The 288,358-nt window shown below is 36.9% G+C and overlaps 1 long non-coding RNA gene and 1 other non-coding gene across 3 annotated transcripts; both read left to right on the plus strand.

Moving 5' to 3' along the window:
* Positions 1-22,249: 22,249 nt before the first annotated feature.
* LOC147380189 (uncharacterized) lies at positions 22,250-166,679 on the plus strand. 2 transcript variants are annotated; one of them, XR_015134932.1, is made up of 3 exons: positions 22,250-22,666; positions 68,215-68,314; positions 166,189-166,679. It is a non-coding gene; the product is annotated as an uncharacterized LOC147380189 (long non-coding RNA). The 2 variants fall into 2 exon arrangements; XR_015134931.1 differs by lacking the exon at positions 166,189-166,679 and adding an exon at positions 153,600-154,766 and having other exon boundaries at positions 22,251-22,666.
* Positions 166,680-258,793: 92,114 nt separating this feature from the next.
* Positions 258,794-258,866, plus strand: TRNAS-GGA (transfer RNA serine (anticodon GGA)). The gene has a single exon. It is a non-coding gene; the product is annotated as a tRNA-Ser (tRNA).
* Positions 258,867-288,358: the final 29,492 nt, after the last annotated feature.

Below are 288,358 nucleotides of genomic sequence, written 5' to 3' on the forward strand. Positions count from 1 at the left end.
GCTTGGGGCTGGTGCACTGGGATGGCCCAGAGTGATGGTATGGGGAGGGAGGAGGGAGGAGGGTTCAGGATGGGGAACACATGTATACCTGTGGCAGACTCATTTTGATATATGGCAAAACCAATACAATATTGTAAAGTTAAATAAAATTAAATTAAAAAATAAAATAAAATGAAATTGGTAAGTACTCTAATTTATGTGGGTTGTGGCTCAAGGCATATTGATTCATATGGTTTAAATGATTGTCCTTAAAACTGTAAAAAAAATTGTAAGACATCTCAACATATGTACATAATATAAATTTGTGTTCAATATGTACAAATTGGGTTTCCTTGGTGGCTTAGCTGATAAAGAATCCACTTGCAAAGCCAGATACCTGGGTTTGATCCCTGGATTGAGAAGATCCCCTGGAGAAGGGAACTACTACCCACTTCAGTATTCTGGCCTGGAGAATTCCATGGACTTTATTTCATGGGATCGCCAAGAGTCAGACGTGACTGAGCCACCTTCACTCACTTCACTCGCGTGTAGAAATTAAAAAAAAAAACACAATGTATTTTTGACTCAAAATTCAAACTTCTAAAAGAAATAAGTTGTTACTTCTGTATGTCCTTCATAAATCTGAAAATTTTACCAAATCACGTAGATAGTGAACCAGATGCTAAGCAAAAATAATATAGCTATAACTTAAAAGAAGAGAGTGAGGAATGTACCCCTTGCTCTTATTAGAAGGCATATGTACTCAAAGGCAGGAAAATTATGAACAGCTGTTAGCCACCATGCCTAAATTGGTTGGGAATATCTGAAATAGTTGTCCATAGTAAAAGGAAATTCATGGTTATTTTACACCTTTAGAAAGCTTTAGTTCCAGCCTATCAAAGCTCATTCTTTCCTGGAGGAAGCTCAGAATTACACAGTTTCCACATCTGTGGAGCATGTTGTTGCTTTTCAATCATCTAACTGCCCTAAGACTGGCACAATAAGATCACTGTGTCTGGGCATTTTCTCAAGGCATGTTTGTTTTCAGCAGGACAGGAGCAAGGAGGCTAGGAGAAACAAAAGCAGATGCCCATTCACAGGGTAAGAGTCACTTTCTAGCCTACCTAAGACTGTTAGTGGAAACATGAACAAGAAACTCTTTTTGTTTTCACTTTTTTAACTGGCTTGACTGATTGGAAAAGAAAGTTCTCTGCACTTACCCTATCATAAGGAACTGAGTATTTTTTTTTTTTTTTATAGATGTAGTTTCTTAGATCTTTATTAGAGGGGAATACTATTCAGTGAGTAGCATGAAACACTGTTTTTATTATAAAATACCAACATCAGTCAAGCTTTACCAAAAAGAACCTGGTTTAGGTAACATTTTTACAAACCTATTTATCTTTTCCTCTTCTTAATGTTTTTGATCTCAAAATGTTAGGCAATAATAAATGATACTTAAATTTTACAATATTCCTGAGAATATCTGTCCATGTATAAAATGTGAAAGCTATTATATAAGAAAAATGATTACAAGGCTCTTTATTTCATTTTTTTAATTGAAGCATTAGCAAAGTATTTGTACAGCAATGTAATTCAGTTATACATATATATACATCATTTTTCACATTATTTTCCATTACAGTATATCATGGAATATTGAATATAGTTCCCTGTGCTATACAGTAGGACCTTATTTATCCATTCTAGAAATAATAGTTTGTATCTGCTAATCCCCAAATGCAAATCCATACCCTACCCTTTGGCAGCCACAGTCTGTTTAAAAGGCATTTTTAAATTAACTAAAAAATTGTCATATATTCTAAGTTTGGTGTGTGTGCCTGCTAAGTCGCTTCAGTCATGTCTGACTCTGTGCAACCCTATGGACTGTAACCCACCAGGCTCCTCTGTCCATGGGATTCTCCAGGCAAGAATACTGAAGTGGATTGCTATGCCCACCTCCAGGGGCATCTTCCTGACCCAGGGGGTTGAACCTGTGTCTCTTAAGTCTCCTGCACTGGCAGGCAGGTTCTTTACCACCTGGGAAGGCCTCTAAGCTTGGGGATTAAAAAAAATACAATAAATTTTCATCCACTTATGACCAAAAATAAAATCTAGTGAAATGGACAGTTGCAAAATCTATCTTAATGTACAGACAGACATCAACTATTATCCAAAGCAAACTTTTCAGAAGCAATCATCTTTTACTTCAGTAGTCACTGAAACTTTCTCTAGAAGACCAAATTCGTCCTTGATTAATTGGATTTCATGAAGTGGAATGAGCAGGAAGAAAGTAATGGTATATTTGCTATTTTTGACATAACTATCACCACTTCCACACATTACTGGGTCAGGATATGTTGCCATTTGGATGGACATGACTAACTCACACTTTATAAGACTAATTGAATTTTGGTGGAAGAAAATGATCTTTGAAAACTGACCACGCAGTTGACCAAAAAGGTTTCCTAGCTATCAAAAATTATTCTCCAAATATGTTTTATGAGATATGCCCAGCATCAACTCATTTGTCTTTCATGAGTTTTTGAGGGTATTGGATAAATCAAATTTAGGAATATTACAGAGAGGAAAATATAAAGAAATTTACAACAAAGCAAAAAGATAACAATGACCTAGATTTATGGTTTAAGGCAAGAGATCACAATTCTTATTTAATAAATCACTGGCAAATTGCCATTTATCTAGTAGGAGGAATTCATCTTTTTTTAGGATCCTGTCTACAGGATAGTCCCACAAACAGAGGGGCAGGAATACCTTTTGATCATGATTTGATGACATTAAAAAACCTAAAAACAGTTTTATAAAAATTAGAATCTGCCCATGTTGAGATCACTAGTTCCACTGTTATTATTTCTCTGAGAACTCTGGGGCAAAAAGCTGATGGTAGTAAAAAGATTAACTTCGAAACAGGATATAAAGGGCAGGGTTTTTTTGTTTTGTTTGTTTGTTTTTTTTTTGCTTTGGTGGGCTTCCTTCAGTGCTAATTCAGTGAAGTTATACTTAGGAGTCTATACCCTCTTGACTTCAGACATTGATCTCCAATCTATACACAATTTTATCCCTTCTCTGAGCTCATCATATCATTGCTTCTGTTATTTAACTGATTAGTCATTGTTTAGGGCTGACCCTTAACATTTTTATATGGCCCAATTTTGATCACTTAGTCTGTAGGCCAAACTAGAAAATATGTTTTCTGAAGGTAGGAATGATAGGTTTTTTCTCTAAAATTTATCATTTTAAATTAGCTCAGGATTGAAAATAAAAGTGTGTGTGGCTCATTATTCTTATCTGATTGAGTTTTGACTGTAGTTTGGCCAATAGGCTCTAACTTTTGTGTTTCTCACAATTTCTTCCCTGCCACCCTGCCCCCTGCCAGTATACACTCTGTTTTTTCCTCTCAGATTTGAATCTTCATGTTTTCAGCATTAGATTTATCAACTCAGGTCTTCTGAGTATTCTGTTGATTGGCTTTGTGGAGTGGATCCCTCAGTTCTTGATGTCTGTGCCTGCCTTTCTTTCTTAGCCTTCTGCCCAATTTCCTGTCTTACAGATGCTTTTCCATTTACTTCCAGCTTATTAACAACATATTTGTTAAGATAATCATGGGGTCCACTCGCCGCCGGCTTGCGAACTCCTGCCCCTCACGGGGGCCGGGCCGCGGGGCCGGGGCAAAAAAAAAAAAAGATAATCATGGGAATAAGCATTATGAGAAATTAAATAGCCTGTAAATTAAAAAACAAACAAACATGCAAACAAACAGAATTTGCTCTCCACAGCCTTCTTATAATCTGGGGATGGAAGAACAGAAAGCTGTTTTGATTTGGAAGCAGATCTTGTCCTGAAAACACTTCTGCTGCTGTAATAAAGGTGAAAAAATCACTGAAATTTTGGAGAAAATGTTTAGTGTTTGCAGCTTAAGTTATCAAAATCATTTATAGGTCAATCATCCTGCTTTAGACATATATTACTTACACACAGTTTAAACAATATCTGTATTTGTATTAAACCTGTCATTTGACTAAAATGAAAAGTTTTAAGACATTCACTGAGAGAACCAGGGATATGTTCCATGGTGCCCACTTGTACCATGCATTTATAGGGGTAAGACGTCAAGCTATTTGACCTCCGGTCACAAATCTAAATCCCCATCCCACATAGGACTGATGAAATGACCTGCTACATAGACCTGCAATATGGTTCTAAGTTGTGCATGTCATCCTCCCAAGAAGCAAGCGTCTTCTAATTTCATGGCTGCAGTCACCATCCTCAGTGATTTTGGAGCCCAAGAAAATAAAATCTGTCACTGCTTCCACTTTTTCCTCTTCTATTTGCCAGGAAGTGATAGAGCTGGATGCCATGATCTTGGTTTTTTAATGCTGAGTTTTAAACCAACTTTTTCATTCTCCACTTTCACCCTCATCAAGAGGCCCTGTAGTTCCTTTTCACTTTTTGTCATTAGAGAGGCATCATCTGCATAGCTGAGGTTGTTTATATTTCTTCCAGCAATCTTGACTTGAGGTTGTGATTCATTCAGCTCAGCATTTCACATTATGTATTATACATAGACATTCATATTCATTTTCCAAGAATATTTTCTTCAAGCCATCTGTGTTAAAAGCCAAATCATTAGGATATTGCTTTGTGAACTGAGTGTCAGGGCAAGGGACTACTGCTGTTTGACCCTCACTTGTGTGTTTATAGTTTCTTTCCACAAAGCATGGTGGACAAGATGCTGCTGTAGTTCTAGAAGGAGGTCTTGCATAGGATCTCTATTGCTTGGCAAACACCATCCCAAGTAGGATGTTAATTGGCTAAATATTCAATCATGTCCAAGTAACCATTAGGAATACATTTAACCAAGTCACAAATTAAATGCCACCTACATTATTTTTAGCTGAAGCATAACTCTTCCTTGAAGATACCTCTGTCTGCATCTTTCAGTTTTGAAATCGCTTTCTTGCTGTAGGAAGTAGGATTGTGTTTTGTGGCTGTACCGCCTGGCTTGTGGGATCATAGTTCCCCAAGTTTCCCAATCAGGGATTGAACCCAGGTTCTTAGCAGTGAGAAAATGGAGCTCTAATCACTGGATTACTAGGAAATTTCCACCAGGAAAAGTATTTTCTAAAGTAAAATATTTTCTTCTGCTAATATTCTCAGCATTATGGTCAGTTATCTTTTGCCTTTTCATTGTCTGCTCTCTTCCTGATTTCTAGGTCAAGCCTACTCACTCACTGAAAAATTTGGCAGGGATTGAATCACATTCCTTTTCACTCAAATTCCTCACTATTCTGAACTAATATCAATAGTTCTATTAAAGTGGAATTTCCATAGCCCAGAGGCTATTCTGACTCCTTATTGTGACTGTATATATTTCTGTAGCAATTCATTACAATTTAATGGTGAAGTTTAAATCTTTTAGGGAAATCTTATTTTCATGATCTTCAGGATCTTAAAGTCATTCCTCAGTCTCCTCTATGCCCTGACTGTAGATAACAGCTACAGTGGTGGCAGAAAGTAAGTACTGGGTTTTTGTGGGGAGAGACATGGTAGAAGGGTTAGTGAAGGCTTAATCAGAGCTCAGTTTCAAAAGATCAGTAGTTCACCATGCTGGCCAGATACCCATATAGGGGGAGCTTCATCAATAAAGACATAAAGTATTAAATAGAGTGGTGAAGTATGTATGAAGGAACAATTAGAAATAGGATCAGGCATCAGTTCAGTTCAGTTCTGTTCAGTCACTCAGCCATGTCTGAGTCTTTTCAACCTCATGGACTGCAGCACACCAGGTTTCCCTGTCCATCACCAACTCCTGGAGCTTGCTTAAACTCATGTCCATCGAGTCAGTGATGCCATCCAACCATCTAGCATCATCTTTTAGGACTTGAAATAGCTGAGCTGGAATTCCATCACCTCCACTAGCTTTGTTTGTACTGATGCTTCCTAAGGCCCACTTGACTTTGGACTCCAGGATGTCTGGCTCTAGGTGAGTGACCACACCATCATGGTTATCTGGGTCATTAAGATCTTTTTTGTATGGTTCTTCTGTGTATTCTTGCCACCTCTTCTTAATATCTCCTGCTTCTGTTAGGTCCATATCATTCCTGTCCTTTATTGTGCTCATCTTTGCATGAAATGTTCCCTTGGTATTTCTAATTTTCTTGAAGAGATCTCTAGTCTTTCCCATTCTCTTGTTTTCCTCTCTTTCTTCGCATTGATCATGTAGGAAGGCTTTCTTATCTCTCCTTGCTATTTTTTGAAACTGCATTCAGATGGGTATATCTTTTCTTTTCTCCTTTGCCTTTAGCTTCTCTTCTTTTCTCAGCTATTTGTAAGGCCTCCTCAGACAACCATTTTGCCTTTTTCATTTCTTTTTCTTGGGGATGGTTTTGATTACCGCCTCCTGTACAATGTCACGAATCTCCATCCATTGTTTTTCAGGCACTCTATCAGATCTAATCCCTTGAATCTGTTTGTCACTTCCACTGTATAATTGTAAGGGATTCGATTTAGGTCAAACCTAAATGGTCTATTGGTTTTCCCTACTTTTTCAATAAGACTGAAGTTTACAATAAGGAGGGTATTTTTTTTCCCTGAACCCAGTAGGATATACTGGTCTTCTATACCAAATAATACATGCGTGCATCTTCCCTTCCCTGGCAGCAGTGCAGGGTGAAAGAGTGGTGGGGCCTCAGTCAGGGCTCTGCTGTCCCTGTCGCTGCCACCACTATGGTGGCTGCTGTAGCTGCTCCCGCCAGGACTGCACATAGAGAAAAAGATACTTAATCACCGTCTTCATAGTTGGTTTCTTCCACTCACCTGCATATGTAAAATAAGCCTCAGATATTACATTTATAAGGAATTAATTTGTAACCTCTTTATACTTCTTCTGAGTCCCCAAACTTAATTTCATCCTGTCCCTTAAAATATCCATGTTTTTTTGCTGCCACTCAGTTAACACAACTGCCATGCCTCAGGCAGCTGTTGGGCAAGAATGAGGTTGTTGCCTGATAATGGAGAACCTACTACATGCAGAATTTTGCTTTATCTTTTAGCCATCAGGAAATCATTGAAGTGATTAGAAATCCATTTTTTTAAGGGGAACTGGGAGCTTGAGTGACTGGGTAGATGGTGTTAACAATAGCTTCAGCATACTTCATTAACAACATTAAGAACGCAGTTAACTTTAACCCCTAGTGATGTTTATGGTACATTAAACAATTTCTAAGATAAAGCTATTCTGAAACAATAAACAATAATAAGGTTAAGGGAAAACTGCCTTAGTAAAATTTTACCATTCAAATAGCTGACAAGATAAAACTTTTTTCAGTTGAAAAGATCTTCTGCAAGAAAATTTAGACTTCTTCAGCTGATGTTATAACATATATACCTATTTTTTAATGTACTTGAATAATTCCTATTAAGGAATCTGTACCCCCAAAATGAAACTTTCTCCCTAATTCTTGATCAATTGCTGGAGGATTAGATCTCATCTTTAATATCTGACCTGTTTAACTATGAACCAGTAGGGGCTGACTCGTTCATGGTTTCACAGATGTAAAAATAATGATCCCTATGTTACTTTTGCCTGGAAAATCCCATGGGCGGAGGAGCCTGGTAGGCTGCAGTCCATGGGGTTGCAAAGAGTGGGACACGACTGAGCGACTTCATTTTCACTTTTCACTTTCACGCATTGGAGAAGGAAATGGCAACCCACTCCAGTGTTCTTGCCTGGAGAATCCCAGGGAGGCTGCCATCTATGGGGTCGCACAGAGTCAGACACGACTGAAACGACTTAGCAGCATGTTACCTATACAAGAAGGATTTATAGTTTTTGCTACTAAGTTTGGTGGAGGATGTTTGCTGGATCATGGATAGTCAGTCTATTATCCAGGCCTCTCCAAGTAATCTTTGCTTTGACATATATAAACAGTTCCCCTGGATTCTGTTCAACCTTAAAGGAGCTAGAGACTTTGATTTACTGTTGAAGACATCAGTTGCCTTGTGGGCACCAACAGTTTCATTTTGGTTTTTTCTGGTATCAGTTTTATAGTTTCTATAAAATAGGGGCTACCACTGTAATCGGTCTTTGGCTATCTGCTCACATGCACTGAGCATGTTTTAACACTATCAACTGAAGTCCAGTAATTGGAACAATGAAATAGTAATGATTATATTTCATTAAAGAAAAATTTAGAGAAAAGATTTGAATATGTTTCAAGCCTTCAATATATTTGATGTATGGAAACTTTTAATGGCTTGGACTTCATAATGTCTGTAACTAACTTTCAAATACCATGACATGAATTGTGCTTTAACAATCTTTATAAAAAAGACTCATGTCAGTGAGACAGACTCATGTAAGAAGAAAGAATTTAAATTGTCATATGATCCAGTTGTGCAGAAACCTGTATACCCCTAAGTCCTGGGAGAATTTGGAAATATTGCAGAGAGTCTGAGAACCCTTTTTGCACATGCTCCTCAGGCATTATTCACAAAGGAAATAAAATATCTCTAGTAGTTAGGTTTTTTTTTTTTTTTCTTTACAAATCTATGAAGATACTTTCCTCCTATAAACACAATCAGAATTTTATGAAAAAGTTAAAGGGAAACCTAAGAATGTGTGTACATATTTCAACATAAAGCATGATAGAATAATATTAAAATATACAGTTAAAATTCTGAAATCTACTGCAGAACAGAAGATTACTAGTGATAAAATATATATTAGGTTTTTGAATAGGAAAATACTAAAATGGGTCAATTCTCCCTAAATTAATCTATTAGTGCTGTGCAATTAATCCTGGTCAAATTCTTATTTTTTTTCTTAATGAAAAAATGACTCTAAAGAACATCTGTAGAAATAAACCTAAGGAAACAGGAAAATAATAGAAAAAATAAAAGCATATTTTAATAATAGTAATTGTGCTATAAAGTTTCATAAATTAAAATTTAATATGGACATAGATCAATAGTCCACTAACCTAAATGGACTAGATTACACTCAAGTATAATGGCAATTTAGTATCTTATAAATCTCATTTAAAATTAGTGAAGATAATTGGATCATTATATAAATGGTAATAAAAATAAATATGGATATTTCTTCACTATTTACACAAAATAAGTAATAGATTTAAAGGCATAGTCTGAAATCATGTAAGTATCTACAAAATCCTGGGTATATAATCTATAATCTTGGTGTGGAGAAGGCCTCTTAACCACAAATTAAACATGAAATAAGAATATATTTAACATCTACATGTCCCCAACACAAGGTAGAAAGTCTGTAAGCCTATATTTATAACACATAGTAAAGAAAAATATCAAATATATGTTCAGTTCAGTTCAGATCAGTTGCTCAGTCATGTCCGACTCTGCGATCTCATGAATTGCAGCACGCCAGTCCTTCCTGTCCATCACCAACTCCCGCAGTTCACTCAAACTCACGTCCATCGAGTAGGTGATGCCATCCAGCCATCTCATCCTCTGTCGTCCCCTTTTCCTCCTGCCCTAATCCCTCCCAGCCGCAGTCTTTTCCAATGAGTCAACTCTTCGCATGAGGTGGCCAAAGTACTGGAGTTTCAGCTTTAGCATCAGTCCTTCCAATGAACACCTAGGACTGATCTCCTTTAGGATGGACTCGTTGGATCTCCTTGCAGTCCAAGGGACTCTCAAGAGTCTTCTCCAACATCACAGTTCAAAAGCATCAATTCTTCGGCACTCAGCTTTCTTCACAGTCCAACTCTCGCATCCATACATGACCACTGGAAAAACCATAGCCTTGACTAGATGGACCTTTGTTGGCAAAGTAATGTCTCTGTTTTTGAATATGCTATCTAGGTTGGTCATAACTTTCCTTCCAAGGAGTAAGCATCTTTTAATTTCATGGCTGCAGTCACCATTTGCAGTGATTTTGGAGCCCCCCAAAATAAAGTCTGACACTGTTTCCACTGTTTCCCCATCTATTTCCCATAACTATTATAAATCAATTTGAAAAATGTGTTGAAAATTCTCTCAATAGTAAGGAAAGAGTAGGATCATTTCCATTCTCTGTTTCTTGAACTATCCTGACATTCCCATGGACATGTGATTATGGCTAGGAGAGTGTTGGGGTTAGAGCATCTTCTTATATTAGACTCAAGTGGGCATGGAAGCTTAGCTTCTTTACATATTTTCCCCACTACAGTTAAGAAATAATGAAGTCCTTCAAGTTTAATGCCATATTCTTATAATTTTTTTTTCCTATTTCTGTGTGTTGAGACACCCTTAAAAGCTCTACTTGCTATGGACTCAAACCCATGTCTACCACAAACATGAGAGAATATATTTGTGTGGAAATGCTGAACTACCTCACTGTCAGGTTTTTGCTCTTCTGGGTCATTGTGACCCCGTCTTTTATAGTACAAGAGCTGGAGAGCCACTCAGCAATTAGAAACTGACATCAACATCTATTGCTGATCAAGCAGAGGTTGAATGCAACTGCATTATGGAAGCCGCATAAATCTCCTGTTAGTCAACTTGTGCTTGCCCACCTAAGTCTGAGGAGGTTGATATGTGCTCTCTGGTTTTTTGACCCAGCACAATAGACATGATTTTTCTGTAGGAGCTTCTTTACAGAGTACATTTGGCATGAGAAATCTAGAAAAAAAAATAATTTTTGAAACCTCTCAGAATCTTGAGGGCAGCCTGATATAATTATCAGTATTAATATTTGGCCATGGCCCGATTTATTATCTACCCTAGATCATAAAAATGGCATGTATGATCTTTAATAGAGATTGGATATTATAATTCAATACTATATCAAAAACAACAAAAGAAAACATTACCAAACTCTTCTGCCACATCTCTCTCAGGGATATTTTCCATGCAGATGGGTTTATGTATCAGGAGGTGCAGTGGGTGAAAACGGAAACAGGAAAACTGGTTAATAAGTTGTTTTGTCTCTATAATGCCAAGTATCTCACCAGCCTACTTCACCAAACTTGCTGAGTCTTTCCTTACCAGAGAGATTAAACTGTCTGCTCATCTGCTTGTGATTAGAGTGTCTTAAAGACACCGACAGCTTACTTCTCCACTAGAGTGAGCTGGCATTAGCCTGCTCAAACAAACAAATCCAACCACCTAGAAAATGTCTCCTGCCAACACTTTGAAGCTCCTTGTTTTGACTTCCATAAGTATTTAAGTGAATGTGAAGAATTTAATTGGCTAAAATGGTCATGCTAATTTTGTTCTTCTCCAAAGACAGTTCACAGCAGGGGGAAAGACCTCTGCTTAATGCTGTACAATTTTCTTTCTTTTTTTTAAAAAAATTATTTAATAAATATGTGTAACAGACTACTATCTTTATAAGGGGTTTACATTTAATTTTTTTAGTAAGCAGTCTTAGTTAGTTTGTGCTGTTATAATAATAATATACCCTGGGTAGCTTACATAACAAACATGCATTCCTTATAGTTCTGGGGGCCAGGAGTCCAAGGCCAGGGTGTCAGCATGATCAGGTTTTGGTGACAATCTTCTTCCTGGTTTCCTAAAGAAACCCAACATAATACACCAAAGAGAAATATACAAATAAATGTAACATTGGTCTGTGTATGGATTTCACACTTGAGCGAAAGATTTGAGTTATAGGTTGTGAAGATCAACAGAAGAATAGTGTTAAAGGTTCTAAATGGGAAGGAAGAACACATGAAAACAACTTAAAATGACTCCAATGACTTGGAGCTAAATCTGTATTATTAGGGGAAAAAAATTTTTTTTCAAATTAAAAAAATTTGAAGCCAGCTGTATATGAAGAGAGATTCTTGATCAAGTGGAGAACTGTGATTGTGAGATAATATAAACTGGTATTACAACTTGGGACAGGAGATGCAGTTCACAGAGTAACTTAGGAAAATGCTCCTCCCTAAAGCTGTGGGAGGCAGTAAAGCATCTACAGAGTCCAGGCCATACTGGTTGAATCACAACCTGAAAATAGAGTGTGACCAAGCTCTGAGAGTGGAAAAGAAAGGTTAAAGCTGAGAAGATGCTGTAAAAGACGAATTGGTAAAATCTGATGACTTGCATGTGGGACATACAGGATTAGGGATCAAAAAAAAATATTTAGTTTATGGGCCTGAAGAACGCAGAGTTTGGGTTTGAACTCCCCCAAAACTCAGCTGGATTTTGAAAGTCTTCCAGTTCTCTGGAAGAACTATAATTGATATTTTGGAATGAATGGAATGGTTTGCATGTACTTGAGGCAAACCATAGTCCATTTTGCAATAATAAGTAGGCTGTCAGATTTATTATTGTATATAAGTGAAAAAATATTACTAGGAATAAATGTTTAGGTTTTCTGCTTTTTTTATGATGACATTTCAAGTTCTAAACCACAGTCAGCAAATATTACTTTTATATTTTCCCAGCCAGGTAACTAGTGCCCCTTTGTATAATTTTATTCCAACCGCTTTTTTAGGTTTGGCTGGTGGAAGTCTGCACTGCTACACTAATTTGAGGATTTATTAGGTTTGATTTCAAAAACAGAAGCATAACAAGATATACAGTTAAAAATTAATGGTGACAATTATCAATAAATGTATGTGTGCTTGCATGCTCAGTCGTGTCTGACTCTTTGTGACCCCAATGGACTGGCCTGCCAGGCTCCTCTGTCCATGGAATTTTCCAGACAAAAATACTGGAGTGGGTTTCCATTTCCTTCTCCAGAGGATCTTCCCAACCCGGTGATAGAACCTGGGTCTCATGCATTGGCAAGCAGATTCTTTACCACTGGTGCTACCTGGGAAACCATTAATAAATGCTTACTCCTAAACTATGGATAGATTCCTCAATTAAAATTAAATATAAGTATATTTTTTACAAGTTATTACGTGAGGAATATACTAAGGAAGAGATATATGTAGGATTTCTTCTAGAAGTTTATTCAAAACAGTACTATGGTAATACAGAGTATACTTATTTGTGTAGCTTTCTGGTAATTCTAGCATGTGCTGGGAACTGATAGTATTAAAAAGCCCTCTACCCTGGATTTTTAATATTAATCGAAGTAGTGAGCTGGTAGACATCCCTTGGCAATAATATTTGAATTATTAGATAGCAGGTTTAATTGACACTGGGATTGTCAATTCTCATGTCTTTTGTGGCATTTTCCAGGATCCAAGACAACTATCTCCAATGGGTTTCTTCTTTTAAAAAATAATTTTTTTCCTAATAATACAGATTTAGCTCCAAGCTGCCTTTTTGATCCAGACAGCATCAAACAGCAGTGATTTAAGAGCATACTCCGGACCCAAACTGCCTGTACAGTATTTATATCATGGCCTGCTCTTTGATGTATTAACTTGCATCAGTTACTCATAATCCTATTATACTTCCATTTTCTTAGTTGTGCAATAGGCAAAATCGTGGTAACTACCTCACAGGATTTAGAAAATAAATTAATATCTTAGTTTTGGCCTTGTAGCATGTGGAGCATGAGGGAAGGTTTAAGAGGCTATCCTTTTCTGTGTTTCCAGCCTAGGGTGATAAAAGTGAGAGAAAAAGGCAACAGTTGTTAACAAAGTAGGTAAAATAATGCTATATCATGTTTACCAATCTGGGTTCTACATCACAGCAAGGAACATGGAAATAAAGCAAGTCTCTTGAGAGGCATGTTTATTGGGAATTACCTGGAAGCGTTATAATAAGGAACAGCCACAGAAAAGAGAAAGAAGAGAGAAATCATATTCATGGATCCTCATCTGTAATCCCATCAGTCAAAGTTTGTCTTAGTGCAGAGCTGGTTCTCATGCAATGCAATTTGAGTTGTCATCCAGTCCTTGGTGTTTTCTCAAGGAATCCTGCAGCAAGGTTCATCTGAGTCTTACAGTGGAAGAGACTTGGCACAAGGAAGACTTGATGAGAGGGAGGCCATCAGAGAAATCTGAGATGTCCAGGGTGTCTGAAGGCAATGGCACCCCACTCCAGTACTCTTGCCTGGAAAATCCCATGGATGGAAGAGCCTGGTAGGCTACAGTCCATGGGGTCGCTAAGAGTCGGACACGACTGAGCGACTTCACTTTCACTTTTCACTTTCATGCATTGGAGAATGAAATGGCAACCCACTCCAGTGTTCTTGCCTGGAGAATCCCAGGGACGGGGGAGCCTGGTGGGCTGCCGTCTCTGGGGTCACACAGAGTCAGACACGACTGAAGCGACTTAGCAGTAGAAGAGTACCCAAGGATGGTAAATATGTGTTAACTATTACTACTCTGAGACCAGCTACAGAGAATGTAAAATAAGAATGAGGCTTGGAAATAAAAGGTTGTGCTTGATAGTGGTTTTAATGAGATTCTAATTGTCCCAAGTTTGTCTCTGATGTCTTTTATTTGGCTGCTCTCGGTCCTCATTGCTACACAGGCTTTTCTCTAGTTCCAGTGCATGGTCTTCAGTAGTTGCAGTGGGTGGGCTCAGTAGTTGTGGTTCCCCGGCTCTAGGGCACAGGCTCAATAGTTGTGGCTCATGGGCTTAGTTGCTCCACAGCATGTGGGATATTCCAGGACCAGGGATCAAACTTGTATCTCCTGCATTGGAAGGTGGATTCTTTACCACTGAGCCACCAGGGAAGTGCTGTCTCTGGTGTCTTGTGTTAAATTGAGACATAATTAAAACTCTCTTTAAAGATTAAAAATCCAGAGGGACCTAGAAATGGTCAATGTTTTCAACTTTCCCCCCCACCGCCCCCCGCAAGACATATATAGCAATTTCAGACCAGGCTCAGCTCTAATTTGGATGATGGTCAATGTACTCAGGGATGCTGACCACAGAGGGGAAGACACTTGTTCCTCCATGGTTTTGGAGTAGATGCTAGAAAAATAAATAGGGAATGGTATTTGACTTTCTCTCTGGAAGTCTCTGTTTAGTACTTTATCTTTGACTCCAGGGCTTCCCTGGTGGCTCAGACAATAAAGAATCTGCCTTCAATGTAGAAGACCCAGCTTTAATCCCTGAGTTTCAGGAAGATCCTCTGGAGAAGGGAGTGGTGACCCATTCTAGTGTTTTTGCCTGGAGAATTCCATGGACAGAGGAGCCTGGTGGGCTACAGTCCATGGGGTCCCAAAGAGTTGGATATGACTGAGTGACTTTCACTTCCATGTCACTTTGACTTCAAGGCTTGTGAGTTTGGAGGAGGAATTCTCTAAACAAAACTGGAGTCATGGAATGTGTCATGAAGGACAAACAGCTACAACTTTGGGGAGCAAAACTTAGAAGGTTTCTAGTAAATGTGGTTCTGCCCAGAATCTCACAGACGGACCAGACCAGTGCCCCAGTGTGAGGATTATCTGGTGAAAGCTATAACGTGCTTCAAGAAAAAAGTAAATAAAAGCACAAATATTAAAGCATAAAGATTATCTGTGTCCACCCAGTGGCACCTCTTATTTATTTTATCCCCATCCTCATTCAAGTCGTCAAAGGTTTTACCAAACTATTGCAGTATAATGTTTTCAAACTTCATGTGTCAGTGACATTCTGTAAATGTGCAATGCAATTTCAGACTTCCTGTGTAAATCTGAGTCATCTAGATGCTGACATAACAAAATTTCTTCTCTGGAATTTTAGCTGCTTTTCAAAAAAAAAGATTAACAAAGAAAATTGTTATGTTTCATTCTAGTTAATATCACTAAAATGGAAGAAACTCAGTGTATCAGGCTTGACTGTTTGCATGTTAAGTGGGATTCCCTCTTTAAAGAAATTTTTGCATCGTCAAGGGATTAAACTGGCAGCTCTCTGCTGTTCTCATACAGACCACAGAATTTGCCCCTCCTTCTTGGTGTCTGATGGAGATTTATGCCAGATGCTTAGAATAAAGGACAGGATTTCAAAATCTTACAGTCAGCATTAGGGGGAGAGTGGATTGCAGGAGAAAAAAATGGATTGTTTCAGTATTCTGAAATACTTGAAAGCTTGGGAATGTGTGGTGTTAACATATACATTATCTAACACACAAGACATAGATACCATCAAATAAAAATTCAGAAAACTTATTTGGTCAGGGTGGGTTTTCTCCTTGTCACATTGTTTTCTTGACTTCAGGAAAATGTGGGTGGATTTTGAGACGTTTGTCACAAAAACTCCAAATTTTGTTTTATGAGTGCTTCACTAAAATAAACATAGATGAGATTACCAAGAAACAATCACTACTCAAAGTTTAGGATCTGTATACTCCGAATGTATAATTCCTATTTTTTTTAACACATGGATAATGTAAAGGAAAATTGCTGTGACTTTTTTCTTTATGTTATGTCTTTCAAGATTTAAATATTGCTACACATAATATTTGCGTGTAGACATTTTACTGTATCATATCTATGATTTAGTTATTCATACCCAGGTTAATTAAAATAAATTTGACCCTAAAAATCTCATGATATTTTTACTTTATTCACATTCCTTGGAATATTTTATTAATTATACCCAGTCTACATCTATTTTTGCTAAAGTATAAAACTTTTTATCCACACTACCAGACCCTAGGGCTGAAGGGTAAACAAATTGATTTTTAAATTATGAAGTCTTATTCTTGAAATAATTACACCTGAGATTAGATTCCAGGAGTAAGGGTTTGGCATGCAGGACTATTTGAACCAGCCATTTGATTCTGTCAATTATCTAAAATTTTACATGATTCTCTGTTTCCCTGTTAAAGATTATATTTCTTCAAATATCACTTTATCCATTCTATTAATGTTGTAAGCTCTAACTAAACAATATATAGTAGAAGAACTTCATCACAGTTCAGTTCAGTTGCTCAGTCGGGTCCGAATCTTTGCGACCCCAGGAATTGTGGCACACTAGGCCTCCCTGACCATCACCAACGCCCGCAGTTCACTCAAACTCACATCCATCGAGTCGGTGATGCCATCCAGCCATCTCATCCTCTGTCGTCCCCTTTTCTTCCTGCCCCCAATCCCTCCCAGCAGCAGAGTCTTTTCCAATGAGTCAACTCTTCGCATAAGGTGGCCAAAGTACTGGAGTTTTAGCTTCAGCATCATTCCTTCCAAAGAACACCCAGGACTAATCTCCTTTAAAAGGTACTGGTTAGATCTCCTTGCAGTCCAAGGGACTCTCAAGAGCCTTCTCCAACACCACAGTCCAAAAGCATCAATTCTTCGGCGCTCAGCTTTCTTCACAGTCCCACTCTCACTGTGACCACTGGAAAAACCATAGCATTGACTAGACTGACCTTTGTTGGCAAAGTAATGTCTCTGCTTTTGAATATGCTATCTAGGTTGGGCATAAGTTTCCTTCCAAGGAGTAAGCGTCTTTTAATTTCATGGCTGCAGTCACCATCTGCAGTGATTTTGGAGCCCCCAAAATAAAGTCTGACACTGTTTCCACTGTTTCCCCATCTATTTCCCATGAAGTGATGGGACCAGATGCCATGATCTTTGTTTTCTGAGTGTTGAGCTTTAAGCCAACTTTTTCACTCTCCACTTTCACTTTCATCAAGAGGCTTTTTAGTTCCTCTTCACTTCACCGCCATAAAGGTGGTGTCATCTGCATATCTGAAGTGATTGATATTTCTCCCGGCAATCTTGATTCCAGCTTGTGTTTCTTCCAGCCCAGCGTTTCTCATAATGTACTCTGCATAGAAGTTAAATAAGCAGGGTGACAATATACAGCCTTGACATACTCCTTTTCTTATTTGGAACCAGTCTGTTGTTCCATGTCCAGTTCTAACTGTTGCTTCCTGACCTGCATATAGGTTTCTCAAGAGGCAGGTCAGGTGGTCTGGTATTCCCATCTCTTTCAGAATTTTCCACAGTTTATTGTGATCCACACAGTCAAAGGCTTTGGCATAGTCAATAAAGCAGAAATAGATGTTTTTGTGGAACTCTCTTGCTTTTTCGATAATCCAGCAGATGTTGGCAATTTGATCTCTGGTTCCTCTGCCTTTTCTAAAACCAGCTTGAACATCTGGAAGTTCATGGTTCACATATTGCTGAAGCCTGGCTTGGAGAATTTTGAGCATTACTTTACTAGCGTGTGAGATGAGTGCAATTGTGTGGTAGTTTGAGCATTCTTTGGCATTGCCTTTCTTTGGGGTTGGAATGAAAACTGACCTTTTCCAATCCAGTAAAAGTTTATATATGTATATATATATATATATATATATATATATATATATATATACACACACACATATACCTGCCTGAGTGCTCAGTTGCTCAGGTGTGTCCAGGTCTTTGCCACCCACGGACTGTAGCCTGCCAGGCTCCTCTGTCCATGGGATATCCCAGGCAAGAATACTGAAGTGGGTTGCCATTTCCTAGGGCAGAAGAGGATGAGATGGTTAGATGGCATGATTGACCCAATGGACATGAATCTGAGTAAGCTCCGGGAGATAGTGAAGGACAAGGGAGCCTGGTGTGCTGCAGTCCATGCAGCAGCAGAGTCAGACAGGATTAAGTGACTGAACAACAACAGCGACAACTCAAGGGCATCTTTCAGACCAGGAATCAAGCAGATGTGTCAGTTGAGTCTCCTGCATTGGCAAGCAGATTCTTTACCATTGCACCACCTTGGGAAGCCCAAACACACACACACACACACACACACACACACACATATGTCCAAATAGCAAATTTTTAAATTTTGCAGAAATTCATTACTAAATTTTTAGAGAATGTTGATAATATTTACACTGCTAGAGCTGTAAGTTGCTAATTATATGAAAGGAGAGAGTTGTAGGACTGCAACTTTTAGAGCGAATCTCTTCAAATATATATATTCACACTCACTCTTGATTTAAGGTGAAAAAATGGCTCCAAGGTTTTTTATAAATGTCACCATTGAAATATATTAGCATGATTAGCTCATGTCACTCCTCCGTCATTTCTTTCACAGTCATGTTTTATTTCTGGCTTTGTTTTTCATCTTCACAGAAAAATAAAACACATAATTTTAAAATTTCCTATTAGAAAATAATCCTAATGCAAGTGTGATTTCTGTATGCAGGACATTGGATTTAGCTCTTTAGACCATTTCTCACCGAAATCAATCTATTTACTTGTGTGTGTATGTGTGTGTACACACAAACAATATTTTCCTATTTGAAAATAGGAATGGGAATTCCTATTTGAAAACAAACTGCAGTGGAGATTAAGCTTTTAACTAAAGATCTTAGGTTCTTCTTCTGCACACATAGGAAGCTGGCCCCTTAAATTAAGCATGACTCCATGAATTGCTTCAGCCTTTGCAATATGAGCAGAAATATTTCAGAGCTGGGTGCAGTTTACCTTGTCTGTCTTCCACACTGTGCAAGCTGGATCTTTGAATGAAAATGATATGGAAAGAGTCCTTTCACAGTTTGTGACAGACATTTGATATTAAGCACACCCCACAAATAAAATAATAAACTTTTCTTGTTCAATCCACTAAGATTTGTAACCATATCAGTTACCAGATCAGTAACCATACTGTTACCGATTTCAGGTTTTCCTGATTCTCTCTCTATCTCTTCCTCATTTCTTCCTACTCAAATACTCATATGACATAAAGCATTATAGTCAATCTTCTTTTCTAAATTAATAGTGTAACATGGAGCAAAAAGACAATGGTTAATTGAAATCCAGTTAGAAAGACAACAGAGGACTTTTTTCTCTATATATTTATCTCTTATTCAAAAAAATTCAAATACTAACCCTTGTAATTCCATCCTCTCTCCAACACAATCGGTACTTCATAAGTACCCACTTCCCAATGTTTTTCACCTGATCTATTTACATAGCTGTTGTTTAGTCATGCCCAATTCTTTTGACACCCCCATGGACTGTAGACTGCAGATTCCTCTGTCCATGGGATTTCCAGGCAAGAATACCAAAATGGGCTGCCATTCCTTCTCCAGGGGATCTTCCCAACCCAGGGATCAAACCCTTATCTCCTGCATTGGTAGGTGGATTCTTTACCACTGAGCCACCAGGGAATGCATTTAAATAGATACTTAGTATAAAAAGCAGCCAAGGAGAGGCACAGAGAGAGTGAGTAACAGAGAAAACTTGCTATAGAAAAGAACTATGAAAATGACTTTAAATGGAGTGTAGTCTATAGTCAAGGATATGGTTTTCCCAGTGGTCATATATGGTTGTGAGAGCTGGAAAGTGAAGAATGCAGAAGGACAAAGAATTGATGCCTTCAAACTGAGGCACTGGAGAAGACTCCTGAAAGTCCCTTGGACAGCAGGGCAATCAAATCAGTCAGTCTTAAGGGAGATCAACCCTGAATATTCACTGCAAGGAGTGATGCTGAAGCTGAAGCTCCAGTATTTTGGTCATCTGATGCAAACAGCAGACTCATTGGAAAATTCCCTGGTGCTTGGAAAGATCAAGGGCAGAAGGAGTAGAGAGCATCACCAATGCAATGAACATGAACTTGGACAAACTCCAGGAGATGGTGAGGGACAAGGAGGCTTGGTGTGCCACAGTCCATGGGTCACAAACTGTTGGACATGACTGGGCGACTGAACAACAACAGCAACAATCTATAAAAACACTGAATCTATAAAAATACTGTTGTATAACTTAAAAAAATATAATATGATAAATCAGCCATACTTCAATAAAAAGGAAAAGAAATACGGGATAGTTATAGAAATAGTTCAAATGCTTATTGTTTTGACTCAACAATTTAAGAACTGAAATTCATAGATGTTAGGAATGTACAGGACACCTTAGATGATAGTCTTAAGGGCAGCTACTACTGATGTCCTTTGCTAAGAAAATTGGTTTGACTCACAAAAAGAAAAAAAAGCATAAATACTCTAAAATATGAAATAACATTAGTATTGTTAGTCTGATATCAGTTTTGTTACTAAATAATAAGATGAATCAATGAATAATTTCAAATTTGTCATCATCTGTCAAAATCCACGATCCAGTCTATATTTTCAGATTGGAGTTTCTAGATTTGCATTTCAAGTGTATAATTATTTCGGGCCACACCTAAAGTCATTTGAAACAGAATCCCTCAGAAGTAGTGAGACCAGTTTTGGGTAGGGTGCTTTTCAAATTGGTATCCCAGGTACTGAAAACACATTTTGATATGGCTCCCGTGATAGCATTAGAAATGAGCAGATTGGTGGCAAACATGGACTTCATTGCAAATGTTTCAAGGATTATATTATATCTTAATCCTTCCTTTAAGAGCTACTTTGCTTGTAGTTGTTATTTTTAACTCCAGGTGGCTCTAGAAACACCTACGTGCCCCAAATAAACTTAAGGGTCAAGATGGATGATACAACCAAATGGGTCAATGGATTTTACTAGATGAATATCTTTGTTAAGTCATATAATGGTAACTGGAAAGAACTTTAGAATGGAAGAGAAAAAAACTGTTTTAGTTTTTTCTTTTGAGGAGAGATCTTCTCTCCACCTTATCCCTACTCTTGTCTTGCTTTTCTTTTTTGTTTATTTGTCTTCATTTCTAAACACACCAACTGATATAAGCAATTTTAACTACTTGGTTCTGAAAAATGTCTTCTGAAGAGAACTTTGTATTATCTTCTGTGTTGTAGCAAATTGCAATTATTTAGGAACAGCTGCCGCCTGCTTCAGGCCTGCTGAGTGTCAAGGTATTCTACTCATTTGGATCTGAAGGTCACGAACTATAGGTCATTGAGTTCCTGCCATCAGGGATTCACTTGTTTTTCTTTTGTTCAGTTCACATTTTATTTTTGGTCCTTCTCTATTTTCCACTTTGATAGAGTGGAGATACCTTTTTATTATATAAAAAGATACCTTTTTAGATACCTTTTTTGATACCTAATTCCAATTTCCATTGGTGAAAAAGAGCCTTCATCTTGACTGCAACATTTAACTTTTACTTGCAGGCTTCCCTCCCCCATTTTATTTATTTCCAGAGTTTATTTTCATGGAATTATTACCCTCATAGGTAAAATTTACTTTTATGTGTGTATGCATTTAAGCATATTTGACACTTGATTTTTATAGGGTATCTTATGTATCTTCACTTTAATTAAACTTGGATGATATGAAGGCTGAAGAATTGTTTGTACCTAAGGGGGATTTAATTTCTAAAAGCATGTGTAACATTTAAATATAGTTTATTAACTTATTTTAAACATAAAAGCATAAAATTATTAGGAAATTGCTTATTGGTTCCCCAGAAGACAGACTCAGAGTGGGTGTGGAGTGTGCAGGTTATTTATGATGGAGCAACCCCAAATCAACACCTGTGGAAAGAAGGGGCTATAAGCAGAATTGGTAGAGGAGGAAGCCAAGCTGCAGGGCAGATCTACCATATCCACACCTGTGGAGAAAGGAAATGCCTTTTTCAGGATTGGACTGATGAGAAAGCCAAGCTGAGGTTCTTCTGACTTAACACATTTCAGCTGACCCTGCAGGTTAGTTTGAAACTTGAAGGCCTGTTAGAACTGCCCTGAGCTCTGTCAGGATGGCCAGAGCTTTATCCTCCTACATCCCCAGTCAGAGCATTCTGTGGGACACTCATGAGTAGGAACATGGCCTTAGGGGAAGATGACCTTGGGCAGCAGTACTGTGCATCTGAGGTGGTCCCTGAAGAATGTTGTGAAGACTATCTATTGACATAGCTCCAGTGGCCAGGATATCAAGCCCTACATTGAAGGACTATCTGGGTGCTATATCACTGGGTAAGTTTGTGTGTGTTTCATATACTATGAATACATAAATATATGTTTATTTTTATTGAATAGATGTGAATAAGAGTGTCCTAGTGCCATTAGGAAGGTTTCCCAAACTTATCTAAAATGTGATTATTCCTTTAATATCCTCTTAATATAACCTCTTTAATTTTCTAAATCAGTAGGTTACTCAATTTGCTATTTTGCCTTTCTGTACAGTTTCAAGTGTACCAACCATCATTTATGAATTGGAAAATATGAGAATGAAAAATAAAAGCCCTTAGAAAAATATTTTAAGTGAGAAAAGGAAATTAAACCCCAAGTAGAGTTATGTACAAATAACTTCACTGAACATGTATTTGATTGCATTAAAGATGACTTTCTCTATTAGTGGCTAGCCCCCACAAGGGGCTTCCCTTGTGGCTCAGCTGGTAAAGAATCTGCCTGCAATGTGAAAGACTTGGGTTCCACCCCTAGGTTGGGAAGATCCCCTGGAGAAGGGAAAGGCTGCCCATTCTAGTATTCTGGCCTGGAGAATTCCATGGACTGTATAGTCCATGGGGTTGCAAAGAGTTGGACGTCACTGAGCAACTTTCACTTAGCATCACTTAATGGCTAGCAGTCATTGACTATTAAAAAGAAACAGAGGTATATTAAAAACTGAGAAAATAATACAAACTCTGATCCAATGGCAAATATATTTGTTATGGCTATATATCTAATATTTTTGGTGGGAAAATGTAAAAGAACATGAGATGAGAAGAATCTAAAATTGAATTTTGTGCTTGGGCAAACAATGGCTCCTAAAGAGTATTTACAAGAAATAGGTTACACAGAAGAGTCAAATAATGGTAGGTGTAAAGAGGAACAGAACAGCAAGGTGTGTTTTAAAATGTTTCCATCTGATTCATCCTGCTCCAACTCTAAACTCTATGGGGCTTCTTCTCCCTCTAGGGGAGAGGAAGGGTCAACAGAACTAATAGCCTAGAGAAAGGTACTGGGAAAGAAAGGGCAAAAAGTAGATAAGGGAATAAGAGTATAGAAAAAAACAGAAATATGAAAAGAGACAAGAAAAGAGAATCATTCATCAACAAAATTTTCAAAAATGGAAAAGAGAAAATTGGAAAAAAGAATGAGCATGTAGCTTTTCAACACCTTCAAGGCAAGCCTATGCTGTGCTCAGTTGAGTTTGACTCTTTGTTACTTGTGTAGCCCACCAGGCTCCTCTGTTCAAAGGATTTTCCAGGCAAGAATATTGGAGTGTGTTGCCATGCCATCCTCCAGGGGGTCTTCCTGACCCAGGGATTGAACCTGCATCTCCTGCACTGGTTGGCAGACTGTTTGCTACTAAGCCACCACGGCAACCCTAAGCAGGTGCAAACCCTTCCACCAAAGAGCAGTTTGGCAAATCTCCCAACTCCTTTATTTGTCCTATGTGTTATTTTTATGGCTAGCTTTGCCATTGGGGAAAAAGTAAAATATCAAAGACTAGGGCGTGGTTAAAAAACTCAAAACAGGTGTCACTAGGTCTTTTAAAAAATATTTCTGTTTACTTATTTGGCTGCACTGTGTCTCAGTTGCAGTTTGCAGGACGTTTTTGTTTGTGGAATCTTTTTGGTTGCAACCTGCAAACTTAGTTGTGGGATGTGGGATCTAGTTCCCAAGACAAGCTTTGAACTCACGTCCCCTGCGTTGGGAGCACAGAGTCAGCCAGTGGACCAGCGGGGAAGTCCCTAGATCTTAATATTGTTTTTCTGATCTTTTAGCACAATAAATATCTCTGCCTCTAATTTTATCTCAGAAATAAGCTACAGGTGGAATAGTGAAAATGTCTATAGCATAAAAGCTCTCAAATAATAGCTAACTGTTAACTGTAAGCCTAAGTAAAAAAGAATCTGAGAAACTCATATGTCATGCTTAGCATCTTCCTTAAAAATAGGTAAGTTGTGCAGTTGCTGGAGATGATATTTGGGAGGGGTCCAGCTCCTTGACTTAACCGGTTGCATGAATCATGATCCAGATATTTAACTTAATTACTTAACCCTCAGTTTCTTCATCTTTTTAATTGGAATAGCAAACTTCATTCATACAGTGGTTTTCAGATTAAATCAGATAATGCTTTTAATGGATTTAGCATAATGCCTGACACATGATACTTTATCAAACCACTTTATCAGTTAAAACTAGTACATTAGAAATTTTTAAATAGATTTAAAAATCAAGCATGAAGCATTTGAGGAGCTGATGAATTCTAGCTACTGTCAATATAATTTATTCATTCTCAGTACTGATTAGTAAAATGCTGCCCTCAATATATAAGCCAAGGTGTAGTTATGCTAAGAATTCTGATGGTATTTTAAATATCTGACATTTGGAAATACTGTCTGTAAAAGTAGATTTTGCTACTTCACCAAAAAAAAAAAAAAAAAAAAAGAGAAAAAGCTATGGATAATTTTATCCTAGTGATTCTGGCTTTGTAAGGGAAGGCCCTCTGGAAAAATATGTAGAAAGCTCCATGTAGTGTTCATTGTAAATTTTAGTTAAGTGACAGCACAGATGTTCTCAGACAGTAAAGAATCTGCCCCTAACGCAGGAGCCCTGGGTTTAACCGATGAGTTGGGAAGATACCCTGGAGAAAGGCATGGTAACCCGCTCCAGTATTCTTGCCTGGAGAATCTAATGGACTAGGGAGCCTGGCAGGCTACAGCCCATAGGGTTGCAAAGATTTGGACATGACTGAAGTGACTTAGCACCCAGGCACGCACCTAAGCTGAGAGGCCAGATGTAGTTAAAAAAAAAAAAAAGTCCCTGGAATACGACTTGTTGAATTTTTAAAAAAAAATTATAGTTCATGTTTCTGCAGAAAACATTGTAACAAGAGAATGTAAGAATTTCAGATTTCTTTATCATGGTAAAAACCACTTACTTGAATTGTCATGGTTTAAGGTAACACTTAAGCTAAATATGTGTAAGTACATTTTATCATTTAAGAATTTTCAAGGTCAACTTTTAAAAGAACTCTTAATTTTTGCCAATTTAACTTTAAAAGGGAAATGCATACATCTATTAAAATTCTGCACTTCTCAAAGTGTGAATCCACCAATATCCATTACATTGATTAAAAGTTATGAAAACCAAATGAAATAGTTGTGATAGTAACATTAATTTCTGTTTCTTTATGAAATCACACCTTTTCTCTTTTGTTTAATTAAATCTATTATCACTTCCTGATATTTCCACCCTGAAATTCCTTATACATTTCAGATGCCATTGTGGGCACTAAGAGGTTAAATAACAAAATAAATTAAAAGGTATGATGCCTCTTTTCAAGGAACTTACAGTCCTACATATGCATGAACTTATTTAGACATTAGGCACCTGTTTTATTGTGGTAAAGTACACAGAACATAAAATTTAGTATTTTAACCATTTTTCAGTATTTGCTTCTGTGGCATTAATTATACTCATACTGTTGTGAGATATCCACCATTAACCATCTCCAGAAAATTTTCACCTTTCCAAACTCAAATGTAGTACCCCTTAAACACTAATTCATCATTGTCCCCTCCCCTCATTCTGGCAACCACGATTCCACTTGCTGTGTCTGTGAATTTGACTCTTGGAATATCCTTTTGTGACTGGCTTGTTTCACTTGGCATAATATCTATGTTACAACCTCTGTCAAAATCTCCTTCTGTTTTAAGACTAAATAACAATAATATTACACTGCACACATGATATTAGGTGACTTTTACACTGTCTTAATTGCCAGTGATTTCCTTTTAAAGAATTATATTTTAAGATCTTTGCTATAAGCCTTTTGTTTTAGAATAGTTTTAGATTTACAAAAACTTTTAGAGAGTATGGAGAGTTTCTGTATGCCTCACAATTTTTCCTATTGTTAAACAGTCCTGTTCAAATTCTCCAGGCCAGAATACTGGAGTGGTAGCCTTTCCTTTCTCCAGGGGGATCTTTCCAACCCAGGGATCAAACCCAGGTCTTCCCTATTCCAGGTGGATTCTTTACCAGCTGAGCCACAAGGGAAGTCCTAGCCTATCCCTTCTCTATCAGATCTTCCCAAAACAGGAATTGAACTGGGGTCTCCTGCATTGCAGGCAGATTCTTGACCAACTGAGCTATCAGGGAAGCCCTGCTGTTGCTAACACCTTATATTAATTAGTATGGTTTGTTTGTTACAACCAATGAACTGACATTAATATATTATTTTTGTCTAAGGTCTTTATTTAGATTCTTTTCATTCAGTTCAGTTGCGTTCATATCCAGTTCTTTGAAGCCCCATGGACTGCAGCATGCCAGGCTCATGTCCATCGAGTTGGTGATGCCATTCAACCATCTCGTCCTCTGTCATCCCCTTCTCCTTCCTTCAATCCTGCCCAGCATCAGGATCTTTTTCAGTGAGTCAGTTCTTTGCATCAGGTGGCCAAAGTGTTGGAATTTCAGTTTCAGCATCAGTCCTTCCAATGAACATTCAGGAATGATTTCCTTTAGGATGGACTGTTTGGATCTCCTTGCAGTCCAAGAGACTCTCAAGAGTCTTCTCCAACACCACAGTTCAAAAGCATTGATCCTTTGGCACTCAGCTTTCTTTATAGTCCAACTCTCACATCCATACATCACTACTGGAAAAACCATAGCTTTGACTAGATGGACCTTTGTTGGCAAAGTAATGTCTCTGCTTTTTAATATGCTGTTTAGTTTGGTCATAGCTTTTCTTCCAAGGAGCAAGCATCTTTTAATTTCATGGCTGCAGTCACCATCTGCAGTGATTTTTGGAGCCCAGAAAAATAAAGTCTCTCATTGTTTCTACTTAGAGTCTCTTAGTGTTTACTTTAAATTTTCTTATTCTGTTCAGGATGCTATCTAGGATATCACATTACCTTTAGTTGTGTTCCCATAGGCTCTTCTAGATTGTAACTTCTTCTCAGACTTTTCTTGTTTTTTTTTTTTAAAGACTTTGGCAGTTTTTAGGAGTTCAGGTATTTTGGATCCATCTTATGCTTCACTCATGATTAGACTGATGCTATGGATTTTAGGAGAAAAAAAGCACACAAGTGCTATTTTCATCACATAATATCAAGGGTACACACTATCAGCAAATATTATCATTAACGTTAATTCTAATCACCTGCTGGGAGGAGGTGGTTGCCAGTTTCTTCCACTGTAAAACCCCTTTCCCTCTCCTTTCATACTGTTGTCTTTGGAAGTAAGTCTTTATGCAGTACCAACATTTAGCAGGTAGAGAGTGATGCTCCCCTCCTTAAAGGAGAAATATCTATACCACTTAACTTGAATTTCTTCTATATAAGAGATTTATCTATTCTTCCCCTTTTATAAATTTTTGCCTTCATTTTTTATATCAATTTGGATGAAGCCATTTTTAGGAAAGGAAATAATGTCATTTAGTGTTTGCTGTTGGAGAAGGCAATGGCACCCCACTCCAGTACTCTTGCCTGGAAAATCCCATGGACAGAGGAGCCTGGTGGGCTGCAGTCCATGGGGTCGCTGAGTGTCAGACACGACTGAGTGACTTCACTTTCACTTTTCACTTTCATGCATTGGAGAAGGAAATGGCAACCCACTCCAGTGTTCTTGCCTGGAGAATCCCAGGGACGGGGGAGCCTGGTGGGCTGCCGTCTCTGGGGTCGCACAGAGTTGGATACGACTGAAGTGATTTAGCAGTAGCAGCAGTGTTTGCTGTGCCATAGGGATCTGTGTTAAGTGTGAAAGTGAAAGTGTTAGTTGCTCAGTCGTGTTTGACACTTTCCAATCCCATGGACTGTAGCCTGCCAGACTTCATGTAGTACCCATTAATTTTTTGTGTAATCCTAGCCATTAACAATTTGTGATAGATATATATTTTCACATTGTTGATCAATAAATGAAATCTCAGCCTTAGAAACTTCAGTTCTGTGAGAAATGTACATCTAACTATTTTGCTCATGTAACTGAGATTTGAAGTTACTCTGTGACTCCAAGAAATGGATTAGATTTTGAAATTAACTATTTTGTTTTCAGTAACTCCTTTGATAAGAGCTTTAGATATGAGCTTTGTGTAATCCTTAGAGTTATGGACCTAAGTAGCTTTGCTAATCTGTACAACAAATAAGTGTCTGTTCCATGGTAAGTGTGTAGGTCTATCAAATCCCAACCACTGCCTTTTATAGTTTCCATAGCTCTCTGTGCTGTATAGATCTATATCATTTAAAAACTGAATTTATGAAGGAGAGGTTAAAACTGTAGGCTTCTGTTCCTTGGCTAGCTGAGAGCCTTGGGAAAATTGCCTATCTCTTCAAAACTTCTGATTCTGTATATATAAATTGCAGAGAGGGAGCAGTGATGATGATAGTAATAGGTACTACAGGATTAAATACAGTGATTGATGATTAATTAGAGTTCTTTTGCATTGTGTCTGGTACAGAGTAGGTACTCACTTTGAGTTAGATGTCATTATCAATATTGTTCTTGTGTTTTTGTTCCATACTTCAGTATGTGAGATAGTCTTATATTTTAGGTTGCGTTTTGTGGAGGACAAGTTGGAGATAGTTCCATCTGCAAATGATTAAGGCTGGAGGTAGGCAAGGCAGGAAACAGAAGGTGAGCCAAGGTATGATCAGGTGAAGTCAAGTCTCAGCCTAGTCTGTTGCCATGGCAATGGTTTCACCTGGTTATAGAGCTGGCCTTTTGTATACTCTATCAGTCAGTCACTGGCTATGGGCTGTGGAGGAGGGGAATGGTGTCAAATTTTAGGCACAATCAGGAAGTTCATGGACCATCCTCAGAAAGAAGGTTCCCAAGTGCAGGGTATCCTCAGCTAAGTAGTGCAGAACCAATAAAAAGCACTGGAGGAGATCAGGCAGGGCACAAAAAGGGCCCATGGTTTTTCCTCCCCAACTACACAGGAAATTTCCTTAGACAAGACTTTTAGTAGAATTACAGGTATTTCTCAGACTCTGCAGATTAAGAGCAGTGAGTTTGCAGATGGAAAATTGGGCATTACATGCGTGCTTTGGAAGCTTTTAGCAAAATAACCTGGTTTGTTGTGGATTGTATTTTCCACAATTGTTTAGTTCGCATTGGCTGTGCTAGAGATGGCTTAGTTCTCTTCCTGGAAACTAAAATATTTATCAAGAACTATTCATAGAAACCTCCTGTGGCTAGAACTAGTACTTCCAATAAAATATCACTAAGGTTATATTGCTGTGGTTCTCTAGCTCATGGTGCATTAATCCTCACTCCCTCCTTTGTTTAGTACCTCTCCTTTGGCCCCACCCCCAGATACTCTGATTCATTTGGTATGGGGTGAGGCCTCGGTTTTAATTTGCTTTCAATGCTTTCCAGCCAAGATTGAGAATAACCAGATTGCAGTAAAAATTAGCCAGTTGGAAAGTTTTAAATTGTCTAACTGCTTCAAAATGCAAGCAAAGAGATCTGCCTCATCTTGAAATTATTGCATTTAAAAATACCGAAAAGGTATATAATAACATTTTAAATGACAATGTTGAGAAAAATACAGATTTCAGAGTGCAACAAAGTGTTCATTCAAGATGATCCTGAAAATGCAGAAATTCTATCACCTTTCCTATGCCCTCCAAAACAGGAGTCCTTGGTCTAAAAGAATATTAAACCATTTTGTTTTTTGTTGTTTTTTTTTAAACCATTTTGAGTGAACATTAACTTGCACATCAAGTAATGTAGATATTAGACCAGGTATCCATGCAAGCACAATCAAAGTGAAATTTTAGTATATATTCAAAAGTTAAGCACTCATAACTGGACACAAATGCCCAAGAGAAATTCAGGTTGGTATAATATAACTGATATAGTTAAACTAGCTCTAACATAATTCTAGTCAGAATATTTTAAAGGCAATAAAATGCATGTCACAATATTTTCCTTTCTCTGAAATTAGCATTAAGAGTTTCAATAATATATTTAAAATGAAAGCAAGTGAAAGAGTTTTAATTATTTTATTAACTATTAAAAGAATGACAATGTTTTAGTTCCTAAATAACCATAATTTTCCTCCCAAGTAGTCATCTGTCAACAATATTTCTTAAGCTATTTCTATACTTATAAGTAATATAATTTATAGAATTATCAAATAAAGATAAAAATATGTGTGTTACTTATCCTATTATTATTATTAAACATTGAGCTCTAGTTTTTCTTTCCTCAAAGAGGAGCATTGGTGATTGACAGTGCTAGAGAAGAAAAGAATGTTAGACTACAGAACTTTCCCTTCAGAAGAATTTATTGCCCTCCATTAAAAAAATTCTACTCAGATTTTCACTGTAATACTATGAAGATTACCTTTAGAAAACCCCAGTTTTGTTTTTCCTGGCCACAAAAAGTTAAAAAGTAAAAAAAGACTACCATTAAGTTTCTGCTAGTGTTGTTAAGTTTGCCAGATAAATGTCTCAATTGAAAACTGAAACTGTGATTTATTGGGCTTGAAATATGAGGCATATCTTTTATGTAGGAATTTTAAGTATCTTATTAAGCAATGGTAAAGTTGATTCAGTATTTAATCAAAACAAACCACAAAACAAGTATGTGGAGTACTTATCCCTCTCTCAGGAATCACCAGCTACTGGAGATGGAGGAAGAAAATATTCTTACATTCTCAAACTCTTATTTCACTTTCTAGCAGTATTTCAAAAACTACTGTCTCTCCAGATTTATAAGCCTAGGAAACATTTGAATGCAGATAAATATATATGTGTCTGACTCTTGTGACCCCATGGACTGTAGCCTGCCAGGTTCCTCTGTCCATGGAATTTTCCAAGCAAGAATACTGGAGTGGGTTACCATTTCCTTCTCCAGGGGATCTTCCTGACCCAGGGATCAAACCTAGGACTCCTGCAATGCAGGCAGATTCTTTACCAACTGAGCTACCAGGGGATTCCCAAATATATATATTTACAAGAGCAATTCTAGTGCACAGGACCTTTATCATAAAATATCAGACAAACTCACCTATTATTGTCCTCAGTAAAATGAAGAGAGTGAACCTGAATTATTTTGAAAAAATGCCAAGATGCATGTAGCATATGTTAACTCAGCTTTCACTCATGTTTGAGAATACACTTTTCAAATCTTGTAAAATAGCAAATGTTTCCATGCTTCTGCAAAAATGCCTCATAGATATTTTAGATGCTTGGAAAATATCACTTCTTATTTTTTTTAAATAAAATTTAGTCTGTGAAAAATATACATTTTACTTCTGATTTTTCCCTCTTCATTTTTTTCTCTGTGAGAACAATGGTGCTTAAGGGGTAGGGACAGTGCATTTTAAAATGATGATATTTGTGCTTATTAAATAAGACTAAATTTGTTGGAAGAAAATGGACAACGAAACACACATGCTAGAAATATCATTATAATATTAGCAGAAATAATAGATAAGAACTTTTTGCTCTGCAACATACTGGAAAATGAATAGAACTGAATAAAAGTGAACATTTTTTTCAAAAAAAGCCAAGAACAACTCTAGAATGGTAAGTACAGAATTACACTCACCTTTATGTGAATTAAAGAACTTAAATATAACTGGCTATTTAATTGGTCTGGTTGTAACACTGCTGTTACCTCCCTCAGGATGTGCAGAATTGGATAAATGGAAATACAGAGCTTTTATTAAATTTTAATTGTATTTTATTAAGGCACAGGAAAAAAGACATTTTTGTGGTTTTATTATTATCATGGTAATTTGCCAAGAGAAGGATTTTAATGGTTTAAATGCTAATTATTCAAAGATAGATTAAGCTTTACAAAAAGAAAAATGGTTTCTCAGAGATTTGGACATGCTGAGGAATAAAAGATAACATTTGATATAACAACCCATGCTGATCCTTTAAAAAAGAAAACAGTTGGATTAAGAAAAATCTGCATTTTGAAAAGCCAAATGAATACATAAAACCATAACAAAGACAAATAAATATTCATTCATTTATTCAGCAAATGTTTATTAATTGCCTCCTTTGTGTACCAGTAACTTTTAATCACTGGATATACAAAGTCAAATTCTACATGGTCCTGCCATTGCAGGTGTTCTGTGGGAGGAAGTGAGAGATGTGAATCAATAATAATGTAAGACAGGGCTGGGAAGGATTGAAGTTCTGTAGAATTGCAAACAGAGGCACCTGTGGGAGCAAAGGAAAGGAAGGGAAGTTTCTCCAGAAACTTATGAATTTTAAGGCGTTAGGAAATAGTTCAATACAAATAGGCAAAGCCAGTCCAGGTCCAATATGGCAAAGCAGAGAAATAGAAGGAACTGGGGAAGTAGACAAGAGCTAGATAGCAAAAGATCCTTCTTGCCAAGGTAAAGAGCTTGAAATTTATCTGAAAATTTAGGAAGGAGCTATTGGGAGATCCCCACCACCCTTAAATTGAGGTAAAATTTATGGATTGTGAAGTATACTTAGTGAAAGTTCCTTAGTAGGCCAAGGATATAGTGAGCTCTTCATTTTAAAAGTATGAACTTGGCAGAAGTATAGGCTCTCCAGATGGCATAGTGGTAAAGAACCCACCTACCAGTGCAGGGGACATAGAGACAATGGTTCAATCCATGGGTCAGGAAGATTCCTGGAGGAGAGCATGGCCACCCATTCCAGTATTCTTGCCTGGAGAATTCCATGGACAGAGGACCCTGGAGGGCTATAATTCATAGGGTAGCAAAGAGTTGGACATGGCTGAAGCTACTTAGCACACATGCATGCATGCACACGTGGGAAGTAAACCATCTACCATCTATCTTTATAGCAGTCATCTTGCTCACCAAATGTCTATGTACTCCCATACTTTTCCTACCTTCATTGAGTTAGGTAAGACCATATGATTAGTTCTGGCCAGGGAATTGTGTCAAAGGATACAGAGAGTTGGCAAGGGCTCCTCCACCTTACCTTCTTCCCTTTGATGCAGGCTTAGAACCTGTGCTCTGTGTGGTGCAGCCTCAACATTAAAAGACTCATGCTCCTTGGAAGAAAAGCTATAACAAACCTAGTCAGCATATTAAAAAGCAGGGACATCTCTTTGCCAACAAAGGTCCACATAGTCAAAGCTGTGGTTTTTTCAGTAGTCATTGGTAGATGTGAGAGTTGGACCATAAAGAAGGCTGAGTGCCAAAGAATTGATGCTTTTGAACTGTGGTGTTGGAGAAGCCTCTTGAAAAAATCTCTTGGACTGCAAGGAGATCAAACTAGTTAATCCTAAAGGAAATCAACCCTGAATATTCATTGGAAGGACTGATGCTAAAGCTGAAGCTCCAATACTCTATTTTTAGCCACCTCATGTGAAGAGCCAATTCATTGAAAAAGACCTTGATGCTGGGAAAGATTGAGGGCAGGAAGAGAAGGGGATAACAGAGGATGAAATGGTTGGATGGCATCATCGACTCAATGGACACTAGTTTGAGCAAATTCCATGAGATAGTGAAAAACAGGGAAGCCTGGTATGCTGCAATCCATGGAGCTGCAAACAGTCGGACTTGACTGAGCAAGTGAACAACAACATCTCTCCCTAATATAGTTCTTGGCCCACTTTGGCCCATTCTCAAAATAAAAGGTAGACTTTTTTTTTTTTGAAACACAAGTAAATCATGTCACTCTTCAAAATCCTCCAGTGGGTACCTTTCTCAGAGTAAAGTCCCTAAAATGATCTATAATGTTCTATATTTTCTGGTCCCTAATATTTCTCTGATTTCAGTCGTTTCTTCTGTTAGTCACTGCTCTAACAATGTTCATCTTCTTGCTGTCACTATAACATGCCAGGAAAGTGCCTTCTTCAGGTCTCTCAGACTCACTACTCACTGTATCTAGAGTATCATTCCCCCAGATCTCTGTAGGTCTGTCTCCTTCTCTGCCTTTGGATAGCTGCTCCAGTATCCTTCTAAGTTAGGTCATCCCAAACCACCCAAAATTAGCATTCTCATTCTCTCAGCGATCTTGTGAGTTAGATAGTTATTTTTACATTTAAGTTGAGGGAAAATGTTCACAAGATGTTATCCCCATTATAAAAAGAAGGAAACAGAAGCTCACAGAATCATGACTATGGTGTTAGTTTGTACGTTATTCTACATTCTTTATATCTATGAACCTATTTAATCATAATAAGAAATCTGTTATCCACAAAAATCACATAAAATATCTAGAATCACATAGTCATTAAGCTGCATAGATAAGCTGAGACAGCATCTTTGAATTAATAATCTTTTCTTTTACTCTATTGGCTTCTGACATTATAATTCAAATCATGCAGAACCATAGTATTAATTATAAATATGTGCTCAGGGATTGGTTACACATATTTTTCAGTTAAATATCTCCTTCTATAATTTATATTACCCTGACTATAATTTTCAAAGTTGTGAAATATTAAAAGCCAGAGTAATTGGAAATTTTGTGTTGTTGGCATCTCAATATGGGCTGTTCTGCAGTACTTTAGTCTATATTGTAAATTACTGTAAACTTTTATCACAATCCTATTCTCCCCAAGAGATAGTCTGTTTCTCTATAGCAATTAACTTAGAATTGCTTTAGAAATGTCAATATATAACTTCTAAAAAATGCTATTTCAGAATTTTGCATTCCTTTTCTTCTTTGGATGATTTTTTAAATATTATTTGTGCAACTAGTTCACTATTACAACATCAACGGTGCCTAACTAACAATAGCTGGCATTGCATAAAGCCATAAAATATTCAAAACTGAAGAAATACAAAGATGTTATTTAAAGCAGGGATTAGTGTATCTCTCTAATTCGATCATAGGAACAGTTATAAACGACATAAAGACAGGTAGATATTTAAAGTTTTTTTCCAAAGTTGAAATAATTTAAGATACCATTTGGCGGCTCAAATTGCATTTGTTTATAAATTATCTATTAAAATTTTCCCATGCTTCTGCCCATCACTTATAAAAGTATTTTATATTATACACAGAAAGTTGTATTAATGATATTGCTCAATAGTGTATGCAAACCTCATTTTTTTGTATTTCCCTTTACTTCTAATCTCTATTTTATTTCCTATCATACAATTGAAGCCCATTCTATTGTGTTTGATATGTTTTTAAACATTCATGTAATCATATAAAATATTTAGAAATATTTGTAATTGTGTGTTTTTAAATTTTAAATATGGTATTGGGCTATAAATCTTACTCTGCTCCTTATCTGTTTTTAAACTCAAGGCTGCTTTTAAGTGATATATAGTTTATTATCTTCATCTAGTTGTTTCTAATTGGTGAATAAAATTTCACAAGTGTGTGTCCACCTCATTTTTTTTCACCCACACTTCCAGTTACCTGTGCTTCCTGCCCTTACTGGTAAAACTGCAATTAATTGCTGTCATACAGGTTATGGGAGATTTTCTCTGAGATCCTTATTCAGAATTATGATCCCTGCCTCCAAGGGCCTTCCTCTACTTAATTGTACTAAGCACTGCCATTTACTTCCAGAATGCCTGTGCCAATGTAAACCCTCAACAGTAACTCATTTCACTCATATTTTTCAATCTGTTTTGCACTGGCAGTCACTCATTTTGTTTGGGTATCCCTACTTTTCCACATTTTTATTGCTAACCTCATGCATGTTCTTGTATTAGCACTTAACAACAGAATGATAGAGATTTGCTTTAGATCAAAATGTCTGTCTTCTAATGTTAGGCTGTGCTGCGCTAGGTCGTTTCAGTCGTGTCCAGCTCTTTGTGATCCCATGGACTGTAGCACTCCTGGCTTCTCTGTCTATGGGATTCTTCAGGTAAGAATACTGGAGTGGGTTGCTGTGCCCTAGAGAGTACAAGTAATTTGTGAGATAAATCTGGACTTTTACAATTAATTGTTTCTTTCTTTGCCTTATAGTTGTTTTGTTTGCCTTATTGGATCCTATATATAAGCCTCTAAAAGATAGGAGTTTTGCCTTAGATATTCTGATATTCATCCATTCATTTATTCATTAAAATATTTACTAAGCACTTCTCTCATTATAGTAGTTTTCTAGGTAGTGCTAATAGAGATGTTCAGTTCAGTTCAGTTCAGTCGCTCAGTCGTGTCTGACTCTTTGCGACCCCAATCGCAGCACGCCAGGCCTCCCTGTCCATCACCAAATCCCAGAATTCACCGAGACTCACACCCATTGAGTCAGTGATATCATCCAGCCATCTCATCCTCTGTCGTCCCCTTCTCCTCCTGCCCCCAATCCCTCCCAGCATCAGAGTCTTTTCCAATGAGTCAACTCTTCGTATGAGGTGGCCAAAGTACTGGAGTTTCAGCTTTAGCATCATTCCTTCCAAAGAAATCCCAGGGCTGATCTCCTTCAGAATGGATTGGTTGGATCTCCTTGCAGTCCAAGGGACTCTCAAGAGTCTTCTCCAACACCACAGTTCAAAAGCACCGTAAGACCCAGTTTCTATCTTAAGCACCTCAAATTAATAGTGGAGCAAAGCATGAAAATAAATGATCAAAATGCAAAATAACTGATGCTGTAGAAATGTATACACATATATGGATTATCTCTTTTGCATTTTGTTTATGCTTCTCTGGCCTTGAAACATGAAAAAGTACAGAAAGATAAAATTTTTAATTTTCCTTTTCTTCCTCTTTATCTACCTCATTCTTTGTTACTGCAGAGCAAGTACTATGATAACAAAATGACCTCTTATACTTAAGTAGGTCAGAAATGAACTGAAGACTGATTACTTCAAATGTGTACCAAAATATTGACTTTGGAACCAAGTTTTAAAAACTGAACAGATAATACCTAAATGCTTCTTATGAGAGATTGAGTGTTAACAAGACAATGGAAAGTAAAATCCCACTTTTGATATAAAAAATTTAGTGAAGATGCACTATGGTAACTAACTTCTTACTCCTGGTATAAGACTTGGTCAAGAAACAGAACCTCCATCAGATCAGATCAGATCAGATCAGTCGCTCAGTTGTGTCTGACTGTGACCCCATGAATTGCAGCACTCCAGGCCTCCCTGTCCCTCAGCAATTTGTAAAAGGGATGTCTTAATTCTTGGCTTCTTACTTATGAAATTTCCTGGAATTAGTTCTTTTGAAAGGCACCAAGTAGACTCAGTTTATAATTTTGTAAAATTTTGTAAATCTCTATGTTTTGGCCAGCCATATGCAATTCAAGGTGAAGAGTCCAGGAGATGGAAATAAAGAAGGTTAGTGGTATATACTGCTAATAACTTTGTCCAAATTTGAAAAAGAGGACTCTGTACCCTTTTTTACATGTTCTCAACTTGATTGGCACATGCATTTAGGATAAGATGATCAGAAATGAGTTTTAAATTCTGGAATGTTAAGAAACAATAGACTCAGAAGAAAGAGTAGGGGAAAAAAGCTTTATCAGAATTGTGTCCTATTACGTTTCTTAGAGGAAGAAATACTTGACTAGAATCCTCAAATGTGGCTCACCAGGGGACTTTGCCAGGTAAATGAGGGAGAAAGGGAAAGTTTTGGTAGACAAAATAATATCTGCAGAGGCACAGAGATATGCAACAGCATACTTTGTTCAGGAAGTTAAAAATAGCTCATTAATGCTGGAGCAGAGTCAGGGTTGGGTTAGAAGGCCAGGAAGGCCGAGCTGTGTGAAATAAGCCTGGAGAGGTAGGTCTCATGAGAAAAGAAATATAGGTTATTTTAGAGCAATGGGGGAGAAGGCGATGGCAACCTACTCCACTACTCTTGCCTGGAAAATCCCATGGGCGGAGGAGCCTGGTAGGCTGCGGTCCATGGGGTCATGAAGAGTCGGACATGACTGAAGGACTTCACTTTCACGTTTCACTTTCACGCATTGGAGAAGGAAATGGCAACCCACTCCAGTGTTCTTGCCTGGAGAATCCCAGGGATGGGGGAGCCTGGTGGGCTGCAGTCTATGGAATTTCACAGAGTCGGACACAACTGAAGCAACTTAGCAGCAGCAGCAGCAGCAGAGCAATGGGAATATACTGAAATCTTTTTCTCACTCTTTTTCCTTAATTAGAAAGCTATATTTATTACAGAAAAATTGAAAAATGTAGAAAAGTAAAAAGATTAAAATACATGTTTTCACCGTCCTATCCTCCTGAGATGACTATTATTAACATTCCTTTCTGTATCACCAGCCCCACCTGTCTATCCATCTATCTGTATTTTTAGTGGATTACTATTATTTTAGCTTAATATTTAGTTTACTATACATTTTAGTTTGTATATCTTTAGTTTACTGTATCTTTAAGGATTGCTATGCTTTGTAATAAGCATTTTTACTTAATATACTGTATTATTCAAACATTTATGATATTTCTATAGTACTTCATATTCAAAATAAACCCTATTTTATTTGAAAGTTAAATTTAAAACATGTCAAAATTCCTTGTTGATGAGTTTATTTTGAAAGGAGAGTCAAAATAAACATATTGTGCACTAGTTATTTCTGGCTTGTGATAATCTAGGTAACATTTTTATCTTATTTGATTTTCTTTCAAAGAATTTGCCACTAGATTTTAGTGTAAAATTGTCTGTGACTCTTTAGTCTTGCTGCCCTACTTTCTATGTTTAATGGAAATATCCCAAAGTATGCCAATGATATTTTCCCCATTGTCTTTTGAAAGCACTCCGATTATAACCCTCCCCTCAGAATTCATATGAAATTGCACTCTTGTCAAGATTTTTGATCATTTTCTTGTTGCTGAATGCAATTTAGTCATCTTCATCCTGGACCTATAAGAGTCATTTGACATTGCTAATTTTTTTCTACCTCACTGAAACACTGATTTTGACTTGGCTGCTGGGCACCTATTCTTACAATTTTCTTTTTACTTCGCTACTTATGTCTTTTGAACATTGTTTGCTGATTCCTCATTAGTTGGCTTCTAAACTTTGGAATACCGCAGGGCTTAGTATTTGGATTTCTCTTTTATATGCATGTGTATGGACAGGGAGGCCTGGCATGCTGCAGTCCATGAGGTCGCAAAGAGTCGGACACAACTAAGTGACTGAACTGAACATATATATATATAGTAATATATATAATATATTATATATATACAATATACTCACTTAAAATTTATATGTATGTGAAAGTCACTCGGTCATGTCTGACTCTTTGCACCCCAGTGGACTATACAGTACATGGAATTATACAGGACAGAATACTGGAGTGGGTAACCTTTCTCTTCTCCAGGGAATCTTCCCAACTGAGGAATCGAACCCAGGTCTCATGCATTGTAGGTGGATCTTTTCCCAGCTGAGCCACAAGGGAAGCCCAATTTATATGTATATATGTGCATAAATATAGATCAATTATATATTGATACATATATTTTTATTATATTTATACATAACATACAAATACACACTACACATATATTTATACATACCATATAAATACATTATACGTGTTCATTCTATGGATGATTTGACTTAGTTTCTGATATGTATTATGCAGCTTATATGATATACGTTGTTGTTTTTTTCAGTCGTGTCCAACTCTTTGCAACCCCCATGGACACACCAGGCTTGCCTGTCCTTCACCATCTTCAGGAGTTTGCTCAAATTCATGCCAGTATAACATATAGATATGATTCTTGGCTTTTTTGGATAAAAAGCATAAAATTCTTAATGATGATATTTCATAGTTTATTATACTTAGAAGAAACTCCACACTATTGAATTTCTTACTGTATTTCTTGATGTCAGTCATATTTTTTTTTATTTTATTTTGTATGCTTTTCTTTTTTATTAAACGATTAAACAATTTTGCTATGTGAAAGCATTCTGCCATGTTATCAATTCATCCAAAAAGCAATTTCTTCTGGCTACATAAAATGCCACATTTGGGCTGTCCCAGCTAAATTAACCTTTTCTTCTTTTTTGGACACTGAGTTGGTTTCTAGGGGTTTACCTTTATATATTTTTTTTTTTTTTGAGCAGCTAACTCTACTCAGCAAAGTTTCGTATCTCCTGGGAATGAGACCTGGGCCCAGCCTTGTCCCCAGACAGGATCCCCTGGACCTGAGAGCCCCCAGAGCCGAGGCACTGAGCTGACCCTGCATTTATTACTGCCAGTCCCCTCGGGTTCCGGCCCTGCAGCTGTGGGCCCTGGGAGGGTAGCAGACCTGGTGAATGGAGCCCAGGAAATGTATCAGGAGAAGTTGCTTCATTAAGGGATCCCCACAGTAAAAGGATGGTTGAATCGGGTGACTCCTAAGACCATTTCCAGTGTCCTAAGGAATTACAGGTTTGCAGAGTAGTTAAATTTCTAAAATATCGGAATACTACATAGCAAACAGCGTTAGTGTTTGTTTGTTTGTTTTAATTTTTCAGCACTTTATTTTATTTTTTTTTTATTTGATAAATTTAACGCCTTTTATTGCCATACCTCATTTTACTGTGCTTTGCTTTAGTGAGCTTTATAGATACGTTTTTTTTTTCCTTGTTAATTTTCTGTTTAGTTGATCTATCCATAAGTGTGAGTGGGGTATTAAAGTCTCCCACTATTATTGTGTTATTGTTAATTTCTCCTTTCATACTTGTTAGGATTTGTCTTACATACTGCGGTGCTCCCATGTTGGGTGGATATATATTTATAATTGTTATATCTCCTTCTTGGATTGATCCTTTGATCATTATGTAGTGACCTTCTTTGTCTCTTTTCACAGCCTTTGTTTTAAAGTCTAATTTATCTGATACGAGTATTGTGACTCCTGCTTTCTTTTGGTCCCAATTTGCATGGAGAATCTTTTTCCAGCCCTTCACTTTCAGTCTGTATGTGTCCCCTGTTTTGAGGTGGGTCTCCTGTAGACAACATATGTAGGGGTCTTGTTTTTGTATCCATTCAGCCAGTCTTTGTGTTTTGGTTGGGGCATTCAACCCATTTACGTTTAAGGTAATTACTGATAAGTATGATCCCGTTGCCATTTACTTTATTGTTTTGGGTTCGAGTTTATACACCATTTTTGTGTTTCCTGTCTAGAGAATATCCTTTAGTATTTGTTGGAGAGCTGGTTTGGTGGTGCAGAATTCTCTCAGCTTTTGCTTGTCTGAAAAGCTTTTGATTTCTCCTTCATACTTGAATAAGATCCTTGCTGGGTACAATAATCTGGGCTGTAGGTTATTTTCTTTCATCATTTTAAGTATGTCTTGCCATTCCCTCCTGGCTTGAAGAATTTCTATTGAAAGATCAGCTGTTATCCTTATGGGAATTCCCTTGTGTGTTATAATAAAAAAGAGTCAATATATAATGAATAATGCAATAAATGAAATTAAAAACACTCTGGAGCCAACAAATAGTAGAATAACAGAGGCAGAAGATAGGATTAGTGAATTAGAAGATAGAATGGTAGAAATAAATGAATCAGAGAGGATAAAAGAAAAACGAATTAAAAGAAATGAGGACAATCTCAGAGACCTCCAGGACAATATTAAACGCTACAACATTCGAATCATAGGGGTTCCAGAAGAAGAAGACAAAAAGAAAGACCATGAGAAAATACTTGAGGAGATAATAGTTGAAAACTTCCCTAAAATGGGGAAGGAAATAATCATCCAAGTCCAAGAAACCCAGAGAGTCCCAAACAGGATAAACCCAAGGAGAAACACCCCAAGACACATATTAATCAAATTAACAAAGATCAAACACAAAGAACAAATATTAAAAGCAGCAAGGGAAAAACAACAAATTACACACAAGGGATGTCAGTCATATTTTAAGTAGAATTAACAGATGCAAAGGAAGGGGAGGGAAAAATCAAAGTTATTTTAAAAATTCAAAATGGTTTGAACTATTATGTTGAAAATGAATACATGACCTCAGACACACTGCCTCAAAACATGGCCCCTTGGCCAGTTGTACTATTACTTTAAGATGAAGGAATTTGATAGTGACAGGTGCAGGAAGCACTTAGTGGCCTGGCTATTTTACCTGAAGCCATAACACCCTTATGTGGGAGATGCCCTACCTAAACCTGAAAGAAAGGAGTATCCTTATCTTCAAAGACAGTGGGGTGCCAAGAGGAATCTGAAAGAATGGTCATCACCGTTTCCCTGATTCACTACCCTTAGCTCATGCCCTTTTTGTCTTCTGCTGCTTTCCCTGACTTCACTCTTCACCAAACCTAATACAAAAATGTTCAGGCTTAACCTTTTCTTCAACTCTTTGTTTCTCCATGAAGGCTCCTATGTCTCATAAAACTTCTGTCGAATAAATGTGCTTGCTTTTCTTTTATTAATCTGTCTTTTGACAATCTACTTTATGGGACCCCGGCAGAAAACTTAGAAGGGCAGTAGGAAAAATAACTTTTTCCTCCTTTACAAAAGTATTCAAAGTTTTTCTTATCCTAAACAGAATAAGTTTCTCTATAAATTTATTGTAAAATAACATGAAATAAAATATTTTGTTTTATATGAATAATACATGTATATAAATATATGAATATATATTTAAATATATATAAAGTTAAGGAGAAAGAAAAATTTAGGTGGATGTATTCACTTTGAAACTCTTGATACTTTTTAGCTGACTTGCATATTTCAAGGCTTTATATTCATTTAGCACATATTTCTGCAACTGAAGGAACACTGATTTCTTTCCCCCTCAGGTTATACATAACTCAATCCTTTTCTTAAGTTGGGAAGTTTGGTTGTACTTTAGTCTTGGTATTTAGTCTTGACTGTGAAACACAGGCTCTGGATCAAAGGGCTTAAAATCTCATCATCCTAAAGCTAGTAAGTGACAGAAAAGCTTTTCAAAAGCTCTATGGAAACCACTTATGTTGAGTACATTATATGCCACAGTCAAACATTTTTCAGAAAGTTTTAGACAACATAATGGGCGTGGGAATTCCACCAGTTTGGTTTCTTCATTCAGGAAAGTTCTATAATATGATTTCTGTGCTAATGTTTTACATATGCCCCAGATTTTATTACTCTATCAGATTTGGAGTGTAGCATTGAAGATAATCAAGCAACAAATTATGGAATTCTGAGTCACAGCAGTTATGCAGCAAACAGGCAAATAAAGAAAAACAATAACTATTTGAAAATGTAAAACTAAAACTGAACCTTTCAGTTAACAGCTAGAGACATGTGAATTCCACAGTTTTTTAGCTATATTAAGAAATAAGAAATTTTAGCTGTAATAAAACAAAAAAAGCAAAGAAGTTGGAACCAATTAAAAAATGGGCCTTATTCTATTGATCAAATATTAAAAATATAGACTAAGCTTTCTACATCATACAAAAAATAACAAGATGAAATATTTTGTTAAGAATGTAAGAATGTTTATATTCTAATAGCCAGCCTATCATAGCATTCCACTCTGCAGTGACCCTGATCCACTTCTTACTTCTCATATAATAATCACTTCATTTTGCCCTACAACTTTGTGGCTCTGTGGCATCTGCATTGGAAGGGTAGAAATTCTAGCTCTTCTACGAAAGACAATAGTCAGTGTGGGATAGAATGGAGAAACTTCAAGGCAGTAAACAGATGTAAAAAATCTCCTTGTCCTGTTTCCCAACAGCTATCAATCACAGGATTTTCACAATAAGATACCCCTGAGAACAAAGTCAGCCATCTCTTGGTGCTTGTCATCTTCATAGAGGACTCACAGCAGGCAGGATAGCAAGATTGGCTACCTGGGAAATCCAGGCTTGGGGGATGTATAACAATGAGAATGACGTTAAACAAATGGACAAGGATGGTATGCACTCTCTTCATTGGTGCCTGTTTAGCTCACAGGACTCCAGTGGCTAGAACAATGCAGATCCCAAGAGAATTAACAACCAGCTTGTGTCAAACCCTCAGTTTGGGCTGTGTTCTTTGCTTTTCATTGTCAAAAACAGCTAAAAGCTGGATGTTGTGCTTCACAGATTAAGACAATGCCTGTTCTCCCCTTTCACAAATAGGATTACAGTACTATGTGCTTAAAACACATTTTTTTTGTCTGGTTCTTGTTTTTATACTCAAATGCTTGATTGACGGTACCCTGGGAGATGTCATTGTTTCTGTAGCAATCATTGTAGTATCCTTGAACACAGAGAGCCATGAAGACTCTTTTCCAGGTGTTTCATCAATGTACCAGAAGGATGGCCTCTTGGAGGGTTCACTTGTCCACTGCTTTAACATCAACTGATATCTATTAAGAGCATATAAGAAAGAAGACATTAAATGGTACAGGGCAGAAAGGAGGGAGACTAAGTTCATTAAGGGCCTCCATCTGAAAGCAGCATGTGTGGAATGTCAATTTAATAATAGAATTGACAGCTTTTCTCTGGTGTCACTCTGTAACAATGGCTCCTTTGACAATTTATAAAATGGACCCTTTGTAGATGTCAGTGAGTGGCACTGCATACATTTGCGAATGCCCTGCATAACTAACATTCTCCCTGATGCTGCACTTTCGGATCTGTCCCAAGGATCTTTTCAAACTGACCCAGGGAACGGGTATATGAAGATCCAATGAACCTATGCTGTGTATTTGATACAGTTTTTAATGTTGAAACCCCAACATCATCAGATCATAAATCAAACTGTTTAAGTTGTTTGGCAAATAGTCTTGGGCTAGAAAATACTTTTGGACTACATTACTCTAACACTAATACAAAATACATCTAATCACTTAATAATTTTGTGATGAGCTTACTATAAGGTGATTTCATTATTTCAGGCAAAATTTGGCCTTTCAGTGTAAACATAGATCATTCTCACGAATTGATTCAATCAATACTGTGTACACAGGTAAAGTTTTTTTTAAAAACCTTGACTGGCACTGACAGCAAAAAATGAACAATATAGAAACAACAAAAATTCCTCAACACTCAAACTGCAGATTGTATTACTTAGATTATTCTTAGTGCTTTAAACTTTTTTTTTTTTTTTTGCCTATTAGTATTGAATTAATCAGGAAAGTCTTTAAAAAATGCAAATGGATTTCTCAAGTATCCAAAATCAAATTTCTATTTAGACTTCAGTGATTCATGCTATCTATAGGGAAACTACTGTATTTTCTTATTTCAGCAGTTTCACAAATTGTTATTCCTAAATGAGCAAATACATACAAAGCATTTGAATCAAGATGGCAAATATATAGATTTTACTTTAGTCATCATGAAGAGTTGATTCGACCTGAGCAATGACAATTTCATTCACTGTGCTAAAACTACAATTACAAAATGTATCATGTCTTTACAAGAATACTGAGTAGTAGTTTTTAGTGATAGATGACAGAAACATATGCATATTAGTTTTAAAGGAATATTCATTGATTCATTAATCCTTTAACCATGTTTTATTTGCTTGAATAATTTTTACAGTATTCACATTAAAATAATAACATGGTTTAAGTTAGAAAATGTTGAACTTTCTTATTTGATAACTGTTATGCTAATTCTGCTAAGTATCTAATAATTTATAATATTCAGTATTCTACTCTGTATAGGATTAACTTAATTTGGAGTTGAAAGACGAGAATCATAAAGTAATTCTGTAGTTAATATATGAAGTTCTGGACCTGTAAAGAGGCTTAAAGATTCATATATCTAACTTCATCATTTTACCTATTAGGAAACTAAAGCCATAAAATTTACTGATTTTGTAAGTTTTAAGACAAATTTTCTGTTAGTAATCACAATATAGAACATATTAATCATAAATTGTCAAATAATTTAAAGAATTTTTAAAAATGAGAACATAGAAAGTCAGCTCAGATTCTTTGACTGTGAAAAACCTCCATCTACAGTGGTTATTTGCCCTGTATATGTGAACTACTGGGCAGGTTGTAACAAAATGGATATATATGTATATATGCATGTTTCATGGAAATATTAAATGTAAATTAAATGTGAAGTCAAAATTAATCATTATTTACTCTCAATCCTGATTTAACAGTTAACAAAATTGATCAAAACAAAGTATTACCTTAAGCATTTTTAGGGATAATTCCCTGGTGGCTCAGATGGTAAAGAGTCTGCCCGCAATGTAGAAGACCTGGGTTCGATCCCTGGGTCTGTAAGATCCCCTGGAGGAGGAAATGGTGACCTACTCCAATATTCTTGCCTGGAAAATCCCATGGACAGGGGAGCCTGGCAAGCTACAGGCCATGGGATTACAAAGAGTTGGACACAACTGAGAGACTAACACAAAAATTTTTAAAGAGTTAATTTTAATTTGATTTAATAAACTAATTTGATTTAATAAATAAGGTAGCCTATGAAATGGGAGAAAATATTTGTAAATCATATACCTGATAAGATGTTAATATCTAAAATATCTAAGAAACTCATATGACTCAAAAAAAAAAAAAAACCCTACTAAGCTACTTAAAATAATTGACAGAGGAACTAAACATTTTTCTAAAGAAGATATACAATTAGACAGTGGGTGCATGAAAAGATCGCTAGTCATCAGGGAAGCACAGTTCAGTTCAGTTCAGTCACTCAGTCGTGTCCAACTCTTTGCGACCCCATGAACTGCAACACGCCAGGCCTCCCTGTCCATCACCAACTCCCAGAGTCTACCCAAACCCATGTCCATTGAGTCGGTGATGCCATCTAGCCATCTCATCCTCTGTTGTTCCCTTCTCTTCCTGCCCTCAATCTTTCCCAGCATCAGGGTTTTTTCAAATGAGTCAGCTCTTCACATCAGGTGGCCAAAGTATTGGAGTTTCAGCTTCAACATCAGTCCTTCCAATGAACACCCGGGACTGATCTTTAGGATGGACTGGTTGGATCTCCCTGCAGCCCAAAGGACTCTCAAGAGTCTTCTCCAACACCACAGTTCAAAAGCATCAATTCTTCAGCACTCAGCTTTCTTTATAGTCCAACTCTCACATCCATACATGGCCACTGGAAAAACCATAGCCTTGACTAGACGGACCTTTGTTGGCAAACCAAATTGAAATAACACTTCAAATCTGTTAGAACAGATTATCACCAAAAAGATAAGAGATAAACAGTGTTGGCAAAGGTGTGAAGAAGAGTGAACCCTTGTGACTTTACTATGTGTTAGCGTAGGCACAATACTTAACATCTCTAAACCTTTTTGGTCCTCAGCTATAAAATAAACAAAAAAATTTGAAGTCCTTCCTACATTATATGATACATAGTAAGAGCAAGATAACGCTAGTTAGCTGTCACTGATAGTGGCACATGTGTTACTGGTAGAACTAAACCACTTTACAAATCTCATTGAGGGGTTACAGTGATGCCAGTGAGAGGAATGTTCAATGTGGGTGCAGGCAGATGACAGTATGTTGTGTGTGTGCGGTTTAATACTGCAATTTTATATTTTCAAAATATTTATTTTGGGAATTTACCTATAGAAAAACAAAAGCTTGAAAATAATTGTACTGCTATTGCGGGCATGTTTGATCAATTAAAGCAGGACCGTGGAGGTGAAATTTAGCCTGTCATGTCTTTGAAGTTGAATTCTATAATCAAAAAGAGGGCATAGTAAATAATAGATTGAGAAAACTGGTTAAACTGTCTTTGCAATCTTGTGTCTGCAAGAATAAAATAACTCTCATGAAATAAGCTATAGACCGATTGTAATACATTACATTGAAAAGTTACTGTATCAGTGTAGATACATGTTCTTGGAATGTAGATGATGCTATCCAACCATCTCATCCTGCCGCCTCCTTCTCCTCCTCCCACCATCTTTTCCAGCATCAGGGTCTTTTCCAATGAATTGGCTCCTAGCATCAGGTGGCCAGAGTATTGGAGCTTCAGCTTCATCAGTCCTTCCAATGAACATTCAGGGTTGATTTCCATTAGGATTGACTAGTTTGGTCTCCTTGCAGTGCAAGGGACTCTCGAGAGTCTTCTCCAACACCACAGTTAGAAAGCATCTATTCTTCAGCACTCAGCCTTCTTTAAGGTCCAACTCTCAGATCCATACATGACTACTGGAAAAACTATAGCTTTGACAATACAGACATTTGTCAGCAAAGTGATATCTCTGCTTTATAATGCAGTGTCTAGGTTTGTCATAGGTTTTATTCCAAGGAGCAAACATCTTTTAATTTAAGTGAAAGAGGAGAGCGAAAACAGTTGGCTTAAAGCTCAGCATTCAGAAAACAAAGATCATGGCATCTGGCCCCATCACTTCATGGGAAATAGATGGGGAAACAGTGGAAACAGTGTCAGACTTTATTTTTGGGGGGCTCCAAAATGACTGCAGATGGTGATTGCAGCCATGAAATTAAAAGATGCTTACTCCTTGGAAGGAAAGATATGACCAACCTAGACAGCATATTAAAAAGTGGAGACATTACTTTGCCAACAAAGGTCCATCTAGTCAAGACTATGGTTTTTCCAGTGGTCATGTATGGATGTGAGAGTTGGACTATAAAGAAAGCTGACCGCTGAAGAATTGCTGCTTTTGAATTGTGGTGTTGGAGAAGACTCTTGAGAGTCCCTTGTACTGCAAGGAGATCCAACCAGTCCTGGGTGTTCATTGGAAGGACTGATGCTGAAGCTGAAACTCCAGTACTTTGGCCACCTCATGTGAAGAGTTGACTCATTGGAAAGGACTCTGATGCTGGGAGGGATTGGGGGCAAGAGGAGAAGGGGACAACAGAGGATGAGATGGCTAGATGGCATCACCGACTCGATGGACATGAGTTTGAGTGAACTCCTGGAGTTGGTGATAGACAGGGATTCCTGGCGTGCTGCGATTCATGGGGTCACAAAGAGTCAGACATGACTAAGCAACTGAACTGAACTTAACTGAGTCAACATCTGCAGTGATTTTGGAGCCCAAGTAAATAAAATCTGTCACTGTTTCCACTTTTTCACTATTTATATACCATGAAGTGATGGGACCAGAAGCCATGATCTTAGTTTTTCGAATGTTGAGTTTTAAGCCAGCTTTTTCACTCCTCTCTTTCAACTTCATCAAGATGCTTTTTCATTCTTCTTCACTTTCTGCCCTTAGAGTGATATCATCTGCCTATTTGATGTTGACCTTTCTCCCAGAAACCTTGATTCCAGCTTGTGAGTCATCTAGCCTGGAATTTTTCATGATATAATCTGCATTTAAGTTAAAGAAGCAGGGTTACAATCTACAAGGAGCCTTGACATACTCCTTTCTCAATTTTGAACCAGTCCATTGTTCTATGTGGTTCTGACTGTTGCTTCTTGACCTGCATGCAGGTTTCTCAAGAGGCAGGTAAGGTGGTCTGGTATTCCCATCTCTTGAAGAATTTTCCACAGTTTGTTGTAATCCACACAGCCAAAGCTTTAGCATAGTCAATGAAGAAGAAGTAGATATTTTTCTAGAATTCCCTTTCTTTTCCTATGATCCAGCAGATGTTGGTAATTTGATCTCTGGTTCCTCTGTCCTTTTCTAAATCCATCTCATACATCTGGAAGTTCTTGATTCACGTACTGCTAAAGCCTAGCTTAAAGGATTTTAAACATAATCTTGTTAGCATGTGAAATGAATGTAATTGTATGGTAATTTGAACATTCTTAGGCATTGCCTTTCATTGGGATTGCAATGAAAACTAACCTTTTCCAGTCATGTAGCTTTGCTGAGTTTTCCAAATTTGCTGGCATATTGAGTGCAACACTTTAACAGCATCATCTTAGTGGGACAACAAGGGCACTGGGCATGTCATCTGAATATGTGGAGCTGCTGAAGGGCATGTCCCTGATAGTCAGGGCCTGACACAACATGGTCCAGTGGAGATGGAAATGGAAAACTATTTTTGTATTCTTGCCTTGAGAACCCATGAACACAATGAAAAGACAAACAGATATGACAATGGAAGGTGAGCCCCCCAGGTCAGTAGATCTCCAATATGCTACTAGGGAAGAGCAGAGAAACAGCTCCATAAGGAATTATCCATTACAAGTTATTTAAATTGGTTTCAATGTCAAGCTCTTATAGTAGTTCATTCTCATTCAACTCTTGACTGATTTGAATGGATCATTAACTTGATTATTTGTAGAAATGAACCCACCACAAATATTTAATGCCAATGCTATTTACTCAGCCCTTCCTAGATGCTCGTGGCACAATATCTTTGGAACATGATTTTCTCCTTGTGGGGAATTAACAAGAAAAACCTCTAGGGGCCTAACCAGTAAAAAAGACTCAGCTGTGTTCACTAAAACAGCCTTCTTGTGTTCATTAGACTCCCCTTCCAAGCACCCTATCTTTTGGAGATGAGAACCCCCCAACTGGTTAATTTCATTATTGCAGATTGGAAGATAGCACATATCTAGAGTGTGTGAATTCACTGACATCCTCATTTATAAATGAGCGGCCTGTGCATTTACTTACCATGAAATAATTCCACAAAGTATTGTTGTGTTAGGACAACTGAAAGGAAAACAAACAAACAAAAAATTATTTTTTGCAACACAAATACCAAGTATTCCAAGGGCATAACTGAACTCTCTTTAAATTGAGGCCATAGGCCATAGCACAGCATTTCTAGTTAAAAATAAAATAACTTATTCAATGATGGTTTTCTAAATCCATATAAATTTGCCAGGAGCAGTTGATGGTTCCACATGTTTTTGAATTTCATCCGTGTAAGGAGTAAATAAAAGGAATGTGAATGGTATTTCAGTGTCCTGGAACAAACCCTTTTATGTTTTTATACATATTGCTAAAAATGTGGCATGTGAAATATTTAAGTTCACTTCCTTATAGTCTTAAAGCAGGATTGAAATGGATCAAGAACTATATATAACCAGTGAGCCAGCCAAGTCAAGCATATGTGAAGATAGAAAATCCTCCATAAATGGGATACACAACATTAACTATAAATGTAACCATGGCCTCCCATTTCATTGATGATTTCCAATATCCTTCTCAAGTGTTATGTAAGTATAATTCATCAAAAATTCAGACAGAAAGTGTCCCTTGTGGCTCAGAAATAAAGAATCTACCTCCAGTGCAGGAGACAGGGGTTCTAACTTGGTCTGGGAAGATTCCACATGTTGTGGAGCAACTAAGCCCATGAGCCACAGCTGCTGAGCCTGTGTACTACAGCTCGCGAGCTTCAACTACTGAAGCCCACACAGCCTAGTGTCCATGCTCAACAAGAGAAGTTGTTGAAATGAGATTCCGTGCACCACAAGTGGAGAGTAGCTCCCACTCGCCACAACTAGGGAAAAGTCTGCCCAGCGAGGAAGACCCAGCACAGCCAAAAATAAATGGATAAATAAATAAAAATTTACAAATTCAGACAGAAAAGCCAGATGGCATGCAAACCTTCATCAAAATCCTTATGTGAGAGACACTGCTTTTCTAGAATTTAAAACCAGCAGTCCGTTATATTAAAGGCAGATTTAGCCTAAAGAAACTTCCCAAGTAGCAAATGCTACTCCACATTTCTTCATATCATGTTATTGTGAGAGATAGTCAGTCATGGTGCTTCCATACAGACAGTGTATGATGTCAAAATCATTGCTTATTCAAACAAATGTATTCATCCAGTGTGATGGTTAGTCATCAAATGAATAGAACACTTAATTTTTTCATTTCTCAGAGAGACGTGATGTAAAAATTGCCCATGAAAGCAGAACTTCAGTATGTGTGTGTTAGTCACTTAGTCATGTCCAACTCTTTGAGACCCCCATGGATTGTAGCCCGACAGGCCCTTCTGTCTATGGGATTCTCCAGGCAAGAATCCTGGAGTGGGTTGCCATTTCCTTCTCCAGGGAATCTTCCTGACCCAGGGATTGAACCTGGGTCTCCTGCATCACAGGAAGATTCATTACCATCTGAGCAATAGGGAAGTCCATCAACTTCAGCATAGTATGGTATAAAAAAAAAAGTAGTCAAAATGAGCAATTAAAAGAATAAACTCAGAGTAAGTTAATGATGATTATAGCCTTATTGTCAATTTTTTCTACATGCCATTATATTAATGCTTCCCATATCATTTTTCTGATATATTGTCTGGGTTGTACTCAAAATGCAACTTTAAACATTACAGTTTCAACAGTAAATCCGGAGTTTTACAAAAAAAGAGAGGATATACTGCTCTTGTTTTTATTCTTGCTGTAACCAATTACAAAAAACATCGTGGCTCAAAACTATTCATGTTTATTTTCTTTCAGTTTGGTCATTCAGAAGTTTGACAAAGGTCTCACTGTGTTAAAATTAAGGCATGGAATGGACTGTGTTCTTTCTATAGGCTCTAGGGGATTATCCATGTCTTTCCCTTTTCCATATAGCTGACCTGCATTCCTTGGCTTATGACCTCTTCCTCCATCTTAAGAGCCAGGACCCATCACATCTCTCTGACTGTTCTTCAGCTGTTGCATCTCTGTCTATCTGATCTAGTCTGGAAAGGTCCTTTGCTTTTAAGAACTCATAACTAGGTTGGGCCAACCAGGATAATCCATCCCATGTCAAGGTCTTTAACTTTAATAGCATTCAAAAAGTCACTTTTATTCTGTAAAATAACATATTCACAGGTTTAGGGAATGCCTACCCTAAAGCAGAAATACAGCAAATGATTAAAGTGTATTTGACTGCAGTTACAATTGATTGTCATTGGCATTCTTGCTCCAATTTTTGTCAGCATTTTCTGTTGAGTCTCTACTTTAATGTTTATTCAGTTTACTTAAAAACTTTAACATAATCTGAATCAAAAATCTGTCGTTCATCACAGGGTGTGGAAATAACCTGCTGACCTTTGTACTACAAAAAGTTGACAGAATTCTCTGGTTTGGTATGTACAGCCAGCAGTTTGGAGATGCTTTCCAAAGGCCTTGCCAATTCTTACAACTAAAAAGATGCTGAAAACATTACTTTGCACTTAGACCTTTAGCTGTGCACTTAGACCAGCCTTTTTCCTTTTGAGATAACTTAAAAAATTATATATGGTAAGTATTTCAAAAAGACTAGTGACTGTTTAGTAAGAATACCTAGTTATATGCTTTTACAGATTTTTGTGAACTTAACCAAATAACTCAGTCTCTCTCATTTTTTGCTTTCTCATTTTTATCCATTCTTATCATATCTCATCATGTAGGGGTGAGGGTCAAATGTACTGACATTAGATTTGTAGGCAATTAGATGCTATGCAAATGTTAATTATTTATAATTTATTCTCTTAGCACTCACATTATTATTTCCATTTTAATTAAAACAGTAAATCACTCACATACATACGTGTGCACTCATATGCACATGGAGAAAAAGACAAGCAACACGATTAGCTGGGTGGTTCAAGAAATAGTTCCAGAACTTCCATATTTGCTGTCTTTTTCTTCACGTGGAACCACTTTAAAATTTCCATATCCTCTCTGAGATGGAACTGAGACTGGGGCAGGACTAGGGTTTAAACTGCCCTGCTGCTGCTGCTGCTTAATCGCTTCAGTTGTGTCTGACTCTTTGCAACCCTGTGGACTGTAGCCTGGCAGACTCCTCTGTCCATGGAATTCTCCAGGCAAGAATACTGAAGTGATTTTCCATGCCCTCCTCTGGGGGAGCTTCTCAATCCAGGGATCAAATCTGGGTCTCCTGCATTGCACTGCCATTCTGAAGGAGATCAGCCCTGGGATTTCTTTGGAAGGAATGATGCTAAAGCTGAAACTCCAGTACTTTGGCCACCTCATGCGAAGAGTTGACTCATTGGAAAAGACTCAGATGCTGGAAGGGATTGGGGGCAGGAGGAGAAGGGGACGACAGAGGATGAGATGGCTGGATGGCATCACTGACTCGATGGACATGAGTCTGAGTGAACTCCGGGAGTTGGTGATGGACAGGGAGGCCTGTTGTGCTGCGATTCATGGGGTTGCAAAGAGCCGGACACAACTGAGCGACTGAACTGAACTGAGACACCAGGGAAGCCAGTTAAATTGCCCCTAGGGTATCTAGCATAAATTAAATTCCTAAGACCCTTGGGGTGTATAAATTAATGTCCTTATTCCACTTTTACTTTGGAAGAATTGTTTCAAAATAAACCATCTCACAGCAAGTTATAGGCACTCAAGAGATCTGCAGGAGAGAGAGGGAACTTGTCTTTCCAGTTTGCTTCTTAGCAGGAAAGAAAGTAGGGAAGTGGGGTTGCCTAAGTGGTCATAATGTCTTCTTAGTTGTGCCTATCTGTGCTCACTTCCATTAATACTTTAATTTTCAAATTAATTTTGGCTGAGGCCTTGTGTGTACAGGAAATACCACTGGAATTTTCATAAATTCTAGAAGAAATGCCTTGTGTTTGGATTTTCATAGCATCTTTTCCTGGAGGCTCAGGGCACCTGCTCCATTTCAGGTTCATATGATCCACCCCCCAGAAGCACATAAGACTTTCTGAAAGATCCCTCTGCCAGGGGGCTTGCAGTAAATCCCTCTGCAGCCAGACAAGTTGGCCTTTATTTTTTGCATTGCTCTGGGCATCTCACATGACATTCCCAAATAAGGTATTGTGCTACAAGCCTGCTATGATTGCTAGTAATGACTTAACTGCAAAGGAATTATAACAGTATGAATAACAGTGGTTTGCACTGTGAATGTCCTCGCTACTCAAAAAATGCCAGAGCAACAAATAGAAAATGCTTCTTATTTGAAAGTATGAAAGGAGTAAAAGTCAGAAGACTACAACTGCTGCTAATCTGTAAACATTGATTGTTCATTCAACAGCAGGAAGCAAAACAAATGTAAAACGAGAGATGGCATTAGCCATTTTGCTGTATGCAAAGGCAGTTATATAAAAGGAATGAAAATAAAATAAAAATCATATTCAAACACAAAACATTTGGGCGGAAGTAACTTTTTGCTTCCAAACTTGTTAAACCAGAAATTCTTGTGCATTTTGACTCTGATGTTTGTTAGGGACAGGGGAGCCTGGTGGGCTGCCGTCTATGGGGTTGCACAGAGTCGGACACGACTGAAGTGACTTAGCAGCAGCAGCAGCAGCAGCAGCAGAATCACATTACTATTGTTATGGGATATGTGTCTTTTCCCTTATAGTCTATCTAGCATTGTAGATCAGGGTCAGAGAAGTACAAAATTAAATTTATGTTCTCAATACCTCTTGCTTCCAAACATTAATAAATATCACATCATTTTTTAAAAGCACAAAAGTTCTTTAGAAAAAAACAGATATTAAATGGCATTATTTATTACACGGCATATAAGGATAAACATGAATTAAAGAGTTTACCTACTCAAGATTCAGTAAATATTCCTATAACATATGTACAACTTCAAACAGTCATTTATTACGAAACTGATTTTTAAACTCTATCTTAGAATTTAACTGTACATTAGAATTGTAATGTACAGTTAAAGATTATAGATTGGATGAAACCTTGTGTCACATTATAAATTATGACAGTGAATTGAACAGACATTTATTTAATAAGAGATAGGAAACTGAGAGATTTCCTAGTCTAGAGAACGAATGAATGCTTCTTAGCTTTTAGAAATTTAGAATTGCTAATATATAGGACTTTGCACACAGTAATGAATAACCTTTAATTCATGACTTTGAATAGATGCTATATTCCATTAATAATCTTGCTCTGCCAACTTATTTTTAAGCATCTTTGTATTCTAAAATAGAAAAGATGTGTGAACTCTCTAAATTATTTCAAAAATCCACCTACTTGGACATTCCTTTTACTCATGTATCCTTTCCACTTGAAACTTTCCTAATCTGATTTAATTGCTTCTTTTCATGACCTCATGAATTTTTTTTTTTTTTTTTGTCTAAACATCTATTCTACTTCCCATGATACTGAATGCCTCAAGCCCAGCATCCTGAAATCTTGGCAAACCAGATGCATGAAAGAAGGATGGTATCTCAAACTGGTAGGGGCATCTTCCGCAATGGCAGTTACCTGTAGAGACTCACTGGCTACTCAACTATCAGATGAACCCTAGGTTTGGAGATTTACTTCCTTCCCTTGCTCTCTCTGTTTGAATACTCGCTTGTTCCCCCATGGGACAAGAAATGGCTTACACTTAGGATTCTTGAATGATTGCCAGAAAGGAATTGACTCTGAGAATTGTCATTTTCCAGGTTCCCATAGCGTGCAGTAAACCTGAGAGACTGGCCTGATATGAACATAGCAGTAATGATCTAGATGATAATCATAACTAATTACATAGTTATCTTCTAAGCTAGGGTAGAAGGATCTGTCAGACCTCATTTTGGTACTACTATAAGAAAATTAATATTCATACTTATATTAACAGCCTTAGGTCACTGAAATCACATAAAGACTATGATGCAAAACTTACCACACAATTTCATGCATTAGTCCCAAATACTTAAGTATTTTCTCATTTTCTAAACTAGGTCAGGGGTTGACACACTATGGATGGCAGGCCAAATGGGGCCTGCTCTCTGTCTTTGGAAAGCCCACAAGCTAAAATATGATTTCGAATCTGTTGAAAAAACTAAAGGAGGAATCACATATCACAGCATATAAAAAATATATTAAATACAAATTTTAGTCTACATAAATAAATATGCATTTGAATACAGCCATCCTTGTTTATGTATATATTCTTGATGACTGCTTTTACACTACAATTGCAGAGTTGAGGAGTTACAACAGAAACCATATGGCCCATAAAGTCTCAAATATTTACTCTCTGGCCATTTACAGAAGATCTCTCTACCTCTGAACTGGATTATTTACTCTTCAGGGTCAGAGACCATATTTTGGACATTTCTAACAGCTCTCAGATTAAAGGAAAAATAAGAGGTACTCAATGACAATTTACTGTTACTCACTCCAATGTGATCATCAAATCAAACAGGCCTAGGCTACTCTTGTTATCAGAGGACATTGTGGCCTGGAGGCATTTTAAGGCTTGTGAGCAGGACTCCTGGTATGCATGGCAGAGTGGCGACACATTGAACAAATGCTCTGTATAATTAATTACTTACTCTACCTTCGTTCTTCAACTGGAGAGAATGCAAACTTAAATTAGTGGAGAGAAAATGGAAAGAAAAAGGAAACTCTTTTTCTCTCTATCATACACACACACACACACACACACAGACATACATGGGGGGGGTGTAGAAAAAGAAAGAAATGGGAAGAGTACTACTCTGTAGTGTAAAATAGTAACTTACAAAGTATGTGATAAGCACATATTGTAATTTGTTAATTTTTTCCTTTGTATGTATGTGCTTAGTTGCTCAGCTGTGTCTGACTCTTTGCAACCCCTTGCACTGCAGCCCACCAGGCCCCTCTGTCCATGGGGATTCTCCAGGCAAGAACACTGGAGTGGGTTGCCATGTCCTCCTCCAGGGCATCTTCCCAACCCAGGGACTGAACCCAGGTCTCCCAAATTGCAGCCAGATTGTTTACCACCTGAGCTATCAGAGAAGCACAATTTTTTCCTTTAATGCTCACAAAAATCTCTTAAGGTGGTTTTTTGCTATTGCCAGGGATTCCATGGTGGCTCAGATAGTAAAGAATCCACCTGCAAGGCAGGAGACCCAGGTTTGGTCTTTGGTTTTGGAAGATCCTTTGGAAAAGGGAATGGATTCACACTTCAATATTCTTGCCTGGAGAATTCCATGGACAGAGGAGCCTAGAGGGCTACAGTCCATGGAGTCACAAAGAATTGGATGTAACTGACCAACCTAGATAGCATATTAAAAAGCAGACACATTACTTTGCCAACAAAGGTCCATCTAGTCAAGGCTATGGTTTTTCCAGTATTCATGTATGGATGTGAGAGTTGGACTGTGAAGAAAGCTGAGCGCCGAAGAATTGATGCTTTTGAACTGTGGTGTTGGAGAAGACTCTTGAGAATTCCCCTGGACTGCAAGGAGATCCAACCAGTCCATCCTAAAGGAGATCCGTCCTGGGTGTTCATTGGAAGGACTAATGCTAAAGCTGAAACTCCAGTAGTTTTGCCACCTCATGTGAAGAGTTGACTCATTGGAAAAGACCCTGATGCTTGGAGGGATTGGGGGCAGGAGGAGAAGGGGACGACAGAGGATGAGATGGCTGGATGGCACCACCGACTCAATGGACATAAGTTTGAGTAGACTCTGGTAGTTGGTAATGGAAAGGGAGGCCTAGCGTGCTGCAATTCATGGGGTCGCAAAGAGTTGGACACGACTGAGCGACTGAACTGAACTGAACTGAACTGAGTGACTAACACTTTCACTTTCATACTATTATCATCTCAGAGTTGAATATACAGATTGATTGTGATTAATTAACTTCTATAGGTTTGAAAAGTTGGGAAAAGTAGATTAGGATGAAGATCTTTCCTTTAATAAGTATTTGTTATGAGTTTGAATTGTGCTCCCCCTAACCCATGCATTTAGATATTGAAGCTCTATCCCTCAGTATCTCAGAATGTGTCTGTATTTGGAGATAGAATCTTCAAAGAGGTAATTATGCTAAAATAAAGTCATTTGATGGCCTCTGATCTAATGTGACTAGCTGGTATCCTTATAAAAATATGAAAGCCTGTCACAGATATGTATAGAGGGAAATACAGAGGGAAGACTATGTGAACACACAAAAGGAAGACGACCTTGGACAAGCCAAGGAGAAGGGCTCAAAAGAAACCAAACCTACTGACGCTTGATAATAGACTCCTATCCTCTAGAACTGTGAGAAAATAATTTCTGTTGTTTAAAACTTCCTGTCTGAAGAACTTGTCATGGTGGGTCTAGAAAACTAATACCATATCTAAAAAAGTTCAAGACAAATGTGATTTCTATGAGACTATCTGCTACTCAGTTCAGTTCAGTTCAGTCTCTCAGTCGTGTCCAACTCTTTGCTACCCCAAGAACTGCAGCATGCCAGGCCTCCCTGTCTATCACCAACTCCCGGAGTTTACTCAAACTCATGTCCCTTGAGTCAGTGATGCCATCTAACCATCTCATCCTCTGTTGCCCTCTTCTCCTCCTGCCTTCAATCTTTCCCAGCATCAGGGTCTTCTCCAATGAGTCAGTTCTTCACATCAGGTGGCCAAAGTATTGGAGTTTCAGCTTCAGATCAGTCCTTCCAATGAACATTCAGGACTGATTTCCTTTAGGATGGACTGATTGAATCTCCTTGTTGTCCAAGGGACTCTCAAGAGGCTTCTCCAACACAACGGTTCAAAAACATCAGTTCTTTGGCACTCAGCTTTCTGTATAGTCCAACTCTCACATCCATATATGACTACTGGAAAAACCGTAGCTTTGATAAGATATACCTTTGTTGGCAAAGTGATGTCTCTGCTTTTTAATAAGCTGTCTAGGTTGGTCATAACTTTTCTTCAAAGGAGCAAGTGTCTTTTAATGTCATGGCTGCAGTCACCATCTGCAGTGATTTTGGAGCCCCTCCCCCCCCCCCAAAAAATAAAGTCTGATACTGTTTCCATAGGTGAAAGATAGAGATAAGATGCAAGCTCTTTTGAAGAAATAGGTCTAAATAAGATTATACAAAGAGAAATTGTAGGTGGAAAAGAAAAACAAAGGCTTAATAGAAACCTGAAGAAATTCAGCTTTTAAAACCAGCAAACATACCTGAGAAGAAATGGCCAGTAAGTTAAAAAGACAATCAGAGGAATATGGTGTCACAGAAGCTTAGGGAAATAGTCTATCAAATGGGAGGGAGCAGAGAACTGTGTAAAGGGTTTATTCAGAGGACATATTACAACAAGGAGATCACTAGAGCCATTTTAAAGAATAATTTCTGTGAAATGGAGGGGAATTGAAACCCAATTGGGGTCGGTTGAAAGAAGGTTCCATAAGTATGAAAACTTTTTCTAAGATGTTTTAACATTAAAAGAGCAAAGGAAATGAATAGCAGCTTGTGGCTGGTGGGAAATGTGAAGTCTTTCTTTTTTTTTTTTTATTTTTTTAAGGTGGAGTGATATTAAGGCTTTGTTGCTGATGCTTGTTTTGCTGTTGGAAATAATTTAGGAGTGAGAAAAACTTGATGCAGTGAGAAAGTGGCTAATTGTGCACGCAGTATTGAAAAGGAAAGCCATTAAATGAGTGGGAGTGAAGGGAGATCTTCAGGCTTTGAAGAAACTGGTCTTAGATAAGAGTGGACGTCACCTTGCTTTCTTTCTAAGCGGAGGAAAGAGACTATCTGATTATGGACACAGATGAGTGAGTGAATTTAGTTACAGGAAGATAAGATATATTCTTAGGGTAACAATTTATTTTCAATGATTTTGGTGTGGATAACTTTCTTCAGTGTAGAGTGAGAGAGAATGGTGTAAGTGTTTGAGAGAGAGAAGCAAAGGTGTGAAATTGGAACTTAAGACCTTGAAGAAGTGTAGTGGAATTATAATATGTGCTGAGTGCCCATTTGAGATCCATAAACATAAATTTAAAGTGAGATCAGTCCACAGAGTGGAGGAATTTTTTTTTTCCTCCAGCCATACACAGCTGCTGAGGAGACCAGTTGTCGGTGAATAGTTGGATTTAACCATGGTTGGGGGTGTGCCAGCAAGTAGGTCAGAAGAAGAGGAGGCCAAAGGCATGGGTCATAGTGCTGCACAGTTATCCAAGGAATCTAAGGAATCTCCACTGGATAAGAGAGTAGCGAGGACGGGGATTTGGAAAAAAATAAAGAAAAAGATGGATTTGAAGCGTAAAAAAGTAGAGTCAAGAACTGGAGGTCTAGGGAAGCTCGAAACTTAGCTGGAGTGCAGCAAGAAAGAATGGTCATGAAAAGGGAAATTTAAAATGCAGGCTTTTGAGTTGGAGTTAATAGAAATGAAAACAAGATCCAGGAGGGAATAACCTTAGAAGCTGCAGAGATCAAAGATTTTAGATGAATCAATGTTGAATTCCCAAGCATGATAACTAGAGTAGCAAAGGAGATATCAGTGAACCAAGGAACTAAATATGATTATGAATAAGGAGAGTTGTACATTTTCTCTCAAAATGCTAAAGGTTGAAAGAGTCTTTACATCTTAGTAAAGCACTTTTTCTACCTTCCAGAAGCTGCAGCTAATGATTGAGTTTTTAGAGATGAATAAATTCTGTTTATCCCATTACTAAATGGTACAAATCAGTTAGTAACAGGGAATATGTGTGTTAGTTGCTCAGTCATGACCTATTCTTTGTGACTTCATGGACTGTTGCCCACCAGGCTTCTCTGTCCATGGAATTCTCCAGGAAAAAAATACTGGAGTGGATTTCTATTTCCTTCTCCAGGGGATCTTCCCAACCCAGGGATCAAACCCAGGTCTCGCATATTGCAGGCAGATTCACCACCTAAGCTATCATATTAAAACACCTGAAAAAACTGTTTCTTATCAGACCCAAGAATTACTGGCACATATACATGTTTAGGGATACTTGTAATTGCTTTATTCTGTCTAGCAAAAGGTTAGAGTATTTCTCAGAAACAATCTTATATTTGCATGTTATTTGGAAATTTTGTTTTCTAAATTAATAAGAGAAGTTAAAGAAGTAGCATTTTAAAAATTATATTAATTTCAGTCTAGAATAAAAAAAAAAAAATCTCCTAAATGGAGAAGAAATAGCCATACAATAGAGTGGCTTTAGTTACTTCAGAAAAGTTGAGAAAGAAGATTAGAACACACTTAAATGGGTAAACTCTAGTCAATTAACGGTTTATTCTTTGGTCTAAAAATGTAAAGCAGGATAGCATGAAGGTATGTCCAGAGGTGAAATTAGAAGTGATACGCAAAAGTAGACTATGAAGAATTAAAATGCACTACTAGATTGTATGTGCCTTTACATAGCATCCAGTCTCTAATGGGATATGAAAGATGAGTAGAGCATTTTCAGAAGGAAATATTTATTTGACTTATGGTATACTGCTATAATCCTTGACAGGTGATTGATTTTTTTTAAAAGAACCATGAAGAAAATTAAATAATTCTTCTATAAGGCATGCTGCTAAGTCACTTCAGTCGTGTCCGACTCTGTGCGACCCCATAGATGGCTGCCTACCAGGCTCCCCCGTCCCTGGGATACACCAGGCTCCGCCGTCCCTGGGATTTTCCAGGCAAGAACACTGGAGTGGGTTGCCATTTCCTTCTCCAATGCATGAAAGTGAAAAGTGAAAGTGAAGTCGCTCAGTCGTGTCCGACCCTCAGCGACCCCATGGACTGCAGCCTACCAGGCTTCTCCATCCATGGGATTTTCCAGACAAGAGTACTGGAGTGGGTTGCTATTGCCTTCTCCGTCTATAAGGCATAGCTTATTTTAAAAGAATAGCACGTTCTTGGGGTCGCTGAGGGTCGGACACGACTGAAGCGACTTAGCAGCAGCAGCAGCAAAGTCCTATTAAAAGGATCCTTTCTGTAGGTAAGTGAAGTCGCTCAGTCGTATCCAACTCTTAGCGACCCCATCGACTGCAGCCCACCAGGCTCCTCCGTCCATGGAATTTTCCAGGCAAGAGTACTGGAGTGGGGTGCCATTGGCTTGTTACTTCGGTAGGTAACAAGACTGGTAAATCATAAAATGATAAGGAGGTAAGTGTGCCATCTATTGGTGAAACAAGCACAATGTAAGAATACGTGCAAAGCCATTGCTCTCAGGTCAAGTTACATAGGCATCCTTTTCTATGTCATATAAAATAATGCTTCATGAGAGCAAAATACCATAATCTACTCACAGGAAAACTGGGGCTTGTCGCTGTTAGTAGCCCAGCAACAAAAGGATGTCAAATCGGAAGTCAGGGCATCATAGTTCTCAACCAGCTTTATGCAATATGCAACGTAAGGTTGCATGTATTGTTTCATGTCCCAAGGTTCCACTTTTCTTTTTTATAATAATAAATTAAGAGATAACAAGGATTAATTAGTTCCTTTAAGTTCTAACATTTTGCAAATTTTATAGCTTGAATGTATGCATAGATGCAGATGCTGTTTCATTTAAGTAAGTTTACCATTTTTTAAATTTACTCTTAGAGACATACAGATTCCTTTGATATAAACTGTAGATGCCATTGCATATAAGGTCTTACTTTTAGAGGCAGAGAAATTACTCAGTAAGTTTTATTTGAATGTGTGCTAAGTCACTTCAATTGTGTCCAACTCTTAGAGACCCTATGGAATGTAGCCTGCCAGGCTCCTCTGTCCATGGGATTCTACAGACAAGGCTACTATAGTGGGTTGCCATATCCTCCTCCAGGGGATCTTCCCAACCCAGGGATTGAACCCTCGTCTCTTATGTTTCCTGCATTGGCAAGCAAGTTCTTTATCTCTTGCACCACCTGGGAAGCCCCTAAAACTGAATATACAAACAAATAGTAAACCACAATTTTTTTTTTTTCAACTGAAGTACAGTTGACTCACAATACTGTATTAGTTTCTGGTGAATATCTAAAGAAAACAGAAACACAAATTTGAAAAGATATATGCACTTCAATATTTAAAGCAGCATTATTTGCAATAGTCAAAATATGAAAACAACTTAAGGGTCCATTAGGAGATTAATGGATAAAGAAGATACATATATTAGAATTTATGTAAATATTGTGCTGTGCAGCTGTGCTCTGTCATATCCAACTCTGTGTGACCCCATGGACTATAGACTACCAGGCTCCTTTATCCATGGGATTTTTGAGGTAAGAATACTGGAGCAGGTTGCCATTTCCTCCTCCAAGGGATCTTCCCAACCATGGATTGAACCCACATCTCCTGCATCAGCAGGTGGATTCTTTACTCTTGAGGCACCTGAGAAGCCCATAATGGAATATTACATATCCAGGATGATATTTTGCCATCTGAAAAAACATGGATGGACCTGGAACAAATTATGCTTAGTGAAGTAGGTTAGACAAAGACAAACACTGTATATATTTTATCTTATATGTGGAATTTGAAAAAATAAAACAAATGACCAAATATAACCAGACAGAAATTGATTCACAGGTTAAAAAAATTATTTTTCAAAATTATAATTCTATACCTCTTTAAGCTGTGTAAGCATTAACTTTTATTAACCTGTGGCTCAGTGTTTACTTATACATTATAAATTCAAGAAATCTTTTATTTAAATTTTTATTTAAAGAAATTTAAGTACTATTTCTGGGTTTTGTTGTCATTTTTTGTTCGCTTTTTAAGTGACATAAAGATTTAGGGTTTTTTTTGAAAAATGTTGTAAACAAAATGTATTACCATTTTCTGAATCCATTTCAAAATTAGTATATTTAAGACATGACGCTACCTTGTGATGAATATTACAGGGAAGCTCTCTGATGCAGAGAAATTGGTACAACTTTTGTGGACATTATTAGTATGCTTTAATTCAGTAATTCTTCTTCTGGGATCTATCCTTAAGATATACTCTACAATGCATGGCAAGAGTTATGTACACGTATGTTCACTGTCATTTATAATTGATATGTACTCAACATTAAGTTGTGGCTTCCCTGGTGGCTTAGACAGTAAAGCGTCTGCCCGCAATGCGGGAGACCCAGTTCGATTCCTGGGTCAGGAAGATCCCCTGGAGAAGGAAATGGCAACCCACTCCAGCACTCTTGCCTGGAAAATTCCATGGACGGAGGAGCCTGAGAGGCTGCAGTCCGTGGGGTTGCAGAGAGTTGGACACGACTGAGCGATTTCACTTTCAAACATTAAGTTAGCAATAGGTATGTGGTTTTTCAACAATAGTTGTAGCTCTAAAGAATATAAACAAGTTGAGAAATTCAGACAACATGATCATCATATTTATATGGTACATTCATCAATAGTTACAGTTGACATCCTCATTAGTAAAAAAGAGAAAAAGAAATCTAAATATCAGTGCCCCAAATAGAAGTTAAAATGGGAAAGCTAAAAACAAAGTCAATTTACAATTTCATATTTGAATAATCTTAATATAATGTATTGTTATACATTTTAATTAGGATTGCATTCACAAATAGCTCATTACATTTTAGTCCAGAAGTGACTGTAAATCTTAGACCTTGAGGTGTATACCAGTCATGGGCTGTTCTGAGAAGTGAGATCTCTCTGGAAAGTAACAGTACTCACTTATTAAAGTGAAATCACAGACAAAGGGAAGGCCAGCTGAACTGTTTTCCTTTTAAAGATGAAGCTGAATATATCTTAAATAGAAAAAAAAAAAGGGAAAGGAAATAGCTCTATTATAGGGTTCTTTTCCTAACTTTAGCACTAATATTTTATTACTTTAATGTTTTAACCATCAATAAGTTAGCTGGTTAACAATGAGGATCATTAGGATAATTTTTCTTAGAGGACAAGGAGATGGCGTTTATGAGGTGGAGATGACAATATTTATAAGGCTCTTGAGTCCTCACACGTTTCAGTCGTTAAACCTGAAGCATAAGCAAACTGAATCTTTGTATCTATGTTTCCCATTCATTTTTTTATGTGAAAAATCATTTCATCACAAATTTTGGACAATGTATCATGATATAAAACTAGAACTTCAGGTATGTGTTTGTGCTATCAATGCGAATCCATTTTGTATTGAGAAGGAATAAGAGGTGAAAGAATGATGATACAGCTTTAGTTGTTAAAGACCCCATTTATGTTCCATAAGTATCAAGTCTGGAAATTCACTTACTTTTTTCAGCAAGAACCATTTATTTGGTGCCTATTTGCAGTGTTAAATTGTTTTACTTTCCTCAGCTCACTTTGCATATGATTTCAGCATATATGGACATAACATCTGAAGAAACAGTTGTGTCTGTGTACCTGTGTGTTCAGTCGCTCAGTCATGTCCAACTCTTTTGTGACCTCATGGACTGTAACCCCCCGGGCTCCTCTGTCCTGGAATTTTCCAGGCAAGCATACTGGAGAGGGTTACTATTACCTTACTCCAGGGGATCTCCCCAACCCAGGGGTGAACCTGCATCTCTTGTACCTCCTGCATTGGTAGGTGGATTCTTTATCACTGTGTCACCTGGGAATCCCAAAAGAATAGATAACAAGTCACAATTCAAAACCTATTTCTACAATCAATGGAAATACCAGTATTTTTATACATTCATACAGCGTGTCAGAAAAAAATATATTATTTCTTTGAGAAGTTATACCATACTGATTTTGTAATCTTCTGAAAATTTGAATTATTGGCACAAACAGAAACCCTTTCATCTTCCAGAGTGGTAACTGGACATGAAAATGTGAAAATGTCTACTGAGACATTAAGTGTAGAATGTCCCCTCTTCCTCAAAATAAATCAAAATGAGACAAGAGAAAAGGCATTTTTTAAAAAATTTATGAAGGGACTTAAAAGGTTTTCATTTTTGTCACTTAAGAAACGCACTGGGAAAGCTATACCAAGGAGGGACTTGGGAAGGACATTTGTACAGATGACATTTTGAAATGTTGTTTTGGAGGAATGAGAGTCTTATGCAGCTACAAAGAGATAAGAGAAATTTATGTACATATATCCAGTTATCTGAACATAATTTATAATTAACTGGATATATCTTTGCTTTCTCATGTGTTTCCTTATCAGTTTCACATTTCTTGCAATGATACTCCAAATGTTTAAGAGCCATCTGCTATGTAAATTCCCTGATTTCAAGTGCTCTATAACCTTCTGAATGAATTAATTTTGAATCAAAATTTATCATGCTATTCTTAGTCTGACTTTTTTTAAGTTGATAGAAGTAGTTTGGCTATCTTTCAGTCATTCAAGCATGAAAGAGCCATATTTTTTTTCATACTTTCAGACATATTTGGAAAGATTTCCACCCTTGGTTAACTCAAGCTTATGTGCAGAATGACAATCTGATATCTGTCTTCTGGCTTCTCCAGATGTCAGTCTATTATTAGGGCCCACATTCATCTCAAGAGACTGAAGATGGAGGATGGAATGAGGGTAAATGTGAATTAATGCTAGGAAAGAGAAAAAGCAACAGGAGTAAGAAAACTTGGAATGTATTACCAATAGGTGAGATTCCCTACCAAACTCTCATTTTTCCCTTTCACATGAGATCTGACAAATAAATTGTGCTTTTACAAGTGAGGGACTCTGAGAGCAAGTCATCTGATTAATTTTCAAATACAATTTTAGAGAAAAGGAGTAGGAGTCAATAGAAAGGGAGTGTAGGCAAAAATAGAAAGAGTAGATGTAAGGATTCCTAGAGCCAGGATTTAGATTCATTATAATTCTGAATATAAAAGGCATAATTTATAAAACATAGAAAAACAGCATATGCATCTTCTCTGTTTAATAAACAATGAAAAAACATGATTCCAGTATAGACAGTTTAACTTTGATTCCTTGGAAGATTGTAGAAAGACTCACTCAATAATCAATTTGATATTGCGGAGAAGGCAATGGCACCCCACTCCAGTACTCTTGCCTGGAAAATCTCATGGATGGAGGAGCCTGGTGGGCTGCAGTCCATGGGGTCGCTGAGGGTCGGAAACGACTGAGGGACTTCCCTTTCACTTTTCATTTTCATGCATTGGAGAAGGAAATGGCAACCCACTCCACTGTTCTTGCCTGGAGAATCCCAGGGATGGCGGAGCCTGGTGGGCTGCCGTCTATGGGGTCGCGCAGAGTCGGACACGACTGAAGTGACTTAGCAGCAGTAGCAGCAGCAGCAGAAAAAGAGTAAACATTAGGATAGTATAAACAGGCTGTGTGGAGAATAAATTTGGGCCCAGTTAATTTTCTTCTCACTGTGACAGAATGGTGACTTCAAGAGAAAGAGAAAGAACATAGTGTTTCAAGAAATCTTCAAGTTTCACAAAAGATCTCTTTTCCATCCCAGATGGCCTTCTCTTACAGGTAAGACTTAAAAACAAACCTGTGAGACACATATGTTATGTTCCATGGGCTCCAATCTAGAGTTATTACTTCATGAAGTCTGATTACATTGCATAATAGCTATTATATTATGTTCAAATGTGTTTAAAGGAATTTATTACTTTAATTGATATTAGTGGGTCTTTAGAAATAAAATATTTAAGGGAATATTTGCAGCAGTTTAGAACATCACAATCAGGAGATGGTGTCAGAAGTTTTGATTGCATTAATCACTGAGAATAAAGCTTAGGTGTAAAAATTCTGCTTGGGCATCATTTATTCCAATTAGAATGGAAGAGGGGACAATCAATTCTTTTTCTCTGAAAAAAAATTTTTTTTCTACCAGAATGCTGTAGACTGAGAATTGTATGAGACACTAAAATAGTTCCAATTTGAGAGATTACCTTGGGTAATTGAGTAAAGAACATTTGGAGGTACATCTCTCTTCAACTTCTCACTTCTGAGAAACGTTTCCATCATTTTATTAAAGTCAGCGTGATTTTGAATACCTTTATTGAGAAGTCCAGAATGCAAGTGTGACCACATCCACTACTGTTTAACTTATCTTAGACACTTCTTTAGTAAAATGAAGAGAATGGATGATACTTATCTTTAAGATTCTTTGTATCTCTACAAAGGATATGATTCTCTTTCTCTCAAGATCACCCAGGTTTGTTAATGAATGAGCAATACTGAAGGTTTTGTTTGAGCTTCATAACAGTATTATTTAGAACTTTTGTATTTCTTGAAACTGACTTCTGCTTAATTTTGTGTGTATGTTTTAAATGTGGGATTTATAATGTATACAATATCACATTTTAATGTTAGTGGAAAAAATCATCCTAGCGTAATAGTAAGGATTGGGGCCTGTAGTGCTTCTCTCTCCCCCTGGAAGTTTTGGCAGAAGAGTTGGAATGTTTTAGTGCTAGCAATCACTGATAGGAGGAACTACTGGCATTTACTGCTTGAGAATAGGGATGCTAACATTCTGTAATGCATCAGCCAACCCCTCATAACAAAGGATTGCTCTTCCCAGTATCCAGGATTGCCCTTGAAAAAGACTGAAGAATTGTCCTAATATTTCATACTAAAAAATTTTCAGGCCTCTCCATTTACCTTTATGTCCAATATCAGAAGAATTAATACAAGGACTAGAAAGCTTCTAGAAGGTTAGTCTTTCAAGGCTATTATCATAATCTGATAATAGCCAGACATCATTACTTCATGTGTAAGAGATGCTCAGCTTGTGGTTGTCAATCTTTTTCATGTGTTGCCTTGAGTGTTCTTCTCTGAAAGGGAAGAGAGTCAAGAAACTATTGACCAATGTGTCCAAGGACTGTTCTCAGAGGGGCATATACTGATCTTTAGAAAATACTTTGCAATGAGTATGTAGTCAAGTCTCCTTGGACAGAAGCCATAGAAATGCTCAACAGCTGAGGAAAACTTGGCAGGAAATAAGAGAAAGAGGGAAAAATAACTTTCCTCTGTTGGGATATTACATAGGTGGTTGAACTCTAAGCTCCTTGTGGATGAGGATGCTGGCCTCTAATGTCTTTATCCTCTGTCTAGCATCTGGAAGAATTGTAAGCAGATTGATAATATTTCATGAGTTGAGCAATTCCTAGATTGATAAATTCTCGAAATAGAATTAAATAATTAACTCATTTCAGTACTCTGTGTGTATGTGTTTGTGTGTATATTTTAAAAAGCAGACAATATCATTTGGTGAGCATTACAACTACCTTAAGTCTTCAATGGGTTTCCCTGGTGGCTCAGCTGGTAAAGAATCCGCCTGCAATGCAGGAAACCTGGGTTAGATTCCTGAGTTGGGAAGATCCCCTGGAGAAGGGAACAGCTACCCACTCCAATATTCTGGCCTTGAGAATTCCATGGACCCCATAGTCCATGGGGTCAAAAAGAGTCAGACATGACTGAGCGACTTTCATTTTAAATCTTCAATGGGACTAAAAATTTCCTGGATAGTTGAGAGATGCAAAATGTCAATGAATATACAAAATGTAATAAAGAAACATAAAATGTTCATACTTGCCACATATTCTTGTTGTTTAGTTCCTCGCATGTAATATGAGAATAAGTGAGACATCAACCGTGGGACAAGCAATTAAGAGTTACAATGGGAATGTCCTGGGCCATACACAGTGTATTTCTTGCTTGTGTTGCAAGGGAAAAAAAACAATCTTAATGGTAAATATAAAATGTGAAGGAAAATACATTTTTCTCTTAAATATTGAATAGAGTCTTAGTAAATCGTTGCTTATAGTTTCATTCTTATTGTAATGGGATGTCAAAATTTCAGAGAACATCAAATAAAACTTTATAGGTACAATATGAGTTTAATGCTAGAAATATTATTTTTATAACTTGGTAGTTCTATCAATTATGTGTACACCCATGGCTGATGCATGCTGATATATTGCAAAAACAATACAATATTATAAAGTAAAAACATAATAATAATAAAAAAATTAAAAAAATGTTAAAAAAAAGTAGGAAGTTTTTCAAATAGGGAATCTTCTTAAATGGTAAATTTATAGTTGTTTTTTCTTTAAGCGCAGAACAAATTAAAGGTGCATATTTAAAATTTAGCAGGATAGTAATATAAACTAGGTGATTTCCTGGTGGCTCGGACAGTAAAGAGTCTGCCTGCAATGTGGGAGACCTTGGTTCAATCCGTGGGTTGGAAAGATCCCTGAGAGAAGTAAATGGCAACCCACTCCAGTATTCTTGCCTGGAAAATCCCATGGATGGAGGAGCCTGGTGGGCTATAGTCTATGGGTTCACAAAGAGTCAGACATGACTGAGCAACTAACATTGGATTGGATTAGCAATATAAACTAGCATCTTCTAGTTGGTGAATTTTCCTTTCCTTTCTATTTTCTTTAAATTTCTTGACAGTCATTTTATCGAGAAAAACATAAAATGTATCCATAGAAGGTTATAATTATTCTTTTCAATATAGAGACATTGTGGATAGATTATTTACGGAAAGATTAACTAGTCTGTATTTTTTTCCTTCACTGAGAGCTCTTCCTTTGAGATGAGTGAGTGGGGATTTTTTCCAGCTGTTGGTAAACTGATATGTGGTGGAGATTAAGTTTCCTAGGATGATTATAAGAACAATGTAAACACATTAAGGGAGCAAATCCTAAATATTAAGAAAAATGGATTATATATCAAAGGTTATTAAATGAAAGAAAATATGCCCCGATTAAAATGTGAGGTTTTCTGCTTTTCTTGCTTCAGTGAGACTGAGATAGGGGCCACTTCTTTAGCCTTGAACTCAAATGAAAATGATTTGTGCAGGAGAACTGCAGACAATTTCAGCCTACAGGTGACATAGTGAGACAAACTTTTCTTAAGCTTTTTGGAGGCTGTTATTTTAGCAAAATCTAGCTAAAGCTATTATATTCCTTCAAGGTCCTAGGTCAGTGTTTGGCATATTAGGAAATCAATTCATGTTAGCAAAGTTGTTGTCATCACCACTTCTGTTGTTATTCATAGTTGCTGGATTGTTATGTACACTTGCATTCTGAGAAATGAAATTGTTGGATGCTGGAACTCCACTTATGATTACTAAGATAGAAGTCACAGAGATTTGGGGAAAGTATACTTAATATTGAATACCACCAGGCTGGATGCAGTCCCTAAGGGGAGCTGAACAAATTAACTGTCTAAAAAAGTAATCATATGCAGTTTGGCAGGCATAAATAAATAATTTGGATCTTGCTTTTCATTTGGAGGCCTGAGTGCTATTGTGGTTCAGTCTCTCAGTCGGGTCCAGCTCTTTGTGACCCCATGAACCGCAGCATGTCAGGCTTCCCTGTCCATCATCATTACCCAGAGATTGCTCAAACTCATTTCCATTAAGTAGGTGATGCCACCCAACCATCTCATCCTCTGTCACCCGCTTCTCCTTCTGCCTTCAATCCTTTCCAGGATCAGGGTCTTTTCCAATGAGTCAGTTCTTTGCATCAGATGGCCAAAGTATTGGAGCTTCAGCTTCAACATCAGTCCTTCCAATGTATATTCAGGACTGATTTCCTTTAGGATTAACTGGTTTGATGTCCTAGCAGTCTAAGAGACTTTTAAGAGTCTTCTCAAATACCACAGTTCAAAAGCATCGATTTTTCAGTGCTCAGCTTTTTTTATAGTCCAACTCACACATCCATACATTACTATTGGAAAAACCATAACCTTGACTAGACACAGCTTTGTTGGCAAATAATGTCTCTGCTTTTTAATAAGCTGTCCAGGTTGGTCATAGCTTTTCTTCTAAGGGGCAAACATCCTTTAATTTCATGACTGCTGTCATCATCTGCAGTGATTTTGGCTCCCAAGAAAATAAAGTCTGTTACTGTTTCAATAGCAAGGAGAGATAAAAAAAGCCTTCCTCAGTGATCAATGAAAAAAAAAAATAGAGGAAAACAATAGAATAGGAAAGACTAGAGATCTCTTCAAGAAAATTAGAGATACCAAAGGAACATTTCATGTAAAGATGGACTCAATAAAGGACAGAAATGGTATGGACATAACAGAAGCAGAAGATATTAAGAAGAGGTGGCAAGAATACACAGAACTATACAGAAAAGATCTTCATGGCCCAGATAATCAAGATGGTGTGATCACTCACCTTGAGCCAGACATTCTGGAATGTGAAGTCAAGTGGGCCTTAGCAAGTATCACTACGAACAAAGCTAGTGGAGGTGATGGAATTCCAGTTGAGCTATTCCAAATCCTGAAAGATGATGCTGTGACAGTGCTGCACTCAATATGCCAGCAAATTTGCAAAACTCAGCAGTGGCCACAGGACTGGAAAAGGTCAGTTTTCATTCCAATCCCAAAGAATGCTCAGACTACCACACAATTGCACTCGTCTCACATGCTAGTAAAGTAATGCTCAAAATTCTCCAGGCCAGGCTTCAACAATACCGTGGACCATGAACTTCCAGATGTTCAAGTTGGTTTTAGAAAAGTCAGAGGAACCAGAGATCAAATTGCCAACATCCACTGGATCATCGAAAAAGCAAGAGAGTTCCATAAAAACATGTACTTCTGCATTATTGACTATACCAACGCCTTTGACTGTGTGGATCACAATAAGCCATGGAACATTCTGAAAGAGATGGGAACACCAGACCCCCTCACCTGCCTCTTCAGAAATCTGTATGGAGGTCAGGAAGCAACAGTTAGAATAGGACATGGAACAACAGACTGGTTCCAAATAGGGAAAGGAGTTCATCAAGGCTGTATATTGTCACCCTGTTTATGTAACTTATATGCAGACTACATCATGAGAAACGCTGAGCTGGAATCAAGATTGCAGGGAGAAATATCAATAACCTCAGATATGCAGATGACACCACCCTTATGGCAGAAAATAAAGAGGGACTAAAAAGACTCTTGATGAAAGTGAAAGAGGAGAGTGCAGAAGTTGGCTTAAAGCTCAACATTAAAAAAACTAAGATCATGGCATCTGCTCCCATCATTTCATGCCATATAGATGGGGAAACACTGGAAACAGTGGCTGGCTGACTTTATTTTTTTGGGCTCCAAAATGACTGCAGATGGTGATTGCAGCCATGAAATTAAAAGATGCTTGCTCCTTGGAAAGAAAATTATGACTAACCTGGACAGCATATTAAAAAGCAGAGACATCACTTTGTCTACAAAGGTCCATCTAGGCAAGGTTATGGTTTTTCCAGAAGTAATGTATGGATGTGAGAGTTGGACTATAAAAAAAGCTGAGCACCGAAGAACTAATACTTTTGCACTGTGGTGTTGGAGAAGACTCATGAGAGTCCCTTGGACAGCAAGGAGATCCAACCAGTCCATCCTAAAGATCAGTCCTGGGTGTTCATTGGAAGGACTGATGTTGAAGCTGAAACTCCAATACTTTGGCCACCTGATGCGAAGAGCTGACTCATTTGAAAAGACCCCGATGCTGGGAAAGATTGAAGGCAGGAGTAGAAGGGGACAACAGAGCATGAGATGGTTAGATGGCATCACCAACTCAATGGACATGAGTTTGGGTAAACTCTGGGAGTTGATGTTGGACAGGGAGGCCTGGCGTGCTGCGGTTCATGGGATCACAAAGAGTCGGCGATGACTGAGCGACTGTACTGTACTGAACTGTTTCATTATTTCCCCATATTTTCCAGGAAGTGATGGGACTGATGCCATGATCTAATTTTTCTGAATTTTGAGTTTTAAGCCAGCTCTTTTACTTTTCTCTTTCACCTTCATCAAGAGGCTCTTTAGTTCCTCTTCACTCTCTGCCATAAGTGTGGTGTCATCTATATGTCTGAGGTTATTAATATTTTTCCCAGCAATCTTGATTTTGAGAATTACAAATAAGCCTGGAATCAGAGTCTATTGAAATCATCTATAGATGATCTTTTTTTTAATCTAAAATATCTCTCAGCCTCAGAACAAACAGTAGAAGTGGCTGAAAGTCAAAATGGTAACCAAAAAAGCTCTGAAAATGATAGAAAGAATTGAGGGTTGAAGTCAGCTTACTCAAGTGGCCTCAGTATGCATTTGGGTTTTCATTCATGATTATCCTTACACAGTTTCAAGTCACACGGTGAATTGTTTATCTTTACTAAATGACATTTATGCAAAATTATACTTAAAGGGTCAAAAGATAAGTAGTATTAAAATACAAAACACTAAGAAAATAGAGCTTTTGAGATCAGTGGAAATGTGTGTTTGGAAATTATGAATGGATATGGACCATCATACTTCAGAAAGGGTCATGATAAAAATTTCATTTTTCATTGGTTACATAATAAGAAGGTAATCAATCCATAAGTATTTATTAAATGAACATATGATTATAAGAATGTCCAGAAGTTAAATATGGCTCAGATATTGTCCCAGTCCACACATTGCTAACACGCTCATTAGATGAGAAAACTTCTCCTAAAATACTGTTTTTTAACACATTATTATAGTACTTAAGCAAAAGAGCAAATGTGAGTATACGTCAGATGTTATAGGTAGGTTTGCATTTGATTTCTTGGTCATAACTTTTATGAAGTCAATACTTAGTACTTTTTCATATATAAGATATACAGCTTACTAGTACACATACAGAGACACACACATAGTTATATATATTCAGTTCAGTTCAGTTCAGTGGCTCAGTCATGCCCTACTCTTTGTGACCCCATAGACTGCAGCACGCCAGGCCTCCCTGCCCATCAGCAATTCCCAGAGTTTTCTCAAACTCAAGTCCATTGAGTCAGAGATGCCATCCAACCATCTTATCCTCTGTCAGCCCTTTCTCTTTCCACCTTCAATCTTTCCCAGCATCAAGGTCTTTTCAGATGAGTCAGTTCTTTGCATCAGGTGGCCAAAATATTGGAGTTTCAGGTTGAACATCAGTCCTTTTAATGAACACTCAGAACTGATTTCCTTTAGGATGTACTGGTTGGATCTTACAGTCCAAGGGATTCTCAATAATATTCTACAACACCACAATCCAAAAACATAAATTCTTGGGTGCTCAGCTTTCTTTATAGTCCAACTCTCACATCCATACATGACTACTAGAAAAACCATAGCCTTGACTAAATGGACTTATGTTGGCAAAGTAATGTCTCTGCTTTTTAATATGTTGTCTAGGTTGGTCATAACCTTCCTTCCAAGGAGCAAGCATCTTTAATTTCATGGCTACAGTCATCATGAAATCATCAGAAGTGATTTTGGAGCCCCCCAAAAATAAAGTCAGCCACTGTTTCCACTGTTTCCCCATCTATTTGCCATGAAGTGATGTGACCAGATGCCATGATCTTAGTTTTCTCAATGTTGGGCTTTAAGCCAACTTTTTCACTCTCCTCTTTCACTTTCATCAAGAGGCTGTTTAGTTCTTCTTCACTTTCTGCCGTAAGGGTGGTATCATCTGCATATCTGAGGCTGTTGATATTTCTCTCGGCATCTTGATTCCAGCTTGTGCTTCCTCCAGCCTAGCGTTTCTCATGATGTACTCTGCATATACATTAAATAAGCAGGGTGACAATATACAGTCTTGACACACTCCTTTCCCTATTTGGAACCAGTCTGTTGTTCCATGTCCAATTCTAACTGTTGCTTCCTGTCCTGCAAACAGATTTCTGAAGAGGCAGGTCAGGTGGTCTGGTATTCTCATCTCTTTCAGAATTTCCCACAGTTTATTGTGATCCACACAGTCAAAGGCTTTGGCATAGTCAATAAAGCAGAAATACATGTTTTCTGGAACTCTCTTGCTTTTTCGATGATCCAGCGGATGTTGGCAATTTGATCTCTGGTTTCTCTGCCTTTTCTAAAACCAGCTTGAATATCTGGAAGTTCACGGTTCACGTATTGCTGAAGCCTGGCTCGGAGAATTTTGAGCATTACTTTACTAGCGTGTGAGATGAGTGCAATCATGTGGTAGTTTGTGCATTCTTTGACATTGCCTTTTTTGGGATTGAAATGAAAAATGACCTTTTCCAGTCTTGTGGCCACTGCTGAGTGTTTCAAATTTGCTGGCATATTGAGTTTAGCACTTGGATTTGAAATAGTTCAACTGGAATCCCGTCACCTCCACTAGCTTTTTTCGTAGTGATGCTCCCTAAGGCCCACTTGACTTCACATTCCAGGATGTCTGGCTCTAGGTGAGTGATCACACCATCATCTGGGTCATGAAGATCTTTTTTGTACAGTTCTTCTGTGTATTCTTGCCATCTCTTCTTAATATCTTCTGCTTTTGTTAGGTCCATAGCCTTTCTCTCCTTGATTGATCCCATCTTTGTGTGAACTGTTCCCTTGGTGTCTCTAATTATCTTGAAGAGATCTCTAGTCTAGCGTATATATTATGTATCACCTATGTGTATGTGTGTGTATCACACACACCAAATAAAGTATACAGTTTTCCACATTAAATGATATATTTGATAAAAGTTTTAAGACTTGTTGATATTAAAGCCTTATTAAATGACATATATCTATGTTGATTCCAGTAAGATTTTTAAGTGCACTGTATGTTTTTGCTGTTATATTGAGTGTTTTAAATTGATTATACATACATATGTGCTGTTTGAGATTCTTTTATATTATAGGTTATTACAAGATAGTGAATATAGTCACCTGTGTTATACCAAAAGTCCTTGTTTTATCTATGTTATATATAGCAGTGTGTATCTATTAATCCCAACTTCTAATTTATCCCTATTCCCCTTTTCTTCCCTTTGGTAACCATAAGTTTGTTTACTATGCCTGTGAGTTTTTCTGTTTTCTAAGTTCATTTGTATGTTTTTTAGATTCCACACATAAGTGGTATCACTTAATATTTGTCTTTCTCTATCTGAGTTACTTCACTTAGTATGATAATCTCTAGGTAAATTCATGTTGCTGCTAGAGGCATTGTAATTGCACTATACATTTTAATGTATTGAATATCTAATGGAATGTTTCTGATCTTTTTCTGCCATCTAGTGGTATACTCAACAGTAAGTTGTTCTTATAAGGCAAGTGTAAGACTTTCTGTATTGGAATTACAGCTTTAGATCATTTAATAAAGTTGTGAATGAACAGGAATAGAAAGTTAGTGTATGCATTTGTAGGATAGGTGTACACTACCTGGTCAGTTGCAACATTTCTCAAGGTTTCTTTCTCATTTCTTACAAAATGAAAAACTTCAGTGTTAGAGTGAGCTGAATGTGGCTTTGCCCAAAAGTCACAATCTCTCAAATGAAGTACCAAATAAATTAAATGTAAAATAATAGGTTTTAAAATTCTAACTAACTGTCACATATTGCTTCCGTATTTATAATTAGGTAACACTTACCATGTGGCAGGTATTATTTTAAGCACATGTACACATACTAGTTTTTTTATTTATGGTACATATCTTGAATGAAAATGTTTATGTCATCACTGAATATGTTGCTTAACACTAAGGTAAACATAGGCAGTACACTCTTTGAGCATATAGCACAGCAAGATCCAATTTGACCCACCTCCTAGAGTAATGGAAATAAAAACAAAAATATACAAATGAGACCTAATTAAACTTAAAAGCTTTTGCATAGCAAAGGAAAAAAATAAACAAGGTTAAAAGACAAGCCTTAGAATGGGAGAAAACAATTGCAAATAAAACAACTGACAAAGGATTAATCTCAAGAGTATATAAGCAGCTCATACAGCTCAGTATTGGGAAAACAAACAGCCCAGTCAAAAGTGGGCATAAGACCTAATCAGATATTTCTCAAAAGAGGACATACAAATGTTGAATAAATGTAAAGATGTTCAACATCACTAATTATTACAAAAATGCACATCCAAATTACAATGCGGTATTATCTAATGCCTGGAGAAGGCAATGGCACCCCACTCCAGTACTGTTGCCTGGAGAACCCCATGGATGGAGGAGCCTGGTGGGCTGCAGTCCATGGGGTAGCGAAGAGTGGGAAACAACTGAACGCCTTCACCTTCACTTTTTACTTTCATGCATTGGGGATGGAAATGGCAACCCACTCCAGTGTTCTTGCCTGGAGAATCCCAGGGACGGGGGAGCCTGGTGGGCTGCCATCTATGGGGTTGCACAGAATCGGACACGACTGAAGCGACGCAGCAGCAGCAGCAGCATCTAATGCCAGTCACAATGGCCATCATCAAAAAACCTACAGGTGATAAATGCTAGAGAGGATGTGGAGAAAAGGGAACCTTCCTACACTGTTGGTGGGAATGTAAAGTGTTATAGCCATTATGGAGAACAGTATGGAGATTCCTTAAAAAAAAAAAAAAAAAAAAAACTAAGAATAAATCTACCACATGACCCAGCAACCCTAGTACTGGGCATATACCCTGAGGAAACCATAATCAAAAAACACATGTACCTTAATGTTCATAGGAGCACTATTTACAATAGCCAGGACATGTAACCCCCCTAGAATGGCCATCAGCAGATGAATGGATAAAGAAGATGTGGTGCATATGTGCAATGGTGGCAGAAAGGGAAAGGTCTACCCACCTGAATGCAGAGTTCCAGAGAAGAGCAAGGAAAGACAAGAGACCTTCTTCAATGAACAATGCAAAGAAATAAGGAAAACAACAGAAGGGAAAAGCTAGAGATCTTGTCAAGAAAATTGGAGATATCGAAGGAACATTTCATCCAAAGATGGACACAGTACATGACAAAAACAGTAAAGAACTAATAGTAGCAGAAGAGATGGCAAGAGTACAAAGAAAAACTGTATAAAAAGGATCTTAATGACCTAGATAACCACAATGGTGTGGTCACTCATCTTGAGCCAGATATCCTGAAGTGTGAAGTCAAGTGGGCCTTAGGAAATACTGCTGCAAATAAAGCTAGTGACGGTGATGGAATTCTAGCAGGGCTATTTCAAATCATAAACAATCATGCTGTGAAAGTGTTGGACTCAATATGTCAGCAAATTTGGAAAACCCAGCAGTGGCCACAGAACTGGAAAAGGTCAAACTTCATTCCGATTTCCAAGAATGGCAATAGTAAAGAATATTTAAACTAATGGACAATTGCACTCATTTCATATGCTAATAAGATTATAACTCAAAATACTTCAAGCTAGGCTTCAGCAGTACTTGAATCAAGAACTTCTGAATATGCAAGCTGGGTTTAGAAAAGGCAAAGGAACCAGAGATCAAATTGCCAACATCCGTTGGATCATAGAAAAAGCAAAGGAATCCAGAAAAACATCACTTTTGCTTCCTTGACTATGCTAAAGTCTTTGATTGTGGATCACTACAAACTTTGGAAAATTCTTAAAGGAATGGAAATACCAGATCATCTTACCTGCCTCCTGAGAAACCTGTATGCAGGTCAAGAAGCAACGGTTAGAACCAGACATGGAACAATGGACTGGTTCCAAACTGGGAAAGGAGTACATCAAGGCTGTATATAGTCACCCTGTTTATTTAACTTCTATTCAGAGTCCATCATGAGAAATGCCTGGCTGGATAAATCACAAGCTAAAATCAAGATTGTCAGGAGAAATATCAACAACTTCAGATAGGCAGATGATATCATTCTAATGGCAGAAAGTGAAGAGGAACTAAAGAACCTCTTGATGAGGGTGAAAGAGGAGAGTGAAAAAGCTGGCTTACACTCAGTATTAAAAAAAAATTGATTTTGTGGCATCCAGTCCCATCACTTCATGGCAATAGAAGGGGACAAGATGGAAGCAGTTGACAGATTTCCTTCTTTTGGGTTCTAAAATCAAGGCAGATGGTGACAACAGCCATGAAATTAGAAGATGATTGCTAATTTAAAAAGCTATGACAAAACCCAAACAGTTTATTAAAAGCAAAGACATCACATTGCCAACAAAAGTCCATATAGTCAAGGCAATGGTCTTTGCAGTAGTCATGTACAGATGTGAGAGTTATACCATAAAGAAAGCTGAGAGCCAAAGAATTGATGCTTTCAAACTGTGGTGCTGGAAAAGACTCCTGAGAGCCTCTCAGACTGCTAGGAGATCAAACCTGTCAATCCTAAAGGAAATGAGTCCTGAATATTCATTGGAAGGACTGATGCTGAAGGTGAAGCTCCAATAATTTGGCTACCTGATGCAAAGAGCCAAGTCACTGGAGAAGACCTTGGTGCTGGGAAGGATTGAAAGCAGAAGGAGAAGGGAGCGACAGAGGATGAGGTGGTCGGATGATATCACCGATTGAATAGACATGAATTTGGGCAAACTCTGTTCGATGGTGAGAGACAGGGAAGCTTGGAGTGTTGCAGTCCATAGGGTCACAAAGCATCAGAAATGACTTGGTGACTTAACAGCAACACCAGCATTTTCCAGCCATAAAAAAGAACAAATTTGAGTCAGTTCTAGGGAGGTGGATGAACCTAGAGCCTATTATACAGAGCAAAGTATGTCAGAAAGAGAAAAACAAATGCAGTATATTAATGCATATATATGGAATCTAGAAAAAATGATATTGATAGACCTATTTGCAGGGAAGGAATGGAGATGCAGATGTAGAGCATGGACTCAACCACACAGTTGGGGAGGGAGAGAGTGGGATGAATGGAGAATGTAGCATCAACATATATACACTGTGTGAAGTCACTTCAGTTATGTCTGACTCTTTGTGACCCTATGGACCATAGATCACTAGGCTCCTTTGTCCATGGGCTTCCCCAGGCAAGGAGAGTGGAGTGGGTTGCTACTTCCTTCCCCAGGGATCTTCCCTACCCAGGGATCGAACCTGAATCTCTTAAGTCTCCTGCATTGGCAGGCAGGTTCTTTACTGCTAGCACCATCTGGGAAACCCTATATATTAGCTGGTGAGAAGAGGCTGTGTAGCACAGGGAGCAGAGTCTGGTGCTTCCTGTACTTGGAGGGATAGGAGGGAGGGAGGAAAGGGGAGGGATATATGTACAATTATGGCTGATTTGCATTGTTGTATGGCAAAAACCAACACAGTATTGTTAAAATTTATTTATTTATGTATATATATATATTTTTAATAGAAAAAAAAAGTAGGGGAAAAAATGGAAGTGATTTACAAGACTATAAGTTAGAAGGGGCTTCTTTGACAGCCCAGCAGTAAAGAAGCCATCTGCAATGTAGGAGACACAGGAGACCTAGGTTCAATCCCTGAGTTGAGAAGATCCTCTGGAGGAGGAATTTGGCAACCCATCCCAATATTTTTGCCTGGAAAATCCCATGAACAGTGGAGCCCAGCAGGCTTCAGTCCCAAGGTTTGCAAAGTCGGACACGACTGAGCAACTGAGCATATACAAGCACACACAAAAAACAATTTAGTAGAATAGAATGACAATCAGCTACACATTCAAGCTCTTCTGTTTGGGTTAGAGTCTGTCTTCTTTAGTGAAGGGAGAGTCACAAGAGAAGGCAAGGGTAATTGGCATGAATAGGAAACACAATGAATTTCTAAAATAAAACCCACCAAAATGAAACATTTAGTAGCATGTACTACTTAAAAGGGTTATCATATTAAAAGATGATATTGACAAGTTCATATATACTGCCTTTGAAATATTTGACCAATAAAAATAGCTTGTTATCAACCACCCCAAAACACTGTTTTGTGATCAAAGTCTGTTTTATATGAAAAACTTATGGGTCTTCACTGTAATCTGTAGAAAAGAGAAAGAACTTTTAATATAATGAGATTTGATACATGCAAATATTAAAATTTCCTAGAGTGTGGAAGAAATTAATATCACATATTATACAAAAATTAATAATAAAAATAATTTAAACACGTGGTTTGTTTGTCTTAATGTCAGTAGAAAAGAGAAGTAAACCTATAGGTTATGCATTTTTTTTGAGAAATGTCAATTTGCTCATTTGAGTCCATTTGGTTCTCTACTTTTAATTTTAAAAAATGATTATTCTACTTATATATAATTAGTATTAATAATCTAACTTTTATACAATTAAATAACATCCTAAAAGAAAAACAGAATTTTTAGAAAACTATATAAAATTTATGAAATTCTAATTTTCATATGAGGAAAATCTCATCAACATTTTCTGTGGAAAGCTATTCTGGTGCTTATGAGAATACCAAAAGTGAAACTAAAGAGGGCTTATTAAAAATTCTGCAATTAGTTCCTAAGAACATAGTAAAATTTATTATAATCACTAATAGATTCAGAATGAGAAGTGAAGGCATTTATTTGCCTGCTTAAAGCATAGAACCTTGTTCATAGGTAGCAAGTTACAGTGCACCTCTTTGAAGTAGATATTTTATCAGTTCAGTTCAGTTCAGTTGCTCAGTTGTGTCCAGCACTTTGTGACCCCATGAACAACAGCACGCCAGGCCTCCCTGTCCATCACCAACTCCCAGAGTCCACCCAAACCCATGTGCATTGAGTCGGTGATGCCATCTAACCATCTTATCCTCTGTCATCCCCTTCTCCTCCTGCCATCAATCTTTCCCACCATCAGAGTCTTTTCAAATGAGTCACCTCTTCACATCAGGTGGCCAAAGTATTGGAGTTTCAGCTTCAACATTAGTCCTTCCAATGAACACCCAGGACTGATCTTTAGGATGGACTGGTTGGATCTCCTTGCAGTCCAAGGGACTCTCAAGAGTCTTCTCCAACACCACAGTTCAAAAGCATCAATTCTTCGGTGCTCGGCATTCTTTATAGTCCAACTCTCACATCCATACATTACTACTGGAAAAACCATAGCCTTGACTAGACGGACCTTTGTTGACAAAGTAATGTCTGCTTTTCAATATGCTGTCTAGGTTGGTCATAACTTTCCTTCCAAGGAGTAAGCGTCTTTTAATTTCATTGCTGCAGTCTCCATCTGCAGTGATTTTGGAGCCCAAGAAAATAAAGCCTGACACTGTTTCCACTGTTTCCCCATCTATTTGCCATGAAGTGATGGGACCAGATGCTATGATCTTTGTTTTCTGAATGTTGAGCTTTAAGCCAACGTCTGCACTCTCCTTTTTCACTTTCATCAAGAGGCTCTTTAGTTCTTCACTTTCTGCCATAAGGGTGGTGTCATCTGCATATCTGAGGTTATTGATATTTCTCCTGGCAATCTTTATTTCAGCTTGTGCTTCCTCCAGCCCAGCATTTCTCCTGATGTACTCTGCATATAAGTTAAAAAGCAGGGTGACAATATAGGAGCCTTGGAGTACTCCTTTCCCTATTTGGAACCAGTCTGTTGTTCCATATCCAATTCTAACTGTTGCTTCCTGATCTGCATATAGGTTTCTCAAGAGGTAGGTCAGGTGGTCTGATATTCCCATTTCTTTAAGAATTTTCCACAGTTTATTGTGATCCACACAGTCAAAGTCTTTGGCATAGTTAATAAAGCAGAAATATATGTTTTTCTGGAACTCTCTAGCTTTTTTGATGATCCAGCGGATGTTGGCAATTTGATCTCTGGTTCCTCTGCCTTTTCTAAAACCAAACTGAACATCTGGAAGTTCCCAGTTCACGTATGGCTGAAGCCTGTCTTGGCGAATTTTAACCATCACTTTACCAGCATGTGAGATGAGTGTAATTGTGTGGTAGTTTGAACATTCTTTGGCATTGTCTTTCTTTGGGATTAGAATGAAAACTGCCCTTTTTCAGTCCCGTGGCCACTGCTGAGTTTTCCAAATTTGCTGGCATATTGAGTGCAGCATTTTCACAGCATCATCTTTTAGCATTTGAAATAGCTCAACTGGAATTTCATCACCTCCACTAGCTTTTTTTGTAGTGATGCTTTCTAAGGCCCACTTGACTTCACATTCCAGGATGTCTGGCTCTAGGTCAGTGATCACACCATTGTGATTATCTGGGTCGTGAAGATCTTTTTTGTACAGTTCTTCTGTGTATTCTTGCCACCTCTTCTCGTTATCTTTTGCTTCTGTTAGGTCCCTACCATTTCTGTCCTTTATTGAGCCCATGTTTGCATGAAATGTTCCCTTGGTATCTCTAATTTTCTTGAAGAGATCTCTAGTCTTTCCCATTCTATTGTTTTCCTCTATTTCTTTGCATTGATCGCTGAGGAAGGCTTTCTTATCTCTCCTTGCTATTCTTTGGAACTCTGCATTCAGAATCTTATATCTTTCCTTTTCTCCTTCGCTTTTCTCTTCCTTTCTTTTCACAGCTATTTGTAAGGCCTCCTCAGACAGCCATTTTGCTTTTTTCCATTTCTTTTTGTTGGGTATAGTCTTGATTCCTGTTTCCTGTACAATGTCATGAACTTCCATCCATGTTTAGTCAGGCACTCTGTCTATCAGATGTAGTCCTTTAAAACTATTTCTCACTTTCACTATATAGTCATAAGGCATTTGATTTAGGTCATATCTGGTCTAGTGGTTTTCTCCACTATCTTCAATTTAAGTCTGAATTTGGCAATAAAGAGTTCATGATCCAAGCCACAGTCTGCTCGCAATCTTTTTTTTTTGACTGTATAGAGCTTCTCCATCTTTGGCTGTTTTATCAGTACATTTTAATTTATATTGAAAGGTCTAACATAGTTTAGTAAGCATGCATAGAAATTAATGCCATTTAATATGCTATATCTCTGAAATGATAACTGTGAAGTACTTTGAATATAACAAGTATTTCCAAAGTATTTTGCAAAGATGACTTCAAAATTGTGTTTCTAATTTATAATATGTACTTAGTATCTTACTGATTTTTATATTTATTTCAGTTTGTTGTTGTTCAGTACTCAGTTCAGTTCAGTTCAGTTCAGTTGCTCAGTCATGTTGGACTCTTTGCAACCCCATAAATTGCAGCACGCCAGGCCTCCCTGTCCATCACCAACTCCCGGAGTTCACCCAGACTCACGCCCATCGAGTCAGTGATGACATCCAGCCATCTCATCCTCTGTCATCCCCTTCTCCTCCTGCCCCCAATCCCTCCCAGCATCAGAGTCTTTTCCAATGAGTCAACTCTTCGAATGAGGTGGCCAAAGTACTGGAGTTTCAGCTTTAGCATCATTCCTTCCAAAGAAATTCCAGGGCTGATCTCCTTCAGAATGGACTTGTATCTCCTTGAGAAGACTCTCAAGAGTCTTCTCCAACACCACAGTTCAAAAGCATCAATTCTTCGGTGCTCAGCCTTCTTCACAGTCCAACTCTCACATCCATACATGACCACAGGAAAAACCATAGCCTTGACTAGATGGACCTTTGTTGCCAAAGTAATGTCTCTGCTTTTCAATATGCTATCTAGGTTGGTCATAACTTTCCTTCCAAGGAGTAAGCGTCTTTTAATTTCATGGCTGCAGTCACCATCTGCAGTGATTTTGGAGCCCAGAAAAATAAAATCTGACACTGTTTCCACTGTTTCCCCATCTATTTCCCATGAAGTGATGGGACCAGAGGCCATGATCTTCGTTTTCTGAATGTTGAGCTTTAAACCAACTTTTTCACTCTCCACTTTCACTTTCATCAAGAGGCTTTTTAGTTCCTCTTCACTTTCTTCCATAAGGGTGGTGTCATCTGCATATCTGAGGTTATTGATACTTCTCCCGGCAATCTTGATTCCAGCTTGTGCTTCTTCCAGTCCAGCGTTTCTCCTGATGTACTCTGCATATAAGTTAAATAAGCAGGGTGACAATATACAGCCTTGACGTACTCCTTTTCCTATTTGGAACCAGTCTGTTGTTCCATGTCCAGTTCTAACTGTTGCCTCCTGACCTACATACAGATTTCTCAAGAGGCAGGTCAGGTGGTCATATCTAACTCTGCGACCCCATGGATTGCAGCACACTATATTTCCCTGTCTTTCACCATCTCTCAGAGTTTGCTTAAATTCATGTCCATTGGGTCGATGATACCATCCAACCATGTCATCCTTTGTCAGCCCCTTTTCTTCCTACCTTCAATCTTTCCCAGCTTCAAGGTCTTTTCTGACGAGTTGGCTCTTTGCATGAGTGGCAAAAATGTTGGAGCTTCTGCATTAGTCCTTCCAATGAAATTCAGATTGACTCAATTTGTTAGCAACTATGAAATAACTTAAAAATTAATAAAAATTATGCTATATATATTGTAAAATTTTTCTACATATGGAAAAGTCTATTTGCTAAAAGATATGGGGTTATTGGGCTTCCCTGGTAGCTCAGCTGGTAAAGAATCCATGGGCAATGCAGGAGACCTCAGGAAGATCCCCTGGAGAAGGGATAGGTACCAACTCCAGTATTCATGGGCTTCCCAGGTGGCTCAGATGGTAAAGAATTCCCCTGCAATAGGAAGACCTCAGTTCAATCCCTGGGTTGGGAAGATCCTCTGCAGGAATGTATGGCAACCCACTCTAATATTCTTGCCTGGAGAATCCCCTTGGACAGAGGAGCCTGGCAGACTACAGGCCGTGGGGTCCCAAAGAGTCAGACATGACTGAACAACTGAGCACATAGCGCACATGGGGTTATTAAGCATAGTGCAAAGAGAAAACGAGTGGTTTTTTTCCCCCTGAGAAAAGACATATATATCTATTTTCAACCCAAATGAAGTGAAATATCATCTTATGAGACATTAATCTGGGCTTCCCTTGTGGCTCAGCTGGTAAAGAATCTGCCTGCAATGCAGGAGACCTGGATTTGATCCCTGGATTGGGAAGATCCCCTGGAGAAGGGAAATGCTACTTACTCCAGTATTCTGGCCTAGAAAATCCTGAGGACTGTATGGGGTCACAAAGATTCAGACACAATTGAGTGAATTTCACTTCCCGCCATTAATCTAGTTAATGAATGTCCCATCCATTGTCATCTACTACTCATGAAAGAAGCACATAGGCTTTTTATAATAGTGGTCTGTTTTGTAAATATGTTTTGCCAAGACAAAGTCACCAATTTTGACCTTTTGGGTAAAGAGTTGAATTATCTTATGAGACGCCCTTTCAGCAAGATTTCTAAATTGAAAAAAAATTATATGTATGCACCTATCAGTACTACTGTCTTAAATTTAAAGCATGTAATTTGCCTCATTACACAAAGTGTACAATTATTTAAAAGTACATTTAGTTTGAAAAATAGACTCATGGCTTGTAAAGCCAAGGAAAATGACATTTTCACTCAAGGCTAGTGTAAACGAAGCTGGCAAACTTTATATAGTTGTATTTTCTGATTATAACATCTATTATGAAATGTAAATACACACATGTAAAAACTTAAAAGTAACATATAAAATGCATGTGCTTCTATCAGGTCCATATAAGTAATAATGAATATATAATAACATATATAATAAATAATATGAATATATAATAAATATTTGTATGTATTTAAACAATGCTGTATGTATATATATATATATATAGTCATATATATATATAAAACCATGAACATATATAACCATGTGTGTAGTCAACAAGTTTTTATCCTAACACTATCAAAAACAATTTTATATTTTTTTTGCTTCAAGAATATTTTATTGGCTATAAAATGTTATATAGCTTTATTTCTGAATTTAAGGTAACGATTTCTTATTGTTATATTTTTCTGATTAAAATCAATAAATAGCTCCAAGTATTTTAGCCTATTCATTACTAATTTTGTTACAAATGCCTTATAGTCAAGTTAAATGACAAAGGCATTTTAAAGATTCTGATATATATTTTCATATCACCATCCAGATAGCCAATAAAAGCTCAGAGAAACAATTTCCAAGTAAGTATCAAAAGCCTTAATATTTTATGTCCCTTGACTAATATTTCTACTCCTATAAATCTGCCCAAAGGAAACAATACAAAATTTATACAGTACTTTAAGCCTGAAATTCATTTCAGTATCATTTATTACTTTGAAATATTGGAAACCATGTACATACTTAAAAATGCAATAATGCTTAAGCAAACTATGATGGAGAATATTCTTTAAGAGATACAGTCATTGTAATACCAAATAATCTATAATACTATAGGAAATATAGACAATATAATATAAAGAAGATACTTATGGTATGTTAATACTTTTTAAAGAAAAAAAAATTCAAGAATACTAGAAAATCTCCCCAAATAACACTAGTCACCATAAAATGGTGGGAATAGTGGTGCTTTAATTATATTTTCATTTTTTTACTCATACATTTTATAAATAAGCAAGTATTAATATATCGTGGAAAATACCTAATTTATTTTATAACATTACTCATGCAAATTTATCTTTACCAAAATGGAATCATTTGAATTTTTGACTATTTACTTAAGATGTCAAAATAGAATTCTAGAAATTAATGTTAACAATTTATAGTCACTGACTCTGTTCTCAAAATTATTTCTCCAACTTTAAGAAAACTCACATATGAACATATACCAGAACACATTTCTTTTCCCTGATATATGAATATCACATAGCTATGACTAGTTACAGATATGAAGAATGGGTAAATATTATTATTTGGTGCAGCATAGGCATGAAATAATTTACAGTTTGCAATAGTAGTTCCTAAACTACAAGCCAAAGAACTCCAGAGATTTGAAAAAGTTAATGGATCCATTGTTGTTAGTTGTTCAGTTGTTAAGTCATGTCTGACTCTTTGCGACATCATGAACTGCAGCACTCCAGACTTCCCTGTATTTCACTATCTCTCCGAGTTTGCTCAAACTCATGCCCATTGAGTCAGTGATGCCATCCAAATATCTCATCCTGTTGCCCCCTTCTCCTCTTTCCCTCTATTTTTCCCAGCATGAGGGTCTTTTCCAATGAGTTGGATCTTTGCGTCAGGTGGCCAGAATATTGGAGCTTCAACACTAGTTCTTCCAATGGATATTCACAGTTGGTTTCCTTTAGGATTGACTAATTTGATCTTCTTTCTGTCCAAGGGACTCTCAAGAGTCTTTTCCAGTACCACAGTTTGAAAGCATCAATTCTTTGGCTCTTAGTCTTCTTTATGGTCCAATTCTCACATCCATACATGACTATTGGAAAAACCATTGCTTTGACTATATGGAGCTTTGTCAGCAAAGTGATGTCTCCACTTTTTAATACACTGTCTAGGTTTGTCATACCTATTCTTCCCAGGACCAGTGATCTTTAAATTTTGTGGCTGCAGTCACAAAATTTGGGGTTGCAAAGAGTCGGACACAACTGAGCAACTGAACTGAACTGAACTGCAGTCACAATCTGCATTGCTTTTGGAGCCCAAGAAAGTGAAATCTGACAGTTTCCACTTTTTCCCCATTTGCCATGAAGTGATGGAAGCAGATGCCATGATCTTCATTTTTTGAATGTTGGGTTTTCTTTTATTATTATTTTTTTAAGCCAGCTTTTTCACTATCCTCCTTCACCTTCCTCACAAGGCTGCTAGTTCCTCTTACACTTTTGCTGTTAAAGTTTTTTCATATGCATATCTGAGGTTGTTAATACTTCTTTTGGCAATCTTGATTCCAGCTTGCAAGTCATCTGGCCCAGAATTTTGTATGATGTACTCTGCATATAAGTTAAGTAAGCAGGGTGATAATGTACAGCCTTGACATATTCCTTTCCTGATTTTGAACCAGACCAATTTTGTTTCATGTCCTTATCTAACTGCTGCTTCTTGACCTGCGTACAGGTTTCTCAGGAGGCAGGTAATATGGTCTGGTATTCACAACTCATTGAGAATATTCCACAGCTTGTTGTGATCCACACAGGCTTTAGTGTAGTCAGCGAAGTAGAAATAGATTTTTTAAAAAATTATCTTGCTTTTACTATGATCTAGTAGATGTTGGCAATTAGATCTCTGGTTCCTCTGCCTTCCCTCAATCCAGCTCGTACTTCTGAAATTTCTTGGTTCACATACTGCTGAAGCCTAACTTAAAAGGTTTTGAGCATAACCTTCTTGACATTTGAAGTGAATACAATTCTGTGGTATTTTGAACATTCTTTGGCATTGCCTTTCTTTGGGATTGGAATGAAAACTGACCTTTTCCAGTCCTGTGGCCATTGCTGAGTTTTCCAAATTTGCTGACATGTTGAGTGTAGTACTTTCACAGCATCATCTTTTAGGATTTGAAATGGCTCAGCTGGAATTCCATCACCTCCACTATTTTTTTTTCATAGTAAGGCCCACTTGACTTCACTCTCCAGGATGTTTGGCTCTGGATGAATGACCACACCATTGTGGTTATCTGGATCATTAAGAGCTTTTGTGTACAGTTCATCTGTGTATTCTTGCCACCTCTTTCTTCTGCTTCTGTTAGGTCTTTGCCATTTTTGTCCTTTATTGTACCCATCTTTGCATGAAATGTTCCCTTGGTATCTCTAATGTCCTTAAAGAGATCTCTGGTCTTTCCCATTCTATCATTTTCCTCTGTTTCTTTGCATTGTTCACTTAGAAAGCTTTCTTATCTCTCCTTGCTGTTCTCTGGAACTCTGCATTTAGTTGTATATATCTTTCCTTTTCTCCTTTGCCTTTTGCTTCTCTTTTTTCCTCAGCTATTTGGACCAAATATATATGGATAAAAATGTATATTTCATATTTATTTAATTGTAAATGTAAAAGAACCTGTATCAACATTATAGTTTTATGAATAAGTGGATAAATAAAGTCTTTGTGGCAAATAAACAATTAACATTTAATTGAAAGTATATATTCATTATATTTTTTCAAATTGCAGCTATTATCATCTAATATTTATATTTAATATTACAATACAATCTTAGATTAAAAACTGTGATTAAATATCTTCAATTATCAATTCTTAAAATATAGTGTCTATAGGGATCATGTGGGGTGTTTATAATAAAGATTTCACTGCCTAATCCCAGAGATTGTCATAGAGAAGTTTGGGGGGAAATGCATTTGTATTATGCATTCTAGACGATTCTGATGAGTGTGGTCTTTGGACCTTTATTTTAAAAACAGCACTTAGATGCTGGGAACAACTAGACACTTAGGAGATATAATGATGTTCTTGCTTAAAGAAGGGACAGCACCACTGTCGCCCAGTAATAAACATTTCGAGCCTATTAGCAAGACGATATTCAAAGCAGGAAATTGTCACTAAAGACTTGCAAAAGTCTAGTCTAATTGAGCAATAAGAACCAGTGTCCACAGGGCTAATATGTATGAAAACAAGCTCTGTGTATATGTATACACACATGTATAAGAATGCATATGCAAGCAAAATAAATTACCCTATGGGGTTCTTAAAAATAAATTATCATAATTGGCTCTGTTTTGCTTGTTGTATTGTCAACAGGAAGGCACTGACCACATTGTATATTTCCTTTGAATGTCCCTACTTTTAATTTACTATACAAACTAAACAAGTATTGAAAACTGCAAGATTAGTGTTTTAGAAAATTCTTGAAATTTTATAGTATAGCAATTTTTACAAAACTGCTCAAACCAAATCTTAGACAAAGGATCAGGTAGTAATTAAATGCCAGCAACCTCTCCAGCGAAGCAGAATTTAGATGCTTCAAACACATAACACCTTCTTCATAGTTGTTATCCTTGAGATTTCTGTTGTTTATTTTCTGCCCTCTTGTCTTCTCTGTTTTCTTCTCCTACTGGCCTGTAGCTAGCAGGAGACGCTCTGAAGCAGTGATGCGATTTTGCCCCTGACCCTTGCTGTGACTGTGGATTTTGTAATCTAAGTCAATTTCACTCACAGCAGGTCCATTGGTAAAGTATTTCAGTTCTAAATGGCAAACTGCTTAAACTCTTCAGTTTTGGGTGTCCAAGGGATATCCATGGGCAACTGACTTCTGTAAACCCAGACAAAGGCTTCTTGACCCAGTGTGACAAATACATACTTTATATGCTCCATTGAGACAGAGCGATACTTATAATCTTTCAACTCAAATATATTCAAATCTTGTTTATATGATTACTTTCATTATTATCTGTAATCAGAGCAGTGATTTACAAGAATATAAACTAACCATTCTCAGAGAAACTAAATGATAGCACATCATAAAAGAGGGGGCAAGATATGGTACAAATTTTGAATTTGTGGCATTGCAAGCAGCAATCAAGTAGGCAAAGCAAGGATAAGCCAGCTCATGTCTAAATGAAACTCAGAAGCAGCCTTAATCTAAATTCTTAGGTAAAAGAACTTCTCAGATTTCAGAGAGCAAATAAGAAGTAGAATAGTTTATGTAGAGCATGAACCAGAAACTCAAGAGGCTGCTCTTTCACGTCTGACTCTTTGCAACCCCATAGCCTGTAGCCTACAGTGTTCCTCCATCCATGGGATTTTCAGGCAAGAGTATTAGAGTGGGCTGCCATGTCCTTCTCCAGGGGATCTTCCCAACCCAGGGATCAAATCTGGGTCTCCTGAATTGCAGTCAGATGCTTTACCATCTGAGCCACCAGGGAAGCCCCCTAAGAGGCCACTAAAGAACATAATTATATGATTGAGGCTGTATGTAGGACAACAAGAAATGATGGGGCCAGTGACAAATTGACAAGTACATGGTTCTCCTAAAATCATTTTGCTGTACAAATAATTAACACACATATAACAACACTGTGACTACAGGGAAAACATATTTGTGAGCTTAATTTTGTCTATATGATAGACCCTTAGATATTCATTTATTAGAGTTCAATTCAGGAACTATTCTCTACCCACCCTCCATACCCCACCCCCCAATTTCCCCTCTTCTGAAAGCCCTGGTTGACCATTAAGTATTGCAGCTTAGGGGTCCTGTATGCAGCACTGTAACCCTTTTCAGCTAAGTATGTTATTCTGATGAGGGACTGCTATCCAATACATCATATTAAATTTGAATGATTTAAATTTAGAAAGACAGTGAACAAAGATGGCTTGATTCCTGATGTATTGGAAGGCACCAGATAAGATTCAGGTCCTTTTATTAATGCTTTAAGAAAACATGTGATTTCTCCTTATTATACTACACAGATAATATAGTTTTACTTTTGATAAGGACCTGATTCTCTGGATTAAACCATTTGTACATTCCAGCCTAAGAGGATTCTGCAGAATTTTGCCCACCATGTTTTTAGAGTTCTTGCAATGCCAATTACCCAAGAATACACTTTCGCATGAAACTAAATTCTTAGTGGACAAAGTGAGAGATGGCAGTTCTGATGGAAGTGAGCTTTAAAAGCTAGTTGCAGTATGTGTTGTGAAACTTAGTCCATCCTTTGAATATGCCATGAATCTTTGTTTTCTAGAAACTATGACTTACTTCATGATTACATGAGACAAATTTCACATATGAAAATTTGAGAGAAAAATTGCATTATTCTTAAGTTAAAGTAGATCTTAATAAATAGCTTTCAGCAAAGAATTACTTTGATATTTAATTTGAATTGCTATGAAAGTTCAAGCCCGTTGAAGTGAATTAATCACAAAGTAACATCATTTTTTATTTGATCTACATTACTTAATTTGTTATATCCATGGAAAAATACAATATCTGTTGTTGCATTCAAACCATGTTCATATATTTTAAGAACAGGCATTGAAATGGTCATATAGGCTAGAAGGGAGTATCAGTAACTAGAAGTGATCATGCCTTATGACCTCTCTATAAATTTGAAGGATAAAAGGATTCAAAACTATAAGCAGAAATATGAAGTGTCTGTATCTAAAAACAAAACTCTCCTTTATTCAGGAGCAAAGTATATTTTCCCCAAAGGGCTGAAAATATTTTTTTTTTGTTATTTACAATATTAAAAAAAATTCTGTTCATAAAGGTTTCTTTCTGGCTTGAAACATATTATTCAAAGCGATTTTTCCATCTCATCTCTTCCCTACTCAGTGTCTATTTTATCCTCTCTGCAGCTTTCAAATTTCCCAATCCCCAGGTAAGATCGCTTTAGGCATCATGTCTGTTTTTTCACCAAATAACAGCACAGAGTACCTCGCCCATAGTTATTGCTCAACAAATACGTGTTGAATGAGTTGGAAGAGACTCGTTCCTCCACACATGCCCAGAAGTAGAGGTCATATACCCAACAAGACCGGTCAAGTGTATTGATTTATTTTCCCTGAAAATGTCCCAGGAAAGAGAATTCAAAATCTTTAACAACTGATCTAATATATATGGATCTGCTGGTAGGGTTCTAGGTAGGGATAATATACATGATTTTCTTAAATAAAAAACATTTTCCATTCTATGTGTAGTTAAACAAGAAGTTTGACTTTGAAAAGTATATTGGGTCAAGACTTTGGAATTATTCTCTGATCTGTTGATAATTTCTATACTTATGAGAGAGATTAAAATAGTTGACTCATATTTAGGTCTAGGAGACTTTATTATGTCTTACACTTGTGAACATATTTGTGAAAATTTTCTTAAAATGTTTTCTGACTAAGCATCACAATGATTAAGTTAAAGATTTGAATGAAAAATATTATAATATTGTTTTACAGAGAGTTGTAAATTATTGGTTAATATATTTTTCTCAGTTATCGGTAGATTAAGGAAAGGTTATAATACTGTATAAGGATATATTTGTTTTGAATATGTGGTTGATTTCTTATTCACATAAAATAAGGGAATGCAAAAAATATGCTGATGGCTTTTTTTGGATGTTCATGTTACTAAATATTAATAAAATTGTTTGATCTGGAGGTCAAAAACATTTTTTTTTATTTCCCAAACTTTCTAGTGCTGTTTGCACTTTTCATTTGGAAAAAGAAGCAATATATGGAAAATATTTAGCTGTTTGGGAAAAGCAATTGCCACATAATATATCAGTTACCACACAACTGTCATATAATACACTGAAGTGGTTACCAAAACAACATGGTTTAATTTTATTTGTTTGTTATTTGCACATAAATATTTTCCACATGAATAACGTCAAAATATCTTCTGATTCAAGCAGAGGCTCACAAACCGTTTCTTTCTTTTCCATACAAATCTTAACATGTAAGATTTTCTTAGTTCTTGCTGAAACATGAAAGTTAAGGTAAAAGCCTGTTAAATCATTTGCTCAGATAAAATATCACAATTCACAACACTGTGACAACTAGGGGAAAAAAGCAACAAACACAATGTAAAAGCTGCGATTCAAGTGTATTCAGTATCTTATTGCGGACAGTCTCTCAGATAGCTCTGGCAAAGGCTCTGAAGAGGTGGTGCGGAGGTTAGCACATATGCGATTTGGATGAAGGGGGTGCATGCAACCCAGTGCACATCTCAGTAGAAAACTGCTGCTAGTCATGAGGAGTTAATGGTTTTAGTGTATTTTTAGGAGTGGGAAGATGCAAAAGACTTCTCCTGAAAATATCTAATTATCTGAAGGCCTCTTCTGCCAGTCTTCCCACAGCACAGAGTGCCTCATTACACCCTGGGTTCCTTGCAGGGTGTATTGAAGGTCAGTGACTGCAAGTGGCTATTGACCTAATTCTTGTAGAACAGGTTGCACGTAACATTCCTCGGGTGACAACTACATTTACAATATTCTCTCCTAGGAATAAGTTTTTTCAAAGATATATGAGCAAACTGACCAGGAGTTATAGAATTCTGGGAAAGGCAACTGAGAAAATGGTGGGTTCTTACACAATAATCTTAGCTAAGAAACGATCTACAGATGCTCAGAAATTATTTCTGTCCTTCTTATTCAAAGAGAATCCACTGTCACCATATATGTTGAGATGTTGCTGAGATGATTCCTTCATAGATTTTCCAAGTGTTGATCATGATCTCCTATCTTTACCTCAAATATCAACTGCCACTCCTATTGGTGTTCCAATGGTGGCTGGTGAGAATTTGTGATTCACATCATAATTTCCAAAGTCAAGCTTCCGGGTTTGGTGTCATGAGGACCACATTCTAGCAAATTGAAATATTCTACTAAATATCAATAAAATCTCTTAACAGTTATGAGATCAACCACTTGATATTCTTTTGCTAACTTGTGGCTTAATTTTGAAGTTAAAGGATTACCCATCTTTTGACAAAATAGCCATGTATTTATAAACATCTTTTATTGTTAATTAGCCTCAGGTAAGCTCTTTATACAGCAAGTGCTCCTTTGATTGCAACACCTTTGGGATCTAAAAAGTTCTAGAATATATTTTCATTCCTGTAGCAACTTCTCCATAAGAAAGCAATGGTTGAATAGACAATACTACAGGCAGAAGAAAAGCTAGAGCTGCTTTTTAAAATTTTTATAAGAAAATGATAGGAATTAATTTTAAAATGAACCTCAGAATTGTTTCACATGCAGATCTTGGTATAGAAGAGTTCATCAGCATGGAGGAATAATAAAGGCAGTGTTTGCAATGGAAACAAAAGTAACCATTTTTAGTCTGAACTAGAGCTGTAGCATCAAGTCTTATAATAAGTATATAGTTTCTCTTGTCTTCATGCAAGGTAACTTTTGGGGTTTGATGTAAACATTTTAAAATCCTGTGTTTTTCCACATGTAACTAAACATCAAAATAAGATCAAAAGATCACTTCTCATTAAATATTTGCCTGCTGGTCTTTTAAGTATATAACTTATTGATATGTATAAATTTATAATATGTAAAATGAGAAATGTAAATAGTATATGCTCATCTCTGTTCCTAGGGAGTTCTGTGAATAAATTTCCATTAATCTAGTGGCAAATGCACCCTAAAGTTGTATAATTCATGCCCTTTCTGGATGAGTTTAATAAGAAATAATCTGCTATTTCTCATTTTCTTTCCTCTCCGTACTCCAATTGCACTTCTATAGAAGTCTTAAATGTTTATGTATGTATCTGGTTATGCATATTGTAAACATCTGTCAGCTCAGTAAAACTCACTGCAGGGTAGTTATTATTTTGAAGGAAAACTGAGCTCATAGCAGTGAAAATAAATTTAAAACCTGCTTCAATCTAAAATTAAGAAATACCAAGTCAGAAATTTTAGTTTTACTGCATTGATTTGACCAGGGTAGCATGAAAGAAAAATAACTTATATGTTTTTACTTTCACAACAGTCTTAAGATATGTGTATATATATATATACTTCTAAATATCTGTGTTTTTATATAAAAAGAACATCATTACCTGGATTCTGAGGTAGAATCATGTCATATGACACAAATCATACCTGGATTCTAAGATATGACTGGGCGTGGTGGAGGCATAGTCTACATAGTTTATGTATAGTATCTGTGCTAGTCAGGTATCATGAGTTGCCAAGTGAAAGTGCACAGTTACCCTGCAAAGGCAAAAGCAAATTGTTACTGAGAGGCTGTTGAATAAGGCACTGAGCAGAATACGTTGGCCAAATATCACAGCAAAGTATTTTCTAATGGCCAATTGATTAGAATTTGTTTTTTAATAGAAAATTTATAGACTTAGAAATTTATAGGAGGTGCTATCAGTTCAGTTCAGTTACTCAGTTGTGTCCAACTCTTTGCAACCCCATGAATCACAGCACGCCAGGCCTCCCTGTCCATCACCAACTCCCGGAGTTCACTCAGACTCACGTCCATTGAGTCAGTGATGCCATCCAGCCATCTCATCCTCTGTCGTCCCCTTCTCCTCCTGCCCCCAATCCCTCCAAGCATCAGAGTCTTTTCCAATGAGTCAACTCTTCGCATGAGGTGGCCAAAGTACTGGAGTTTCAGCTTTAGCATCATTCCTTCCAAAGAACACCTAGGGCTGATCTCCTTCAGAATGGACTGGTTGGATCTCCTTGCGGTCCAAGGGACTCTCAAGAGTCTTCTCCAACACCACAGTTCAAAAGCATCAATTCTTCGGCGCTCAGCCTTCTTCACAGTCCAACTCTCACATCCATACATGACCACAGGAAAAACCATAGCCTTGACTAGACAGACCTTTGTTGGCAAAGTAATGTCTCTGCTTTTGAATATGCTCTTCAGGTTGGTCATAACTTTCCTTCCAAGGAGTAAGCATCTTTTAATTTCATGGCTGCAATCACCATCTGCAGTGATTTTGGAACCCCCAAAATAAAGTCAGCCACTGTTTCCACTCTTTCCCTATCTATTTGCCATGAAGTGATGGGACCAGATGCTATGATCTTAATTTTCTGAATGTTGAGCTTTAAGCCAATTTTTTCACTCTCCTCTTTAGAACTATGATAATTCATAGTCTGGTAACATTCATTTTTACTTCGTCTTACTTGGACTACTAAAAGGGAAATCACTGGACTAATTATCCTTTCCTTTAGGACATTTTATAGCCTGGGTTATAATTTGTTAGCTTTTATTAGTTGATGTTGTTGAGATTTTAGGTCAGATCACACATTTAAATGGCCCATTTAGTAAGATATATCCTTAAAACTAAAAATTTAATTATAAATGGTTTATTATATCTGGTTTGAGTCTTAAATAGAAAGCCAGTTATCCCTCCTTTCCTTTGTTATGCAACTTTATCCCAAAGTTTGAATTTTACCCTAGGATTTTTAATGATAAAACCAAACTTGGATCATTATTACAATTTTTTTTTTCTTACAGAAATTTTATTCATAGCTTTGTAATTCAGTATATTTTAGGGGAATTTTTCTTGTAATTCTTCCTTTGTGAAATCCCAGTGTGGGTCAATCTTTCATGAAATGAGGAGGATGGAAAGCCCAACAGTTTTCTATCCACACTATTAGAATCTGAATGCCACACAGTATTAATAACTCTATGGCTACATAGGAGATCCACTCTTCTTTAATGTATAGTATTCTGGAAATACAGGATTCAGTGCCTCGTCAGACACACCATAATCTTGTGTTCTCTAAGCAACTCAGTCTCTTTTCATTTTTTTCTTTTCTCCAGTTCTACTTTCAAGGTCAGGCTCTTTGCTACTTTTCTTCACTTATATGGGCCAACTCAGGTTAGATAAATGTAAGACTGCTAGGCCAAGCCAATATAAAGGGACACAGCCCAAACACAATCACACAAGCTCAGCAACTGGTTGATCCCATTCAGGCCCACTGAATTGTATGTAGTTGATTCAGTTTATAGTCAGGAGGGAGAGACTGAAGATACATCACATTGAGGATCATTGCCATGGCATCCTGCTCACAGTGCCAATTGTTTTATTAGGGCACTCAGCATCCTCTGCTGAGTGCTGGCTGTGTGTTTCTGCAAAATTTATGGAAGATAGGTACCAATGGACAGAAAATAGAAAGAAACATAAATAATCAAAGAATTCTCTGAGAAAGGCTCAAATTTGGTCTGTAGTGAACAAAGCAGGTGAGAAGATGAAGATGCAGGCAGTTGGTTCTGGTTTTTTTTTTTGTTTGTTTGTTTTATTTATGTTAACAGGTGGGGTCCAGAGGGACAGAGTTTGCATGATTTGAATTTCCCCTGTGCAACTAAAGGAAGCTTTCTTGTTCCCTTGCACACCTGTGGGGATGAGGGGAAAGAAAGGAAGAGTGTGTATGGAAGATGTCAGAGGTCAAACAACAGAAATGAAGTCAGCCAACCTCTTAATTACACTCTCTAGTCTTAAATTTTTTTAATTATACTGGAAAAAATCACATTCTATTAAATAGTCAAGAATTACCAAGAGAAAAACTGTAACTGTGAAGTATTACAGAAATTCTGCAATGATTTTATATCACTGCTAAAAGAATCTAAGCTTCAAGAAGGAAAGAAATCTATATTTTCCCACTGATCATAGTGCTTGACACAGAAAAGAAGGTCAATTCACATTTTTGAATGAATGAATGATAGTTTGGGGACACATCTCCCAGGAAATGATATTTGAACTGATGCCTACGGTTATTTGAAGAGCAAGGTAATTTTTATACAGAGGAGAAAGAAATAGAAAGGCCTTTAGACAGAAAGAACTTGGAACTTTGGAGGAACAGAAAATAAACCATTATGGTTGGAACCTAGTGACTTAGGGACAGAGTTTAATGAAATAAAAATGGAGAAGTAAACAGGAACCAAACCATGCAGGGCTATCAGGCATGATGAGCAGATTATAATATATACATATATATATTTAAAGAAAAGTCATTTTAAAGAGTTTAAGCAAGGGGGGACATGATGTACTAGAAAAGAATATTCTGTTTTTGTGATGTGCAAAATGGAATGCAGAGGGTGAGGTGGGGATGGGAAGATACTACATGAGTGGAGAAAAGCGGTGTGAGTGGTCACAGTGAAGATGGAGGAAGTGATAGTCATGGATTGGGGGGGAGTATTAAAATATAATGTGTATTTTGGAGATAAATCTTAACGTATTCAGCAATGGACCAGTTTGTGGAAAAGAGAAAATGGCAGGATTTCCAGATATTTTTGGCTTGAACCATGGAATATATGGAGTGCTATTTATGGCAATGGGGAAAATTGGAGGGATGGTGAAGGAATACACTGATTTGAGATGGAATAAACAGCTCCATTTAGAAATGTTAAAATTGAAATGTCAATGTATAGCCATTAAGAAGGAATTTGGTAACATGAGTCTTGAGTTACATTTTGAAATATCAGCTAGTCAGTGTTTTTGAAAGCCTTGACAAAGTTTAAAGCCCAATCAGCTAAGCCTCATGGAATCACCTGAGCTAAGCTATTGAGAAAAGAGGCTGAGACTGAGTTCTGAATGTTAAAATTTTAAATTGATGGAGGAATAGCCAAGAAAATGAAGCAGGTATTACAGAGGAAAAGGCAATGCGGTAGAATTAAAAACTGTAAGTATATGATGTAATAAGCCCAAGACAGGAGAGGAAGACAGGCACTAAGGAATTAAGAAGGCACTCATCATATAAATCAGTCACTGTATGTAACCAGATAATGGAAGTATGTGTAAGTCAGATAATATAAGTACGGAGACAATCAAGCTGGAAAAAAAGAGCTTGATGGAGTGGAGAGTGGCTTTTAGACAGAGTTGTTCTCGAAGATCTCTCCAAGGAGATGATTCGGCAGGGGGATCTCCTTAATGGGAAAGGGCAAGCCATGTGAAGATCTAAAGGGAATACTCTCCAGGTCACGGAGAAAGATGGCATGAAAACTGATAAGGCCGCAAGCTTGAGATGTTGAAGGAACACCAGCATGTCCAGTGCCTCTGGAGTTAAAGGAAAAGTGGCCCTAGAGGCAAACAAGATCTGGTCACGTGGGACATTGTATCCATGGCAGAGTTGGCATTGATCAGTGGTGCTTTTTAGCATCACATGAAACAATGAGTTAAATAGCACTGGGGGAATTTCCAAAAGTGTATAAAATTGAGAGAAATTTTTCTGCTATTTCTAACAGATTTGACCCTTAGTGTTCTTAGAATAAAAATCAATGCCTTAACTTTACCATGTTTACTTCAGTAATACTTAGAATATTGAAAGATGGATAACTAGTTAGATATAAACATGGATATTTGAATTAATAGGAAGTAGTTGGAATATTTTGAGAAAAATGATTTGTGATTTATATATAAATATTTAAAAAGTCATTTTTTATGAGAATAAAGACTACATAAAATATAGAAAGTTATTTTAGTAATTTGCAGGGGGTATACTAAGTGGTACTTGTACTAGACAACTTGTACTAAGTAGTATGAAATGTCCAGCTTCTGGCTGTATTTTGAAAAGTGAAACCTACAAGAAATACTAATAGATTGAATATGGAAGTTAAAGGAATTATGTTAGTGTTTGAGAAGAAAAACACTTTGGATAATATGCATTGTATTAAATTTAATGATGAGTATATTTGGAGTCTGGGTATATTCTAATATATATAATATATATGCAGTCTGGGTATATATATATGTATGCTGCTGCTGCTGCTAAGTCAATTCAGTCGTGTCTGACTCTGTGTGACCCCATAGATGGCAGCCCACCAGGCTCCCCCGTCCCTGGGATTCTCCAGGCAAGAACACTGGAGTGGGTTGCCATTTCCTTCTCCAATGCATGAAAGTGAAAAGTGAAAGTGAAGTCACTCAGTCATGTCTGACTCTTAGCGACCCCATGGACTGGAGCCTACCAGGCTCCTCCGTCCATGGGATTTTCCAGGCAAGAGTGCTGGAGTGGGGTGCCATTGTCTTCTCCAATATATATGTATAAATATGTATAATATATATGCAGTCTGGGTATATTCATATATATATGTAATATATATACAGTCTAGGTATATTCTAATACCCAGAAAAGTGCTTTGCTTATGGACAAAGCAAAATACACGTTTATTACATGCAGTAAAATATTGCAAAAGTGACTTGAAAATATGAGTATCCTGCTTACTGTGCTAAAATATTTAAGGAAAAAAATTAGAACATCAAAGGTCTTGAAGAAAATTTTTCAATTTTTACTTTCAATTCTTCTAAAAACAAAATAAAAACCTAACAGAAATAAAAATCTGTTCATAGACCCTTATGTAAATATATGTGCTTATATGCTAATAGTGATTATAAAATGAAATTAATGTTATTTATATTATTAAGGATAAAGATTAGAGCAAGCTAATTGAATGGAATAGGGTATGTAAGAAAATATGTGTAAGAAAATATAAAATTGGATGATATTTTCTGTGAGGTGACATTTACAGCTATCTGTTTCACATGTATGTTTCATATATTTATATCTCTTTAAGTCTTCTAGCTATCTTCAAAGTAAACATGGTGAAATTAAGACACTTTTATTCTAAAATTCTTGAGTCAAATCTGTTAGAAGTATCAGAATTCCTCTTAAATTTATACACTTTTAGAAAGTTATCCAAAGCTATTTATTTTGTCTAATTCCCAAAATTTATTAATATAATATGTTTTACACTTTGGTCTATAAATAACTAAAAATAAAGAACTTTCTTTAATCTTGGGTTAAATAATTGGAATATTATCCTCAAAGTCTTTCCCTGGTCCTAAAATGTAGGAGTATCAAAAAGTATAGAAGATTAAGGATCTGTCTTGTCAATGAAATGGAGGCTAAAGATCTAGAAAAAAATCAGATGTCTCCCTGACATTAACCTATGTTAACCTATGTCTCCCTGACATTAACCATTAGCAACTGTTGCTAAACATTTATAAAATATAAAACATATGATATTTTATGATAAAAATACATGATCTCATATTAAAAAAAAATAACTTGTACAAAATAAATACCAATTGGTCTTAGATATTCTCTTCCTATTTTTCACTCTGCTTTTCTCTTTTCCAAATCTTTGAAGCTGCAAATGGACTGAACACAATTTTAAGGCTGCTCCAGGAGGCATATCATTGTCTCTTTCTGTGTACCTTTGGTAAGACTTGGAATCTTTTATTCTTCCTGAAATAACAACTAGAACCCCATGGTCCCCCCCACCCCCAAAAAAATCAGCTGCCAATCATATCTGGAAATGACTAATTCAGGAACAAATGCTATGTAATGAAGGGATCAACAAGCCTAAAATCTACTTCTCTCTTCTTCTCTGGTATTGACCTAGCCTACCTACTTGTGTTTCTTTCTACTTTCTCATTTTTATTTCCTATTGATTTTCCTACATCCTTAGCCCCTGCTTTCAGCCTGCCAAGACTATGTGCCTGACTGGATTTTTTTAGTCCTCTTTCCCTTTATCTGGATCTTGGAAGAGTGTCTTCACGAAATCCAAGTCTGGCATAATGATGTGTCAATACTTACATACAAAATACTCATTTTACACATAAGTATGTTGATACCTGGGCTTCCCAGGTGGTGCTAATGGTAAAGAACCCACCTGCCAATGCAGCAGACATAAGAGATGAAGGTTTGATCCCTGGGTGGGGAAGATCCCCTAGAGAAGGGAATTGCAACCCACTTCGTTATTCTTGCCTGGAAAATTCCATGGACAGAGGAGCCTGGTGGGCTACAGTCCATGGGATCACAGAGTCAGACATGACTCAAGCGACTTAGCATGCACATGCACATGTTGGTACCCACCTCAGTAGATGTTAGTGAGTAAAAGAATGTGTAGTTAAGAGTACTTGAAAAAAGAGAACATTTTGATTAAAGTCTTAAGCTATAGAAAGCAAAACATTAAGAACAATTTAAAAATTAATTATCTATATAAATGGAATATCTCCCTTGTGTATTCCAGCTCCTTTTTATACCAGTCCTGAAATAGTTTCTTCTTAATAGATTTTCCATTTTTGGTCAATAGCACCATGGAATATTAGATTAAAGCAACTGGAACTACTTTTGCTTCATACTGCATCTTTATTCTTTATCCCCAGGAATTTCTGTCCAATGGCAATTTTTCATTTGGAAAGTTTCTTTTATCTATAATTTTCCTACTATATAGGATTTCCTTATTTAATACCACCATAATTATCACTTGCCTTTTCCTTCTGATTCATTTTACACTCTGCCTCCTCCAGTCAGATGTATTCTGAGAGACGATGAGACCAAATTTACAACCAATTAATCTAAGCACATTAACCCTAAAGATAAAATTATAAGATTTCTATTATTTAAAAAATAGCAACCTTATTGAGATGTAATTCATATACCATACAACTCAGTTAAAATGTTCAACTCAATTTTTTTAATATGTTCATAGAGATTTGCAACTGTCATCATCACAATGAATATCAGAACATTTTTGCCACCACCGAAAAGAAACCTGATACCCATAAATACTCATCTAACTCCTCCAACCTTCCCCTTCCCTAAGCAACCACTTTCTGCCTGTATAAGTTTGCCTATTTTGAATATTTCATATATCAGTATCATATGAAATGTGTTCTTTTGTGTCTTGATTCTTTTACATTAATATAGGTTTTTAAGATTCATCCATATTATAGTATGTATCAATACTTTAGTTTTTTTTATAACCAAATAGTATTCCATTGCATAAACATGTTACATTTTATTTATGCATTTACAGTTGATGGATATTTGGATTTTTCTCCCATTTTGGCTATTATAACTAATAATGAACATTTCTGTATGAATTTTTATGTGCTCATTGTTTTCATTTCTCTTGGGTATATATATAAGACTGTCATTACAGCGTTAATGATGCCCTATTGTTTAAACTACTGTGAGCCCGCTACACTGTTTTTCAAAGCTCTGCATCATTCTATATCTTAAATCGCATTGCATGAGGGTGTCAATGTCTCTATATCCTCTCCAATGCTTTTTATAATCTTTCTTTTTTATTACATTCATCTTAGTAGGTGTAAAGTGGTTTTTATTTGCATTTCCCTGATTGCTATCCAATGTTTTGAGTATCTCAAATTATGCTACATACTTGGGAGAACTTACAAAGTGCCATGTTTTAGATAGATGCTGAGTTTACCTCAAACATAATTTAAAATGCTAAGCTTGAGCAATAATGGACATTATCAAAATACAGATAGAAAAGCAGCTGCATATGCAGGATCCTTTCAATGGTTATTCCTACTTTATGATTTCTCTACGGGCCTTCTGCCTATGGCAGTGTCTACCAATGGAGGTAGAATCAGAGGTACCTGGGGATGCACTATATGTCATTTTTTTTTTTTTTTTTCCAATTAGGTGACCCATAACAATAGCACAAATGGTATTTCTAAATAGTTATAATGGCCTCTATCCTCTCTCATGTATCATTCTAATGAGAATTACAGATTGGTTTTATAAGAGATTAACTAGAAATTACAAAAAAGTCAATAACTTTTTTTATATCACTATCTTCTTTTCCCCGATGCTCCTAAATCATCTTAAATAAATGTATTTAACAGATGGTTGGCTCTCAAAGAAATCCACAGTTCTTTTGGGGGAAGAATCTTCTTGGTGTATTAATAACAATGGCAATTGGTGTAACATGAGAAACAGGTGTTATCCAGGAAAAAACACACTTACTTGATCACTCAAAGCAAATTCAAATAGATTGCTTTGACTTTCAGTCTTGTTTTGCCTTTTTTTCTATGTTATTATGCACACTGTTAGATCTTTAAATGAATCTGCTACTTAGCCTTTATTTACAAAATGTGACATGATTCTTGAATAAGTAATTTGTGCAAGGATATTAAAAGTCTATTCATATTGTGGTTTAGAAATTAATAATCTTAATGATTTTTAAGCACAGAAATTTTGGAAGTTATGTGTTTGAATAAGTGTATTTTTAGACGTTAAATTCTGTCAAAATTGCATTTCTATATGGCTATAACAAATAATTCATAACTATATAAATTTCAGAATTGTCCTACAGTGCTGTCCTATAACACTGTAGGACACTCCAGCAAGAATGATGGAGTATATTTGTCCATGCCATCTGGAAGCCTTTTTACAGTCAATTAGTTAGTAAGATTATTAAAATATTCTCAGTTAATAGATTCTGTCAGTTTCAAGCTCTAGGTTTGTTTGCGGTTGAAGGACTATTTGTATGTTTGAAATAAGTGTTTGGTTATTTCAGTGATGGGAGTGGCTATTATTAATTGCTACTTATACATTCCTTTATATCTTATTGTGTTAATAAATTTTGGACAAAGAACATACAGTGTGCATAATTGCAAATGATCCATAAAGCAGTACTTAACCTTTATTTAGAGCTGCTGCTGCTAAGTCGCTTCAGTCATGTCCGACTCTGTGCGACCCCAGAGACGGCAGCCCACCAGGCTCTCCCGTCCCTGGGATTCACCAGGCAAGAACACTGGAGTGGGTTGCCATTTCCTTCTCCAGTGCATGAAAGTGGGAAGTGAAAGTGAAGTCGCTTAGTCGTGTCCGACTCTTCGCGACCTCATGGACTGCAGCCCACCAGGCTCCTCCATCCATGGGATTTTCCAGGCAAAAGTACTGGAGTTGGGTGCCATCGCCTTCTCCTTTATTTAGAGCTACTCTGGGCCAAATTGTCTCTTTGATGTAGTAGGTTTTAGAGTAAGAGACAATGAAACGTAAATGAAAGAGACAATATTCCCCTAATTGGACATGTACACCTTTGTTGCAGAAAAAAAGAATGTATCTGTTCTCTGTACATAGTTTCTAAGAGGGAACTTCTAAAACTTTATAATATCGAGAGATCAGAGTATCTTTTATTCATAACAGAACCTTGGACCATAGTTGAATTTTTGCTAAAGAAATGCCTCAGGCTGGGAACTGGTCATGCCAGAAAACTAACCACATGTTTAGAGGTTTGTGGCTTTGAGCCACGTAATGTCAGCTAGACCACCTGACATCTGGGGAGGAGAGAGGAGCTAGAGATGGAGTCCAGTCATGTGGCCAAAAAGGAAATCAATCATGCTTACACAATGAAACCTCAGTAAAAACTCTGGACACTGAGGATGAGGTGAACTTCCTGGTTGGTGAACACATTTAGGTACCAGGAGGATGACACATCTAAATCCCTCAGGTTGGACACATGAAAGTTCTGTACTCAGGACCCTCTCAAGTCTAACCTGATGTGTTTCTTTTTGTGACTGGCCCTGAATTGTATGTTTAATAATAAAATTGTAGTCATTAATATACTGCTGTATTGAATTTTGTATATCATTCTACTGAATTATTAAACCTAAAGGGGTCACAGGAAACCTTGAATTCAGTTGACCAGAACTGCAAGTGAACTGGAGATTCCAATCTTGCAGGTGATATCTGAATGAGGGCAGCCTTGTTGGAGACCACGACCTTATTTGCTGGAATCTGCACCAACTTTGGATAGTCAGTTCTAGAATCATATCATGTGTATTGCAACAGTCCAGTTTATTTCTACCTATGGTTCTTCATTTCTCCTTGAAGTTTTACATGCAAGCCTCTAAATGGCCAAATTCTAAAGCTTGCAAAATGGTGTTACTTGGCAGCTAAATACTGGATTTTCTGTATTCTGATCATAAAATGTCACTCCATTATTTAAACCAACCGCAGACAGCGCTTTATAGAGATTATAATGTGACGGAGAGATAATATGGCTTTGAGAAAATAAAACCAGGCTTAGTTTTTAGAAGGCACTCTGTCACTATAAGAACTTTGACCTGGAAAATAATTGGTTAATCACCCTGGACCTATTTCATCATTCAAAGGATAGGATTTTTGACTAAATCAACTTTAAAGTCTCTGGAATCTCTTAGGTAGTAAGATTCTTTGAATTTTAATGCCTCAGTTTCCCTGTCAGTAAATGGTTGTCAATTTGCATATCATTCAACTACGAGAAATCGGAGAAGGCAATGGCACCCCATTCCAGTACTCTTGTCTGGAAAATCCCATGGACGGAGGAGCCTGGTGGGCTGCAGTCCATGGGGTCTCTAAGAGTCAGACATGACTGAGTGACTTCACTTTCACTTTTCACTTTCATGCACTGGAGAAGGAAATGGCAACCCACTCCAGTGTTCTTGCCTGGAGAAGCCCAGGGATGGGGGAGCCTGGTGGGCTGCCATCTATGGGATCGCACAGAGTCGGACATGACTGAAGTGACTTAGCAGCAGCAGCAGCAACTACGAGAAATAACTGAACCATTTCTACGTATAGGAAACAAATAGACTATTCATTCTAAATATGTTATGACTGTCAAGATTTCAACAGGAAAATGAGAAGACAAAAAGTATAAAGCTTCTAGTTTCAATAGAAAGCAGTTTTCCATAAGAATCCATCAATTAAGTAAAATGTGGATGTTTATATCATAGGAAGCAGAGATGGAAATATTGTTGTATTTGATTTCTACTTGAATATAATTTTAAAATTAATACAAAGTGGAAATATCTGTTAAAATATGTTTGTAATAGGTGACATGATATCTGCTTATGCTTAAATGTCTATATTTAATTTTTCCTTTTTTCTTTCTGTTTAATATCCCACACCCAATTCTGACTTTTGAGGGAAGTTACTCATATCTGTGCACAAGCCAGTGTATAACTCAGGAGATTCAGTCACACATTAACTCATGTGTATCCTTGAAAATGATGGCAAAGGAACTGTGTAATTATAATGCAACAGAAGTTCACGTTATATTCAATTTAGGAAAGGAGCATGGAATCTGGAGTCATGTAGGGCTTAATATGAATCCTAGCTGTCCTGTACATTAACTATGTGACCCTAGATAGTTTACATTAACTTTAAAGAGTCTGTTTTCTCTTACAAAATTTCTGTTTTACAGGACTATGTTTAGTGTTTACCATCGTGGCTAGTATATAAATGGTAACTAATGAATTGGGATTCATGAGATCCAGTTTTCCTTTTTAAAATTCAGGTTCTTCATCTTTCAAGTGAGCAGGTTAGACCAAATAATCACTAAAGACCCCCTAGGGCTTCCCCGGTGGTGCTAGTGGTAAAGAATCTGCCTGCCAATGCAGGAAATGCAGGAGATGTAGTTCGATCCGTGGGTAGAAAAGATGTCCTAGAGCAGGGCATGACAGCCCACTCCAGTATTCTTGTCGGGAGAATCCCAAGGACAGAGGAGCCTGGTCAGCTACAGTCCATAGTTTTGCTAAGAGTCCTACAGGACTGAGGTGACTTAACAAGCAAAGACACTCCCACGTTATTTAAGGAACTGTTTATTGATGTAACTTGGTAACACTAGGCAATATAACGTACATTTGGGGGCCTGGGAGCATTGAACAACACCCCCTTTTGAGGCTGGCAGTTCTCAGCTGGTAATTCAGGTCCATGATGCCCTCATGCACCCAGATTCTTGCTAGTTTTCTGCTCTTTCGTACTTTGTCTGCGGCTTTCATCCTTGTGAATGTAAGTAGTTGTACCACCTCTGTCATCATGTCTGTGTTCTGATAGTGACTTGGCAGCAGTCCAATACTTTAACGAGTATTTTTCATCTTCTCTCAGTCATCCTGTGAGGTTTGGTAAACTGTGGTCATCTCCTATTGACCAGCTCTCGAATAGCTATTCACAAGACTGGGTTTGCTTATGGATTCTTCCAGGAAGCTAACAATTTTCTCTTAGTCTTTCCTATGAATCAGTGGTTTGGACTTCATGACTCATGCTTTGCTTCTAGGTGTACTTGAGATATTCCAATCCAGAGAAGCTATTATTTTTATTGGCATTTGTGGCTCAGATGGTAAAGCATCTGTCTACAATGCGGGAGACCCTGGTTCAAGCCCTGGGTTGGGAAGATCCCCTGGAGAAGGAAATGGTAATCCACTCCAGGACTATTGCCTGGAGAATCCCATGGACAGAGGAGCCTGGTAGGCTACAGTCCATGGGGTCGCAAAGAGTCGGACATGACTGAGCGACTTCACTCACTCACCATATTATTGTATCTGTAAAATTTACAGCACCAAATTGTATAATATTGGGCTTCCATGGTTGTTCAGATGGTAAAGAATCTGATGCAATATGGGAGTCCTGGGTTCTTCTATTATTTTGTAAAAGACAAATAAGTAAATTCAAGTTATTTATATTGTTCTTGGTGTTTTGCAATAGCTCTCAGAAAGAGTAGAATTAAGTGCTTTGCATTTATTTCCTTGCCACTATCCCCTTCCTTCATTGGTGTTTAAAGTCAAGCACATTCTCTGTGGAGGTAGTTAACACAAGTATGTTATTTGGTGGTGGAACAATTTTCATTTTGAATGAAGTATCTCAGTCTAGTCAGTGTACAGAATATTTGGTCAGGAACTCCTGCATGAAGAGGAAGGGGCATTATAGCATCTCTTTGGCAGGTCCCAATTTAAGGACCTCGGTTCAACATTGCACTAATTACACTGTTTATGTGAAAATTCAACTTCTTACTATAGACTGGGGCATAATTGTGGGTTTTACAAATAAATGCAAATATGAAATTTATTTAGGATTTGCCTTTTTGTGCTTTTGTGGACTTTGTATTTTGGGGGATATATGTGTTATATATTATCATACATTGGAAAAGACTCTGATGCTGGGAAAGATTGAGGGCAGGAGGAGAAGGGGACAGAGGATGAGATGGTTGAATGGCATCATTGACTCAATGGACGTGAGTTTGAGCAAACTCCAGGAGATGGTGAAGGACAAGGAGGTCCAGCATGCTGCCGTCCATGGGGTCTCAAAAAGTCAGACATGACTGAGAGATTGAACAACAAATGTATAATATGTATGATATAAGTAGAACCCTAGACTATTTTGCAGATGTTGAACTTTGGGTGTTTTCATTCTTAATGCTAAGACAGGTCACAAACACTGAAAAATAAGAATGGGATTTTTAAATTAACAGCCACTTATGTTACACACTATTAAGCTTTGAGTTCTAATCGGAATTATTTGTTTTTTCAGGAGAACTGGTGATTTTTTTTTTCTTTAAAAATCTATGCCTCATAGCATTATTATGCAAGTAAAAATAAAATTCCTTGTCCTCACATGGTTAAAGAGGGCAACAAGTGGAGCAAAGTGATTTATTTAAGTGGTTGATTTTACATTAGTGTTCGAAAAAGCACAATAAGCATTTCCTATTTGCTGATGGAGCTGTCAGATAAGGATATAATTTTTTTAAAAGTGAGTTAAAAGGCTGTTCAAATGCTCCAACCCTCAATTTGTTTGTATTTACAGCCATTTACAATATTATCTTCATCTACTCATAACAGATTTGATTTTTATGAGCCTCAAATTTTCTTTGTATTGAACTTCTGTCACATTATAATCACAAAATAAGATTTATTATAGTACAACGTTTTGGTAAGTGCGGGACTGTGCCTGTAAAATGATATTTGAAAGCACACTTGAGGAATGGCAAAATTTTAGATAGACACATTTTTTGATATTAGTTTCTAAGAACCCTAACTTGGAAGTTTCTCTTATAATTAATAATTCAATGGCCAATAAAAGCTATATAGGAAAGGATGACTTGATATAACAAAATGAAAAATTTGAGGAAAGTGCTGGATATTTTGCCCTATCCCCCAAATTATTTCTAATAAAAAATGTAAAAACCATTTAACTTTAGATTTATTTTTTAGGTTATGATAAATATTACAAATGGGCCATATTTACTGTCATGTTTAACATCAATTGTAACTTACTGGGTATGTATTAAAAAGTCACAAATCAAGACAGAGTGCAAATAATTCCAATTGACCTACATGTATGTCTATTTCCCAGGTGGACTTTTGAACAGTTTGTCAACTGACAGATTATAGAGCTTTATTTTCCTTTTTAAGAATTCACTTATTTTACATGAATTATTAAGGATAATTGATTAGGTTCCCACCACTTACACTTTACACATAGGCTGTGAATTTTTCCAGAAGGCACGTGGTTTCATTTCTGGACTGCTTAAATCATATTTTTCTTTCTGAATCTTTCATAGGCTCTGTTTCCTTAGGTGCTAACAAATCATACCAAATGTGTATATCTAGCCCTCATTTTTCTTTCTGGCCCTGGTGTTTGTAGTTAGGAAGACTTCCAACTATGTAGCAAACAATGTAAAGGATGAATTTTGGGGAAAAAATCTTCCAATAGTCCCTGATAAAAGATGTAAGCAGGGCTAATCTTAACTCCACAGCTGTTACTCCCATGAATCTTATAATTTATATCCAAGCAATGTCTTCATTTTAAATATTTTAATTATGCTAGATAGTAAAATAGGGCTGGTGTTGACCTTAGGGGATTAGATGCAATGAGTCAAAAGTCTTATAAGTCCCCATTATAAAACACAGGGAAGAGGCAAGATGAGATTCATAGGTATACAGTTGCATGTGAAATCATTAATTTCTTTGTATAAATGGATATAGGAAGATTTATCATTCAACATCCAGGAGATATACTAAAAGCAGGCTGAAGGGTGAAAGTGTCAGTCACTCAGTCATGTCTTGGTGACCTCATGGACTGTAGCCCACCAGGCTCCTCTGTCCATGAAATTCTCCAGGCAAGAAAAAACAGGTTACATACATATAAATGTTGTATCTTGGGTGGCATTACCCAAACCAGTAGTACTTTTATCAGATATGGCTTAATAAACAGTCACATTGCTCTGTTTAATCTAGATCATAACAGTCATCAATTAAATATCATAAAGTTTCTTTAATGTTTATTATCTGTATCCTTTTTTGTATACCTTGTCCTGTTAGTTTATGCTTCTTGATCAAAGATTCTGCCTGCCTTAGTCCTCACTGTATTCCCAACTGTTGAAGTAGTACCTGGCCCTTTGTAAGCATTCCATAATGTTGGAGGCTGACTGATAGGGACTTGCAATTATATCCTATCTCTATGGGACACCATTGCTGCTGATTTTAGTTTGTGTAACCCTTCGCAAAAGCTTTTCACACATTATATTTTTAAAACCTCTATCAGCTATGTTTTTTTTTTCACATATAATATGGTTTTAGGAGGCTCCATATTTTAAGGTTTTAGTTTCTGTTTTATAATGGACAAAAACTCAATGCATTATATAGGACAAATGATTTATGACAACAAATCAGATATGAAAATACAATCTAATAAATAAGACATTGGTTTGATAACTAATGCAATATGTGGTGGTATCATAAAAAAAAAAAGGAAAAAACCAAAATGTTAAATTCTTCTAGTAAGTTATTAACAGTATTTGAAAATGTAATCTTGAATTAACAAGAAGATATAGTCAAATAAAATTGTCATCTGTAACTAAGTATTTTTTATACATGACAAAGCTATTGCTTAGAACTCAAAGATTTTGGTCTGACTTAAAAACTTTTTTTTTTTTTCAAAAACAAATAACAGGAAGTTAATAATAAACTAAATATATAATCAAACCTATGAACTATTTTTAATTCCAATGTTAAATAGAGATTCAAAACAAACCCTCATGTACTGTTGGTGAAAGTGTCAATTAGTCCAGCCACTAAGGAAAACATTATGGAGGTTCCCCAAAATTTAAAAATAGAAATATTAAGAGTTCCAGAAATTCCACTGCTGGGCATTTGCCTGAATAAAACAAAGCACTATGCAAAAAAGATACAAGCACCCCAATATTTATTGTAGAATTATTTACAATACCTAAGATGTAGAGGCAGCCTAAGTATCCACCAAAGATGAATAGATAAAGAAAATGTTTTGTATATATTATATATATACATGTACCCACACAGACACACACACAATGAACTATCACTCAGTAATAATAAAGAATGAAACCTTGCCTTTTGTGACAGCATGAATGAACCTGATTCTAAATAAGAAAAAGAAAGACAAATACTGTATGTTTTCACTTATCTGTGAAATAAAATAAATCAAATGAACAACAACAACAACAACAAAAAACCCTAAATAGCTTACAGACTGAAGAGTCTTGAGAATCCCTTGGACTACAAGGAGATTAAACCAGTCAAGCCTAAATCAACCCTGAAAATTCACTGGAAGGACTGATGCTGAAGCTCTAGTACTTTGACCACCTGATATAAAGCACCAACTCATCAGAAAAGACCCGGATGCAGGGAAAACTTGAAAGCAAAAGGATGAGATGGTTAGATAGCATCACCAACTCAGTGGACATAAATTTGAGCATGAGTTCAGAGAAGGCAATGGCACCCCACTCCAGTACTCTTGCCTGGAAAATCCCATGGATGGAGGAGCCTGGTAGGCTGCAGTCCATGGGGTCGCACAGAGTCGGACATGACTGAGCGACTTCACTTTGATTTTCACTTTCATGCACTGGAGAAGGAAGTGGCAACCCACTGCAGTGTTCTTGCCTGGAGAATCCCAGGGACAGGGGAGCCTGGTGGGCTGCCGTCTATGGGGTCGCACAGAGTTAGACACGACTCAAGCAACTTAGCAGCAGCAGCAGCAGCAGCAGCAGCGGGGTTCCTTGAGCTATATAGTAGGTTCTCATTAGTTATTTGTTTTATGGAGCTGCTGTTGTTCAGTCACTAAGTCTATTTTAAAAAGAAAAGTTAAGTTGAACCATTCTCTACACCTTGAACATAGTATAGAAAAAACTAAATAAATATATATAAATACACTGTATTACATTTTTGAGGAGCATCTAAACATTTTCAAGTAGAAATCATATCTCTGAAATCTAAATTTAAAGCCTAGATAAATGTCTTTTTTTTTAAATTTTTTTAAATTTTATTTTATTTTTAAACTTTACATAATTGTATTAGTTTTGCCAAATATCAAAATGAATCCGCCTTATTAATTCAAGACTAGAATGTCTTGTGTTTATATAAGGGCAATATGTGTTCATTTAAAATTTTGAGTTTTGTTACTTTTTTTTTCTAATCAAGATTTGGCCACTTTCCTTTCATATTCTATTACTTATTCCAAGAAGACCAAGCAGGGGTGGTTTTGTGGAAAGACAACTGTGTAGTTTTCTAAGTGTTATAACTAATACCTGTAAAGATTTATCTGAACTCCTATCTAAATCCATCTTCACTAATTCTTCCATGGCTCTCTTTATTTTGTTTTCTAGTATCCTGAGGAGGACAGGACATTAAGAAGTAATTTAGTTCAACTATCTGTCAAAAGAATTATTACCCATCCTGATGAGAGAGATCATTTGTACAAAGAAAAACCTGGCCTGTAGTTTTTTTTTTAAGTCATACACTTCAAGAGTTTATTTATTCACCTTTTTCAATCCAGTTACTTTTCTCCTGACTCATTGAAAAATATTTTGAGAACATGAACATTTTAATGGGGATCATGAGTAGAAAAGGGAAGAAAGGAGCAGTCTTTTCAGCTAATGGAAATTAGACCTGGATTAGGAGAAACCACTGGGCTCTTTAAGGGCATGTTTAACTAATTACTAAAAGGGATGCCAGAAGTAGAGAAAGGAGAGGGAGAGAAAAGTTTTAAACATTTATCAAAAATTTTGCTGAAGCCTGCTCCTAGGGGATTTTCTGATTGTAGAACTCAACCCAATTCAAAACTGCTTTTAAAATGAAGAATGAACTATGGTATAAGAAGCTTAAAGGATTTTTTTTTTTCCCCTATATACTAACAAACAAAAGTAAGTAGGTTACCTTAAGTATTTTAGACATAGTTGAAGTGATTTTATCGGTAATGGTAATAGTATGTGTGGAGGGAGGAAACTAAAAATACACAATCTAATTCCTCCTGACCTCAGAAAATGTTCTAATACTTTAAATAGGCTTTAGCAATGTTTCCAGAGAAAAGGAATCTGTTTCTGCTAGTGGGTTTAATTAGCATAAAATAGTATCCACATAATACCAGCTGTAGATCAGGAAATAATTTATTTCTTTGATTTGATAAAATTGTTATTTTCAAATTTCAGCTCAATGTTTCTATTTTATTATATTTTAATACCTTATATTTGTTTTCCAAATAGCCATACATTCTTTAGCTTTCAGGATATGCTTTATTACTGTTATTAGTAAAAAGAGAAAGAAATGAATAGTGGTTAAAATTTAGTAATTAACACTCTGTGAAAGACTTTAGTATGGGTCTACAAGTCATGATCCATAGCTCAGAGCTCAACCCTAACCCCACAACCGTGACCAGCCCTTTGCAGGTACGTTACAGGAGTAGTAATTCAACCACTTTGATTTGTATTTAAATCACTGGAGCCTTTTATGAGTTCAAGTAAAAGCTCCTGTGACATGAAAAGAATATCCTTTCTATGACTGGATTTTATAGCTGCAGGCTGTGGCCAGATAAATTACAGTTCATTACACTCTAGACGCAAAACAACAAATTTGTGTCCTTAAATTTCCACTGCCCATCATAGGATGTTTGCTTCCGAAATGCTTATTTAAAGCATGAAAGTGAAGTCGCTCAGTTGTGTCCGACTCTTTGTGACCCCATAGACTGTAGCCTACCAGGCTCCTCCATTCATGGCATTTTCCAGGCAAGAGTACTGGAGTGGGTTGCCATTTCCTTCTCCAGGGGATCTTCCCGACCCAGGAATCGAACCCAGGTCTCCCGCATTGCAGGCAGACGCTTTACCTTCTGAGCCACCAGGGAAGCCCACAGTGGGTACTCGGTCACGTCCAACTCTTTGTGACCTCCTAAACTGTAGCCCACCAGGCTCCTCTATCCATGGAATTTTCCAGGCAAGAATACTTGAGTAGATTACCATTTCCTACTCCAGGGGATCTTCTCCACCCAGGGATCAAACCCACATTTCCTGCATCACCTGCTTTGACAGGTGGATTCTTTACCACTGTGCCACCTAGGAAACCCACTAACACAGTACTTAGTATCTATACAAATTTAAGAGTGGTACAGAATATACATGTAGAGCTTTCTGATTATATTTATTCATGAGCCCTAAACTACTACTAAATTTTGTGTGTTACAAATAACACAAAATGGAAAGAATGAAGTAGAGATATTTCATTTTCTTTTTGAGATTTTTTTTTTATATTTACAGAAATATTTGACAAAATGTGACCTTATATGTGGGTTTTTAATCAACTCAAGATGTTTGTAACTTCTAATAAAATCTGTAACTTCATTTTTAAACAAAAAATACTCCAAGTAAACTCTACATATAATCAATCAAATTCAATAATTCTGAGGAAGGTCCCCTGGGCCTTGTAAAATGCTCATGCATTTATTAAACACTTAGGTCACACACTTCTATACTATTAGTTTGGCCAGCTGTGTGGTTGTTTATCCTATTGTACTGAATTCCTGAGAGAACAAGAATATTCTTGCTGACATACCTTGGACTTCTGCGACTCCTCCCTAGGGGTGCAAAGCAATGATGTGAGAAATTGAGTTGAGGGAGTGGAGAGGACTCCTGACAATATCAACATACAGCTTTGCACTAATCTTTAGCCATGGCCTTGGAAGATGCTGAGTCTTACCTGTCCCTCTTTTGATGGCTCTGTTAACCCAATGGGCATGATGAGATTGTGTCCACACAAATCTACAGTTGTCAATTAAAATGTACTGGGGAAAAAATTGAACATTTTCTATCTTGTATCTACAGCACAATAAGCACTTTGGCCCTTTGTCAATTAACCAGTGGCTGAAAAATTAAGTAAACATAGACATGTTCAGAATGGAAGTATTGTCCTAAAAAATGAACATCCTAGAATGCAAAACCAAATAAATGAATAATAAGGAGCCTCATAATGTAAACATGTAAGTAATAACACATATATACCATTAAAATCTCAAGAAACTTATTTATATTCATTTATTTTCTTTGCCTAATTACTTATTCAGTCTACTTAAAAACACTGTAATAATACTGTTCATCAACTATGCTTCAATAAGAAAAGAAAAAAATGAAACGAAGCACACACACACACACACACATCTCTATTCCTGCCCTTCAACTTGAGTTTTTGTCTTTTTAATTTTTTTTCAGTTGAAGCTTAGTTGATGCATAGGGCAGGAATTGAGACACAAACGTAGAGAAGAGACATGTGGACACAGGGTGGGGAAGGAAAGAGAGGGACGGAATGAGAGAGTAGGATGGACATATATACATTCAGTTCAGTTCAGTTCAGTCGCTCAGTCGTGTCCGACTCTTTGTGACCCCATGAATCGCAGCACGCCAGGCCTCTCTGTCCATCACCAAATCCCAGAGTTCACTCAGACTCACGTCCATCGAGTCAGTGATGCCATTCAGCCATTTCATCCTCTGTCATCCCCTTCTCCTCCTGCCCCCAATCCCTCTCAGCATCAGAGTCTTTTCCAATGAGTCAACTCTTCGCATGAGGTGGCCAAAGTACTGGAGTTTCAGCTTTAGCATCAGTCCTTCCAAAGAACACCCAGGACTGATCTCGGAGCTGGTGGGAAACTGCTATATAGCATAGGGAGCTCAGCTTGGTGCTCTGTGATGACTTAGATAGGTGAGATAGGGGTGAATGGGAGGGGAGTTCAAGAGGGAGGGGTATATGTGTACATACAGTTCATTCACTTTGTTATGTAGCAGAAACTAATGCAATGTTGTAAAATGATTATGCTCCAATTTGAAGAATGAAAAAAAAACTGATAAATTCTCTGATATCGATAGATTCTATAAGATAAAATGGAGGGTAAATCAAGATTTCTGACTTCATGTATCTTGTAATCTAATATAATCTAATGAAGTAATAAAGCACTAAAGGGAACAAATGCTGAATATATGAAGTGAAAAAATGAAAGCAATGGGTTGATTTGGAATCCCTGAATAATCAAGATTTAAATTAATAGAGCCTAGAGCGACTGATCTGATACCTTTAAGATCAGTTTGTCCCTATGAAAGGTACATAAAGGGATTTCTGTACTTCATTTCTTAATGGTTTTAATTTTCAGAAAGCAAAATGCTTTAGTGTATTAGTGTTTGAATACAAGGTTGTCTGTTTTCCCAAGTGAGAACATCATTAAAAGCAAATAGGGAAGTCTGTTTAAAACCTCTAATCTCTTCTGATGCCATGTTTTCAAAATGGCCTAATATTCACTGTAGAAGATGTCACTGATATAAGAAATAATTTATAGAGTGTAGACATGTGTCTTTACAATGGTTATCTTTCTGGATACATCTGTTCAGTGTGTTTCTTACATTTGAACAAAAAGGTGGCATTTTGGGCTGTAATTCTGTCATCTAATCATATGGAAACCTGCCAATTCCTATTAACATCTTGACATTTTATTGCCACAGGCTTATTATAAATTCTTCTAATGTAGGATGGATTTAAATTCATGGAGTTGAGCTTTTTGTTGTGTATCCATTAAGTGCTGATCCTTTGCTCCTTGTATCAGCAGAACTTTCAGTCAAGTAATTCAGCTGTTGGCCAGAATACGAATTATAGATTAGGCCCTGAAAGGTTAACAGTTTGCTGTTTGGGATGCAATTGAAAAGCTAGAGAAAACAAAAAGAATAAATGTGAGTTAAATTCTTTCATATTAACTTGTACACCAGGTAACTGACATGTCAAGCTCCTTATATTTAGACTTTATCCAGAAGTGGTGCAGTGGATTCTTATTACCATGATATAGTTCTTCTTTTGTTTAACAGGAGGTGTTAGCCTTTGAATTGCTACAAAATTAAGGGTTTAGCCTGGAAACCGTTCTCTAGACAAAGAGAAAAACGATTCTCTGAGGCTGTGACAAGTCTCATCAAAAGGCTGGAAATGGTCCAGAGATACTCTCGGGTGCATCAGGATATAGCATGAGGAAAATGTCACCATGATATTTTATATCTTGCAAACAATTAGAGGACTATGAATATAGTCCTAATGTAATATATAATAGATACATTGAATACACATCAATGAATATATATAACAAGAGGCTCCTTACCCAAAAAGGGTCATCAAAATCTTCTCTAGAAACGTTTACAATTTCTCAACAATTTGTATTAATGTAAACTTGGATATTTAATATATTAAAAGTGTAATAAAGCAGACATATTTACTATTATGCATTTGTGTCAAAGACAAAAGTAAGTTTGAGTTACAGTTAAAATTATTTCTTATTCATAGATTATGACATACATCCATTGCAAGGCTTCAGAGGTATTAAGACAGGAGAGCACATTGTATAATGTAAAAAGGGGAAATATTCATAAAGCTTTTAGTTGTAGCAATTGCTCTATTAAGGGGGGATTTTTGGAAGTGGACGTTGGAAGAATTTCAAACTAGTCTTCAGATATATTTGCAGCCCTTGGTTTCATCCGTTGAGGTGTTTAGGAGACATCTCATAGAGGTGGTGGCAAGGGTTGGGGAGGCAGGGAAGGTTGTGGTCAGCCATTTCATGGGTCAAATTGGAATCAGTAGTGTGCTTTTCTGGAGGTCAAACTCTTATGGTTCCTATAAGGGTGTGACTCTAATGCCAGACAGTTTCTTACTTGTTAAATTTGTTAAACTCCTTTTTTGTTGGGTTTGCATTTCTTGAACATACAGTGAATAATTTGAGGTTGGAAATTGATAACTCTATCTCTCCAAACTTGGTGATGACAAGGAAAAGTTGCCCTGCAATTAACTCAGAAAGAGAATCCTTTCAAAGTATACATAAAACTAAAAAGTTTGTCAAAGGAAAATTATGATTTTAAAATCTAAGTCCATAGCTACTTTTATTGCTATAAGCTGAAAATATGTATTTTGTCATATAAAACCAAACTGCTTCTATTCATCATTAATATAAGAAAAAAAACTGCCATTTGAATCGCTATAAGAAAAATAAAATACAATAAACTTGTTACTTACATACATCCCTTCCAAGGTTGCACATCCTCCTCTCTTTACCTCATCAAGTAAAAATTGGCTTTCTGAGTCAGGAAATTAATCAGTGAATCAGCAAGTAGTTAATAGCAAGGTAACTTTCTAGGTGATGAGAAAAATGGAAGTGGTTCCTGTCATCTAGGTATTTAAAATAAATCTATCTAAAGGCAAGACATACAAGTACACATAAAACTATGAAATGGTAAAGAAAAAAAAAAAGAATGGAGTTAAGTGCTTATTGTGTTTTGCAGCAAGTATAGATGAAGTTGGGAGTCAATAGTAACCCTAAACATGAGTTACTGTGAGGTTGATAGAAGCATTACTGACTTCAAAGTGCTTGCAGGGACTATATAAAACATTGCTGAAGAGCCTAATTATATCTCTATGGAATGCCCTCAATATGATTTCACTTAGTAAATGGATACCTAGATGAAAATGTCAATAATGAATGAATTGCTGCCTGGGAGAATGGTGAATTTCCGAGAGGATAGAGTAGAATGATGAGGCAAGGGTTAAGAATATGACATTTTTGTTTGAGACAGATTAATCTGCTTTATATTCCATTGCTGTATGACCACTAGTGAGATTAAGTTGAAAACCTGATTGGGGCAATGCTATCGATGCTAAATAGATGAGACTTTCACCAGGAGTTAAGGCTTATCTGTGGAATGATCATGTTGCTCGGAGCCTGGCCTCCTTTCTCTCCCTACTCCCCTCCCTTGCTGACCCCCTCCATTGTCCAAACTTCAAGTATTGTTTATTCTATATTCTATATACACGTGCATGTCTGGCTGGTAATATTCTCTTAATACTTGGGCCTATTTGTAAAAATGTATATTAGTTCCACTTAAATGTCCTATGAATATTTCAAACCCAGTAAATCTAAAGTACACATATTGTATTTCCCTGTATACTTGTTTCTTCTCCTTGGTTTCCTGTTCCAGTAAATGACACCATCTAGTATTTGCCCTTGAATTTTGCTTTGGTTTATGTTTCAAATGTATTAGCTTTTCTCCAATCCCTCTGCCACAAATTTAGACTGGGCTCTATTCATCTCTTGTACTGTTGACTGTAAGACTCTCAGCCTCTGAATAGGTCCCTCTGCCTTAAGTCTTATCCCTTCCTGATTCTTCTTCACAAAACAGCTAGGATGATCTCCAAGAATGCATACATAAATTAATTTCAGAAGTATCAAATATGGAATGTAAGTGAAGTAAAGTGAAGCACAAGTTGCTCAGTCATGTCCGACTCTTTGCGACCCCATGGACTACGCAGTTCGTGGAATTTTGCAGGCCTGAATACTGGAGTGGGTAGTCTTTCCCTTCTCCAGGGGATCTTCCCAACCCAGGTCTCCTGCATTGCAGGCAGATTCTTTACCAGCTGAGCCACAAAGGAAGCCCAAGAATACTGGAGTGGGTAGCCTATCCCTTCTCCAGGGGATCTTCCCAACCCAGGAATCGAACCGGGATTTCCTACATTGCAGGCGGATTCTTCACCAACTGAGCTATGAGGGAAGCCCCATGGAATGTTAAGTTATAAATAAATTAAGCTTGAATAAAGTTAAGCAAAGCTGTACAGAATTTCCTCAAATAACCAGAATCAATATAAACTTTTCATTGCCCATAAGCCTTCCTTCCTTCACACTTGTACAACTTTCTTTACCAGTAATGCCTTTTTTCTACCAGGTTACTTGGCAAATACTCTCTTTTACCACTGGGGCTTTCAATAATAGTAACAATATTTGAAAACACACCATAACAGCATCAAGTTAAATTTTATATGCTAATTTACAATTCCCAAATACTTTTTCAAAATATAACCTTCTGAATTTTAAACTAAAGTGATGCTTACTCAGATTTCTTTATATATCCTTAAATTTTACCCTCATGGCCTTTATGGATTCCACTAGCTGATCCAGAATACCATATAGTATTTAGTCCCCATTTCTCTTTAGGCTCCTTTTGGTATGAGAGGTTCCCAGATTTCCCTTTTTGAAGATCTTGCTTGTTTTGAGGACTGTTGATCTGATACGTCATAGATGGTTCTTCGTTGTGATTTTTCTGATGTTTTTCTCATAATCATTCTTTGGTTATAATTATTTGGAAGAAGACCACAGACATAAAGTGCTATCACTGTTGATGTTCATGATCACTTGGCTGAGTTTTTGTTATTGTTGCTGAGTTTCTGCAAAGATGACTATTTTCTTCTCTCTGCTCTCTTTTCTTTTGATGGAAGTCACTATGCACAGCCCACACTGGAGGAGTGGGGAGTCATATTCTCCTGCTTTCAGAGAGTATCTACATAAATTATTTGAAATTCCTCCACATGAAAGATTTGTTTCTTATCCCCCATTTACTTATTTATTCATTCAATCATATATGTATAGCACAATGCATGTATGCATGCTAAGTGGCTTCAGTTGTGTCCAGCTCTCTGCAGCTCTATGGACTGTAGACTGCCAGGCTCCTCTGTCTATGGGGTTCTTCAGGCAAGAATACTGGAGTGGGTTGACCTGTCTTCCTCCAGGGGATCTTCCTGATCCAGGGATTGAACCTGCTATGGACTCATGGATATTTAGTGTATACTTTGGATTAAAATTCATACTATATCTTGTTATATGAATTGTTCCAGCTTTGGCCTTTGGGAGCTCTTTCAATTGACTCTCATTTCTCTTTCATTCTTTCAGCTTCTAGCAGAAGCTGCTTCATTCTTTCCTTCCCCCAGTATATTGTTTCTCCTCCTTTATTTTGTGTAATGTATAAAAGTATAAGCTACCTAGCAGTTTAAACCACCTTTGTTCCCTAACCTGACTGCTCTTTTGTCAGTCTCCAACACAAAGGAAACTTAATATGAACTAATCCTGCACAGCTCAGGTGTTGCACTAATTTTATAAATTTTTAATAAAATTTCCTCTTTTTGTTTCAGTAAATTTTTGCCCATGGATATTGGAGTGTTTTATATGTTTTATTATCCCCCATAAACTATCTTAGTATACAATATACATTTAATCCCCTATAAACATTTATCAATGTATGAAAAAAGAGAAGTGTTGATACTGAGAAAAAATAAGACCTTTTATGATATTTTCAGCAATAAATTGATTTAAGGATCATATCAATTCATTCCTCACCAAGATAGAGTAAATCAGTGGTTCTCAAACTTTTAGTATATATCAGAATTATCTGGAAATCTTGATAAAATAAAATAGCTGGAACCCACCTCTAGAGTTTCTTGATTCAGAAGGTTTTGCATGGGCCCAAGAATTTGCGTTTCTAACAAGTTCCCGGGTGTATTGGTTTCTTAGGACTGTAATGAAAAAATACCATAGACTGGGTGGCTTCAACTACAGAAATTTGTTCTCTCACCAGTTTTGAAGCTCAAAGTCCAAGATCAAGTTGGTGGTAGGGTAGGTTTCTTGAGATCTTTCTCCCTGGCTTGGAGATGACCACTTTCTCATCTGGTCTCTCCTCTGCGCACACGGCTGTTTGGTGTTTCTCAAGTTTCCATTTCTTTTAAGGAAACCAATTAGATTTGATAAGTGTCACACTCTAATGGCTTCATTTTAACTTAATCACCTTGAAAGACTCAATCTCCAAATACAATCACATTCTGAGGTACTGAAGATTAGGGCTTCAGTTTATAAGTTTGGGGAACACCCAATTCAGCCCATAAAAGACTATATGAATTTTGAGAATTGTTGGCTTAAATCATTGAGTCAAGCCTTTTCTAACAAAAACTGAAAATGATCTGTATATATTATAGTGTGTGTGTGTGTGTGTGTGTGTGTGTGTGTGTGTGTTAGCTGCTCAGTCATGTCTGACTGTGACCCCATGGACTGTAGTTCCACCAAGTTCCTCTGTCTATGGAATTCACCAGGCAAGAATACTGGAATGGGTTGCCATTCTCTTCTCCAGGGGATCTTCTCCACCCATGGATAAAACCTGCATTGCAGGCAGATTCTTTATTGTCTGAGCCACCAGGGAAGTCATATTATAATGAAACACCATTGAGAAGAGAGAACATGACTTCTGAATAAGAAGGTTCCTCTTTTCCAACACTGACTCAGAATGACAATTACACACCAGGGTGGAATTGGGAAAAATAGCTGAGCTGATGTGAAGAAAATGCTTTGTCCTTCACCTTTCATGGAATTAATAGGGGTATATCTACGTGAGGGATTTTCAAAGGCTCTAGAAACTTTCAGCCTTCATAAATAATTTACTGTCCACTGCTTATTGTGTTTTCTTGTTTTGTTTCCTGTAGATCCCTCCTTCTTTCTGTAGATTCCACTTAAAGGTATTTATGAATGGAGGACATTGGCCTTTCCAGATACAATCACAATAGCATTTGAGTTGAGAGGATTATAGGTATCATGTCAGTTAAGGAGTGCTTCATTCCATAGAGTTTTATCAACATTATTGTGGCAGGGGTTTCTTTTTCTTTAAAGAGGTAAGCAAGTATCTCTGCCAATTCCTAAGGGGATGAGGATTTTTTTTTCAGTTCAACCCCTGAAGTTACTGGCCCTTGGGAATATCTGTCAAATGTAGGAGTCATCAATTTAGCATTCTACTCAACTTAGGGTTCAAGTTTTATAAACCGTCTCAAATGAGCAAGGCTAGACCCATTCAAAGTCAGTCTCTAGAGCACTCTGAATCAACATGTCAGTATTGCAAATTCTGAATTTTGTTCTGACCTCTAAGGATTTCTCTTATTTCTCAGAAGCTTCATTATACAGTTAAAGAAGATAGGTGTGTGCATGTGTGTGTGTGTCTGTCTGTATTTTCTAACACTTTATCACAGTCAAGTGTTTTGAAAGTAGTATCTAAGTTTGCTGCTTCCTCCTTATCATCTTTATTTGATTCAATATTAAATAAGTGTGAAAGGGAACTTAATGGTTACATATTTCAAATTACCTGTGTTAAGAGTCAGACACTGGTGGAAAACCCAGCATCGCTGAGGCCAGGGAAGAAAACTATTCCAGAAGAATCATTTGAAACACTTCTACAAGTGTTAAAGATAAATCAATGAAAACTAATTTCATTATCTTATTGAATCTTCTATTTCAAACATATACTTGTGTGCATGTATATGCTTGTGTGTGGGTGGATGCGAGGTGAGGAGTAATTTATCACCTAAACAGGAAACCTCAGAGGCACAACAGATTCTTCCTTCATTTCCATATCCAATTAATCACAGAATGTTAAAATTCAGACTAATAATAGATTCTTAATGCAATCTGATTCTTTGCCATAGTTATATTTATCTCTTCAGCAACTATTGCCTTATTTCAGACTTTGAGCTCTATCTGCTAGCTCAAGTGTCAGCATCATATTCTTAATCTGACTTCTTTTCCCACAAAGCTTAAAAGATTTATTATCTGGCCCTGTAGGAAAAAAAAAAAAGTTTGGAGATAACTGCCCTAGATTATTAAAGCGCTTTCTTAAACTGCTATTTTGGTCTCCTGTTCTCTCCATTATCAACTATGCATTGTGTTGCCCATCACCTACACACTGGATTCTCAGCTCTCTCTGGCCCATGACACCATTATTTCTAACCGTTCTTATCCGCAGTCTTATCTCATACTTCTCTCTTCTGCTTATTCTATTAGTTTAGTAATGCCCCAAAATTTGGATTCCCGGGAATCTATCCTTTTCTCCCCTATACACACTGAGTCCTCAATCTAGAATGACTTATTTTTGTTCAATCTGAAACAGTATTAATCATCTCTCAATAATCATCTTAAGCATGGTTTTTTCTCTAAAGTCTTCAGAGTTTTCTAAAAAGACAGTAAAGTGAAGTGGTCAAGAACATGGTTTTAAGAAACAAAATATCTGAGCTTCAGTGTTCATGCTGTGCTCCTTTGGGCAAATGATTTAAAACCTGCTGTCCATCTGCTCCTTTTCCCTAAAATTTGGCTGATCCAGATGAGGCTAACTAAGAAGAAAGGCTTTTGATTTTAATTCACCCCTTCTCTTTGTTGTCAAATTAAACTTAGATATAGAAAATGAAATTACTGCATTGAGAAAACTACATGAAAAACATTCATTTATCTTTGCAAAGTACAGTAAGGATAAAGATAAAAAGAAAAGAAACACAAAAGTACATAAAAGAAGTTTCAAAATGTGACAACCTATCAGATAGATTCAAGTCACATTAAGACGTCTTCAATAACAAGTGAAATGTCTGTCTGAAGCATTTCTTCCTCCCGTAGATGTGTTCTCAATTTCCCATTTCAACAGTTGACCTTTCATTAACTTTAGAACTTTGTTCTATGTTTATACTGCTATCTTCTCACATCATTTCTGACTGCTTTTAGACTCAAAATATTCACAATCAGGTGAAGGGTTTGGTAGATGGTTGAATTGCTTTAGCTCTGGTATCTTAACCAACCTAAACTACTAAGTATTTGTTTATAGTAAAAGAAGTAAGGGATTGCTCAAAAATCAGGTTCAGGTTTATAGCTTATCTGTCTGTCTATCTGTAATAATTATCATCATTTATTTGTGTGTTTGTATATATGTGGTATATATTCTGACAATAAGAATTCAGATTGTTAATTTTGTTAATATTTTTAATATGGGTTAAGATAAATTTTCCTGGTTTTTCTTTACAGTTTACCTTTGTCCCAAAGAATGCTTTTTCCTTCAGCTGTTAAAAAAGAGTAACATACTTAATCACACACATAAAGTCCAGTATATACACCTGCACATGTATACACGTTAACATTTATCAGAAGAGGTTGTCTCCTGATGTATTCATGAAAACTTGGTAATTTTGCTGTTTAATGCATTTGATTATGTCTGGCTGTTAAGCATTCTTTCCTTTAAAGGAGATAAATTATTTGTTGTCTTTATTTAAAATTTATTTACAAACTGATATGGCATAATTAGTATCATATAAATAATTTTATCTGGTGTTTGTATAAATCCAATTTTCCTTTCTATTGTTTTGCTTATAGACTAGCATAAAAATCCATTAAAATGCCCTGAAACACCCTCTTTGATCCCGGGACTTCAAATTCCTTTTTTCCATTGTTGACAGCCAAAGTCAGAACTGATTCTTTTCCTTGAAACTGATGGAAAAGAATAAGAACAGAGTTTCAAGTCAGAAACATAAAAATCAGTGAGAAAAAAAAAGAGGTGCTATTTCAGATGTGCTGTCACAACCATATCCAGCAGAATCTTATAGACTTATTTTGATTAGTGTTCTAAAAATGGATTTCACTAATACCTGTGAAAAACTAAGGAAATGAATCTGTAAAGAAATATGAAGCTACCTTCAAAGCTTTTCCAATTAAAAAAAAAAGTAAAATGTATCATCATAGGTAATGTATTTCATCATGTTCTTTCTTGCTAATACAAGAAACTCCAGTGAAAATTGTCATTAATTATCAGACCATTAATACTATTGGATTGACCAAAAAGTTCCTTTGGGATTTTTCATAATACCTTATTGAAAAACCAGAATAAACTTTTTGGCCAATTCAATATGTTAATACTGTAATACCACTTGGTATCTTTCCATTGAATGAAGCCAAAGTGATCTTTTTTCCCCCCTTACATCTGCTAGCTTTCCTACCTCATTATGACTGGTCTGTGAGAATGTGTTGCTGCTGCTGCTGCTAAGTCACTTCAGTTGTGTCCGACTCTGTTCGACCCCATAGACGGCAGCCCACGAGGCTTCCCCGTCCCTGGGATTGTCCTGGCAAGAACAGTGGAGTGGGTTGCCATTTCCTTCTCCAATGCATGAAAGTGAAAGTGAAGATGCTCAGTCGTGTCCGACTCTTAACGACCCCATGGACTGCAGCCCACCAGGCTCCTCCGTCCATGGATTTTCCAGGCAAGAGTACTGGAGTGGGGTGCCAAGATGAAATTTCTTGTATTCTGAATGCAAAATTGCATGAGTTTTCTTGAATTCAAAGTAACTATAATAGGGCGATGCATGAACAAAATTTGTTTTGACAAAACAGACCCAAACTTGTATAGAATCAGATGTAGAATAAATACAAATTCTCCAAAAAATAAAGATTAAAAAAGGAGAAAATATTTTTACATGTACATTAGATTATATCTGTATCATATCAGGAGTTTCCCATATATATGTCTTTTAAAAACATCATAATAAATTAATGTGATAGACTTGAAATCTTTGGGATTGCACTTTGGTTCAAAATTTTCTCCAACTGCATGTTCTTCAAATAAAAAAAAAATCTCAAAATTGTGAGATTCAGTTTCATCTGCCAAATGGATTAATAATGCCTACATTTAAGAACACGCTCTGATGTTTGGTAAAACACTAAATTCAGTGAATGATACGTAGGATGCCTTCAGAATGGTGGTTATAATTATGAATATTGCTGTAGATAATTAAATAGAGGTAATTGTATATATGTATGTGAGGTGAAAGTTGCTTGGTTGTGTCTGACTCTTTGTGACCACATGGACTATACAGTCCATGGAATTCTCCAGGCCAGAATACTGGAGTGGGTAGCCGTTCTCTTCTCCAGGGGAATCTTCCCAACCCAGGATCGAACCCAGGTCTCCCACATTGCAGGAGGTTTCTTTACCAGCTATACTACCAGGAAAGCCACAAATATATGTGTGTGTGTATATACACACACATACGCATAAATTTTCTGATTTAGCAAATGTTATAATAAGGGAAACATTAGGTGGAATTAGCCAAGTTATTGACACTCTTCTGTCTTCAAATAACCTTGACATCTTTTATGAATTTTTCTAGCATGAATTTGGCCAATCTCTCAAATTTTTCCCCAAAACTTTACTCCCAAAAAAAGCTCATCAAGATCAGCTTATCTCTAGTAACAATTGGAAGAGCGATCATGTCAGCTTTGTGGGCAGCTAGATCAGCCAGCTCTGGCTGTCACCTCAAAATGCCACAAACTCAGTGGCTTAAACAGGAAAAATTCATTTTGTCTCGGTTCTGCAGGCTGGAGCCCAAGATTAACAGCTCATCAGATTTGGTTTCTGCTGAGGCCTCTCTTATTGTCTTGAAGATGAAGCCTTTTGCTGTGTCCTCACACAGACTCCACTCTGTGGGTGATGTGTGCAGCCACAGACAGAAAGCTTTGGTGCCTCTTCCTCTTCTTATAAGGAGACAAGTCCTATCAGGTTAGGGCCTGACCCTTACTGACTTGTTTAACCTTAACTACCTTTCTAAAGGCTCTTTCACCCAATACAGTCATATCAGGAGTTCTGGCTTCAATATCTGAATTTGGCTTGACATACAATCCAGTTCATGACAGCAAATAGACAGCTATGAGTATTTTAAGGCTTGCAACTTGGCTGTTCAGTTTTGTTGTTGTTGTTCAGTCCCTCATCGTGTCTGATTCTTTGTGACCCCGTGAACTTCAGCCCGCCAGACTTCCCTGTCCTTCACCATCTCCCAGAGCTTGCTCAAACTCATGTCCATGTCCACTGAGTCGGTGATGCCATCCAACATCTCATCCTCTGTTGTCCCATTCTCCTTCTGCCTTCAATCTTTCTGAGCATCAGAGTCTTTTCCAATGAGTCACTTCTTCACATGAGGTGCCCAAAGTACTGGAGCTTCAGCTTCGTCATCAATCCTTCCAATGAATGTTTGGGGTTGATTTACTTTAGTATTGCCTGGTCTCCTTGCAGTCCAAGGACTCTCAAGAGTCTTCTCCATCACCACAATTCAAAAGCATCAATTCTTTGGTGCTCAGCCTTCTTTAAGAAAAAGTAATTGCAGCTTTGGACCATGAATTTTAAATCATTATAAATAGGGTCAAATATATCTTTATTAATAAATAGGAATCATGACAAACCACACATTTTTGCCAATGAAAAATGTTTGCTTATTACTGTAGCATAAAAATCTGTGCCTTGGGGTTTGACAAACTCTTAGAAAGCATTTTCTGCATCCTGTTGATATGGAAGCTTTTTCCCTACAAAGATTGTTGAGATGCTTGAAGTGGTAGTCAAATGGAAAGAGGTCAGGTGAATATGGCAGAGACAAAACTTAGTAGCCCGGTTCATTTAACTTTTGAACCATTGGCTGTGCAAAATGTGATTGGGCTTTGTTGTGGAGAAGAATTGGGCCCTTTCTGTTGACCAATGCTGGCTGTAGGTGTTGAGGTGTTCAGAGCATCTCATCGATTGGCTGAGCATACTTCTTAGATGTAATGGTTTCACCAGGATTCAGATAGCTGGAGTGTATGTATCAGATGGGCATCAGACTACCAAACAGTGACCAAGAGATTTTTTTGGTGCAAGTTTGGCATTTGAAAGTACTTTGGAGCTTCCTCTTGGTCCAAACACTGAGCTGGCCATCAGTGGTTATCATATAAAATCCACTTTTCACTGCACATCACAATCTGATCAAGAAATGGTTTGTTGTAGGGTAGAATAAGAGAAAATGACACTTCAAAACAATGGTTTCTTTGATTTGTGGTCAGCTCCTAAGGCACCCACTTATCGAGCTTTTTCACCTTTCCAGTTTGCTTCAAATGCCAAATGGCTATAGTATGGTTGATGTTGACTTCTCTGGCAACTTTTCATGTAGTTATGAGTATCAACTTCAATGAAGCCTCTCAATTGGTTGTTGTCAATTTCCAGTGGCCAGCCACTGTGTTCCTCATTTTCAAGCCTCTGGTTCTTGAATCACCACTGCACTGTACATTCATTAGCAGTTCCTGGGTCAAATTGCTGTTGATGTTGCAAGCTGTCTCCTCTGTTTTAAGACCAATTTTGAACTTGAAAAAAAAATTGCTCAAATTTACTTTTTGTCTGACATCATTTCTATAGTCTAAAATAAATATAAAATAAACAGCAAGTAATGTCATTAACAAAAGAATATAAAGTGAGAAATGTATATTAAAATGATGTATAACATAAACATATATATTTAATATATATTCCAATATTAAGTGGTAAATTTCAACAATGCTCAACCTGCAATTACTTTGGCACCAATCTAATAGCTTACACAATGTAGACACAATTCTTAAAGACATGGGAATAACATACCACCTGACCTGCCTCCTGAGAAACTTGTATGAAGGTCAAGAAGCAACAATTAGAACCAAACATGGAACAATGGACTGGTTCAAAATCGGGAAAGGAGTACATCAAGGCTGTATATATTGTCACCCTGTTTATTTAACTTATATGCAGAGTACATCATGAGAAATGCCAGGCTGGATGAAGCACAAGCTGGAATCAAGATTGCTGGGAGAAATATCAACAACTCCAGATATGCAGATGCTAACACTTTAATGCGAGAAAGTGAAGAGGAATTAAAGAGCCTCTTGATGAAAGTGAAAGAAGAGAATGAAAAACCGGGCTTAAAACTCAACATTCAAAAAGTTAAGATCATGGCATTCATTCCCATCACTTCATAACAAACAGATGGGGAAACAATGGAAACAGAGACAGATTTTATTTTGGGGGGCTCCAAAGTCACTGCAGATGGTAACTGCAGCACTGAAATAAAAAGATGTTTGCTCCTTGAAAGAAAAGCTATCCTACACAGCATATTAAAAAGCATAGATATCACTTTACTGACAAAGGTCTGTCTAATCAAAGCTATGGTTTTTCTAGTAATCACGTAGAGATGTGAGAGTTGGATCATAAAGAAGGCTGAGTGCTGAAGAACTGATGCTTTCGAACTATGGCATTGGAGAAGACTCTTGAGAGTCCCTTGGACAGCAAAGAGATCAAACCAGTCACAATCCTAAAGGAAATTAACTCTGAATACTCCTTGGAAGGACTGATGCTGAAGTTCCAATACTTTGGACACCTGAGGCAAAAAGCTGACTCACTGGAAAAGACCCTGATGTTGGGTAAGATTAAGGGCGGGAGGAGAAGGGGACAACAGAAAGTGATATGGTTGAATGGAATCACTGACTCAGTGGACTTGAGTTTGAGCAAAATTTAGGAGATAATGAAATACAGGGAAGCCTGGTGTGCTGCAGTCCATGGAGTTGCACAGAATTGGACCCTATGTAGCGACTAAACAAAATAATGATGAATGTATACACATTTTAAATTATTTTCTGCACAACAAAAGAAACTATAAGCAAGGTGAAAAGACAGCCTTCAGAATGGGAGAAAATAATAGCAAATGAAGCAACTGACAAACAACTAATCTCAAAAATATACAAGCAACTCCTGCAGCTCAATTCCAGAAAAATAAACGACCTAATCAAAAAATGGGCCAGAAAACTAAATAGATATTTATCCAAAGAAGACATACAGATGGCTAACAAACACATGAAAAGATGCTCAACATCACTCATTATCAGAGAAATGCAAATCAAAACCACAATGAGGTACCATTTCACGCCAGTCAGAATGGCTGCGATCCAAAAGTCTACAAGCAATAAATGCTGGAGAGGGTGTGGAGAAAAGGGAACCCTCTTACACTGTTGGTGGGAATGCAAACTAGTACAGCCACTATAGAAAACAGTGTGGAGATTCCTTAAAAAACTGGAAATAGAACTGCCTTATGACCCAGCAATCCCACTGCTGGGCATACACACCGAGGAAACCAGAATTGAAAGAGACACATGTACCCCAATGTTCATTGCAGCACTGTTTATAATAGCCAGGACATGGGAGCAACCTAGATGTTCATCAGCAGATGAATGGATAAGAAAGCAGTGGTACATATACACAATGGAGTATTACTCAGGCATTAAAAAGAATACATTTGAATCAGTTCTAATGAGGTGGATGAAACTGGAGCCTATTATACAGAGTGAAGTAAGCCAGAAAGAAAAACACCAATACAGTATACTAACACATATATATGGAATTTAGAAAGATGGTAACGACAACCCTGTATGCGATGCAGCAAAAGAGACACAGATATATAGAACAGTCTTTTGGACGCTGTGGGAGAGGGAGGGGGGAATGATTTTGGAGAATGGCATTGAAACATGTATAATATCATATAAGAAGCGAATCACCAGTCCAGGTTCAATGCAGGATACAGGAAGCTTGGGGCTGTTGCACTGGGATGACCCAGAGGGATGGTATGGGGAGGGAGGTGGGAGGGGGGGGCTCAGGATGGGGAACACCTGTACAACCGTGGCGGATGCATGTTGATGTATGGCAAAACCAATACAATATTGTAAAGTAAAAAAAAAAAAATAATAATAATAAATAAATAAATTATTTTTATAATCTTTAACATTAAACTGTGATTATTTTTAATAGTCTGCTGTCTGTTTTCAGTGTCCTTATAAAAATATTTGTGTGTATTTATTTTTAAGGTAAAATATATTTAAGATATTTTAGGGTGATTATGAAGCTTTGTAAAATTCCTAAAAACAAAATGAAAAATAATTCTACATTGTTTTATACATTTTTGCTGTTTTATGTTTGGTCCTTGAGACTGCATAGGAAGATATGCCAGTATAAAAAGCCCCATTTGTTATTAGATCTAAGATTTTATGCTAAGAATCAAGAAATTTTTTTTCCCATGGGAATGAAGTACTATGAAATCAACATGAAGTATGTTTTTAGATAAACAGTTTTGTTTATTTCTCTAAATAATTTATCAAATCTAAAAATATGGTTCATAACATTCTGGTCACTTTATATAAAAAGTGGAAAATATTATTTGTACAAATATCTTCTGCTATTATTTGAAGCTCCTAACAAAAGTCATGCTTGAAATTTTGGCAGCATTTGATATCCCAATACCTTTGCTGCAACAGCACCAGTACTTCTTAGGGATTTGAAAGGGATGTTAAAGGACTTGGGATTGATTTTTTTCCTAAAAGTTGTGACAAATGATGGTAAAGGCAAGAATTATAATTTGGCAATTTTCATTCATAAATTCATTCAGCCATGCTTTCAAAGCCTGCCAGGAATAGTAAGCTTACCAAATCAATAAATAAAATGGATGAGTGAATGTAACTTGAACTTCTAACAAGAACACTGGGGAGTGAAAAGGAAATGTATTATTTATTGAATTCTTCTCACATTAAAAAACAAAGAAAGAATTTAATGTGGACAAATACTAGACATTAGTTTGGATAAGAATCATTACATTCCTCAAATCCATGCCTGCTCTGACTCTGGACTGTGACTCATAGAACAAGTGTTGGTATGGTCTCCATTTATTCTAATTCAGAGTGCATCATATAAAAGAACAAATGTAGGATTAAGGCAATATGACCTACACTTGCATTTTTTTCCCTTTGAAAATATACTCTCTAATTCCTGAAAAAGACCAAGGCCAGTTACATTCTCAGTAACATTTTATGTTAGATTAATAAGTAGAATCTGGAAATATATTCTATGAAAAGCTGACAGTCTGAAAGGTAAAAAATAAATCTGTCGTTTTTGCTTCATTTTGATGAGAACACCTGTTTAAAGAATCTACATGGAAAACTCCAATGAACAGAAAAAAAAAAGGGTCTTTTCCCTGGAATTGTTTCAATATATTTTCAAGATATTCTTACATAATTTTAAGCATAGTGATTCAAAGTATCCCTTTAAAGTGATATTGGATTTGGATGGTAAACATATATCTTATGAATGAAACTAGTTTAACAAATATTCAGTTATACTGGAATAAATGGTAAATGATGATAGTGGTTAGGATACGATGCATGGTTACTACATAACTGAATTTTTATTCCTCAAACCAAAAACAATATGACCCTAGAAAATACAACTCTATGAGTTTAGTTTGTTAGGTAAATTTAGGATACTAAAAATCATTAATATGACAGTTTGAGAATTGCAAGATGATTCTTATTTTGAGTTATAAATGTCTAACCCTTCTCCTTTTCTAGAATAGCATTACAAAGATAAATTGTAGTAAGAATTTGAGTTTAATTTTCACATTTAACTCCATAATAAATGGAAAATAGACAATCTAGATTGCCTAATTATTAGGTGTCTTAGAGATTAGAGCTCCTTAACAAAAATTGTGACTATACAATCTCACAGTTACAAGTTAAAATTTTTTAATTTGTTAGTTTTTCAGATTAATTAATTCATGTACCCATCGTATAAATGTTTTTTATCCTTGCCTTTGATAATGTAGTTGATGTTTGCCAAAGATCTAGAAAAAGAGTTGCAAACTCTCATGCCCAGGGGAATTGGGCAAGTAGTGTCAATGACAGAAATGCGCTTATGTGGAATAAGTTTTCCTGAACTGCACACATCCACCAGAAAGGATAGCCTCTATTTAGCTCCAATATGATTACATAGGGCAGCTGTTTTAGATTTAACATTTTTAAATAAGAGACTAGAAATCTGAAAACTTATTTGTAATCTTCTGATTTGTTGAGTCTCAACATACAGTACAGTTGAAAAAATAATAATGTGCAAGTCAAACTAATTCTGTTTATAGGCCTAATATAGTTTATCTGCTTCAAGGTTCACTCACTAAACTCAGATTTATAAATATCATCTTGAACTTTGACTTGTATTCAGATTTTTGGCAATCAATAAACAGTTATCAAGTTTATCATTGGTCCTAAAGGCAACTATACAATTCTTGGTTGTCTGTTTTGATTCAGTGATAATCAATATTTGAAACAGTCCCTTGGATGATGACATCCATCAAATCATTTTTAAGATTGTCTGATGATAGCCATTTACTGGGGAAGAAATTTTACACTTTTTAATACAGATCAGACATGAGAAGGGAGATTTTCTGAGAAAAAGGGATACTAATACTTGGGGAAAATTATTCTATGCATACACAGTAGATCAATACATATTAAAACATATAATACAGAACAGAGATTTTCATGGTGATTACACCAGTGACTATCAAGCTTTATGTTTACAGGAATTATCTTGAATACTTATAAAATTTTTGATATGTGGCTTTCCCCACAAGATGCAGATCATTGTAGATTGGAAAGAGGGCGCAGGGCCCTGTCATTTAAACAGCACCCCCTGTGTTTTGAGGCTCATTTTGTAAGGTTGACATTTTGAACACTGTGAGTGAGTGAGGGAGTGAAAGTCCATCAGTCGTATCCAACTATTTGCGACCCCATAGACTATACAGTCCATGGAATTCTCCAGGCCAGAATACTGGAGTGGGCAGCCTTTTCCTTCTCCAGGGGATATTCCCAACCCAGGAATCAAACCCAAGTCTCCGGCATTGCAGGTGGATTCTTTACCAGCTGAGCCACAAGGGAAACCCTTGAACACTATGGTGGACTAAAAAAAAAAACAGTCAGTTGAGTCACCCAGTCGTGTCCAATCTTTGTGACCCCACAGACTGCAGCACGCCAGGCTTCCCTGTCCATCACCAATTCCTGGAGCCTTCTCAAACTCATGTCCATCATCTAGGTGATGACATCCTCTGCCGTCACCTTCTCTTCCTGCCTTAAGTCTTTCCCAGCATCAGGGTCTTTTCAAATGAGTCAGTTCTCTGCATCAGGTGACCAAAGTATTGGAGTTTCAGCTTCAACATCAATCCTTCCAATGAATATTCAGGATTGATTTCCTTTAGCATTGACTGGTTTGACCTCCTTGCAGTCCAAGGGACTCAAGAGTTGTCTCCAACACCACAGTTCAAAAGCATCAATTTTTTGGTGTTTAGCTTTCTCTGTACTCTAACTCTCACATCTATACATAACTACTGGAAAAACCATAGCTTTGACTAGATGGACCCTTCTTGGCAAAGTAATGTCTCTGCTTTTTAATATGCTATCTAGGTTGGTCATAGCTTTTCTTCCAAGGAGCAAGCATCTTTGATTTCATGGCTGTGATCACCACCTGCAGTGATTTCGGAGTCCAAGAAAACAAAGTCTGTGACTGTTCGTTCCCCTTGTTTCCTCATCTATTTGCCATGAAGTGATGGGACAGGATGGCATGATCTTAGTTTTCTTAATGTTGAGTTTTAAGCAAATTTTTTCACTTTCCTCTCTCACTTTCATCAAGAAGCTCTTTAGTTCTTCCTCACTTTCTGCCTTAAGGGTGGTATTGATATTTCTCCTGGCAATCTTGATTCTACCTTGGGCTTCATTCAGCCCAGCATTTCTTATGATATACTCTGCATATAAGTTAAATAAGCCAGATGACAAAATACAGCCTTGACATACTCCTTTCCTGATTTGGAACCAGTTTCTTATTCCATGTCCAGTTCTAACTGTTGTTTCTTGACCTGCATATAGATATCTCAGGAGGCAGGTAAGGTGGTTTGCTATTCCCATCTTTCTTAGAATTTTCCACAGTTTGTTGTGATCCACAAAGTCAAAGGCTTTGGCATAATCATTAAAGCAGTAGTAGATGTTCTTCTGGAATTCTCTTGCTTTTTCAATGATCCAATAGATGTTAGCAATTTGATCTCCAGTTCTTCTGCCTTTTCTAAATCCAGCTTGAACATCTGGAAGTTCATAGTTCATCTACTGTTGAAGCCTTGGTTGGAAAATTTTATTTGGTGAAACTAACACAATATTGTAAAGTTTAAAAATAAAATTAAATTAAAAAAATAAAAAGTATAAAAAAAAAAAAGAAAATTTTGAGCATTACTTTGCTAGCATGTGAGATGACTACAATTGTGCGATAGTTTGAACATGATTTGGCATTGCATTTGTTTGGGATTAGAATGAAAACTGCCCTTTTCCAGTCCTGTGGCCACTGCTGAGTTTTCCAAATTTGCTGGCATATTGAGTGCAGCACTGGATAGCATCATCTTTTAGATTTTGAAATAGTTAAACTGGAATTCAGTCACTTCCACTAGCTTTGTTCATAATGATGCTTTCTAAGGCCCACTTGACTTTGCATTCCAGGATGTCTGGCTCTAGGTGAGTGATCACACCACTGTTATTATCTGGGTTGTGAAGATCTTTGTAGTGTTGTTCTGTGTATTCTTGCCACCTCGTCTTAACATCTTATGCTTCTGTTAGATCAATACCATTCCTACCCTTTATTGTGCCCTTCTTTGCATGAAATGTTCCCTTGTTACCTCTAATTTTCTTGAAGAGATCGCTAGTATTTCCCATTTTATTGTTTTCCTCCATTTCTTTGTGCTGATCACCGAGGAAAGCTTTCTTATCTCTCCTTTTTTTTCTTTGGAACTCTGCATTTAAATGGGTATATCTTTCCTTTTCTCCTTTGCCTTTAGCTTCTCTTTAGCTTCTTCTTTATCTTTAATAGTTAACTTTTTAAACACTCTGGTGGACAGAAAAAAAATTGTAAAGGATAAAGCATTAATTTGTTATAAAGTTATCCACGTTTCAAATGAGGATAATGAAGATTCTACCCTTTTTATTTTCCTTCCAAAGGAATGATCATTGAATACTTAGTTATCCTTATTAGAGTGAGTGGTGTATAAAGTGGAAGATTAAGTGAACACTTATTTCACCTTTGTGAAGCAGGAGGCTGTAGTTATTGATGGCAAGTTGTAATAGTGATTAAAAAAAATAAAAGGAATAACAGTAATAAACATTGGAGACAGCAGCCTCAAACATAATTACTATGGTTATCTTGATTTTACAAATAGAGAATGAGAGGCACTTTCCAGATATCCTAGTGTGAGACAACTTTTCTAGTATCATATAACAGAGAGATCTCCTAAAATTGGAGAAGGAATGGGTATAATCCAGTCATTGCCGAAAGCACCAATCTCTAATGCCACTTTTAGCTGCATTTCAGTCACAAGGCAGTGAGTATACATTAGACGGTGTCCTCATTTAACAACTTTACCACATAGGATTGTTGTGAGTATGCTATCTTATATATTTTTATATATTAAACATAGTAAATATTGCTATGTTATACATTATACAGGAGAAGGCAACGGCAACCCACTCCGGTACTCTTGCCTGGAAAATCCCATGGGCGGAGGAGCCTGGTAGGCTGCAGTTTATGGGGTTGCTAAGAGTCAGACACGACTGAGTGACTTGACTTTCCCTTTTCACTTTCATGCATTGGAGAAGGAAATGGCAACCCACTCCAGTGTTCTTGCCTGGAGAATCCCAGGGACGGTGGAGCCTGGTGGGCTGCCATCTCTGGGGTTGCACAGAGTCGGACATGACTGAAGCGACTTAGCAGCAATAGCAGCAGCATACATTATACCAGTGTATGTGCTGGTTTCTGTTAGGTCCATACCATTTCTGTCCTTTATTGAGCCCATCTTTGCATGAAATGTTCCCTTGGTATCTCTAATTTTCTTGAAGAGATCCCTAGTCTTTCCCATTCTGTTGTTTTCATCTATTTCTTTGCATTGATCGCTGAGGAAGGCTTTCTTATCTCTTCTTGCTATTCTTTGGAACTCTGCATTCAGATGTTTATATCTTTCCTTTTCCCCTTTGCTTTTCACTTCTCTTCTTTTCACAGCTATTTGTAAGGCCTCCCCAGACAGCCATTTTGCTTTTTTGCATTTCTTTTCCATGGGAATGGTCTTGATCCCTGTCTCCTGTACAATGTCACGAACCTCATTCCATAGTTCATCAGGCACTCTATCAGATCTAGGCCCTTAAATTTATTTCTCACTTCCACTGTATAATCATCTCATTGGAAAAGACTCTGATGCTGGGAGGGATTGGGGGCAGGAGGAGAAGGGGACGACAGAGGATGAGATGGCTGGATGGCATCACTGACTCGATGGACATGAGTCTGAGTGAACTCCGGGAGTTGGTGATGGACAGGGAGGCCTGGCGTGCTGGGATTCATGGGGTCGCAAAGAGTCGGACACGACTGAGTGACTGATCTGATCTGATCTGATGTGCTGATTAGTCGCTCAGTCATGTACAGTTGTTTGCAATTCCATGGACTGTAGCTTGCCAGGATCCTCTGTTCATAGGGTTCTCCAGGCAAGAATACTGGAGTGGATTGCCACGCCCTCCTGAAGGCAATCTTCCTGACCCAGGGATTGACCCCAGGTCTCCTGTATTGCAGGCAGATTCTTTACTGTCTGAGCCACCAGGGAAGCCATTATACATATATGTCATGATAAAAATCATTAACACAGAAAAGTGGGAAGAATTTTCACAAAATTTTTATTGGAGTATGTTTGTTTTGTGTCAGTTTGTGCTACACAGTGAAGTGAATAAGTCATACATATACATATATCCACTCTTTTTTAGATTTCCTTCCCATTTAGGTTACCGCAGATGATTCAGTAAAGTTCCCTGTGCTAAACAGTAGTTTCTCATTTGTTATCTATTTTATACATAGTAGTGTGTATATATTGGAGAAGGCAATGGCACCCCACTCCAGCACTCTTTCCTGGAAAATCCCATGGACGGAGGAGCCTGGTGGGCTGTAGTCCATGGGGTCGAGAAGAGTCGGACACGACTGAGCGACTTCCCTTTCACTTTTCACTTTCATGCATTGCAGAAGGAAATGGCAACCCATTGCAGTGTTCTTGCCTGCAGAATCCCAGGGACGGGGGAGCCTGGTGGGCTGCCGTCTATGGGGTCGCACAGAGTCGGACGCGACTGAAGCGACTTAGCAGCAGCAGCAGCAGCAGTGTATATACGTTAATCTCATTCTCCCAATTCATCCCACTTCCTCTTCCCCCCTTGATAACTGTAACTTTGTTCTCTACATCTATGACTCTATTTCGATTCTGTCAGTAAGTTTATTTGAACCACTTTCTAGATTTCTCATGTAAGCCATGTTACATAATATTTGCTTCTCTTTTTCTGGCTCCACTCTGTAACAGTCTCTAGATTATCAGCATTTCTGCAAATGACACTATTTCATTCCTTTCTATGGCTGAGTAATATCCCATTGTGTGTATATATGTATATGCATTATATACATATTATGTTCTGAAATGTTAAAAGCAAAAAAGAGGGGAAGGGGAGAAAAGATGAAAAGAGCATGAAGAAATTGGATTTCAGATACTGGTGATTATTAAAATGATAGAAAGAATAAATATTCAATATCAAGGTCCAAGACACAGATATTCTGACTCAATAGGTATGTTATTAGGCCCAGAAATATGTACTTATAAGAAGAATTTTTTATATCTTTGCATCCATAAACAATTCTTCACAGAAAAGGACCATTGTTTTCTTCCTTCTCTATCACTAAAGAAGAAAGAAAATTAAGCCATTTATAAGATATTGGTTTTAGCCATTAGAAAGAAAAATCATCTGACAGGAAAGGATTATAAGTATTAAAATCAGATATTGAATACCTGTGGCTATGGGATATCCTTCTTTAGCAACCTGCGTACATTTTATCACTCAGCAACACTGAGTACATTTTATCCTTTTAGTTACAGATTATGACTTAAAGTGTCCAGATAATTTTTCAGGAAATAGCACTAATATTTATCAAGTATCCTGGCATGCACACATTAACTTTCCTCATATAAACCTGACTATAACCTTTAAGGAGGGTTCCATTTCATCACCATTTCATACATGGGGAAGTAAGGCTCAGAGCACTAAGGACATACCCAGGATATGTTGCTAGTCAACTAGTAAACCAACTGGCCAACTCAGAAGCCCCAGCTATGAACCTTGTCATTTTCTTCAATTATGCCTCCCTCCAAACATACTTGTTGTTGAAATATTCCATAACAAAAGTGTGTCACCACATCCAATTTCTTGCTATGATTCTGTGTCTAGACCTATAGATATAGGTGATTCACTGGCTCTAAAATCATCAGTAAGTTCCTTACCATTTATAGGATTAATTCAGAATTTCTTGGCAGAACACAGGAGGTCTTAGGCAACTTGTTCCCAATCTATTTCTTCAGCCTTGCCTGGACTCTCACCCAGCCACCTGTCATATATCTTTATTTTTCTTCCTAGAATAACAATATACTTCAGCACAGAGTTTTCTCTGCCTGGAATACCTTGAACAGTCTTATATGCCTAGTTCATTCTGAGTCATTTTTCTGAGGCCTGCTATGAACAGCCTCTTTCTGACACCCACAATAGCACTGATTTTCCCTCCTCTGCTATCTCACACTGTATTCTGTACATTGACCCATCCCCCAGCTGCCTTGTAATCTCACCATTTGTTACATGTCAGTATCCATGACTGAAATATAAGCAATCTTGAGACAGGTGCTGGTTTTATACCTCTTTGTATCCTCAGAATCAAGTTATTAATTGGGGCCCATAAATTTTACTTGGGTCAAGTGTGATCAGAAGTTTTTGCCTTCTTCAGTGATAAATTTCAGTTCTCCATGGATATATCCTAAAGTTGAGATTTGAACTTTAAAATTAAATATATAGTCATAATGATGAAATTATAGTTCATTTTTATATTTTTATTAGCAAACCAAGATATTCTCCTAATGAATAACTTTAAATATTTTTTTAAATCCACCTTAAAGGGACAAGTGATTATCTACCATTAGCTGAATATGACTTTGCCTAATATTTAGAATTGATAGAAGATATATTGACATAATTACTATGCAGGCATTTAAAAACCAAAAATAATCTTACAACAGGCAGCTATAATTTTCCCCCTAAATCATGTGTGGATCACAACAAACTGTGTTGATCACAACAAACTGTGTTGATCACAACAAACTGTGGAAAATTCTTAAAGGGTTGGGAATACTAGACCACCTGACCTGCCTCCTGAGAAATCTGTATGCAAGCCAAGAAGCAACAGTTAGAACTGAACATGGAACAACAGACTGGTTCCAAATCAGGAAAGGAGTATGTCAAGGCTGTATTTTGTCACCCTGCTTATTTAACTTATATGCAGAGTGCATCATGCAAAATGCCAGGCTGGATGAAGCACCAGCTGGAATCAAGATTGCCAGGAGAAATATCAATAACCTCTGATATGCAGATGAAACCACCCTTATGGCAGAAAGCAAAGGACTAAAGAGCCTCTTGATGAAAGTGAAAGAGGAGAGTGAAAAAGTTGGCTTAAAACTCAACATTCAGAAAACGAAGATCATTGTATTCGGTCTCATCACTTCATGGCAAACAGATGGGGAAACAATGGAAACAGTGACAGTTTATTTTCTTGGGCTCCAAAATCACTGCAGATTGTGACTGCAGCCATGAAATTAAAAGACACTTGCTCCTTGGAAGAAATGCTGTGACCAACCTAGACAGCATATTAAAAAGCAGAGACATTACTTTGCCAACAAAGGTCCATCTGGTCAAGGCTATGGTTTTTCCAGTTGTCATGCATGGATATGAGAGTTGGACTATAAAGAAAGCTTGAGCACCTAAGAATTGATGCTTTTGAACTGTGGTGTTGGAGAAGACTCTTGAGAGTCCCTTGGACTGCTAGGAGATCCAACCAGTCAATCCTAAAGGAAATCAACTCTGAATATTCATTGGAAGGACTGATGCTGAAGCTGAAACAAATACTTTGGCCACCTGATGTGAAGAATTGACTCATTTGAAAAGACCCTGATGCTGGGAATGATTGAAGGAGGGAGGAGAAGGGGATGGCAGAATACGAAATGGTTGGATGGCATCACCGACTCAATGGACATCAGTTTGAGTAAGCTCCAGGAGTTGGTGATGGACAGTAAAGCCTGGCATGTTGCAGTCCATGAGGTTGCAAAGAGTCAGACATGACTGAACGACTGATCTGATCTGAACTGAACTGAACTAAATCATGTTTAAGATATACCCTCCTAAATATCTATAATTTATACTATTCTGTTACTAGTGAGAGGGTAACAGGCAGGAAGGCCAGGGGTCTCCAAAGGAGGAAATAGCCTGCAAGTGTCAGACATTTTTATCTCTCTTAAGTGGCAGGAGGAAACGAACTAGTGATATTTTTTCCTTCACTATACACATTTAAAAGGAGGTTTCTCTTAAAATACTGTGTTGCCATAATGACACCTGGTTTAACCTGAAGTTAACTATTCTCAAACTTAGAGATAACCAATGCCTTTTTCTTATGGAAATGTTTGTCTTAAGCTATGCTAATACGCTGTGCATTTACCCCAAACTCTGTCTTCAAGTCGGTTCCACCTCTTGGCTCAGAATCTACTTGACAAACCAGTATGTTATACTCAGATATTGTTCCCCTAATCTATGTAAATGAAACTATTTGTATGGTGATCTGCCCTTCTTCAAGATTCAAGTTAATCATTTTATGACCCAGGATGAACAATTTGGTGCCAAGATTATCCCAAAATGCATTTTATGGATGAGGGGCCTGGTGCCATTCTGAGTTTTAAGACATTCTTTTCTTTTATTAACAGACTTTGGCACCCCACTCCAGTACTCTTGCCTGGAAAATCCCATGGACAGAGGACCCTGGTGGGCTGCAGTCCATGGGGTCGCTAAGAGTCAGACACTACTGAGCGACTTCACTTTCACTTTTCACTTTCATGCATTGGAGAAGGAAATGGCAACCCACTCCAGTGTTCTTGCCTGGAGAATCCCAGGGATGGGGCAGTCTGGTGGGCTGCCATCTATGGGGTCGCATAGAGTTGGACACGACTGACGCGACTTAGCAGCAGCAGCAGCAGTGACTATATAACATTCAGCTGAAGACTAGCAGGGGGTACTCTTTCTGCCCCCTTCTGATGCCTACGTTAGAAGCTTTCTCTGTCTCCTTTATACTTTAATAAAACTTTATTACACAAAAGCTCTGAGCGATCAAGCCTTATCTCTGGCCCTGGATTGCATTCTTCTCCTCCGGGGGCCGAGGATCCCCGCGTCTTTTTTTGTTCAACAACAACCTTTCACTAGCAAAGTATAGAAGATAGAATAAAGTGTCACAGCTGAAAGAGCTCACACGTTAATAGAATGAATTTCCTTTAGGGCTCTGTGTAATGAATACAAAGATACTCTTAATAAATTTGTATTTTTTTATAATCAAATGTGGAAGCCCATTTAAATGCATGCTCTGAACTATCTTATGTGTATCCTGTATGTGTGTTTATTTTTCTGGAGACATGCATGGAGACTAACTAAATTCTTCATAATCCCTTAATCTAAAGTATGAGGTTATGATGACTGAGGCTCATTTTTGGCTGCCCAGAGACTGTATTATTATTCTACTTCTATTGACGGCATGCCTGCATTCATGGGTAGGCACTTTGGAACTTTAATAAACTCTTAGTTCTAGGAACTACATTTTTTAAATTCTAAGCATTCCTGTAAGTAGATCAATCCTCTTTTACAAACATATTTAAAACTCTCCCCCCAATTCTCTACTCTATTTTCAAATTTTAACATAGTAAATCAAAATGATTTCACACCAATTAGACTTTTTTCCATCCTAGTTCACATGAATTTTAATTGTCTATGTAACAGTGGGAAATTGCTTACAGAGGGTTGTAATAAAGCCAGGCAGAATGGTGTGTTGAGGTACCGCATTATTTCTAATTTCCTATTCATTGTGTGTCAAGACAAAATCTTGATTAATGTCATTGAAACTGCCTTTACCAATGCCATTTACAGCTACAAGTTGGAAGTGATATAATTCTTGAAGATCCTGATAATGCCAAGAGCAGAGGTTGGGACTGACTAGCCTTGATGAATGTTACCCAAACAGTTGAATTATTAGACTTCAGCAGTGTGTTATTTTGTAAAATCTAAGCAAACAAAACAATTTTAGAAGACAGCTAAACACATTTTCAAGAAACCTGGGACCTTCCCATGCTCTTTCAAATAGCATTTCAAGTTAATTAACACATCTAGTCTAAAATCCACAAATACTGTATTGCTTTGTGTGCCAAATCATAAAAAAGCCTATGAATGCAGGTTAAACTTTATAATAGTAAGAAATAAATATTTAAATTGAAAAATAGAATAAGAAAACTCAAATGGCTATTTTCATTTGGTTTAAAAATGTAATCAGATCAGATCAGATCAGATCAGTCGCTCATTCATGTCCGACTCTTTGCGACCCCATGAATCGCAGCACGCCAGGCCTCCCTGTCCATCACCAACTCCCCGAATTCACTCAGACTCACGCCCATCGAGTCAGTGATGCCATCCAGCCATCTCATCCTCTGTCGTCCCCTTCTCCTCCTGCCCCCAATCCCTCCCAGCATCAGAGTCTTTTCCAATGAGTCAACTCTTCGCATGAGGTGGCCAAAGTACTGGAGTTTCAGCTTTAGCATCATTCCTTCCAAAGAAATCCCAGGGCTGATCTCCTTCAGAATGGACTTGTTTCAATAATAGGGTTTTTGGTACTTTACCAAATGTATTTAAACTAGTACCTTCTTTGCTCTTTCACCGAAGATGAGAAAATAAAAGGAATTCTTACATCTTCTTTGCATACATAAGATTATAATGATGTCACCCATGAGTTAAGGATTCCAGTGTCCTCTACTGTCTATCCATTTCACCTGAACTTGGCACCCCACTCCAGTACTCTTGCCTGGAAAATCCCATGGACAGAGGAGCCTGGTGGGCTGCAGTCCATGGGGTCACGAAGAGTCAGGCATGACTGAGCGACTTTCCTTTCACTTTTCACTTTTCACTTTCATGCATTGGATAAGGAAATGGCAACCCACTCCAGTGTTCTTGCCTGGAGAATCCCAGGGATGGGGGAGCCTGGTGGGCTGCCATCTATGGAGTCACACTGAGTCGGACACGACTGAAGTGACTTAGTAGCAGCAGCAACAGCCAGCACTGAGATACTGGTGTCTCTTTATTATTTCTGGTCCTATGCATATATCTTATCCCTGGATGAAAATTCCTCTGCAAGTTCAGAGTTAGACAGTGACTCACCATAAGGTGGAGTGTATATTGTTTTGCTTTCATTCTGCCATAGACACAAGGTGTCCCAAAGCTAAATTTTATGCTTCATTGTTTTCTACCCCTGAATTTTTTTTAAGATAACAATGTTCCTTTCAGTTCAGTTCAGTTCAGTCACTCAGTCGTGTCCGACTCTTTGCAACCCCGTGGACTGCAGCATGCCAGGCTTCCCTGTCCATCACCAACTCCTAGAGTCTATTCAAACTCAAGTCCATCGTGTTGATGATGCCATCCAACTATCTCATCCTCTGTCATCCCCTTCTCCTCCCACCTTCAATCTTTCCAAGCATCAGTGTCTTTTCCAATCAGTTGGTTCTTCTCATCAGGTGGTCAAAGTATTGTAGTTTCAGCTTCAGCATCAGTCCTTCCAATGAATATTCAGAACTGATTTCCTTAGGTTTGACTGGCTGGATCTCCTTGCAGTCCAAGGGACTCTCAAGAGTCTTCTTCAACACCAGAGTTCAAAAGCATCAATTTTTCAGTGCTTGGCTTTCTTTATAGTCCAACTCTCACATCCATACATGACTACTGGAAAAACCATAGCCTTGAGGAGACAGACATTTGTTGGTAAAGTAATGTATCTGCTTTTTTGTATGCTGTCTGGGTTGGTCATGGCATTTCTTCCAAGGAGCAAGCATCTTTTAATTTCATGGCTGCAGTCACAATCTGCAGTGATTTTGGAGCCCAAGAAAATAACCACTGTCACTGTTTCCATTGTTTCCCCATCTGTTTGCCATGAAGTGATGGGACCAAATACAATGATCTTAGTTTTCTGAATGTTGAGTTTTAAGCCAATTTTTTCACTCTCCTCTTTCACTTTCATCAAGAGGCTTTTTAGTTCCTCTTCACTTTCTGCCATAAGAGTAGTGTCATCTGCATATCTGAGGTTATTGCTATTTCTCCCGGCAATCTTGATTCCAGCTGTTGCTTCATCCAGCCTGGCATTTTGCATGATGTACTCTACATATAAGTTAAATAAGCAGGGTGACAAAATACAGCCTTGACATACTCCTTTCCTGATTTGGAACCAGTCTGTTGTTCCATGTCCAGTTCTAACTGTTGCTTCTTGGCTTGCATACAGATTTCCAGGAGGCAGGTCAGGTGGCCTGGTATTCCCATGCCTTTAAGAATTTTCCACAGTTTATTGTGATCCACACAGTCAAAGTCTTTGGCATAGTCAATAAAGCAAAAGTATGTTTTTCTGGAACTCTCTTGCTTTTTCGATGATCCAGCAGATGTTGGAATTTGATTTCCGGTTCCTCTGCCTTTTCTAAATCCAGCTTGTACATCTGGAAGTTCATGGTTCATGTACTGTTGAAGCCTTGCTTGGAGAATTTTGAGCATTACTTTACTAGTGTGTGAGATGTGTCCAGTTGTTTGGTAGTTTGAACATTCTTTGACATTGCCTTTCTTTAGTTATATGATTCTTATATTTTCATCCAAAGCTGGGTAGTTTTATTCTTTAAGCCATTTCATGTAAATCATCTTAATTTATTTTTGAAAGTATGCTTGCAATAAATTATTATTTTTGAAGACAATAGATGTTGGATACTGTATGACAAAGTACCAAAGAGCTTTGAATACCCTGTGTCCCTTAGATATTTTCCCTGGTGATATGCAATATTCCACACATTGAAACAAGTAATTGGGAAAAAGAATCACACATTCTTTCTACAACCATTCTATGTAAATGAGTTCATCAGATTAATCTCCCTAAGTGACTAATGGGATCAGGCAGCCAAAGAAGTAATTGTCTTTGCAGGGTATGATAAAGTATTGAACTAAACCATACCAAACAACACAATGTGAAATAGTGACCTCTGAAAAGGGAGTAATACTGGAGCAGAAAGATGCACACAACACCTTTTTCCCTATTGACCCCTAATTCCACTCCTATACAGTATCTTCCAGGAAGTACAGAAACATTAACTTACCAATACAAGAAAACCTAATGTTCTGCAGGACAAACAGAGGGAAGATCACAGAGTTACACCATACTGAAACCTCTGCTTTACACAATTATCACTGAGCTTCAGGAAGGTGGACTTTACCTTCAACCTCCATGTTGCATTATGTGAAACTATATTTCAGACCAGTAGATTAATGTGCTACAATTTTTTTTTTCCTGTTGTGGCAGCTCTTTAAACATTTTCTTTAAGAGCCCCATATACATATTTATTTCAGTTTCAAAATTCTGGGTATGGTAAACATTCTAAAACTTGGACAGCTTAATGTATCATAAGCTTTAGATTATTATTCTCAAGTTTACAAATTACTTATTCTTCAGCTTTTGTTCACTACTTATATTTTTACTATTGGCCTTGGGGAATTTTATTTAAATAAAATTTATTTTATATCCCATTACATATTAATAACAGTTATTGTCTAATGTGTATTAAATTTTTTTCAGACTGGCAGTTGAGTAGCCTGCTCTTTCTTTTTGAGATGCTTTATTGCTGGAGTTACATATTCAAAGTTTAGAGATAAAATCAGAAGACTGATCCAATTCCATTTCTCTAGTAAAATTTGACCCTGCGCTTACAGTTAATAATGCACCAGGCTTTTCCTTGGGTTAGGCAGTGTGGAAGACTAATTTAGTCCCTAGAGTACCATTTCACACAATAAAACACTCACTTTGCTTTTTGTCCTAGTGACTGGAAGAATTAACACATTTCTTAAGTGCCAAATTTAATCCCAGAGATTAGGTCATATTTTGGGAGAATGCACATCAATGAAAAGTAGTTAGCATTAGAACATAATAGGAAATAACAATAAATTAATGAAAAACAGAAATAAAATGTTCCCTCTAAGCAAAGTATTTCTTTTTCCAAGGGATATTTATTGAATTACAGTGGCAAATTTATCAATCATGGTACGCTCTAGGACTAGTTCCACATTTAATGTTAAAAATACTTTTTGTAGGCTACAGTTGCAAAAAAGTAATATGCAATTTTAGTTTACAGAGAATGGTTAAAATAAGCAAAGCTGCCCATTAATCAAGCCCTCACTCCTGAACAGCAACATGGTAGCTTGTAAGCATGCCTCCAACTTCTTGAGACAAGCACAGTGCCCTGCTGGGAACTCAGAAGAATAAGATTTTTTTACTCTTTAGAAGAAAAGAGTATAAGTCTACATCAACTTGGTCATCTCTTAATAACATAAAATATTTCTCTTAGGATGATCTCTATTGAGAGATACAAGCTAGCTAAAATATGAAATATTGAAGCCTGCAACAATAAAATTTATCCATGAATACAAAATAATTGGTAAAACTGATTTTTTAAAAACCCAGTATCTGTTAATTGCATAAGCCTGGAACCAGAGATCAAATTGCTAACATCTGCTGGATCACGGAAAAAGTAAGAGAGTTCCAGAAAAACATCTATTTCTGCTTTATTGACTATGCCAAAGCCTTTGACTGTGTGGATCACAATAAACTGTGGAAAATTCTGAAAGAGATGGGAATACCAGACCACCTGATCTGCCTCTTGAGAAATTTGTATGCAGGTCAGGAAGCAACAGTTAGAACTGGACATGGAACAACAGACTGGTTCCAAATAGGAAAAGGAGTATGTCAAGGCTTATATTGTCACCCTGCTTATTAACTTATATGCAGAGTGCATCGTGAGAAACACTGGGCTGAAAGAAGCACAAGCTGGAATCAAGATTGCTGGGAGAAATATCAATAACCTCAGATATGCAGATGACACCACCCTTATGGAAGAAAGTGAAGAGGAACTAAAAAGCCTCTTGATGAAAGTGAAAGTGGAGAGTGAAAAAGTTGGCTTAAAGCTGAACATTCAGAAAACGAAGATCATGGCATCCGGTCCCATCACTTCATGGGAAACAGATGGGGAAACAGTGTCAGACTTTATTTTTCTGGGCTCCAAAATCACTACAGATGGTGACTGCAGCCATGAAATTAAAAGACGCTTACTCCTTGGAAGGAAAGTTATGACCAACCTAGATAGCATATTCAAAAGCAGAGACATTACTTTGCCAACAAAGGTCTGTCTAGTCAAGGCTATGGTTTTTCCTGTGGTCATGTATGGATGTGAGAGTTGGACTGTGAAGAAGGCTGAGCGCCGAAGAATTGATGCTTTTGTGTTGGAAAAGACTCTTGAGAGTCGCTTGGACTGCAAGGAGATCCAACCAGTCCATTCTGAAGGAGATTAGCCCTGGGATTCCTTTGGAAGGAATGATGCTAAAGCTGAAACTCCAGTACTTTGGCCACCTCATGCGAAGAGTTGACTCATTGGAAAAGACTCTGATGCTGGGAGGGATTGGGGGCAGGAGGAAAAGGGGATGACAGAGGATGAGATGGCTGGATGGCATCACTGACTCGATGGGCGTGAGTCTGGGTGAACTCTGCGAGTTGGTGATGGACAGGGAGGCCTGGCTTGCTGTGATTAATGGGGTCGCAAAGAGTCGGACACAACTGAGCGACTGAACTGAACTGAACTGAAAATTAGGTTCTTCCTCAGTATCTGCTAATTGCGTAAGCCCACTCCAGTACTCTTGCCTGGAAAATCCCATGGACGGAGGAGCCTGGTAGGCTGCAGTCCATGGGGTTGCTAGGAGTAGGACACAACTGAGCGTCTTCACTTTCACTTTTCACTTTCATGCATTGGAGAAGGAAATGGCAACCCACTTCAGTGTTCTTGCCTGAAGAATCCCAGGGACGGGGGAGCCTGGTGGGCTGCCGTCTCTGGGGTCACACAGAGTCGGACACGACTGAAGCGACTTAGCAGCAGCCGCAACTTAGAATTAGATCCTTCCTGGGAGAAGAAGAAGTGAAGTCTCTCAGTCGTGTCTGACTCTTTGTGACCCTATGGGGTGTAGCCTACCAGGCTCCTCCACCCCTGGAATTTCCCAAGCAAGAATACTGGAGTGGGTTGTCATTTTCTTTTCCAGAGGATCTTCCTCACCCAGGGATCAAACCCAGGTCTCCCGCGCTGTAGGCAGACACTTTACCTCCTAAGCTACCAGGGAAGTCTTTTCCTGGGAGAAGGAAATGGCAGCCCACTCCAGTATGCTTGCCTGGAGAATCCCATGGGTGGAGGAGCCTGTCGGTCTACAGTCCATGGGGTCGCAAAGAGTCGGTCGGACACGACCAAGAAACTAACACACCCACAACTGAAAATTAAAAACTATACTCTGAACAATTCCATAGTCGTAGAACCTTTACCCTAGCAAAGATCCGCCTTAATTTTTTCTTCAGTGTTTTAAGTACTTCGTATCTAACAAAGACTATTATTAATCCTAGGTTTTTTTTCTTCTTCTTTTACTTATATGGTAGAAACATCCATTCGAAACTTCATATTGGTTAGTAATGAAATTTAACTGGATGCAAACATATATAATATTTGTTACATAAGAATAATGAACCAAGAGTTAAGAGTCTGCTGGTTATGTATTTAAGAGTTGAAGAGGAGTTCAGGACATTAAGGAAATGGCAACCCACTCCAGTATTCTTGCCTGAAGAATCCCATGGACGGAGGAGCCTGGGGGGCTACAGTCCACGGGGTCGCGAAGTGTCGGACACGACTGAACGACTTCACTCACTCAGGACGTTAAAGGGGGAAAAAAACCTTATCCTCAGCGACATCTAGTGGACAACTACAGAATGCCACCTTTAATAAAAGCTACTACAGATCAGGCAAGTGCACAACTTCAGCTCTTTGTTATCCTTTGTTACATTTATGTAAGGATTATAAGCCTCTACTGAAAAATAACTTTACATAAGCAGTAAAATTACTTGTTTTAAGAAACAATGGAAATTACACAAGGCCTAGAAAATTATGTAATGGAAAAAATCTTAATTTAAAAGTTTATAATGATGTAATTATATGCCATTATAGGAAAAGTGTTTTCAACACTTTAAAGATCTTCTAATAGACACTGTCGTCCTATTTTATGTAAATATAAAAATATATGTGTTCTTCATTTAACTTTAAAAACTCAATGTTGATCATTTTATTTGTTCATCTTATTAGCTAAAGTAAGAAGCTAGATTATTTTGTCAGAAAAATTTATTCTCACTGTATATTTTTCTATTTTTCTGTGATTATTTGAGGCACAGAAATACAGTGCTTTCTATATTAACATTTTAAGGAAATATCAAAATATTTTCTCATTGCTCTTTGATGATCGTTTTTAATAATATGTAAAAAGATGCCTGTTACATATGACACTATGATCACTTTATTTCTAGCTAGCTCATTTGCCTTTGAGAGTACAGTAACCTTGTATTACTGTTATTGTTTTTCCATCTCCTTTCAAAGCATAGAGTATCTACTGGTAAATTATTTCTGTTCTTGACCTTCAATTTGTCCTAGTATCTCTTTGTATGAGTTCTCCCAATTCTGTTTTTTGTATGCCTTCTGTAACCTTATTTATCTCATCGCAATTTTCCTTTTTTGTGTCATCTATTTCATGTTCCTTTTTTGTATTCTAAATTACTTTCTATTTTTCTTACCACTTTAAGTCTCTCTTTTTTCATATTTGCCACTAATCCCAAGCATTCTTACAAGAGAAAACAATTTTGTGATATCTAATTATTTTCCTTAATAAATCATTTTTTCTCTTTATTCAAATGTTCTTTATTCAGTTTCCATATTTGCTTTCTTGCTGTTCCTATGGTTATAATTAAGTACTATAAAAATATAATTTAAATATCTTAATTTTAGAGTATTTATTTTCATTTTTAAGTGAGTTTCCCTAAGTAAAGCTTTCCCACTACTTTTTGAAGTTAGCAAGAATTCGGTAACTCCTACTACATATTTAGTTTTAGCTCAAGTTCCTTTGGGGTAACCAAGAAAAATAGCTTATATGTATTTAAATGATTAGTCTGATAAGAGAATCACATGTGAAATGACAAATATGATACTACATAATCAGCACTAATTTTTTTAATATTGACCAAAGTGTGACAGATTCAAAGAAGAGCAACAGGAGTCATAAAGAGAATAGAAACTTATTTATAATAAGCTTTTTAAATGATTATTTTCTAGCATCTTTAAACATTTAGTATTATGTCTTTAAGATTCCTTGCCCTAGGCAATGTACGATAATAATGTAAATTTTAGATTTCTTGATGACTCCGCTTCTACTTGGGCTTCTCAGGGGATGATAGTGGTAAAGAACCCACCTGCCAATGCAGGAGACATGAGAGATGTGGGTTTGATACCTGGGTTGGGAAGGTCCCCTGGAGGAGGGCATGGCAACCCAGTCCAGTATTCCTGCCTGGAGAATCCCAAGGATAGCAGAGACTGGTGGGCTACAGTACATAGTGTCACATAGAGTTGGATACAACTGGGAGACTTATCACTCATGCTTTTACTTGAAAAACTTGAATAGATTTGAAATAGTGAGTAGACAGAAGGGAATAAGAAAGCTTATGGAAAGAATCCAGGGCAAGTGTGAGACCAAGGGGAGAAAAAGTAGATTGCACCTTCAGGAAAGGTGCAGCAAACAACTTAATAAAATTCAGAAGTATATATTTTGGATTAAACAATTATAAACACGTATGACATTATGAAAATTTTCATATCAGAAAAAAATTATGTTGTAGCTATATAGTAACAATTGCTTTTGACAAGGAGATGCTAACAGTTACTAAAAGATAGAATAACTTGACCAGAGTACTGATAAGATGCCATCACATCTGATGGTGTGTACTATAGAAAGGAAATCCAACAGCATTTGATATTATATTATTGTTAAACAACCTGTTATGGCTAGGGGAAACTGAGTGAAGGATAGAAAGGTCCTTCCTTTACTATTTCAAAACTTCATGTAAGTCAACACACATAGAATAAAAATATGGGAAACAAAATGCCAAAAAAAGTGGAAGAAGGAAGAAGAAGAAGAAATTGAATCAGGGAAGGCATAACAAGTGAAAGTAAAGTTTACAATAGTAATTAACAAAACAAAAGCCAAAGTACACTAGAGATAACCCCTAACATTTTATTCTTTGAAAAACTGAGTTTATAAAATCTGTCAAGGCTAAAAATAAAAAAGGAATTATACAAAATCAATATTAGAGATGAAAAATAAGAACGTTACAATCTAGATATTAAAAATCAGTTCAGTTCAGTTGCTCAGCTGTGTTGAACTCTTTGCGACCCAATGGACTGCAGCATGTCAGGCCTCCCTGTCCATCACCAACTCCTGGAGTTTACTCAAACTCATGTCCATTGAGTCGGTGACGCCATCGAACTATCTCATCCTCTGTCATCCCCTTCTCCTCCTGCCTTCAATCTTTCTAAGTATCACGGTCTTTTCAAATGAGTCAATTCTTCGCATCAGGTGGCCAAAGTATTGGAGCTTCAGCTTCAGCATCAGTCCTTCCAATGAACATTCAGGACTGATTTCCTTTAGGATGGACCAGTTGGATCTCCTTGCAGTCCAAGGGACTCTCAAAAGTGTTCTCCAACACCACCATTCAAAACCATGTATTCTTCAACACTCAGCTTTCTTTATAGTACAACTCTCACATCCAGATGTGACTACTGGAAAAACCATAGCCTTGGCTAGATGGACATTTGTTGACAAAGTAATGTCTCTGATTTTTAATATGCTGTTTAGGTTGGTCACAGCATTTCTTCCAAGGAGCAAGCTTCTTTTAATTTCATGGCTGCAGTCACCATCTGCAGTGATTTTCAGAGCCCCCAAAAATAAATTCAGCCAATGTTTCCACTATTTCTCCATCCATTTGCCACGAAGTGATGGGACGAGATGCCATGATTTTTGTTTTCTGAATGTTGAGTTTTAAGCCAACCTTTTCACTCTCCTCTTTCACTTTCATCAAGAGGCTCTTTAGTTCTTCTTCACTTTCTGCCTTAAGGGTGGTGTCATAAGCATCAAATCAGAGATCAGATCAGTCACTCAGTCGTGTCCGACTCTTTGTGACCCCATGAATCACAGCACTCCAGGCCTCCCTGTCCATCACCAACTCGCAGAGTTCATTGAGACTCAAGTCCATCGAGTCAGTGATGCCATCCAGCCATCTCATCCTCTGTTGTCCCCTTCTCCTCTTGCCCCCAATCACTCCCAGCATAAGAATCTTTTCCAATGAGTCAACTCTTCCCATGAGTTGGCCAAAGTACTGGAGTTTCAGCTTTAACATCATTCCTTCCAAAGAAATCCCAGGGCTGATCTTCAGAATGGACTGGTTGGATCTCATTGAAGTCCAAGGGACTCTCAGGAGTCTTCTCCAACACCACAGTTCAAAAGCATCAATTCTTAGGTGCTCAGCCTTCTTCACAGTCCAACTCTCGCATCCATACATGACCACAGGAAACACCATAGCCTTGAGTAGACGAACCTTTGTTGGCAAAGTAATGTCTCTGCTTTTGAATATGCTATCTAGGTTGGTCATAACTTTCCTTCCAAGGAGTAAGCGTCTTTTAATTTCATGGCTGCAGTCACCATCTGTAGTGATTTTGGAGCCCAGAAAAATAAAGTCTGACATTGTTTCCACTGTTTCCCCATCTATTTCCCATGAAATGATGGGACCGGAGGCCATGATCTTCATTTTCTGAATGTTGAGCTTTAGGCCAACTTTTTCACTCTCCACTTTCACTTTCATCAAGAGGCTTTCTAGTTCCTCTTCACTTTCTTCCATAAGGGTGGTGTCATCTGCATATCTGAGGTTATTGATATTTCTCCCGGCAATCTTGGTTCCAGCTTGTGTTTCTTCCAGTCCAGCGTTTCTCATGATGTAATTTGCATATAAGTTAAATGAACAGGGTGACAATATACAGCCTTGACGAACTCCTTTTCCTATTTGGAACCAGTCTATTGTTCCATGTCCAATTCTAACTGTTGCTTCCTGACCTGCATACAAATTTCTCAAGAGGCAGATCAGGTGGTCTGGTATTCCCATCTCTTTCAGAATTTTCCACAGTTTATTGTGATCCACACAGTCAAAGGCTTTGGCATAGTCAAAAAAGCAGAAATAGATGCTTTTCTGGAACTCTCTTGCTTTTTCCATGACCCAGCAGTGTTGGCAATTTGGTCTCTGGTTCCTCTGCCTTTTCTAAAACCAGCTTGAACATCAGGAAGTTCACGGTTCACATATTGCTGAAGCCTGGCTTGGAGAATTTTGAGCATTACTTTACTAGCATGTGAGATGAGTGCAATTGTGCAGTAGTTTGAGAATTCTTTGGCATTGCCTTTCTTTGGGATTGCAATGAAAACTGACCTTTTCCAGTCCTATGGCCACTGCTGAGTTTTCCAAATTTGCTTGGAATTTGACATATTGAGTGCAGCACTTTCACAGCATTATCTTTAAGGATTTGGAATAGCTCAACTGGAATTCCATCACCTCCACTAGCTTTGTTCATAGTGATGCTTTCTAAGGCCCACTTGACCTCACATTCCAGGATGTCTGGCTCTAGGTCAGTGATCACACCATCGTGATTGTCTGGGTCGTGAAGATGTTTTTTGTACAGTCTTCTGTGTATTCTTGCCATCTCTTCTTAATATCTTCTGCTTCTGTTAGGTCCATACCATTTCTGTCCTTTATCGAGCCCATCTTTGTATGAAATATTCCTTTGGTATCTCTGATTTTCTTGAAGAGATCCCTAGTCTTTCCCATTCTGTTGTTTTCCTCTATTTCTTTGCATTCATTGCTGAAGAAGGCTTTCTTATCTCTTCGTGCTATTCTTTAGAACTCTGCATTCAGATGTTTATATCTTTCCTTTTCTCCTTTGCTTTTTGCTTCTCTTCTTTTCACAGCTATTCGTAAGGCCTCCCCAGACAGCCATTTTGCTTTTTTGCATTTCTTTTCCATGGGAATGGTCTTGATCCCTGTCTTCTGTACAATGTCAGGAACCTCATTCCATAGTTCATCGGGCACTCTATCTATTAGATCTAGGCCCTTAAATCTATTTCTCACTTCTACTGTGTAATTATAAGGGATTTGATTTAGGTCATACCTGAATGGTCTAATGGTTTTCCTTACTTTCTTAAATTTAAGTCTGAATATGGCAATAAGGAGTTCATGGTCTGAGCCACAGTCAGCTCCTGGTCTTGTTTTTGCTGACTGTATAGAGCTTCTCCATCTTTGGCTGCAAAGAATATAATCAATCTGATTTCAGTGTTGACCATCTAGTGATGTCCATGTATAGAGTCTTCTCTTGTGTTGTTGGAAGAGGGTGTTTGTTATGACCAGTGCATTTTCTTGGCAAAACTCTATTAGTCTTTGCCCTTGCTTCATTCCGTATTCCAAGGCCAAATTTGCCTGTTACCTCAGGTATTTCTTGACTTCCTACTTTTGCATTCCAGTCCCCTATAATGAAAAGGACATCTTTTTTGGGTGTTAGGTCTAAAAGGTCTTGTAGGTCTTCATAGAGCCGTTCAACTTCAGCTTCTTCAGCATTACTGGTTGGGGCATAGACTTGGATTACTGTGATATTGAATGATTTGCCTTGGAAATGAACAGAGATCATTCTGTCGTTTTTGAGATTGCATCCAAGTACTGCATTTCGGGCTCTTTTGTTGACCATGATGGCCACTCCATTTCTTCTGAGGGGTTCCTGCCCGCAGTAGTAGATATAATGGTCCTCTGAGTTAAATTCACCCATTCCAGTCCATTTGAGTTCTCTGATTCCTAGAATGTTGACATTCACTCTTGCCATCTCTTGTTTGACCACTTCCAATTTGCCTTGATTCATGGACCTGACATTCCAGGTTCCTATGCAATATCGCTCTTTACAGCATCGGACCTTGCTTCTATCACCAGTCACATCCACAGCTGGGTATTGTTTTTGCTTTGGCTCCATCCCTTCATTCTTTCTGGTGTTATTTCTCCAATGATCTCCAGTAGCATATTGGGCACCTACTGACCTGGGGAGTTTCTCTTTCAGTATCCTATCATTTTGCCTTTTCAGACAGAATGTGGTCCACTGGAGAAGGAAATGGCAAACCACTTCAGTATTCTTGCCTGGAGAACCCCATGAACAGTATGAACAGCATGAACAGTCATCAACATATCTGAGGTTATTGATATTCCTCCTGCAATCTTGGTTGCGGACTCTCAAGTGTCTTTTCCAACACCACAGTTCAAAAGCATCAATTCTTTGATGCTAAGCTCTCTTTATAGTCCAAATCTCACATCCATACTGGATGTGAAAAACCATAGCTTTGACTTTGAAGACCTTTGTTGGCAAAGTAATGTCTCTGCTTTTTAAGTCACTGCCGTGGTTTGTCATCTCTTTTCTTAAAAGGAGCAAGCATCTTTTAAGTTCACTATCTGCAGTGATTTTGGAGCCCAAGAAAATAAAGTCTGTCAGTGTTTCCATTCTTTCCTCATCTATTTGCCATGAAGTGATGGGACCAAATGCCATGATCTTAGTTTTAAGCCAGATGTTTTGCTCTCTTCTTTCACTTTCATCAAGAGGCTCTTTAGTCCCTCTTCATTTTCTTCCCTAAGGGTGGTGTCATCTGCATATGAGGTTATTGATATTTCTCCCACAATCTTGATTCCAATTTGTGCTTCATCCAGCCCAGTGTTTCTCATGATGTACTCTGCATATAAGTTAAATAAGCATGGTGACAATATACAGCCTTGACATACTCCTTTTCCCTTTTTGAACCAGTCTGTTGTTCCATGTCCATTTGTAACTGTTGCTTCCTGACCTGCATACAGGTTTCTCAAGAGGCAGGTCAGGTGGTCTGGTATTTCCATCTCTTTCAGAATGTTCCACAGTTTATTGAGATCCACACAGTCAAAATCAATAAAGCAGAAATAGATGTTTTTCTGAAACTCTCTTGCTTTTTCAATGATCCAGTAGATGTTGCCAAATTGATTATTAAGTTTTACTTAATAATCAATTTGGTGTTATAAATTAATGGAAAAAATTCTTATAAAAGCTTAGCTTACCCAGAATGATGTAGAAAGATGTTTAAAATCTGAATAGACTTCAATATGTGAAATAAATTGAATTCCTAAATAAAAACCTTTCACAAGTAAAACTTCATGATTAGTTGTCTTCACTGATAAATCCTAACACTTATATAATGAAGAATAATATACACAAAAAATATATAAGGGGATGAAAAATGTGGCATTTTTTTCAACTTAGTTTATGCGATGAATACAACAGTAATAATGAAATCTAAGACATTACAAGAAAGAAGAACCAGTTAGTATATGATGATATTCTATTATCCTAAAGGAAATATTCTTTAGGCTGGTTGATCTTAGCACAGAAATGAGAACTGAAAGCTGTTTTCTATGTTAGGCAATGTAAAATAAGTAAATAAATATATATAAGAAATTATTCTGAAATTAATAAGAAATAATAAATTATTCCTTAGAATCTGTCTTAGTCCATTCAGTCTGCTATACCAGAATACCATATATTGGATGACTTATGAAAACAGAAATGTATTTGTTCCAGTTTTTGAGGGCTGGGAAATCTATGATCCAAGTGACTGCAGATTCAATGTCTGGTGTGGGTTTATTTCCTTATTCACACACTGTGTCATCACATGGCAGAAGGGTAGGGGAGCTTTAGGAGATCTCCTATATAAGGGCACCAATCCCATTAATGAGGACTCCACCCTCATGACCCACTCACTTCCCAAGGCCCCACCTCTAATTACCATCACATGGAAGAGTAGGCTTATATATATGAATACAGAGGGAGAAGAGAGACACAAACATTCAATCTTTTGTAGAATCCTCACCTTAGGGCCAAGAGAAAGAAATTCAGCAACAGAAGCATTTCTTAAATCAAATGAAAAGTAAATCAATAATAATTTGTTAGTCTTCCATTCTTTTCATACTTTTCATGGAGTTCTCCCAGCAAGAAAACTGGAGTGGTTTGCCATTCCCTCCTCTAGTGGACCACGTTTTGTCAGAACTCTCCATCTGTCTTGAGTGGCCCTGCATGGCTTGGCTCATTGCTTCACTGAGTTACACAAGACCCTTTGCCATGACAACACTGTGATCCATAAAGTGGAAGCGGTGACAGATGTTGTTTTCTTGGGCTCCAAAATCACTGCAAACAGTGACTACAGCCATGAAATTAAAAGACACTTGCTCCTTGGAAGAAAAACTGTGACAAACCTATGCAGTATTAAAAAGCAGAGACATAACTTTGCCAGCAAAATTCTGTATAGTCAAAGCTATGGTTTTTCCAGTAGTCATGCACGGATGTGAGAGTTGGACCATAAAAAAGGCTGAGCACTGAAGAATTGATGCCTTTGAATTGTGGTGCTAGAGAAGACACTTATGAGTCTCTCAGACTGTAACAAGATCAAACCAGTCAATCCTAAAGGAAATCAACCCTGAATATTTATTGGAAGGACTGATGCTGAAACTGAGGCTCTAATACTTTGTCTACCTAATGTGAAGAACTGCCTCATTGGAAAAGACCTTGTTTCTGGGAAAGATTGAAGACAAAAGGAGAAAAGGGAGGCAGAGGATGAGATGGTTTGCTAATATCATGGACTCAATGGACTTGAATCTGAACAAACTGGGAAGTAATGAAGGAAGGGGAAGTCTGATGTGCTGCAGTCCATAGAATCACAGAGTCCGACATGACTTAGCAACTGGACAACAACAATGACTTTTATTCTATATTATTGGATAACTAATAAAGTTGAAGTTCAGGATTTCTCAGTGGAATGCAGGGTATATACATTGCAAGGTAACTAGTGACACTGCATTCTATTTGCATACTATTTGCCCCATGGTTCTGGCCATGTGTGACATTAATTTTGAGGAAAAAATACCAAGTTTTTGTGATTACAGAAGTCTTTGAAGAGCAGAAACTGATTTGAAAGGAGTATTATTAAGCATAAAAGAAGTAAAGGATTATGCAAATGAAGTTACCCCCAATTTTTTTTTTTTTTTTTTTTGAGGAGCACTACATGGTACAGTCTTGTTGGTGAGTGTAGCTTATTGAGAGCAGAGGGAAATTGTTTACAAAGGAGGGAAATTGTTTGCAAAGGATTGTTGAAAACAGATGTTGGAGTGTACTAGTTTTAGCAACTCTCTCTTATCAGTCTTATTTATTACTTTAGGGGAAGTCTCAACTACTCATTACATGGTATGCATAATGGAAACTTGCTTTGCAGGTTTTTTTGTTGTTGTTGTTAACATAAAGTAGAGATGTTAGTACATTTTATCACTTTCTTTTCTACATCATGCCAAATACAATCTGTCTTCTCACTAGACTCAGAGATCTTATCTATCTACAGGATACAGTGGGGGAGGATAAGGAGGAAGAAATAAGGAGAAATAACATCCTTTTTTATATATAAATTTCATGCTTCCAAGACTGAAACCTCCTCTTTGTAGGAAAATCTGCTTTTATGAAGGGGATTAGAGTGAATGTTTCATTTTTCATGGCTCCATGGGCTACATCCTCTGATTTCCGGGCCTTAAGATTATTGGTATCTGTTGTGTTCCGGTCACTGGTTATATTTGTCCCAGTCTCCACTAAAAGTAATTTTTCAAGTGATTTTTCATTTTATTCACAACTATTTCTGCCTACAAATTAAAAAAAAAATCACTTACCAAGATTATTTTTAAACTCAGTCTCCCTTTTCTATTATCCTTGGACTTCTAGCTGAAAGATCACAGCGCAAAAAAGCCTTCATTCTTGTTTTCACATTTGTCCCCAACTTATTCCTGAAAGCACCCCGTGACCATATGTGAATAGGATTTTCTAAAACCATTTCAACAGATGGATTTGGAAAAGCTTGTAAATGTAGACTTCTTACTTGCTTATTTGGTTTGTCATATAAAAGAAAAAGAGAAAAAGAGCATCCTTCTAATTCTAACACCCACAATAGCTATTTGTTCTAAAAAGTGAGGGTCCATTAAACTGACTTTTGTGACTCTAGAACTTGATAATATTGCAGAAGTTGTATAACATACATCATATTTTATTCCAAATCTGAGATCAAATAACTTAGTAATACAAACAATTGCCATTTCCTTCTCCAGTGCATGAAAGTGAAAAGTCAAAGTGAAGCCGCTCAGTCGTGCCCGACTCTTAGCGACTCCATGGACTTGCAGCCTTCCAGGCTTCTCCATCTATGGGATTTTCCAGGCAAGAGTACTGGAGCTGGTTGCCATTGCCTTCTCCAATACAAACCATAGTCCTCTTAATAGGCATATTGAATTGATCCAAACTGCAATAACCTCCTTTGTCCAAAAATAAGAATGGATTCAGGCATCAAACATGAGTCCATTTGCATCTTTGCTTAAGATAATTAATTGTGATTCAGATAAAGAAAAGCAAGCATACTCATTAAATTTGCAGGTGAGGTCATATTGTGGACAGGTAGAATGCAATAGATGTTTTGACAGCAACAACTGAAAGAATTATAATAAAATTAAATTGAGTAAAGTGGAGATATGTTTCAAAAATGTAAATAATGTTTTATAGGATAAGTTCAAACCAATACACTTGAAAAGGAGTAGGAATCTGAAGGTAGGAACCAGTAAATATCATAAGGCATGCTGCATAGCAGCTCACTATGAGTATTTGTTCTTTCTTTCACTTATTTAGTTAGTCAGTTATGTAATATGAGGAGAGATTGCACAAAATAGATTGAAGCTTGCCTCTTAGAGTCTGATATTTCAGGTTCAAATCTTATCATTTTCTAGCTTTGTGACCTTTGGCCATTTAATATTTCTCAGCTTTAGTTACTTCCTCTGTAAAATGGTGCTAATTGTTTCATATGGTTATTGTAAAGATTCAATTAAATATTGTATAAAAATGCATGGGAATCTCCATTTCCTAGTATCGACTTTGTCTTTATTACTCTGCTGATATCACCGCAAGTTACCAACAGTGTTCCTAGTTAAAACCATTGGATAATTTTTAAGTCCACGTTTTTGTGGATTTGCTGTTTATTCCTTCCAAATGTTATCTACCTTGGCATACAGTCACTTGATTTTTCTCTTATATCTCTATTTCTTTCTCATTTTCTTCATAGCTTCTTCACTAAAACTATACATGTTAATTGTGTATTTATTGTGAGATGATCTTTCTGAAAAATAACACTGATGAAGATCTTGGTGTCAGCCCTCAAGAGGTCACTTCTCTAGTTAAATATAGGGAGAAATGGACAAAGATGAGAATGAGCTTCTGCGAAGACTAGAAGATAATGGTGCGGTGAGAAAGGAGGGTTAGAGGAAGGAATTACTGCTACTGCTGAGTCACTTCAGTCGTGTCCAACTCTGTGCGATCCCATAGACAGCAGCCCACCAGGCTCCCCCATCCCTGGGATTCTGCAGGCAAGAACACTGGAGTGGGTTGCCATTTCCTTCTCCAATGCAGTAAAGTGAAAAGTGAAAGTGAAGTCGCTCAGTCGTGTCCAACTCTTAGAAACCCCATGGACTACAGCCTACCAGGCTCCTCCATCCATGGGATTTTCCAGGCAAGAGTACTGGAGTGGGGTGCCATTGCCTTCTGCAAGAGGAAGGAATAGGTCCATAAAAAGAGACATATACACTGAGATAAAAAATTAGTGATTATCTACAGTGAGAAGGGTGGTGAGGAGTTGTTCTGGTGTAAACACAGAATATGTAAAAGTTGAGAGGTGAGAGAAACTATTTCAAGTCTGAGAGAGACAATGAAATTCCACAGGATTAACTTTTTTAAAAATACTGTGCTATGATTAAGTGGAGGTGGAGCTAGCAAAAACCAAAAAGACAAGACTGTACAAGTAAGTAGATACCCAGTCATTCAGAACTATGTTTCACCATTTTTAGACACTTATATTTTATGCTGAAAGCAATACGAAAACATTGAAGGGTTTTAATTACCATCGCTGTCTCTGACTTGGATTTTTGCAATCATTTTCTAACTCACTCCTCCGCTTCCTGTCAGGACAGAGTAACAAAATTTAAAATTCAGTCTTGACCATGTTGCTCTGCTATTATTTAATTTTTGGTAGATCTTCAGAGTCTAAATCCTCCGTGTATTTTCTTTGAAAGCATTGCATAATAATTATCATGGCACTTGTCTTTTCCACTCAAGACAATGAACTCCTTAAGGTGGTGAAGGAGGAAACGGACAGAACACGTTCTATCTTGAAAGCAGGACTCCAACTCGGGCCGGACTGTGGACTTTGAGTTATATGCCCAGTATCTACGGAAATGACATACCAACTGGAAAACCACGCCCCCAAAAGAAAGAGCCCTAGGGCTCATACCTAGACTCTCTGTTGCCTGGAAGAATACCCTAATTATCTGTGTAACTGAATGGAATCATGAATTCTATTATGCTTATTGGGGTATGACCACAGACCTATTGATAACTGTCCACTGTTAACTATCTATGAATCATGGGTTAACTTTGATTATATCTTTCTTTTTCTTTGTTCAGACTAGTTCCAGGGAATTTGTGGGGGAGGCGTGGGTTTGGGCACGTACACTTAGGGTATATAAGGTTTTCACAAAAATTGGTTAGGATCTTTGGCTAAGAGAAGACACTGCCTTGGGCCCGCCGGTGTAATAAACTGCGCTCCACTGTCTACATTGTCCTTCTGAGTGAGTTTGTTTCCCGGAATGCGTGGCTACAACAAGAGATAATTAACCAATGTATCACTAGCATCCAGCTCCATGACTACCACGTAGTAGTTGCTCATATTTCATTATTCATTTAATAATTAATTCACCATCAGGAATTATTAAAATTTAAATTAGAGAAACAGATTAAATGCTTTTAAGATATTTTCAAAACCATGATTGTACAACTCAAACTGTCTGTAATCAAAGGGTAGTTCCTGGACCAGCAATATCAATATTACCTAAGAACTTGCTAGGAAGGTAACTCTGGGGTCCTCTTCCAGACTTACTGGATCAGAAACTCTGAGTGTGCTCAATGCTCTGTTTTAAGAAGCTCTAGTGACTCTGATGCCCTGGAAGGTTTAAGAACCACTATCGATACCATTGACACATTTGCGGGGAATGAGTTTGTTTTGTGACATTAATGGGCCATCACTGTAACACTGCTTCACATCCTTGATAGGACATTAATTTGTTTCTTCATTCTGCTTCAAGGTGTGGGGTATGATATTTCTGCTGGTGCTAATTAGGATGTTTGCTATGGGTTTAATAGGAAAGTATTTTTATATATTTTTTTAAATTGCAGATTGAGTTAATTTATTTGCACTCTTCTATTTTTATTCTTTATAAAACTTCAGACTGAATTCAACAGCTGATAAGGATTCAGAATCTGTCACTTTAACTCAGTTATTTATCAACCTCCTCATGCAAATAGATGAAGAAATTTGTTATAGAACAGTTTGAGAACTATTAATTAGCCAAAAATAAATCCAGATAAAGAATCCAAAATGACAATTTGGGACACTGAAAGTAGAAGAAAATACAGTCTATTGACTCATGGATTCCTCTGACATGTGGATCTGTTAATTGCACATCAGCCATAATGATGATTTTATATTTCTATAGCTAGCTAGCAGTATTTCTGGCTTTCAGTCTCTGCCTTTGTTTGTTTTTCACTCACAGGTATGTTATGACTTCTTGTCCCCTTGATTGGTTTAGAAGCATTTTGGGGGAAGGTAAATACATTAAGATCAAATTGAAAAAGTAGTTATTTTGAATACAATGGGCAATATCCGATTACACATTCCTACTCCACAATGATTGGATAATTTCTACTCTGGAAAGTCTTTGCAAAATATAACCAACCAAGTACCTAAAGGTTCTGTTCACAATGGTGCATATAAATCAAATCAAAACAAATAACAGCAACAAAAATAGCATACTTTATTTTGCCTATTAGTGTGTATTTGTTTAAAATATGGTAAATAGTTTGTGATGCTTCAAATTGGATTTTTTTTTTTTTTGCCCATATGAAATACAGTCATTCACAGCTCATCTAAATAGACTCAAAGTATCTGAGACTGAAAGATAGTACAACTTATCCTCAGCTTTTCTCTCTCTCTCTCTCAAATGAGCTAATTGATATCCAGAGATGTTAACTGACTTGTCAGAGGATAATTAATTCACATGTGTTAGATTCATAACTAGAAAACAATGTACTGGCTCCAGGTTTAGTCCTGATAAAGTATATTTATCAACTTAAATATATAAAAAGTTTAATTGAAGTATAGTTGGTTTACAATATTGTTATTTTCCAGTATACAGCAAAGTTATTCAGTTACATACATATATAATTTCATATTCTTTTCCATTATAGCTTATCATGGGATATTAAATCTAGCTCCCTGTGCTATCTAGTGACCTGTTAAAGGCCTTGCTGTATAGTAGTCTTGTTACTTATTTTTTATAAAGCAATTTGTATCTGATAATCCCAAACTCCTAATTTATCTTGCCATCCCCTTTCCTCTTTGGTAACCATAAGTTTGTTTCCTATGTTTGTGTGTTTCTGTTTTGTAAATAAGTTCATTAGTTGTCATGATTTAGATTCCACATATGAGTAATATCATAGAATGCTTTTCTCTGTCTGTTTCTCATAGTATGATCATCTCTAGGCCCATCCATGTTGCTACAAATGGCCTTATATCATTCCTTTTTGTGGCTGAGTAGTAGTCTCTTACATGTATATATCACATCTTTATCCATTCAACTGTCCTTGAAAATTTAGGTTGCTTCTACATCTTGGCTATTGTAAATAGTGCTGGTATTAACATTGGGGTGCATGTACCTTAAAAGTTTTATTTTAATGCAAAAATATAAGTATAGCACTCTTTTAGTGCTCTTAAAGACATTCATCAACTTGAACATATAAAAAGTAGGTATGTATAAATTTTTAGTAATATTTGAGACACTGTATATGACAAAGATATTGAAAGTCACTTTAAAAAGTTGGGTTGTTTGATATTTTTATTGACATTTCTAGGATTTTAGTTATAGTTGCAATTTTCTATTTTTAATCTACATTTTTAGTATAAATAAGGAGAGCAAAAGTGAAGGTATAACTCAGAATATCATTTTTCACTTTTGCACCAAAGAGAGTCAATTCATTAAACACAGCATCAAACTTTCAGAAAAGAATGATTTTTTTTTGAAAAGAATGATTTATTTAATTTCTCCTCCACATGTTTATAGAGGTTATAACATTCATCTAATCATTCAATATTTACAAAAGCCTAAGAAGTTTCAGGTAGTATTCATGGTGATTAGGATAATTTAGGGAATAAAAGAGAGAAAAATCCCTGTCCTAATGGAGCTTACACTCCAGTGGAGGAAGACAGATAATAAAAAGTATACTGTATTAGATAGAAAGCTCATTTTTTTAAATAACATCTTATATAATATATTATATGAAAGTGAAAAATTGAAAGTATTAACTATTTAGTCGTGCCTGAATCTCTACAACCTCATGGACTATATAGCCTGCCAAGCTCCTCTGTCCATGGAATTCTCCAGGCAAGAATATCGGAGTAGGTTGCCATTCTCTTCTCCAGGAGATCTTCTCAATTCATGGATCGAACCTGAGTCTCCTGCATTGCAGGCAGATTCTTTACCATCTCAGCCACCAATATAGAGCAAATATAATATGTTGCACGTTGCTAGTTGGAAAAGTTAAGGCAGAAGAAAAAGAAAAGAAACTGCAAGAATAATGTGGGATATATTGGAAATAGCTTGGTTAAGGTGATACCTGCTGCTGCTGCTGCTAAGTCGCTTCAGTCCTGTCCAACTCTGTGTGACCACATAGACGGCAGCCCACCAGGCTTTGCCATCCCTGGGATTCTCCAGGCAAGATCACTGGAGTGGGTTGCCATTTCCTACTCCAATGCATGAAAGTGAAAAGTGAAAGTGAAGTCACTCAGTCCTGAGAAACACCTAAAGGAAGTGTGAGAGTGAATTGTACGTTTTTTTTTTTTTTTTTTTTTTGAGGTTTCTCTTAAAAAGCAAAGCAAATACAAAGGTCCTTAGGCAGGAAAGGTCCTAATGGGTTAAAAGGGTAGAAAGGAGGCTAGTGTGGAGACAGAAGAGAAAGCAAGAGAGAACCGAGTAGAAAATGAGGTGAAAGTGATTTCAATCAGTTACTGCCTTTCATATATTTCTCTTCTGGACTCTTCCTTCCTTGAAATAATTGGTCACTATAACCATTGTACCAGCCAGCCATATTCCCCACTGTTAAGTTAAACCTAGAAAGCAAATGGGTGATTGTGGCTTCTGCAAATTCCTTATGTTTCCCAGGTTTTCAGAATTAACCTAGAAACACCCTTACAATTATTTGCCATCTGGACTATATGATGGCATATGATCATGTAGATGCCTTCAAACTGTGGTGCTGGAGAAGACTCTTGAGAGTCCCTTGGATAGCAAAGAGATCAAACCAGTCAGTCCTAAAGGAAATCAATCTTGAATATTCAATGGAAGGAATTATGGTAAAGCTCCAATACTTTGGCCACCTGATGCAAAGAGCTGACTCATTTGAAAAGACCCTGATGCTGGGAAAGATTGAAGGCAAGAGGAGAAGGGGATGACAGAGGATGAGATGGTTGGATGGCATCACCAACTCACTGGACATGAGTTTGAGCAAACTCCAGGAGATGGTGAAGGACTGGGAAGCCTGGCATGCTGCAGTCCATGGGGTTGCAAAATCTTGGACATGACTGAGTGACAGAACAACAACAAAATGTTGGAATTTTACTCCTTCATAATATTTCAAGACGTTGTTGCATGGTATAAACACTATAGAGATGTTGAGTATAATAAAATTAGTCAGACTGAAACTTTTGAGAAAGAGTTGACTAGCCAAATTTTAGATTTTTCTATTCAAGTCATACATGTTACATAATTACTTTCACTGAAACATTTTTTAAAATTAGGACATTTTTTAGTTCAGGTTAAGATTTACAGAAAATTTGAGAGGAAGATGCAGAGATTTCTGATATTCCCTGTTCAAACACATACAGAGCCTCCTCTATTATCAGTACCCCCCTATCAGAATAGTATACTTGTTATAGTTGTTATTAATTAATATAATTGGTAACCTACATTGACACATGATAATTCCCTGAAGTTCATCCTTTGCATTATGGTTTAGTCTTGATGGTATAGGACTTCCCTGATTGCTCAGTAGTAAAGAATTGCCTGCTAATGCAGGAGACGCAGGTTTGATCCCTGGATTGGGAAGATTCTCTGGAGAAGGAAATGGCAACCCACTCCAGTATTCTTGCCTGGGAAATTCCATGACAGAGGAGCCTGGTCAGCTACAGTCCATTGGGTCACAAAGAGTCAGACGTGACTCAACACTACACAACAGAGACAATAGGTATATAGTTGTATCTCATTTTTGTTTGCATTTGCTTAATAATATAGGATATGAAGCATATTCTCATATGTTTATTTGCCTCTATTTTTCTTCTTTGGTGATGTGTCTATTAAGGTCTTTGACCCATTTTTTAGCCAGGTTGTTTGTTTTCTTATTGTTGAGTTATGAATGCTCTTTGTATATTTAAGTTGTCAGTGCTTTATCAGATGTATCTTTTAAAAATATTTTCTTTCCCAGTCTGTGGCTTGAGTTCTCCTTGCATTGACAGTGTCTTTCAGAGAGCAGAAGTTTTAAATTTTAATGAAGCCCAACTTATCAATTATTTATTTTATGGATCCTGACTTAGGTATTGTATCTAAAAAGTCATTGTTATATCTGAGGTCATCTAGGCTTTCTCCTATGTCATCTTCTAGGATTTTTGCAGTTTTACATTTTACATTTAGATCTATAATCCATTTTGAATGAATTTATGTGAAAGGCATAAGATCTGTAGTTAGATTCATTCTTTGCTTGTGACTGTCCTGTTTTCCACCGCAATTTGTCAAAGGTATTACCTTTGCTGCATTATGTATATTGCCTTCACTTCTTTGTCAAAAGTCAATTGACTATATTTAGGTACGTCTATTTCTGGGCTCTCTATTCTTTTCATTAATCTATTTGTGTATTCTTTAGCCAGTATCACACTATCATGATTATATTAAGACATTTTGGAAAGATAGATTTCAACATATTTAATGTTACTCCAATGTCTCATCACTATTTTTTTGAATGCTAGGATACTAAAAGGTTAAACAAATAATATATTTTTATTCTACCTCCTCTCCTCCCAAATGCTTTCTTAGAAGGCAAGAGCTTTATACTTTGCAGAATTATGTTCAGAAATAGTTACTTAGTGTAAAAAATTGTCTTAAGCAAGCCAATGTGGTGCGTATACTTGTCAGAATATGTGTGTGTGTGTGTGTTTGTTGGAAAGATGACAAGGGAAGTAAATCCTTTAACATAATTGCAAAATAGTGTTCAAATACATTAAGTGTCATTAATCCAAGGAGAGAAGAACCAGACCACACTTACACTAACTGGTCATGTCTAAGATGTGAGGTTGCTGGAAGTGGAATAAGGTGAAAAGATAATTCCTGGGGAAAGAAGAAAGAAAAAAATAAAAAGAGAGAGAGAGAAGAATTTTAAAAAAAAAGGAAAGAAGAGGAGGAGAAGAGGGATTCATTTGATATAATGACTTCTGACCGTCTTTTTTGCGTCTGCACTCTTATTAAATGCAAACAATTGGCTGGTCCTGTAATTTATTGTCTTACCTGTTTCCACACTGAAGCTTTTTTTTCTTTTTCCTCCACCGAATCCTTTGCTAAAATTACAGTTGTTTAAAACAGAAAGACCAGGTTTGGGTATTGTATATAAATTATGATGGACAATTCATTTTCAAAACCAGGAGTGAATGTGCAAACAAGAAATGTACAACTAAATACAGTTAAGATTAAACCTCCTGAGACACATATACAGGTCATTGAGTGATTCAATCACTAGTTAGCCTACTGAAATTATTTATTATAATCACTTTAATGAAACATGGTCAATGGAATTCAGATGTGTTCCATCAATTAGAAAGGAGTGAAAGGTGTATAAACATTATGTAGGTTATGTAAAATTTTCATTTTTTTCTATCCTTAAATTTTTTCCTGAGTCCTAATGCAGGTCCCAGTAAATTGATCTAAAATAGGGCAAAGTCCTCCAATAAACCAATTCTTTAAGCAGCAGAGCTTTAGAGATACTCATCAACAAGAATTCCATCAAATAATCCTTGAAAGGATAAACTGCATAATGAGAATTAAAAGTTCCAACAATACCCATTAGGGTATTCTCATGCACCATTGATTCCACAAGTATCAATTGCTTTCAGTTAGCTGAACTCTTGAGTGTTTATTGGAAGGGACTAATAAGCCACAATCAATTTTCTTTTTAACCTCACAAAGGTAGCCTGAATGAATTAAATGTTTTCTCTCCCTCCACTGCCCCCTCTCCCTCCACTGATTGCTTTACATTTTGGACACATACTAATAAGCATATTTTGAATGTTCAATTTTATAATAACTGTCTCCCCAAAATAAGATGATGCATATACATATATTCTGTCTGTGATGGAAATACTGACTTTCCCCCTTCACTTTACATCATTATTGCACTCATGAAACTCTGAGGATGTGTCTCCCTTTGTTTTAGTTTCAAGAAAACAACAGGATCAGGCTGTCAAATGCATTTGGTGCTTCCCGGTAATGAATTCAATTTGCCTCAATTTTATTGAGTTGCCACTCTTTACAATTTTAAAAATAGATATAGATGAACAGAAGATAAATAAATGGTTTATACGCCCAAATCAATTCTCCCCAGTGTCTGGTAATGAGGAACAATCTTGTTTTAAACTGATGATCTTAATCCTTTAATTTTTTCCTTCAGGGTTATTCTGTCACTGTGTCAAAGACAGATCTATTGTCTCTCTCTATAAAGACAAAATTAAAATGCATTTATAAATACAATAAAATATTAGCCTTCAATTATGAGAGAGGTATGTAGATATTATAAGAAATTGTTTGCATTATTGTTTTCAATCCTAATTTGTTCTTAAATAATAACATAGCTTTAAGTATTAAAGATAATGTTAAAACATACTTTTAGAAAAGAAATTAGTTATCAATTGTATTATTATGTGTTGAATCTTATACCTTTCTTGCAAAATGTAGCTGGTATTAGGATTTCAGTGTTCCTTTGCTGGAGTTCAAGTGAAGCTAAGCTATTTTATTGAACTTAAAATTAAGCCTTCCCAGGAAAATCTGATAACATATTTCTAAATTGTATGTGTCTTTATAAGTAAGACTTTCTTTTATTAATTAACAAACAGATACTGACTTTTAGCCATCAAATAATGTTTCAGGCTTCAGACAGAACCCCAGCTGTCAGCACATAAACCTTCTCAAAAGAGAGACATCAGATTTACTCATTATTGTTGGGATTTGGGTGTAGTGATTCTCACTTAGAGCTCTCTGAGTTTAGAGATCTCAGCCTTACCCCCACATATGTACCCGGTAAATTTACTAGAAAGCTGAAGTAAATTGGAGTTGCTCACTTAACTGTCAGACCTTTGTGAGAGGGAACACAATGTTGTGTCCATGGGGCCTAGGATGTGTCTGGTGAACAGTAAATTCCTATTAGTTGCTGTTGGCTTGGACTCTTCAAAAAAACAGGATTATCACTGATGATTAAGAATTTTGGAGGAGTATGTAGTTTCAGATGTTTTATTTAAAATGATATGTAACAAAATATGACAAAATATTATAAAGCATAATACAGAGTGATTCTCAACTTGGAAAATCTCAATGGACACATGTAGTGGAGTGGTGAGCTAGCAAATATTTAACACCCAGCTGTCTGTTTATCTCTGCCATTAAGACCACGTGCCTTTCTGCTCAGGGTCCTGATCTGTTTATTATTTATATAATAATTGATTATTTACATAGTTATCTATCTATCTATCTATATACATATATATATCTGTATACACCAGTTGAAAACTATAAAATTAAATGTAGATATCAAGATGAATGTATATTTAATGCACCACCCATACATGGTTATGGGTAAGCCACACATAACCCATAACATACTAATTAAATTAATTACATTAGAGACTTCATATGAATTTTTATAATAATCTTTGAAGTATAATTGCATGAAATTAGTACAATTTATCAAGCATGTTAACAACTAACTCTAAACAAAACTTTCAAGGACTTTAAACACAGTACAAGGTTTACCACTGAGAATTTACTCATTGAAATTGAGAAACTTCATCCACTTTCCATAAATAAATATCACTGTGGTGACAGACAGAAAAGTAAATTTCTATCCATAGTGAATACTAAGTCTTTAGGAAAACTGTCATTTGGTAAAATGTCAAGGAGTTCATTTAAAATGAACATGGTCTATGAGGTAGCAATTTTAGAGAAGTTGTCAAAATTTTCTTCAAAGGTGAATTAATCAGACTTTGGTCTTGCCTAAAGCTCTTTTGTCCTCCTTAGCCACACGGACTGCTTCTGCCCATAAAGGAGAATATAAAGATGGCTTCAGCGTCTGGAGCTTTCCAACGGATGACCACTGCAACAAATCAAAGTTCAGAATTAACCCTTTTCAAAGTGTATGTGCGGGAGTACAGAAACTTAGCTATTAAAAAATAGTGATTCTGCCTCACTCTGTTTCAGGCCATGCCCTGCATATGCTTCCTTTTAATCTGTGGAAACTAGGAACCCATGAACCGCTGTGGCATTAGATAATTTCTCTGATTCAGAGAGCTTCCCTGGTGGCTCAGTTGGTAAAGAATCCACCTGCAATGCAGGAGACCTGGGTTCAATCCCTGGGTTGGGAAGATCCCCTAGAAAAGGGAACGGCTACCCACTCCAGTATTCTGGCCTGGAATACTTGACTTTTACCGCAATACATGAACCGTGAACTTCCACATGTTCAAACTGGTTTTAGAAAAGGCAGAGGAACCAGACATCAAACTGCCAACATCTGCTGGATCATCAAAAAAGCAAGAGAGTTCTAGAAAAACATCTACTTCCTCTTTATTGACTATGCCAAAGCCTTTGACTGTGTGGATCACAATAAACAGTGGAACATTCTGAAAGAGATGGGAATACCAGACCACTTGACTTCCCTCTTGAGAAACCTGTATGTAGGTCAGGAGGCAACAGTTAGAACTGAACATGGAACAACAGACTGGTTCCAAATAGGAAAACGAGTACATCGAGGCTGTATATTGTCACCCTGCTTATTTAACTTATATGCAGAGTACATCATGAGAAATGCTAGGCTGACTGAAACACAAGCTGGAATCAAGATTGCCGGGAGAAATATCAATAACCTCAGATATGCAGATGACATCACCCTTATGCAAGAAAGTGAAGAGGAACTAAAGAGCCTCTTGAGGAAAGTGAAAGTGGAGAGTGAAAAAGTTGGCTTAAATCTCAACATTCAGAAAACTAAGATCATGGCATCCAGCCACATCACTTCATGGCAAATAGATGGGGAAACAGTGGAAACAGTGGCTGGCTTTACTTTTTTGGGCTCCAAGATCACTGCAGATGGTGACTGCAGCCATGAAATTAAAAGACGCTTACTCCTTGGAAGGAAAATTATGACCAACCTGGACAGCATATTAAAAAACAGACACATTACCAACAAAGGTTTGTCTAGTCAGGGCTATGGTTTTTCCAGTAGTCATGTATGGATGTGAGAGTTGGACTATAAAGAAGGATGAGCACTGAAGAATTGATGCTTTTGAACTGTGGTGTTGGAGAAGACTCTTGAGAGTCCCTTGGATGGCAGGGAGATTCATCCTAAAGGAGATCAGTTTTGAGTGTTCATTGGAAGGACTAATGTTGAAGCTGAAACTCCAATATTTTGGCCACCTTATGCAAACAGCTGACTCATTTGAAAAGACCCTGATGCTGGGAAAGATTGAAGGCAGGAGGAGAGGGGGATGGCAGAGGATGAGATAGTTGGATAGTATCACCAACTCAATAGACATGAGTTCGGGTAAATCCTGGGAGTTGGTGCTGGAAAGGGAGGCCTGGCGTGCTGGGGTCCATTGGGTTGCAAGGAGTTGGACATGACTGAGCAACTGAACTGGACTGAACTGAACTGAACTGTACTGAACTGAACTGTTTCAGAGCTGGGAAGTAGCAGGTAGAAATAGTAACCAGAGTTACATTTACTATCTCTAAATGAAAGGAAAATAATGACTGAATATTTAATCTACCCACCAAATCCACTTGACTGAAACTTGCATTCAGATGAGCTATGTAATTCTCCAGTGGACCTGGAGCGAGTGTATTAGAATGTGTATGCATAAATATGTATGTACATGTGCATTATGTATTTGTAGGCATTTAAAAAGCTACAGACTTATCAAAGCAAATATCTCACAACAAATATCTCTGCTACCCTACTTGTTTACCTTGTTTCACAATAGACCTGTGATCATTTCCCTGCCTATTACTTGAAGTGGAAAATTAAAATCATAGATTGTCTTCCCTATTGCTACCAAGACAGTAATACCTAGGTCTTAAAAATAGTCTCAGAGGATGTGCTGGAAATATTAGTTTGGTAAGTTAAAACAATCCTCAGCATGTGAAATTTTGAAGGCAAGGGGTCTGGAATAATGGAATCTGAATCATCAAGTAAGGAGCAGTGACGCCTCTTAATCTTCTCTTTGTGTCTGAAGTGAAACAATTTAAGAAACAGTCACTGCTAAAAATCATATATGATGGCTTCATAAAATATGTTTATATTTTATATAAATAACTAGATGTATTAAAAGTAATATACAGACACACAATTTGCCAGTGTATATTTTATATGTAATAATATATATCATGAAATATATTTCATTCAGTCTTCCCTGGTGGCTCAGAGGTTAAAGCCTCTGCCTGCAATGCGGGAGACCTGGGTTTGATCCCTGGGTTGGGAAGATCCCCTGGAGAAGGGAATGGCAACCCACTCCAGTATTCTTGCCTGGAGAATCCCATGGACGGAGGAGCCTGGTGGGCTATAGTCCACGGGGTTGCAAAGAGTCGGACATGACTGAGTGACTTCACTTCACTTCACTTCATATTTCATTCAGTTCACAAATGTATACCATCTGTAAGTTATGAAATCTGGTAATAGACCATAAGGTCGTACCAATGCCCCATCACATAGTCTGATGCATAAAGGAACAATGCAGGGCATTGTGAGGTGAGCTAGCAGAAAATGTTTAAAAGTATTTGGGGGTGTCAGAAGGAGTCAGAGAAGACCTCACAGATGAGTGGAATTAAAGCTGAGTTTTTTTTTTTTTTTTAAATTTTATTTTATTTTTAAACTTTACATAATTGTATTAGTTTTGCCAAATATCAAAATGAATCCGCCACAGGTATACATGTGTTCCCCATCCTGAACCCTCCTCCCTCCTCCCTCCCCATACCATCCCTCTGGGTCGTCCCAGTGCACTAGCCCCAAGCATCCAGTATTGTGCATCGAACCTGGACTGGCATCTCGTTTCATACATGATATTTTACATGTTTCAATGCTATTCTCCCAAATCTTCCCACCCTCTCCCTCTCCCTCAGAGTCCATAAGACTGTTCTATACATCAGTGTCTCTTTTGCTGCCTCGTACACAGGGTTATTGTTACCATCTTTCTAAATTCCATATATATGCGTTAGTATACTGTATTGGTGTTTTTCCTTCTGGCTTACTTCACTCTGTATAATAGGCTCCAGTTTCATCCGCCTCATTAGAACTGATTCAAGTGTATTCTTTTTAATGGCTGAGTAATACTCCATTGTGTATATGTACCACAGCTTTCTTATCCATTCCTCTGCTGATGGACATCTAGGTTGCTTCCATGTCCTGGCTATTATAAGTGCAGAGGAAGGTAAACTTCCAAACTCATTCTATGAGGCCACCATCACCCTAATACCAAAACCTGACAAAGATCCCACAAAAAAAGAAAACTACAGGCCAATATCACTGATGAACATAGATGCAAAAATCCTTAACAAAATTCTAGCAATCAGAATCCAACAACACATTAAAAAGATCATACACCATGACCAAGTGGGCTTTATCCCAGGGATGCAAGGATTCTTCAATATCCGCAAATCAATCAATGTAATACACCACATTAACAAATAGAAAAATAAAAACCATATGATTATCTCAATAGATGCAGAGAAAGCCTTTGACAAAATTCAACACCCATTTATGATAAAAACTCTCCAGAAAGCAGGAATAGAAGGAACATACCTCAACATAATAAAAGCTATATATGACAAACCCACAGCAAACATTATCCTCAATGGTGAAAAATTGAAAGCATTTTCTCTAAAGTCAGGAACAAGACAAGGGTGCCCACTTTCACCATTACTGTTCAACATAGTTTTGGAAGTTTTGGCCACAGCAATCAGAGCAGAAAAAGAAATAAAAGGAATCCAAATTGGAAAAGAAGAATTAAAACTCTCACTATTTGCAGATGACATGACCCTCTACATAGAAAACCCTAAAGACTCCACCAGAAAATTGCTAGAACTAATCAATGACTATAGTAAAGTTGCAGGATAGAAAATCAACACACAGAAATCCCTTGCGTTCCTATACACTAATAATGAGAAAACAGAAATGAAATTAAGGAAACAATTCCATTCACCATTGCAACGGAAAGAATAAAATACTTAGGAATATATCTACCTAAAGAAACTAAAAACCTATATATAGAAAACTATAAAACACTGGTGAAAGAAATCAAAGAGGACACTAATAGATGGAGGAATATACCATGTTCATGGATTGGAAGAATCAATATAGTGAACATGAGTATACTACCCAAAGCAATTTATAGATTCAATGCAATCCCTATCAAGCTACCAGCAGTATTCTTCACAGAGCTAGAACAAATAATTTCACAATTTGTATGGAAATACAAAAAACCTCGAATAGCCAAAGCGATCCTGAGAAAGAAGAATGGAACTGGAGGAATCAACCTACCTGACTTCAGGCTCTACTACAAAGCCACAGTTATCAAGACAGTATGGTACTGGCGCAAAGACAGAAATATAGATCAATGGAACAAAATAGAAAGCCCAGAGATAAATCCATGCACATATGGACACCTTATCTTTGACAAAGGAGGCAAGAATATACAATGGATTAAAGACAATCTCTTTAACAAGTGGTGCTGGGAAAACTGGTCAACCACTTGTAAAAGAATGAAACTAGAACACTTTCTAACACCATACACAAAAATAAACTCAAAATGGATTAAAGATCTAAACGTAAGACCAGAAACTATAAAACTCCTAGAGGAGAACATAGGCAAAACACTCTCCGACATACATCACAGCAGGATCCTCTATGACCCACCTCCCAGAATATTGGAAATAAAAGCAAAAATAAACAAATGGGACCTAATTAACCTTAAAAGCTTCTGCACATCAAAGGAAACTATCAGCAAGGTGAAAAGGCAGCCTTCAGAATGGGAGAAAATAATAGCAAATGAAGCAACTGACAAACAACTAATCTCAAAAATATACAAGCAACTCCTACAGCTCAACTCCAGAAAAATAAACGACCCAATCAAAAAGTGGGCCAAAGAACTAAATAAACATTTCTCCAAAGAAGACATACAGATGGCTAACAAACACATGAAAAGATGCTCAACATCACTCATTATCAGAGAAATGCAAATCAAAACCACTATGAGGTACCATCTCACACCAGTCAGAATGGCTGCGATCCAAAAGTCTACAAATAATAAATGCTGGAGAGGGTGTGGAGAAAAGGTAACCCTCTTACACTGTTGGTGGGAATGCAAACTAGTACAGCCACTATGGAGAACAGTGTGGAGATTCCTTAAAAAACTGGAAATAAAACTGCCTTATGATCCAGCAATCCCACTGCTGGGCATACACACTGAGGAAACCAGAAGGGAAAGAGCCACGTGTACCCCAATGTTCATCGCAGCACTGTTTATAAAAGCTGAGGTTTTAAAGGGTCCCTGGTAGACCTCCTCGTGGTAGAATCAAGAAAGACTGGAACATGCGTAACATTCAGAACCTGTAATGAGTTATCTGTGTCAGAGCCTGGGTTGAGAAACACAGGACATATGAAAAGCAAAGTGTCTATACAATATGCATTTTAGATTTAATACTGTGGTAATTGAAGAACAAAAAACTTTTTAATAAGGTAAGTTTTTTTTTTAATTTTTTTTTTAAGAAAGATGTTTGGATACAGAGAAGTAGATTGTCAGGGCAGAAAGAGTAGTTAGGAAGCTTTTGATAGCAGAGAAGGGAGACTTCATGGAGGTAAAGGAGAGTCTAGGGCAAGAGGTAATAATACTGAATATTGTGAAGGAAGATTATGAAAGAAGAGACTATAGAAAATGTCAGCATGCTTTCCCTGCCAAGTAGAAATTAGAAAACACTCAATACAACCACATACACCTGTGTGCATGTGCACACACTTCCCAATTCACATACTCAAGATGCCAAAGAGAAAATGAAGACATTAGGAAATCTGAGCAAAATTGGTTCTTTTACTTCCCCTCCTAAATAATGTAGCTCTTTGTTCCAACAGTTTATTTGAGCGTATAACAATATTTATTATAAATTATCTATGTGCACAGGTCTATTCCAGGGTTGGAGATTTAAAGTTTAGAATTCCTAGCAAGTATGTTGTATGCATCCTAGCAGTATATCAATGACACTGCTTCACTTTAAACTTAAAAGACAAATCAATGGAAGAAATTTAATTTAGAAGACTTTGTTGTGTAATAATAAATAGGACTTACCTAGGACCTTTTTCCCAAAGAGTAATGATTTGTTGGTAATTATAGAATAAATTATATATCTCCAAATACACGGTTTCACAGAAAAGACCTAGGGAAGAGAAATATTTAAAAGTTAGCCAAAATAAAATGAGTAATAATAATACCATTCTATTATTTTATAATTCAGTGTTATTTTTAAATACTTTATTTGTTGCAAAAGACAATTGTGAAGGAAACTGTGGTAGATATTTTTTTCATGATCCAGGTTGAAAGTCATGCAGAAAGAAAGAAATTACCTGAATTCAGTCAGATCAGATCATGTCCGACTCTTTGTGACCCCATGAATCGCAGCACACCAGGCCTCCCTGTCCATCACCAACTCCTGGAGTTCACTCAGACCCACGTCCATCGAGTCAGTGATGCCATCCAGCCATCTCATCCTCTGTCGTCCCCTTCTCCTCTTGCCCCCAATCCCTCCCAGCATCAGTCTTTTCCAATGAGTCAACTCTTCGCATGAGGTGGCCAAAGTACTGGAGTTTCAGCTTTAGCATCATTCCTTCCAAAGAAATCCCAGGGCTGATCTCCTTCAGAATGGACTGGTTAGATGTCCTTGCAGTCCAAGGGCCTCTCAAGAGTCTTCTCCAACACCACAGTTCAAAAGCATCAATTCTTCGGCGCTCAGCCTTCTTCACAGTCCAACTCTCACATCCATACATGACCACAGGAAAAACCATAGCCTTGACTAGATGGACCTTTGTTGGCAAAGTAATGTCTCTGCTTTTTCATATGCTCTCCAGGTTGGTCATAACTTTTCTTCCAAGCAGTAAGCGTCTTTTAATTTCATGGCTGCAGTCACCATCTGCAGTGATTTTGGAGCCCAGAAAAATAAAGTCTGACACTGTTTCCACTGTTTCCCCATCTATTTCCCATGGAGTGGTGGGACCGGATGCCATGATCTTCATTTTCTGAGTGTTGAGCTTTAAGCCAACTTTTTCACTCTCCACTTTCACCTTCAGCAAGAGGCTTTTTAGTTCCTCTTCACTTTCTTCCATAAGGGTGGTGTCATCTGCATATCTCAGTATCAATAGATACTTCTCCCGGCAATCTTGATTCCAGCTTGTGCTTCTTCCAGTCCAGCGTTTCTCATGATGTACTCTGCATGTAAGTTAAATAAACAGGGTGACAATATACAGCCTTGACGTACTCCTTTTCCTATTTGGAACCAGTCTGTTGTTCCATGTCCAGTTCTAACTGTTGCTTCCTGACCTGCATACAAATTTCTCAAGAGGCAGATCAGGTGGTCTGGTATTCCCATCTCTTTTAGAATTTTCCAGTTGATTGTGATCCACACAGTCAAAGGCTTTGGCATGTCAATAAAGCAGAAATAGATCTTTTTCTGGAACTCTTTTGTTTTTTCCATGATCCAGCGGATGTTGGCAATTTGATCTCTGGTTCCTCTGCCTTTTCTAAAACCAGCTTGAACATCAGGAAGTTCACGGTTCACATATTGCTGAAGCCTGGCTTGGAGAATTTTGAGCATTACTTTACTAGCGTGTGAGATGAGTGCAATTGTGCGGTAGTTTGAGCATTCTTTGGCATTGCCTTTCTTTGGGATTGCAATGAAAACTGACATTTTCCAGTCCTGTGGCCACTGCTGAGTTTTCCAAATTTTCTGGCATATTGAGTGCAGCACTTTCACAGCATCATCTTTCAGGATTTGGAATAGCTCAACTGGAATTCCATCGCCTCCACTAGGTTTGTTCGTAGTGATGCTTTCTAAGGCCCACTTGACTTCACATTCCAGGATGTCTGGCTCTAGATCAGTGATCACACCATCGTGATTATCTGGGTCGTGAAGATCTTTTTTGTACAGTTCTTCTGTACAAAATTCAATAGTTCTGAATTCAATAGTTCTGTACAAAATTCAATAGTTCCTGAATTCAATAGTTCTAATGTAAATATTCTAATTGAGTAACTACATTAAAACATACAAGCAAAATTCTTATCTCCCTGTGGTATATGAATTAAAAGGAAATAAAACTATGTATACCTATGTATATAGTTTTATTGCATACATCTATATATGCACATTTGCATTTATATGTGTATATATATAAATATTTGTGTGTATATTATATGCACAGTCATATATAAGTTCTGTTTCCTGATACTAGAAGCTTTTGTCATTTTTTTCAACTACATCTAACTACAAAAGAAAAAAAAAATCATTTTTACAGACCTCAGAGCAGGTATCCAGGTAAAAAGAGAAATGAAACAAAGCTTCCTTGATGGAAGAATAAGGGCTTTCTCATCTCCTCTTGGGAAAGCTTTGAATCATTTATAAAAAGTGATATATTTTCTGAGAAAAAAAAGCCCAGATTTTTCAGTGCAGCAAACTGGGAAACTGGAATTTAGGGACACAGACACCCAGATATGTGGATTTTTTGAATCACTGTACATGACATGTCTAGATGCTAAGAAATTGCAAGAAAATGTTAAAGGATATACAGAATTCCCAATGGTGCCCCTTATTTCTCAATTGTTTTCACTGGTAAATATATCTTTTCAAAAAATATTGTGGAGGCTTTGTATACACTTGTAGCTAAAAGAGATTTCTTTTACAACAGTCAATGAGTACTTCCGCAGGCACACCAAATAATCTGTATGTCTCAATCTGCTTACTCTCTTTACTACCTGAACTGAATCATGAATAGCTAATAAACTTGTTTATAGTTTTGCACTCATTCCCTTGTCTTCTATCCAACACATTTAAAGTTTGCCCCTCTTCTCTAAAAAAATATCCACTTTGCTACTTCTGTTTCCATTTCCAGGTGAGTTCATTACCAGTATCTAATCTAGAAGGATTTCCTTATGTTGAAATGCGGTAAACCCTGTACTGACCTCCCAGATGATCTAGGCTAATGAGATGTCACAATAACAGAGTATATAAAACACTTCCGTTAAAAAAAAAAAAAAAATCTTAGAATGGTATTTTGTATGTGTTTTCCACCTATTCATAAAACAAAAGAAAACATGCAGTCGATATATGGGGAGATATTTTTAGGATACAGATACAATGAAGCACTGAAGGTTGTATATAAAAATGAAAAGGATCCCAATTGTGTACATCCAGCTTTCTTCTCAGTCTTTCCTGATTCTGATGGTGCTTAAATAAGTATCCCCAAGCAAGAACTAAAGTGAAACATGAAGAATAAGCATGTTTTGTGTGTCATCAAATAGATTTTCAGATTAGTTTTGGATGACTGCTTTTTAACATGAATACTATATTTAGGTGCTCAGTACAAAAGGTCACTTCATAAGCACTGCCTGATACAGTGATTTGTGCCATTTTTAGAGAATTTAGAATTATCTTGGTATCTCAAATGATTTAATTCTGCCTGGCAATTCTACTATTAGACAAAAGAAAATTATACCCTTATCATTATATCTTTAAGAGGCTAAAAATCACCATATTTTGTTCTATTTCATTTAAGGCTCGTCTAGTTTAAATGTAACCATTCATTACAATTTTAGTTAGAGTTTTTTAAATCTTGAGCATATTTCATAACTCACACAAGCCAAAAATAATGATTGATAAGAAACTTACATTTGGGTCAATGTTTTAATTAAAAAAAATGGTTTTAAGACTAACAAAAGAAACAATAGCAACAAGATGAGCTTTGAAATAAATTTTATAAGGATCAAAGTAGAATAAAGATAGCAAGAGTTTTTGAATGAAAATAAAAGAGAGCATTTGAGTTTCTTTCATATAAAGTGTTATGAGACCAGTATGTCACCATGTCATTTAAATCTTTTGATGAGATAGCTTCCCCTGTGATTTTGAAGAGGCTAGAGCAAACAGAAAGGCAAAAATTTGAAGTGCTTTTTAAGTCAAAGGAGAGAAAAAAGTAAGCTTTTTGAAACTATGAGAAAAGAACAATAGATTTTGTGGACAATATTGAATAGGCCACTTGGAACTACTGCAATAAATCTACAGTGCATATATTTCCATGAATCTTTCAAGTTTACTGGATGATCTTCTCAGCTAAGTAAATGACTAGCCATTAATATTAATTTGGGGGGGATAGATGGTATCCGTTATTCATATATATGTTCTCCTTAGTGTTTTACAAAGTATCTGGCAGCTAGTAAATATAATCATTTATAAATTTGTTCATTCAATCATACTGTGAATAAAAAAGTTCCTATTATTAAATTCTGATCAAATGATAGCCAGGTTTATATTTTTTTCAATAATTCATACTGTGGTAGTGACTAGTAAACTCATAACTGTTTATAAGGGTTTTTATACTATAGCTGTATGTGAGTGTATGCAAAACTATATAAATAAATTTGCTACATTTTGCTACTTCAAACATCAAAAATGGTATCTTCCTAACACTATTTCAGAAAGTTATTTTAAGGAGCTAGATAAAATGCTTTTAAAATAACATTTAGTATTCTAATTATGTTAAAATATTAAAGTTGAAGACAATTAAGGTACAAACGACCAGTCAATGACAATGACAGATATACCTATATAGCATTGATGATCACACCAAAATTTAAACCTATATAATTATTTTAAATATTCAGGAAATTAATGCTTTCCTTCATCTTTCTAACAATAATCTTATCTGCTTCTCCCAGAAGCTTGAGTAATTCTGATTTTTCCCCATCATATACACTATGAATATTCATGCTAAAATGAGAACTATTAAAACAAAGCATGAATTATTTACTGCTGCCCAGAGCTGCATTAACTTTATGGAATATTTCTAATTCACCAAGGCTTTGAACATCTAGCTTAGGTCAGTTAAGCATTCATAACACAGGATTCTAAAAATAATGTTCTCCAAAGTGCGTAATTTTCACTTAAAGAACGTCAGTACAAATCTAGTAGCAGTGAACAGTACAATTCCATCCGGGTCAGAAAAATGTGTTTCTTTTCTGTCTGCATGTTAGGTATAAAATAGTGGATTCTGAATACAATGCTTGTGGTGAGAAAAAGGTTCCTGAGATACTGTCCTCAAACCTATGGATTACATTCCATACTGATGTTTTGATAGCTTTGGTGTCACATCACAGTTTGGTGGGGAAACACCAGTGGGGGAAGTATAGAGAGCTTTGCAAAACACAAGTAAGAACTCTTCTTCCTTGGTTTTCAGCCCAGGCCACCAAGCTGTGTCTGTGACACAACTGAGCGACTTCACTTTCACTTTTCTCTTTCATGCGTTGGAGAAGGAAATGGCAACCCACTCCAGTGTTCTTGCCTTCAGAATCCCAGGGACGGGGGAGCCTGGTGGGCTGCTGTCTATGGGGTCGCACAGAGTCGGACATGACTGAAGCGACGCAGCAGCAGCAGCAGCAGTGGAAAGAACACAGATCTAAAATAGACTCATCTTATGTAATTGTGTGCAAATTAATGAATTCTCTGAATTCTCAGTTTAATCTGTAATATGCCTACATCCTATGACATGAATTAATGCATATTAATCACTTAATATAGCTCCTGATGATCTGGTGTGAATTTAAGCAGTTAGACATTTGAATTTCAAATGATTAGTCTGCTTCTTGGTAATTTAGAAGTTATGTACTCTATCTCAACACAAGTTTTCTCAGCTGTGAAATGGGGATTATGATAGCATCACTGAATGTGGTATTTTGTGATGTGGATTAGGGAGTAGATATATATAGTGAGAGGTTTCCTAGATAGCTCAGTGGGTAAAGAATCCACCTGCAATGCACGAGATGCAGGCAGATGTGAGTTTGATTCCCTAGTTGGGAAGATCCTCTGGAGGATAGCTTGGCAACCCACTCCAATATTCTTGCCTGGAGAATCCCATGGATGGAGGAGCCTCGTGGGCTATAGTCCATAGGGTGGCAAAGAGTCGGACATGACTGAAAAAACAGCATATAAACACGTATATATAGCGATATATTGTTTACAGTGTTTAACACAGCAAACAGCATACCTTAATGCTCAATTCAAGTTCACTTTTATTTCATAGTTATTGTTAGTTGGTAACTTTCATTCCTATGGTTTATCTGATGATAATGTGATTAAATGACTGCTTTGGAACCTAACATTTCAGTAACATAAATATTCAGTAATATAACAGTTTTCTCTGATAATAATGAATATTTGGACAAGGGACACATAACGAATATTTAGGATAAATACTTGAATCCACATTAAAATTACTTTCAAGGGCTTCCCTGGTGTCTCAGGTGGTAAAGAATCTGCCTACAATACAGGAAACTCAGATTCCATCCCTGGGTTGGGAAGATCCCCTGGAGAAGAAAATAGCTACCCACTGCAGTATCTTTGTCTAGAGAAGTCCATGGACAGAGGAGCCTGGCTGGCTAGAGTCGATGGTGTCTCAAAGAGTCAGACACGGCTGAGCGCCTAACACTTTCATTTTCATACTTTCACTAGTCATCCTCAGTTATTGAATAATTATCCAAATATGTGCCATAGTCTTTAAAGGCCAATAGCAAAGCATGAAGACTCAGAACTTTTTCATAGGAGTTGTTATAAGGAGAGACCATAACAAATCATATTCATTGCTAATTCTCTAATCTCAATTTTACAACAAAAAAGGGAAAAATCATGTATATCACTTTTGTGACAATATTACCAAACCAACTATAACTATGTGTTCAGAGAAGCCAGGAGGAGGCAATCTACCAAGACCTGAATCACACAGAGACCTTGACCTCCAACATATCCCAGAGAAATCTGGGTTTTGTTTTTTGTTTGTTGATATTGTTTATTTCCCTATGAACATACAAACGAGCTACTTGCAAAAATATGTGTGGCATCTTGTTCATGAAAGTCTCATATATTTTACAGGATCCTCCTTTTCACACATAGAAAATGTTGCCTTTTATGGGAGAAAAGGAATGAAAAGAAACAGAAATAGCTGTCAGGTACCAATGGGGTGTGATTGTTTGAAGGCTGTTTCATGTTATTAATGGAGTGATACAAAGATTATTCCTTGTAGTCTTATGTGGCCTTATCATAAAGAAGGAAAAAAGAGATGAGCATTTTGTCTTCTATAGAATAAAATAACTCACAAAACTGCAAAGCAATAGAGAATTGCTATCAGTGCAAAGGGACTGTCTTGTAGGTAAAATGCCTTATTAAGAAATTTTTCTGATAGTATTATAATTAGTATCCTATCTAATATATTCCAAAATTCCTACTCTTTACCAAATATACTAAATGACTTGCATAATATAGGAGTTTCAAATGTATTTCTTTAAATTTGGTTAATAGATTTGAAATAATAAAAACAAGATAAAAACCGTTGTGGTCATCTCTGGGTTGTGGGATTAGGAATGATATTTTTCCTCTGTGCTTTTCTGCTGGTCAATGTTTCTATAAAGAATATTTCTAAAAGCATAAAAACAATTCAAAAAGCTTTCTCAGAAATTATGAATGCTTAAGCAATGTTTAAATGTAAAGAAAAAATAATGAAAGCCTTCTGCATTATTTTAGTCTAGATACCACTGAGCTTGTGTACTGTGGGAACAGTCTTTGAAAGAAATGGCTTTTAACATAAAATAATGATGATAATAGTAATGATAACAACAGTAATCTCACAGTTTTCACCTGACTCCCAGCCCAGCTACTTGAAAGCAGATGAAAGCTGTTTCTGACTCGTGCAGTTTAACCCATCACTTCAGGAACCATTGTTACCGTTGCAACAAGCAGATGTCACTGCAGACTGTGTGAAAATGTCAGAAAATGAAGTAAATCTCAGAAGTAGTAGAAATGAAATCTCACCCTTAAAGTGTGTTCTTTCCCACCCTCAAAACTGTCAATCTGAAGGCTCCTTTGTTCGTTTGCAGCATTTACTCTGACTGGGATTCCTGGTCTGAAAATATTTCCGTTTATCTCCACCTGGTATGGCAGCCCCTCCTCGCAGGCTCATTAGGCTTCGAGGGGTCTCAGCCAAACTCAGGAACTGCCGAGTCTGATAAAAGGAGCTTCAAACCTGCTCAGATGCTGAGGGGGGAGTGGGGTGCAATCGGGGGAATGTTATTAAGTTGCAGAACTGAGTATGACATATCATTTTCTGGATAGATGGGTAGAGTAATGTATGTGCTGATCTCAGCTCTGCAGGAATAAAGGACTTTTCATCCAATCTGTTTTTCACCACCACTACAAACAAGCCTTCTAAGGACTTTTTCATTAAAAGTAAAAGCCAACCATCTTTGAGCTTAAGCTTGGAATTTGAGAGTGCAATCCTCTAAAATCAGACACTTTATAATAGGGGAGTGGAATCCTCTTTCTGAGACTAGTTTTCTATCCACTCAGGGTGGAGAGTATTTAAGCTTCTACAGTGAAATACTGTTACCTGAAACAGAATCCTATTTCTTTCTTCAAGTAAAAGGAACTTTACAAAATGTCCTGATGATACACACTCTCAAAATTATCATTCAGAACTAAAACCACTTAATACTGTATGTGTGTATCATTTATGTTAATTTATTTTCTCAAGAACTCATCACATCTCTTAATATGTAATTTAGGCATAAAGCTAATCATAATATCTACATGTACTATATCTATTGATTTATCTTATTATGGTAACTCTGATCAAATTCTGATGATGCTAAAAAGCTGTCACTGTGGAGTGAAAGTGAAATAAACTTTTCACGTGAAACACAAAACTCCAGTAAATTGAAGCAATTATAAAGTTCATGGAAGGTGGAGATATAGAAATCTGAAAGAAAGTGACTCATTTCCTTTCTATAAAACCATTTTTTTTCATAATTTCACAAGAAATTGACTAACCAGAGACACAGTTTTTGTAAAAGTAATTCTCTTGTAGAATACTTTGGAGTGCTACTGCTAGAGAGAAAACACAGTGACCAGCACAAGGCTAGGACAGCCAGTTCCATTGTGCTCATTTGGGATTCTGAGGCTGGTCATCTCATCTCTTAGCATCCCCATCTGTGAAATGTACCACAGGACTGCTTGGGAGGTCAGCGTGATCTTGAGGGTGCTGCTGCTGCTAAGTCGCTTCAGTCGTGTCTGACTCTGTGCGACCCCATAGATGGCAGCCCACCAGGCTCCCCCGTCCCTGGGATTCTTTAGGCAAGCTTACTGGAGTGGGTTGCCATTTCCTTCTCCAATGCATGAAACTGAAAAGTGAAAGTGAAGTTGCTCCTCCGCCCATGGGATCTTCCAGGCAAGAGTACTGGAGTGGGGTGCCATTGCCCACACAATGTGTAAACTCTTCACACATGTAAGAATTGAATGAAAATATGTCTTCACTCCACTGGAAAAGAAACTAAGTTTCTCTTAGCAGTTGAGTGGGCTTCCCTGGTAGCTCAGCTGGTAAACAATCTGCCTGCAATGCAGGAGACCCTGGTTCGATTCCAGGGTCAGGAAGATCCCCTGGAGCAGAGTGTGGCAAGCTACTCCAGTATTATTGGCTGGAGAATCCCCGTGGATAGAGAAGCCTGGAGAGCCACAATCCGAAGGGTTGCAAAGGGTAGGACACAACTGAGCAACTCAGCACAGCACAACAGTTGGGTACTGGGTTAGAATAGGGGCTTCCCAGGTGGTGCTAGTGTAAAGAACTCACCTCCCAGTTCGGGATACAAAAGAGACACTGAGTGGATCCCTGGGTCAGGAAGATCCCCTGGAGGAGGGCATGGCAACCCATTCCAGTATTCTTGCGTGGAGAATCCCATGGTCAGAGGAGCCAAGTGGGCTACAGTCCATAGGGTAGCAAAGAATCAGACACAACTGAAGAGACTTAGCATGTGTGCAGGCATGCACTGGGTTAAAAAGTTTGACTTGGCCTATGTGTGCATCTCAGGGTGCTGGCTTGAATTTTGTAGACCTCAAAGCTATGAAGAAGTTGTGTGCATCTGTGTCATTTCCCAAGTTTGGAGCAGAGAAAACTTCTTTTACTAGTATCTGAATTCCCTGCCTATAGAGTTAAAAAAGGCAAGAATGTTCTGTAACGAAAAAGAGAGATAAGTAAGGTTTTATAATTAAGGGCTCTGGCCAGCTAGGGTTCAGCAAAACAAAAGAATCTGAGTTGGGAAGAAGGAATGATTTTCTCTTATAATTAGGACACCTATTCCCCAGAAAGGGGGGCAGAATGGGGATGAATATTTCTGATTCCTCAGCTTTTCCATCGCCTTACTTCCTTTACCTTATAAATTAGCAGATTTGCATACATAAAATATACCTGAAAAACTCAATAAAAGCATGGTTTAAAAATATGCAGTTAATTATACAAGAATGTTCATTTCTTTTCCCTATAAGGCAAATGAATATTTATCAAGTTAAATTCCAAGGTACTTATTATCTTGCTAGCATTTTGAATATAATTACATTGGAAGGCAATTGTTCTGATGGGTGTAGGCAGAGATTAAAAGATTTGTATGCACTTTTTAAAAATGCAAAATAATCATAGTTTTTTTATCATTAACAAAGTAGTTCAACCCTTCCCTTCAGCTGAAAAATAAGTTAGCATTAAAGCATAGCAGTTCTAAAGATATACAATAAATGAAAATGGTTGAATAAAAACTAGATGCCAATTATTTTTTGGAAACTAAATGTACAAAATAGGAAAATGCTTGAGAAATTAAAAGGTGCTATTTAATCTGCTATTTTTTAAAGCTTAGCTTTAAAATAACTGCCCTCAAATATTTCACTAATGTATAGTAAAGTAATATTAAAGTGAACAAAATTTATAAAATAGCTATTAAGCAATAGTTATCCTTAAATTAATGAAATTTAATTATGCTAAGGCAAATAAAATCAAGATTTTGTATATCTACATTCATATACATAACTTCTATAATTGTAGACTTTTTTCACATTTTATTTATCAAAATAAAGTTATCTACATAAATCTTATTTTCCTTTTTCTAAGCTTCCAGAAAACATGGATTATGTATTGCATTTCTTTTACTGATGTTAAGCTATCAAAAGTGCCTTAAGTGAATTGGTATACAATAAATATGTAAACTGCTAGCAACAGGAAAAAAATAGGATAGAACATTTGAAAAATAACACCAATTCATAGAAGAGTAGATTTAATTATACTACAGAGCAAATAACTAATATGTTGACATATGAAGTCTTTTTTTAAATTATATTTTTGCTTTTCCATAACCTGCCTACTGTAACAAATATTGTCAATGTCTTCCCAGATTAAACATGGGACACAAACAATAAAGAAAACTGCTCAACTCTAAGCACACTCACCCTACTTTACTGTTTGACCAAGCACTTTAATAATTCTAAAGAGCGAAGCTAAAATATTGAGTGGTGAGATTGGACAAGAACTCTTATAGTAACTGCCACTGAAATAATGGAACATTCAAAGCCTAAAACAGACTGAATAAATTTCAATTGAGATTAGCTCATGAGAAATTTGTGGCCAAATAGGAAGAGAGATACATTACTGCTTAGAAATGAGTTATGCATTTTTATTAAAAAATACTATATGTACATGTGGTTTGATTTAAACTAAGGGGAAAAAACAATCTCTGGGACTCTGGAGCCCTTTAATAAAATTTCTAATTAATTTTTGTAAATCCCTTTTAATATAGGTAGGAGTTCCTCATGGGATTATCAATTTAAGAGTTATACTTGTACTCAGTGGACTAGGATCTGTCCTAAGCTAGTTATGCATAACACCTGCTAAAGTTAATAGACATTCCACATGAGTAGCTGATTTTGCCAGAGTCATGTGGAATTAACTAATTTTGAAATTTGGCTGACAGTATCTTCAATGTTTTTCCATTTAAAGAGTGTTTATTATTACCTTGCATGGTCTCCTTAAATAATTAACTATTTTTGATGTGCATGCACCATGTTTTGGATGTGTCATCATTTTTTGATGCTCTATAATCAGGCAAAGAAAATATTTTTAAACTTTTATCTCCTAATATTTATTATAAATGTTGCAGTGGCATATTAATATATATATACACATAGAGTATATGTTTAAGAAAGCTTGCAATGGACAATGTATTTTTGAAAATTCCTATAGAATTTACAGACTGATTGATCCACCCTCTTTAAAAGAAGCATTGTTATTGATTTAATGATCAAGTACTAATGTTTTATGAACTGTCATTTTTAGTAGAAAATTGATACACAGAAGGGCAATCATGACTTCTGTCCATTAATAGTCATTCTTTCCATACTAGTTTCCTTTTCAGTTCTCACATTTTCATTTACATTGTTTATCTCTCTTGGAAGACCTTCTCTTCAATCCTTGTCATATAGAATCTTTAAGTCCTGCCTCACATTCTCAGTTCCATCTTTTCTAATCTGCCACAATTACATCCATCAATCTTTCCTAAGTCAGTCAGTTGGATCCTACTCCTTGCAAACCTATGGACTATAGCCCACCAGGTTCCTCTGTTTATGGGATTTTCCAGGCACGAATACTGGAGTGGGTTGCCGTTTCTTTCTCCAGGAGATCTTTCTGATCCAGGGATTGAACCTAGGTCTCCTCCACTGCAGGAAGGATTTTTTACTGACTGAGCTAATGGGGACTTCAGTCCCATTACTCCATGGCCAGATGGATGGGGGAAATACGAAACAGTGTCAGATTTCATTTTATTGGGCTCCAAAATCAATGTGTACAGTGACTGCAGCTACAAAATTAAAAGACACTTGCTCCTTGGAAAAAAAGCTATGACTGACATAGAAAATGTATCTAAAAGCAGAGACATCATATTGCCTACAGATGTCAGTATGGTCAAAATTATGATTTTTCCAGTAGTCACATATGGATTTGAGAGTTGAACCATAAAGAAAGCTGCTGCTGCTGCTGCTAAGTCGCTTTAGTCGTGTCCGACTCTGTGTGACCTCAGAGACGGCAGCCCACCAGGCTCCCCCGATCCCTGGGATTCTCCAGGCAAGAACACTGGAGTATGTTGTCATTTCCTTCTCCAAAGCATGAAAGTGAAAAGTACAAGTGAAGTCGCTCAGTCGTGTCTGACTCTTAGCGACCCCATGGACTGCAGCCTACCAGGCTCCTCCGTCCATGGGATTTTCCAGGCAAGAGTACTGGAGTGGGTTGCCATTGCCTTTTCCAAAAGGAAGCTGAGTGCCAAAGAATTGATGCTTTTAAACTGTGGTTCTGAAGAAGACTCTTGAGAGTCCCTTGGACAGCAAGGAATTCAAACCAGTCAATCCTAAGGGAAATCAACCTTGAATATTCATTGGAAGGACTTATGGTAAAGCTGAAACTCCAATACTTTGGCACCTCATGCAAAGAGAGGACTCATTGGAAAAGACTATGATGCTGGGAAAAATTGAGGGCAAGAGGAGAAGGGAGCAACAGAGGATGAGATGGTTGGATGGTATCACTGATTCAGTGGACATGAGTTTGAGCAAACTCAGGGAGACAGTATGGACAGAGAAGTCTGGCATGCTGCAGTTTATGGGGTGGCAACGAGTTAGACATGACTTAGTCACTGAAGAACAACAAAAAGATTATATCCTATATTCATGAACTTAGTCATGTTGTTCAGACTGAAAGCTTCTGAAGTACCAGATGAGTTTGGATTTCTTCCTAGACGTTTATACAATGACTTATGCATACTCAGTATATTTTAGAGATGGAAAATGAAAAATTGCCTTTTTATATTACTGCAGAGTAAATCAGTATGATTATGAATCCCAGATAAGGTAATAATGTAATGGACTTGCTCTGGCCAGCAACACCAAGCAAGCAACATTTTCCTATATGAGAGTAATTCTTTTAGGACAGAGAATACAACCAGCAAAATTCATAGTGTCTCATCGATTTGTTGAAAAACAAAACTACTTTCTGAGAGAGATATTTTATATTATCTCTACTACTAAAGTCCAGTGATTTCAAATGGAAATTTGCCAAATATTACTTTTTGTGTGTCTCTTTTAAAGACTCATATTTGTTTTATTTTAGAGTTGTCAGTATTTATTTTGTATAATATGCCATATATTCAATACACTAAAAAATAAAAGTTAATTTTTTTCCATAGAGGTTTTCAACTTATTTGGTAAGACAGAAAAATTAAAATCTAAGAAATTATCACAATTATCTGAAGCACAAAGATAGTGAATAATTGTTTATGGTCTACAAGTAGTTTCAGGACTGATGCTATATATTGAGAAAGAAATGAAGATTTTTAAAAAGGCATATTAGATTTCAGAGGCAGATGAGGGATCTGAATAGAAGTATCTGAAGCAGATGCTGCATATCCTCAAAAGAGAGGATTATAGCAATGGGGATAGAAATCAGAGAGTCATCAGCATATTGATGGTAATAAAATCCACTTGAGTGTACACACTACCGGGATGAATATAATTGAAGAAGATTAGCAAGTCAAGCATTAAAAGTTGGGAAAACCACTCTCAACTAGCAAGATAGGATTTAAGAAAAATAAATCTAATCTTAGAGGACCAGCAGAGAACAGAGACCCAGAAATTGATAGAGAATTCCAAAGAAATTGGTTAATAAATATTCTTAAATTTTATCAACAGCCCCCTTTCACTTTTTCTTGACTCTTTAATTGCTGTCCCTTTGACCACCGCATATATTGCCATATTCATTCCAAATCTCTCTTGCGACTTCTGAACTCTCATGTTCAGCCACCTCCAGGCAATCTTGTGCTGCACTTCCACAAGATGTCAGACACTGCCAAACTTGCTGGTGCAAAGACAGCTAGCTGCCTCTTGTTGCTGCTGTTGTTCAGTCACTCAGTCATGCCTGACTCTTTGCGAACCCCTGGACTGCAGCATGCCAGGCTTCCCTGTCCTTCATGATCTCCTAGCACCTGCTCAAACTCATGTCCATTGAGTCGGTGACTCAACGGAGTCATCAACCATTTCATCCTCTGTCATCCCCTTGTCATCCTGCCTTCAATCTTTCCCAGCATGAAGGTCTTTCAATGAATCAGCCCATCTCTAAGAATTTTCCATAGTTTGTTGTGATCTACACAGTCAAAGCCTTTAGTGTAGTCTAGGAAGCAGAAGTAAATGTTTTTCTGGAATTCTCTAGCTTCTTCTATGATCCAATGGATGTTGGCAATTTGATCTCTGGTTCCTGTGCCTTTTCTAAATCTAACTTGTACATCTGGAAGGTCTCAGTTTACATACTATTGAAGCCTAGCTTGAAGGATATTGAGCATTACTTTGCTAGCATGGAAAATGAGTGCAATTTTGCAGTAGATTGAACATTCTTTGGCATTATCCTTCTTTGGGAAATATTACTGAATTACAAGCCATCTCTTGTACCTCAGTAACAAAGTATTCAAAGTATTTCTGAACATTAACCAAGAAGAATAAATTCTACATTCCCTAGTACCACTTGCAGGAAATTATGGCCTTGTGGTGAAGTATTTTCCAGAGAGATGGAAGCAAAAATTCTATGTAGCTTCCTAGAAATGTCTTTAAGTTCCACAGGTAAGCCTTACACTACCTTTTTAAAAATTTTCTTTCAGCTGACTGGAATGCAGAATTTATGGCTGGGCCTAGAGCTAGATAAAATAGATTATGAGGTGTATCTGGGAACTGAGGTCACACAGGCAGAGCAACAAAATCAAAGGAGTCTTAGTCTCTGACCCTGTGAAAAATTTAGCCAGCCATGGATACATAATTGGACTTTTACAAGAGATAAACACTTGCCTTATTTTAAATTGCTTTTGTCTGGAACTTTCTGTCACAATCCATTAAAACAATTCTAATTAATGCATTATATTTATCAAAAATCTTATTTTACTCATATATTCCATTTTATAAATGTCATCACCAGCAATCCAGGCATATGAAACAGAGCTTCTTCCTTCTCCATCTCCTCTCATGATGCCAACACAGATGCAGTCTCTACTGCCATTGCTTTAGTTAGGCCCTTGTCGTTTCTTGCGAAGATCACCCCAAAACCTGTTAATACTTATTTCTAGTTTTATTCATCCTCAGTTTAATATCCGAGCTTCCCAGCTAATCTTTCTATAAATAAAAAGTCTTGTCACTTCCCCATCTAAATTCAGTTAAGGGTAATATGCAAATTTCCATGTATTGTCTACCAGCTTCTTCCTATCTGCCTCCTGCTTACCTTTCTAATCTCCTTATTCAAGTTTTCAACCTGCTCCCTCTACTCCAACCAGCCAGAAAATCTTCCAGAAGCTCATTTTTTCCCCATGCTTTCCTGGAAGCTATTTGTTTTCTTTGTGTGAAATTCCTTCTCTCTTTTTTATGTAGCAAACTTGCCTTCAAGTCTGTGTTTAATGAACTCTTCCTCTTGGAGGCTTTTGGTGAAGACTAACCTTGTGCGTTTTCTGGGGCCCACCACAGTCTGGGTGAAGTTCCTCTTCAATGTCACCTCATTCCTCTGTGCATCCCCACATCATAGGAACCATCATGGTGTAATATCTATTTACCCCCCAACTCCTCTATTTGTTGTTAGGATATTTTAGGCCAGGAACTTGGTTTCACTTCTGATTGCCAATATCTTACAGTGCCTACTTGGTGAAGGAACTGGCAACCATCTCCTGTAATCTTGCTTGGGAAATCCCATGGACAGAGGAGACTGGAGGGGTTACAGTTCATTGGCTCACAAAGAGTCAGACATGACTTAATGACTAAACCACTGCCACCAGTGCCTAATATTCATTCATTCACATATTGAGCAGATATTTATTGAACAAATCCATAAACATGTGAGGATCATGCATAAGAATTTAGCAGTTAGTAAGAATTTAGCAGTTAATTGCTAGAACATTAGTGATTACACCCAATCTTAGAGATCAAACATACTCAGCACATATGAAAAAGGAGCTAGGAAATTGGTTATCTAATTCTGTGTATATTAGAAAGGTAATTGAATATAACTCAACAAAAAGAGAAAATAGGGAGTAGGACTTGATAAATAAGGGTGAGAACTAGAGATACAATAGCATTAAATGGAAGATAATTTTAGAAGTTATTTGTATATGTGTGTTTTAGAAGGCAGGAGATAGATGAGTACATTTGAAGACAAACATACTAACATGCACACTAAGTGAGGTGTGAAGAGGGAAAGACTGAAACTGGTCTTCTTAGAAGCATTTCTAAAGCCAAGTACTTTTATGGGTTTTATAATTCACAAAATATGACTCCTTTCACTATCTCATTTCTATTCACACTATAGCCATTTGATGCAGATGTTACCATTTTTTATTTTATAAATACAATAAATAAGTCAAAGTGGTTATGAGCTTTTTAAGTTTATTCATTAGTAAGATTATGAGATGCACACATGAGGTACCATGGTATTTTAATTTTAGAAACCTGAAGACTAATAAATGTGGAGTGAAAATTATCAGGAGTAATATATAATAATTATTTGGTTAACCAAGTTGGAAAAAATCATAGCATTCTTTTCAATAACAGTTTATTTCTATAAATAAAACTTTAAAAACAGCTCAGTGATCTAATCACTAGGGTGTGAAACCATGCATGATTAGATTGAGATTTTAAGATATCCAAAAAAATCTTTTGTGTAGGTGTATACTTATCTTAGTCATTTCTTAGCTGCTTAATTTAGTCCTTATCCTTTCTCCATATTGTGGAGGGTATAGCCTTTTTATTCAGTTTGAATCTTTTCTTGGCATCAAAATCATTTAGGATTATATAAAAAGTGTGAGCATCAAATGATGGAGAAGTTTTTCTTGTACAGGAAATCATTTTTGTTCTAGTCTTACATTCACATCTCCATACATGGATCCAATCTTGGTCTTTGGTACTTGAGGGTATCCTAGTGTCAAGAGCCCTTTAAGATCCTTCTACTTAGCCTTTAATCTTTTCTCTAGATGGAGAGATTTAACTACTTCTAACTTAATAAGAATGTTGGATTTGGTTTACTTTATAGTTCTTCCAATTAACTTTCTGAGTGCTTTTTTTTTTGTGGAGACTTTAATCTTGTCTAAACTTGTGAGAAAGTAGAGAGGAAGAAAAAGAACACTCCTACTATATACATACATATATATATATATATATATATATATATATATAGTGATGGTGAAAGTCACTCAGTTGTGTCCAACTGTTTGTGACCCCATGGACTACTGTCCATGGAATTCTCCAGGCCAGAATACTCAAGTGGGTAGCTTTTCCCTTCTCCAGGGGATCTTCCCAAATGCAGGGATGAAACCCAGGTCTCCCGCATTGTGGGTGGATTCTTTACCATCTGAGCCACAAGGGATGATTATATAATAATATGTATATATATTATGTATATAATATATGTATACATAATATATGTATATATTATGTATGTAATATATGTATAACACAATTAACTGTTAGTATTCTTGGACTTAAATCGTCTCATACTTTGATTACATGGAACTTAGTTTAGTTATATGATAGATATCACTGCTTCTAAATGAGCACTATTTTTATTAGAATTTAGATAGAGTTTGAAATTGAAGGAAAGACCTATAATGAGATTAATGCAGAGAAAATTATGATAGATTTAATATAAAATGCTATATTTCATCAATGTTTTCAATTTCCTCCTCAAATTAAATCAGATTTCAGTTCAGTTCAGTCGCTCAGTCATGTCCGACTCTTTGCGACCCCATGAATCTCAGCACGCTGGGCCTCCCTGTCCATCACCATCTCCCGGAGTTCACTCAAACTCACGTCCATCGAGTCGATGACGCCATCCAGCCATCTCATCCTCTGTCGTCCCCTTTTCTTCCTGCCCCCAATCCTTCCCAGCATCAGAGTCTTTTCCCATGAGTCAACTCTTCATATGAGGTGGCCAAAGTACTGGAGTTTCAGCTTTAGCATCATTCCTTCCAAAGAACACCCAGGGCTGATCTCCTTTAGAAAGGACTGGTTGGATCTCCTTGCAGTCCAAGGGATTCTAAGGTGTCTTCTCCAACATCACAGATCAAAAGCATCAATTCTTCGGTGCTCAGCTTTCTTCACAGTCCAACTCTCCCATCAGATTTAAGACTTTTTAATGTATCTTCTTTAGATCTAAATGTAGAAATAAGAGGAGCTTCCCAGATGGCTCAGTGGTAAAGAATCTGCCTGCAAGGAGGAGACATGAGTTGGATCCCTGGATTGGGAAAATACCCTGGAGGAGAAAATGGGAACCCACTCTAGTATTCTTGCCTGCAAAATTCCTTGGAATTTTCAGGAGTAGAAGACTGGCAGTTCCAGTCCATGGGGTCGAAGAGTCAGACATGACTGAGCATGTACGCACCACTGTAGATATAAAAATGTGCCTATGATTTTATATCTCTTCCTAAGGAGTAAGAGATGGGAATACCGGAGCACCTGACCTGCCTGTTGAGAAACCTATATGCAGGTCAGGAAGCAACAGTTAGAACTGGACATGGAACAACAGACTGGTTCCAAATAGGAAAAGGAGTATGTCAAGGCTGTATATTGTCACCCTGCTTATTTAACTTCTATGCAGAGTGCATCGTGAGAAACGCTGGGCTGAAAGAAACACAAGCTGGAATCAAGATTGCCAGGAAAAGTATCAATAACCTCAGATATGCAGATGACACCACCCTTATGGCAGAAAGTGAAGAGGAACTAAAAGCCTCTTGATGAAAGTGAAAGTGGAGAGTGAAAAAGTTGGCTTAAAGCTCAACATTCAGAAAATGAAGATCATGGCATCTGGTCCCATCACTTCATGGGAAATAGATGGGGAAACAGTGTCAGACTTTATTTTTTGGGGCTCCAAAATCACTGCAGATGGTGACTGCAGCCATGAAATTAAAAGACGCTTACACCCTTGAAGAAAAGTTATGACCAACCTAGATAGCATACTGAAAAGCAGAGACGTTACTTTGCCAACAAAAGTCCATCTAGTCAAGGCTATGGTTTTTCTAGTGGTCATGTATGGATGTGAGAATTGGACTGTGAAGAAAGCTGAGCGCCAAAGAATTGATGCTTTTGAACTGTGATGTTGGAGAATACTCTTGAGAGTCCCTTGGACTGCAAGGAGATCCAACCAGTCCATTCTGAAGGAGATCAGCCCTGGGATTACTTTGGAGGGAATGATGCTGAAGCTGAAACTCCAGTACTTTGGCCACCTCATGCGAAGAGTTGACTCGTTGGAAAAGGCTCTGATGCTGGGAGGGATTGGGGGCAGGAGGAGAAGGGGACGACAGAGGATGGGATGGCTGGATGGCATCACCGACTCGATGGATGTGAGTCTGAGTGAACTCTGGGAGTTGGTGATGGACAGGGCGGCCTGGCGTGCTGAGATTTATGGGTCGCAAAGAGTCGGACATGACTGAGTGACTGAACTGAACTGAAGGAGTAAGAGAGTTCACATTTCTCCTTATTACCAATAAACCAGTCATCTGATATCTGAATCACCTGAGTGTTACAGGTACCTATAGCAACTTCATTAATTCCTTAAGACTCCTAACTTGTGTAGTACCTTGTTGTTCTGGAAATATCAACGTAATCACAGTATCTTACAGAACCAGGATGATACAGAAAGGGTTTATATCAGTATATATTACCTATAGGGACATCAAAGTATAGTTAATGAATCATATGTCAGGTTTTTAAAAAGACAACTATGTTATTACTTGAACTGTGTTAGCTCTTCATTAAAATATTTGTAATGGTGATGAGTAAATAAAACTACAGTTGAATTACTGCAAGCCTTTAATCTATTGGAGGGGGCTCAACAAGGTATACAAATTAATTAAAAAAATGGTTTGAAGAACTTCATCAATAAGTAATTGTATCATCTATAAACTGGCTACCTTATGAACATATAGAAATATCTAGTAATTTATCAAAAAATGTAATCAACATTTAAATATATATTTTTAGGACAAAAAGGGGGACATCCACAGCTTTTGAAAGAGAAGGAAGTTAGTACCAGGAAAGTACTGATGCTAGTGAGGCCAAGTGATACTAGTCTAGGTCGTGCTGGGTCTAGCACAGGACAGGCTATGCATCTTCCATTTGGCAACAGGTTGCCAGGTCTGACAATTATACTCTAAGGAGCTACCCTACCAAAGGAAAGTGACTTGTAAACTCTATCTGTAGGCCAGATGAACAGCAAGGACATATGACATCTGTTGTAGCCACACATGGGGAAAATCAATCACTGGTAAGCAATTGAAGTCTAGTCCTGTGTTATGCAGAGCTGCAGGTTGCAATTTATTACTACAGTGCGGTGCAGGAATCTAAGCCAAGAAATTAACATAAAACAGATTTGTATACAGACCCAGATCTCTTAAGGAAGTAAACAAAGTCTTTTGTCCAAAAATTTTCACAGTTCAGTTCAGTTCAGTCACTGAATCATGTCCAATTCTTTGTGAACCCATGAACTGAAACACTCGAGTAAGTTGTGAAAACAGAAAACAGGTCTCACTGAAGAAGAGATAATATCATTATTTAGGAAAGAAGATGACAAAAACAAACAAACCAACAAAAAAAATGGAAGTATAGGTGTTAATGAAAACAGAAAAATTAAGACTTGCTTTGGATTTCCCTTGTGGCTCAGTTGGTAAAGTATCCACCTCCAATGCAGGAGATCTGCATTTGATGCCTGGGTTGGGAAGATCCTATGGAGAAGGGAAAGTCTACCCACTCCAGTATCCTGGCCTGGAGGAGTCCATGGATTGTATAGTCCATGGGGTCGCAAAAAGTCAGACACGAGTGAACGAATTTCACTTTCACTTTCAACAGAACTGAAGATATAGAACCATTTGGAGATACATCACCACATAGATATGTTTCGGACAATTCAAGAGATAAAAATAGATATCTGAATCAATAAAAAGAAGAACATGAAATAACAAGTAGCTTTCAAAAGGAATTAAGCAGACATGAAGTCATCTCCAGAGTGCTCAATAAATCCTGAATGAATGAATGAATGAAGGAGTAAGTGAGTACTTAGTACAGCAACTAACTCACAATCAAATAGAAAAAATTTAGAAAATGTTATTTTTGCTATTATTTTATCCTTAAATTTTCATACCATTTTTGTGACTCGATGGACGTGAGTCTGAGTGAACTCTGGGAGTTGGTGATGGACAGGGAGGCCTGGCGTGCTGCGATTCATGGCGTCACAAAAAGTCGGACACGACTGAGCGACTGATCTGATCCAATCTGATCTGATAGCTGTTTGCTATTTACACACTTTTTGTGGGGTAGTATAGCAAACCAACTCATCCAATATCTAAATAATCTTATAACCTGTTTTACTAGTGGTTCATCTTGGATTCTGTTGAAGAAGCATAATATGTAAGGTGAGTCTTAAACTGCTAAATGGGCTTCCCTGGCAACATAGATGGTAAAGAATCCACCTGCAGTGTGGGAGAACGGGGTTTGATCCCTGGGTTGGGAAGATCACCTGGAGGAGGACATGGCAACCCACTCCAGTATTCTCCATGGGAAAATCCCATGGACAGAGGAGCCTGGCACAAATTTGGATATGACTGAGCAACTGAGCAACACATAGCACAGCTCTTTAGTGATTTCTTTTCTGCCTTATTCTGGAATACCATTGTGAATCCTTTACTTTGTTTAATGATATTCACATACATTCATTCTTTTCTTTCATACTGATCACTATAAATAGGCCATACTTTCTCTATTTACACACCATTTTTCTACTCTGGTACTGATACAACTCATTCTACTCTATGCAACAGTCACAGGAATCCCACATTTAACATACTTACACTTCTTGATGTTAAATATCAGAGCATTAAAAGTAATCTCATGGGAATACAGAAATTTATGTACTTAGAATGACACATAACAAAGCTCAGCAATGTGTAGGAGGAAACTAGATTTTTTTCTTCCAAAATATCCAGTTCACCACTGTGAACCTAAATTTGTAACAACTCTTGAAATCTTTGATAAAATTTTTATTAAGGTGTCTAGCATAGGAACTAAAGTCAATTGTTTCCAACTTTAATAATTATAACATATGTTTACTGAGTGCCTATGTTTTTCAAGATTATTGTTCTAGAAGTTTTATTCATATTAACTTATTTAATATTCATTTAGTACTTCTCTCTTTCAAAAGAACAAGAGAATCACAGGTTAATTACCTTGCTCAAGGCCAAGATAGTAAATGATAAATCCATGGTTTCAACTCAGTCATAAATTCTAAAGCTAGAAATTTTAAATATCACATGATTTTAATCAGTACAGTTCAGGTCAGTCGCTCAGTAGTGTCTGACTCTTTACGACCCCATGGACTGCAGTATGCCAGGCTTCTCTGTCTATCACCAATTCCCAGAGTGTGATCAAACTTGTGTTCATCGAGTCAGTGATGCCATCCAACCATCTCATCCTCTGTTGTCCCCTTCTTATGCCATCTTCATTCTTTCCCAGAGTCAGGGTCTTTTCCAATGAGTCAGTTCTTCACATCAGGTGGCCAAAGTACTGGGGCTTCTGCTTTAGCATCTGTCCTTCCAATGAATACTCAGGATTGATTTCCTATATGATTGACTGGTTGTATCTCCTTGCAGTTCAAGGGACTCTCAAAAGTCTTCTCTAATATTACAGTTCAAAAGCATAAATTCTTGGGCGCTCAGCTTTATTTATGGTCCAACTCTCACAGCTATACACGACTATTGGAAAAACCATAGCTTTGACTAGACAGAATTTGTTGGCAAAGTTATATCTCTGCTTTTTAATATTCTGTCTAGGTTGGTCGTATCTTTTCTTCCAAGGAGCAAGCATCTTTTAATTTCATGGCTGAAACCCATCTGCAGTGATTTTGGAGCCCAAGAAAATAAAGTCTGTCACTGTTCCATTGTTCCCCATCTATTTGCCATGAACTGATGGGGCCAGATGCCATGATCTTCGCTTTTTGAATGTTGAGCTTTAAGCAAGCTTTTTCACTATCCTCTTTCGCATTCAACAAGAGGCTCTTTAGTTCCTCTTCACTTTCTGCCATAAGGGTGGTGTCATCTGCATATCTGAATTAGTGATGTTTCTCCCAGCAATCTTGATTCTGGCTTAAGCTTAATCCAGCCCAGCATTTTGCCTGATGTACTCTTCATATAAGTTAAGTAAGCAGGGTGACAATATATAGCCTTAGATGTATATAGCCTTTCCCATTGGAACCAGTCTATTGTTCCATGTCTGGTTTCAACTGCTTCTTGACCTGCAAACAGATTTTTCAGGAGGCAGGTTAGGTGGTCTGGTATTCCCATCTCTTTAAGAATTTTCTACACTTTGTTGTGATCCACACAGTTAAAGGCTTTAGCACAAACAAGGAAGTGGAAGTATATATATATATATATATATATATATATATATATATATATGTATGTATATATATATATTTGAATTTTCTTGCTTTTTCTACGATCCAGCAGATGTTGACAATTTGATCTCTGGTTCCTCTGCCTTGTCTAAATCCAGCTTGAACATCTGGAAGTTCTCGGTTCATGTCCTGTTGAAGTCTAGCTTGGAGAATTTTGAGCATTTCTTCGCTAGCATGTGCTATGTGTGCAATTGTGCAGTAGTTTGAACATTCGTAGGCATTGCCTTTCTTGGGGATTGGAATGAAAACTGATCTTTTCCAGTCCTGTGGCCACTGCTGAATTTTCCAAATTTGCTGGCATATAGAATGTAGCATTTTCACAGCAACATATTTTAGTATTTGAAATAGCTCAGTTGGAATTTCATCACCTCCACTAGCTTTGTTCATAATGATGCTTCCTAAGGCCCACTTGAGTTTGCACTCCAGGATGTCTGGCTCTAGGTTAATGATCACACCATCATGGCCATCTGGATCATGAAGATGTTTTTTGTATAGTTCTTCTGTGTATTCTTGACACCTCTTCTTCACATTTTCTGCTTCTGTTAGTTCCATACCATTTCTGTCCTTTGTTTTGCCCAAATTTGCATGAAATTCTACCTTGGTATCAATAATTTTCTTGAAGAGATCTTTAGTCTTTCCCATTCTATTGTTTTTCTTCTATTTCTTTGCATTGATCCCTGAGGAAGGCTTTCTTATCTCTCCTTGCTATTCTCTGGAGCTCCACATTCAAAGAGGCATATCTTTCCTTTTCTCCTTTACCTTTTGCTTCTCTTCTTTTCTCAACTATTTGTAAAAATCCCCCTCAGAGAATCTTTTTGCATTTCTTTTTCTTTGGGATGATTTTAATTGTTATCTCAAAATGGTATTTATCACAAGTTGTCATGGACTGTATGCTTGTATCTTCTGCAAGGCTGTATGTTGAAATACTAACCTCCACCACCATGAGATTTAGGAGATAACTAGCTAATGAAGGTAACACCCTCATGAAGGGGATCGATGTCCTTATAAAAAGAGACATGAAGTAGCTTGCTCTGCTCTCTGCTGTCTTGCATGTGAGGATTCTGTGAGAAGATGGCCATCTGTAAACCGGAAAATAAGCCCTCCTAAGACACTGAGTCTGCTGGCACCTGATCTTGGATTTCCCGGTGCCTAGAACTGTACAGAATACATGTTTGTTGTTTAAGCCATATAGCCTGTGATAATTTATTATCACAGCCCAAACTATCTGAGAAAGAGACATTGAAAGTGATTGCATCATACTATTGAGTAGTATGATTTTTATTTGGGGGTGGCTTTTAAAATGTATTAGCTCATCTAAATTTGCTTCTATGAGAAATATAGGGAATTAAAGAACAGCAGCAACAGATTATTGTAAATTTGTTGAAATATTATCATTATAAATAAGAAAATTAAGTAGACTGCAAATCAGCATAACTACTTGCTATAATGAGGTCTTAGTATTTCATTTGTTTTATTGAAATATATTTAAAATATCAGTCAAGTAGCTATTAAAAAGGCTTAACAGTAGAGATGACCATAAGAAAGCCAAAAATTGAAGAGACAACAACACTGACTGACACCTTCTATTATTTTTTGCTATCTGCATAGTGAATATTTAAAAGTCACTTTCATTTTCTCTTTGAATAAGACACCAAGATAATTTTGACTACAGACATTATGATCAATAGGATTTATTCATCAATACCTTGTTTAAGCTCTTGATTTTCTAAATATTCCACTATTCATATTTCTATATTAATTTCAATTAAAAAAAAGGTTTAAAGTCCAAATTGAGTGGATTCTGGGCAGGTTTTCTAGGCTAATCATATATAAAGAAAATGTGTTTCTAATGTCTCTTACCTAAGTGTGGTCATCAAATAGTAGTTGAAAGAGTCACTAAGCAGAGCTATATATATACACACATACACAAACACACTCATATATTTTAAGGTGACAGTTATCATGTGGAGTTATGTAATCTTCCTAAATACCACTTTCCAGAGAAGTAAGATTTCTGTTTGATGTAGTATCAACAATAAGTGATATATAATTGATAGGGCTCTTTCCATGAAAAGAGCACTGTGGTATGTACACCTTGGTAACTTTGAAATCTGTCATTCTGTGTCATATGAAATAGATAATTACACAGTAGATAATTACAAGCATGCAATAAAAGCTACCAAGTGACTTTATATTTTGGCAACTTCTGTTTGAAAGAATAGTTCATTTTTAATGGAGTAATTTAATATATTATTTTAAATGTTTCTTACATATTAGCAGGTAATTTTATAAATGAGTCTTTGGAAGAACAAGTAGTAGTACATAACGCCTTTAGGTAACAGAAGAAACAGAATATGAATGGGAGATGCTTAGTTAATTTATAGGGCATGTACATTTCAAAAGTCCTATTTTTAATCTCTGCTGTATGACACTTTATTTTGTAGAGCTATGACATTTCTTCATTTGAGAAATGAAGAACAAGGAAATAGAAGCTGAAATATATAAAGCATTACTATTCAACAGGCTTGAGATTAACCCTGTCTATTTACAATGTTAAATCAACTATGTCTTAAAACCAAGTTTATAACATTAATAAATTCATCACATTGAAAAAAGCACGGTCTTTGAAGTCAGATAGATGTGTCTAATCATGACCTTGACATTTAATGAGTAGGCAAACATATGCAATTTACTTCACCTCTTAGAAGCTGATTTTCTATCTATAAATTGAGTATAATAATATCCACAACCTTAACAAATGTAAGTATTAAAATAAGTTTTCCCACATAGAGTAATGCTTGGAGTTTAGTGTGCACTGAAAAAAAATTCTCCTCTTTATTGACAATAGAGAAACCTTGTATATGTTCTTAAAAATGCTCATAATTACAAAATGAGAGACAGCAAATACAAAATCCTTTTTTTTTTATAGCAACTTCTATTCAAAGTTGTTTGAATTCAAAATTTTGTTTGAATTTTTCATAGGAAATTTTATTATGTATGTCTTTAAAACAGTTTTCAAACTATCTATTATGTTTTTTATGTTTATGTAATTTGTGCCTGTCTATGTAGTTTATCGGAGACGGCAATGGCAACCCACTCCAGTACTTTTGCCTGGAAAATCCCATGGACAGAGGAGCCTGGTAGGCTGCAGTCCATGGGGTCGCGAAGAGTCGGACACGACTGAGAGACTTCCCTTTCACTTTTCACTTTCATGCATTGGAGAAGGAAATGGCAGGCCACTCCAGTATTCTTGCCTGGAGGATCCCAGGGACCGGGGAGCCTGGTGGGCTACCGTCTATGGGGTCACACAGAGTCAGACACGACTGAAGCGACTTAGCATAGCATATGTAGTTCATAAAAAATGTAACACACACACTTTGTGTCATATAAGCCACCCTGTCGACAAGTGACAGCTGAGTTGCTATCTAGAAGTTCTCCATGAGGGACTATGTAATGTGAGAGTCAGTCAAACCCATTTGAAGACATTCTGTCTCAAAATCTCACAGAAGCATATCAGAACCAGGTTGACTTTCTCTTACTGATTATCTTAATCTTTTTTATGTATGGCCTTAGACTCAAACATCATAAGCTAGGCAGAAGTATTTGGTTTGATTTTAAATCCTTAATTTATGAATACAAAATTAAGACGCATTTTCCTCTGAGCTATGCCACAGGCATTCTTAAATTATATTGGTGGATATGACCTTAACAAGTGCAATGAACACCAAAGAAGCAAATTTCACTAAAGCAAAAGAATAATATTGCAAATGTATTAGGCTTAAGGTTAAAAATCTTGCAATCAATCAAGTTATGGAGAATTTTGTGGACTAAAGAGATTATCTTAGTTTGAAAACACTATTACCAAAGAAATAATGGAAAACCACATTTCAGAGAACATCATGGTGAAAAGAATACTCAAAGAATATTGATCCAGCTGTGGGGGGCAGTATGGAGTCTGAAAAACTATTTTCCCCATTTGTTCAATTTAATTGTAAGAGTCCCACAAATGATGGCTCCTCTCTGAAAACAGACTTGTGTTCTATTTTCAGGTAAGATAAAATTATTCTTCTGTTGAAAGACACTTCTAATGTGCATTGGGGCATGTAAAAACTGGGGGAAAGTCAATAATATTTTAAAAGTAAACAGAAAAGTAATGCCATGTATTAATGACTTTTATTTTACTTGGGTATGGCTGCAAATTACCATTGTAAACAATCATCTTAACAACTACAGGATAATTCAGTTTCAAATAAAATACAGATAAGGTATCTTCTCTGTATCTAAAATACAGATAAGGTATCTTTGAAAAATTTTGCATTTCTTTTCCTTAGTTATCCACACTCAGAGATTCAATTCTATATCTGAAATGGATAATAATTATGCTGATTATCTCATTGCCGATTCATATTTGCATGAATGGTAGCCTATAAAAATGTACAATAGTTCAATTCAGGGGGACAAAGGGACCCAGCAAGTAAAGTCTCATGCTCAGATTACAGGAAGTCTCCTGTCTTTACAGAAAGGCTTCTGAGCTATTCTGTGCATCAAAAATCCATGAGTATTTGTTTCCTATGTAAAATGCTTCAAGCAGCTGCTTACTTTTTATCTGTAACTTTTCTTTCCAATCTTCTTTCATTTTTCTGATTACATTAAGGGAAATCCTTGATCAGGAGCCAGTGGTCTTTAACACCTGCTAATCTCCTTTTGAACAAGGGAAGTGTTTGCCAGGCCAGGCCATCTGCAGGCAACAGAGGGCTAGAGTGGCACCAGGGGGGCAGGATGCAGTGGGTATTCAAATCCTCATATCCTGAATCTTTGAATCAAGAGGGTTTCCTTCATTGAACACTTGAGTGGGGTCTCCTAGCAGCTAAGGAAGCCCTGGACAAGTGTAATTAAAGGAGTCCATTATGCACTAAACACAATGAAACGATAGCTACTCCTAATTCCCATAAAATTGAGCCAGCTCCTTGCACCCACTGCAGAGTTTGTGCTCGTTCTCCAGGAAGTGCCCAGCCACCCCTCCCTTATAGAAAGGCGACAGTGAAGGGCTGTAGTATGTTTCCTTGTAGTGGAAAGCAGCTTATATATTGTGGAAAAAGATATGGTGCTGAAGCTAGCACCTGGGCTCTCTGAACATCCATGCCTGTCAAGCCTGGCTTAAAATTTAATGAGGTCTTTTGGGAGAGGACATTCTACATATTTTTAGTACATGCCAATTCTTAGTCCACAAATGACATAATAAAAACCTCAGGGCTGAGTTGCACCTTAGAAATAATTTCAACTGCCCTCATCTTTTTCCCAGGGTGGAAGGATAGCCAAAATCAAGCGAGGATATTTAACTGAAGTTCTCAATCTTCTGTTTCTCAGATTGTTTACATTCTAACTGTCCTGAGTTTCAATCAAAAATCTTTACGGTTCTTGCATTATATGCTGGGCATCATAGTACAGTTGGGGAACAGAATAGAACAAGGTAGAAATAGTCCATGCTTTCCAGAATTTATATCCGAAGGGTAGAAGACAAACATCTGTTAAGTGTTATAATAGAAAAATTTACTATGGAAAAAAAATTCAAATAAAGAAGTATGAGTTATATAGATTAAAGTTATTTTTTTTAATTACCAGAGCAACAAATTTTAAAGTTAAAAATATAGAACTACTTGTAAAATTTATTTATGAGTATATGCTGAGGATTTTGATTACTGAGACATTGTATATCTTCTTGAAAAAAGATTACAAAACTTCAACAAAACATTTTCCAACTGCAGATTCTTGTAATTAAAGGAACTTGGGTTCATTAAAAATGTATAAATGAATGTATTTATTCAAACAGATATTTTTAGGGTAATTAAAATACTTTCACACCTTATAGGAACAAGTATGCTTGTTTTGTTTAAACTTATTCTACCTGGTGTTGCTGTTTTCAAAAATATTTTATAAAGAAAAGGATTTTCTTTTTGTGGATAGTAAATGCCATACTAAAATCATTCCCTTAAGTTGTATCATATGATAAATGAATTGATATTAGCCTAAGTTCAGGTACAATGTATTTTGAAAACCTCTGATTCATTTTTTGAAGAGTAGTTTTAAATATATCAGGGCAAGTGTGGAATCAATATCCATTTGAATGTCAGATTTAACCTCTTTAAAAATATATATATACTCTTGTTTTTTCACAGATTCCACATCCTGATCAAAGGAAATCTATAAGAATATGGCTTGGGGTTTTATCACTGATCCTGCCTTATTTTTTCAGTTTATCATCAGTTCTGAATGTTGAGATTTAAGCCAACTTTTTCACTCTCCTCTTTCACTTTCATCAAGAGGGCTTTTGAGTTCCTCTTCACTTTCTGCCATAAGGGTGGTGTCATCTGCATATCTGAGGTTATTGATATTTCTCCCAGCAATCTTGATTCCAACTTGTGCTTCTTCCAGTCCAGCATTTCTCATGATGTACTCTAGATGTAAGTTAAATAAGCAGGGTGACAATATACAGCCTTGATGTACTCCTTTTCCTATTTGGAACCAGTCTGTTGTTCCATGTCCAGTTCTAACTGTTGCTTCCTGACCTGCATACAGGTTTCTCAAGAGGCAGATCAGGTGGTCTGGTATTCCCATCTCTTTCAGAATTTTCCACAGTTTATTGTGGTCCACACAGTCAAAGGCTTTGGCATAGTCAATAAAGCAGAAATAGATGTTTTTCTGGAACTCTCTTGCTTTTTCCATGATCTAGCAGATGTTGACAATTTGATCTCTGGTTCCTCTGCCTTTTCTAAAACCAGCTTGAACATCTGGAATTTCACGGTTCACATATTGCTAAAGCCTGGCTTGGAGAATTTTGAACATTACTAGCGTGTGAGATGAGTGCAATTGTGTGGTAGTTTGAGCATTCTTTGGCATTGCCTTTCTTTGGGATTGCAATGAAAACTGACCTTTTCCAGTCCTGTGGCCACTGCTGAGTTTTCCAAATTTGCTTGCATACCGAGTGCAGTATTTTCACAGTATCATCTTTCAAGATTTGAAATAGCTCCACTGGAATTCCATCACCTCTGCTACTTTGTTCTTAATTATGCTTCCTAAGGCCCACCTGACTTCACATTCCAGGATGTCTGGCTCTAGGTGAGTGATCACACCATCGTGATTATGTGGGTCATGAAGATCTTTTTTGTACAGGTCTCCTGTGTATTCTTGCCACGTCTTCTTAATATCTTCTGCTTCTGTTAGGTCCATACCATTTCTGTCTTTTATTGAGCCCATCTTTGCATGAAATCTTCCCTTGGTATCTCTAATTTTCTTGAAAAAATCTCTAGTCTTTCCCCTTCTGTTGTTTTCCTCTATTACTTTGCATTGATCGCTGAGGAAGGCTTTCTTATCTCTCCTTGCTATTCTGTGGCACTCTGCATTCAGATACTTGTATCTTTCCTTTTCTCCTTTGCTTTTTGCTTCTCTTCTTTTCACAGCTATTTGTATGGCCTCCCCAGACAGCCATTTTGCTTTTTTGCATTTCTTTTCCGTGGGGATGGTCTTGATCCCTGTCTCCTGTACAATGTCATGAACCTCCATCCATAGTTCATCAGGCACTCTATCTATCAGATCTAGTCCCTTAAATCTATTTCTCACTTCCACTGTATAATCATAAGGGATTTGATTTAGGTCATATCTGAATGGTCTAGTGGTTTTCCCTACTTTCTTCAATTTCAGTCTGAATTTGGCAATAAGGAGTTCATGATCTGAGCCACAGTCAGCTCCTGGTCTTGATTTGCTGACTGTATAGAGCTTCTCCATCTTTGGCTGCAAGGAATATAATCAATCTGATTTCAGTGTTGACGATCTGTTGATGTCCATGTGTAGAGTTTTATCTGGTGTTGCTGGAAGAGGGTGTTTGCTATGACCAGTGTGTTCTCTTGGCAAAACTCTAATGGCCTTTGCCCTGCTTCATTCTGTACTCCAAGGCCACATTTACCTCTTACTCCAGGTCTTTCTTGACTTGCTACTTTTGCATTCCAGTCCCCTATAATGAAAAGGACATCTTTTTTGGGTGTTACTTTTAAAAGGTCTTGTAGGTCTTCATAGAATCATTCAACTTCAGCTTCTTCAGCATTACTCCTGGGGCATAGGCTTGGATTACCTCGATATTGAATGGTTTGCCTTGGAAACGAAGAGAGATCTTTCTGTCGTTTTTGAGATTGCATTTAAGTACTGCATTTGAAATCTTTTGTTGACCATAATGGCTACTCAATTTCTTCTAAGGGATTCATGCCCACAGTAGTAGATATAATGGTCATCTGAGTTAAATTCACCCATTCCAGTCCATTTTAGTTCACTGATTTCTAGAATATCGATGTTCACTCTGCCATCTCCTGTTTGACCACTTCTAATTTGCCTTGATTCATGGACCTAACATTCCAGGTTCCTATGCAATATTGCTCTTTACAGCATCGGACCTTGCTTCTATCACCAGTCACATCCACAACTGGGTATTTTTTTTTTTTGCTTTGGCTCCATCCCTTCATTCTTTCTGGAGTTATTTCTCCACTGATCTCCAGTAGCATATTAGGCACCTGCCGACCTCGGAGTTCCCCTTTCAGTATCCTATCATTTTGCCTTTTCATACTGTTCATGGGGTTCTCAAGGCAAGAATACTGAGGTGGTTTGCCATTTGCTTCTCCAGTGGACCGCATTCTGTCAGACCTCTCCACCATGACTCCACCTGTCCTGGGTGGCCCCACGTGGCATGGCTTAGTTTCATTGAGTTAGACAAGGCGGTGGTCTGTGTGATCAGATTGGCTAGTTTTCTGTGAGTGTGTCTGTCCTCTGATGCCCTCTCACAACAGCTACCATCTCACTTGGGTTTCTCTTACCTTCAATGAGGGGCATCCCCTCATGGCCGCCCCTCCTGTCCTTGAACATGGAGTAGCTCCTCTCAGCCCTCCCACGCCCGCGGAGCCACTGCTCCTTATTTTATCACATTAGAATGTAAAAAGCCAGTTAGCAAAATTGTAGGATTTTGGATAGGGTCTGGATAGATTAGATGAGGTAAAATGTCTTTGGACATCTAAAACAAAAAACTCAAAATAATAATACTAAACATATTAAAGGAGAAGTTTAAGGGTCGTTCAGTTCAGTTCAGTTCAGTCACTCAGTCGTGTCTGACTCTTTGCGAAGCCATGAATCGCAGCACTCCAGGCCTACCTGTCCATTACCAACTCGTGGAGTTCACTCAGACTCATGTCCATCGAGTTAGTGATGCCATCCAGCCATTTCATCCTCTGTTGTCCCCTTTTCCTCCTGCCCCCAATCCCTCCCAGCATCAGAGTCTTTTCCAATGAGTCAACTCTTCGCATGAAGTGGCCAAAGTACTGGAGTTTCAACTTTAGCATCATTCCTTCCAAAGAAATCCCAGGGATGATCTCCTTTAGAATAGACTGGTTGGATCTCCTTGCAGTCCAAGGGACTCTCAAGAGTCTTCTCCAGTATCACAGTCCAAAAGCATCAATTCTTTGGCGCTCAGCCTTCCTCACAGTCCAACTCTCACATCCATACATGACCACTGGAAAAACCATAGCCTTGACTAGACGGACCCTTTGTTGGCACAGTAATGTCTCTGCTTTTGAATATGCTATCCAGATTGGTCATAACTTTCCTTCCAAGGAGTAAGCATCTTTTAATTTAATGGCTGCAGTTACCATCTGTAGTGATTTTGGAGCCAAAAAAAATAAAGTCTGACACTGTTCCCACTGTTTCTCCATCTATTTCCCATGAAGTGATGCAACCAGATGCCATGATCTTCGTTTTCTGAATGTTGAGCTTTAAGCCAAAACTCTCCACTTTCACTTTCACCAAGAGGCTTTTTAGTTCCTCTTCACTTTCTGCCATAAGGGTGGTGTCTTCTGCATATCTGAGGTTATTGATATTTCTCCCAGCAGTCTTGATTCCAGCTTGTGCTTCTTCCAGTCCAGCATTTCTCATGATGTACTCTGCATATAAGTTAAACAAACAGGGTGACAATATACAGCCTTGACGTACTCCTTTTCCTATTTGGAGCCAGTCTGTTTTTCCAAGTCCAGTTCTAACTGTTGCTTCCTGACCTGCATAGATACTGAAGTTAAAATAATCAAAACAATAAATAATTCCACTCACTTTTTACTGTGGGTATATGCAACTCGAGTTCTATGTTTATAAAAGAGGATCGCCAAATATTAAGGTAATGAAACTAGATAATCTTATCTGAAAATGGTCACCCAAGCAACAATCTAAGGGTCCTATGATGTCTAGCTTAGAAAAGAAACATAGGGGCTCATGTCTCTTCAAGTAAGACAACATTCTTTGTTGAGATCAGAATTAGCAGTGATTAGTGCATTTTACCACTTGATTACATGCTCTTAAGAGCAAGTTCTATAATTATTTATACCTGGAACAGTGCTTCATAAATACTTGTTAAGTAAACTAATATATGTTACAGAAAAGCTAAAAATAAAGAGAAATGTCAAATTGCGAGTTGAAAGAGACTAGTAGTGCTCTTGTAGATGCTAAATTATCATTTACTAGGAACTTGAAGAGGAAGCTCTTGAACTGGGAATGAGATAAAGATAGGTGATTTCTAACCCTTTGTTCAAATAGTTTATTTTTCCTTCATAAAGAGGATGTTTCTTTGTCTTTAGAGAATATGAACAAAAAAAGGTATTTATTTTTCATCTAATTAATTTGTTAAAAATTATGATACTTCTATTTCTTACAAATTTATTAACTTGTCAACACATCAGTCATTGAATTCAGAACATTTTATCTTTTGATACATTTCTTTTGATATATTACCCAATACACAGATTCTGTGTTTTGGGTTTATAGTAGTAATTACTACAAATCTGTGGTAGTAATTACTACAAATCCCTCCAACTGAAGGCTGTAAAAAACATACAATTACAATTTCATCTTCAGAGGAAGCCTCTCCAAGGATCTTGACTCTGTGAAATCATAAGCAATTGACTCTGTGATATCTGCAGATTGGTGCGTTTAAAAGATGAGACTGAAAAATCAAGCAGAAGAAGGCCACAAAAATGTTAAGGTAATAGTATCTATTACTAGTCTGAATTAATAAAATAAGTTGTATTTAAATTTTTCTTCTGGTTTACATCAGACTTTTTTCTGTTTGAATTTTCAATATGCAATACAAGCACTTTTCTTAAATAGTGTTTGTGTGCTTAGTCACTCAGTCACGCCCAACTCTTTGCAACCCTATGGACTGCAGCCCACCAGGCTCCACTGTCCCTGGGGATTCTCCAGGCAAGAATACGAGAGTGGGTTGCCATGTCCTCCTCCAAGGGATCTTCCCAACGCAGGGATTGAGCCCAGGTCTCCCTCATTTCAGGCAGATTCTTTAGCAACTGAGCCACCAGGGAAGCCTGAAACCCAGGGAAACCAGGGAAGCCTGTTATGCTCAAATAGTGGGTATCAATAAAACATGACAAGTATCAGGCCAGTTGAGAACATGATTTACACATCAGCTTTCAACCTATACAAATATATTATTTCATTAGGAAATATGATTTAGTCCCATAGTTATCTGATTTATAAAATTCTAATACAAATCCTTCCAAGGAATGGTGTTGATAAATTAAGGTGACAAAATGACTTCACGGGGATCAGTTCTAAGGATAATAGAAAAAATAAGTGAAAAAATATTAGAGAAGTCATCTGTATGTAAAATTAATACTTTCCAAAGGCAGACAGTTAACCCAAATGACAATGATGAATAGATTACCTGATGTTTTGTAATGTCATCTGTAATCCTATACAAAGAAGAATCTGTTTTTCTTTTGCTGTCTTAACTTTAAGACTACTCAAAGAAAAGGGAAAGTTCATATATAATCTTATAAGAATAACTAATAAATGAGTTGAGGAATAATCACCAATTATGCCACCGAGTGCCCCTTAGAACTTTCCAGTTTTCCATTTTTAAATATTTTAACTATTGAACTCATTCATATTAGATTCCATACAGAGAAATCATATTATCTCTTCAATCTATAAAGCATAAATGTTCATTGAAAGTTTTTATTATAAAAAGTTTTTGTTTATTAAAAACTGTAAAAAGTTTGACTGTCATTTCAAGATAACAGGTTGTAATTGGTGATACACAATCTTTCAAAACCCTTTAAAACTCTTAGGATTTTGTTTTTGCTGTTCTTATTGTTATATCAGCTGACTCCATATAGAACTTTTATGTAAATTCCAAAAACAAAATTGTTGTGGTGAAAAGTAAAAACAGCAAAAAATATTGTTAAGCACCTGTTACCTCCTTGGCAGTTAATCATATAAATAAAATAGGAGAAATAAAAACCTCAGTTTTCTTGATAAATATTTACTGGCTTAAAAGTTTCTCCTTAATTTGGATTCCCATTCAGAAAGGCATGTATTAGCTAATGGTCTACTTTGCAATTATGCTGTTAGTTTACAAAATGAATTAATATATAATCCCTCTGAATAATTAACCAATCATTTATTTTAACATTTGATTCACAGAAACTATTCATCAACATATGACTCTTACTTTATAGTCTGAAAATGTGAGTTTCAAATTTCTAAAGGTAATTCCTATATAATTGAAAAGAATAGGCAGATGAAGAAAAACTCAAAGAAAATAGTTATGAATATAGCATACTGACATATTCTGGAGTTCTTTTTCTGAATATCTATATACCATTTAAAAATGGATTGATATACAAAAGATTATATATAGTAAAATAAAATGATAATTTAAACAAATTTCAAAATCAAAAGCATACATTTTCCTTGGTGGATTATTTCCACAGGAGTGTGTATTTTTAAAGAGGAAACATGTAGGAAAGTATACTTTATGAGCATTTATGCCTTCTGATAATGTATATTTTTAGTTTTCTCTCCAGCCATCTCTACCTTTGTTGTAGAAGGATACACTCTTCTTGTCAAGATCATATTATGAATTCACAAAGAAATAACCCAAACTCCTACATAAATTTAGAGTGATAATGGATAAAATATATGTCAAAATATATTTTAAGAACATTACCATCATCAAAAACAAGATAAAATAAACCTGTTTACCTAACAGAATAGTGAGCAGAAGCCACAGATGTGTCTAACTTCAGCCTAGTAAAAAGACTGTTAAAATTATCTTATAAATGTAAAGGAGGAGAACTAGACTCCCTGTGAAGAACTAGGGCTTTGATAGACTCTCTCTGTCTACAAAAGGAGGTTAAATACTTACAACTGTTGCTTATGACTGCTCCTAGCTTTGAACTACTGCTCAGGTAACAGGAAGTCTGGGGAAAGCTACATGATCGGGAGCATGGTCAGGCCATGTAAGGGACACAGAGCTGAATCATTAATTCCACTACAGAATGTTGTTGTTGTTCAGTTGTTAAGTCGTGTCTGACTCTTTATAACCCCATGGACTGCAGCATACCAGGCTTGTCTGTCCTCCACTATCTCCTGGAGCATGCTCAAATTTATGTCCATTGAGTTCGGTGATGCTGTCCAACCATCTTATCTTCAGCCACCCCCTTCTCCTTTAACTTTCAACCTTTCCCAGCATCAGAGTCTTTTCCAATGAGGTGACTTTCTGCATCAGGTGGTCAGTATTGGAGCTTCAGCTTCAGCATCAGTCCTTCCAATGAATATCCAGGGTTGATTTCTTTTAGGACTGACTGGCTTTATTTCCTTGCTATCCAAGAGACTCTAAAGAGTCTTCTCTATCATTACAACTTGAAAACATCAGTTCTTCAGTGGTCAACCTTCTTTATGGTCCAGTTTTCTCATTTGTACATGACTACTGGAAAGACCATACCTGGTGAAGGAAATGGCAGCCCACTTCAGTATTCTTGACTGGAGAATCCCACGGACAGAGGAGCCTATCAAGCTACGGCCCATGGGATCACAGAGTCAGACATGACTGACCGACTAACACTTTCATTTTCATCTTTGTCTAGGTTTATATTACTAATATAATTTCATATTTTGAAAAGGAATATCTCACTTGCCAGGTGGAGTGAAGTATATACTTCTAGATATGAAGGGGATGTCATGATGTTGTGAAGTTGGAGGAAAAGAGAGGGCTGGCACACAGACAGAGTTCACTAGGCAGCCATGGGACAAAGAGGGTGCACAGGAATTCACCCATTCAGGGGCCAGAAACTAGACTTAGTCCACAAAAAGTTGTCTGTTGCAGTGCAGTAGAAACTCACTAGAGGCTCAGCACCTGGGGATTTCCTGTATTTTAACTGCTGGCAGCTGTGGCCCTAGAAAGAAAACAGGCAAAAACTAGAAACACCTATCTACTATGCCTTGTCATGTCTCTCTAGCACCTTCTGTTAGCTATTTCTCCTTTGCCACATGGACCAGTGTTAAACTCTGCACCCCAGAGGTGGCTAATAACAGACAAGCTCCTGCTAGAGGCACCTCAGCAAACTTCTTCATTATAACTTTGGGCTGCGATTATGCTTTCTCCACAGTGTAGTTGCTCAGTTGAAACTGGTTCTTTGCAACCCCATGGACTGTAGCCCGCCAAACTTCTCCATCTATGGAATTCTCCAGGCAAGAATACTGGAGTGGGTTGCCATGCCCTTCTCCAGGGGATCTTCCTGATTCAGGGATCAAACCTGGCTCCCACATTGCAGGCAGCATTACCTTTTTCATGCTACTTTCTTGTAAGCCAAACATGATGCCTCAGGTAAAGAAACTGCTGTTAATAGGCCTTTAGTAATGTTATTGGAGAAGGAAATGGCAACCCATTTCAATATTCTTTTCTGGAGAATCCCATAGACAGAGGAGTTTGGTGGGTTATGGTCCATGGGGCTACAATGAGTCAGACATGACTGAGTACATGGCCTGGGCATGGCAGTAATGTTAAAGGGAGGTGTCTCGGGTGGAGAGTGTTCTGTGACCCTACTATGATCATGTGTTCTATGATCTGATTAGGTCTCAGCTTTCTAATGAGCCTATGCTCTCATTAGAAGTGTTTCTCAGTATTTTATCCTCACCTAGGTGGAACAAGAAGGCTAAAATGGGCTGGAGGTGGGTTTTTCCCTCTTCCACTTGCAAGGATAAAGCCAGCTGAGATTGGTTATTTCGCTTCCCACAGGTCAATTAGGCTCTGATAAAGCCCCAGCAGGTTCACTTCAGTTCAATGGCTCAGTTGTGTCCTACTCCTTGTGACCCCATGGACTGCAGCATGCCAGGCCTCCCTGTCCATCACCAACTCCCGGAGCTTACTCAAACTCATTCCATTGAGTTGGTGATGCCATCCAACCATCTCATCCTCTGTCATCCCCTTCTCCTCCTGCCTTCAATTTTTCCCAACATCAGGGTCTTTTCCAATGAGACAGTTCTCTGCATCAGGTGACCCAGGTATTGGTGTTTCAGCCTCAACATCAGTTCTTCCAATGAATATTCAGGGCTGATTTCCTTTAGGATAGACTTGTTGGATCTCCTTGCAGTCCAAGGGATTCTCAAGAGTCTTCTCCAACACCACAGTTCAAAAGCATCAATTCTTCGGCACTCAGCTTTCTTTATAGTCCAAATCTCACATTCATACATGACCACTGGTAAAGCCATAGCTTTAACTAGATGGACCTTTGTTGGCAAATTAATGTCTCTGCTTTTTAGTATGCTGTCTAGGTTGGTCATAAGTTTTCTTCCAAGGAGTAAGCGTCTTTTAATTTCATGGCTGCAGTCACCATCTGCAGTGATTTTGGAGCCCAAAAAATAAAGTCTGTCACTGTTTCCCCATCTATTTGCCATGAGGTGATGGGACCAGATGCTGTGATCTTCGTTTTCTGAATGTTGAGCTTTAAGTCAACTTTTTCAGTCTCCTCTTTCACTTTAATCAAGTGGCTCCTTAGTTCTTCGCTGTCTTCCTTAAAGGTGGTGTCATCTGCATATCTGAGGTTATTGATAGTTCTCCCGGCAATCTTGATTCCAGCTTGTGCTTAGTTAATTAATTTCCCCTGAGGGGAGACCTTGGTAAGAAAAACAGTGCTCTGGTAAATTTCTCCCTTCTCTGCCAGAAGTCCAGCAATTTTTCTCAGATGTTTACTTGGGGACATTGGATGAGCTTCTGGAGGAAAATCTCACAATATTGTGGGGGCCTCTGTATTACTTGCACCCCTTGGAGTTTTTAACTCTGAGACTTGCCCATACTGAGCTTCCAGCAGTTTGTCAAATAAGTTCAGGTATTCTTACTCTAGCACCAGGTTCAAGGTGGTTTCTGCTTGTGAGTCTCAGCTCCAGGTAAGCCATGATTCCCTGAATTTTCCTTTCAGCCTCTCCAGTCTTGGAGGTATTGGTTTACCTGTGTCCTCTACTCTTTTATGAATTCAAGAAGATATGTTTATTTTTCAGTCTGTTCCACTTTTAACTTGTTGGGATAAAGTGGTGACTTCCAATCTCCTTAATGTGTAGAACTGTTGCTGGCCAAAATCTTGGCCTTCCTTGCCCACTTAAGCTGAATGAAAAAAATATGGAGATGGAGTTTGGAGGAAATACAAAGTGAAAGTCACTCAGTCATGTCCACAGGCCAGAATACTGGAGTGGGTAGCCTTTCTCTTCTCCAGGGGATCTTCCCAACCCAGGGATCAAAGGTAGCTTTAATTTTCAACCAGCAGAGAGGGAAAAACAGTAGCCTCATGCCTCAAGAACTGTGCCTCTTCTCCATGAGGAGTCTAGAGGCTTATATAAGGTAAGGGCTTGCAGTCAGAAGTCTGGTGATGAGGAACAAAGGTGATAGGTTCTTGATTTCTTCCTCTTTCACTGTTTCAAAGACAGTCATAAACTGGCATCAGTAACCCAGTAATTGAGTCTGGCAGTTAGGTGTCTCTGTGGCCTTCTTTCTGATATGTAGCTACAAGGGGACGGGTGTTGTAAGGGTAAATACCAGGTAGGGGATGTATTTACCAGAGTCAAAAGAAAAAAAATGTGAGTTGTAGCTCCTGCAGAATTAGGGGGCAGAGAAGCAAACTTAGTTATAGACATGCAGAATTAGGAGCAGTTAAAGTAAAATTATTCCTTGGAAGAAAAGTTATGACCAACCTAGATAGCATATTGAAAAGCAAAGACATTACTTTGCCAACAAAGGTCCATCTAGTCAAGGCTATGGTTTTTCCAGTGGTCATGCATGGACGTGAGAGTTCGACTGTGAAGAAAGCTGAGAGCCAAAGAATTGATGCTTTTGAATTGTGGTGTTGGAGAAGACTCCTGAGAGTCCCTTGGACTACAAGGATCCAACCAGTCCATTCTGAAGGAGATCAGCCCTGGGATTTCTTTGGAAGGAATGATGCTAAAGCTGAAACTCCAGTATTTTGGCCACCTCATGTGAAGAGCTGACTCATTGGAAAAGACTCTGATGCTGGGAGGGATTGAGGGCAGGAGGAGAAGGGGACAACAGAGGATGAGATGGCTGGATGGCATCACTGACTCGATGGACATGAGTCTGAGTGAACTCCGGGAGTTGGTGATGGACAGGGGGGCCTGGCGTGCTGTGATTCATGGGGTGGCAATGAGTCGGACATGATTGAGCAACTGAACTGAACTGAACTGAAAGTAAAACAAGACTAGGAATGTTCAGGCCTGCTCAATGTTCTCTTTATCTTCTTTGTTCTCAGGAAAGGGGAAGAAAAAGACTTGTTCCTCTTTTTTTCTTTTTCTCTGCTACAGAAGTAGAAACTGCAAATGAGTACTTTCTACAAATGAGCTGCAAATGAGCATTTATCCTTAAAAAAAAAAAAAAAAACTGTCTCTGACCCTGTCTGTAATCTAAGTTTTAGTTTTACATACTGGAGAAAGCTTTATATGTCCAAAGATGTTCACTGTAGCTTTGTTTGTAGTTCAAAAAGCATATAAATAACTTGAGTACTTCGGTAGAATGGAGATACATTTGTGAATATCTTGTATATAGGGGTTAAAAAATAAACTAGTTGTGCATATATCAACTTGTCTATATCTCAAGAAAGAAAATAAGTGAATAAGTCAAAATGCAAAAGGATTTCATATAGCTTTGTAAAATTATGTAAATGATTCCTCTGTGCTTCTAGAAATACTTATAGGTAGACAAAATGTAATACAAGGATTATAAAGTGTTGTGTTAAATTATGATTATCCACCCACTCCTTAGTCCTTATCACTATGGAGAAATGGAATTAAAGGTTTGCTAAAAAGAGGGAACTTAAAGTTTATATATATTACTTAAAAAATCATATAAAATCATATAAAGTCAAAATTGAAATAATCACTTATGATTATGAAAAATAGATATATAAGTATTTAAAATGGTTTTAATTAGTCTTTTCTGTTTAATTAAAAATGAAACATTTTCTCAGTTATGTTTCTAATTATAGAAAATGTAACATACAATATCTATAGCACGTGGCTCTTGGTAGTCCTTTTGAAAGACTGGTTGAAATAAATGATATCAAAATCACACCATATATAAAATATTGCTTTCTGCATCTTTCCTTGTTAATAGCATATTATGAGAAATAGCAAAGAGTGGATCTCTGAAGTTAGAGTGCTTTTACCTAAACACCAGATTCATGATTGGACAATTCATTTAAACTCTTTGTGCCTCAGTTTCCTCAAATGTAAATAAAGCTAGTGAGATTGCATAAATGTTGAAAGATGCAATACATATAACATACTTGGAACAGTATCTGGCGCAAAGGAAATTTATCAGTGAGATATATATAAAACTGAATATATTATATGAATGGCAGCATAATATTCTAGGTTAACATGGTTATATAATGCTTTATATTTATCACAGCTTTTCCACAGGTAGTAGTAATTTTTGAGCCATTTAATATTTGAAAATATTTTTCTATTCTTCACAAAGAGAAAAAGTTGTTTGATAAAACCTTTTTCACAAATCTCTGAAAATGTGCTATTTTTTTCAGTATTTATTGAGAAATTAAAAAAAATTAAAACGAGTCTATTTTTTGCTCTATTATATGGTCATTTGTGGCTAATTGAATAAATATGTGTATGTGCTTTTAATTCAGTTTTTCCCTTTTGTGTTTGAGTGTGCTGAATTGCTGAATTTTTACTCATATTTACTACATATGATGAGGGGTTTATACCAGTCATTTAGTTTTTCTTTCTACTTTTTAAAAATTTAATTCAATTATTTGGTTGTTGGTTTTGTTCTGTTTTTATCTAATGAATTTTTATTTTCCTGTGTGATTCCCTAAATTTATTATACTCAAATTGCTTCCTTTATGGTTATCTTCCTTATAGATTAAAAGTTCCAGGTGAGCAGAGGGGTATTCTGTCTTTCCCATTATTAACTGCAAAGCAGAGGACTGTATTTGATCAAAGTAAAATCTTCACCTTCTTTTCTTCCCTCCTCCCTTCCTTTCTCCATTCCACCCACTTTCTTTCTTTTTTATTTCTCTCTCTTTTTCTCCTCCTCCCTCAACTCTGCCAATATATGAAAATAGATAAAGAAGGTGTCCATCTAAAGACCAGAAAGTGCATCTGTTAGCCCCTTAATCTTAGATTTCTCAGCCTCCAGAATTGTGAGAAATACATTTCTGCTGTTTAATCCACCTAGCCTATGGTGTTCTTATTATGGCAGCCCAAACAGACTTAGACTCCACCTCAATATATTTTTTCTTGTATTATATTAATGTATGCACATAAATTGGAAAAGGAATGGAAACCCACTCCAGCATTCTTGCCTGGAGAATTCCATGGATAGAAGAGCCCGGTGGGCTACAAAAGAGTCAGACAGAACTGAGCAACTATCACACACTATGCACGTACATATATACCATGCATGCTTATGATATTCTGAATTATTTAACTTTATTTCATTGATAGTGAACATCATTTATGTTCACTAAATCATTAACTCATGTATTACCTGGAATGCACATTTTTCAAACAATAATTCTTTACTGACCTGTTGCACAGACTAAAACGTACCTTATTCTTACTAAATAAAATGAAGACTATATCCAGACAAATTCATGTTCAGTCCAAATACAACCCAGGACTAACAGACATTGTCATCATACCTTCTTTTGTTTGTTTAGTCATGGTTTCCTTCAGTGCTATGAACATATTTATAGAGGCTGCTTAGATGTGTTTGCTTTTTAAACATGGCATCTGTTTGTTTTCATGAACAGTTTCTACTGCCTGCTTTTTTCTGCTTTAGGAGGCATACTTTCCTTTCTTTGTATGTCTTATATGTTGTTGTTGGCTCTCTATTCTCTGTGTCTTCACATTGTCTTTACTGTATATATCCAAATTTCCTCTTCTTACAAGAACACCATTCATATTGGATTAGGGCCACCCTAATGATCTCATTTTAACTTATTTCTTTAAAGACTCTATCTCCAAATAAGGCTACTTTCTGAGGATAGGAATTCAGTGCATGAACTTTCAAGGGATGTCTTTGTCTTGTGTGCTCAGTCCTGTCTGACTCTTTGTGGCACTATTGATTGTAGCCCACCAGGCTCCTCTGTCTAAATAGGAATTTATTCATTTCATCTGGGTTATACATTTTGTTGATGTATAATTGTTAATACTAACATCTCACAATCCTTTTAATTCTGTGATATTGGTTGCAACTTTGCCCTTTTCATTACTTCCTTACTGCTTTTATAGATTTTGGTCAGTCCTCTGCACAATAAAAAACTTTTATCTCAAACACTTGAAGAATTTATACACAATTGAGAAATCTGTATATTTCACTCTAGAATATAATATCTGCTTATTATTTTTTCAATATTTATTTAAGACTAAAATTTAAAATTTTGTACCTAGAGCCTTTCCAAAGATATATTTTTTCCTTATGCCTGATTATGACAGCACTTATTATTTTTTTTATTAAGGTTTAATTCCCTTTTGACATTTGTTGATAGTGCCAACAGTCCCTTCATTGTAGAGTTAGGTATTTTCTCATGATGTCTTCATTAAACAGTTTATAGTTAGGAATTATATAGGAGTTATATCCTAGCTTCTCCAGATTAAGGGTAGATCACATGATCTCCATATGGTAGATGATATGTGTTCAGTGCTTAAATGCTTCATTTTCTTTATTATTTTAGGTAACGGGACGACTATGTTGTCTCAAAAGAGGCAACTGATTTCAAGAATACAAGGAGTAGAATACAGAGCAATGCACTGATACAAATCCATCTCCCTTCCTGCAAAACCAATGAACTTGAATGATGATCTCATAAAATCATCTGTAAGTACATATCAATTAATTAAAAATTAACCAATTAAACTTTATATCAGCTTTCACTTGACATTATTTGCAACTTTGATAAATCCTAGTCAACATGTCTAGTGTAGTTTTCAGTAACTAAGATTTGGAATTTTACAACCTGGACTTCAGATCCTATTTATCACACTATGTGACTGTAAAATTGTCAGTTGTAGAATGGGACTAATAACATTCACTAGATTAAACTTGATGTACAGAGTGATGCAGGGTGAGAGACAGGAAGGACTTCATAGTTTCTATGTCATCTCAGATCCCATTTCCCTTCTTAACTACCAGTTGCCTACTTTCCCTTTGATTTTTAAAAATGCCTTAACAACAGCAACAATAATAGTAACAATCATAAACAGTCACATAACAGTAAACATGTAAATTCAATCCTAAATATTTTTAAAAGCAATAGCCATAGTGACCTTATTAAATAGGTGATATAATTATTTCCATCTATAGATTAAAGAGAAATTGGGGAACAAAATCGTTAACTAACTTGTCTAAAGTCACCTGGAAAGTAAATGGTAGAATTGAGACTTAATTCAGCTCTTAACAACCATGTATACCTGCTCAATACTGGTACTCTTTTAATATTTATAACTTGTGCTTGCCACTGAGCTGCTGCTGAGTCACTTCAGTCGTGTCTGACTCTGTGCGACCCCATAGACGGCAGCCCACCAGGATGCCCCATCCCTGGGATTCTCCAGGCAAGAACACTGGACTGGGTTGCCATTTCTTTCTCCAATGGATGAAAGTGAAAAGTGAGAGTGAAGTCTCTCAGTCCTGTCCGACCCTCAGCAACCCCATGGACTGCAGCCTTCCAGGCTCCTCCATCCATGGGATTTTCCAGGCAAGAGTACTGGAGTGGGGTGCCATTGCCTTCTCCGAACTTGTGCTTAGTCTTCCATGAATTTGGTTTGTGACACTTGCAATCCAAATTCTCGTAGCACGTTCTTCACACATAGTATTTAAAAATGCTCTCAGAAATTGTCAGAAACTATTATGGCAGGAGCAATTCTAATGACATTGGTGGCTGAGGTGGTGGTGGTAGTGATGATGACTAAAATTGAATCATTTATTCTACAGCATCTATGTGTAAGGCACTCTTAATTGCTTTAAAACAAGGTTTTATTATGTAACTGTAAAATGGAACTGAATGTTAAACCAACTACTATACAACAAAAAGGCTAAAAAAGAAAAAAAAGAGACATAAAATAATACAATTAATTCAGACACAGTCTATGTGTAAAATAACACAACAGAGATGGGAATACCAGACCACCTGACCTGCCTCTTGAGAAACTTGTATGCACGTGAGGAAGCAACAGTTAGAACTGGACATGGAACAACAGACTGGTTCCAAATAGGAAAAGGAGTATGTCAAGGCTGTATATTGTCACCCTGCTTATTTAACTTATATGCAGGGCATATCATGAGAAATGCTGGGCTGGAAGAAGGAAAGCTGGAATCAAGATTGCCGGGAGAAATATCAATAACCTCAGATATCCAGATGACACCACCCTTATAGCAGAAAGTGAAGAGGAACTAAAAAGCCTCTTGATGAAAGTGAAAGAGGAGAGTGAAAAAGTTGGCTTAAAGCTCAACATTCAGAAAAGGAAGATCATGGCATCTGGTTGCATCACTTCATGGGAAATAGATGGGGAAACAGTGGAAACAGTGTCAGACTTTATTTTGGGGGGCTCCAAAATCACTGCAGATGGTGAGTGCAGCCATGAAATTAAGAGACACTTACTCCTTGGAAGGAAAGTTATGACCAACCTAGATAGCATATTCAAAAGCAGAGACATTACTTTGTCAACAAAGGTCCGTCTAGTCAAGGCTATGGTTTTTCCAGTGGTCATATATGAATGTGAGAGTTGGGCTCTGAAAAAAGCTGAGCACCAAAGAATTGATGCTTTTGAATTGTGGTGTTGGAGAAGACTCTTGAGAGTCCCTTGGACTGCAAGGAGATCCAACCAGTCCATTCTGAAGGAGATTAGTCCTGGGTGTTCTTCAGAAGGAATGATGCTAAAGCTGAAACTCCAGTACTTTGGCCACCTCATGCGAAGAGTTGACTCATTGGAAAAGACTCTGATGCTGGGAGGGATTAGGGGCAGGAGGAGAAGGGGTTGACAGAGGATGAGATGGCTGGATGGCATCACCGACTCGATAGAGGTGAGTTTGAGTGAACTCCGGGAGTTGGTGATGGACAGGGAGGCCTGGCATGCTGTGATTCATGGGGTCGCAAAGAGTCATACACAACTGAGCGACTGAACTGAATGTGCTTATTAGGGAAACATTCTGTATTTCCTTTGAAAATCTCACAGTACTTTTTCCCTGTGAAGAAAATCTTCAACCTTTTGCTGTAAGCATTGCTTTTTCTGGGTAAGATGATTCCAGAGAGCATTAGTGAAGAACAATTTTAATAGAGAGAATATAAAAACACCTTTTTTAAAAGGATACACTCCAATAGAAATAATTTCCTTTCTGACAGACAATATATTTTTTCCTCCTTGGTTTTTTCTTCAAGATCAAAACTGTAAATTTCACTTTGCCTTCAGTCTTCTCCATTTAGGTTAATGTAAAGTCTTTGATCAATCCAAAGTTCCAGGTAGATTACCAGCTAAAAGCTGCAAAAAGATTAACATATACACACTTAAACACTATAGAGTTAAAGATGTCTAGAATATGGATATTTTGAATCACTTTTTCTTTGTTTTATTTGTCTTTCAAATGTTATATATTTAACTACGTTGTAGTTAGCTAGGATTATTATAGTTCCTGGGGATTACTAAAATTTTTAGAAGGTAGTTTATTGACAGATCAGAATATGAAACCTAATTATTATGTGATGTACTTTCAAACGTTATGTAACCAGGCCAAAGTAAATATTATTTATGCACAGAGAAAGAATGAACAGTATATAACATATTTATAAACTGAAGTATAATATACATTAAACATCAATGATGACTCCCTCCTTCTACCTTGTCTAGCTTTCCCCTGCCAGCTAGATCAATTTTTACTGTAATCCCTGTCTATCTACTACTCATCTATCTAATATTTTTTCTTTAATGGTACTCTCTCTGATAGAAAATGCAAGAGAAATTTAAAGTCTTTAAAGGATTTTATAAAATTAAAGTGGATTGTACAATTTAAAGAATTTTAGGCCATCCTGAGTAGAGAGCTAAATAAGCATTCAAATAACTTGATATGGGGAACACATGTATACCTGTGGTGGACTCATTTTGATATTTGGCAAAACTAATACAATTATGTAAAGTTTAAAAATAAAATAAAATTAAAAAAAAATAAGCATTCAAATAACTTGATATTCTTTACAGAGATATAATCTTCAACAACTATTTCAATACTTATAGCTTCACCCATATTTTCTAATTCTTCTCAGACTTTTGTAAAAACCAGTCAAGACACTGAGTAGCTGTATAAGTAAAACAAATAGCTTGGTAGAGATCTCAAACCATTTCACTTCTTCCAGCCATATCAATTTAATTGGTTTGTGATAGACAGATGATGTTAGCAGGACTCACAACAGTTACATTAAAGAAAGTTTTCTGTTGGAGTAGTGATCTAGGTTTTGTAGAGGTCACTTATCTGAAAGAGTGGAAATAATGTCAAATTTTATAATAGTTAAGGTGGGAGGAGTCAAACATTGTGATTTCTGTATTTTAGTCACATAATTCTGATCCAAAATATATGCCACAGAGTAATCCTTGTAATTGCATTGTTCTCCGTGTCTCCTCTTTATTGTGAAACATAAAGACATCAGGAATTCTCAGTATTTGCTGGTCTGGTCAAGTATGAAGTAGTCAAATTCTAACTTGCTTTTATATATGCTGTTTTGACAAAGAAAAGGTTATGGGTCAAGTTATATAACTAATTCTGTTGTGCCCCTTGAAGGCAGAAAAAAGCCTAGGTTAGAAAAAAAAATTGTGAATGGACTACAGCCATGCCATTATCTGATAATCTCACAGAGAACTGTTCCAGCTCATGTGAAGACCTACAGATATAGAATTCTCATTACTTGGAGCTATAAGAGGGAAGTGGAACTGAGTAATGAGGGCTGATTACTTGTGTATTTATAGTTTTGAATCACACTGCGGTGAAATTACTCTCCATGTGTATGTTTGATGACATTCTTGTGCTAGGTGAATGATTCTGATAAGCTGGAAAAGACACTATATATGGGGTATATTTAAAGTAACATCAACAAAAAGAGGAAATTCTGATCCCTGAGTAATGATAATGGAAAATTATTCAAGCACCAATTAAACATTCAGGAATCTCCCTGTTTGCAAAATTGCCTTAGGCCACCTTTAGTCACAGAGGATATGGTGGCAAATCAGTAGAGAGCAATGCCCCACTTATTCTCCGTTGTTGGGTAATAGGGTGTTCCAGCAATGAGAATTTTCCCAGAGAACTTTACCCCTTCAGAAAAAAAAGTTTTTATTATAGCCACTTTGTAGCCTGTGGTCTTCTACCAGCACTTAGATCTCTAAAGCTCATATTCTCATTTGCAAGTTTGAAAATTTTGCTTCTAACTCCAAAAGAAATGGTTCTTTGAGATCTTAGTTATATTCACTTTCCCCTCCCCTTAAACAGGGTACATGGCCTCTAAAGAAAAGAGAATTCAAAATTATTGTTGTCATATTTGTTCTCAGTTCTCTATTTTTACTCTAGATAACACCCATAAAATGGAGAAAGATGTTCTTATATTTTGTCTTATAGAGATTTTTTGAAAAAAGAGTCACTGGAAAATCAGTTGCCTGACCCTAGAACTGTGCTTAGAGTTGTTTCTGGAGGCCAGTCCCTCTCTGTGCACCTAGAAATGCAAAGCTGGAGACACCTTTCAGCTGCCTTTAGTTTCAACTCATCATCATCAGGTGAGGAAACTCAGCACCAGGGGGTGAAAGTCTTGTCTGTCCATCAGGTATCACTGCCATGACTATATCCTACGCCAACTGTTGGAAATCCATGACCTACAGGATAAAGTCAGTCTTTCTTTTGTTTTCGTAAATAAAGTTTCACTGAAACCCAACCATGTCTGTTAGTTGACATATTATCAATGGCAGTTTTCATGCTATAGCTGCAGAGTTGATTAGTTGTGACAAAGACCAGAGACAGAGACAGCTGGCTCACAAAGCCAAAAATGCTTGCTATCTATCCCTTTACAGGAAAAAAAAAAAAAAAAATTGCTGACTTAAATCTGCCAGTTTACTGCCCAATACTTTGCCCTCTCTTCTCTAGCATACACCTTTTGTTTGCTGGATTCACCTCATACATAGACACAAATATTACCCAGTGGCCTAAAAAATGTGAGGAAGTGACATGTGTTAAAGCTTTGTCTCAATAAGATCTGCTCTTATAAGGGAAAAATCTGAAGGCCATATTACTTTAAATTCCACTACTTTTATTTGTTTTTTAGAGCATAATTGTTTTACAATGTTGTGTCAGTTTCTGCTTTACCAAAAAAAAAAAAAGTGAAGTTGATCAGCTATGTGTATATACATCCCTTCTCTTGAAACCACTACTTCTAAAATGCAACATATCATGTCACTTCACTTCAAATTAATGTAGTGGGAAGAATATAGAAAAGTCCATCTCTCTTTAATCTTTCAATAGTGAATATTTAGATCATTAGTTTACTAGAATATACACGTTAGTTACTGATAAACCTTGCTACATTGTTACAGCAATAAGAAATTTGACAACAATTTTTGTTGTGTGGTAGATGCTTATGAGTATAAATATAAATCATGTCTTCCTTAGAATTGAAAACTCACTTGAGACAAGGAATTAAGGGATGTCTCACACACTAAGTAAGCATCTTCCCTTCCTCATGGCACAAACTATCCATATAGAAGCTTGGGTAATGAGGAAACTCTTGCTGAAATTCAAAACACTTCAGACAAGCTTTCTCATGCACAAAATACCACTTCTAATTGGTTCTTAACTAAATTAATTAACTGGTATGACTCACTCTCCAGTCACAACTCAACTTGAAAAACACAAAGGAATATGGCTGGGATAACAAAAGCTAAGAGCCCTGAATTACTCCTGATTTTCATATTAACAAGGGAGTTCAGCCTAGAGAGAAAAGGTTAATTTGTTTTTTAATGGGCTTTTGAAAGACACGTTCAGGTCTAGTGTGATAATTTATGGTTAATCATATGTTTAGAGGCAAAAGGCATTAATCTTTTAATATTAGAGTCATTTTGTGTAATATAAAACAAAGTTCTCCTCATAGGAACTTTAAAAGTCAGATCAGACTTCCTTTTTGAGAAAAGGTGGCAAATTGACAACAAGGAAAAAGGCATTCTATGTGAACAGCAGTGTGGTAAGCACAGAATGACAGAACCACTCCCTGAGCAGACCTCAATCACAATGTCTTCACTTTCCCTTTGTTTTTCTATATCTCATGACTTAAACGTTAGTTCCACTGCTCATGTGCTGGTGGTACTCCACCCTGAACAGCCTAGCAAGGGCTGTGTTCTAAATGCTCGCAAGTTAAATTAAAAAGAAAACTATCTTTCTGAGTCTATCTTTACCCACTAGAATGTAATTCTTGGAGCAGAAGTTTGCTAAACTCAACCTCAATTACTTTACCATATTGTAATCTTGCAAAACACATCCACAGGGATAGACACCACGTTGGAAAAACAACACACAACAGTGTAAGTCTACAGCATTGAAAGCTTTTATTGGCTAACTTCTGTCTCCCACAGAAAGATGCATTGCAGTTCTAACCTCTCACACTTCAGAATGTGACTTATTTTAGAAATAAGGTCTTTAGAGTGGTAACCAAGTTAAAATAAAATTAATTAGGTAAGCCCTAATCCAATATTTTTGATATCCTCCTAAAAACAGGGAAATTTAGACAGAAGCACATTCACACAGGAGAGACTACATGAAGACATCCAAGGAAAAGACAGCCATGTGATCAGAGTGATTCACCTTGAAGCCAGAAATGATAAGGAATGACAGCCAACATTAGAAGCTAGAAGAGAGGCGGGATTCTCCCACAGTGCCACTAGAGAGAGCACGGTCCGGCTAATGCCTTGATTTTAGTCTTCTAGCTTCCAGAACTGTGAGGCAATAAGCTTTTTCTGTTTTTGGTGCTTTGTTACAGCAGACCTAGGAAAGTAATACAGGACATTAGGCACAATGGTTTTCTTCCTTCATGACCTGGTGAAAGCACTTCAGGAAAGGAGTAAGAAAGATAGAAATAAACAATGTTAAGTTGGGTGAGACATTTACAATTTAAAAATCAACCTCCTATGGTTGGGGCAGCAGCACAATTTCAGAGATGTGAGACCATTACATATTGTACACCCCCTCACACTGATCAGACATTAGGAAACCTAGTCCCCTGGTGGCAATGCTGTCATAGACACTTCCGTCTTTTATGAATAGGTGGGATACATAAAAGCTCAGATATAAGGTGGTGATTTTCCCCTGTTAAAAGGTCACATTTAACAGGGTTGGTACATTCACAGAGATGCTAAAGAAATCTAATCATAAAAACTTCAACTTAAATACCTTCCAGGTATAAAATGCATTCCTGAGAATCACATTAGAAGAAATCATTTCTTGTTGATAGACTTTAATAGATGTGAAAGGATCCTTAAACTTATCCTGTCCAACCTTTTGCTCAACTCTGCAGGGCTATTTATGCAATGGAAATGTAACTTAATTTGACCACCACTGCTCTGGCACTTTTCCTCTTAGGACTACTAAGACCCCTGGGCTGTACCCATGATGCAGTGCCATCTCAGGGTCTGAAGTTGGCTGATTCATTACATCTCACCTTCTCACTCAGCTGGGTCCAGCTTCAAGCCCTGACTTAGTTTAGATTGCACATCCTTAAGTCCATAAAATTTAATTTACCTTTTATTCATTTAATTGTGTCTGAGTCTTCAACCAAATCAAATGAGTTAAATAATAAACGGTAACTAAAGTCTTCTCCTTTATCTGTTGTGTTGTCTTATCACATTCTGATCATTTCAATCATATTTCAGCTTCAAGTAAGCTCCACTATTATAAGATGAAAAACAAATTGTTTATCCTCAGTGTCAAATCAGTGCTTGGTCTGCCTCAAACATTGACTTCCTCTTCCTTCATCTCACTTCTAACAAAATTTACTAAAGGTCCCAGTTTTCTTAGTTGCAATCTCACCTTTGCATCATTTCATTGTCTTTTTTCTATAAATCTCTCACTCCCTCTTTAGAAGTTCATTTGCTTACTGATTAAACAACAATTTAGACCATTTTGATAATATGGGGAAGAGCACAGATTTTATCATCCTGGGAATAATTGTTAGCTTTACCTTGTTCCAAGGCCAGAGGATGCAGAGATATCAATGCCTTTTGTACACAGTACAGAGCTAAGTATCTTCTATGACTTAATGTGGTTCTAGTACCTAATCTAGAAAAAATAACATATAGGGGATGTCTTTGAGGAAAATTCATTGTACATTTCAAGCAAGGGGAGATTTTAGAGAGAAATACACAAAGCAGAAAGGAAGGAGATTCTAATTAAGGTATATGAATCTTCCAAATCATCATGGATGACAATAGGATGATAAATAAAACTATCAGTATCTCTTTGTATCTACCTTTTCAGAGTTTAAGTAAGGTGAAAATGAAAGGGAAGTCTCTCAGTCGTGTCCGACTCTTAGCAACCCCATGGACTACAGCCCACCAGGCCCTCTGTCCACAGGATTTTCCAGGCAAGAGTACTGGAGTGGGGTGCCATTGCCTTCTCCGTTTAAGTAAGGTAATAAGTAAGGTAAGTATATTTTAAAATGTATGCAAGAATTTGAAAGACAACATCATAAAATATTCAAGTATTGACTATGTAAGTATATAAATTCATAGTTGTCAAAGCACTTTAATGTAGTAAGCTTACTGTTCCTTCCATCTAGTCTAAAAACTGTTGGTGGAAAATCTATGACTCCTAGAGAATAAAATAACATTACCAAGGTCACATAGAACTGAAAAACCGGTTGAATCAAGATTCAGATTCAGGACATCTATTGACTCAATAAATATTAATTTAGTACCTACTCTGTGCTAGGGGTAAAGCCTATACTTGGGGTAAAACCAAGAATTTTCTTATATCACTATGACTTTGAAGCTCATGCTGTAAATTGAATAGAAAGATAATCTTTTAAAAAGTCATTGTGAATTGTCATTTCTTTCCAATTTGACAGATTTTTTTTTGGTTTAGGCTTTAGAGTTGTCTGACGCTCAAAAATACAATCTAGTATCATTAAAAAACCATTTCTGAAGCACCTCTGACTATTAGTGCATTTATTTGTGGTGTGGAATTATAGCATCTTCTCTATATTAATGTTGAGGCATCAACAAACACAAAGAGCATTACTCTTAAAATGACTTCAATTTAGGAACATCTGTACTTTTTCAGTAGAATACACAGTCAACTTCATAATTAGATTTTGTAACCCCAAATTAGATGTGTAAATAAAGTATCCTATTTTAACTGACAGGAGATATACATCAATAGCTTTCTTGTCTTCTAAAGTTAAAAAGAACCACTTGTTTGTGTTCTATGATCCAAGTAGAATGTATGGGTACAGAATCTCTTAAAGCACTTTGCTTGTTAAAATCTAACTGAATATTGTAGGGCATTCAGTGGAGCATTGTAAGTTGCCTTAATCATGAAATTGAGGGGGAAAATGTCAACTCTTAGGTAATTCCAAATTTTCTTATAACCAAGCCAACTTGGTTATTAACAAATGCTTATTTTTGCTAATGCATCCTTTCACTCCAATCTTCAGTTTACTCACTAAGCTGTTGGCTTTTTAATTCTGTAGAATCCTGGCTTTATAAACCCAGTGAGCTTGTGATAACTTTCAGTACCATTCTGCAGTCCAGGAGTGCAGCTTTGAACTTTGCAAATGCCCTGGAGCTCCAGATAATAATGTGATGTTTACCCAGTTGATTGCTCAGGCCAGGCCTTAGTGGGAAGTTTCACCTTCATGGATCCCATGGCCCCACTTAGCTAGTTCAGATGCTCACTTTTGTCAGTATATCCATGTGTGACCATTCTCTGAATCTCAGTGATCTAAAAGACATTGACTTATGAGCCAGAATAGTAATAATTTACAACTGGGTAGGAGAATTTGGCATCTGCTTACCATGGTGCCTTACAAGTAAGTAGGTTTATTCAGATAAATAAAGATCAGGAGTATGCCTGGTGAAAACTGTGTTATAGAAAAGGAGTAGACCACTTTGAAAGGGTTTCTGTATCCTAACTGAAAACAATGTATATCCACTACAGAGAACGTTTAAAGGAAAGAGATTAATTACTGGAAGTACAACTTTTCTTGAGGATATTGAAGAAACTAATAATCTCTAGCTCATTATCCTTTAATACATCACCCTTATGTTGTACTTAACAAAATATTCCTTCTTTTTCTTTCAAGACATATGTAATATTTATTTTTTGTCACTTGAATTGTTTAAGTTATGAGAAGAAAACTCATTTATTTTACAAGGCATTTTTTCCAATTATAGCATGAATTACTTCTGGAGTCTCTCAAACAGCTAATTTTAAATATTAATCCATTTGGGACGACCCAGATGGATGGTACAGGGCGGGAGGAGGGAGGAGGGTTCAGGATGGGGAACACATGTATACCTGTGGCGGATTCATGTTGATATATGGCAAAACCAATACAATATTGTAAAGTTAAAAATAAAATTAAATTAAAAAAAACAACAACAAAAAAAAGAAATTTATGTTTTGACAGTTAACAATAAAAAAATAAATATTAATCCATTTGTCCATTTACTTTTATATATTTGTTTATTCAAAAATAGTATGTCTTGTTAGTTTCAATCAAAAAGAATGTCTTTCTTTTCTCTGAACTTCCATTCTTTTACTTTCTTTAGTAGCTTCATTAAATAATTATTTGACCAACTCTTGTAACTCTTGTTTGGACTTTCATTCTTTCCAGTCTATTCTGGCCTGGGTCAATTTCAATATTCTAAAAATTACTTAAGTTGACTCTAGGTACCTGTCCTAAAATTTTATATTACGGAAGATCTGAGCTCTCAGTTGGCCTTTCTGAAGGCAAGTCTCTTTCTAAAGATCTGAACTCTCAGTTGCCTGTCATTAACAGCAGGAAAATGAATGCTTCATTGATCCCTCAGAGGCAGTACTAATAAGGAATACAGAATTTTCCCCAAGTTCTATTCCTAGAGTTAAGCCAAAGAGGTCAATAATATCATGGGGTTAATCAGCTTTGAAGCAGAAACTGTAAAGTCCAAAACATGACAGCATAAATCACTATAAAAATCACAGAGAATTTTTCTCAGGAATGCAGAATCTGGTTATTCTAATCTTTCTGTCTTTTCTGTCCTCATAATTGTGATTTCTTTTGAATATTGATATTCTATTTTACTTTTTTAAGAAAGTAGAACATATCAAACTTGACTTTATCTCACAAAGACTTATTGATTTATCATAAATGCAGACAGACCCCCAAAAGTACACATTTGCCCAATTTTGTATCATTGTCTTGAACAAGATTATCAAAAAGTCAAGTAGGAATGCTTTCTCTTGATCTTTACATAGTTGCAAGCAGATCATCTTTCGCTTCAGAAGTGTTAGAGTATTTTTCTGCTAAGTCTGAAAGTTGAGTTGTTGTACTGTCCAAGCCAGGGTAAAGAACCAGACCTTGGCTGGAGAGAAAATTAAAATTGTCCTAAAAATCAGATATGTACATTCAAGTATAGCTAGACTGTCACTTTGCATGCTATGACATTAAGACTCATGACAGCCCATTAACTTTCGAGATCTGACATGGTAGTCAGTTTCACACTATGCATTTCTAAGGAGGCTATTATAATAATGAGCTCATGAGGGATATCGGAGAAGGCAATGGCACCCCACTCCAGTACTCTTGCCTGGAAAATCCCATGGACGGAGGAGTCTGGTAGGCTGCAGTCCATGGGGTCACTAAGAGTCGGACATGACTGAACGACTTCACTTTCACTTTTCACTTTCATGCACTGGAGAAGGAAATGGCAACCCACTCCAGTATGCTTACCTGGAGAATCCCAGGGATGGGGGGAGCCTGATGGCCTGCCGTCTATGGGGTCTCACAGAGTTGGACATGACTGAAGTGATTTAGCAGCAGCAGCAGCAGCAGCATGAGGGATATAGGAACAAATAATCTGATTATACTGAGATTATATTTTGTAAAGATAGTATATAAAACAATTATATGCTGGGTAGGTATGCTTTGCCTCTTAATGAAACCTAACACAATAGTGCATTCATTTATTTATGAAAATAAATTAAGTTATACTCAGCACAACAAAAACATTCCTTACTTATATCTAACAATAAAAACCTTAAGCACAATAAAATATTCAATTTGTAAAAATTTTATTCATGTAATTATTTCTTAGACATCTATCTATCTCATAAGTATAATTTACAAATGAATAGAAAACTATTTGTCATGTTCCTGGTCTAGTTATTTTCAATCATACAAACCTCTGATTCTTACAGAGCAATTAATAGTTTTTGTTTGTTTTATATCTTTTGGAGGAAAGCATTATTGTTTATAAATACAACTATCAAGATTTCCAATGATAAATATTGCAAAAAGAGAGAGATTATTTAGGCTTGCAAAATTCTTGTGAAATATTTTTGTCCTAGTTTGTGGTAGTCTGAAAGTTCATGTGTCTTATAGAAAAAATCTGCCCACTGAACCTGCTATAAAATAGGTAACAGAGTTATAATTGGCTTTTACTAGTGCCCATCACTTATGCCCTGAAAAATTAGCAGAAGAACACACCCTCTTTAAAGCGATCTCTGATTTGTGTTAGAAATGAATGCCAGAACACCCTTCTGTGTGTGCCCAAAGGAACAGATAATGACAGACTACTTCAATATTTAAAGAAAGAAAGTGATTTCGGCAGGAAGATAGAGAAATTCAGTGAGTATGTTTCATTTTGATTAGCATAGAGAAGACAGAAACTTCTGTCTCATAGTCTTTGAAAATTTTTTCTAATTAGTTTCGAGAGACGAGCCTTCAAAAACCAAAATATTCATTTATTTACTTTCTAGTCAATATACATGGAATGCCTGCTGCTGCTGCTAAGTCGCTTTAGTCGTGTCCGACTTTGTGTGACCCCATAGACGGCAGCCCATTAGGCTCCTCTGTCCCTGGGATTCTCCAGGCAAGAATACTAGAGTGGTTGCCATTTCCTTCTCCAATGCATGAAAGTAAAAAGTGAAAGTGAAGTCGCTCAGTGGTGTCTGACTCTTAGCGACCCCATGGACTGCCTACTATGTGCCAAACCCTGTCCTATGCAAAGAAGATAAAATAGTGAATAAGAATAGCCAGGCTTAAAGTAAAATAACCCAAATTCTCAAATCATTGCATGAATCCATGAATCAATTTTATTATTTTTTAGGAATTACTTAACTACTGAGCTTTTTTATTTGAAATTTTAAAAAGCCCCTGGTTTAAGATTTGTAAAGCCTGAAATTGTATAAATGAAAATAAATATTGAATATTCTATATCCTTAGATAAAATATTTTTTTTCAACAGTGCTATGGGAAAAAAATTACAGCATTTAGTGGAACTTTAAAACACATTTTTTGACTGTTTACATAATATAAAAAAAAAATTTGTCTCTAATTTTAAGAGTAAAGAATTCCAGGTTCAAATTTTGATCTTTAATTTACTGCATGACAAAGTTATTCTGTTTAGTACAGAATCCAGGTAAAGTTTATGTTAAAGGGTTTCAAAATGTGTGAAAGGGAAGCTGACATAATTTGTGAGCAAAAAGTCATTAAATAGCCAAGGAGCCTGTGTAACGGGAATGCACAGAAAGCACGAGTCCACGTTTGCACTCAGCGAAGGAAGCTTTCATTTGAAACTCAGTCTGCCAAAAATGTACTCTTTGTGTAGAAAGCTGGCAGGAGAGAATTCCTCCCTTTACAGCAGAAAACAGAGACCATAGAGGCAGCGAGCAAGAGAGACAGAGAGAACAGAGCATAAGAAGATAAAAGTAGAAAGACAAGCTTTTCTTCCGTGGAGATAACTAGTGGTGTGTATTTTGTGAGCATATTAAAGGGAAGTGAAGCATCAGCATAGAGCTAATAATAGTCTGTTCTTAATACAAACGTTGAACAATTGTATAAACACAGGCTGAGGATTTTCTGCAAATAATAAAGGAAAGCATCAATGCATATTATCCTGGGAGAATCGCAAAGTGGTGTCACAAAAGCATATCAGGTAATTTAGAGAAACTTTCCTAGACCCATAAAGCAAATAAATGGTTTTCTCTAGTTCCTTACTGGGGACAGTTGAAATTAACTTCAGCATTTTAATTCATTTTCTGAATGCAACTCTGTTTCTGTTACTCATGATCTTATTAGACTGTATAGAAATTTTACTCTATAAGACATTTCAATCATTTTCATAAATGTACTTATTATATTTAAAACACCTCTTCTAAGTAACTGAATTAATTTTCATTGTCATATAGGACTCTATGTTATAGAAAACAGCATCAGGTAGGTATAATTACATGCATATATGCATATAAACTGTATCAAACAGAAAAAACTGGTAACCGATTAATGACCATCTGTAAGGAAAAGTAAAATGAATACTACAACTATTGCATGACTATTATACATCCACTAAGTAGAAAAAACTGAAGTAACTAGTCTAGGAAATTTACTTAGGAAGTACTCATAGGTGAAGAAACAAGGTACAGAATAATGAAAATTTTCACATCTTTACATTATTTACATTTTTGTAAAATGCCCAATGCACTTGGAACACTTTGTATGTATATGTGCATATATACACATTTACAAAATATCTATATAAAATTATATAAGCATGATGAAAATAGAGAAGGGTCTATACTAGGTGGTTACAGGTATGAGAAAAGGTAGAGACTTTCTGATGGTGCTTTTTTATTGTTATTATTATTTATTTTTAATTTTTTGTACTTGATTTGAGGTATGTTATATACATATACACTCAATATGCCAGCAAAGTTGGAAAACTCAACAGTGACAACAGGCCTGGAAAACGTCAGTTTTCATTCCAATCCCAAAGAAAGGCAATGCCAAAGAATGCTCAAACTGCCACACAATTGCACTCATCTCACACGCTGGCAAAGTAATGCTCAAAATTCTCTGAGCCAGGCTTCAACAGTACGTGAACTGTGAAATTCCAGATGTTCAATCTGGATTTAGAAAAGGCAGAGGAACCAGAGACCAAACTGCCAACATCTGCTGGATCATCAAAAACACAAGAGAGTTCCAGAGTTCCATCTATTTCTGCTTTATTGACTATGCCAAAGCCTTTGATTGTGTGGATCATAATAAACTGTGGAAAATTCTTGAAGAGATGGGATTAACAGATCACCTGACCTGCCTCCTGAGAAACCTGTATACAGATCCATGTCCAGTTGGACATGGAACGACATGGTTCCAGGTTGGGACATGGAACGACAGGTTCCAGATTGGGAAAGGAGTATGTCAAGGCTGTAGGTTGTAACCCTTCTTATTTAACTTATATGCAGAGTACATCATGAGAAACGCTGGACTGCATGAAGCACAAACTGGAATCAAGGCTGCCGGAAGAGATATCAATAACCTCAGATATGCAGATGACACCACACTTAGGGCAGAAAGCAAAGAAGAACTAAAGAGTCTCTTGATGAAAGTGAAAGAGGAGAGTGAAAAAGTTGACTTAAAACTCAACATTCAGAAAACTAAGATCATGGTGTTCGGTCTCATCACTTCATGGCAAATAGATGGGGAAACAATGAAAACAGTGACAGAGTTTATTTTCTTGGGCTCCAAAATCACTGCAGATGGTGACTGCAGCCATGAAATTAAAAGAAACTTGCTCCTTGGAAGAAAAGTTATGACCAACCTAGACAGCATATTAAAAAGCAGAGACATTATTTTGCTAACAAAGGTCTGTCTAGTCAAACCTTTGGTTTTTCCAGTAGTCATGTATGGATATGAGAGCTGGACTATAAAGAAACCTGAGCACCGAAGAATTGCTGCCTTTGAACTCTGGTGTTGGAGAAGACTCTTGAGAGTCCCTTGAACTGCAAGGAGATCCAACTAGTCCTTCCTAAAGGAAATCAGTCCTGGATATTCATTGGAAAGACTGATGCTGAAGCTGAAACTCTAATACTTTGGCCACTTGATGCGAAGAACTGACTCATTGAAAAGACCTGGTGCTGGGAATGATTGAAGGCTGGAGGAGAAGGGGATGACAGAGAATGAGATGGGTGGTTGGCATCACCAAGTCAATGGACATAAGTTTGAGTAAGCTACGGGAGTTGGTGATGGACAGGGAACCCTGACGTTCAGTAGTCCGTGGGATCACAAAGAGTTGGACATGCCTGAGCAACTTAACTGAACTGACTGATGTTATATACATATAGCATTGTATTAGTTACAGGTATACAATATAATAATTTGGTATTTGTATGCATTGTGAAGGGCTTCCCCAGTGGCTCATTGGGTAAAGAATAAACTGCAGTGCAGGAGACACAGGAGATGTAGGTTCAGTTCCTGGGTTAGGAAGACCCCCAGGAGGAGGGCATGGCAACCAACTCCAGTATTCTCACCTGGAGAATTCCATGAACTGAAGAGCCTGGTGGGCTATAGTCCATGGGGTCACAAAGAGTCAGACATGACTGGATAACTAAGCATAGCACACACACGTACATTGTTAAATGATCACCACAGTAAGTCTAGTTAATATCCTGCAGCTTTCATAGTCAAAGAAGTTTTTTTTTTTTTATGATAAGCACTTTTCAGATCTACTTTCTTATCAACTTTCAAATAGGCAATACTCTTTCACTAACTGTAGTTGCCACGCTGTATATTATAACCCCATGATATGTTTATGATATTTTCACTGGAAGTTTTTACCTTTTGACCCTCTCACTCATTTCTACCTTCCATGCCCCTGTTCCTCTCTATCTCTGGCAACCATCAATCTGGTTTCTATACCTTGAGCTTGGTTTTTAGTTTTGGGTTTTATTTTTGCTTTAGATTTTACATATAAGTGATATCGTGTAGTATTTGTTTATCTTTGCCTGGGCTGTTTCCCTAGGCATAATGCCCTCAAGGTCCATATGAATGTGCTACTTTTCATTTTTTTGAAGATAAAAGAAAAGAGGAACAAAAAGTAAAGCCAAACAAACAAAATAAAAAGACAAAAAATAGAAAATTTGTTCCCTAAAAAGTATTTGTAACATTGCTTATAGATTGACACATCATTATTTATGTATCTATGTTCATGAAGAATTTAAATGTTAAGAAAAGATTCTGATTCTTGAGTGATAGAATTATTAAGTGGTACTCCACACAGATGCTGTTTTGATTCTTGAATTTTTGAGCCACATTACCAAAAAATATCCATTCAATATTTTTCATTTACCCTATAGTGTTGATAGTTAAATTGAAACTTTAAATGTAATTTGAGATTATTTCCAAAAATAAATTTTCTGGACAATATTATAATACTGCAGAGAAAACAATAATATATTTAGATAATCTAATATTTATACATAAACTCTCATAACATTTTCTAACTGTAATACTTTTTGAAGCATAGTTTAAAATTAAAGTATAATAGCTTCAATGTTTCAATATGAAATATATATCAAGATATATCAATATTAACCTCTGTCTGCATTTAGTAACTTTTAAAATAATTTTGTTTTGTAATGTAGTAGTAAAGAATTATTCTATCTTTTTCCCTGTAGTTTATTTTCTGGTTAAAGTTTTATCTAAGTGAGGTACAGATTCACTATTTCATATACAATGCAGGATAATTAATACCTTTTTAATGTAATGAATTACTGAACAATAGGAAAGCAGTTTTATTTTTTCTGAAAGCCCCTTGATATTTTGCTTTAATAAAGTATATGAACAATTGGTAATGGCATATTATTTTATATAAAGAATTATTAAGAGCTTGAGTAATTTCTTAATGCTTGAAAATATAACTATTCTACTGTGATAAACTTTGAATGATTAGCAAACTTTTTTTTTCAGTCTGTGAAGCACACATTTTGCCCAAGCCCTAGAAGATTCAAAATTTTCAGTGTCTTAATTAATTATAGGTTCCAGTGTATTTACATTCTTAAACTACTGTAAGAGTAAAACTTGTGGCTTCCTTTAAATCCAATACATTCTAGGAATAAAAAAAAAAAAAAAACTACTTACAATAACAACAAAATGTAAACTTCAAATATAAGCATCTATACTGAGCAGATCCCTAAAAAGAATAAATGAGAAAGCTGAATTATATCAATGCTACTTATATTTAAATCAATTTTCAAGGTTTTTTGGGGGGGATGTTCTTATTCACTGATGTTTGAAAAACTTAATAATAGATGACATTTATTGAGTGCTTCATATGCCAGTCACTACTGTAGGTGATTTATATGTCTGAATGTATTTAACCCATAAAAATCTTTGTGAAATACAAACTATTAATCATTTTATAAATGATGAAACTAAGACACTAAAAGATTAAGTACATTGTTAAGAAATTTAATGGGTATAAAATTTCAGTTATGCTAGGTGAGTAATTTCTAGAGCTCTGCTATAAAACATTATGTCTATAGTTAACAATGAAGTATCATATGTTTCAAACTTTATTCAAAGAGTAGATTGTATGTCAAGTGCCCTTACCATAAAAAGAGAAAACAAAACAAAAGGAAAAACAGAGGGACATAAGGAAACTCTGGGAGGTATTGGTTAGAACTATAATGTTAATTGAGGTGACGGTATCACAGATATCAGTTCAGTTCAGTTCAGTTCAGTCTCTCAGTCATGTCTGACTCTTTGTGACCCCATGAACCACAGCATGCCCGACCTCCCTGCCCATCACCAACTCCCAGAGTCCACCCAAACCCATGTCCATTATGTCGGTGATTCAATTCAACCATCTCATCCTCTGTCATCCCCTTCTCCTCCTGCCCTCAATCTTTCCTAGCATCAGGGTCTTTTCAAATCAGTCAGCTCTTCACATCAGGTGGCCAAAGTAGTGGAGTTTCAGATCCAACATCAGTCCTTCCAATGAACACCCAGGACTGATCTCCTTTAGGATAGACTGGTTGGCTCTCCTTGCGGTCCAAGGGACTCTCAAGAGTCTTCTCCAACACCACAGTTCAAAAGCATCAATTCTTCAGTGCTCAGCTTTCTTTGTAGTCCAACTCTCACATCCATACATGACCACTGGAAAAACTATAAAGATGGACCTTTGTTAGCAAAGTAATGTCTCTGCTTTTTAATATGCTGTCTAGTTGGTCATAACTTTTCTTCCAAGGAGCAAGTGTCTTTTAATTTCATGGCTGAAATCACCATTGGCAATGATTTTGAAGCCCAGAAAAAATAGTGTCAGCCACTATTTCCACTGTTTCCCCATCTATTTGTCATGAAGTGATGGGACCGGATGCCATGATCTTAGTTTTCTAAATGTTTAGTTTTGAGCCAACTTTTTCACTCTCCTCTTTCACTTTCATCAAGAGGCTCTTTAGTTCTTCTTCACTTTCTGTCATAAAGGTGGTGTCTGCATATCTGAGGTTATTGATACTCTCCCGGCAACTTTGATTCCAGCTTGTCATCTGCATATTTGTGGTTATTAATATTTCTCCCAGCAATCTTTGTTCCATCTTCTGTTTCATCCAGCCCAGTGTTTCTTATGATGTGCTCTGCATATAAGTTAAATAAGCAGGGTGACAATATACAGCCTTGACATACTCCTTTTTCTATTTGAAACAAGTCTGTTGTTCCATGTCCAGTTCTAACTGTTGCTTCCTGACCTGCATACTAGTTTCTCAAGAGGCAGGTCAGGTGGTCTGGTATTCCCTTCCCTTTCAGAATCTTCCACAGTTTACTGTGATCCACACAGTCAAAGGCTTTGGCATAGTCAATAAAGCAGAAATAGATGTTTTTCTGGAACTCTTGCTTTTCCCATGATCCAGCGGATGTTGGCAATTTGATCTCTGGTTCCTCTGCCTTTTCTAAAACCAGCTTGAACATAAGGAAGTTCACAGTTCACATATTGCTGAAGCCTGGCTTGGAGAATTTTGAGCATTATTTTACTAGCATGTGAGATGAGTGCAATTGTGTGGTAGTCTGAGCATTTTTTGGCAATGCCTTTATTTGGGATTGGAATGAAAACTGACCTTTTCCAGTCCTGTGACCACTGCAGAGTTCTACAAATTTGCAGACATATTGGGTGAAGCACTTTCACAGCATCATCTTTTAGGATTTGAAATAGCTCAACTGGTATTCTGTCACCTCCGCTAGCTTTGTCCGCAGTGATGCTTCCTAAGGCCCACCTGACTTCACATTCCAGGATGTGCAGCTGGAATGGACACACCACTCACTAAGGTGAGTGTGAGTGATCACACCTTCGTGATTATCTGGGTCATGAAGATCTTTTTTTACAGTTCTTCTGTGTATTCTTTCACCTTTTCTTAATATTCTCTGCTTCTGTTAGGTCCATACCATTTCTATCTTTTATTGAGCCCATCTTTGCATTAAATGTTCCCTTGGCATCTCTAATTTTCTTGAAGAGTTCTCTAGTCTTTCCCATTCTATTTTTCCTCCATTTCTTTGCATTGATCATTGAGGAAGTCTTTCTTATCTCTCCTTGCTATTTTTTGGAACTCTGCATTCAGATAGTTATATCTTTCCTTTTCTCCTTGGCTTTTTGCTTCTCTTCTTTTCACAGCTATTTGTAAGGCCTTCTCAGGCAGCCATTTTGCTTTTTTGCATTTCTTTTTCTTGGGGATGGTCTTGCCCCCTGTCTCCTGTACAATGTCATGAACCTCCATCCATAGTTCATCAGGCACTCTGTCTATCAGATCTAGTCCCTTAAGTCTATTTCTCACTTCCACTGTATAATCAAAAGGGATTTGATTTAGGTTGTACCTGAATGGTCTAGTAGTTTTCCCCACTTTCTTCAATTTAAGTCTGAATTTGGCAATAAGGAGTTCATGATCTGAGCCACAGTCTGCTCCTGGTCTTGTTTTTGCTGACTGTATAGAGTGTCTCCATTTTGGGTGCAAAGGATGTAATTAATCTGATTTCGATGTTGACCATCTGGTGATGTCCATGTATAGAGTCTTCTCTTGTGTTGCTGGAAGAGGGTGGTTTCTATGACCTGTGCATTCTCTTGGCAGAACTCTGTTAACCTTTGTCCTGCTTCATTCTGTACTCCAAGGCCAAACTTGCCTGTTATTCCAGGTGTTTCTTGACTTCCCACTTTTGCATTCCAGTCCCCTATAATGAAAAGGACATCTTTTTTTGGGTGTTAGTTGTAGAAGGTCTTGTTGGTCTTCATAGAACCTTTCAATATCAGTCTTCAGCATTACTGGTCAGGGCATAGACTTGAATTATTGTGATATTGAATGGTTTGCCTTGGAAATGAACAGAGATCATGCTGTCATTTTTGAGATTGCATCCAAGTTCTGCATTTCAGACTCTTTTGTTGACTATGATGGCTACTCCATTTCTTCTAAGGGATTCCTGCCTGCAGTGGCTATGTTCAAATTGAACAAATTAAATATGTTCAGTTGTTTTTATATGAATGATACCTTCTTTAAGCTGTTGAAAAAGAAATTTGTCCAGCTTACTCATCCAGGATGTGTAGAGCTGTGTTCCAGACTAGACAGATCACTGTCTGCCATTACACCAGGGTTTCTCAAACTCACCTCTGCTCATATTTTGGATCAAATAATTTTGTTGTGTAGGGCAATTTCCTGTGCCTTTTAGTATGTTTGGCAAACCATTTTCCTATGCTTATGTGATGCCACCCCATGAATCATGGCAACCAACAGTGTCTCCAAGTATTGTCAAATGCTTCCTGGGGACAAGTCTCTATCAGTTGAGAAACACTGGGTTAGATTAAGCAGACTATTAAGACCTCTGACTTAGCAGTGGAGAAGATGAAAATAAAAATTCTTTTAATGAGATCAGGAAGGACTAGGTGTTAGGTAAAGCATCTACAGTACCCACTACCTATATTATCTATTGTCCTTTGTCCTCTGTGCTGGAATGTGCTGAGTTGCTCAGTCTTTTCTGACTCTTTGTGACCCTATATACTGTAGCCCATCAGACTCCTCTCTCCATGGGGCTTCTCCAGACAAGAATACTGGAGTGAGTTGCCATGCCTTTCTCCAAGGATCTTCCAAAGAAGGGATGAAATCCAGGTCTCCCACATTGCCAGCGGATTCTTTACAGTCTGAGCCATAGTGAATTATATATTTATATATATATATATACACACACACACTATATTTACATGTATAAATATATATTTATATAAATTTGTCCTTTACTACATAATGTGTCCTGTATATATATATATATATATATGTATATATATGTGTGTGTGTGTATATATATATATATATATAAATTTCCTCTATTACTACATACGTATTTGTCCTCTACTACAATGAATATTCTTGAGGTTTCGTTTTGCTTCTTGTTTCTCTTATTCTGAGGGGACTATGGATAAGAAGTGAGGGAAGGTCATTGCTATTTAAGAATGTTTGAAGATATCAGATGGTACCAATGCAAACATGTTCTGATTCTGCCTATTTAAGGGTGAAGATACCTATCACAACTCAGTAATTCTGTGCACATAGGTACTCATAATCAGAGCTTCCATTCGTGGCGTGACCAAAGAGAAAAGATAAGGTGTTCCTCCCTCTTTTCCTCCCTCCCTTCTTCCCTAAAATGTGTCAAAGTGAAAGTGAAAGTCCCTCAGTTGTGTCTGACTCTCTGCAACTCTATGGACTATACAGTCCATGAAATTCTCTAGGCCAGAATACTGGAGTGGGTAGCCTTTCCCTTCTCCAGGGGATCTTCCCAACCCATGGGTCAAACCCAGATCTCCTCCACTGCAGGCAGATTCTTTACCAGCTGAGTCACAAGGGAAGCCCAAGAATTGTGGAGTAGATATCCTATTCCTTCTGCAGGGGATCTTCCTGACCCACGAATTGAACTGGAGTCTCCTGCATTGCAGGCAGATTCTTTACCAATTGAGCTATCAGGGAAACCACGTAAAATGTGTCAAGCAAAGTTTAAATGAAGTTTTTTCTGAGTATGGACATTATCTCCAAAAAGGATGAATTGAAGAAAGAAGAAAGATGAGTAAAAGGAAAATATATGTATATATGTATGTATATATATATATATATATATATTTATGTATATATATATATATAGTTGTTCGGTCACTCAGTCGTGTCCAACTCTGGGACCCCATGGACTGCAGCACAACAGGCTTCCCTGTCCATCACCATCTCCTGGAGTCTGCTCAAACTCATGTCCATTGAGTCGGTGATGCCATCCAACCATCTCATCCTCTTCATTCCCTTCTCCTCCTGCCTTCAATCTTTCACAGCATCAGGTTCTTTTCTAATGAGTCTGCTCTTTGCATGAGGTGGATAAAGTATTAGAGCTTCAGCATCAGTTCTTCCAATGAATATTCAGGGTTGGTTTCCTTTAGGATTGACTGGGTAGACCTTGCAGCTCAAGAGACTGTCAAGAGTCTTTTCCAACACGATAGTACAAAAGCATCAGTTTTTTGATGTTCAGCCTTCTTTATGATCCAATTTGCTCATCTATACATGACTACTGGAAAAAGCATAGCTTTGACCATACAGGCATTTGTCAGAAAAGTAATGTTTCTTCTTTTTAGTATGCTGTCTAGGTTTTCTACCAAGAAGCAAGTGTCTTTTAATTTCATGGCTGCAGTCATCATCTGCAGTGATTTTGGAGCACAAGAAAATAAAGTCTGTCATTGTTTTCATGTTTCCCCATCTATTTTTCATGAAGTATTGAGACCAGATGCCATGACCTTAATTTTTTGAATGTTGACTTTTAAGCCATCTTTTCACTCTCCTCTTTCACCTTCATCAAGAGGCTCTTCAATTTCTCTTCACTTTCTGCTATAAAGTTGGTGTCATCTGCATATCTGATGTTATTAGTATTTCTCCTGGCAATCTTGATTCCAGCTGTGCTTTGTCCAGCATGGCATTTTGCATGATGTACACTGCATATAAGTTAAATAAGCAGCATAACAATATGCAGCCTTGTTGTACTCTTTTCCCAGTTTTGAAACAGACCGTTGTTTCATGGCTTCTGTTTCTAACTGCTGCTTCTTGATCTGCATACAGGCTTCTCAGGTGGCAGGTGAGGTGGTCTGGTATTCCCATCTCTTTAAGAATATTCCATAATTTGATGTGATCCACACAGTCAAAGGCTTTAGAGTAGTCAATGAATCAGAAGTAGATGTTTTTCTGGAATTCTCTTGCTTTTTCTATGACCCAACGGATGTTGGCAATTTGATCTCTGGTTCTTCTGCCTTTTTTAAATACAATTTAAATATTTGGAAGTTCTTGGTTCACGTATTATTGAAGCATGTCTTGGAGAATTTTGAGCATTAATTTGCTAGTGTGTAAAATGAGTGCAAATGTGCAATACTTTGAATGTTCTTTGTCATTGCCCTTCTTTGGAATTGGAATGAAAACTGACCTTTTCTAATCCTGTGGCCAATGCTGAGTTTTCCAAATGCTGGCATATTGAGTGAAGCACTTTAGCAGCATCATTGTTTAGGATTTGATTTGGAAATATTTTATCTTTCCAAAGTTAATTACTTGCAAGCAATTTAATTTTTAGTGCCAAAACCCGCCTTCTAATATTTCAACTTCAGTTTCTGCTTCTACTGTAACTTGGCCACACAATTCACATCCCATCTCAGCCTTTAGGTAACCGTGTCTCAAATCTCTCATTTACCACAAGTGAAACAGGTAAAGAGTGGTTATTAAAAAATCACATTTAGCCTTTAATTTCTTAATTACAATGAACATATATTAATTGAATAGAAAATAGCTCAGAATTGATAAATAACTCTAAAATTTACTATAATTCTAGCTTCACAGGCCTTTTCTCTTATGAGGGAAAAATTTTGTTTCTACAGCAATAAGAGTAAAGATTTTAATAGTAAATAGATACAATGGTGTTAAAATTACCTGTGACATAATAGCAATTAGCAAAGGATGGCACACATGGATAGCAGTGAAATAATGGCAGTCACTTAGGGGAAATATCACATCAGTGATCACATGAACAAAAGCAAATGCAACTGATTATTTTGCATTCTTACTAAGTGCTATTAAAGTTTCTTTATTTTCCTGTCACTTAGAAATAGCAAATTTAATTCACACTCATTGTATACTGAGGAAAAATGAAATGAATGGCTATTAGAGTGGATAAAATCTCCTTTGCTAGCAAAAATATTTTTGATAATTTTCTTTTTGGCTTGATATATTTTAGTTAATTCCATTTTGTTGTATAATAAGTTATTTCTTCAATAGGATACAACTTATAAAAACACATTATTTTATTATTATTAATCTTTAGTCAAGAATCTCATCAGTTATTCAGCAGTCTTAATACATAACAAAATTCCTAATTTCTTGTTTCTTCATGTTCCATGACAGTACTATGTACAGTACAATCCTTTTGGAAAACAGTATATCTGAAGCAAAACAGTTGCCATTTTAGATATTATGGTATTTAGATATTTTGGTACTAATCTGTGTTTTGTAAGGCTTGAAACATAATAATAGGTTCTGGAGAATTAAAACATCACTAGTGTTTCTACAAAAAGCCTCCAAAGGTTGGAATAGATTTAATGTAAGGAAAATTATGTAGTCCTTCAAGCAGAGCATATGAGTCCTGGGAATCCTTTAATATTTAAATCAATAATGGAGTTTAAAACATGTTATTAAATAACATTAATACCAAGCTAGAGAAATGTCATGAAATTAGACCTATCCCATGCAGAAACACTGTGTGTGTGTGTGTGTTTGTGTGTGTGTGTGTGTGTGTGTATGATAACTTTTAATAATAAGTACATATTTTCCCCAGTACAGAAAGATATGTCAATATCTCCTAAAGTGCATTATAAGATAAAATCACTTACAGTTTAGGTTGTTTGGATTGCAGTCTATTGACATGTTCTCTCAGTAAATTTCTCAGGGTTGAGGGGTGAAAACAGGAAAAAGAACAGAGTTGGAGAAAATAGTGATAAAGCCATTATAGTACATAATTTATTTTATACATAAGTTCTTAGATTCTTTTAGCTCTCATAACAAGTATAGAATATGGATATTATTATTACTTCCATTTACCAATGAGTAAACTGAGATCCAAATAGTTTAAATGGCTGCCTAAGTTCACAGAGCTAAGAAGTAACTGAGATTGGAAGCAAGACGGATCAAAAGTTGACATATAACTCTAAATATATTATAATATAATTCTAATTCTATATTTTGGTTTCAGAGTCTGTTTCTTATCTGTTCTTTTATTTTGAGTATACCTGGAGTATCCTATAATTATCTATACTATCCAAGTGAATACCACTTTTTTTCTGTATCATTTTCTGTTCCAATGGAAACTATTAATAAGAGGATTTCTTTTCAACCATGCTTATATGGACAAAGCTAAGTAAAGCTCTGTGTGGGTAACTATCACTAAAACTGACATTCTTGAATGGTATGGGATTTCTCTCAAAGAAAGTTTAATCTGTACAAGAGTCTCTGAAGCAAATAACTTTGTTGACAACTGTGTAACTTGGTTAATAATACAAATTAAATAATATTTTCCCATGCTATTTTCAAAGAAATGTGCTGTAAAGCTGAACTGCTCAAACTTTTTAAAACATAAATTTGTATTTGTATTTAATTTAGTTAAATGCATGTTTACATTTAAATATTTATTTAAACTTTTTGAAAAGGTAGACGAGGAAAGGCAGTCAATTAGCATAATGATTCTATGTGCCTTTCTTTCTTAATAAACAATTGAAATATTTTAAAGTCAAGTCGTTATAGAGAAGTATCATCCTATTTAAGAGACTGTAAATACAATTAGTTAAAATCATTTTGAAGTGAATTACAGTTTTCAAATACGGGAAAAATTGGCAAATAAATAATTTTTAGAATGACCTGATTGATTATCATAATCTGTACATATAACAGATAAAATATTGCCTTTATGTATGTGGGCTTTACTGAAGAAAATCAATATCCTCAGCTCCTCCCAAAAAAAGAGATAGAGGAAGTGTGGGGAATAGAAAGAGATAGAGGAATAGAGAGAGAGGAAGAAAGGAATTTGTTCCATTCCATTGGGTAAGGGTTAATCATAACAGGATTTAATGGAGAATCTTTGATCTGTTTCAATTTCAGTTTTACATTTCAGTATAGTAGGTATAATTCCTTGCACCATAAAGTTGGTTAAAGAAAAGACTCAAAAATGTGCTTTAAATGTTGAAGAAATTACAGTTTTTCTGTACAGACAAAAATATCTTTACAATTGTTCTGTAATAAGTTCAGCTCTGTATAAATTGAAATACTATAACTTGTCTCACACCATCAGTTTTTACATATTGCTAAAATTAACCTAAAGAGTTTCAATCTATTAAATTGCTTTAAAAATTCTTGGTGAATGCTTCCATGTAAACAAGTACTTAGTATCCAAACATCTTAATGAATATCTAAATTGTATGTGAAAGAATAAATGTAAAAACACTGGTCTTATCTGAAAAAAACATTTTTGAAATCTTTAAAGCATGTGTATTAGCTAACTTCAAATTGTATTTCAAAACTTGTAAAGTCTCAGAGCCAAGATACGTAAGTTGTTTGTGCCGTATTGTTATTCAGCGAGCCCCTAAATCAGAGTCTCTATCTTGACATGATATTCAAAGTTTATTTTTGCAATATAATAAATGTCTCTTAAAATATGGCTTATTCCTTTATATAATCATATATCATAAAAAGCAAATCATGTATTCCAGAAAAAATAGATTAATAAAAAATTGGTTGTGGCACAGTTAGCTAAAGCACCATCTTAAGGAAGATATTAGTGTTGTTCATCATTATCAAAGAAAGACTGTCTTCATAAATTATTTCTCATAAATACCTGATGGTTTCTCACTTTAAGGAAAAGACTGAGGTAGAGATGTTTCCTTCCTATTTTATAATTAAATATAATTTGTATGTATCCCTTTGAATCTAACATTGCTGTACTGTAGTCTTTTGAAAATTTCCTTCTCCGTTTTGCAGAACTCATGCATCTTAATTTGCTTTTCTCTATGCTTTTAAATGATATAAATAATAATATTTTGTTGTTATTGTTCAATCACTAAGTTGTGTCAAACTCTTTGCAACCCTGTAGACTGCAGCACACCATGCCCGTTTTATCTTCAAATATTTAAGAAACTTCTCAACTTCAAGCCAATATAGTCTATATTATATAAAACACGCACTAACGTTTTTCTGAAATCATATTTGTTACGTGTCCAAAAGGAATGGTTTAAAAACAGAACAAAAATGAAGCAGACGCTTACACACCTTTTTTTGAACTCAAAGACTTGTGATCAATGTAAATATAATAACACCTGAGATCAGTTATTCCTGTGGAAAAAAGTCTTATTCAGTGATCCCCTTATATACACTGCTAGAGGTCACAGGTGCTTGTATTCAGCTACACTCTTCTGCGTTCCCTGTATATCTATTATGCCCTATAGAAGAGAATTCTGCTAACTCAGTATTCACTTCACCAATGGAGAGGGCTAGTGATTTAAACAAGTAATACGTATTTCCATAGTTAAAATTCTCAGACATGCCCCAGCTAATGCAAAATGCTGATGAGTTTCCAATCATGTGGAATTAATTTCTGGGAGAGGCTGTAGAGTAACATTAGGTTTCATGAGGAAATCAGCTAAAAAATGAAAGACCGGTACATGAAAACTCTTCCTCAATTTAGCACTGCAATAGCCTTTGATGATCACTTAGAGCTCTGCTCATGCAAGAAAAGTAATATCCAGAAACCAAGTTATTAGTACTGTGAGTGAAATAAATCATTTAAAGATAAGCAATGTATAAGGCTACTGCACCTTCTTGTTCTAAGCTTGGGTCTCTCATTGTGGATAATAACAATGATCATTTCATTAATAACTTACTGATAATTATAAGATTTTGAAAAATCACATTAAAAATTCGCAAATAAATGGATATTCATTATCTTCCTTAAAAATACCAGTAGGTTTTAGAGACAGATAATGATGTTCATATGTAACCCCAGAGCAGTATAGAAGCAGATACTGTAGGAATTAGAGTTATAAGATTTCATAATTTTAGAAAGTAAATGAAATATTTCTGAATTTTATAAGTAACTATATGGTAACAAGTAACAAGTTGCTAAGAGACACCCTGGTGGCTCAGATGGTAAAGTGTCTGCCTACAATGCCAGAGACCTGGGTTCAATCCCTGGGTTGGGAAGATCCTCTGGAGACGGAAATGGCAACCCACTCCAGTATTCTTGCCTGGAAAATCCCATGGATGGAAGAACCTGGTCAGCTATCGTCCACGGGGTCGCAGAGTCAGAGATGACTGAGTGACTTCACTTTCACTTTTCTGAAAAGAAAACTTTCGAATCTTGGGGAGATTTTTTAAATTGGAAAATAATAATTTAAAAAATAATATAGATACTTATATTTAACTTACATTTAAGCTCATTCTTATATAATTTTCTTATTTTGAAGTTTAAATGTGCTAAACTTTTGTAACTAAACAATAATGGGATCTTACTTTAATTCCTTAACTGCAAGTCTATCTTTTAAATGCATTAAATTGATCAACTGGCTCCAAGGTCTGGGTTAGAGAATTGAATGATTTAATACATGTAAATTTCTTTGCTTATGTGAGTTCCCTGGGTGTGAATAAGCTCCACATGCTGAATAATACCCAGTGCAGCAATCAAGACACTTGCCAGTCTATCACTGAAATACTGAAGTACAGAGTAAGCAACATTCACTGACTTAACTGACAAGATCTTGGTTATTGAAGTTTGCATATAATGTCTACTTCAAGATGATTGTTTCCTGGATTAGCAAAAAGATAATAAAAAAGAATTTTCTTTTGAGCTCTACATTAGCCAATATTTAAAAATCTGTGGGCTTCCATCTCTTTATGCAGTGTCATCTCATTCCCTGACCAGAGTTGTGCATTGATTACCTATGTAGCTACCTTCAGACAGCTGCTCTGGCTCTCCTGTGGCCACTGACTTGGAAATCTCTCCAATTCTGACCCAAGTTAAGCCTAGTCCTTTTCTTCCAGTCTCCAGACATCTATGTGGGTTCTAGCTACCAGACTACATGTAAACCGACCATTTTCAGAGTTAAAGCAGGAGTGCAATTATCTTGGGTCATATTGAGCCCATAGTTAATTCCACCCTCTGACATTGCAAAAATTACATGTATTTGCTCTATTGGAATTTTACATATTTAATTTTTTATTTTAATTGTTTAAGTAACCTAAGAACATCAATATTATAGTTTACCCTCAAAATAAATATTCCTTCAGGAGGTATAAAGGGCTCAGAATACTCTGGAAATACTTTAGAACTCTCCCCTAAGCAAATAAATAATTTTCACTTAAAAAAACAAAACCTAAAAAACCTTCTACCAACAATATAGTCAACCATGAAATTATTGTGCAATAAAATTTGGAAAATAAAGGATATGATCATTCTAAAAACTCCCGTCTTAGAGCTGTTATAGGAACACTGTACTTAAAACGCCTATTTGTTCTGCCTATTAATATTAAAATATCCATTTCCTGTGATTTGTCAACACAATAGATTTACCATGATTAAACTGTAACTTAAAAAAAATCTGCTTTTAAATGTTTTTCTAGTGATTATTCAGGTTTACTACCTGAATATATTCAATTGAGCATAAAAAATTAGTTGTAATTAAAAACTCTTTGCATGTAATTAAAAACCCTATCACAATATCCATGAAGACAAACTTCATCAGCTTGTTCATCCAGTATCATAAATTCCCCAGCTTTGTCTTTCTTCCTTCTCTTTTGCTCTTTGTGAAAGACCAATACAGTTTTACACCAATTCAGACCCAGTCTAATCCAAAACTTGCTTTTTGCTCTAATTTGAAAATATGAAGCATCAACCATTATCAAAATGTGATTTAAATTGTGCTTTAAATTATATACTGCAGTTGATTTTTTGTATTAATTTCAGGTATACTGCAAAGTTATTCAGTTATATGCATACATATATCTATTCTTTTTCAAATTCTTTTCTCATTTAGGTTATTACAGAAGACTGAACAGAGTTCCTTGTGCTGTATAATAGGTCCTTGCCGGTTATCTATTTTAAATATAGTAATGTATATATGTCAATCCCAAACTGCCAATTTATCCTTCCTCTTCACCTTTCCTAGTTTGTTTTCTAACAATAACAAACATTGTTTGTTTTCTAAGTCTGTGACTCAGTTTCTATTTGTAATTAATTTCCTGGTGGCTCAGAGGTTAAAGCGTCTGCCTGGAATGCAGGAGACCCGGGTTCGATCCCTGGGTCAGGAAGATCCCGTGGAGAAGGAAATGGAAACCCACTCCAGTACTCTTGCTTGGAGAATCCCATGGAGGGAGGAACAGTCCATGGGGTCGCAAAGAGTCAGACACAACTGAGCGACCTCACTTTCACTTTTCACTTTCATGCATTGGAGAAGGAAATGGCAACTCACTCCAGTGTTCTTGCCTGGAGAGTCCCAGGGACAGGGGAGCCTGGTGGGCTGCCGTGTATGGGGTCACACAGAGTCAGACACGACTGAAGTGACTTAGCAGCAGCAGCAGCATGGTAGCTCTACTTTTTAGTTTTTAAGCAGCCTACATCTGTTTTCCATAGTGGCTGTACCAAAGTTCATTTCCACCAGCAGTGTAGGAGGATTCCTTTTCTCCTCACTGTCTCTAGCATCTATTGTTTGTAGACTTATTGATGATGGCCATTCTGGACTGATAGGTGATATCTCATTTTAGTTTTGGTTTGTATTTCCCTGATAATTAGTGATGTTGAGCATCTTTTCATGTGCCTTTTAGCTTCCCTGGTGGCTCAGATGGTACAGAATCTGCCTGTAATACGAGAGACCTGGGTTCAACCCTTGGATTGGGAAGATCCCCTGGAGGAGGACATGGCAACCTACTTCAGTATTCTTGCCTGGAGATTCCCCATGGACAGAGGGTTCTGGCAAGTTACAGTCTAGGGGATCACAAAGAGTCGGACATGACTGAGGGACTAAGTACACTTGGCCATCTATATATCTTTGGAAAAAACATCTGTTTAGGTCTTCTGTCCATTTTTGATTGTTTTTTTTTAATTATTATTGAACTGCATGAGTTAATATTTGTGCATTTTGAAGATTGATTCCTTGTCCAAATAATTTCTCCCATTCTGTGGGTTGTCTTTTCACTTTGTTTATAGTTTCCTTTGCTGTGCAATAATTTTTAAGTTGAATTAGGTCCCATTTGTTCATTTTTATTTTTATTTTCATTAAGAGGTGGGTCAAAATAGATCTTGCTGTGATTTATGTCAAAAAGTGTTCTGCTTATGTTTTGCTCGAAAAGTTTTACAGTACCTGGTCTTACCTTTTACCTTTATTCCACTTTGAATTTATTTTTCACATGGTATTAGAGAATGTTTTAATTTCATTCTTTTACATTTAATAGTCCAGTTTTCTCAGCACTATTTATTAAAGAGGCTATCTTTTTTCTGTTGTATAGTCTTATTTCCTTTGTTATAGATTAATTGATTATGGGTTTATTTCTGGGTTTGTTATCCTGTACCATTGATCTATATTTCCATTTTCGTGTCAGTACCATAATATTATGATGACTGCATCTATGAGGTACAGTCTGAAATTAGGGAGCCTGATTCTTCCACTTCTGATTTTCTTTCTGAAGATTGTTTTATTTGGGGTCTTTTGTGTCACCATACAAAGTTAATTTTTTCCTGTTCTATTTCAATGAAAAATACCATTGAAAATTTGATAGGGATTGCATTAAATCTATAGATTGTCTTGGGTATTATAGCCATTTTTGTAATACTGATTCTTCCAATCCAAGAACATGAAATGTCTTCCTGTTTGTGTCATATTCTGTTTCTTTCAGAATACAGATATTTTGCCTCCTTAGGTAGGTTTGTTGTTGTTTAGTTGCTAAGTTGTGTCTGACTCTTTTGTGATCCACATGGACTGTACTCTGCGAGGGTCCTCTGTCCATGAGATTTCCCAGGCAAGAGTACTGAAGTGAGTTGTCATTTTCTTCTCCAGACGTTCTACCCAACCCAGGGATCAAAACTGTGTCTCCTCAATTGGCAGGTAGGTTCTTTATCACTGAGCTACCAGAGAAGCCCTTCAGTTCAGGTTAGTTCAGTCGCTCAGTATTGTCTGACCCTTTGTGACCCCATAAATGCAGCACGCCAGGCCTCCCTGTCCATCACCATCTCCCAGAGTTCACTCAAACTCATGTGCATCGAGTCAGTGACGCCATCCAGCCTTCTCATCCTCTGTCGCTCCCTTCTCCTCCTGCCCCCAATCCCTCCCAGCATAAGAGTCTTCCAATGAGTCAACTCTTCGCATGAGGTGGCCAAAGTATTGCAGTTTCAGCTTTAGCATGAGTTCTTCCAAAGAACACCCAGGACTGATCTCCTTTAGAATGGACTGGTTGGATCTCCTTGCAGTCCAAGGGACTCTCAAGAGTCTTCTCCAACACCATAGTTCAAAAGCATCAATTCCGCGGTGCTTTGGCTTTTTTCACAGTCTCTTACATCCACACATGACCACTGGAAAAACCATAGCCTTGACTAGACGGACCTTTGTTGGCAAAGTAAAGTCTCTGCTTTTGAATATGCTCTCCAGGTTGGTCATAACTTTCCTTCCAAGGAGTAAGCGTCTTTTAATTTCATGGCTGCAGTCACCTTCTGCAGTGATTTTGGAGCACAAAAAAATAAAGTCTGACACTGTTTCCAGTGTTTCCTCATCTATTTCCCGTGAAGTGATGGGACTGGATGCCATGATCTTCGTTTTCTGAATGTTGAGCTTTAAGCCAACTTTTCCACTCTCCTCTTTCACTTTCATCAAAAGGCTTTTTAGTTCCTTTTCACTTTCTGCCATAAGGGTGGTGTCATCTGCGTATCTGAGGTTATTGATATTTCTCCCGGAAACCTTGATCCCAGCTTGTGTTTCTTCCAGCCCAGCGTTTCTCATGATGTGCTCTGCATATAAGTTAAATAAGCAGGGTGACAATATACAACCTTGACACACTCCTTTTCCTCTTTGGAACCAGTCTGTTGTTCCATGTCCAGTTCTAACTGTTGCTTCCTGACTTGCATATAGGTTTCTCAAGAGGCAGGTCAGGTGGTCTGGTATTCCCATCTCTTTCAGAAGTTTCCTCAGTTTATTGTGATCCACAGAGTCAAAAGCTTTGGCATAGTCAATAAAGCAGAAATAGATATTTTTCTGAAACTCTCTTGCTTTTTTGATGATCCAGTGGATATTGGCAATTTGATCTCTGATTCCTCTGCCTTTTCTAAAACCAGCTTGAACATTTGGAAGTTCACAGTTCACCTATTGCTGAAGCCTGGCTTGGAGAATTTTGAGCATTACTTTACTAGTGTGTGAGATGACTGCAATTGTGCCATAGTTTGAGCATTCTTTGGCATTGCCTTTCTTTGGGATTGGAATGAAAACTGACCTTTTCCAGTCCTGTGGCCACTGCTGAGTTTTCCAAATTTGTTGGCATATTGAGTGCAACACTTTCATAGCATCATCTTTCAAGATTTGAAATAGCTCCACTGGAATTCCATCACCTCCACTAGTTTTGTTCATAGTGATGCTTTCTAAGGCCCACTTGACTTCACATTCCAGGATGTCTGGCTCTAGGTCAGTGATCACACCATCGTGATTATCTTGGTTGTGAAGATCTTTTTTTTACAGTTCTTCTGTGTGTTTTTGCCACCTTTTCTTAATAGCTTCTTCTTCTGTTAGGTCCAAAGAATTTCTGTGTTTTATCAAGCCCATCTTTGCATGAAATGTTCCCTTGGTATCTCTAATTTTCTTGAAGAGATCTCTAGTCTTTCCCATTCTGTTGTTTTTTCTCTATTTCTTTGCATTGATCACTGAGGAAGGCTTTTTTTTTTTTATCTCTCCTTGCTATTCTGTGGCACTCTTCATTCAGATGCTTATATCTTTCCTTTTCCCCTTTGCTTTTCACTTCTCTTCTTTTCACAGCTATTTGTAAGGCCTCCCCAGACATCTATTTTGCTTTTTTGCATTTCTTTTCCATGGGGGTGGTCTTGATCCCCGTCTCCTGTACAATGTCATGAACCTCCATCCATAGTTCATCAGGCACTCTATCAGATCTAGTTCCTTAAATCTATTTCTCATTTCCACTGTATAATCATAAAGGATTTGATTTAGGTCATACCTGAATGGTCTAGTGGTTTTCCCTACTTTCTCTAATTTAAGTCTGAATTTGGCAATAAGGAATTCATGATCTGAGCCACTGTCAACTCCCAGTCTTGTTTTTGCTGACTGTATAGAGCTTCGCCATCTTTGGCTGCAAAGAATATAATCAATCTGATTTCGGTGTTGACTATCTGGTGATGTCCATGTATAGAGTCTTCTCTTGTATTGTTGGAAGAGGGTGTTTGCTATGACCAGTGCGTTCTCTTGGCAAAACTCTAATAGTCTTTGCCCTGCTTCATTCTGTATTCCAAGGCCAAATTTGTCTGTTACCTCAGGTGTTTCTTGACTTCCTACTATTGCATGCCAATCCCCTATAATGAAAAGGACATCTTTTTTGGGTGTTAGTTGTAAAAGGTCTTGTAGCTCTTCATAGAACTATTCAACTTCAGCTTCTTCAGCGTTATTGGTTGGGACATAGACTTGGATTACTTTGATATTGAATGGTTTGCCTTGGAAACGAAGAGAGATCATTCTGCTGTTTTTGAGATTGCATCCAAGTACTGCATTCTGGACTGTTTTGTTGACCATGATGGCTACTCCATTTCTTCTAAGTGATTCCTACCCACAGTAGTAGATAAAATGGTCATCTGAGTTAAATTCACCCATTCCCGTCCATTTTAGTTCATTGATCCCTAGAATGTCAACGTTCACTCTTGCCATCTCCTGTTTGACCACTTCCAATTTGCCTTGATTCATGGATGTAACATTCCAGGTTCCTATGCAATATTGCTCTTTACAGCATAGGACCTTGCTTCTGTCACCAGTCACATCCACAACTTTTTTTTTTTTTTTTTGCTTTTGTTCCATCCCTTTATTCTTTCTGGAGTTATTTCTCCACTGATCTCCAGTAGCACATTGGGCACCTACCAACCTGGGGAGTTCCTCTTTCAGTATCCCATCATTTGCCTTTTCATACTGTTCATTGGGTTCTCAAGGCAATAGTAGAGAAGCCCTTAGACAGGTTTATTTCTAGGTATTATATTCTTTATTTTGAGATAGTAAATGCGATTGTATCAAAGAAGAGAAATAAATAAAAGGAATTCAAATTGGAGAAAAAGTAACTGCAAGGAAGTAAATGAAGAAGTTTGCAGATGATGTTATACTATACATAGAAAATCCTGAAGAATGTTCAAACTACCGCACAATTGCACTCATGTCCCATGTTAGCAAAGTAATTTCAAAATTCTCCAAGCAAAACTTCAACAGTACATGAACCATGAACTCCCAAATGTCAAGCTGAATTTAGACAAGACAGAGGAACTAGAAATCAAATTGCCAACATCCACTGGATATCAAAAAAGCAAGAGAATTCCAGAAAAAACATCTACTTCTGCTTTGTTGACTACACCAAAACCGTTGACTGTGTGAATCACAGCAGACTGTGGAAACTTCTGAAAGAGATGGGAATACCAGGCCACCTGGCCTGCCTCCTGTGAAATCTGTATGCAGATAAAGAAGCAACTGTTAGAACCAGACATGGAACAACAGATTGGTTCCAAATGGGGAAAGGAGTACGTCAAGGCTGTATCTTGTCACCTTGCTTATTTAACTTATATGCAGAGTACATCATGCAAAATGCCAGGCTGGTTGAAGCACCAGCTCAATCAAGATTGCCAGGAGAAATGCCAATAACCTCAGATATACAGATGAAACCACCCTTTAATGTATTATAGACTAATCAAGAGATGTGAAACTTAGTTTTTAAAATAATTTTTTGCTACTAATATCCAAATATCAGAAAAACTTTTTCACTTTACACATTTAGTGGCACGTGCAAAATTGTAATTTGATATTTCATGTGGTAGCAATTAACTTTATTTTCTTTTTAGACATAGAGTAAATATAGAACAAAAATGTATAAATAGATTATGGCACTTGTTTACTCAGGAAGTTGTGTTCAACAATTATTTAAAGATAGAATCATTTTAGCAAAGTGTATTCCACAGTACATGTAATCTTTTAGAAGATCTAGTTATAAGTCTATCCACTCATTGTGAAGCTATTATCAGTTTTCCTGAAATTTCACATCCAAGGGCAGTCATGATATCTGTAAACAATCAGATTAATAAGGCATAGTGCAACCCTGACAATTTAGATCTAAAGACTCATATTTTACAGAAAAAACTATAATCTCTATCAAATGATTAGTTTGCAAACCGACTCATACTATTTGAGAAGGAAATCTTTAGAATTGTTGGCTAGAGCTATTTTGAAAACTGTATAACTTCTTTGAAAATTTTCCCAGCAGGAAACAGACTTATCCTTGCCATCTTTGAAGCTGAAAAGGCTAAAGGGTAAATATCGTATTTCTTATGTACATGAAATTATTAAATGTCAAAGCAGAAGTAATTCACATCTCAAAGATAATTCCATTTCTTCATCATCATAAGCTGTTCATTACTTACATTCAGAATTATATAAAAGTTATTTTCATAAGAGAAAACATTTTCACATAGCAGTAGTTTCTATAATAATTACCTGTGGAAACACATAGCCTAGTAAAAATGACTCCTCTTGGAGAGATACTGTGTGTCTGTAACCTCATTTTTAATTAAAAGAAACTGTGAATTTCTTTAATATGTCCATAATAATATGTCTTATAATTAATGATCAGCTTCTCCAGCTTTGTTTCTATAGCCTACATTTCTCATGATTTTGTGTGAAATGTTATGAGCTTGACTAATAAGCTGTCCTAATTACTGGTATTGTTTATAGACTCACATATACAGAGAACAAACCAATAGGTACCAATGGGGAGAGGCGGGTGGGGAGGAGAAATAGAGTGGTAGGGAAGTAGGGAGTGCAAACTATTTACTATAAAATAAGTTACAATGATATATTGTATAACAAAGGGAATATAGCCAATATCTTATAATAACTATAAATGGATATAACCTTTAAAAATTGTGAATCACTATATTGTATACCTGCAGCATAGTTTGTGTAGCAAATACACTTCAATAAAAAAGCAAAGTAAAAAATGTTATAAATATATGTGAACATATAGACATGATACAAAGTAGACACATCAAATTTGAGTGTATTTGTAATGATGAAGAATCCATTTTTCCTGTATTCTCTCTTTTTATACAATGCAATGAAGAACTGTGCGATTCCTGACTATGGATTTTCAGAAAAACATTAGCAATTAAGAAACATTCAGAGAAAAGGCAATCAGAACAGTAAAATATTGTGAGAATATATCACATGAGAAATTGTTGAATGAATATGGAAGAAAAATACCAAACACTTCCCAAGAAACAGAAAGCAGACCAGTGGGTAGACATTATAGGAGCCATTCTTTTTCACATGTAACAGATGTTTTTGTTCAGTTGCTAAATCGTGTCAGACTTTTTGTGATCCCATGAAACATGCCAGGCTTCCCTGTCCTTCACTATCTCCCTTTGCTCAAACACATGTCCATTGATCTGGTGATGCCATCCAACTATCTCATCCCATTCTTCTCTTGCCCTAAATCTTTACCAGCATGAGGGTCATTTCCAATGAGCCAGCTCTTTGTATCAGGTGGCCAAAGTATTGGAGCTTCAGCTTCAGCACCAGCCCTTCCAATGAATATCCATGGTTGATTTCCTTTAGGATTGAGTGGCTTGATCTCCTTGCTGACTAAGGGACTCTTAAGTCCTCTCCAGCACCACAGTTTAAAAGGAGCAATTCTTCAGTGCTCAGCCTTCTTTATGGCCCAACTGTTACATCAATACATGACTACTGGAAAAACTATAGCTTTGACTATATTAAACTTTGCTGGCAAAGTGATGTCTCTGCTTTTTAATTTACATCATTTTATCCTTTAGTAATATCTTAAAAAGTTGTAAACTGATTACCACTAAAAATGTTCAAGCACAAGCTAGGTAAGCATTTCTTATGAATAGAATAGGGTTGATTCACTAACTGAAGTTTGCCCTAGATGACCTCTAAGGTAATTCAAAAATTCTAAGATTGGATCAACTCAATTATACGTAGACATACAGTCTAACGGAGAAGGCAATGGCACCCCACTCCAGTACTCTTGCCTGGAAAATCCCATGGATGGAGGAGCCTGGTAGGCTGCAGTCCATGGGGTCGGGAAGAGTGGAACACAACTGAGCGACTTCACTTTCACTTTTCACTTTCATGCATTGGAGAAGGAAATGGCAACCCACTCCCGTGTTCTTGCCTGGAGAATCCCAGGGACGGGGGAGCCTGGTGGGCTGCGGTCTATGGGGTCACACAGAGTTGGACACTACTGAAGTGACTTAGCAGCAGCAGATAGTCTAAAAATATATTTTGAGTTCCACTAATGTGCGGTAAACTGAAACTCAAAATTCAGAGAAATATTAATGGGCTATTAAATCATGCCCTATGGTGTCTTTAAATCATATGTCTTTTAGGCTTACATTTAATTAAAATTTAAAGGCTATTTTTGGCTATCGAACCTGCTCTTCCATCAGAAAACTCTTAGAGAAAAGTAAGATTATTCACTTTTCTTGTTAAATATTCAGCATCAGTTAAATGTTTTCATACCACTAACTACATGCTCCCAAAATTCTAATTCTAGTGACCTATTTCATTTACATAATACTTTCCTTGCTTTGAGAATACTTTATGGTAATACTTTTATATTTAGATAAACTAAAAGGCCATTACAATTTTAAATAGATTTATAATCTATACACAGAAATATGGTGTTTGCACATCCTCTTTTTAAGGTGATATTCCAAAAAGCAAATCTTTATTATGAATGAAGTATTTTTCAATTTTTATAATTTTATATCCTTGACTTGTATTCACACCAATAATGTATCTTCTGTAGTTAATGTAATGTAATATGATCACCTAAATGGCTACCAACGTTTTATTTGTAAGAGAAGACTATGAACATTTCTATAATAATATTTTTAAGAGATTTGAGTCAGAAAGAAGAACCCTGGATTTACAAGGTTCCAGTAAGATTATATTGAGAAGGTAGTTCAATTTTAAATTAGTATATTAATACTCTGAAAGTTCAACTGTTGATGGATTAAGAAGTAGAGTAAAAAAGAATAAAAAAATAATATAATTCAAAAAGAAAATTAATTAGTTCCACAAAGATAGGCAGAATTCAAATCTGAATTTGAGTATAGAAATATCTTTTGTGGAGGGATGCTGAAGGATGCCAGGTGTAGCAAAAATTTGGTCCTATAAGCCTTAAAACGCATCACTGAAATGGTTCTAGTTGAATGAGCTCTGATTCGACTTTGAGTAGGCAATCTACCGAGTAATGATTATGTGAATTTTTCTGGGACAATAGCTTCACATGTTTGTGCTTTTTTTTTCCCCCTTCAACATAGAATTTGATTATTGCTACTGTTGTAGAACAAAAGCTTGAGATTTTCCTAGTTATTAAATTTTGAAAATCATTTAAAAAATCCTGATTTGGGGATACACCAGGTTTTTAAAGAGAGAGAACACTACAAATAGAACTCTATTAAATAAAGAAGAAAAAGATGATATGCTATGAGAGTAAAATTTTAAAAATTCCCTTAGTATGTTTCATATGTGATCTAACATGTAGTTATATACTAGCACTAATAAAAAAACAGAATCTGTTTCCTATTGAAGTTAATTTGTGGGTTATTTGGAAATTAAAAAAAAAAGTAGTAATGCATTTTGTAAAAGTTAGAAAAGTCACTGAATTGATTGAAATTTTGAGCATTGAATTAGGAATATGCAACACCCATTCCATTCAGGAAATATATAATATTTCTAGAAAGATAAACTGTGTTGCATCCAAAATAAATGATATTCAGTTGGAGGGACTCTAGATAATATTTGTAATTTCAAAAAAACAACAACAACAAAAAAGCTGATAATCTATGATATCATTTACCTTAAGAAAGGGGTATAATTGTTTTAAAAACAAAGTATCTTTTTGCAATTAAATGAATGTTTAAATTAATCACTATGTCTTTATTATTTTTAGAAATATCTACTTCTCTAGTTTGTAAGATATTGAAGAGTATTTGACTTTCATATGAATCAGGGAATCAAAGTGTCACTACATATCCAAGTCTTTTTGTTTTCAAGGTATTACAATGTAGTGCTAGTTTAATCAACAACTATTCTGCTGAAAGCCACGTTTTACTCAGTTGAAGGCAGTGGCACCCCACTGCAGTACTCTTGCCTGGAAAGTCCCATGGACTGAGGAGCCTGGTAGGCTCCGCAGTCCATGGGGTCGCTAGGAGTCAGACACGACTGAGCGACTTCACTTTCACTTTTCACTTTCATGTATTGGAGGAGGAAATGGCAACCCACTCCAGTGTTCTTGCCTGGAGAATCCCATGGACGGGGGAGCCTGGTGGGCTGCCGTCTATGGGGTCGCACAGAGTCGGACACGGCTGAGGCGACTTAGCAGCAGCAGCAGCAGCATGGAATTTGGGTCATTCAAATAACTTTACATACACATCATCCGCAGAGTTTCACCGGTAGAGGGAGCCATTATCTACATAGTCTAAAATCTGAAAACAAAATGTTCTCTGCTCTTAAAAAAAGCAGTCACAGAATATTAGTCAATTTATCAAGCCCTTTGTAAATTAAAAAAAAGAATCCTAATGGGTTTAACATTTTTAATTTTAAAGCAAATTTGAAATTAAATTTACTTTAATTTCTTTTGATGAAATAAAAACATTTTTAATAATTTGCATACTTTCAAAAATCTTTCCTCAATTACTTAAATGTCAGTATACTGAAGGAAATGTATAAATAGCTATTACCTGAGTATTTTCTTATTTTCATATTATTGCTAATATATTTAGCCTCATTTTTACCAAAAAATTTTCAAACAACATAGTCTCCATTTTCATATTATCAAGTCATATAAAATATTTTCTAACTTATAAATAATTATGAATTTTCCTATTAGTAACTATGAGAATATACTGGAAAATTTTTTGATGAGTATAATATATTTAGTAAACTAATGCTTGTCTCTTAAAAATAAATAGAATTAGGAATCTGTGTTTGCTCATATGTTGACACATTTGTAACAGTGTGATATTTAAAGCTTATATATTTAATGAAAAGATATTGAAAAATAATGATGTGTGAACATACCTAAAATGACTCACATAATTTTGTATAGCACAGATTAACGCAAATTTAAAATAAATGTATAATTCAAAGTTTCCACATTCATACTCCAAAAGCTCAGTTTGCTTCTCATAATGACATTTGAATTAACACATGTATTAATCAAATAAAAACATCTTGTGAGTATTTACTTTTAAGTAGTATTTCGTTAGAGATTATAAAGGATCCCACACTTTTTCACAGTTCTTACTATCATTATTTGATACACTTCTTACTTTATCATAGCTGTAACAGTTACACAGACACAGCCCTTCTTTATACCAAACCTTAGGGTCTAAATTCAGCAAATATAAGGTAGCAGATGCAAATGAGATTATTGGTTGTTATAGTGTGAGTCAAAACAAGGTTTCACAACTTAATTTTTAATGTGGTTTGTATAGTAAGAAATCAGCCAAGTTAATGTTCAAGAGAGGAGTCTACACCTTTGCCACTCAAAGTGTGTTCTAGTATCCAGTAACATTGGTCTCCTCTGGGAGCTTATTACAACTCTCCTCTCAGGTCCCATCCCAGAGCTTCTGAACCTGAATCTGCATTTTAATAAGGTCCCCAGGTACTTCGAATGCACATTACATTTTAAGAAACACAGGAATACACCAACTCTTTACAGAGGTTTCCCTGGACGCAGGGGACCCCTAAACTTCTGGTATCTCTAGTATTAATAAATATATGTGACTTTGAACCTGAATAGTTTTGGAAATCTATAAAAGTTTTCTAGTTCTTAGATGGCCTGTCAGTGCCTAGGCGTTCTCCTTGAAATCGTGACTTTGAAAGTGTGACACAGAGTACTTAATGCAGTTTTACACCTGCAGGGTTTAATTCTGAAATCACTGAAAAGTTATTTTTTATTTATTCTATAGTTTTCAGTAGAAAAAAACATTCATTAGAAATGCATCTAAGGCTATTATCTACATAGCTTGTGTGTTTTGTTCTTCTCTGTCTGTAAAACTTTTCTATTTGAATAGTCACTGTCAGATAAGCAGTTTTTATAGAATATGAAGTGACAGTATATTGGTAGCATTAAGACATTTCATAATAGTGTTGAAAAAATAATCCTGTATATATGCTTTTGCATAACAAAGCTGGCAAGGAATTAAACATCACTAGCTGCTGCTTGTGGAGAAGGCAATGGCACCCCACTCCAGTACTCTTGCCTGGAAAATCCCATGGATGGAGGAGCCTGGTGGGCTACAGTCCATGGGGTTGCTAAGAGTTGGACATGACTGAATGACTTCACTTTCACTTTTCACCTTCATGCATTGGAGAAGGAAATGGCAACCCACTCCAGTGTTCTTGCCTGGAGAATCCCAGGGAGGGGGGAGCCTGGTGGGCTGCCGTCTATGGGGTCGCACAGAGTCGGACATGACTGAAGCGACTTAGCAGCAGCAGCAGCAGCTGCTCCTTGGGAACAGAGGTGAAGATTGAGGTACTAGAATACTGTGATTACCTGTTGTCCCCAGACTTGCACTCCCACTTCAGCTGACAGGGTGATCATCTCCACATTCAGTGATTCCCAGAGTTCTGTTTATACTTCGCCAAATTAAATCTTCAATGTCATAAGCAGTCTTGCCTTCATTATGATATAAAATGAATAAACAGCAAAACCTGTGATGTAGAACCAGCAAAGAGAATGGAAGTTTATCTTCTGGCTAGAGCTAGCTTTGTGTCCCTTGCAATGTGGGTGATGACCTCAACCCATGCACATCCCTCCTAGAGAACTGTGTCTCACGTGGGAAAGAAGTAGAGGAGGAGAACCAGGAGAAAGGTAGTGATTCCATTGCCTATAGTGTCCTAACCTCCATGTTGTGTCTGTATGTGTGTGTGTGTATATATATGTGCACACACAAAACTAATATTCCCTGTCTCTCTGTCTTTTGTCCATTGTCACAATTCACAAGAGCCTCAAGGGATCAATGTCATGTCTTTGAACAGAAGGAAGAATCAGCCACTTTGATTACAGATAGAGAAAGTGGGGTTCAGCAAGAACTATGAAACAGTCAAAGCCAAGTTTCATCAAGGCCCAGCAATATTTTTCCACAGTCACCTCAAAGACTGCTTTTTAAAAATGTATGGATTTTATTCTTCCTTCCAGGCATCCCTTTTAAACATAACTTTGAGATTGGGAAGAATGGGAAAATGCTCAAACATGAGGCACCCTGGGTCTTTAGACTAATTTGATTGAAGGAATTGCTGTCAAGTGTCTACCATACTCAGGACTGTGTTAAGTGGTAAGACAGATCAACCAGAAAGATGTCCCCTCTTATCTCACTGAGCTGATATATATGTGAAGGCTGAGGGTTGTCCCCAGGCTGCACAAACTGAACAATTCTCTCCGGTAGGAAGTTACAGTAGCCTGTCATAAGCCTCAGTGGGAGAAAGCACCTCTCTCTCTCTCTGATTGTTCACACTTATACCTAGAGGACTGCACACACCCCTAGGAATCACACATTCTCTGAGCACATAAACAGGTCTACCTGACTTAAATGTGGTTCCCTGGAAAATAGCAGACCATGTCCCTTATTGACTTGAGAACCTCCTTGAATTTGAAAGGCGCAGACTAGGGAAATATTGAAATTCTGAACATAGTATTGTGTTGTTGAAATTTCATCATAAACTAGGCTGTTTTATCAAACACCAACATCATCTTATACTTTTAATTTTTTGCCAAACATAGGGGTTTGCAAAATTAAAAAAAATAGTGGCCTCAGCAATTTAAGATTGGCATGTTATTTTTAAAAACTGCAAAATTTAAAATTCTAATGTTTCACCCTTTGATCTCATTCCTTTCCCCTGTTGGTAAAATGATCAGTGGCAAGCGTCAGCTCCCCACTCAAATATACACATGCATCCTACTGTTTCTGCAAGAGAATAAAATTATATTTCTGACTGAGAAAAATCATAAACCTCTCATTAGATCATTTTTCTCCTTCCCCAAAATCAAATAGAAAGAGAATGGCAGGAAGATTGGCATTATTAGGGATTGTCATTGCTAAAAAGTGCTTTAGCACATGCTGAAGAAATTTCAGCATATCCCCAATTAAAATTTTGTTGTTTTAAACCAGTGAGATGCACATGTGAAGAATCAAGTGCAGATCATTTTAACACTCTCATCACATAAAAGATGGGTGCTTACCTTGGAGGGGAAGGGAAAGAGGGGGATTAATAAAAAAAAAATGAAAGCACAGAAACTGTAGAAGGATAGAACTGCAGATGTTGAAACATTCTTACTTAATCCACCTAAAAAGAAATTTTATATATATATATATGAAAAATCAATAGTGCACACATACATAATGATAGTAAGAATTTCATTTTAGATGCTGCTATTAATTATGTGTAAGTCCAGGTCCTCACTCTCACTTGAAACACTGCTTCAACTCTTGACTGACTACATCTTTACATGTCTCTCCCTAGTCAAATCCATCTGACAAATTGCCACAAAAGGTCTTCCTGAAAATATAATTCGCATAATTTCCTAGTTTTTAAACAGTTTCCTGTTGCTTGTCTATGGGATGAACTCCCACACAGACCTAGGCGTTAAGGTCATTTGCAACCTTTCTGTAGCTCCGTTTCAAACTTTGTGTTATGTTGGCCATTACTCTAACACTCCACCTGCTTTCTACAACGTATAATCTGGGTTGCTAAAAGTCTTCCAATATTTCCCAGACAAGCAAAGCATCATTTAATACCCTCGAATGCTCTTTTCCTCCTGGGATGCTTTCTCCCTTTTTCACAAGGCAAACTCCTGGTTTTCTGTGCAATTCTGACTTTAAAGCTAGCTAATGAGAATGAATCCCTTAGTAACACTGCTCCTGCCTCTTCAAACCATGACTTAATGTCGTGTACCTTGCAGAATCTGAGCATGTATCTTCAACAATCACTATAAGATGGTATTATACAAGTTTCCCAAATTTCTCATCTATTTTTTTTTTTTAGCAATTAATAAGACAGATGCTTTTGAACTGTGGTGTTGGAGACTCTTGAGAGTCCCTAGGGCTGCAAGGAGATCCAACCAGTCCATCCTAAAGGAGATCAGTCCTGAGTGTTCATTGGAAGGACTGATGTTGAAGCTGAAACTCCAATACTTTGGCCACCTGATGCAAAGAGTTGACTCATTTGAAAAGACCCTGATGCTGGGAAAGTTTAAGGGCAGGAAGAGGAGGGGACGACAGAGGATGAGATGGTTGGATGGCATCACCGACTCTATGGAGGTGGGTTTGGGTTAATTCCGGGAGTTGGTGATGGACAGGGAAACCTGGCATGCTGCAGTTCATGGGGTCGCAGGGAGTCGGACATGATGGAGGGACTGAACTGAATAAGAGAGAGTCCATGTTTTTTTCTATTTATCTATTTCCAGTGTTCATTACCAAGCAGAGTACCAGGCAAACAGTTTCTCAATAACTAATTGTTCAAGGGAAAATAAATGAATGACCCTAATTAGATTGGGCAAGTCCATTGACAAAATTAAAGAGTTCACTCTTTTTCAACTCATGAGCACAATATTTTGCAGCTCAAATTATTCTTCAAATTGTATTTATATGTACTACAATAATTATTTATTGGCTATTTCTGGTGTATAGGGTACATCCCTCCTTTTGACTGAGAAACAGCAATATGAAAATGCTTTCTATCCATTTAGACCCTCACTAGAACAAAGCTAGTGAAGGTGATGGAATTCCAATTGAGCTATTTCAAATCCAGAAAGATAATGCTGTGAAAGTGCTGCACTCAATATGCCAGCAAATTTGGAAAACTCAGCAGTGGCCACAGGACTGGAAAAGGTCAGTTTTCATTCCAATCCCAAAGAAAGGCAATGCCAAAGAATGCTCAAACTACCACACAATTGCACTCATCTCACACGCTAGTAAAGGAATGCTCAAAATTCTCCAAGCCAGGTTTCAGCAATACATGAACCGTGAGCTTCCAGATGTTCAAGCTGGTTTTAGAAAAGGCAGAGGAACCAGAGATCAAATTGCCAACATCCACTGGATCATGGAAAAAGCAAGAGAGTTCCAGAAAAACATGTATTTCTGCTTTTATGACTATGCCAAAGCCTTTGACTGTGTGGATCACAATAAACTGAGGAAAATTCTGAAAGAGATGGGAATACCAGACCACCTGATCTGCCTCTTGAGAAATTTGTATGCAGGTCAGGAATCAACAGTTAGAACTGGACATGGAACAACAGACTAGTTCCAAATAGGAAAAGGAGTCCGTCAAGGCTGTATATTGTCACCCTGCTTATTTAACTTATATGCAGAGTACATCATGGGAAACACTGGGCTGGAAGAAACACAAGTTGGAATCAAGATTGCTGGGAGAAATATCAATAACCTCAGATATGCAGATGACCACCCTTATGGCAGAAAGTGAAGAGGAACTCAAAAGCCTCTTGATGAAAGTGAAAGAGGAGAGTGAAAAAGTTGGCTTAAAGCTCAACATTCAGAAAACTAAGATCATGGCATCTGGTTGCATCACTTCATGGGAAATAGATGGGGAAACAGTGTCAGACTTTATTCTTGGGGGCTCCAAAATCACTGCAGATGGTGACTGCAGCCATGAAATTAAAAGACGCTTACTCCTTGGAAGGAAAGTTATGACCAACCTGGAGAGCATATTCAAAAGCAGAGACATTACTTTGCCAACAAGGGTCCATCTAGTCAAGGCTATGTTTTTTCTAGTAGTCATGTATGGATCTAAGAATTGGACTGTGAAGAAGGCTGAGCGCTGAAGAATTGATGCTTTTGAACTGTGGTGTTGGAGAAGACTCTTGAGAGTCCCTTGGACTGCAAGGAGATCCAACCAGTCCATCCTAAAGGAGATCAGTCCTGGGTGTTCTTTGGAAGGAATGATGCTAAAGTTGAAACTCCAGTACTTTGGCCACCTCATGTGAAGAGTTGACTCATTGGAAAAGAGTCTGATGCTGGGAGGGATTGGGGGCAGGAGGAGAAGGGGACGACAGAGGATGAGATGGCTGGATGGCATCATCGACCAATGGACGTGAGTCTGGGTGAACTCCGGGTGTTGGTGATGGACAGGGAGGCCTGGCGTGCTGCGATTCATGGGGTCGGAAAGAGTCAGACACGACTGAGCAACTGAACTTAACTCAGTGTATCAGTGAGAAATTTTCTGCTATAGCAAAATAATTTCCACATTTGTTCTTAGATTTCTATATAACTTTCTACAAATATCTTGCAAAATTACAATGAATAAATCTCCACTGATATCATAAAACATCCTGTTATATCTCTCCAGATTGTTGGACACTAAGCACACGTTTTGGATTATCATCTTGCACTGCTTCCCTGATATTTCAGCTGATAAAGTATGCACCTGCAATGCAGGAGACCCTGGTTCAATCCCTGCATTGGGAAGATCCCCTGGAGAAGGGATAGGCCACCCACTCCAGTATTCCCTGTGGCTCAGCTGGTAAAGAATCCGCCTGCTGTGCAGAAGACCTGGGTTTGATCCCTGGATTGGGAAGATCTCCTGGAGAAGGGAAAGGTTACTCACTCCAGTATTCTGGCTTGGAGAATTCCAAGGACTGTATAGTACATGGGGTCAAAAAGAGCTGGACATGACTCTTTCACCTACCAGGTATAAAGTTCAAATCAAATTAATTAAGATTATAAAGTTTTATCCTACACTCTTTGTGTGCTATTATAGTTAATAAGTAGTCTCAATGTGTTTGCAAAGCCTTATTGATCCAGCCATCTAATAATAGGAAATATTAAATTTGTGGTTCATTTACCACATTAATCATTAAATGGATTCAAGAAAGCCAGAGAACCTACACTTTTTCACCATGAGATGCCATGATTCACCTGTATGACATTAACCCAGGTTAAGCTTTCTTAGAAACTCTTTGAAAAAAAAAAATTACTCTATTCTCTATAGAAAATTATGCCTATAAGTAATCATAACAGTAACTGTATTGGATACTACTCCCTTCAGAAGTGTTTGAACAGACATGATCCCATTTCCACTGCTATAGTATAAAGTTGAATAGAAATAATGAAAGAAGATGGTCTTTTCTTATTCTCAATATTAAGATGGAGGAAATGTTCAGTATTTCTTCGTTAGGTATGATGTAAGCTGTAGGCTGTTACAGCTGCTTGCTTTTAGATTGGCATATTCTCCATTTAGTTTGTTGATAACTTTTACTATGAATTAGTGCTGACTTTCATCATATGATACTTTCTGTATCTATTGATGTCATTACATGATTCTTTTAAGGTAACAGTTTACACTGATTGAATTTTTGTGTGAAACATTTTATAATCTTGGGATAAACCCTATTTGATCATAGTGCATTATCCATTTTCTGTATTGTCGGATGGGATTTTCTAATATTTTCTCATGCTCATGAGCTTCCCTTGTAGCTTAGTTGGTGAAGAATCTGCCTGCAATGCAGGAGACCCAGGTTTGATTTCTGGGTCAGGAAGATCCCCTCAAGAAGGAAATGGCAACCCATGAAGGATTTCAATCTGTAATTATCTCTGCCAATAATACTTTTGATGTTTGTATCAGGGTTATATGGTCTTGAAAAGAGCAGGTTGAGAAGTGTTTCCTCTTCCTCTAGTTTGTCAAGAGCTTTGCGTGACATGGTAATAATCTTCCTTTAGTGCTTCACAGAATTCATCAGTGAATTTCTCTCATTCTGAAATTTTCTATGTGAGGTTATTTTTGTTAAATATTTCAATAACAAGTATAGGAATAATCAGATTTTCTATTTCTTGATTCAGATTTGGCAAGCTATAACTTCCAAGGAATATGTTCATTTCACCCAAGTTGTCAATTGTATTGACGTAACATTGTTATAATCTTTTAAAATGTGAGTTTCATCTGTAATGATGTTCCACCTCTTATCAGGGTACTGATATTTTGTGCTTTCCCCAGCCCCCCTTGTGTTTCTTTTTGCATCATCAGTGTTCCTGAAGAGTTAACAATTTTATTAGTGTCATCAAATAATCCATTTTGACTGCTGATTATTTAAGTATTATTATTTAATGATATTTAAACATTTGTTGTGATTTTTTTCTAAAAACATGATTTGTTTGCAAGTGGTTGCTTAATTTCTGATATTTAAAGATTTTTCCAGATATTTTTCCGTCAATGATTTCTATTTTAATATCAGCATGATCAGAGAACATATTCTGTATGATTTTGATTCTTTGAAACTTATTGAGATGTGATTTATTGCCCATTCTTAGTGCATGTTCTATGTGCAATTGAGAATGTGTTTCCTGCTGTTTGGAGATGTAATATTCTACAAATATCAGTTAGTGTAGCTCAGACTTCTATAGTCTTTCTTTTCTCTACTGGAATTTCAGTGGAAATCTAAATTGTCTCAGGACTCTGGGTCCTGATCTGGATATTTTCCCAGGAGGAATAAATGGCCAGTCATCCAAGTTCACTCTGAGGAGAGGTCAATGCCATTGCTTCTGTAGTAAAAGAATAAGGTCTATGGAGTCCCTTTGATATAGGAGGCCATCTCTAGAAACTTAAAGGTATGGGAAGAGGTGGGAGAAAAGAAATCTTCACTATGTGTCCTTGTTTAGTTTCTTCATGTTGAATATACTCTGCTGTTTTAAAAGCCTGTATATGAGGAGTGACAAAATACCACACAACTGCACGCATCTCACACGCTAGTAAAGTAATGCTCAAAATTCTCCAAGCCAGGCTTCAGCAATATGTGAACTGTGAACTTCCTGATGTTCAAGCTGGTTTTAGAAACGGCAGAGGAACCAGAGATCAAATTGCCAATACCCACTGGATCATGAAAAAAGCAAGAGAGTTCCAGAAAAACATATATTCCTGCTTTATTGACTATGCCAAAGCCTTTGACTGTGTGGATCACAATAAACTGTGGAAAATTCTGAAAGAGATGGGAATATCAGACCACCTGATCTGCCTCTTGAGAAACCTATATGCAAATCAGGAAGCAACAGTTAGAACTGGACATGGAACAACAGACTGGTTCCAAATAGGAAAAGGACTATGTCAAGGCTGTATATTATCACCCTGCTTATTTAACTTATATGCAGAGTACATCATGAGAAACACTGGGCTGGAGGAAACACAAGCTGGAATCAAGATTGCCGGGAGAAATATCAATAACCTCAGATATGCAGATGACACCACCCTTATGGCAGAAAGTGAAGAGAAACTCAAAAGCCTCTTGATGAAAGTGCAAGAGGAGAGTGAAAAAGTTGGCTTAAAGCTCAACATTCAGAAAACTAAGATCATGGCATCTGGTCCCATCACTTCATGGGAAATAGATGGGGAAACAGTGTCAGACTTTATTTTTCTGGGCTCCAAAATCACTGCAGATGGTGACTGCAGCCATGAAATTAAAAGACACTTACTCATTGGAAGCAAAGTTATGACCAACCTAGATAGCATATTCAAAAGCAGAGACATTACTTTGCCAACAAAGGTTCGTCTAGTCAAGGCTATGGTTTTTCCTGTGGTCATGTATGGATGTGAGAGCTGGACTGTGAAGAAGGCTGAGTGCCGAAGAATTGATGCTTTTGAACTGTGGTGTTGGAGAAGACTCTTGAGAGTCCCTTGGACTGCAAGGAGATCCAACCAGTCCATTCTGAAGGAGATCAGCCCTGGGATTTCTTTGGAAGGAATGATGCTAAAGTTGAAACTCCAGTACTTTGGCCACCTCATGCGAAGAGTTGACTCATTGGAAAAGAGTCTGATGCTGGGAGGGATTGGGGGCAGGAGGAGAAGGGGACGACAGAGGATGAGATGGCTGGATGGCATCACTGACTCGATGGACGTGAGTCTGGGTGAACTCCGGAAGTTGGTGATGGACAGGGAGGCCTGGCTTGCTGCGATTCATGGAGTCACAGGGAGTTGGACACGACTGAGCGACTGAACTGAACTGAACTGAAATTTAGTCAGCCTCACAAAAGCTATGAAGGGAATTGGAAGTTACTTCAAATTTAAAAGCAATGAGGTTTGATTAGAAATTCAGAACCAGTCAAGGGACATTTAGAATAGTGCTTATAATAAATATTTTGCTTAAATAACATTTGTTTCTTTTCTTACCCTTCTTAACACCATCATACACAACACACACACACACACACACACAATTCAGATCTTAACTTCTAAAATGAAAGCCCAGAAATCATTAAGTTTTGAATACAGAATGACACATGTAAAAGGTACCATTGTATCCCTTCTAAAATTATATTTGCATAAAGTTTTTTAAAAAATAAATTTAATCAAAATCTTTGATTTAGCAGACCCATGAAGGAACACCAAATATTTTCCCTTTGATAAAAATGCAAGAATAAAAAATATGAAGAAAACATTTAGTTAGAATTCCCATCAGCCTAGGTTTTTTTTTTTTTTTTTCCTCCTTCTTGGCTACTTTAAACATTAACAAATGAAAGAGTGAAGAACTATTTCAATATATAACTAAATCATAGACACTTTTACATTACTTTACAAAATAGATTGGTTGTTTCCGAAGTAGTCTATTTGCCAGATTCTTTCTCTAAAAAAGTACTGCTGTGACCTAGAAACCACATGAGAACCTTATAACCAGAAATGATTTTTCTTTTCCTGCTATGATATCTGTTCATTACAGTGCTTTAGAAACCAGGGAATGGGTGTCTTCATTAGTTGCATATTTTTATGTCTAATAAACTGCTTTTAAAAGATCATTTCTTATAGCAGAACAGCAATTAAAATGAGGTTTTCCAAGTAAGATAATTTTGTCAAAGAGCACTGTGGGTTTTTATTGGATATAGTCATAACATGTGAATATATGTTTTTGCTTCATCATTTTTCATCTGTTTAGTTATATCATTAATTTGTGTGACTCTATTGCCTCCTATACACATATAATTAGGGAGATGAAAATCAACTCAGAGAGAAAGCTGGGAAATTCTATACAAGGTAGTCATTTTAATCTGCTGGTGTGAAGACTATTGAGATGTATTCTTTTTTTCCTTTTTAAGTCAGTCTTACACAATATCTTGAGTGGCAAACCTTTTTTCCTACTTCATTGATATATGATTGACATATAACATTGTGTGAGTTTAAGGTGAACGGTGATAATTTAACACAATGCATATATTGTAAAATATTTACCACAGTGAGGTTTGTTAACACATTCTTTACCATAATAACAATCGGATTGGTGGTGGGGGTTCAGTGAGAGCAGTTAAAGCTCTATTTTGATAGCAACAGTAAAGTTATAGAATACAATATTGTTGACTGTGGTCAGCATGCTTTATATTAGATCCAGGTAACTTATTCATCCACTGAAAGGTTGTATGCTTTGACCAACATCTCCCATTTTCCCCACCCCATAGCCCCTGACAACCCCTCTTCTACTGAGTGGTAAAGTTTTACAAATGTTTAGAGTTATATATGCTTTGGTGTTGGGGCAGATTTGCTGGTGTCTTTCCACAGGGTTAAAAGTGTGTTCTCAAGGCAGTCTGGTCTAAAAGGACAGTTTGGAGTGAGAAGCAGAAGTAGGCACCTGTTTGGAATTATCCTTGACCAGTGGTGAAACATTTTGTATATTTCTGTTTGAAAGTATATCCATTAACGGACAGCAAATCAAAACTGCTTCCAACAATCATTTCCTGAACAAGGTTATACCCTTTAGCTTAAACTTTTCTATAAAATAATAACATTACATCAAGGATTGAGTTCTGGCTAAGTGAATTTATCTGGTCAGTTTCCATCTTACTCACTTGAAATGTTTTCTGCTATTTAAAGAATTGCCATATGTATTTAAAATTATATTAATGGCTAAAGAAAAGCAGACTGGGCAAACTATGGCAATAGCTATTTTCAAATATAAGTATATATATATTATAAATAATACTTTTTGCCTACAAAAATACAAAAAAAATTCATTCTTATTTCTACTAAGAATACCTTTAAAGTTATCATCTCCCTGAGAAAATTGTTGTCTATAGAACAGATTTAACGTAGAGATACTTATTTGAAGTGTTATTTCTTCACATATGTATATTTTTGGGCAAATGAAACCCAATGAAATAGACTTTTTAATATTCATGCCCATTTTGCCTAAGATGAAACTAAAGACTAATTTGTTCATCATCATACAAACAGGATAGAGAAAATTAACACATTTATCAGATATTTATTTTATTCATTTATATTATTTAGCATCTAGACCAACCATGTGCATACAAACACATGGATGTATAGTATGAAATAGACTAACAGACTGATTTATTGTTCAATATAATTTATATGAGTCCATATACAGAAATATGTATTAATTAATTTATTACTATTTCAGATGATTTAATTATATATGGCCTGGAAGAATGTAGTAAAATTTAAAACACCAAATAAGCAAATCATAAAACCTACAATAAAATTTTTATAAATCATCAGAAAATGGAGAGATGGCTAATAAAAGTATCACTCTGATGTAAAAGTCATGGATAGTGAGGCTCGCTAAAAACACTCCCAAATATTTTTTCCTTCTGCAATGAGGAGCTTATTTTGTGTAAATCTGCATCTATTCCTGTGGAAAGAGAAATGCATGAAGATAATGCAAATTTAACCCAAAAGGAATTTTTGTAACCAGGGTTAGCAGGGATAGTAATACAGATGAGAAGTAGAAGCTATACAATTTTAAAGCCCAGATGCAGAAGCAATAAGGGACTGCTACTCAAAAGCAACAATTTGGTGGCAATTTAGGTTCAAACACATTAAGATTAGAGTCAAATGAGTGTGATCTACTCTCATATCCTTGAATTTTCCCTGGATGGAATGGACAACTCAGATACATGGCAATAACCTCCTGGCTGATTTTGACCTAGAGACTTTCTAGTTCATTACCTTCCTTAGTATTTTAGTCCAGGGAAAACCAATTTCAATTCTATTAAAGGGATTCTTGCTATTATGCCTCTTTGTCTCTCTTGTTCATTTTTTAAAAGATTTTTTTCTTCTACCTTATCTGAACATATTTCAAGAGACAACATCAGTTTTGCTTTATACTCCACTGCTTTGAAATAGGTAGTGTTTCTACTATGATCTTACCCAATAAATGACTGCAAAATTTCTGCAATACATGCTGCCGGTTGCAATGAAATATTAAATATTAATTAATTAAAGATAATATTAATTCTTTAACAAAATTAAAGAATTTTGATTAGTTATTTATATCCACAATTAGTTGAAGTATTAAGAATTGAAAATGTATTTATAGCACATCAAAATTGATTAGCTTACATTTACACTTTTCACTTACTTTACAGAAAATCAAAGTCAGAGCATTTGCACAGTGACGCCAGTCACCAGTACTTTCTACATATCCAGCATCCTTGTCAGTTATTAAATCAGTGTGCTTCATTTTCTCAGCGTAGCCTTATGCTACTGCAGAAGTGATGTGAACAGTGGAAGCAACTGCTTGAATTTCTCAAATAATCCAAGCAGAAATAGAAAGTTTGCTTGAAGCACTATTGTTATCCTTCTCTTCACAAGTTGAGTCATCCCCAAGCCTGTCAATCAAATGTCCTCTCTGTTAGACGGTTCCACTCTCTTAACCACCGTTGCTCAAAATGTCTAGACCTCATACATTTTCTTATTTTATTCTTGGAAACACTCTTTTAAAAATATAGACCTCATTTTTGATAGAGAAAGAAATGAACTCTAGCAACATTTTTTTGTAAATTAAATATTTTATTGTGAATTTCCATATAAAATTTTCCAATCCTCATACCAACATGATTATATTTCCTCCACCATATAAGTCATTATTAAAATAGGCATATTGTGTATGGCTATGTGAATTTTCAAACATTAAAATATACACATATAAATAATGTTAATACTTTCAAAGGTAGGTTATACGTTTATTCAGAAGTAACTACTACTCTGAAAAGAAGTATTTAGTGTTTTTCTTAGAGAATTAAATTGAATGTCTGTGATAAATTTGTTGAATTTCTAGAATTCTTTGCCCATAAAAAATTTATTCATGTCATCACTGCTGCACAACCTCATCAAACATTCTTCCATGTCAGAAATAGAACTTAGCCTGGCACCCGAGAGGGTCCTGATGTTCTCCATCCAGATAACAATCTTCTCTCTCCTTCCAAAATAACACTATCTTGATTTTTATCATCAGAAACATCCTTGCTTTTCTCTATGATATTTATCATTCAAGTGTTCATTCACAGACATTATTGTATAGTACAGTTTTTTTTTTTTTTTAAGTTGGATATGTAATTTAAATCTCTTTTAAGCTTCAGGGTCATTTTCTATTTCTTTAAATTTTAAAATGTTAATTATTGAAACGTGTATAATATCATGTATGAAACGAAAAAAAAATAAAATGTTAATTATTAAGCCATTTGAACTGTAGAGTTTCTGGTAGTCTGAAGGTGACAGATTTCATGCTTACTGTGTAATGCAAAGTGCTACTGTGACTTCTGTATTCTTGTAAACTGGCCATTGGATCCAGAGAGTTGATGAGACTTAAGTTTGATCCCTTTGGCAAGCCCACATGTGAGGGTGTTTTTGTGTGTGTGTGTGTGTGTTCAGGAGACACATCGGAGTGGATTCTGCTAATGAAAATGACATCTTTTTTGGGTGTTAGTTCTAAAAGGTCTTGTAGGTCTTCATAGAACTGTTTAACTTTAGCTCCTTCAGCATTACTGGTTGGGGCATAGGCTTGGATTACCTTGATATTGAATGGTTTGCCTTGGAAATGAACAGAGATCATTCTGTAGTTTTTGAGATTGCATCCAAGTACTGCATTTCAGATTCTTTTGGTGACCATGATGCCTACACCATTTCTTCTAAGGGATTCCTGCTCATAGTAGTAGATGTAATTGCCATCTGAGTTAAATTCACCCATTCCAGTCCATTTTAGTTCGTTGATTCCTAGAATGTCAATGTTCACTCTTGCCATCTCCTGTTTGACCACTTCCAATTTGCCTTGATTCATGGACCTAACATTCCAGGTTCCTATGCAATATTGCTCTTTACAGCATCGGACCTTGCTTCTATCACCAGTCACATCCACAGCTGGGCATTGTTTTTGCTTAGGCTCCATCCCTTCATTCTTTCTGGAGTTATTTCTCCACTGATCTCGAGTAGCATATTTGGCACCTACCGATCTGGAGAGTTCATCTTTCAGTGTCCTATCTTTTTGCCTTTTCATACTGTTCATGGGGTTCTCAAGGCAAGAATAGTGATGTGGTTTGCCATTCCCTTCTCCAGTGGACCACATTCTGTCAGACCTCTCCACCACGACCCATCTGTCTTGGTTGGCCCCACATGGCCTGGCTTAGTTTCATTGAGTTAGACAAGGCTGTTGTCCATGTGATCAGATTGGCTAGTTTTCTGTGAGTGTGTCTGTCCTCTGATGCCCTCTCTCAACACCTACTGTTTTACTTTGGTTTCTCTTACCTTGGACGTGGGGTATCTCTTCACGGCTGCTCCAGCAAAGTGCAGCCGCTGCTCCTTACCTTGGACCAGTGATATCTCCTCATGGCTGCCCCTCCTTACCTTGAATGTGGAGGAGCTCCTCTCTGCCCTCCTGCGCCGGTGCAGCCGCTGCTCCCTGGACATGGGGTTGCTCCCTTCAGCCGCGCTTCTGTGCAGTCCATCGCAGCCTCCGCGCTTCTGTGTGGCAAAGAAAGAGAGGAAAACAACATCCTAAAGGAAATCAGTCCTGAATAGTCATTGTAAGGACTGATGTTGAAGCTGAAGCTCCAATACTTTGGCCACCTGATGCGAAGAGCTGATTCATTTGAAAAGACCCTGATGCTGGGAAAGTTTGAGGGAAGGAGGAGAAGGGGACAGCAGAGTATGAGATGGATGGATGGCATCATGGACTCAAAGGACATGAGTTTGGGTAAACTCCAGGGGTTGGTGATGGACAGGGAGATCTGGCCTGCTGTGGTTCATCAGGTTGCAAAGAGTCGGACACGACTGAGCAAGTGAACTGAACTGAAATTCTATGAAGGGAGCTTGGATTATATAGTTTTTCTAACTTTAGAAAGTTTTTCTTACTTTCACTACATTTTGAGTAGTGTTAAAAAAAAAAAATAATGCCTTGTTTTATGATTTCCTGCCATGTTCCCAAGCCCAGTTTCAAATAGATCCTCTCACCAGAGGAATATAACACACAGTTGCTTTGTACTGGGGCTTCCCTGGAGTCTCATTTATAAAGAATTGCCTCACCTACCAATGCAGGAGACTCAGGTTCAATCCCTAGACCTGGAAGATCCCCTGGAGAAGAAAATGGCAAACCACTTCAGTATTCTTGTCTGGGAAATCCCATAAACAGAAGAGTGTGGTGGGCTACAGTCCATGGGGTCTCAAAAGAGTCAGACATTACGTAGCAAGCAGACAACAAGGAGCTGTGTATTGCTTTTTAAATTCTAATTACTATTTTCAGCTTCGGGGAATACCTTGTCTTCTACCTTTGTTGTAAATTTTTAAAATATGTGCTTTATTTTATTATCTAGTCTCTGCTTATATTTGGAGATTTGACCAAATCTCCAAAGATATGTTCCCATCACTTGCCATTTTCCAAAAAATTCTGAGAACAATTTCAAAAAGAGTTTTCTGAATATCATTTGAGAAAGGACAACATAATAATGGCCATCTTTGAAAGGAGATCACTAAGATGTCTGAAATATTAAAAACTTAATATTTTATAGCCATGTCTCATGTTATATATATTTCTATTGAAAAATGATGAAAAGCAATTTGGAGCTCAATGTCATTTTAAAATGTAGCATTGGAAAAAAAAAAAAAACTACTTTCCCTCTATACAGTGCTATTTTTATCAAAGAGATTCAATAAGATGAATAACTTAATATGCCGTGTTTTATTTTAATTCCAGCTTTATCTTGACTATAACACAAAAAACAAACACACTTACATATCTGTAAACTACACAAATATAGAGTTGGTCAAACTCTACACAAATGTAGAGTTGGTCAAAAAGTTCAGTTGAGTTTTTCCATAAGATGTTACAGAAAAACCAGAATTAATCTTTTGGCTAATCCAATATAATAGCTTCTTATACATGGGAAATAATATACTTTGAGAGGTACTAAAGTTATTAGGATATAAAATTGAATGCATTTCTGTGTTATCTTAAGGAATAATGTGAATTTTTTTCTCACTGAATAATTCTATAGCAAAACTAGGAAATTTATCTGTAACCATAATATATCCTTTGATCCATGAGGCTCTACACACATAATTCCCTCCATGTTTCTAGATTTCAGTTTGATAAAGACAAATTTTCCTTAGATTATGCTGGAGGAGGTAGTATAATTTTACTACTAGTTGTCAATTCACTAACAGTGAAACTCCAGAAAAAAGCTGTTTTCTTCTTTATATCTTAAGGTAATATTTGCTGGTCATATTTCCTCTAAACTTTTAGTAGTTAAGTATTACCAACTCTGAATAGAATATTGGTTTCATTTATATTGGAACAAATTAGAATAATTTAGACAAACTAAACTTATATTTCTTGGAGTTTTAGCTCCAAATTCTATGCTCAAAAACAGTTATCTTACATTTATCTATAGAAACATATGTATTTGTACATATATACATATATGCTAATATGTACTGCTGCTGCTGTTGCTAAGTCGCTTCAGTTGTGTCTGACTCTGTGGGACCCCATAGACGGCAGCCCACCAGGCTCCCCCATCCTTGGGATTCTCCAGGCAAGAACACTGGAGTGGGTTGCCATTTCCTTCTCCAATATGTACTAGTATTTACATATGAATTATGCATTTCATATAATTTTATATGTATATATATATGTGTGTGTGTGTGTATGCATGTGTGTGTGTGTGTATATATGAGATGTGAAAGTGTTAGTTGCTCAGTTGTGTCCAACTCTGTGCGACCTCATGAACTGTAGCCTACCAGGCTCCTCTGCCCATGGAATTCTCCAGGCAAGGATGCTGGAGTGAGTAGCCATTTCCTTCACCAGGAGATCTTCCTGACCCAGGGATATGTGTGTGTATGTGTGCGTTTATATATGCTAGAGTTGCCATAGAAACAGAGAATACCACAGCACAGTCTGGGTGCTTACACAACAGAAATTTATTTTCTCACAGTTCTGGAAGCTAAGAATGCTATCAGTATTAGTTTCTGGCAAGGTTCTCTTCTTGGCTTATAGATGACTGTCTCTTGAGGACATCTCCTCAAATGTCCTTTATTCAATGCATACTTGGAAAGAGAGATTTTTGATGTCTCTTCTTCTTCTCATAAGGACACCAGTCCTATCAGATTAGAGCTACACATTTATCACCCCCTTTAAGTTAGTTACTTCCCTAAAGACAATTTCCAAATACAGTCATACTGAAGGCTAGAGGAGACATTATGTATACATATAAACAAACACACAAATATACATATAAGCCTACAAACAAATAATACAGAT

The sequence above is a fragment of the Bos grunniens genome, chromosome 1 (genome assembly GCF_055505025.1).
Source record: "Bos grunniens cultivar Pamir isolate PY7600 chromosome 1, Bosgru_T2T1.0, whole genome shotgun sequence".
Classification (NCBI taxonomy): Eukaryota; Metazoa; Chordata; class Mammalia; order Artiodactyla; family Bovidae; genus Bos; species Bos grunniens.